The 266,329-nt window shown below is 38.2% G+C and overlaps 51 protein-coding genes, 1 long non-coding RNA gene and 2 other non-coding genes across 96 annotated transcripts; 18 read left to right on the top strand and 36 right to left on the bottom strand.

Annotated features, from left to right (window-relative positions):
- Positions 1 to 1,725: 1,725 nt before the first annotated feature.
- On the top strand, positions 1,726 to 5,953 carry LOC140791314 (calcium-dependent protein kinase 3-like). The gene is made up of 7 exons (XM_073141828.1): positions 1,726 to 2,498; positions 3,301 to 3,444; positions 3,638 to 3,790; positions 3,980 to 4,095; positions 4,199 to 4,366; positions 5,069 to 5,299; positions 5,385 to 5,953. The coding sequence occupies exons 1-7, from the start codon at positions 1,844 to 1,846 to the stop codon at positions 5,532 to 5,534; spliced, it is 1,617 nt and encodes a 538-aa protein (XP_072997929.1). The 5' UTR covers positions 1,726 to 1,843; the 3' UTR covers positions 5,535 to 5,953.
- Positions 5,954 to 6,319: 366 nt separating this feature from the next.
- On the bottom strand, positions 6,320 to 9,145 carry LOC140790472 (jasmonate-induced oxygenase 1-like). Its single transcript, XM_073140586.1, has 3 exons — positions 8,646 to 9,145; positions 8,187 to 8,517; positions 6,320 to 6,615 (listed from the first exon to the last, which is right to left on the bottom strand). The coding sequence occupies exons 1-3, from the start codon at positions 9,143 to 9,145 to the stop codon at positions 6,370 to 6,372; spliced, it is 1,077 nt and encodes a 358-aa protein (XP_072996687.1). The 3' UTR covers positions 6,320 to 6,369.
- Positions 9,146 to 14,430: 5,285 nt separating this feature from the next.
- Positions 14,431 to 20,508, bottom strand: LOC140790769 (protein DWARF 53-like). Of its 3 annotated transcripts, none has more exons than XM_073141016.1 (3): positions 19,174 to 20,508; positions 16,741 to 16,984; positions 14,431 to 16,540 (listed from the first exon to the last, which is right to left on the bottom strand). In XM_073141016.1, exons 1-3 carry the CDS (start codon positions 20,355 to 20,357, stop codon positions 14,510 to 14,512), a joined length of 3,459 nt encoding a protein of 1,152 aa, XP_072997117.1. In that variant the 5' UTR covers positions 20,358 to 20,508; the 3' UTR covers positions 14,431 to 14,509. The 3 variants fall into 3 exon arrangements, with proteins under 3 accessions (XP_072997117.1, XP_072997118.1, XP_072997119.1); XM_073141017.1 differs by having other exon boundaries at positions 14,431 to 16,525; XM_073141018.1 differs by having other exon boundaries at positions 14,431 to 16,477.
- A 9,699-nt stretch (positions 20,509 to 30,207) lies between these two features.
- On the bottom strand, positions 30,208 to 32,450 carry LOC140790247 (uncharacterized). The gene has a single exon (XM_073140236.1). The coding sequence runs from the start codon at positions 32,282 to 32,284 to the stop codon at positions 30,314 to 30,316; it is 1,971 nt and encodes a 656-aa protein (XP_072996337.1). The 5' UTR covers positions 32,285 to 32,450; the 3' UTR covers positions 30,208 to 30,313.
- A 137-nt stretch (positions 32,451 to 32,587) lies between these two features.
- Positions 32,588 to 34,875, bottom strand: LOC140790248 (large ribosomal subunit protein uL13w). Its single transcript, XM_073140237.1, has 4 exons — positions 34,448 to 34,875; positions 34,241 to 34,357; positions 34,048 to 34,135; positions 32,588 to 32,907 (listed from the first exon to the last, which is right to left on the bottom strand). The coding sequence occupies exons 1-4, from the start codon at positions 34,717 to 34,719 to the stop codon at positions 32,764 to 32,766; spliced, it is 621 nt and encodes a 206-aa protein (XP_072996338.1). The 5' UTR covers positions 34,720 to 34,875; the 3' UTR covers positions 32,588 to 32,763.
- A 497-nt stretch (positions 34,876 to 35,372) lies between these two features.
- On the bottom strand, positions 35,373 to 39,570 carry LOC140791410 (uncharacterized). The gene is made up of 6 exons (XM_073141968.1): positions 39,058 to 39,570; positions 38,011 to 38,139; positions 37,821 to 37,941; positions 37,644 to 37,725; positions 36,037 to 36,190; positions 35,373 to 35,907 (listed from the first exon to the last, which is right to left on the bottom strand). Exons 1-6 carry the CDS (start codon positions 39,343 to 39,345, stop codon positions 35,773 to 35,775), a joined length of 909 nt encoding a protein of 302 aa, XP_072998069.1. The 5' UTR covers positions 39,346 to 39,570; the 3' UTR covers positions 35,373 to 35,772.
- A 1,579-nt stretch (positions 39,571 to 41,149) lies between these two features.
- Positions 41,150 to 45,818, bottom strand: LOC140790093 (phosphoinositide phospholipase C 6-like). 2 transcript variants are annotated; one of them, XM_073140019.1, is made up of 9 exons: positions 45,367 to 45,818; positions 44,431 to 44,627; positions 43,689 to 43,824; positions 43,382 to 43,615; positions 43,025 to 43,251; positions 42,721 to 42,838; positions 42,332 to 42,484; positions 42,174 to 42,260; positions 41,150 to 41,670 (listed from the first exon to the last, which is right to left on the bottom strand). In XM_073140019.1, exons 1-9 carry the CDS (start codon positions 45,688 to 45,690, stop codon positions 41,377 to 41,379), a joined length of 1,770 nt encoding a protein of 589 aa, XP_072996120.1. In that variant the 5' UTR covers positions 45,691 to 45,818; the 3' UTR covers positions 41,150 to 41,376. The 2 variants fall into 2 exon arrangements, with proteins under 2 accessions (XP_072996120.1, XP_072996119.1); XM_073140018.1 differs by lacking the exon at positions 42,174 to 42,260 and having other exon boundaries at positions 45,367 to 45,813.
- Positions 45,819 to 47,389: 1,571 nt separating this feature from the next.
- Positions 47,390 to 48,596, top strand: LOC140791373 (zinc finger protein MAGPIE-like). 2 transcript variants are annotated; one of them, XM_073141915.1, is made up of 3 exons: positions 47,390 to 47,628; positions 47,710 to 48,127; positions 48,295 to 48,596. In XM_073141915.1, exons 1-3 carry the CDS (start codon positions 47,505 to 47,507, stop codon positions 48,494 to 48,496), a joined length of 744 nt encoding a protein of 247 aa, XP_072998016.1. In that variant the 5' UTR covers positions 47,390 to 47,504; the 3' UTR covers positions 48,497 to 48,596. The 2 variants fall into 2 exon arrangements, with proteins under 2 accessions (XP_072998016.1, XP_072998014.1); XM_073141913.1 differs by having other exon boundaries at positions 47,402 to 48,127.
- Positions 48,597 to 50,119: 1,523 nt separating this feature from the next.
- Positions 50,120 to 50,844, bottom strand: LOC140791374 (uncharacterized). Its single transcript, XM_073141916.1, has one exon. It carries the CDS (start codon positions 50,706 to 50,708, stop codon positions 50,385 to 50,387), a length of 324 nt encoding a protein of 107 aa, XP_072998017.1. The 5' UTR covers positions 50,709 to 50,844; the 3' UTR covers positions 50,120 to 50,384.
- An 849-nt stretch (positions 50,845 to 51,693) lies between these two features.
- On the bottom strand, positions 51,694 to 55,749 carry LOC140791344 (serine carboxypeptidase-like 27). The gene is made up of 10 exons (XM_073141877.1): positions 55,596 to 55,749; positions 55,099 to 55,407; positions 54,899 to 54,994; positions 54,707 to 54,799; positions 54,533 to 54,618; positions 54,187 to 54,447; positions 53,350 to 53,477; positions 53,152 to 53,247; positions 52,224 to 52,329; positions 51,694 to 52,084 (listed from the first exon to the last, which is right to left on the bottom strand). Exons 1-10 carry the CDS (start codon positions 55,666 to 55,668, stop codon positions 51,944 to 51,946), a joined length of 1,389 nt encoding a protein of 462 aa, XP_072997978.1. The 5' UTR covers positions 55,669 to 55,749; the 3' UTR covers positions 51,694 to 51,943.
- A 1,273-nt stretch (positions 55,750 to 57,022) lies between these two features.
- Positions 57,023 to 58,851, top strand: LOC140790399 (DNA-binding protein S1FA-like). Of its 3 annotated transcripts, none has more exons than XM_073140465.1 (3): positions 57,023 to 57,111; positions 57,291 to 57,344; positions 58,228 to 58,851. In XM_073140465.1, exons 2-3 carry the CDS (start codon positions 57,312 to 57,314, stop codon positions 58,441 to 58,443), a joined length of 249 nt encoding a protein of 82 aa, XP_072996566.1. In that variant the 5' UTR covers positions 57,023 to 57,111; positions 57,291 to 57,311; the 3' UTR covers positions 58,444 to 58,851. The 3 variants fall into 3 exon arrangements, with proteins under 3 accessions (XP_072996566.1, XP_072996565.1, XP_072996564.1); XM_073140464.1 differs by having other exon boundaries at positions 57,106 to 57,201; XM_073140463.1 differs by lacking the exon at positions 57,023 to 57,111 and having other exon boundaries at positions 57,208 to 57,344.
- Positions 58,852 to 59,082: 231 nt separating this feature from the next.
- On the bottom strand, positions 59,083 to 71,288 carry LOC140790398 (E3 SUMO-protein ligase SIZ1-like). Of its 5 annotated transcripts, none has more exons than XM_073140458.1 (17): positions 70,892 to 71,288; positions 69,481 to 69,561; positions 69,288 to 69,330; positions 68,575 to 68,653; positions 68,267 to 68,426; positions 67,530 to 67,663; positions 66,834 to 66,902; positions 65,133 to 65,220; positions 64,902 to 64,977; positions 63,949 to 64,022; positions 63,655 to 63,762; positions 62,903 to 63,064; positions 61,684 to 61,788; positions 61,532 to 61,612; positions 60,219 to 61,416; positions 59,685 to 59,874; positions 59,083 to 59,599 (listed from the first exon to the last, which is right to left on the bottom strand). In XM_073140458.1, exons 1-16 carry the CDS (start codon positions 70,913 to 70,915, stop codon positions 59,729 to 59,731), a joined length of 2,628 nt encoding a protein of 875 aa, XP_072996559.1. In that variant the 5' UTR covers positions 70,916 to 71,288; the 3' UTR covers positions 59,083 to 59,599; positions 59,685 to 59,728. The 5 variants fall into 5 exon arrangements, with proteins under 5 accessions (XP_072996559.1, XP_072996560.1, XP_072996561.1 ...); XM_073140459.1 differs by having other exon boundaries at positions 59,708 to 59,874; XM_073140460.1 differs by having other exon boundaries at positions 59,763 to 59,874.
- A 915-nt stretch (positions 71,289 to 72,203) lies between these two features.
- LOC140790244 (protein IQ-DOMAIN 2-like) lies at positions 72,204 to 75,800 on the bottom strand. The gene is made up of 6 exons (XM_073140232.1): positions 75,571 to 75,800; positions 75,228 to 75,317; positions 74,742 to 75,143; positions 73,738 to 73,959; positions 73,276 to 73,395; positions 72,204 to 73,167 (listed from the first exon to the last, which is right to left on the bottom strand). Exons 2-6 carry the CDS (start codon positions 75,300 to 75,302, stop codon positions 72,430 to 72,432), a joined length of 1,557 nt encoding a protein of 518 aa, XP_072996333.1. The 5' UTR covers positions 75,303 to 75,317; positions 75,571 to 75,800; the 3' UTR covers positions 72,204 to 72,429.
- Positions 75,801 to 77,124: 1,324 nt separating this feature from the next.
- LOC140791358 (uncharacterized) lies at positions 77,125 to 83,081 on the top strand. Its single transcript, XM_073141893.1, has 7 exons — positions 77,125 to 78,342; positions 79,084 to 79,501; positions 80,236 to 80,380; positions 81,363 to 81,478; positions 81,546 to 81,624; positions 81,704 to 81,937; positions 82,416 to 83,081. Exons 1-7 carry the CDS (start codon positions 77,259 to 77,261, stop codon positions 82,749 to 82,751), a joined length of 2,412 nt encoding a protein of 803 aa, XP_072997994.1. The 5' UTR covers positions 77,125 to 77,258; the 3' UTR covers positions 82,752 to 83,081.
- A 424-nt stretch (positions 83,082 to 83,505) lies between these two features.
- LOC140790149 (E3 ubiquitin-protein ligase RSL1) lies at positions 83,506 to 87,291 on the bottom strand. Its single transcript, XM_073140092.1, has 3 exons — positions 86,529 to 87,291; positions 85,095 to 85,876; positions 83,506 to 83,956 (listed from the first exon to the last, which is right to left on the bottom strand). Exons 1-3 carry the CDS (start codon positions 87,198 to 87,200, stop codon positions 83,758 to 83,760), a joined length of 1,653 nt encoding a protein of 550 aa, XP_072996193.1. The 5' UTR covers positions 87,201 to 87,291; the 3' UTR covers positions 83,506 to 83,757.
- A 690-nt stretch (positions 87,292 to 87,981) lies between these two features.
- On the top strand, positions 87,982 to 92,175 carry LOC140790245 (nuclear transcription factor Y subunit B-1-like). Of its 2 annotated transcripts, XM_073140233.1 has the most exons (8): positions 87,982 to 88,172; positions 88,249 to 88,476; positions 88,568 to 88,697; positions 88,774 to 88,854; positions 89,720 to 89,818; positions 89,910 to 89,960; positions 91,013 to 91,079; positions 91,819 to 92,175. In XM_073140233.1, exons 2-7 carry the CDS (start codon positions 88,259 to 88,261, stop codon positions 91,037 to 91,039), a joined length of 606 nt encoding a protein of 201 aa, XP_072996334.1. In that variant the 5' UTR covers positions 87,982 to 88,172; positions 88,249 to 88,258; the 3' UTR covers positions 91,040 to 91,079; positions 91,819 to 92,175. The 2 variants fall into 2 exon arrangements, with proteins under 2 accessions (XP_072996334.1, XP_072996335.1); XM_073140234.1 differs by having other exon boundaries at positions 87,998 to 88,476.
- Positions 92,176 to 92,386: 211 nt separating this feature from the next.
- LOC140790243 (pentatricopeptide repeat-containing protein At3g09650, chloroplastic) lies at positions 92,387 to 94,993 on the bottom strand. Its single transcript, XM_073140231.1, has one exon. It carries the CDS (start codon positions 94,847 to 94,849, stop codon positions 92,525 to 92,527), a length of 2,325 nt encoding a protein of 774 aa, XP_072996332.1. The 5' UTR covers positions 94,850 to 94,993; the 3' UTR covers positions 92,387 to 92,524.
- Positions 94,994 to 95,535: 542 nt separating this feature from the next.
- LOC140790246 (uncharacterized) lies at positions 95,536 to 99,810 on the bottom strand. Its single transcript, XR_012109349.1, has 4 exons — positions 99,649 to 99,810; positions 99,462 to 99,545; positions 99,331 to 99,361; positions 95,536 to 95,825 (listed from the first exon to the last, which is right to left on the bottom strand). It is a non-coding gene; the product is annotated as an uncharacterized lncRNA (long non-coding RNA).
- A 991-nt stretch (positions 99,811 to 100,801) lies between these two features.
- Positions 100,802 to 107,440, bottom strand: LOC140790874 (uncharacterized). Of its 6 annotated transcripts, none has more exons than XM_073141178.1 (9): positions 107,291 to 107,440; positions 106,816 to 107,224; positions 106,628 to 106,745; positions 105,851 to 105,972; positions 105,658 to 105,743; positions 104,987 to 105,096; positions 104,878 to 104,907; positions 104,445 to 104,539; positions 100,802 to 101,265 (listed from the first exon to the last, which is right to left on the bottom strand). In XM_073141178.1, the coding sequence occupies exons 1-8, from the start codon at positions 107,397 to 107,399 to the stop codon at positions 104,483 to 104,485; spliced, it is 1,041 nt and encodes a 346-aa protein (XP_072997279.1). In that variant the 5' UTR covers positions 107,400 to 107,440; the 3' UTR covers positions 100,802 to 101,265; positions 104,445 to 104,482. The 6 variants fall into 6 exon arrangements, with proteins under 6 accessions (XP_072997279.1, XP_072997277.1, XP_072997282.1 ...); XM_073141176.1 differs by having other exon boundaries at positions 100,802 to 101,248; XM_073141179.1 differs by lacking the exon at positions 100,802 to 101,265 and adding an exon at positions 104,062 to 104,358.
- A 265-nt stretch (positions 107,441 to 107,705) lies between these two features.
- LOC140790427 (zinc finger CCCH domain-containing protein 11) lies at positions 107,706 to 112,504 on the top strand. The gene is made up of 8 exons (XM_073140514.1): positions 107,706 to 108,132; positions 108,205 to 108,289; positions 108,397 to 108,537; positions 108,619 to 108,707; positions 110,578 to 110,766; positions 110,897 to 111,027; positions 111,117 to 111,213; positions 112,012 to 112,504. Exons 1-8 carry the CDS (start codon positions 107,959 to 107,961, stop codon positions 112,189 to 112,191), a joined length of 1,086 nt encoding a protein of 361 aa, XP_072996615.1. The 5' UTR covers positions 107,706 to 107,958; the 3' UTR covers positions 112,192 to 112,504.
- Positions 112,505 to 114,826: 2,322 nt separating this feature from the next.
- Positions 114,827 to 116,460, top strand: LOC140790059 (NEDD8-specific protease 1). Its single transcript, XM_073139969.1, has 2 exons — positions 114,827 to 115,578; positions 116,294 to 116,460. Exon 1 carries the CDS (start codon positions 114,890 to 114,892, stop codon positions 115,559 to 115,561), a length of 672 nt encoding a protein of 223 aa, XP_072996070.1. The 5' UTR covers positions 114,827 to 114,889; the 3' UTR covers positions 115,562 to 115,578; positions 116,294 to 116,460.
- Positions 116,461 to 118,232: 1,772 nt separating this feature from the next.
- Positions 118,233 to 126,046, top strand: LOC140790289 (uncharacterized). Of its 2 annotated transcripts, none has more exons than XR_012109363.1 (18): positions 118,233 to 118,463; positions 118,936 to 119,005; positions 119,079 to 119,633; positions 119,723 to 119,908; positions 120,002 to 120,115; positions 120,668 to 120,726; positions 120,837 to 120,903; positions 121,079 to 121,130; positions 121,217 to 121,309; positions 121,482 to 121,565; positions 121,678 to 122,099; positions 122,597 to 122,658; positions 123,376 to 123,445; positions 123,844 to 123,924; positions 124,031 to 124,132; positions 124,355 to 124,501; positions 124,918 to 125,038; positions 125,621 to 126,046. XR_012109363.1 is itself a non-coding variant. In XM_073140300.1 (18 exons), exons 1-18 carry the CDS (start codon positions 118,420 to 118,422, stop codon positions 125,729 to 125,731), a joined length of 2,430 nt encoding a protein of 809 aa, XP_072996401.1. In that variant the 5' UTR covers positions 118,233 to 118,419; the 3' UTR covers positions 125,732 to 126,046. The 2 variants fall into 2 exon arrangements, 1 of the variants encoding a protein (XP_072996401.1); XM_073140300.1 differs by having other exon boundaries at positions 124,365 to 124,501.
- Positions 126,047 to 126,234: 188 nt separating this feature from the next.
- LOC140790290 (WRKY transcription factor 44-like) lies at positions 126,235 to 129,740 on the bottom strand. 7 transcript variants are annotated; one of them, XM_073140304.1, is made up of 6 exons: positions 129,590 to 129,740; positions 128,727 to 129,067; positions 128,474 to 128,614; positions 127,513 to 128,249; positions 127,167 to 127,316; positions 126,235 to 126,880 (listed from the first exon to the last, which is right to left on the bottom strand). In XM_073140304.1, exons 2-6 carry the CDS (start codon positions 128,928 to 128,930, stop codon positions 126,688 to 126,690), a joined length of 1,425 nt encoding a protein of 474 aa, XP_072996405.1. In that variant the 5' UTR covers positions 128,931 to 129,067; positions 129,590 to 129,740; the 3' UTR covers positions 126,235 to 126,687. The 7 variants fall into 7 exon arrangements, with proteins under 7 accessions (XP_072996405.1, XP_072996403.1, XP_072996407.1 ...); XM_073140302.1 differs by lacking the exon at positions 129,590 to 129,740 and adding an exon at positions 129,376 to 129,505; XM_073140306.1 differs by lacking the exon at positions 129,590 to 129,740 and adding an exon at positions 129,376 to 129,448 and having other exon boundaries at positions 128,727 to 129,081.
- A 3,194-nt stretch (positions 129,741 to 132,934) lies between these two features.
- On the bottom strand, positions 132,935 to 138,078 carry LOC140790403 (protein TONNEAU 1a-like). The gene is made up of 8 exons (XM_073140473.1): positions 137,797 to 138,078; positions 137,059 to 137,191; positions 136,309 to 136,397; positions 136,072 to 136,194; positions 134,872 to 135,002; positions 134,755 to 134,780; positions 134,521 to 134,677; positions 132,935 to 133,359 (listed from the first exon to the last, which is right to left on the bottom strand). The coding sequence occupies exons 1-8, from the start codon at positions 137,881 to 137,883 to the stop codon at positions 133,308 to 133,310; spliced, it is 798 nt and encodes a 265-aa protein (XP_072996574.1). The 5' UTR covers positions 137,884 to 138,078; the 3' UTR covers positions 132,935 to 133,307.
- Positions 138,079 to 138,798: 720 nt separating this feature from the next.
- LOC140790698 (leucine aminopeptidase) lies at positions 138,799 to 142,908 on the bottom strand. The gene is made up of 4 exons (XM_073140894.1): positions 141,708 to 142,908; positions 141,378 to 141,611; positions 140,956 to 141,282; positions 138,799 to 139,298 (listed from the first exon to the last, which is right to left on the bottom strand). The coding sequence occupies exons 1-4, from the start codon at positions 142,680 to 142,682 to the stop codon at positions 139,002 to 139,004; spliced, it is 1,833 nt and encodes a 610-aa protein (XP_072996995.1). The 5' UTR covers positions 142,683 to 142,908; the 3' UTR covers positions 138,799 to 139,001.
- Positions 142,909 to 143,341: 433 nt separating this feature from the next.
- LOC140790699 (enoyl-[acyl-carrier-protein] reductase, mitochondrial) lies at positions 143,342 to 147,360 on the bottom strand. Its single transcript, XM_073140895.1, has 10 exons — positions 147,096 to 147,360; positions 146,808 to 146,905; positions 146,148 to 146,279; positions 145,861 to 146,004; positions 145,666 to 145,768; positions 145,041 to 145,140; positions 144,458 to 144,534; positions 144,298 to 144,376; positions 143,705 to 143,823; positions 143,342 to 143,632 (listed from the first exon to the last, which is right to left on the bottom strand). Exons 1-10 carry the CDS (start codon positions 147,269 to 147,271, stop codon positions 143,539 to 143,541), a joined length of 1,122 nt encoding a protein of 373 aa, XP_072996996.1. The 5' UTR covers positions 147,272 to 147,360; the 3' UTR covers positions 143,342 to 143,538.
- Positions 147,361 to 148,252: 892 nt separating this feature from the next.
- TRNAE-CUC (transfer RNA glutamic acid (anticodon CUC)) lies at positions 148,253 to 148,325 on the bottom strand. Its single transcript has one exon. It is a non-coding gene; the product is annotated as a tRNA-Glu (tRNA).
- Positions 148,326 to 148,482: 157 nt separating this feature from the next.
- Positions 148,483 to 150,460, bottom strand: LOC140790877 (pentatricopeptide repeat-containing protein At2g37320). The gene is made up of 2 exons (XM_073141186.1): positions 150,349 to 150,460; positions 148,483 to 150,244 (listed from the first exon to the last, which is right to left on the bottom strand). The coding sequence occupies exon 2, from the start codon at positions 150,167 to 150,169 to the stop codon at positions 148,595 to 148,597; it is 1,575 nt and encodes a 524-aa protein (XP_072997287.1). The 5' UTR covers positions 150,170 to 150,244; positions 150,349 to 150,460; the 3' UTR covers positions 148,483 to 148,594.
- A 1,055-nt stretch (positions 150,461 to 151,515) lies between these two features.
- Positions 151,516 to 158,393, top strand: LOC140790058 (kinesin-like protein KIN-5A). The gene is made up of 23 exons (XM_073139968.1): positions 151,516 to 151,665; positions 151,896 to 152,122; positions 152,204 to 152,333; positions 152,447 to 152,608; positions 152,693 to 153,166; positions 153,250 to 153,347; positions 153,436 to 153,592; positions 153,671 to 153,740; positions 154,059 to 154,135; positions 154,204 to 154,257; positions 154,340 to 154,420; positions 154,504 to 154,615; positions 154,907 to 154,993; positions 155,080 to 155,255; positions 155,342 to 155,503; positions 155,576 to 155,683; positions 155,769 to 155,927; positions 156,025 to 156,108; positions 157,015 to 157,220; positions 157,303 to 157,404; positions 157,526 to 157,635; positions 157,714 to 157,865; positions 157,956 to 158,393. The coding sequence occupies exons 2-23, from the start codon at positions 151,950 to 151,952 to the stop codon at positions 158,175 to 158,177; spliced, it is 3,156 nt and encodes a 1,051-aa protein (XP_072996069.1). The 5' UTR covers positions 151,516 to 151,665; positions 151,896 to 151,949; the 3' UTR covers positions 158,178 to 158,393.
- Positions 158,394 to 161,828: 3,435 nt separating this feature from the next.
- LOC140790469 (uncharacterized) lies at positions 161,829 to 171,573 on the bottom strand. The gene is made up of 9 exons (XM_073140584.1): positions 171,078 to 171,573; positions 170,588 to 170,665; positions 170,391 to 170,471; positions 169,953 to 170,110; positions 168,697 to 169,850; positions 165,816 to 165,946; positions 162,657 to 163,016; positions 162,352 to 162,525; positions 161,829 to 162,246 (listed from the first exon to the last, which is right to left on the bottom strand). The coding sequence occupies exons 1-9, from the start codon at positions 171,519 to 171,521 to the stop codon at positions 161,965 to 161,967; spliced, it is 2,862 nt and encodes a 953-aa protein (XP_072996685.1). The 5' UTR covers positions 171,522 to 171,573; the 3' UTR covers positions 161,829 to 161,964.
- A 491-nt stretch (positions 171,574 to 172,064) lies between these two features.
- On the bottom strand, positions 172,065 to 175,184 carry LOC140790619 (uncharacterized). 3 transcript variants are annotated; one of them, XM_073140767.1, is made up of 3 exons: positions 175,048 to 175,184; positions 173,368 to 173,675; positions 172,065 to 172,511 (listed from the first exon to the last, which is right to left on the bottom strand). In XM_073140767.1, the coding sequence occupies exons 2-3, from the start codon at positions 173,669 to 173,671 to the stop codon at positions 172,252 to 172,254; spliced, it is 564 nt and encodes a 187-aa protein (XP_072996868.1). In that variant the 5' UTR covers positions 173,672 to 173,675; positions 175,048 to 175,184; the 3' UTR covers positions 172,065 to 172,251. The 3 variants fall into 3 exon arrangements, with proteins under 3 accessions (XP_072996868.1, XP_072996867.1, XP_072996869.1); XM_073140766.1 differs by having other exon boundaries at positions 174,765 to 175,063; XM_073140768.1 differs by having other exon boundaries at positions 174,776 to 175,063.
- Positions 175,185 to 176,359: 1,175 nt separating this feature from the next.
- On the bottom strand, positions 176,360 to 178,447 carry LOC140790468 (ABC transporter G family member 16-like). Its single transcript, XM_073140583.1, has one exon. The coding sequence runs from the start codon at positions 178,445 to 178,447 to the stop codon at positions 176,360 to 176,362; it is 2,088 nt and encodes a 695-aa protein (XP_072996684.1).
- Positions 178,448 to 179,375: 928 nt separating this feature from the next.
- LOC140790338 (chalcone--flavanone isomerase) lies at positions 179,376 to 181,515 on the bottom strand. Its single transcript, XM_073140365.1, has 4 exons — positions 181,326 to 181,515; positions 181,090 to 181,248; positions 179,829 to 180,052; positions 179,376 to 179,744 (listed from the first exon to the last, which is right to left on the bottom strand). Exons 1-4 carry the CDS (start codon positions 181,432 to 181,434, stop codon positions 179,529 to 179,531), a joined length of 708 nt encoding a protein of 235 aa, XP_072996466.1. The 5' UTR covers positions 181,435 to 181,515; the 3' UTR covers positions 179,376 to 179,528.
- A 3,158-nt stretch (positions 181,516 to 184,673) lies between these two features.
- Positions 184,674 to 186,419, bottom strand: LOC140790817 (protein CANDIDATE G-PROTEIN COUPLED RECEPTOR 7-like). The gene has a single exon (XM_073141098.1). It carries the CDS (start codon positions 186,199 to 186,201, stop codon positions 184,870 to 184,872), a length of 1,332 nt encoding a protein of 443 aa, XP_072997199.1. The 5' UTR covers positions 186,202 to 186,419; the 3' UTR covers positions 184,674 to 184,869.
- A 1,925-nt stretch (positions 186,420 to 188,344) lies between these two features.
- LOC140791001 (probable membrane-associated kinase regulator 4) lies at positions 188,345 to 189,464 on the top strand. The gene has a single exon (XM_073141343.1). It carries the CDS (start codon positions 188,528 to 188,530, stop codon positions 189,383 to 189,385), a length of 858 nt encoding a protein of 285 aa, XP_072997444.1. The 5' UTR covers positions 188,345 to 188,527; the 3' UTR covers positions 189,386 to 189,464.
- Positions 189,465 to 191,780: 2,316 nt separating this feature from the next.
- LOC140790170 (caffeoylshikimate esterase-like) lies at positions 191,781 to 193,841 on the top strand. Its single transcript, XM_073140125.1, has 8 exons — positions 191,781 to 191,856; positions 191,952 to 191,984; positions 192,071 to 192,164; positions 192,262 to 192,441; positions 192,578 to 192,708; positions 192,805 to 192,942; positions 193,116 to 193,214; positions 193,304 to 193,841. The coding sequence occupies exons 1-8, from the start codon at positions 191,854 to 191,856 to the stop codon at positions 193,598 to 193,600; spliced, it is 975 nt and encodes a 324-aa protein (XP_072996226.1). The 5' UTR covers positions 191,781 to 191,853; the 3' UTR covers positions 193,601 to 193,841.
- A 2,152-nt stretch (positions 193,842 to 195,993) lies between these two features.
- On the top strand, positions 195,994 to 198,768 carry LOC140790972 (caffeoylshikimate esterase-like). Its single transcript, XM_073141302.1, has 9 exons — positions 195,994 to 196,152; positions 196,221 to 196,253; positions 196,343 to 196,436; positions 196,520 to 196,552; positions 196,635 to 196,781; positions 196,876 to 197,006; positions 197,679 to 197,816; positions 197,912 to 198,010; positions 198,209 to 198,768. Exons 1-9 carry the CDS (start codon positions 196,150 to 196,152, stop codon positions 198,491 to 198,493), a joined length of 963 nt encoding a protein of 320 aa, XP_072997403.1. The 5' UTR covers positions 195,994 to 196,149; the 3' UTR covers positions 198,494 to 198,768.
- Positions 198,769 to 199,024: 256 nt separating this feature from the next.
- LOC140790467 (dirigent protein 25-like) lies at positions 199,025 to 199,606 on the bottom strand. Its single transcript, XM_073140582.1, has one exon. The coding sequence runs from the start codon at positions 199,604 to 199,606 to the stop codon at positions 199,025 to 199,027; it is 582 nt and encodes a 193-aa protein (XP_072996683.1).
- An 832-nt stretch (positions 199,607 to 200,438) lies between these two features.
- On the bottom strand, positions 200,439 to 201,712 carry LOC140790044 (protein SODIUM POTASSIUM ROOT DEFECTIVE 2-like). Of its 2 annotated transcripts, none has more exons than XM_073139951.1 (3): positions 201,098 to 201,712; positions 200,938 to 201,013; positions 200,439 to 200,855 (listed from the first exon to the last, which is right to left on the bottom strand). In XM_073139951.1, exons 1-3 carry the CDS (start codon positions 201,527 to 201,529, stop codon positions 200,710 to 200,712), a joined length of 654 nt encoding a protein of 217 aa, XP_072996052.1. In that variant the 5' UTR covers positions 201,530 to 201,712; the 3' UTR covers positions 200,439 to 200,709. The 2 variants fall into 2 exon arrangements, with proteins under 2 accessions (XP_072996052.1, XP_072996053.1); XM_073139952.1 differs by having other exon boundaries at positions 200,439 to 200,834; positions 201,098 to 201,597.
- Positions 201,713 to 204,249: 2,537 nt separating this feature from the next.
- LOC140790971 (uncharacterized) lies at positions 204,250 to 209,344 on the bottom strand. Of its 2 annotated transcripts, none has more exons than XM_073141301.1 (5): positions 208,944 to 209,344; positions 208,456 to 208,544; positions 206,285 to 208,171; positions 205,579 to 205,762; positions 204,250 to 205,457 (listed from the first exon to the last, which is right to left on the bottom strand). In XM_073141301.1, the coding sequence occupies exons 1-5, from the start codon at positions 209,122 to 209,124 to the stop codon at positions 204,889 to 204,891; spliced, it is 2,910 nt and encodes a 969-aa protein (XP_072997402.1). In that variant the 5' UTR covers positions 209,125 to 209,344; the 3' UTR covers positions 204,250 to 204,888. The 2 variants fall into 2 exon arrangements, with proteins under 2 accessions (XP_072997402.1, XP_072997401.1); XM_073141300.1 differs by having other exon boundaries at positions 204,250 to 205,493; positions 208,944 to 209,342.
- Positions 209,345 to 210,317: 973 nt separating this feature from the next.
- Positions 210,318 to 213,446, bottom strand: LOC140790997 (uncharacterized). Its single transcript, XM_073141337.1, has 5 exons — positions 213,234 to 213,446; positions 212,663 to 212,872; positions 211,467 to 211,642; positions 211,089 to 211,380; positions 210,318 to 210,579 (listed from the first exon to the last, which is right to left on the bottom strand). Exons 1-5 carry the CDS (start codon positions 213,302 to 213,304, stop codon positions 210,522 to 210,524), a joined length of 807 nt encoding a protein of 268 aa, XP_072997438.1. The 5' UTR covers positions 213,305 to 213,446; the 3' UTR covers positions 210,318 to 210,521.
- A 94-nt stretch (positions 213,447 to 213,540) lies between these two features.
- LOC140790995 (elongator complex protein 5) lies at positions 213,541 to 217,027 on the top strand. Its single transcript, XM_073141336.1, has 9 exons — positions 213,541 to 213,819; positions 213,896 to 213,988; positions 214,071 to 214,234; positions 214,332 to 214,378; positions 214,555 to 214,624; positions 215,173 to 215,396; positions 215,482 to 215,571; positions 215,701 to 215,776; positions 216,290 to 217,027. Exons 1-9 carry the CDS (start codon positions 213,653 to 213,655, stop codon positions 216,487 to 216,489), a joined length of 1,131 nt encoding a protein of 376 aa, XP_072997437.1. The 5' UTR covers positions 213,541 to 213,652; the 3' UTR covers positions 216,490 to 217,027.
- Positions 217,028 to 217,526: 499 nt separating this feature from the next.
- Positions 217,527 to 220,427, top strand: LOC140791413 (probable glutathione S-transferase DHAR1, cytosolic). The gene is made up of 6 exons (XM_073141972.1): positions 217,527 to 217,748; positions 217,851 to 217,941; positions 218,107 to 218,253; positions 219,065 to 219,182; positions 219,375 to 219,515; positions 220,175 to 220,427. The coding sequence occupies exons 1-6, from the start codon at positions 217,679 to 217,681 to the stop codon at positions 220,259 to 220,261; spliced, it is 654 nt and encodes a 217-aa protein (XP_072998073.1). The 5' UTR covers positions 217,527 to 217,678; the 3' UTR covers positions 220,262 to 220,427.
- A 917-nt stretch (positions 220,428 to 221,344) lies between these two features.
- On the bottom strand, positions 221,345 to 222,256 carry LOC140790981 (uncharacterized). Its single transcript, XM_073141319.1, has 3 exons — positions 222,088 to 222,256; positions 221,894 to 221,999; positions 221,345 to 221,778 (listed from the first exon to the last, which is right to left on the bottom strand). Exons 1-3 carry the CDS (start codon positions 222,121 to 222,123, stop codon positions 221,630 to 221,632), a joined length of 291 nt encoding a protein of 96 aa, XP_072997420.1. The 5' UTR covers positions 222,124 to 222,256; the 3' UTR covers positions 221,345 to 221,629.
- Positions 222,257 to 223,049: 793 nt separating this feature from the next.
- Positions 223,050 to 228,853, bottom strand: LOC140790980 (DNA repair protein RAD51 homolog 4). Of its 14 annotated transcripts, none has more exons than XR_012109500.1 (9): positions 228,573 to 228,836; positions 227,796 to 227,911; positions 227,595 to 227,676; positions 227,310 to 227,444; positions 227,021 to 227,134; positions 226,845 to 226,935; positions 225,166 to 225,336; positions 224,575 to 224,724; positions 223,050 to 223,667 (listed from the first exon to the last, which is right to left on the bottom strand). XR_012109500.1 is itself a non-coding variant. In XM_073141310.1 (9 exons), the coding sequence occupies exons 1-9, from the start codon at positions 228,615 to 228,617 to the stop codon at positions 223,629 to 223,631; spliced, it is 843 nt and encodes a 280-aa protein (XP_072997411.1). In that variant the 5' UTR covers positions 228,618 to 228,732; the 3' UTR covers positions 223,050 to 223,628. The 14 variants fall into 14 exon arrangements, 8 of the variants coding, with proteins under 8 accessions (XP_072997411.1, XP_072997418.1, XP_072997415.1 ...); XM_073141310.1 differs by having other exon boundaries at positions 225,266 to 225,336; positions 228,573 to 228,732; XM_073141317.1 differs by having other exon boundaries at positions 225,266 to 225,336; positions 227,785 to 227,911; positions 228,573 to 228,709.
- Positions 228,854 to 228,862: 9 nt separating this feature from the next.
- On the top strand, positions 228,863 to 229,017 carry LOC140791598 (U12 minor spliceosomal RNA). The gene has a single exon (XR_012109606.1). It is a non-coding gene; the product is annotated as a U12 minor spliceosomal RNA (small nuclear RNA).
- A 1,007-nt stretch (positions 229,018 to 230,024) lies between these two features.
- Positions 230,025 to 233,105, top strand: LOC140790078 (actin-7-like). 2 transcript variants are annotated; one of them, XM_073139996.1, is made up of 5 exons: positions 230,025 to 230,400; positions 231,351 to 231,421; positions 231,519 to 231,912; positions 231,994 to 232,607; positions 232,705 to 233,105. In XM_073139996.1, the coding sequence occupies exons 2-5, from the start codon at positions 231,362 to 231,364 to the stop codon at positions 232,768 to 232,770; spliced, it is 1,134 nt and encodes a 377-aa protein (XP_072996097.1). In that variant the 5' UTR covers positions 230,025 to 230,400; positions 231,351 to 231,361; the 3' UTR covers positions 232,771 to 233,105. The 2 variants fall into 2 exon arrangements, with proteins under 2 accessions (XP_072996097.1, XP_072996098.1); XM_073139997.1 differs by having other exon boundaries at positions 230,090 to 230,400; positions 231,343 to 231,421.
- Positions 233,106 to 233,473: 368 nt separating this feature from the next.
- LOC140790077 (sulfate transporter 4.1, chloroplastic-like) lies at positions 233,474 to 243,572 on the bottom strand. Of its 2 annotated transcripts, XM_073139993.1 has the most exons (17): positions 243,194 to 243,572; positions 242,300 to 242,348; positions 241,996 to 242,197; positions 241,327 to 241,495; positions 239,919 to 239,984; positions 239,701 to 239,808; positions 239,228 to 239,335; positions 239,074 to 239,139; positions 238,889 to 238,949; positions 238,629 to 238,756; positions 238,401 to 238,442; positions 237,332 to 237,448; positions 236,277 to 236,328; positions 235,439 to 235,577; positions 235,209 to 235,294; positions 234,021 to 234,097; positions 233,474 to 233,951 (listed from the first exon to the last, which is right to left on the bottom strand). In XM_073139993.1, exons 1-17 carry the CDS (start codon positions 243,482 to 243,484, stop codon positions 233,679 to 233,681), a joined length of 2,034 nt encoding a protein of 677 aa, XP_072996094.1. In that variant the 5' UTR covers positions 243,485 to 243,572; the 3' UTR covers positions 233,474 to 233,678. The 2 variants fall into 2 exon arrangements, with proteins under 2 accessions (XP_072996094.1, XP_072996095.1); XM_073139994.1 differs by lacking the exon at positions 242,300 to 242,348 and having other exon boundaries at positions 243,194 to 243,411.
- Positions 243,573 to 244,329: 757 nt separating this feature from the next.
- LOC140790647 (metal tolerance protein 5-like) lies at positions 244,330 to 248,126 on the bottom strand. The gene is made up of 6 exons (XM_073140811.1): positions 247,829 to 248,126; positions 246,776 to 246,885; positions 246,431 to 246,676; positions 245,583 to 245,663; positions 245,011 to 245,244; positions 244,330 to 244,807 (listed from the first exon to the last, which is right to left on the bottom strand). The coding sequence occupies exons 1-6, from the start codon at positions 247,992 to 247,994 to the stop codon at positions 244,457 to 244,459; spliced, it is 1,188 nt and encodes a 395-aa protein (XP_072996912.1). The 5' UTR covers positions 247,995 to 248,126; the 3' UTR covers positions 244,330 to 244,456.
- Positions 248,127 to 250,361: 2,235 nt separating this feature from the next.
- Positions 250,362 to 251,041, bottom strand: LOC140790865 (histone H2B-like). The gene has a single exon (XM_073141163.1). It carries the CDS (start codon positions 250,967 to 250,969, stop codon positions 250,520 to 250,522), a length of 450 nt encoding a protein of 149 aa, XP_072997264.1. The 5' UTR covers positions 250,970 to 251,041; the 3' UTR covers positions 250,362 to 250,519.
- A 722-nt stretch (positions 251,042 to 251,763) lies between these two features.
- Positions 251,764 to 253,352, top strand: LOC140790648 (small ribosomal subunit protein uS8). The gene is made up of 4 exons (XM_073140812.1): positions 251,764 to 251,897; positions 252,285 to 252,432; positions 252,519 to 252,679; positions 252,852 to 253,352. Exons 2-4 carry the CDS (start codon positions 252,300 to 252,302, stop codon positions 252,948 to 252,950), a joined length of 393 nt encoding a protein of 130 aa, XP_072996913.1. The 5' UTR covers positions 251,764 to 251,897; positions 252,285 to 252,299; the 3' UTR covers positions 252,951 to 253,352.
- Positions 253,353 to 255,520: 2,168 nt separating this feature from the next.
- Positions 255,521 to 259,769, bottom strand: LOC140790919 (soluble inorganic pyrophosphatase 4-like). The gene is made up of 9 exons (XM_073141236.1): positions 259,685 to 259,769; positions 258,468 to 258,588; positions 258,352 to 258,380; positions 258,036 to 258,101; positions 257,842 to 257,949; positions 257,496 to 257,561; positions 257,178 to 257,298; positions 256,612 to 256,693; positions 255,521 to 256,517 (listed from the first exon to the last, which is right to left on the bottom strand). Exons 2-9 carry the CDS (start codon positions 258,580 to 258,582, stop codon positions 256,478 to 256,480), a joined length of 627 nt encoding a protein of 208 aa, XP_072997337.1. The 5' UTR covers positions 258,583 to 258,588; positions 259,685 to 259,769; the 3' UTR covers positions 255,521 to 256,477.
- A 2,124-nt stretch (positions 259,770 to 261,893) lies between these two features.
- On the top strand, positions 261,894 to 263,465 carry LOC140790954 (ras-related protein RABE1a-like). The gene is made up of 7 exons (XM_073141275.1): positions 261,894 to 262,299; positions 262,423 to 262,523; positions 262,610 to 262,675; positions 262,760 to 262,857; positions 262,974 to 263,036; positions 263,113 to 263,205; positions 263,283 to 263,465. Exons 1-7 carry the CDS (start codon positions 262,199 to 262,201, stop codon positions 263,364 to 263,366), a joined length of 606 nt encoding a protein of 201 aa, XP_072997376.1. The 5' UTR covers positions 261,894 to 262,198; the 3' UTR covers positions 263,367 to 263,465.
- A 1,005-nt stretch (positions 263,466 to 264,470) lies between these two features.
- LOC140790228 (uncharacterized) lies at positions 264,471 to 265,358 on the bottom strand. Its single transcript, XM_073140210.1, has one exon. The coding sequence runs from the start codon at positions 265,299 to 265,301 to the stop codon at positions 264,801 to 264,803; it is 501 nt and encodes a 166-aa protein (XP_072996311.1). The 5' UTR covers positions 265,302 to 265,358; the 3' UTR covers positions 264,471 to 264,800.
- Between the last annotated feature and the right edge of the window lie 971 nt (positions 265,359 to 266,329).

Genomic DNA, 266,329 nt, shown 5'->3' with positions numbered 1-266,329 from the left:
ACTAGAGAGGTCAAAATTACCAAAGGTATAAAATTTCAAAGTCTGCAAGCTTCACAGAAGATGTGTTTGAATTTAATGTCTTAAAAACATTAACTCATAACCAAGTTTTTTATCCTCCAATGTGGGTCTTCAGAAGTAAGTGCAGAGTTGTACAAGTATTTTAGAATCCAATCCAATTCAACGCCGATTTATGCCATGCCTCATTTCACAGCCTCTTCCAGTGCCTCATGGATTATCCAGCGAACCTCCATTGTTTTCATTCCTGCACAAACAAAACCAACCATTAGACTTTCGAATAACAAATTCCAACACCTCCATTAGGCTGACCCACCGAAGTGAAGAAACCATCCTTATCAGCCTCCACCAAACTAGAAACCAGAGGCTCCCAGCGTATCCATTGCTCCTCATGAGAGGAGGTATTCATCTCCTTGTGGTCACTGTCTAAATATTCTATCTAATATAGATTATCTTTAACACCTTGAAAGACGATCTTGTTTCTTAACTTCCAGGTTTTCCATCAAGTATTGGCAACAAAGGGCCTTGATATAAACATCCAGGTCCCTGTCACCCCAGTAGCCATCTACCATTAAAATCAATACCACATTGCTCAAGCTCAGGTTGCAAGTAGTAAGAACACCGGTCCAAACACCACATTCCTGATTGTTTTGTTTTGGAAGCTTAGTCTCAATATTATTTCTATCCCTAGTTATATTATCTATAACAACTTAATTTTTGTAGAGAAATGCTATAGGTAGTAGAAAGCTAAGATGGACGGAAAGAAGCAAGGGATAATGACACATCATGAGAAACAAAAGCAAGAACACACGCACAATAGCACAGGCATGATGACCTCACAAAAAGAGGAAACAAAGGTGGAGCCATGAGTTTGAATTGGAATCAAATCTAATGCAGGGGTGCACACCTTTCTCACAACTCTATTACAAAGATAAGTCACATCAACATAATATATAACTTAGAATCCAACTCAGAATATTGATTCTCAGAAGTTCTTTGTCTTATAATTAACCTACAAGCTTCCTATTCTATTAAAAAAATATATAAAAAGATATATATAACCTTTGTTGGAATATCTTATATCCATAGTGTGTGATATTTCTTATGTTATATTGTGAGAATGAGAAGGTAAATACAGTTCCAGAATTTGCTCAGAAGAAAGAAAAATCTGTGACTATTCTTCCTGCCAAAACCAAAAGGAAGTAGGAAAAGTCTCAGTCAATCATCTCAAGCTGCCAAGAAAGTAGGGAAACTCATCTTCCCATTTCACTTCAAGGTCACCATGTCCATGTGAAGGCATTATGGAATCTAAGGCATCTACCAAGAAATTTACCAGTTTCCTCCTCCTATAGGTCCAAAATGTGGGACCCACTGGGTCCTGATGACATTTGACCAATAGTAAAAGGCCTTAATTTGCTGAGGAAACCTTGCATATAAACACCATGTATTTTAGCTAAATATCTAATTGGGTTGGAACAGCTAGTGATACGATTTGTAATAGTGAAAATATAAGGTTAGAACTGTAAAAATTATAAAGTATTGGGTAAGTAATTCCTGGAATTTAGTACAATGTAGGGTCCAACATGCAAATTTTCGTGTTCTTTTTTACATTTTAGTAAGTAAAACTTCCAACGGTAAAACTGCTCCCGTTCCGTTCTTCCTCGGTTACCCGACAAAAGTCTCAGCTGCCCCCAACCTAAAGCTGAACTCCTCTTTCCCATTTTACCCTTCTCCCTCTCTCTCTCTCTTCCCCCCTCCCTCTCTTCTTTACTCCAGAACCCAAATCTACTTCTCACTAATGTGAAACCCTAGGGTTCCACCGCCGGAGATGGGGAACTGTTGCCGCTCCCCGGCCGCTGTCGCCAGGGAAGATGTCGACTCCTTCCACCATCACCACGGCAGCGGTGGCGGCGCCGGAGCCGGCGCCGGAGGAGGAAAGAACCACCACCACCACTCGAAGCGGCTAGTCGTGCTCAAGAATGGCGCCGGAGACTTTCCCGGCGGGATCGACGACAAGTACTTGCTCGACCGCGAGCTCGGCCGCGGTGAGTTCGGCGTGACCTACCTCTGCATGGATCGCGACACGAAGGAGCTTCTAGCTTGCAAGTCGATCTCGAAGCGCAAGCTGCGCACTGCCGTCGACGTCGAGGATGTGCGCCGCGAGGTCGCCATCATGCGACATTTGCCCCGGAATCCTAGCATCGTGAGCTTGAAGGAGGCGTGCGAGGACGAGAGCGCGGTGCATTTGGTCATGGAGCTCTGCGAGGGCGGCGAGCTCTTTGATCGGATCGTGGCTAGGGGGCATTACACGGAGAGAGCCGCCGCCGCCGTCACGAGGACCATCGTCGAGGTTGTGCAGCTCTGCCACCGGCATGGCGTAATCCACCGCGATCTCAAGTCGGAAAATTTCCTCTTTGCGAACAAGAAGGAGAACTCGCCGCTGAAAGCTATCGATTTTGGCCTTTCCATTTTCTTCAAGCCTGGTGAGAGATCAATAGATCTGGTAAAATTCTCTAATTAAGAATATTAATTGGTAAATGTATGTTATTACCATTCTAATTGCAACTATTAGAAAATTTTGAGTTGTAGGAAAATGGTGTCGTAAGTCCATCCAAAATAGCATTCTTTGGATTCTCTAAGTACCTGTCAGACTGAAAGATCCGGAATACTATGAGTTGTCTATTTATTTTGCTGAATTTTGTGTTTTTGCCGAAAATAGTTCTAATTATAGACAAGGAAGAAGACGTGTTTGTCTTTCTGCTGTCCTACTACTTGTGAATCCTATGCCTAGTTGTATAGGAGAAGCCGGAAATAGACAACCAACGGCTATTCTTTTGTATACATTATCTTGTTTAAACCTTTACTGGTAAGAACATAGAGCTATTACCTCAACCGCTAAGCTTTCTTCTGTGGGGTCATTTGGGATGATTTGATGTTCGTTAATTGTTTTAATGGATCAATTTACAGTACTATGAATTCTCAGAGATTGCTTGCAACTCCCTTCATGTTTTTAAAAATATTTTTCCAGGTCTTCTATTTTTTGGTCTGATCCTTTAATACAAGCCTATGCAATTGGCTTATTTAAGAGAATATCAGATATTTGATAGCCTTTTCAGTATATTTTGTGTTCATTTTTGTTGAATAATTTGTTCATCTCAAAGTAACAAGATATATCAACTGGCTCCCGTAAGGAGAATAGCATGTGTCAGGGGATTTACTTTCTTAATCTTAGTCTTAACTTTAGGCAGGTTACACGTTCTAATTAGTGATCTTGTGGCTTTCCAGGTGAGAGATTCTCTGAAATTGTTGGAAGTCCATACTACATGGCTCCTGAGGTTCTGAAGAGAAATTATGGTCCAGAAATAGATATATGGAGTGCAGGAGTTATTCTATATATTCTGTTATGTGGGGTTCCTCCATTTTGGGCCGGTATTTTGTTCTCATAGTAGAAGCTTACTTCTTTTATCTTTAGCTTGAGCTTCATCCTGCTAATATGCAAATATAAGATAATTTGTAATGCATTATTTGAGACCTGCTCTGCCTAAAATGATGTTTAAATGTAGTTCTGCAAGTAGAGCATCTTTTTTATCTGACAAGCAGTACTGTTGTTGTTACATTGCAGAAACTGAACAAGGTGTTGCACAGGCTATTCTTCGAGGGCTTATAGATTTCAAGCGTGAACCCTGGCCTAGTGTTTCAGAAAATGCTAAAGATCTGGTTCAAAAGATGCTGGAGCCTGATCCAAAACTGAGACTAACAGCAAAGCATGTTCTAGGTATGGTATAGCGTATACAGCATTGAAGGCTCATTCACTTTTTTGTGCTGATGTAGAACTTTTTATTTGTGTACACAGTAAGAAACAATCTTGCCACAATTTATTTGTGTTACAGATTTCTCAATCCTTTAATTTTTTTAGATCCTTTTTCATTAGATTGAAGTAGTCATTTGCCTTAATTTCGTGCAGAACATCCTTGGCTTCAAAATGCTAAGAAAGCTCCAAATGTTCCTCTTGGAGATGTTGTTAAGTCAAGGCTTAAACAGTTTTCAAGGATGAATAGGTTCAAAAGAAGAGCTTTAAGGGTTGGTTTTCATATCCTCTGAACTTATCCTCTCTGCACCCTCTTAATAATTCAAAGCTTTTAGCTTAAACATCTCCTTTTACTAGCTGTTCTTTTGTAAATAGGTTATTGCTGACCATTTGTCCACTGAAGAAGTTGAAGACATAAAAGACATGTTTAAGGTGATGGACACTGACAATGATGGAATTGTCTCCTATGAGGAGCTGAAGAATGGACTTACAAAATTTGGTTCCCATCTTGTGGACTCTGAAGTGCAGATGCTCATAGAAGCTGTAAGTGTTATATTGGCTAGATTTGCTTTTTCTAAACATCGATTAGTTTGATAGATCATAGTGTGAGGTTTTCCTCTACTTTTATTCTGTTAATGAAAAAATATTTGTTTTACGTATTTTAAAAGTGTTTCTTGTGGTCAATCTCACCAAACTTTTCCTAACTATTTATCTAAAGCTTGCATTTCCTACAACACGATGACAGGGGACTTGACAAACATGAAATGTGTCATATAAGTTAGATGGTCTCATTTATCTGTTCAACAAGAGATCAATCCGGTGGTCTGATTACATCAGGGTTTATGGGGCCAGTCACTCTTGGCTGATTCCAACATTTATTGACACATTGGTATGGGGGGTAAAAAGAATCTGTCCACCAACTTCAAGATGCAACTAGAGGCCGTGAAATCAGCGATCTACATTAAAATAGCGGTTGACATGTAATGTGAAGTTTCAATTGATAGCTTCATGAGCTATATTACTTGCTGGTTTATTTTTGGGAGTTTATGACAATAGAATGCTAGAAGCATTTAAATCTGCTTGGTCCACTCAGTGGTCTAAGTGCAGCAATGCTAACTGATTGTTTTAACATGAGGTTGTTTGAATCAGATGGATTCATTCTTGTGTATGAAACATGCTTTCGAGTTTTAGATAAGTGGATGTTATAAGATCTGCAGGTTCTGATGACTCCTGTTGATTGAACAGGTTGACACCAGTGGAAAAGGAAAGCTAGACTATGGAGAGTTCGTCGCAGTGTCACTTCATCTACAAAGGATGGCAAATGATGAGCATCTTAGAAGGGCCTTTTCGTACTTCGATAAAGATGGGAATGGCTATATCGAACCTGAGGAGCTTCGAGAAGCCTTGGCAGAAGATGGAGCTACTGATAGCATGGATGTGGCAAATGATATCTTGCAAGAAGTTGACACTGACAAGGTGGCAAATCTCTACTATCTGCTAAAAGGACTGTGATCCCTTCTCTCAGCGGCTTAAATTTATAATCTCTTTCCTTTATCTGCAGGATGGAAAAATTAGTTATGATGAGTTTGTAGCAATGATGAAGACCGGAACAGATTGGCGAAAGGCATCACGCCATTACTCGAGAGGGAGATTCAACAGTCTTAGCATAAAACTGATGAAGGATGGGTCCTTAAACCTCGGCAATGAGTAAAATCTTGGCCACGTCTTACTTATCTCTATGGAAAAGTTGCTTCCTAACAAACCATTCTTCTTCTTCTTCCTCTTCTTCTTCTTCTTCTTCTTCTTCTTCTTCTTCTTCTTCTTCTTCTTCTTCTTCTTCTTTCCCTTCTCATGATTATTTTGGGTGGGATTTAGATAGGTGGGAACCCCCCCTTTGATTGTCTTACTCTTGTAATTAGTTATTCCACCATGCATCATGAGGGTTGTATGTGGTGAGGCACCTGTTTCCCACGAGAAGAGAGGTGGTGTCTTTGCTCACTTTGTATGGGCTGTCAAGTATTGCAGATTGTTTGGTTTTTGTTGTAATCTTCAAATGACACTTGGTTTGACATTTGCCACTGTTCATCCATATCGAATTAATTAAGCATCTCCTTTTCTATCCTCAAACAAGTGTTCAACAGGATGCGTTGATAATTAATTTGATCTCCATATGCGTTAAATATATATGTCGATCAGCAATTAAAGAGTCGTTGTTAACCAACATATACATATATATATATATATATAACTAATCCTCATAGAAAATACAGTACATGTATGACCATTTGCATGATATATAATAATATACCTGGCCATAATTTACTATAACATTCTGTAAAATTATATATCAAGAAGCCTAGTTCCCACTATATATATATATATATATATATATATATATGATATAATTTGGAAACAAACATGAAATGGTCTTCAGTTATTTAGATCCATTCTGCTTTGATTCACAACAATAAATCAGTCCCCCCCATCTTACTCTATTATTTCATTCACCAAACCAACGTTCATCTCCTCATGAACTATGTTTCACCTCACATTGCCTTCAAGGACTCCATCTGTGCTTTGCCATTCGGACCTCTCTTTCGCACGTACATCCTGTACTCCTTGAACGTCACTGGTTGGTACAGAGAAGGAGACTGAGGTGTCACGAGCTCCTTCGCTGGTCCAATTGGGAGGTCATCTTTCGGGTTGTAGAAGAGTGCGATGGAGTAGCGCTCCATTGCCGAGTTCGCCAGTGCACGATGCTCCACGCTTTTGTAGATGGCATTGCTTATTATCTATTAATCAAACCACCATATCGTTTAATGCATAATTAAATATACACATACTCATATTAGTTGTAAGTCATTTTTGCATAATACTTTATACTACTGAAGAGAATAGAGAAGGTGTATATATATATATTCCATTACTTTTGACAATTTGCGTGGTTAATTAGGTTTCAAAGTCTTATCTAAACCCTGTCATCTTTGTCCAAAAGGTGATCTACTTGATTGAATATTGCATCAATTAAGAAGATATATGTATACTCTTGGACATGATAAGGTTCGATCATCCATTCAAGAAGGATCATTCTTTTATTCTCTCCATGTTCAATTCTCAACCTACCTGAAGAAAATGCTTAATGCTTATCTTTTGCATATATGCTTATGCCTATTGCTGAACCCTTACGAGATTAAAGAATAGGAAAAAAAGAACTCACATATGAAGCACATGCAAATATATATTTCATCATTTCGACCATACATATATATAGTACATTAATACTCCTAAGATAAAGAGTTTTTGATTATAATACTAGGCGTAACTCGATCTCTTCACTATAACAACGTAATAAATCCGACAGATATGCACTACTGCAAAGTAGCTGGCGAATATATAAGATTACTTAGGACTGCATGGACTGCATGTCTCAACTACGTACGTAGACATACTAATATTGCAACCTAAAATATTTCAATTATCATATAAATTTTATTCAGCTTGAGTATATGTGCTTTCCGACATTCTCTTCTTGTATAAATATATGATAACTGGAATAAGTTTTCGTCACTTTATGCTCTCTCATCCTACGAGAAGTCTTAATTTGTCACGTGACACAAACCGAGGCACAAATGCTATATTGCTATCTCATCCCACCAAAAACCTAAAATTCCATTTGGGTTGCCTATTGACTCCTCATAAAGAGTGAATAATAAAGACATCAAAGAGGTTTATCGATATTTTCGTATCATAACTCCTTCCAAATATAGCTTGTTCTATATCTATGTGTGTGTTATTCTCTGTGAAGCAACCAAATTAATGCACTCTAAATGATTTGGCAGCTAAGCCTGTAAGATATCTGCTATGGAAATCAGTGTTTGCAAATCATAAATAGTAGATTCATGCATTTAACGGGAGTAATGACTTGATATATGCTGGAAAAGAAAGTAAATATTTACTTGCTAAAAAATATTAATGTAAGTAATTATGACCAGTTTACAAGAAAGAAACAGTATAAATTCTTGTAGTGCTGTCCTAATAAGAGATAATGATCATGTTATCCTTTTGAAGTCCAGTAGAAAGAGGATTCTATTTTGCTTGCAAGTTCTCACCCACTAGCACAACATAAAGGGCTAATGAGAGGAAGAGGAAAAAAAAAACTTAGAGGAGAACAAAGTGAGGTCTTATTCCATATGTACGCATGTCAACCCCTCGCTTAGAATCTTATCTTAGGGCTTCGACAGGATACGTTTTTGTGTCAAAGAGAAATATAAAAAAAAAGCTGTTGACTTTATTAATTGCTTTTAACTCGCAGTTATAAGATAAACTTTTTTTTTCCAATTTAAGACAAAATCGAAAGGTGTACCTGAATCTGGTCACCAACGTTGACCACTAAGGCTCCTGGAAATGGATTGACGTTGACCCATTTGTTCCCCTTGCGAACTTGCAATCCCTTGACATCCTCGTCGGCCAAGAGGATAGTCATGCTCCCGGGATCGGAGTGCGACGAGAGCCCGAGGGTGAGCTCCGGCTGAGGGCATTTCGGGTAGCAGTTAACCCTAACCGCGGCCCCGGCGTCGTCGCCGCCGACAGTTCTCAATATGTAATCCTCTTCCAATCCCAAACCTTTCGACATCGCCTTCGTTAACACCTCATAGAGCTTCACCATCTCTCTACCATAATCCTCAGTGACTTCCCTGCTCATATATCAAAAACTAACTAATTAACTCATCAAATTAACCAAGCAAAAGAAGTAAACAAATAGTTCTTGATCATATCTAAATATATATATATATATATATATATATATATATATATGGGCAACCTTAGATTGCAAGGCAGCTTAGGCCACTTGTCAAGGTTCTTCATGTAGGACGGCGCGACGTGAAGAAAGTAGTAGTCGCCCCAGTCCAAGATCGCACCCTTTTCGACCCCGAGGCGGCTACCGTAGCCCTCGTAAGTCGTCGGAGAGTTGGTGTACATCTTCTTCTCCTCAATAGGTAGGTTAAAGAAATGCTTCCACACTTCCCTCATCCTCTGGAGTAGGTCATGGCTAATGCCATGGTTCACCACTTGGAAGAACCCCCACTCCTTGCATGCGTCCGATATTGCCTTAACGGCCGACGAGCAATTCATCGAGCCGTCAGCGATGCCGTTGATGTCGATCACAGGGAGAGCGAGGGCACCATCTTCTTCTTCGTCGACCAGGGAAGGGCGATCGCAAGGAAGCCTGACATACTTCTCAGGAAGCACTCTAATGCCGCTGGCCGCTAAGGATTGGACCGGCACGATCGGCTCCGGCCAGTCTTTCAGGGTGGAGTCCATGGAACAAATTAAGGTAGGGTTAGGGTTTGGAAGGATAGAGGGGTAGATAACGTGACAATCAAAGTTTTGTACACTCGTAGTGCATATATAGATAAGTTGGAGGATGGGTGGGAGAGTAAGCTCGTTAGAAGGAAAGCTTGTCAGAATACGACACGAGTTCGTCTGCATCGTTCACTGTGGGTGGGTTGGTCAATGGGAAAACTTTTATTGCCGTTTTGGTAGTATATATGCGTTACGGCGTGAGATGGATGCATGCACATAAACGTGAAGTTAATGAGAAAGAGAGAGAGAGAGAGACGATGAACGGTTTGCAAATTAATTCCACTTTGCAGACATACTCCAGTGAATGTACGTAGACGAGAAGTCATGCTGTTCCTGTTAGGGAACAATCTCTATTTATTCCAATCAAGTGTTGTACCCGGTGCGAACGAGAAAGCAGCTATATAAGTAATAGGATTAAATATTGTTAGAAAAGTGTTAAAAACATTTGGATTTTTTTTTTTTTTTTGAAAAAAATAATCTCCTGTTGTATTAGCTAGCATTTCTAAGTTTGAACGAATATTATTAAGCTCATATTTATTTTTCTTAAAAATAGTTATATTTTATGGATACATTTTAAAGTATTATATATAAAATGTAGGGACCGAATTTTAACCCATATACACCATCTAAACTAAAAACATATTCATATATACTCTCTTGCATTAAGAAAGAAAAATAACTATACAAATCTTATGTTGTAATTTTTTTTTTCTGAAAATACTTGTAGAAAATAATGATAGTTTAGGATACCTAAGTGGAATTATTCCTAAAATGTATTATACTACAAAAGTGGCATATATTTAATTTGATCCATATTTGCTAAAATAATTATCAAGTTCAATTATCTAGCAAATTATTTTATTTGATGGTGGAGGTAAAAACAATTAACTCAAGACTATTATATATATATATATATATATATATATACAAGACATGGATTTGGATCATATTGATTTGTTTTCTAAAATAATACCATGTGAATTCAACATAAGCAATGTTTTAATTCAAGTTCACATGTAAATATTCTAGTTCACAATATTCCAACATAAACACAGGCTGTGTCCACCTCTCTTGGGACCAAAATAAAAAGGGAAGCATTTGATCAAGTACATTCGCCAAAGAAGTGTTCTCTTTCTAGAACATCTTACCAATTGTGGATACTCTTCAATAAACATACCAATTATGTTTCTGTAAAAGAGCATTAATAGATTTCCAAGTATGAAAATTTGATATCTAATAGAAATTCGATTCGAGTAAGTAAATTTATTACCAAAGAAGGTCTCTTTTAGCCAACTCAACCACCATCTCATTGTTTGTTTCAGCGATTAACATTATCAATAAAATACTAAAATATTTAGCAATTTATATTAAAAAAATACTGAATAATTCGGTGTTATATGAAAGTAAATGAGAGTGCTGTATCTTCTCCGCATGATACATTGAGTCATGAATCTATTAAATGTTTTTTTTATTTTAATCAAGTATTTTATATATAAATCGCTTAATAGTTTATCGTTATTCACATCTTATAAAAGCAACTAACTGTTCAACGGTTCTTATAGACGACTTATGACGTGAAGTTGAATTTGTGAAAACAAATCCCGGATAATAATTTTGATAGGCAGACAAGAACAGTATATAGTCATTTTTAAGGAGGCATATTTTAGTCACCAATTAACTCAGCATCATATTCAGGTACCAGAAATGGTGGGAGTAGTTTCCACTAAATATTCTAATAAAAATAAGCGACATATGAATTGCATGCTTTTAACAGTGGACCTAATATGTGATCACTTGGTTAGACACTCGTGGGACTTTGGCATCCACTGGAATCCCACTACTGGACAAGGACCCACAAAAGTCCTAAAATTGAAACATAGACCTAATGACTACCAACAACTCATGCAAACTTAAGCATTAGCACTGCCACAAAGTTTGTTTTGAGTGACCTACCTGTTACATAAGCATGATAAAGAGTTAGATTAGGCCTCTCACAACCAGGAGTCATAGTTTGATTGATAACACTAGTCCTATCATCTTTCCTTTCTTTAATGGAGTAAGAAACTGTGAGAATACTTTTCATTAAATTAGGACATTGTAAGAGTTCTCCTAGTTGATAGGATGTGCAATGATGTATAAAGAGCAATGCGAAGGTGCGAAGTGCGCAAAGCATGTATATATATATATATCTATATAAGTGGTATAAGATTAGAGCGAAAGTGTTAGTGGATTGTCTTATAAAAAGCTCGTAGGGACTCATAATTTACCGTGTATAAATTTTTTATACTAACTGATATGTACGAACGAATATATTTTTTTTATAATGACTTTCATTTAAACACTATAAAATGAGAGACTTTCAGAAATTAGTCTCGTCCTACTCTTTATTTTGTATTCAAGTAGGAGCTAGGCATTTGAAACACTCCAGGGAACTTATTCACGAATAAATCCATCTAAAAATTATTATGGATATTTTTCATACATAGTAATATATAAGCTATTATAGTCAATCAGACATATGTCATGAAAGTTATACAAAAAAAAAAAAAAAAACTACCCATCCACATTTTTCCCATGTTCAGCAAGCCAATCAGTTGCCAAATTTTCTCCGAAAGATTATTCTAAGTTTCCACTATCTCTGAAAGAAAGCCAAAAAAAAGGACACGACCTAAAAAACAAAAAACATGAGAAAATAAAGATATGATCTCAGGTGTAAAGTTAAGAATATACTTAAAATCCACGTTTTATTTATGCACTCAGTAACATGTGTGAACGAGAAGCCAAGAAGTCTGCCCCCGATAAATATCATAGAGAATGTTTTTTGTTTGCATTCCAATCCAATGTGGAAGAAATTAACGAATGGTGGAGATGAGATATGGTAGGTTTTCCGAATGCGATATGTCATAACTTCATGGCGATCATCACTTCTTCTCACATTTGATGGAGAGAGAGAGAGAGAGAGAGAGAGAGAGAGAGAGAGAGAGAGAGAGAGAGGTAGAGAAAAGATTAATACCTTGCGTTTAGCAGCACTAAGGAATAGTCTCCAAGCATCTAGTTCTATGTCGATCAAAGTGAAGAAAGAAAGAAAGAAAGAAAGAAAGAAAGAAAGAAAGTGGAAAAGCTTTAGCTTTGCTTTGGCTGGCATGCGTGAAGAAAATGGAGGGCGAGAGAGCCAAAGAAACACATTAATTCTTCTAACTTAGTAACGTGCTAGTGTGCTATACGTGCCAATTCAATGAGTCATAGAAGCATCTTCTGATAGAAGAAGAATACTTTAATTGGTTTAATTTTCAAACTCCCAAGAGATTCTCTTTGTTTCTACAATTCTGTGGTTAAAATTTGTTAAGCGATGCATTAATGGGGTTGCATTCTAGGTTTGAACTTTCAGCAGCATCGACTTAACCGAAGAACATTAAGTTCTCAATTCTCATCATAAAATAAATCTTATTTCTTCTTTTATATAATTGCCACCGAAAACTTAGTACCATTACTTATATATATATATATATTTTTTTTTTAAATATTATAATTGTCACCAAATTTTTGACTCTTTCAAGAGGTTATTATAGTTAGTTTAAAACATAATATTAACTAAAAGTCTTCGTTTTTTTAAGTTTAGAGTACAGTAGAATTTTAATCGATGATCTTTGTCTAGCATAAAGGAAGATATATTTTTATTGTAGTATGATAGCGGGTAGAATATTAGATAGCACTGGTCTTTATCAAATCTAAGTTTAGTTTTTAATTATGATTTGCACATTGATTTCGATGGCAATTATAGTACTTTAGAGAATGTACTGCTAATTATAATATTTTAAAAGCTTATGTAAAATCTGAAAAAAAAAACTAATGTAAGTACCCATGGCTCAAAATTTAGTCTTTGGGCCAGGGCAAAAAATATTCTGGCGTGGCCCAAATTTATTCAGGAGTCTAAGATTCTTTCACATCAAAATGCAATTCAAGACTTTTTGCATGCATAATTTGCACCAGATAACTCCATTTTCCTCTTATACCCATTCTAATGCAGGCATGCAAAGCAAATTTTTTAGATTGTTTTAAGGAAACTTTTAGAGAAGATGCAATTAGTAGACAATTAGATTAATAAGAGAGAGAGAGAGAGAGAGAGAGAGAGAGAGAGATCATGACAGTATTAATGTAATAAATCTATCCTCATGTTTGAGATAATAGGTCCTTTAATTCGTACAAATATGAGAAAGGTTAAGGATCAACTTTACACAATGTTAGGATGGAGAGAACAACTTTACACTATGTTTGGTTGGAGAGAATAGAGAAGAATAGAAGAGAAGGGAAAAAAAAGAGAGTAATTTTCTCTCATCTTGTTTGAATGTAAAAGAGAGAAGAGAAGATAAAAATAAATTTACTATGCTTAGTTTAAGGAGAAAAAAGAAAATAAATTTTTTTATTATCATTATACCTTCATCAAATATTTAATTATTAAAATGAATTAGGACAAGCTATAAGATTCATAAAATTACTCTTTTAAATAAATAAAATTCTAAAAATAAAATTAAAGTAATGTATACTAACTATATTATCCCTAAGCTATAATATCTAATTATTTGATAATTAATAGAATCCAAAGTATTTAAATAACTACTAGAATAGAATAGAGGTATACTTGGAATGTTATAATATAAAACATCTATGCTTTCTTTACTCTCTTTTTCTTTTCTCGCTACTTTTGGAGAGGAAAAAAAAGTAATCATTTAGAGACTATTTTTTCTCCCTTTCTCTCCTAAAAATTTAATTCAAATAAGAAAAAAATTATTTTGTCTCCTCTTCTCTACATACAAACTGGGTGTAAGTTTCACAGAAAGATTAGGCATACGATATCATTAGTAATAAACTAATAATCTGATAGCAACCAATACTGTAGCATCTGGTGGTGCCAAATTACTAATCAATACAGAGCAATATGAAGTGGAAAGACAAGTACCAACAATAATTTGTTGTCATGAACCAGGATACACCGTGATGGAGATAGGAAGCTCTGTGAAGTACAATCAAAGCAACAGAGGTGACAAAATAAGTTTCATGGTGCAGCAGCACAAAACTACAATATGCAACTGAAGATAAAAAGCTATCAGAAACATTCTTGAATGGGGGGAAGAAAACGAGAAGGAAAGTAAAGTACAGTTTTAATTCTACAAGAAGCACATAATCACAAAGTGCTCGTGAATTTACATGCTAACATGAATATAGCCCAAGAAAAGATAATGAGATGATCAACCGGATATGCTTATTTCACATAGGAAATACTACTGCTACATTGTACAAATAATTACAACAATCTCTAAATAGTTAGTCCAAAATTATTCTAGAAGGGAGGAGAATTCCTGGCGGATGTTCCTCCATAAGTGCATCCTCACAAGCGACAAGTCTAAGAATAGCAGGACTCAAAAGGTTGTACCTCCTCTTCAACTCGATGAAGCTTCTGCCTAATACTTGCTCTAACCATTTACTTAGACTTTCCCCATCTTCTGAGATCCATGCTGCAGCAAGTATCTGCTCCATAGCCTTCACATCGATCTCCAATACAAAATTGGAGCCGAACGTGTCACAAAAGATCTTACTAATATCCTTCAATATACTATCAGCAAGTGCATCAAAATCGAAAGGGCCAAAGTTTACGGATTTATCCACCAATTTAAAGAAGTTATCTGCCCATGCCTCTGGATTATCTGATAAAGAGTTGTATTCATGGCTGCTGCTACTGTCGGTATCATTTGACTCGATCTCTTCTACTGGAAGATTCAAGTCTAAGAATGTGTTTAATGACCTGTGCGGCCGTTTTGATGTCCCCAAGTATTCAAGCTGCTTATCATGGCTTCCTGAAGAATTCAGCTTACGTTTACTAACAAAAACTGAGCATAAAGATGGTTGGTCGCTCCTTGATTTTTGTCTTGGGCTAACAGATACTTTGTTATTCGGGCTGCTGCTAATAGTAAGAGGAATAGATTCTGTCAATATCTTCATTTGCCATCCCCTAGCAGCGAGAATCCTTTCCTCAGAGAAGTTACTAGAATCGATCCTTGGGGTAAAGGTGTTTCCCCTTGTGGTTCTTGTAGCCATCACAAAGATGGCATTATTGATGCTGACTTCTCTGCCATGAGAATCAGGAAATCTACCAGTCTGAATAGCATGGGACAAGCTGTTCTGAACTAGAAAGTCAGCTTCATCCACATTTTCGAGAAAGATGACCGACCAAGGCTTCTTATTTACCTCCCCAGCTATATAATCAGCATTTGTCTTTCCTCTGAAATCAGCATTATGAGGATTGATATCCTGCTGGCCATATATAGTACTAAGACGACATGCACCATCTTGGTAACTAAGATCAATGCAAATCAAATTTTCTTTGCTTCCACACACCAATTCTGCTAGTGCCACTGCAACTCTCCTTTTAGCAACCCTATCTGGACCATGAAAACTGAGCCAAATGTCTCCTTTCAGGCTTGCACCGCGGCGCCTTTCACCAGCTGTACAATGAACTATAGCATGACTAATAGCACTTAAGGCTTCTTCTTGTCGACCAACTTTTTCAAGGAGACTAGCACAGAGTGACTTGTAATTGCTTGGATCAAGCTTTTGAAGAATACGGGATGAAGCTAGACATCGTTGGTCATAGGCAGAGAGACCAGCAGAAGATTTTGCAGTTATAATCTGGGAGACTGGATAGACGCCCTTTACCGAGGAACTCTTAGAGCAAGGGTAAGATTGTACAAGGAGTTGTGGAATGTTTCTGTTTAACTCAGCATCCTTCTTGGCTTGCATGTTACCAGACTTCTCTGGATGTTCTTTATATGTTTGACGGGGGCTCTCCTCCTTAGAAGGAGGTTCACGAGGAGTGCCCAAAACCAAATCTGTTGTGACAGATGTGACAGATGATGGTGAAGCATGATCTTCTATATTGTGGAAATCTCGTCGGCTACCTTGTAGAGATTGTAAACCCCTGCCTTCAAGTTGTTCACTTTTTGAAATTCTTAGCTGAAGGTTGGACATTAAGTCCTTGTTCTTTGATTGTGAGACTAAAGGCAATGATATACTCTGGGTGGCTGTTGTAGTATTCTGTAAACCCATTGTCATAGGAAGTGAATTAGCGATGTCTCTTTGCTTCTGATTTACATCAGCATTGCTGTTCTGGACAATTGTTCTCTCCCTATCAGAAGCACAAGGAAGACCAACAAATTGCGGAAAAAGCTGGTGATTATCTGTCTCAAGCCTTTGGCAGCCTCGATGGAGGCGTTGGCAGTGGTCATTCCATTTCTTCTGCAGATTGATGATTTTAGAATTCAACACTGATTTATCATCTTTAGCCTGCACTGTAGAAAACTACACGATTCTTACGCATACAAAGACTGACACTATGCACACTGATGAACTCAATTAGAATAAAAGCATTTATGATGTCTAATAAGAATTCATCTCAGATCCTAGGTTTCCAGACTACTAATTATAGATGATGCAGACAAATATTAGCTAGAATCTCCAATAAGAAGATGGACAAATTATACACTGCAATTGAAACACACCTTCGCTGCTTCCAATCCTTTCATGCTAACTGTGTTAGCTTTGCGCATCCAAGAAGGTAAATTTGTCTGGTCTTCGCCTTCAATGGTTGCTGAATGTGCTTTCAGAATAGCTGTAACCTCTTGCTCATACTTGTCATTACAATGTTGGCACCGGTGTACCGATGGATGAGGAGTGTTCAGCAGACCCTTTGACTCATATGTTGCGGGAAAAAATCCCCCAAACGGAACAAACGAGTCCATCAAACTATAGGAAACCAGGAACAAGAAACTATAAGGTTCCATTATTGCAATTGGTGGTGATCATTAATAACAAACGTACACTAATCAGTGCAAAAAATAGAGAACTAGGCCACCAACAATATGAGATTGGCCAAATCTTTAAACATCTCCATGCTAGATTAACACACCATTTCTGAAGTTCATGCATGGTACAGATAAAATTGTTTTATACTTCGACAAGTGAGAATATGAGAATTCAGAAATACAAAGAAGGAATTCACTTCTATGCAAATCAATTGAAGAAAGAAAAATACTCATAAATTAGTTGTCGTTGAAAATATTTCTTGATACTCTTCCAGTTCCACTTATTATTTTGTTATCAGTTCATCTTAGGTTTTCTATTAGTATTTATCAGAGGTTGGTCAAAGATTTATCCTTCAATATTAGTCTGCGACTATTCTTCCATAGTAGAAACTAATTCTAGCAATCTGCATCATCTCAATATCTCTCCTAGTCCCATTACTTTGATTACTTCAATTATGTTTTCTCTTTTGAATTCCCCAAGTTAATGTCAGTTGATCTGGACATCAGGTATAAGGAAACATACTAACTTTAGAATTTCTTAAAGCTTGAAGAAGAATCAAGTACGAAGTTGGATTTAGAATATTTGATTTTAGGAGGAGTAAAAGAAGAATCTGATCACAAAATCAAACAAACAAGGACCAAGGGCACTATGCACTGCTCAAGGTTGCAGAGCAGTCATCTGAAATAGACTAACATCACTTGGCCTTCTAACTTCCAAATCTTCTAGCATGTGCTTTCCGACCTATAAATAAGTAGTATGCCAGTTCTAACAAACAAAACAAAAACAGTTACTAAGGCTATGATTTTGCTTTATCATGAAATTTACTGTCAAGAGACCGGACAATTTGCCAACCTTCTAGATCTATCAGGTAATCTGCCGAAATATTATTTCATGTACAGATTTTTATGATCTAGAATCAATCAATACATGGGCAAAAGCTCTGTTTCTTCTGCTACAGAGATGCCCAAGTTTGTTTCATATCTATCATAAGTTTAGTACTTAACAACTTCTGATAGTACTGAATACTTACTGCGACCACTACAATGCAGTACCATTATATAATACAGTGGACTACAAGTAGCCAGGAAACTTTGCATTGCTCCATCTCGTGCTTCTTGTGATACTAACAAACTGTCTTCTGAATCATTTCTACAATTTCTGAACAAGATAAATTTCTAGGTAATTAATTCCATACTCTAAAGATTCTCTTTTTGCAGGAATTGCTACTTCAATTCATAGAATATTAGTTTTTTTTTAATTTTTTAATTTTTTAATTTTTTTGCTTCACATAGTTGTACCGACTCCTGAACTGCTTATCTCCAGCCATCCTTTCTTCTCTTTAAGAAATAGAGATGGCAAGTAATCCAACATGGATAATCATGATTTTAGTATACCTGAGTGTGTGGGCAAAATACATCCCCAGAATAATGTGAACTTTGTGGTTGAAAATTGCAACGGAAAGATGTAACATATATAGGGATTTTTCATTCATTGTCTTATCTTTTCTTATAGATTATCTTTCAGAATTATGATGACAAGATGAACAAGATAAGGGAACTTTGTAGCATGCTCTATGTTCAGAATATCTTTGCAGTGGTTGGTATCATATAAGACAACTGAATATTCAGAGCTTCTTACAAAATGACAACATCCCAGTACACGTAGCTCTTGCCATTATAGGTCAAGATATGTGTAACCTTGTCCCATTAGCTGATACATGATACCTGGAGAAAGCCATTTTACCAACATGCTTCATAAAGATATCCATAGGCACTCTCATGAAGAACTTTCTTCCCTTCTACCTACTGAGATTAGATACTTTTCAGATGTTTATCTTGAAACCAAGTGTCTTCAGATTGCTAGAGCGTTTGCTCACTTTTTTTTTTTTAAAGGAACAAAACATGGCTCAAATATAATATGGATAACTTTAATCCGTAGTCAAGTTGATTTTGACTTGGATCAAATTCAGCTCTGGAAGGGTTTCATTTCGTTGTTTATATGCAATTAACTATTCCACCAACGATTAACCAAAACAAACACAATAAGACAAGGTTCTAATATATAAAACTAATCAAATAGAAGGAGTTATAGATCATCAGGTGAGATTAAAAAGGAGTAAACAAACTCACCTCTGAGGTTTAGAGAAGGATCCACCTCCCATGGCAGCAGCCCTAGCAGCGGTGATAGGCAGCAGCTGCAAATCCCAATCTCTATCCAACAACGGATACCTGGATAAAAACTTCATGTAAGTCTCATACGTCGCCGACCACCCAATTACCCAAACCATCCCCTGGTGCACCTCCAAAACCCTAGTTATCTCCGCCACCAAGCTGCCTCCTTTCTCCTCTTCCTCCACCAATCCTTTCAAATCCCCAACACTGACAACCAATCCGGGCTCCTCTGCCTTCGCCACCATCTCCTCGATCCGATCCACCGCATCGGAGTCGGATCCAACACTCACGATCCGCAAACCGCGAAGCTCGGGAGGTAGAGACGCCCAGTTCCGCCGCTCGACGGCCGCGGCGAAGTCGTTAGCGGCCTCTCCGGCGCCGATGCCGACGAGCATAGGGTTCCTTCCACCGCCGCTTCGGCGGGCGAGAACATCGCCGATCCGGCGGCAGTTCTCCTCGCTGCCATCGGGCGCGGCGAAGGGGAAGGCGAATCCCCTGCCCTCGAACTCGTCCCCCGAGGAGTAGGTACATAGAAACATCGGGGGGCAACGGGCGGCGCGAGGAAATCGAAGAATCGGCGGGGCGGGGCGAAGAATCGCGAGTTTTATGTCGCAGCTTCGGAATCCAGCTTCCCCGAAGACTCGGCTCACCACGGGGTCATCAAGAATCGCGAGAACCAGTTGCTGGAGTTCAACTTTTACGCCCGAGAAGGAAGACGACGAGGTGGAGCTGGAGGCGGCGGAGCACTGCTGCTGATAGAGGTGGAAAGTATCCGGATTCCTCCTCTGATTCGCCTGCGATCTCTTAATCGCCGCCATCAGCGAGTTCGACACCGGCGGCTCCTCCGCCGGCGAAGGCGCAGCCGTCGCCGCCGAAGGCAGCCGATCTAGCGCCACCCCAAAGCACAGCTCCAGGGCCTTGAACTGCAGCCGCGACGAGTACGCCGAGCTCCTGGCGCGCGCGAGGGCGTCCCGGAGCAGCGACGAGGTCGTGGCCGAGGAGGTCGAGAGGAGGGCGAACACGACGTGGAGTGAGGTGGTCTGTGCGTGGGCCCGTCGCCGCGCGGCTGCAACCGCTTCATCGAGCGCGGCGGCAGCATCGTTGGCCAAGCACTGGCGCGCGGTGGCGACCGGCGTCGGCATGGACACATATACAATAAGGACCCCAACCAATTAAATAATCCCCCCCTCGACGCAGATTATAAAAATCTCGAGGGGCTGATTTATATAAAATTGAGAGTCGTCGTCGTCGTCGTTGTTCGAGTAGAGTAGTAGTCGACTGACTAGTCGGAGGGAGAAGTAATATTATATTTATATTTATATTTATATATATATAAAGAAAATAAAATTTTTGGGAGCTGAAGTAAGAACTAAGAAGAGGGTGGTCTTAATTATATTTATTCATGAAGAGGAAGAGGAAGAGGAAGAGAGAGATGGGTGAGATGTGATGGGACCCAAAGCTTTCCGTAGCCAGATAGAGAGCAGCTCAAATACTTCTTCTTCTTCTTCTTCTTCTTCTTCTCTCTTTATCTATCGATCTATATCTATTCTTTTCTTCTCTTGGTTCATTAGTTTCTCTTTCTAGGTTTGGGATTTTGGGTTCACATTATTGAGAAGGAGAGGAGATGCTGAGTCCACTGCGTTGCCACTTGGGGTTGGGGGAGGTGGGGCCGACCTGATAGTGCTGCTGACGACGGTTAGTGCTTGCCAAGAGCAAGAGGTGATTAAGTTGGACCTGAAATGAATCCCTTTTCCAGATTGTGATAGATTTTTAGTGCTCTTCCCTCCTCCCCTTCCTTCATCTAACCACACAAGACTATCATATTTTATAACCCTTCCATAAATACCAACACATAAAATAAAAAATAATTACAAAAAAATTCCAGATTTTTTTATTTTTATTTTTATTTTTTTAAAAAAGAAACTCGTGAAACATTCTCCCTAGATTCGAATCTGATAAAAAGAAATTGTTAGATAGCCTCGCCGACGTGTCAAATGCCTGTCTTGTGTGTGCTGTGGACCATCTCGGAGCCCACTTTTTATGGAAGTATCTCATCGTCCAGATTCCAAAATCTCACTTCTCAATTTTTGCAAAGTTTAGCTTTATAAGTTGTTACTTACTTTTACTCTCTCTCTCTCTCTCTCTCTCTCTCTCTCTCTCTCTCTCTCTAAAGCTTTTCTCTTTCTTTTTCAAAAAATAAAAATAAAAAAATTTGCAACACGTAATGCACGTGTCGATGGTTTATGTTAAGACTTTGTAAAACGTTGTATATTTCTATGTTTCGTTCAGCTAACTAAGTCATTTATTTGACTCAAGGACAAGAACTTGGAACGCCTATTATTAATAAATGTGAAGCCAACCAAAGATGAGTCGAGATAGGTCCCCCCCCCCCCCCTCTCTCACCAGTGGAATTTTGATCTGGAGCAATTATTTACGAGTGTCAAATTCAATTTCAAACATGAGGCTTTTCATCCATGATTTAAGAAAAAAAAATATATATTTTCTTTCAAGTATTCATTGTGTTTTTGTTTCTCTCTCACTCTCTCTCTCTCTATATATTTTCTATTATATTCTCCTTACCAATTGTATAATAGTAAAATTACAATTTATTGAAGCAAGGAAATGAGAATGAAATATTTATATAACATTAATAAACACAAATTTATCTTAGTATGACAAAGACTATACAATATGAAATAATATTTTCGTTATCTTCCTAAACTTTTTTATATTAATATATTTAAAATATAGTTTAAAAAGTTATTCCACGACCAGAAATCCGATTACGTGCGGAGTTTGGTAAACAAAGGAAGAAAGAAGGAAGGAGATGGAGATGGATGCATGAAAGCCAACCATTTTTCGATTCGGCCCCCCAAAAGCCTTTTTATTTAATCTGGGCCCCAACTCCGATTCCTCCAATCACACTTAACCGCAGCCCTTTTTGGCTCTACCCATAAAAAGACAGAAGTTGAATTTAATTACGCCTTTACCCTCCGCTCTATTAATCTAATAATATCATATACTACTACTTCTCTAAAGATAGAATTCACTATGTTTTGATTGAAGAATAATATATTTCATTATTATTGTTATTATTTTAGAGAGTAGTTATCGTGTTTATGTAGAGGGTGTAATCATAATCATGAATAAGAAAGGTTCTGATGCTGTTATACCAGTGCTGGTGTTCTCCTCTTTTAAGGGTATTTTGGTAATTACATATGTTGAGAAAATTTACTTCTAAGTCGAAATAGGTAAATGAGAATTTAAGGGGTCTTTTTAGTACTTTTATTCTAAATATAAAAAATTAATCTACCAGAAATGCATACAAATATAAAAATATATATGAAAAGTGAAAAGAGCAAAAGATTTATTCTATGTTTATTTTATCTAGATTTAAAATTTTAGATTTTTCTTTAGTAGTTAAAAAAAAAATTATACCCTCTTTTTATATTAATTATTTGAATATATAATAAATAAAAAATTCTAATAATTTTTAAAATAGTCAATTAACGAAACAAGTCAGGATTGTTTCAGTATACTTTTACAATAAAACATTAAAAAATATAAAAGTTTTTGAAAGTGACTATTTTATTTCTTTATTCAGATAAATACGTAATAATAAAGAAAAGAAAATTAGAAATGCTAGAAAAATCCCGTGAAGAAATGGGAGAAAAAAAAAGAGTGCACGCTTTTTGATGCAGCATAAAGTAAGAAGAAAAATTGGACAGAGAGAAGCTACGAGTCTTTGAGATTTTTAATTTTAATTTTTATTATACGTGTCTGGTAGTAGCACACTACACTTGTTTATATTATTGCCCAAGTAAACAATCCACTTATAACCAAGAAGAGATTTTTTTTAATTTTTTTTTTGAATCTTATCTACTAGTTCGAGTATATAAATATATACTTTAGATTATGTCGCATCTCACAAAAAGTACTTTGTGTGTTTGCTATTAACCATTTATATATCCTACTAGTTTAATACCATCAAACAAATTTCGATTTTGACATAAAATAATGGAGGAGAGTTCCAATGATCACTTAATTAAAAGATTATCTTATAGGAAATGCTTTTTTTGCTCTATAAATATCAATTCTTCCAGCATTAGAGGGGGTTTCTTTTTTCTTTGTGAGTTGACACGATTTCCACCTTTTTAGATGATATAATACCTTAATTATATAGTTATTTGAGAAATAACTCGCATAGAAAGCTATTTATAAAGTCAATTTCTCGATTAGTGATTTGTATATAAATGACAAATAATTATAGTATTTTAGTACATACTTTAAAAACTACACTTAGAGTTGGTCAAAGATCACGAATAGTATATTATAGTCTAAGTAAAACAAAATTTGGCGTAAATGTTAGAACTCGACTTAACCCGAAAACTTAAGTTAATAGGCGAAAACCTAAGAATGTATATAAATTTTTTCATCTCGAGAGATATTAAAAATTAGAAAAAAGAAAAGGGAATGAAAGAAATCTAGTTATTCCTGGAAGCCATAGCTTTTCATAATTCAGAAGATGACATGCTATTCCCTTTTTCTTGAACCCCAAAAGAAGCACTAATAAATACCAAGATTGACATGATAAGGGTGGTTGAGGTGCATGGGTAGTGACCAGTGAGTGAGTGCTTTGTGGGGGCCTGGAGAGAGGGAAGGAATAGAAACCACCCAACTCAGTCTCCACACACTTCCCCTTCACCCCTTTTTAGAATCCAAAAGCTTGTGAGTTGGACATCCCTCATCTCCATTTCTACACCCAAAAAAAAAAAAAAAAAAAAAAAAAAAAAAATTCTTACAACTTTGATTATTATTATTATTTTAATTTTTTACAAGTATAAGTAAATAAAGATATTCTTTTATTAAATTACTTTTCCCATGCAAATGATTCATTCATCTTAATAAAAGAACTTGAAAAAAAAAAAAAATTCCCCAAAAGTTAGATGAATAGAGAGAGGGGGTTTGTAAGAATGAATGCATGCAATCTATTTTGGGGCTAAAAGTGGGAGGTTTGCTCTTTGTCTCATGCTAATTCTTCCCCCACACAAGTGCTTGTAGGGCAGAGTGGAGTTGTCTCCTTCATTCATTCATGCCCCTTCTATTATTGGGAGACAGATGAGCACACCTACTTTTGAGTGATCATGAAGTTTGTACACTAACTTTTATAGAGAATGAAAGGATTTTTTTTTTAATTTAATTTAATTTAATTTTATTTTGTTTGATCATCATCATCATCATATATATATATATATATATATGTCTCTAATATCTTGAGGATTTTTGTTTTTGGTCCTCTAAAGTTTGAACAACTTATTGTAGCTAGGTCAATCCCTATAATTACCACACTATCTGTGAATAGTTTCTTGTATGTTTTCCAATTGATTAATAAACTTAATAAACATGTTTTCAGAATAGACAGAGACTTCTGCTTATGTGGGGTCTGAGAGAAAGATATGTGGAGATCTTTTGCTTTGAGAATAAGAATAGTATCAAAAGAGTGAATTATAAGGTTTGAATAAGAAATTGATATAAATTTTACTACTGATTTGGAGTAGAGTAGCATATAATGAACAACCTGATGAACAATTTACTAAATATTAATTTTAATATGCGAAGAAGAACAACAGTAATAACAACTAAAAGGATGTGAGATTTGAATTGCTTATATGCAAAATTGCCCTAAATGGAAGACTTCGGAGGGCAGTGGGATCTTTTTGGAATTCGAATGGTGGATATGAAAGACAACTTTGAAAGGTACACATGCCCATCAATCTCTCTCTTTATATCTCAACTCTTAGTTATAAGTCTCTCTCTCTCTCTCTCTCTCTCTTATGCAAGGGGGGATCTAATACAAGGATGGGAGTGGAGGGATCTAATACTTTGGAATATTGCTTTCTTGTGGAATAATTGTGGTGCCTTTTCTTGCAAATGTAGTTCTCTCTCCCTTTTTCTCTCTCTCTTAGACCTTGACACCCACTTCTTGTCCTGGTCTGCCCTTACGCCTGCTCTTTTGAGCCCACCCAGGGGTCATCGACCCGAGTTGCTGCTCCTGCTCCTGCTCCTGCTCCTGCCTTTGCTCCTACTCCTGCGAATCCGAAAGGTTATTAATTTTGGATCGTAATTGTTGTTGTCACGACAAAAATGGCAAAATCTTTGCATTTAAGATCGATCGACTTAGGAGAGGTCATAATTAATTCTCGGTGTTTTTTTTTTTTTTCTCGAGTAGGATTGATCAGAATCGGATCCACCACCTGCCGCCGTGACGTCAAGGATGGTGGAGCAGTGGAGTCCCACAGACTAATTACTTTCGTTTGTAAATGAGTTCTTAGTCCGAGACTTTTGACCCCCCTTTAAAGCCCAACTTGTTTACCTTTGTGAAGACTATTCTATTGATTGCATCATGTCAAACTCTACCCTAGCTAAGGGGAGGGGGGCTCCTTTCCATTTTGTCCATATTCTTCAATTAATGGGCAATTAAAGCAGGCCTTTTAACTTGTACAATGACATAGATATGCTGTCGATCTCCTTTAAGCATCTGTATCTATAAAGGAAAGAAGGTTTAGATCCTCACAAAAAGTTTTTTTCACTATGCTAACAACTTGTTTCCACTTCCAATAGGAATTAGCCAGGATTTATGCTGAAATGATAAGTCTTTGTTCGATTCCATTTTGTGGGTGTCAACTGTCAAATACTATGCTCATTTTTTCCCTCTCTCTCTTTCTTTCTTTCTTTCTTTTGGAATGATAAGAATCTTTTAGATATTGGTGTGATAATTGCACTATGTTTTGTGCTTTCTCCTGTTTCAAGGTCATTGCCAAGAATTATCTGGTACAGGGTGGTTTCTACTACTATCCACCTTTATTCTTTCTTCTCTTCTAAGACTGGGTAGAATCTAAATTTGGTCTGCCAACTCTTCCGGTGTGTGAAATGAGTGGAAGCCCATCATTCTGGGGTTTAAAACTTTAAACATTTCAATGGACCCAAACATCAATTGCTTTCTTGCAATGTAGGACGTATATAAATATATATATATATATACACTTTGTAAATAGTTAAGTTTGGAAAGAGCTCGTGGTTGAATGAAGAGAGTAAGAAATAAAAATTAAACTATACTTTTATGAATGAATGATTGCTACCTACTTTTCTATTGAGAACTTTCTTCTTAACATACTTAATTTCTCTGCCTGAGACAAGATGATCATAAATTATTCTGCAGATACTCAAGAGAATTTTCATACAAGCATATCCAATAGAGTTATATGAATATATGTGTGTATAAAGAACACATATGTATTATATCTATCTATAATTGCATGCATATACCCAGTGGAATCATTGTAGGCCACAAGCATATACCTTAACCCATTTGAGTAATGGAGGAGTAATAATGCAATGGATGGCCTTGTCCATGGTGGTGAATATGCCCCCCATTGGAAGAGTAGACTAGATGTGAAAGAACTTGACATACAGAGAGAGAGAGAGAGAGAGAGAGAGAGAGAGAGAGAGAGAGAGAGAGAGAGAGAGAGGAGAAGGAGAGAGAAATTTTGTGCTTATTGGGTGGACCACTCTTCAGTCTCCACCCCCACTCTCCAAAAGTGGTGAGAGTTGCACTTGTGATTGATAGTACCTCCACTACTGTAGAGAAGGAGAGAGAAAGTGAGAGAGAGAGAGAGAGAATGGTGTGGAAGTATTCAACATGCCACTCCGATGGGCATATGAATAAGCCTTGGAACCTTTTCTTTGTAAAGTTGGGTACCTAACCTTTTGTAGGAAAATTTACAGGTGGAAAATTCATCAAATGTCAAAGGAGATATAGTTTTGTTGATGTAAAGAAAATTTTGCCAAACTGTAGGGTGGTATATACAAATCTACCCATCTCCTTTGTTTTTTTTTATTTATAAATAAATAAATATATATATATATATATCTTATGCTCTCTCTTTTTCTCAACCTTTCCAAAGGGGCTCCAAGAGTCAACATCCCTTTCGGCATTCTTTTTGGGTGGGGTCCTCAAAAACCTGGGCCTCTATTAGAAGACTTTTCTCCTCTGCATGCTTTGAGCTGAGTTCCCTTTTTGTGGGTCTATTTCCACTCCAGTTAAGCTACTACCAATGCAATTAAACCACAGCAGATACATGGCCAGTTTTCTTTTCCCAAAATTCTGGCAGCTCTTAGTTGTATATGTGGTGCCAATCCTGGGACAGTGATTGAAGAGTGCTGTCATGGCTCTCTCTCTCTCTCTCTCTCTCTCTCTCTCTCTCTCTATATATATATATACATATATATACCTGGCCAGTTGTAGCCTAACACTTTTCCTCTCCTTTATGTGGATGTGGTAGTGGTGGGAAGGGGGATTATTGCTTGTGATTTCATGGCAGACATGCTTCCATGGCTGTTGGGTTGGGAGGAAAGTTGCAATTCACCAGCTTGAGTGGCAGCATTTGGTTGCCCAATAAACCCAGACATTGCACAAGTTGGGGTTTTTGTAGGTGTTGGTGGGGGTTGTACTGTTGGATCTGGTATCTTCCAATGAGATATGGATCTATTATTAGGTTGGTGTCACTTAGTGTGATGCACGGTTAGGGCTCACATTATGGATAAATCCATCGACTCATTGGTCGATAAGAGATTTATTTAGTTTTCTTTTTGCAAACAGTCAAATATTAGAAATAATATCTTCGCCAATGAGGATAAGATTGCGTACATAGCACACACACACACGAGATATATATGCATTAGAATGCACTTTGCAGTGGTGTGATGTCTATTTCAGTTTCAAGTGGTTGTTAAGTTCTCAAAGATCAGTCATTATCAGGGGAAAGTAGAAACTCACATGCTGCTCCCTGCTTTGTTTATTAAAGAGTACAAACCATGAAACACTCAACAACAGCTAGCTAGTAGAATCCAAAGATCACCAGAAAAAAAAAATGAGGACTCTTTCTGGTATGAAAGAAAGGTCCTTACAGAGCACAGGTAGAAAGTTTTTTTTTTTTTTGGTAACAGTCATCGTCATATTTCTGCCTTTCAGGTGGAACTGCAGCTCTGTTTAACAACCCAAGATGATAAGCCTCTGCTTTTCATGGAAAGCTACCTTAAGGATGTATAAACTACCAGCATCTCAAAAAGTTTATTAGCCACTAACAAAGCTCTCTAACAGTTAAGAAAGAATATATATATATATATATGTAAGAATGGTTGTCTGAGAATATGTAAATGAGTTCCTTAACCTGGATACACTTGTTCTCATGTAAATGGACCTCAAATAACACTACAGTAGAGGATAATACATCTACCATTCTTGACATCAGTGCAGCCTTGGCTTAAAGAAAAGTACATGCATGAATTATTAATTCACTATCCCATAGATATTCTCGAAAGAATTCAGAAAATATTCTATTGCCAAGCCATTGTTGTTGCAAAGGAAAACCACGAGAATGAAGGGTACCACTATACACGGCAAGCTCTGGATGCTGAAAATGGGTGAAACAGTGATAGAGCAATGAATTGGCCATGGCCAACAGAATGCTTCTGAATTGGCAAAGCCCTAACATTGTCGAAATGGCTCGCGGATATGAAACTTGCCTTCCAAAACAGTAAAATGGTACGGCGAGCTTTTCTTGATTTTACTATGCAAAATGAAGCCATTGATACTTCAGAGCTTCACCTGCAATCAGTCTTCTTTCATTTGGAGTAAATAAACAAGAAAATCAGGGAATTAGGTATCAGAAGCTTGCGATTTATTTGCCTATGAGGATTCTAAGGGGATTGTGCTCTATTAAGACTGGTTCTGGAGAAAGGATACGAAGCTTGGAGTTAGTAAACACAATACTAATCGGCCACTTCATACTTTTATCTAGCCCAACAGATAACTTTCAAGCAAATTAGTGAAGAGCAGTATCTTATCTAGCAGCATGAGTGTGCAATAACACCATAATAAACTGAACAGAACCAAGAACATAAATCCATGAACAACTCAAGAAACAGGAAAACCAGGAAACCTCACTTACCGGTAAGCATAGCTGAGCTGCCATCCTTCAACTTGACAAGCTTATATGTTGGCTTCTCATATAATAATTCCTATAAATTCTCCCAAGCAAATGTAAACTTAACTATTGAGTACAGAGTGACAATATATGAGCTAGCAGCGAAGCTTAATTATTGTACAGATGTGAGGAAGCAGGAAAATGTATTCAGATTAGCAGGCATAAAGATTTTCCAAAGGGAATTTTACCTTGATCTAGAGTTCCATGGGCTAATCGTTAAGCTTTATCATTCATTAAAAGGTTTCCATAAGAAACCAATATTAGAGATGGTTTTTCAGGTACCAGATATTACTATATAACCCCATAAAGAAGAAAATTGATTTCCTGATCTAATTCACTCGATCATGTTATGAGCTACTAACACCAGAACCGAAAAAAGGAAAAAAAAAAAAAGCAACATGGACAATAAGAAACTGACTAAACTTCTTTCCTTGAGTTGGGAATTACCAGATGAAATTTTTGCTGAGGAAGCGCCAAATATTAAGATGTTCAGATCTTGATGAGTTCTTGTCTGAAAAAAATGATTATCAACAAACAAGTGGATAATAAGATTAATCCCACAAGCAGTCTAATGTGGCAACCTATGCAGTAATCCCCAAATTCCAGCAGTTAATTACAAGTCGTTCTGTTTCTTTTTCCCCCTTTCCTTGAACAAAAGGTGATATTTGGTCACCCTCTTTCTATTTATTAAAAAAAAGGTCAGAAACTAGTATAACAGAAAGAATAAATCGATGCTTTTTATGACAAAGAACTAGTTCATTGATGTTAATTAGTTATAGAACTCCGCTATAACCATGCAAGAGAAAGTAAGATAACCCTTGCTGTAAACATAAGCTACAGTTACACACCTTATATGAGCAAGTATGATCTGCATGGGGTTCTTAGCTTAGGAGACCCATAATATATTCACTTATTCAGTATAATCTTATATAAATTTGATAACTCATGAAAATGTGATCCAATTGTCTTGAAGATGAAGTTAAATTTGCATTATCTACAAACATTTTTTTTGGGTCAATCATAAGGATAGTCAAGAATTACAGTTCTGACATCTACCGAATAACAAAGGCTTCTGAATTTCTTATCTGGCCAATAATTTGAGATGCTTCGTCAAGCTTGTTTGCTCTCTCATAAATGCCAGCCGCCACAAGATGAAGCTCTTTCTTGTCAATATCTGGATCATTTCTGAGTTTCTCAAGAAGCGATTCCACTCCCTTGAAATCTCTCCGTGCCCCCAAGAGACTCAGCATCTGGTAGTGCACTCTGTCAGAGAAGATGCACCCTTCTTCCTGCATCTCTTGATATAATGTTGCTGCCATGTCAAATTCCTGAAGCTTACCATAGGCATTCAGCACATTGGCAATCATCTCAGAATCCGGGAAGTAACCAGCCTTCCTCATACTGTCAAACACTTCGACTACGTTCTTGTGCCTCCGGTTCCTTGAGAACAGATCCACCATTGACTTAAATACCGACACATCCTTCACCTCCCCTGCATCAGCTGCCTGCCTGAAGACCCACGCTGCCTCCTCAACCCTGTCAGCATTGGCAAGAATCTTGATAGCCGTGTCCTTTGGTATGTTGTCAGGGTGTTTGAGCTCATGGAGCAACCGTTTGGCATGAGCAACGAGCCCTGCCCGCTCATACACCACAATCATGGTCTGATATAGCACCGGATCGATCTCGGCCCCAGCCTCTCTCAATTTCTGGAACAGCTTAGCGGCACGGTCCAATTTCCCGGCTTTCCCCCAGATAGAGATGATGGTGGAGTAGGTAATTGCATTGGGTTGGACTCCTCTCTTCTGCATCTCCTGCACCAAGTTGCCAGCTTTTTCGTGCTCGAGCGATTTGCCATACATGGCAATCATGGTGTTGTAGGTGACGACGTTCTGTGGCACGCCCTTACGCTGCATGAGGCGGAAGAGGTGGACGGCCTCGCCGAACAGTTCAGCATCCCCGTAGACGCGGAGCATCGTGTTGTAGGTAACGACTCCGGGCTCGACGCCGAGCCGCCGCATGCTCCAGAAAAGCCGATCGGCCTCGCGGGCGAGCCCAAGCTGGCCGTAGACGTGAATCACGATGTTGCAGACGGTGAGATCAGGGGTGATATGGGCCTCGTTGCGCATGTGAGAGAAGAGGGAGAGGGCCGCGAGGTACCGGCGGCGTTTGACGAGCGCAGAGAGCAGGGTGGAGTAGGAGATGGCGTCAGGGGCCACGCCGGCGGTGGGCATGTCGGAGAGGAGGAGGTTACGGGCTTGGTCGAGTAGGCCGGCGGCGGAGAGGGCAGCAAGGGCGGCGTTGAAGGCTTTGAGATCGGGGGTGATGCCAGCGGCGCGGAGGCGGGAGAAGAGGGCGACGGCTTTGGAGGGGTCGTTGAGACGGAGGGCGAGGTGGATGAGGGTGGAGTAGAGGACGAGGTCGGGGACGACGCGGTCGGCCGACATGATGGGAAGGAAGGAGAGGGCTTGGTCGAGGAGGCCGGCGGAGGAGAGGGCGGAGAGGAGGGTGGAGTAGGAGAAGGCGTCGGGGGAGAGGGAGTGGGGAGGGGCGCGCATCTCGAGGAAGAGGCCAGCGGCGAGATGGAACTGGCGGGAGCGGAGGAGGTTGCGGAGGGCAAGGTTGAATGGGAGGAGGGAGGAGGGGTAGGAGGCAGGGCCGGAGACGAGCCAGTCGAGGAGGGCGAGGGAGCGGCGGTGGTCGCCGGATGGGAGGCGGGAGAGGAGGGAGCACATGAAGCGGAGGGAGAGGAGGGGCCGGCGGCCAGAGCCAACGAAGGGGGAGAGGACCGCATGGAGCTCCGAGGAGTTAGTGGTCAGGGAGATGCGCGAGAGGAGATCCGACATGTCGACGCTGCGGTCGAGGTAGTGGTTGGTCTGGCGGTGGTCGGAGGAGCGGCCGGGGCGGCGGCGCCATACATCTCTACGGCTTCTTGAAGAAGAAGACGAGGAGTGGTTGCGAGGAGGAGGGAGTGGAAGAGGAATAGCTGCTGCTGCTGCTGCTGCTGTTGCCTTATCCAGCAGCATTTCTGGATTTAATTGTTTGTTCAAGCCGGAATGGGAGGGACGAGTATATAAACAACAATATAAACGACCTCCAATTGAATATTTAAGACATCAGATAACGCCCAAATAAAAATTAAATCCAAAAATATTCGGCATCGTAGGCTTAGCTTAATGGGAAAATGAATTAGCAACGTTGTATTTCGTGTGGATTTTCTTATTTTAAATTGATAAACGTAATTCAGCAATCATAAAGGCTTATCTCTTGCATAATTCCTGCAGTAATTAACCTCGCTCTTGCATACAGCTGATAGCCATCGCAAAAACTTTAATCTCAAGCAATTATAATCGAAAAGCTTCCAACAAAATGTTATCCAACTCCAACATAACAAAACATAAATAAACCATCAACTGGCAACAACCTCCTCAAGGGGGGAGGGGGGGACACAAAAGTTCGACCAAAGTTCAGGGAAAAGAAACAAAAAAGATCATGCTAAATGGTATCAGTACTTGATGGGAGCAAGGATATCTAGCTGGGTACCAAGCTTCTCTTCAACTGTCTTTTCTGCCTTCAACCTTAGTTTGGTGAGTTGCTTTCTCCTTTCGTAAGATACCTGAGCCTTCTCTTTCCTCTTGTTCTCCAACTCCTGCATACATATAATTCAAAGTGTGAACTTTTTGTACAGCAAAAGATCGTTATAGAGAAGTAGGCCATCTATGAACAAAGGGGATCTGGTCCGCAACAGGACATAAGCAAAGCAACTTCTCCTTTTGTCCAAGACACAGGAGGAACCTCCATACCAGCGGATAGAAGGATGAGATAAGTATTCTCTTTTCTATATAAGAGCATTTTTCATAGAGGATAGAATGGCATAAGTAACACAAATCAACATATAAGAGCATTTCTACATCCGCCGCGGTTAGTGTACTAGATATACACTTTGAACTAAGCTAACTTTACTAATATATATCTTATAGTTATGGAGCAAGGACCATAGTATGACTAAGGAGCATTTAGATTATACATGATTAGGACTGAAAAGGAAAATTTTCTACATTGATCAATGGACTCAAATGTTGGATGAAGAAAACATGTTCACTTAAGTGACCCTAATTAATCGACCGCAAGGCTTTAATTTTTATTCTTCTTGTCTCAACAACTATATCAGGTGCTGCTAACAAATGTCATACAAAACCCCTGAACTGCATGAGTTGATAACAAATTATCAGCTAACTGAAATGAGTTGACCAAAACTTCATCGCCAAATCAGCAATATCAGGTTCTTACAAAAGTTCATATATAAAGCCAATCTACAGCATCGCATGGCATTAAGTGACATCTCCTACTGTCAAGCATTGCAACGTCAATTTTTGAAAGTGCATTCGCCTGTTTAACATCACTAAAAAGGTTAACCTCTGATGAGAGGATATTCCCTTATCAGCATTTCCAAGATCTCCCAAATAGATCAACTTATTCAACATCTAATATACCCCAATTTTTGTTTCACCATAACCCGACTAGTTATGTTCTATGAGAACCACAAAGATTCAAAATCTACTAAGACGTTCACCAAGAATAAGAACGACTAACTAATCTCCGAGCTATTAAAGTGCTCCAAAATAACTCCTATATAGGATTAAATATCTCATATTCAAATTCATCCAAGGGCAGCAACTCACAGTCAGTCTTGGATCTTATATATCATATGGCATATCAAATATCGATGCAAAGAATAAACAAGAACACTGAAGGCAATGCATGAATAAAACAATGAGATTAATCTGACCTTGATGGTATCATAGTGACTCCATCCGACCTCCGTCGAGAGCCGCCCAAGCAAGCAGTACTTGTGCCCCGGCTGCAGTCTCAACACCCTAGCTCGAACAGAGAAGAACATCACCAAATCATCAACTTCTCTTTCTAAAATATAACAAAATAATAAAATAAAATAAAGAAAGAAAACACGAATTTGAGCTCACTTGAGTGCGTCGGGAATGACCATCCGCTTCATCTTATCGTACGGCGGAGGCACGCCCTCATACGCCTTGAGCCTCGCCAGCGCCGCCGCTCCCCGCTTCGTCTTGTGCGGTATCATACTAACAGACCACGAGGCAGAAACGCATCGATACATCAAACCAAGCCAAATCAAGAAGAAGAGGGGGAGAGATAAAGGAAGAAGCTGTTACCCCCGGATGGTGCGCCAGAGGATCTTGGCGGGGGCGCGGAAGTGGATGGGGCCGTGGGAGGGCTTCGTGTTCATGCGCTTGCGGAGGAAGCGGAGGTACTTCATCTTCTGCCGGACGAGCCCGCCGGAGAGGCAGATCTCCTCGCACCGGACCACCACCACACGCTGCCCGTTGAGGAGCTCCTTCGCCACGATCGAAGCCAGACGGCCGAGCATGTGGTGGCGGGCGTCCACCACCACGCGCCGAGTGCACACCCCGGAGCCCGACACCATTTCTACTTGATCTAACTCTCTCTCTCTCTCTCTCTCTCTCTCTCTCTCTCTCTCTCTCTCGACGGCGTAGTTGGAGATGACGGCTAGGGTTTTTGCGATAAAGAAGAGAGCGTAGCGGTACGATGCACCGCGGAGCAGATTAGAGCTTAAATAGAACTGATCGGCAGGCCGAAGGGTATTCTTGTCATCTTATGCCACTTAATATTATTATGGATAAGTAAGCATATCTTACTCAGATAAACATAAAGCCCTTATTAAGTTTTTTTTTTAAGCATATCTTACTCAGATAAACATAAAGCCCTTATTAAGTTTTTTTTATTTAAAAAAAGATCAATTTCAATATGTACAAATAATGGTGTATTCCAAATTTTGGAGGATTATAGGAATTCTTAGAAAAATCCCCATTTTTTCAACAGAATCATCCTAATGTTTTCTATACATGGTTTTCTTCAAGCCTGCCTTCATGAGAGATTGAGAGGTCTATTGATGTAATGCTGAAAGAAGAGAGAATATCAACTGAAATGGAGGAAAAAAAAAGGATGTGAAAAGTTGATGATTAAATCATCCATTATCAATCAGCTACAATGATAATCCTATTATCAGACAAACAATTACACAACCAAAACGAGGTTTACTTTCCGCTACGCGAAAGCTTCTGAAACCTCCAACTGATTATATCACTCGTTAACACATTTTGACTATCAATAAAATTCTTACAATACAACAACAAAGCCATTAGTCCCAACTGATTGGGGTTGGCTAATAGTAATTGCTACAATATTCATACAATGACATGATCAAATCAAAGTTAAGTTACTGGTACATAAATACAGTTTCCCCACCAAACTGGATCGAATTGCACTTTACTGGATATATATAGCAAACCCACGCTGAACAGATCAAATGATATCCTACTGAATTCCGATTAATCATGTAGAAGCACCTAAAGTTAATAATGTACATGTGCTCTCTCGGAGAGAATCATGGCATAGTAGGCCTCTTTCTGCTCAATATGCTCAACTGGCACGAGTTCTTGATTCTGTTCCAGAAACCTCACAAAGTCTGATCAGATGGAGGGATCCCTTGTTTTTGGAACCACTCTGGCATATGAAATCTTTCATACAATGCGGACCGTACATCTTTCTGGAGAGAAAGGTGCTTAAGAAGTGGAAGTATAACCCCAAGAAGCTGAGTATAAAAAATTGGACAAAAAGATGATATCAGGAAATAATTACAAAACTGAATGTTCTTGTGATGACACACAGCTTCTGTCAAGATAAACATTGTTCCAACTTAGATAGCTAGGTCATTTGTTACCTGATCATCATAAGGTTGTCCGGCAGAAAATGGAACACACGGAATTCCGTTCAATGGTTGCAGTATGAAACTAAATGGATTGTTATCAACAAGCACAATTCGGCAGGGATCTTTTGACAGACAGGAGAGATCTTTGACATGTTCCCTGTATTCCCTGATTCATTAAAGGGCAGCACAATATGAAAAGGTGTCTTGAAACAAGGCAGGTAAACACCCTAACTTTAACCTGCACTACATATATATATGTAAAGAAATTTTTAGTAGCATGTTAGGGCGATGTTGAAGAATTTATTGAGAAAATGCTTAATAATGGTTTAATTGTGTGTTTATTATACCAGTATAGATATATGAGTAGCAAATGCAAGACAAATAAATATAGTGACAAGATTGCTTAATATGCTTGCTAATGTTAATTGCAGCCTATCAAACAAAACAAGGAACAAATAAACCAATAATCAACTATATGTGAAGTGTTAAACAGGAGCATTTCTTGTGTAAGGTGCACCCCTTTCATCCAAAATGATGCCAAAGAAATGCTACAAATGCCATCAGAGCAAGGGTATTTAAATTGATAAGACTGCATGACAGTCATCTAGCTGAACCTCGTGTCTCGATCATGTTCTTTTGCAGTCAAAAGTACAAAAACTGAAAAGGTACATATGTTCATAAAGTCCTATTTAATATTTCAGGTTAGCAAATGGCTAGATGTTTATGTTCCTATTTCTTAAAGATTTTACCTTTTTCTTTAGAGCCTTCTCTGATCCCGGAATGATACATTTTCAGAAGAGTAAACATACCTATTGGTTACTGATTTATGTTAAACAGAAAGATAGTAATAGCTAGTGATGGGAATTGTTTCTCAAAAAGAAATAGAGCCTGACTCAAAGCTAAGCAGCTGTGTAAAGCTAGCATATTAGCATTCTTTTAGTGAGTCAACTACCACACAAGTTGAATTGGCACACCAGAGTTTCAGCAAATAGCATGCTAAAGCATAAAAACTACCAAATTAACAATAGAATATGGCAACATGATACATAAAAAATTTCTATTTATTTGGATCTTACATGCATTTTCCTTTTATGAGTGCTATGTAGCTATTATAATTTTTTAATAAACAAAGCCCAGTACAAATATAGCTTTTATGAAAAAATAACATCATGAGATAATCTTGAAGTACAAGTTACACTGATTTGAATTGGAAATTGAGAAAAAAAAGAGTAATCCTCCAGAAAAATCAGGTGTGAGAACAAAAGACGAAATTCAGCATGTAAGCCATCTACAGAATTCAAGATAGAGAAACAACCTGATCGGTCTTTTCTATAGAAATGTACTGCATTGATCAGCTTAATATAATCACATGTTTACTAATGTCACATTACTTAAAAGATATAGCAGCCTAAAAGTAACACCTAATGCATTAGTATTCCCAAAATTACTGCATTGCATATTAACAGTACCAGCCAAACCAAAAATGAGCACATGATTAATGAAGTCAAATAAGACAAGAAAATTGAAATCAATATGCCAAATCCATATTTTGGAATTATTTGGGCCACAAGTGCCCACCATAAGTAATTGCAGCTTTATTGAGGATAAGGATAGCTTACGTGCTAACTGTTGCTGGCCGATAAAGACGAAGGCTAAATCTATTTTCGACATCTATTTTATCAACAAGTGGCCTAGCATATCCTGAAAAACAAACCGCGGAGGACCCAATGAGTTAATCAAGGAAAATAATAAGGTAATTCTGGCACATAAATCAAAATGATCAGAAAAATGAAGACCTTCTAAACCAGCAGTAAACAGAATTAGATCGGCAAATTCATGAATCTGACGCAGGAACTCGTGCAAACCAGGACGTTCAAAAACGGTCACGTGATTCACTTTCTGTTTTCCTTCAACTTCCTTCAAGGCAAGAATCCCAATTATAGGATAATACTAAATTAATAAGATAGGAATTCAAAGTTGAGTTACCTTATCAATAGAGATGCACTCTAGTTCAAAACACTTCACACCTGCTTCAATTGCCTGGCTACGTACGATGCTAGGTAAGCTAGATGTCTCATAGGCACATACTAGAGTCTCGTCCAAGTCAAGGACTACCTGCACATTTAAATGAAGCCAATATAACAAGTGATAGATATCGTAATAAAAACATGTTAATCTCAAATTCGTGAAATTAACTGAAACTTTTGCTATCTACCTTATCGTGTAGCTTAGTTATGACATCCATGAGTTACTTTTCACATAGAAAATTTCAGGCAGGTTCCTCAAGCTTTATTCGGTCCGATATATAATGCAACTTATCACACGCTTCGAACACTAACCCCCATCCATCCTCACAAAAAGGACAGTTCGTAGGGGAAGTTCCATCAAACAGTCTTGATTTTCTATAATCGACTTAATCAGCCACAATTACTTATAGGTGACAAGAAAACATTACTGGCATTTCCTCAAATTACAAACTCATTTTTACTGACGTCTGTGCATTTAGCTTCCTCTGAAAGAACAAAAAGAACAATAAATCCTTTCACCAAAACAATATAATTGAAATGATTGCTGATGTAATCATCATCATCATCATTTTGGGAATACGAATTTTTAGTTTCTCCGTAACAAATTATCAATCATCTCTTATGATACTTTCCAGAAGGACTAGAACTCATCCATTTACAATCATAACACGACCATGACATCATTAATTAAGGCATGCTTGCAAGCCACATCAGCTAAAAAAATGCTGCAGCAATTGTACTCAATAATTCTACCACCTTTAGAATCCCCAATTTCCTCCGTTCCTTACCAAATCCAGTAGCAAAATGACCAACTCAAATTGAACAAGAAGAAAAGATTGCGAGGGAGAGATTCAAGCATTAAAGCATCAGACAGGTTCCAAACTTTCCCCAATTTGGCATATTTACTCTCTAACCAGCTCAAAAACACCACCAAAGACCGTTCCTTTTTCTGGTCTACAGATAATCTATGCATCAAAAATCAAAGAAACGACGTTGGAAATCATACCGTGAGCTTATCGAGAGGCTTGGGAGGAGGAGGAGGGGTATCGGTCGGGATCTCGGAGGTAAGCGGCTTGAATTCGACAGAGGAGGTGGTGGTGGCGGAGGAGAGGAGGGGATGGCCAAGGCCAACAAAGGAGAGGACTTGGGCCCACGAGGGCGTACCCCTCAGGATCTGTAGCAGGATCTGGAGCAAGAAACCCATCCAACCCACCACCGCACGCCACGCCTGCACCGCCGACTTCGCCTTCTGAGTTCCCGGCGCGTACACCTCCGTGGCCCCCGCCTCCGCCATGATTTGCCCCCGCACCAAAGCGATGGGAGAAGAGGAGGATGTGCACGTGGAGGGGATTGGTTGGCTACCGGCCAGCGCAGGGGAAGAGAAGAGGGATTGGGTCAGGGCGAGGAGAGAGAAAGGAGAGGGCGGGGGAGAAAAGCCGAAGTAGTAATCACAGGAATCGATTGGGTCGGTGTGGGACCCGCGAAAGAAAATTTAACATTTAATTGTCGACTAATTTGCAAATTAACAGACGGGATTATCGCCTTTATAATGCTTTTATAAATTAAACACTTTGATGTACTTAATATACACATCACCCCATAAATGATTGGAAGCTTTAGTGGTTTATCCTCCGCTATAGGAAACTCCCCTACAGCCCGAGTACCTGTCGCTCTCTTATTGGTGGATGGAGACTACGCTCTTCGATTACAACCATAAAAGGAAATAAATTTTAACAGCCATAACTGAAATTTTACTAGAGCTCCTTTTATCTAATCTATGATTAATCTAGCATGAAACTTAGATTCCTTTCTCCAGTGCCGTGTCCTAGCGTCACTCTTAAGAGAACGAGGGTCGAGGGGGGGAAACCAATTAAGATCGATCCAAAGGATCCCTTTCTACCACCCATGGTGTGAGGCGAAATGACGAGAAGAACCGAGGGCGGTCAATGGAAACAAAGCCTTTTAAAGCGTTCTACGTTCATGAATGATGGGGATGGAGCTTCTTGGAAACTTCCAATTTTTAGGAACATGTTGGAAATTTAGGCAGCGGATCAGCAGCAAGCAAGCAAGCAAGCCACAGCTGCATGGATTTCCCTGGAGTCAGAACCCAAAACAAGCAGTTAAATCCCAAGCTCATATAGCTCTTTGACCTCACGACAAAAAATAAAAAAATATATAGTTAAAAGGATTTTTAATTTTCCAAGATTTGACTGACTGGCTGAGGAATGATGATCCAAGGCTGCTGAATTAAACCGCAGTAGATTCCTGCATTCCGGATTGTAGGGATCTGAGATTTCTCTCGTTATGATTGATTGACGTCAATCAAAGGCAGAGCACATATTTAAAGTTTTTTATTATTCATTAGAGAATTATATTTAGACCTATTTTTTTTTCAAACTAAAATTATTATTATTATTATTTTATATTTAATTAATCTATAGGCCGAATTTAAAGATATTTATTAGAGATAAAATTATAGATAATTGAATAATTTTTTTAAACCATCTAAAATAAATACTTATTGAATTTTATATAACAAAAATATAATCAAAATATACATATGATAAATATATTTATCATCTAAAATCTAATCACATTTTTAATATGTTAGGAAACTTATCTAAGTATCTATATCTCTAACGAGTATCTTTAAATATGATATGTAAATTAGCTAAATATATTAATTTGAATATAACCATAAGAGAACAATAATATAAATGAAACTATAAGAGTGAATTTTTAGATTTAATAAATAAGGATAAAATATAGCTTCCCCCAAATTTCTTTAAAAAAAATTTTAGTTTCCCTTTATTTATTTATTTATATTGGATGTTGATAAAGACCTTGGAGTTGAGAATATATTATTGTTTTGTTCATCAACTCTTTACTACATTCGAAACAAGTAAACTAGCAATTTATCTCATTACTTATATATGATAAAATTTCTGTCCCTATATATATGCAAACAAGTAAAATAAAAAGGATTTTCTTGCTGTGGTAATAGGGCATAAAATGCAAATGCTGAGATGCTAAAATCCGACAGCGAAATTATGCCACCTGTTTACGTAGAAAATTTTGAATCACCAGTAGGAGGATCATACACAACCATCGATATATTTATATATATTCATATATCACAGCATGATAACGGCTTAGATTAAATATATGTACATGTCCTTCACCTCCAGGTACTGCAGCTGATCTCTTTTACTGATACAATACAATACTCTCAACCTCAAGGCTAAATAAGAATGTATTACCAGATGTTGCAATAGGATCTCTTACTGAGGCACAATCCATCATACAATAGGATTATGCCTGAGTATCAGACGAACTCGAAACGCATGAGTAGCCTTACAGATCTGAACTTATTTCCCTTGAGGTCGTAGAGTGGCACGGCACGAATCCCTGGTTTTAGCTCTGATACAGGCAGGCAGGTTTGCCCTCCAAAGTCATCCTTCTCAGACATGTCATATTCATGAACTTCTACTCTCAGCAAAGCTAATTCTGGGACAGTTAATGGGAAGATAAACTCCTCATTCCATATTGGCACCCACTCGTCCTCCATCGTCTTTGTTTTCTTCATCACAGCATCAGCTGGGACTCCAGCTATCCCTACCTGGAGAATGATTAATATTGACCAGTCATTTCCTATACTGAATAATGTTGTAGTGAGATGAGCTTTAGCTAGCTGAGGTAAGAAGGTTTGTTCAAAATTGCATATTCATAGATTCTAGCTCAAACTTCACTTGGGCTCGAAACAAATCGAGAGGTCAGCTCGAGCTCTTGTTTTAATATGCAATATTAGAATACACGATATATAGTTTAGTTACTTATACGAGCTAATTTATGCAAAGCTCAGGAGATGTTTTCTGCACTAGAGTTCATCTCCTTCATTCAACAACTCAAAGTTTGAGTTGCAAATAGTTAATAAACTATTAAGCTTGAACCAAGTTGAAACGATGCGAACTCGAGCTCTTTCAAGCTAACAAATTTATTTCTATACTGAAGGCTGATGGACATATAGTTCTAAACCGGGGGCAAGACACATAACCTGTTCAAAGTATACAAGTATATGAGGTAGAGATAAGGAAAAGTACTGGTTGAATGTAGGTCTCTTACCCTCGTGTAAAAATCTGGAGGGGAGAAGGCATCAAAATGTGTCTTACTAAAATCGATGCGCCATCCATCCCCCATGTATACTTTAACCTATTGTCAGAATAGTTAAATAGGAAAATAGGGAATAGACAAAATTAACTCACAAGTCACAAATATCCCACCTTCAGAATTTTCTTAACAGGCAAACTTGCTGTTGGATCAAACACCTCACCATGTGGACCAGTCTTCAGCAAGAAATCAGGCTTCTTTACATAACCGCAGCCCCCATTGGCTCTATAAAATCCTTGCATCAACCAGAGTGAACTCCCATATCCCTGTCAAAGGGAGATAGATCAAGACTAGGAAAAGCATATTAATGGTAGTTCAGTGAACTTAGGTACATTTACATAATGCCAACAATTTTGGCACAAGAGTTCGTATCTGGCGCACTAGAAAAGTAGATGATACAATTGCCAAAATAACTTTGGCAAATGCTCAATGAAATAAATTAACCACATAATGATACATAATTGACAAACTCTAAGCTCACGTTTAACCATAAGAAGTTAACCTGCATATTGAATGCAACCATTTGAGCGCCATGCTTCCAGGCAAGTAATGGATTGTAATTGGAAGAATTAAAGCGTGTACCCTTTGGATATATCCTGAGAATATTCTTCTGAGTGAACCTGTACATCAGGTTTCAAAAATCAAGAACTTGTGAAACAAAGAATAAAGGGGCATTACAAGTGTGCCAGAGCGAGTAACTAAGAATTAGCTATGATTAGTTATGAATGCATACATGGAAAAAATTAGCATTTCGGGAATAATAAAATTTTGTCATAATTAAGTGTTTGTAGAAACTACAAATGTACCTTACTAGATCGGGGCTATGAGATGCTGCTGCCTTTGCAAGCTGTTGTTCACTCAAACTAAGACGTCTAACTTTATCAGACTCCACCTTTAGTGCATTTCTTAAACGGCCTTTAGGTTTCCCAGCCTGAATAGTAATTAGACTTCTATACTGATTGGCAGAAGTTTGCTGAAATTTAGCATCATCATCATCAGCATCATCATCATTATCATCAGAATCTTCATCATCCTGCTCCTCATGCCGATCAAGTTCATTATGTTTTGCAATCATATCTAGCAGTAACAGTAGCAATAGGTGCCACACAAGAAAATTTTGAATTATGAAAGGAGATATACATCCTCTTGAAGTGCGGACATACCTTATCATCACATTCTTCAGGTTTAAAATCTGCAACTTCCATTTCCCAGGCTTCTTCGTCAGTCGAATCCTTCCCTTTATGAGAGTCATTCTTATCACCCCTGGACTCAAGGTACTCCTTTGGTGGTTTAGTGGAGATAATAATCCTATTCTTCAGAGCTTCAGGAGACGGAAATTCCTTCAGAGTGTCTGAATCAGGGTGATAAAGCATGTCTCCAAAAGTTTGAGTGATCATCTATATTTATTTAGCAGTTAACATGAAGATCGAATGAAATTTACACACTTGCACAAGAAAGTATGAAACTTACCTCAGCTACTTTTGCTTGCAGATCTGGTGTTAGATGGTCCTCTAGTGTGATCACAAGAGGATATGGAGATGCAACAAAAGCATACTCTTTAATGGACGTCAAACACTTGATGAGTGTTACAGGAGAAGTCAGCGTCCTTCAAATTTCAGAAGAATAAATAAGAGATGTGTGAAAAGGAAAGGGCGCATTAGTATAGTACAATGTGACTTTCTCTTTTCTATGTTTGGACTATTTTGATCAGCTAAGACTAGTTGTAAGAAAATGAAGGCAATACTTAAGAGATGGTCTTGCAATGCGAGAAAGGATACAAAGGATCTGGTATACTGTGTTTTAGAAACATATGCATGATGTTGTTTGTGCAAAATCATAGAAGGGAAAAAGGCCTCGTAGACTATTTTCAATAGAAAATCATTTTTTCCCCCACATATACCTAGACCTTTCAGTAGCTTTGATGTATTCATTTATGATTTATCACATCTCTACCAGCAGAAGTATCAGGTCTTTGACCTATCTCAGCACAAGGCAGAACAAAAGAAAATCATGATAATTTTTCATGTTATATTGGAGTTCAGCTCAAGAAGATCATCATCAAGTGTTCAAGTTGATCTGAAAGGATATATTGACAGGTCTCATGAGTAATTTTTCAAAATAAAATCAAACATTTAAGAGTAAGAGGTTTTGAGTACAATGAGCAAAAATCCTAATACTACATATTGAGCAGTTGATGTTCGAACATCAATACCTTCCATGAAGAATAGCGACATCATCTTTTGTAGAATTTGGCCACATATCCAGTTCAATAACTCTCACGCCTCTCTGCAATGCTTTTATGATCGGGGCATCACTGCAGTTACTGCTTAGCTGGTTCCCAGTCAAGTATGAATTATGGCCTGTGTATATGTAATAATGGGATATTGGAGCAGTCATGTCCTGGTGAACCTGAGAAAAGGACGAGTTGCTAAGTATATCATTTACAGTAAAGCAATATCCAGTCAGATGTATCTCTTTTATAAAATGATCTATTGATAGGAAAAGCCAAAGATTTAGAATTCTTTTGGATTCAAATACTAAATCAACATATTAACAATTTATACTACTTTTGTATATGCCATAAGAGAAACTAACGAATTGATCAGAGCAGAGAGGCTGTGATCAATATACTAAAATACTAACAAATTTTTTGGCTTCTTATTGCTAACCCCTAAAATTGGAAAGCAGGAGAAAGGGAGAAGACTAAAAGCAAACACTGCTTAGCCTACATAAAAACTAATATCGTTTTGCAACTCAGGTTCAAATCTAAAAATCTATGAAACACAGAAACCAACTAATATTTCCAGGATTTTGAGCAGAATCGTAAAATATCTGAATCTATGATAAACAACAAATATCCTATCTGATTTGCGACTATAACATAAAGAGAAGAGTAATTATTTATGATTCAACTTCACCTCAACATTCAAATTCACCATGTTCAAATTTTCTTTTCCAAAGCAAGAAACTTTACCTATTAATCTACTCCCAAAATCCAAACTTTACCACAACAGTACCTTTAAGTAGATCGAGCGAGATCTATCCGACTATGACATCACACATTCACTTCATCCATCTATCCCATGCATCTACCTATCAAATCCGCATAGATCAAAAGCAAATCCCCCAGATACGCGGCAATTCGTACCTCCGACTTGATAGGCGGATTGAGATCGTCGGAGAAGAGATAATGGTGGAAATCCTCGAGCGTGAGGAAGTGCTTGGCCCCGAGGTTCCCAAGGTGGATGCGACCGTCGAGCTGCCGGATCCGATTGGCGATCTTCTCGGCATCGGCGAGGGAGGCATCCGACTCGCCCTGCGACTCAGCGAGGAACCGACGGAACTGCTCGGCACTAATCTGCGTCTCTCCGTCGGCGTAGGCCGCGAACGCCACCTTCACGTCGGCCGGCGGCGCCGCCTCGCTCCACCGGAACTTCCTGGTAAAGCACATGCAATACTTGTAGCTCCCCATCTTAATCCCTTTCACTTCTCCTCCTCTCGATCTCACTTCGTTTCTTCTCACCTCGATCTCTTTAGCTTCTCCATGGCCCAGGCATTGGGAGGGATTATAAAGAGGGGGAAGTCCTCGTCCTCGGGGACGTAGTGGACGACTTTGGTGTGGGGAGGGGTGGATTCGGATCGTGACAAAGACACAGGCGGGATTTAACCTTTTTAAAAATGATTCTTTTACATAATACCACCTCTAAGTAACTCTATTGATGTCTACACTCCTCGAGATTTTAATATGAACTTTATTCTCAATCTTTTGGCATGAATAAATAAAATAGAGGTGTATACGTGTAAAAGACACGAGACCTATTTTGCTTAATTATTAATGATGTCCGTTTACCTTTTGAGCTGGATGAGTTGTTCTGATGGGCAGGGTGTCATTAGCAGCGATAAAGCGATTCCCTAATCCCTACCAATTTGATAGTAATTTGGTTCGAACCAACTTGAGTGGAATGGGAATAAGTCGTACTAATTTTATTCATTTTACACCGGAGTTGAAAATAATTTTAGAAGAACGGAACAAGATTTAGTGCCATTGATAAGATTTTTATATATTAAAATAAGCTTCGGTGCATCTTTGTTTTGCTCTCTTAAGTCAAAAGAGGAGCCTTCCGTGATATATTTGTAATTAGAATTTGGAAGTCATAATCACATCAATGATCAATCACATGGGAAGTTGATCGCTTTGTTGGATGAGAAGAAATTAGAATCTAAATATAATAGAGATTTATCACATAAGGAAAGCCGATAGTTTTCCAATTTCTTTGGTATTTAATTGGAAAACGAAGAATAAATGTAATGATATAATAGATAAATAAGTGTTTGATTACAATGGTTCGATTTAAGATTAAATTAATCAAATTAATTTTATTATCTTTTCTTTGGTTTCATGTAAATAAATATTTATTTTTAGTGTTTTTTAGAGCTAGACGGGAAATCCCATTATTCTCTCAAAAAAGAAAGAATGGGAAACCTATTAGATTAAGAGTTAAGTAATTTTATATTAAACTGTTTATATTATCTACTTATGATTTTTTTAAAAAAATTTGGTCAAATTCTTTTACCATAATTTACACATTAAAAATTATGAGCATAAATGAGATTTAAGCTCAATATTGCTCGAGCCGAGCTAAAGACTAAATTAAGCATATTTTTCAACTTGAGATAAAAAAGAGCGGAATCAAGCTTAAGTATGAAACCTGATTATTTTCAAACTAGGTTGAATATATATATATATATATATATATATATATATATATATATTATATTTAACTTGAGCCTCTATTGGGTGGAGCTTTAATAAGCCGACTTTAACTCAAACTTGACTCGAAATTCATATCAAGCCCAAAATAAAGTAATAGGCTTAGCACAATTCAAACCGAACCTGAGCAACTCATTTATTTGACACCCCGGGTAAAGATACTATCACAAGTAGGCGTATTACCAAGTAGTAGGATATTTAGGTAAATTGTTTGAGAGGGGCAAATTGGTCATTTTCTAAAATGGGATGACATCTATTTGACAAAAACTTTTGAGATAAAAGAGGATTTATTCCGGATAAACTCTTTTATCCCGAGGAGGACCAAGGTTGGGCCAAGCAAGCAATAATCCAATAGACGTAAGCCTGACGTGGACCCAACTTAATCCAAGCCCAGTATGGTCAGGATCGGGCCGGGTCTGAAAGCCTAACGAAAGCAAGGAGAAAAGGAGAATTACAAGGAAAACTAAGTTCCTCAGGCGCATCGGACCGATCGCGCGATCAATCCCGAGAAGAAGATGATGACCGGAGCAGAAGAAGAAGAAGAAGAAGAAGCAGAAGAAGAAGCCCCAAACCCTGATCCAGACTCCGATCCCTCGGCATCGTGTTCGAAGAGGAAAAGAAATCTCCCGGGGAATCCAGGTAGATCCGAGACCTTCTTCCTCGCTCCCCCCTCCGAGAGTCCTCGTTCCATCACACAAATAAGCCCTCGTTTTTGCTCAGATCCGAAGGCGGAGGTGATCACGCTCTCCCCGAGGACGCTCCTCTCGTCGAGCACCTACACGTGCGACACGTGCGGCAAGGAGTTCCGCCGCGAGCAGAACCTCCGGATCCACCGCCGCGGCCACAGCCAGGCGTGGAGCTCCCCCGAGAAGAAGCCATCGTCATCGTCGTCGTCGTCGGCAGAGAAGCTAAAACGGGCGTACGTGTGCCCGGAGGAGGGGTGCGTGCACCACGACCCGAACCGGGCGCTGGGTGACCTCACCGGGATTAAGAAGCACTACCGCCGCAAGCACGGGGAGAGGAAGTGGGCGTGCGGCACGTGCTCCAAGAGGTACGCCGTCCGCACGGATTGGAAGGCGCACGTGCGGATCTGCGGGAGCCGGGAATACGAGTGCTTATGTGGCACCCTCTTCTCCAGGTAACCTTGTTATAAATTGGCCTTCTATATCTCTTTCTTTTGGAACAAAAAGAATTGCTTCCCATTTCCGCTGTCATCTGATATGGTATGAATAAAGAACTAAACTTTTCCTCTTTCATTAAGAAAACTACTTGTCATTGACTCATCTCCTGGTGGTTGGGAAGCAGAAAGGAGAGTTACTTAGTGCATAGAGCTTCCTGTGATGCACCAGCAGCAGCAGAAAGCGATGAAGGCGTCGAAGCTGTGGATGATTTGCGCTTTAAAGCTAACACCTTTAACAATGACTTGCTGTTCCCGAGCTTATGGGGACAGGCGTCGACTCAGACGGAAGAAGACGAGGACGAGCAGAGAGCGAAGGAAGCACTGTAAGATGTCCTCACGATACCCAGGTTGATGTATCAAAAGAACGCACCCAAATGTATATGGATTCGATTCAGTTTACGTGAAATAAATTATTCACTGGAGCAAATTCATGCTTTGTTTCATCCCTGATAACTATTCTGCATTGCAGAAGAGATGACAATTTAGCATCTTTCTACACTCATCTGCATCGTACTTGTGTAAAGAAGCATTGCCATGAACATATCTGTACGCTTGGTCAGGCACCAGAGTTTGGCAAAGCTTTATCACACATTATAAGCAGCATCAACCACAAAATAGGAGGAAGATGATCAATGAGCATCATAGGCATTGGCATTCTTAATTTCACCAGGATATCAGGTACAGAACCTTGAACGATCTCACCAGGCTAATAACTCCTAATACAGCAAACAGAAAATAATTTCGCCTATTGGTGACAGACCTTCAGAGAATCATAAAATTTCATTGTAAATAGAGGATAGGTGCAATGAGATTCAAGGCACTAGAAATTATAAGGCTGAAATATGTCAGGAACAAAACAAAGATTCTGACGAAGCAAATTGAGAACAGAAAGTTGGAAAGAACAATGTGTTATTAGCTATAGGACTCTAAAAGGCAAAGAGAAATAATAAGGAAAAGATGTCGGCAAGGGAAAAGGAAATAGATCCGAAGAAAGTACACACTTCCTAGAAAGCAAGAAAAGAATAATAGAACAATCTAACCAGCAAAGAAGGAAAACAAGATCTATCTTTGACTTGTTTTTCTCAAGAGAGACATCAACCCAAACAGCAAAGCAGTATTTCTTTTCACCTTTCGCCGTTTTCATTCATTTTCTAAAAACACGACAGGATAAATTGTAAATATTAGTAACGAAAACCTCCAGTTGAAGAGATCAGAACAACTTTATCAACGAAACAGCCCCACAGAAATGCCAATAAAGGAAGTGACTAACATCAACAATCATGTTACCTGTGGCGTAAATAATCAAGCCGAAACTAAGATCCATGTCAGGGCACTGGAGACTAAATGAAAATTCTTTTCTTATGCAATGCGGCTATACCACTTCTAAGCTTCAAATATCCCTGAATCCATACCTGTGTGTAAAGAGATGAGATATCTGGAAAATGATAAGTTTTGCTATCCAAATACTCGAATCAGAGGACCCTCCACACAAAGCCAAGCAGAATTCTCAGATTGAAAACCCCACATCTACAAAACTGCTTCCATTATATATCGAGCAGGAAACTAAACTTTAATTAGCATCTTACAAGTGACTCTCTTCATAAAGATTAATCAGTACACTTTTAAGAGAACATCTGTCACTATAGGAGAAAAAAAGCTACTGCCAAACTTGGTATTTGCTCTGTTCAGTCTGTCCCTTCCAATCGCCCAAACCAAGTCTTATAATTTACTCAATCATACAATCTCACCACCATGGTGGGTCTAATAGTTTTAACACCTATCTAATTAACAATATTTGCATCGAGTAGTTTAGATGAACACATCACTTCAGTATAAAAAAAAGTTCAGATATTTCCACGTGTTTAACAACACAATAAATGCAGTTATAAACCAGTAGTAGTAACAGCAGTAAATCAATAATATTGGAATTAAATTACCACAAAACCAAAATGGAGCACAATAGGGAGAATTTAACCATTTCAGCGTACAAAAACCCCAATTTTTTTTTTTTTTTTTAACAAAGCACAATATATCAACTCAGAAGCAAATCAAACCCTACAACGATACAGGAGAAGGAAACAGAGAAAGATCCATTCTCCTCTAACACTTATCTTAAAAGATCACCAGCTAAAAACACCAAAAAAAGCATCGATTTCATTAGACCAAAGCAAAAACCAAGCAAGTCGACCCCGTGATCCTTTTACATCGAGGCGAATCAAGAACCACCAGCGGCGGCGGATCGATAGCGATAGAGCTTACCGAAGACATGGAGAGCGGTGACGAATCCGATGAAGCAAAGGCTCATCACGAGCACCACCGTGGGCGTCATCTTCAACCCTGGGGCGTCGTCGGTGTAGAATCGAAGCATATTGCTCCCACCTCCCCCGCCACCGAATCCACCGGCGCCGCCTCCGCCGCCAACCCTCCTCCTCCGCATCCCTGCCGCCGCCGCCGGCGTGCCTCGTGGGACTGCCGTGGCCGGCCGGGATCCGGACCCGCCCGTCGCCGAGGCTTGCGATTGCGAGCTCCCTCTCACCATCGTCGAAATCGAGAACAATTATAAGAGTAGAACAAGAGAAAAACGAGGATTTTAAGGTTTAAAATCTCTTCTCTTTGCTTTGTATTAAGCTCGAGATCCAAGTATCTCTCTGTCAGGGGGAACGCGAAGTTTATCCGGGTATTGCGTGGAGATATCTGGCGGATTAGGATAAGTGGGGGGATAAAGGACCCCGGGATGGACGCGTGTCGCGTGGAGAAGGTTTAAGACGTCGGGGAGCAGTGTAATAGAGTTGAGAGGAGGACTAGGACAACGGGGATAGAATATAATAACAAGGTTTAATTTTACGTTAATTAATTTGTTTTTCTAATTTAAATCAACTTAATTACTTTAATATGTCCATTAAGTTTAATCTCAATAATATTTACCACTAACCCCATGGATACAGTTTAATCACCAACACTACATATTCCAGTTTATACCCACTTATCCACAAAACAAAATATTAGATAATAAATTTTAGGTAAAGAATCAAGAAAAAGAACAAATTTATATAAAGACTGCAAATTGATCGAGTACCAGATAATTAATATTAGAGATTTTGACATAATTGTCGCTGAAATTTTATTAAATATTATAATTGCCACTATATTTTAAAAAGTATCAGAGTTACCACTAAATGTTTTTGATTACTTCATAATATCATTATAATTTTCTTCTATTAAAATTAATAAATACTCCTTTTTTTAGTTTAAAATGTAAAATACTTATCAGTAATAATGTTGATATAATACAAAATAGCTTTTAAATTACTTTTTATAATTTATACAGGCAAACTAATCTTTTGTAAATCTAAGTTACTATTTAATTATGACTAGTTAGATTTAACTAAAGGAATGATATTTAAAAAAACATAATAATTTCTGTGGCAATTATAATATTTAATAAAGAAAGTAACAGCAATTATAATATTTTGAAAGTTTTCAGTGACAATTATATAAAATTTTCTAAATATTAAATACAGCGCATATTTGTAATAAATATTGTCAAACAATCATCCATTAATCATTTATTGTTGGACAGCCATCATTAACATCACTGGTAGAGTGGCTGCTATGAATGCAAATACTATGTAAGAGCTTTAATTAGACCCAGAAAAAAAAAGGAATTTTAATAACCTATAACAATAGTTGTCCTAAGCTTAAGCATTAGTTATCATTTAATGAAGCAGCCTTCCCAGCTCTCACATAGATGGGAGATGCCTTTGTCTTTGTTTTTCAGCCAGGCATGGCCTTGTTCTGCAAAAAATGTCTGAACAATATCAATGCCTGTCGCGGGCGATGGAGAGGAACTTCATGTCCTGCTCCTGCTATGGTTACAAATGTCAATCCTTTATACACTTGGCTCCACCCCCCAACCTATCAAAATGACATCAAAGAGATTTCATTTAGAAACTAGTAGATCTAAATTACAAATCCACCATGCTATGTATCAACTTACTCTCATGGTTACTATGGATTCTTCAAGTATGGATAAGTGAAGGAATTGTGAACTGACCTTTCCTTTGTCGTACCACGGATACCAGTTGATGATAGTTGGGAGCTTGAGGGCATCTATCGAGTACCTGGTTGCAGTTACAGGGACTACTGCATCTGTATCTCCGCTGCCAGTAGGGTAAGGAGAGAAGTATTTAGAGATGGAGTGATGAACGTGAAGATAATACAAGTAGTTAAAAAGGCAGCAGGAATTGTCATCTTCATCTAATTGCTATTAGCTAATCCATTGAAAATAAGAAAGAGGAAGAAGCCTTCACAGAATTAGTGAGCAATTGGTTTTTTGGCTGTTATTTGCTGAAGAACACCGCTATATATCTGAATAGCATAAATGGATTCATGTAACCAACTACAAACAGTTTAAACTGAAGCCTCCTGATCATTACCATTGCACAAAACCTCAATCCTTGGTTCCTAGAAGATGAACTTATTACCAAGTTTAAAACTTGTATTTGTATTGGCATGCGCGTTGTCACATAAATTCTCAAAAATTACAGAATATATGAGGGAAACTAATAGTCCATGTGATATGAATAGTCCATTGACTCCATTCAAAGTCTGATAAAAGGAAATAATGAACTTCACAAAAGCAAGTTCCAGAATTACTAGATCTGTGCCCTTCTCTAAAAGAGTAAAACCAATGAGAATTGTAGGTGAGTAATCACCATACCAATCAAAGTGTGAATTTCTGGAACTTACTTTTGAGAAAAGTAAAATTTTCACATATGATGGGAATTAGAAAAAAGATCTTCATTTCGGTAATATTATCATAGACAGCCTTGCTACAATATGGTCCCGACAGATTTTGTGGGCCTGTTACATTTTAGTAGTGATACACTTATGCCCAATCTAAAACTTTCAAGCAAACAACCACAAATAACAGCAGGTCAGCATATTATTGCTAAATGAAATTGGATGATAAATTAAAGTACCTGTACACCCATATCCTTAAACCAGCTGCAATTAGATCCCGGTAAATAGGAAGCATAGATCTAGGAGAATCAGCCCAGTAGGTTCCAACGATATCACTAATACGGATGCAGAGAATTAATTCCTCTAATGTCAAAATAAAATGCAAAATACACTTAAAGTTCAGGCAGTAAATTTTGTTGATGTATAAGAAAATATACCTGCAAGTATCCCATGGATAATGAATCCCAGTAATGTTAGCATGGAGTGCCTTTTGCACTTCCGGACGATTGTAGTAAGCCTTGGCATATCTCTCAGTGCAGGGATCATAAGCTCTGGACATCCAAGGCTGAATAAAAATTTAAATGATATCAGATCATTAAAGCAGCAGTTCATAAGTGAGATGAATCAACATAACTCTATATCAGCAATGATATGAAGAAGTGACAAATCAATTGCATGAATCCTATTATAATAACAGTACCATTCAGCTTTATGTGGGGCTATATCCCCTTCATCAGTCTAAGGACCATCAGCTTATTTTTCCCCCTTTTCTGACTGCTTCTACCTTTAGATATATTTTGGTCTCTCGCTTCCCTCTGTGGCACTTCTAAATTGAATCAAGTTGTTACTCCCTATCAGTACATTGTAAGGTCCCTGCTAACTCTGAGATATGTAATATATCTTCTTCCATTTGCTATTATCTGACTTGTGCCATAAGGAAGCCAGTTCATATTTTGCTCTTCTTGCAACACCAAGCAGGCATCTTACAATTCGCAGTTAGAACTATACTCATTTTCAAAATCTGCTGCTGGGTTTCTACTCATTAATCTTACCCAGAAGCATGATTGGACATATAGGTAGCCCATAAAAGTCTTAACATTTTGTGTTCTATCAAATGAGAGATTTAATAAATACTTCTCATAAGTCTTTCTGGTCAATATTATTGTGGTGTGACCAACTTGCAAATAAGTACTTAAATTTTATAAAAGATTAATCAAAAGGCAAAATTAAGATGGTGCTCAGAAGAAGAAAGTATAGTGAGCAGATTAGCTTACATAGCGACCCCTTAAGCTGAGCTTGAGAGATGCAGTGCTATTGCATGGGCGTGTATATATGCTGTATGGGTCTATATTCCCTTCTTCAGTACTTGCTGCATCGAGGTTCTTTACACACTCGACTGAAGGATGTTGTGAGGATTGGAGGTTACATGTAACCCTCAGCTTATGATAAGTGGCATCTGAGATCAGACCATGTGTCCACCAGTACTCAAAAGTACCCACATAATCATGGTAGTCATCAGTAACAGCATTACCTACCTGATATTAGCATTCCATCAGAATGAAGTCTCAAACCCGAACTAGAAATTAAATGAGGTATATTATGGAAGAGTTCCAAATTTACCATAAAACCCTTGAGATTAATGATGGGATTCTGGATCCCCTTATTTCTCTGATAGATAATCTGAGATAATTGAGGGACATAATGCCCTGAGATGAAGTAGATGAATGATTAAGAGCTTTGTTGCAGAATAGCTGTCAAAAATGACTCAATGAAACACCTATCGGTAAATAGAACCTGAATAGCTTTCGCCAGCGACGTAGAACTCCCGATGCTTGTATTGAGGGAACCTCTCAAACCAATTTACAAGAAAAGCATAGGCATCCATCGCTAGCAGAAACAAAAGGGAGTAAAGAAGTCATTACACAGTATCAGATCATGCCAGCAAACAAGTTCTATAAGCATCGTAGTGAAACAGTGAACTGAAACCTGTCCTCATGTCTCCCGATGTATACAGATCCAACGAAGTATTCGAGTACGAGAACCCGACTCCGGCCGGGGACTCCAAGAACAGCAAATTGGCGGCTGCAAACACCCAAAAACAGTCAAAAATACCAAGTTGGTCAGCCTCAAATGACACCAATACAATCTCAAACCCCATAAAAATCACATCTTGCATCCGAAATCACCTTTATTCCATGAATTGCCATTGAGATAAAGGGTCTGTCCATCTGAGCCAATCCGAAAGGGGCCGAGCTCCTCTGACGCGCCATACCCGATCGACGAGCACCCGGGCCCGCCATTAAGCCAGAGAACTAGCGGCGCAGATTCCCCAGCCGCCGGCACTGCCTCAATAAGCCAATAGAATAAAGCACGGCCATGTCCAGGATGAACGGTAACATATCCGGAGTACTGGGAGAATCCCACATTGGCGGGTTGCCCTGGGAGATAGGTAATCCGATCATTCTCTTGATCTACCAAGAACCCGCACCCCACTCCTACCAACAAGAGCAGCAACACGAGAGTGAGACCCATCACCCCTTGTGTGGAAAGGGAGAGACCCAAGTGAGAAGAAAAGGGAGGGAGACCGTTGACATCGAGATCAGAGACACAGGAAAGATGGGTTCTTTTACTTGCAAGAAAGCTTGATTAGAGCATAAAAACAACGGGAAACGAGGAGATTTACCGCAATACGCGAGGTTAGAATAATGCCGGGATAAGCAATAATAGAATAAGAATAGAGCAGGAGAATAGCACATGGGTTGGCGGGAATAGCCATTGATTGCGTCGTGGGGGGTTGGGAGGCAGGAGTAATGAATGGAATAAAGGAAGAAGTAAAGAAGAAGGGAAGAGAGGAAAGGAGAAAGAGAGGAGTTTAAGGGGAGGGGGAAACGACGAGGAAATGGGACCGGTTATGGTGGGAAAGAGGCACGGGTCCCACGAGACCAGCGGAGGAATGAGCTGGGGGAGTCAATTAATGGGTTACAATTGGCGGTGGACTCCCGTGCCGACCAGGAATTCAGATTTAAGTAAGATCGTATCCAGCCCCGGTTTTAGGAGTTTGTTGCATCGGGATAATTGTGATGGAAGATTGATGCGACTCGAGGTAACCTTTATTAAAACCACCCTACCTTTTATTTTTATTATTATTCACACCCTATCGTATAAGTATGTATCATTAGACCTTTGTATTTTGATTTTGGTAGGTTAAAGACAATTTGAGTTGATTTCGGCATAACAGGAGCTGACGTTATAAAGAATATTGTGCTACTTTTCAAAATAAAAATTAAATATTTACCACGTGTATTAAGTTATTATATATATATAATTAATTTAACTAATCCTTATGATAAAACAAAGTATTAAAAATAAACTATATAAATTAAATGATAAATAATTATATAGAGCACGATGTGAATAATAATGCAGTTGAAGCATACAGTGTGTTTATAATTATTCAACTATCTTGTCTAATTATAAAAAGCTGTCCAGGACTATTTTATTTTTATTTATTTATTTATTTATTTATTTTAGAAAAAAAAACTAAGTTGAAGGTAAAATAAATTTTGGACGTTTTTGTTTACACCAACCAGGGATTTTTTGAAGTTTAGGCGTTGTGTGTTTTTAAAAAAAGAAAAATAAATGTTGTATTTTTTTTTATCACTCGAAGCTATAAATGTGGGCCGGATAAAGAACTAACTCTCCTTAGATACACACACACTTAAGTTTTACTAAGTTTCTTAGTTAATATAATAAATTGTTTAGTCTAGATTTTAAGCCATGTGCATACTTATTTTAAATTCCTTTTCGGGATCTTCTGTCTGAAATAATATAAAGGACTTATTACGGAGTGAACAACGTGGATACCAGGGAACAGTAGAAACATTGAACGGTTTTTGACCCAGCCAGCAGTACCTGATTGATTGTTGACTGGTGTCATTGCACTACTCTTACTTCACGCTGCTCCTCCAAGCTAACTGTACTGTCGAGCTATCAACCGAGTCGAGCAGTTGACCAAGCTACTAAACTAAGTTGAATAGATGATCTATTTGGTTATGGAAAAGTATTACCAACTTTACTAGAAGGTAATAAAGATTGTAGTTAGAAAGGAGCAATGGGTGAGGGTCTCAGTGTAATTATGTCCTAAAAGAAAGAATAATATAAGAGAGAAAGAGGGAGAGAGAGAGAGTAGGACGGACAAGGTAACGCTTCCATCTCCTCTTCTCTATCCCCCTTCTTTATTCCTATAGAATAAGAACACCTAATAAACCCTAGATCGAGGATCCGATTTGGTAGATCCGATCGCCAACTTCGTTTCCCACCTTTTCGATATTATCCGCGAATTAACAGAAACTAAGCTAATCTTAGATCCGGAATGCAGGACTAGGTGAGGCGGCGTACGATGGCCGATCAGTACTCTTTCACTGATGGCGAGGTAATACTTCTTCTCTCCTTTGATGTGCGCTTTGAGTTTGTTTCCAGATCTGTCGTCAATTTTAATTGGATCTGTCGTACTGGAGTTTGATCTGGGTTTGGTGTGCAAGAGGGGGAGGAGGAGGTAATGCATGAGTAAGATCCGAGGTTTTTCTGATGAATTGCTTTAGATTGGTTGGTGAGTGGTGGAATTGGTCACTTTGCATGAACAATTATGTTGCAATTTCTTCGTAATTTGGAGTTCATTTGTTGTGTGTTTGCATTTTCATGAGAGTCCAGCATTTAGGATTAATTGATTGACTCGAGAAGGAAAAAAAAAAGGAATTTTTAATTGACGTAAAGACTTGTGTGAAAAGAGCTTTGAGTATAAGGTCAAGGATACTTTAAGGATTTACAAATCACCTTTATTTACTCACAGATCTCATGATATTGATTACATTTCAAAGATTACGAATCAGATTTGGCTTGTGCATCATGCATTAGTTTGATTATGTTCATGTGGTAACATGAAAGAAACTCAACAAATTCTCCTTATAATGAATAATGAAGGATATATCACTAGCACATTCATGTTACTCGTTTATTTGCCTCTGCGGTTTTAGACTAAAATTTCCTCTGTTCTTGCAGCATTACATTAGTAATAAATCTTGCCGGGAATAATAGTTTCAAAATATTTAGCATATTCTTGAGACATTCCTTTAACCGTGGAAATAGATTTGCATACACAACTATATCCATACACCTGATTTGGTACCCATGCACCTAGTGATAATCCAGTTGTTGAGTATCGTTATTATCTTCTCTTATCTTGCTTACTGTTAGAGTTTTCTTTTTCCCCCTCTTATCATTTTCTGTGATGAGATGATGATCTTTGCAATATACAGGGTAATGTTATCGTTGAGGAAGGGAAAAGAGGGTTGAACCCAGGTATGGTGGTCTTGCTTGTTGTGGGAGGCCTTGTGCTGCTCTTTCTAGTTGGGAACTATGCTCTTTACATGTATGCACAAAAGACCCTTCCTCCAAGAAAAAAGAAACCCATCTCCAAAAAAAAGATGAAGAGGGAGAGGCTCAAGCAGGGAGTTTCTGCCCCAGGAGAGTAGGGAGCTCTGTGTTCTCATGTCAACAGTTCTATGCTAAGCTCCAACTGCTTTAAACATTCTCTTTGTTGTCAAAGACAGAGCTTGTTATGGAGAAGAACAAACACCTAGACCTGCGTTTTAAGCAGCAATAGAATACCTTCATGAACTAATTCTACTAATTATTGATCTTGGCTTTTAAAAGTTTCAACTGTTTATTCTTGTGTGTTGCCTTTGGCCATCAGTCAGTGAAAGTGGCTCAGCTCTGCATCTAGTGGCGTATCTTTACTTTGTAAACTTGGCGATTGCTTGTTATGTCAAAAGTATCAAGTCAGTGGTAGTTCCTTTTGTTTACAACTATATGTTGCCAGAGGTGATTTGCAAGATTTTACTGCCGATAAAATGTTTGAAAAGTTCCTTTTGCTTGTAAAATATGTTTGTTGGAGATACTTTAGTTCGTCGCATTCTCGTGTTTTAAGTTCTGGGTCAATAATAACATCCAACAGAATTCATAGCATGGGAAAATGCTCTAGCCGAGAATCTTCTACCTCTTTCTTTTCAGGTGCGGCAAAACAACCACCCCCCACTTTGGTGTGATCTCGATAACAAGCAAATTATAGAAAGAATCTATCACCGCATTACAAGCAAACATTCAGAGAAGACATCTATTTAAATAAGCTCCATTGGAATGTATACTTAGAATTCATGGTCAACAGAGTTGAAATTATGTAGACAACATTCTATCACCATATTAACCTGCAAAGACCGACACAGAAGATGCTGCCTTTAAGATTAAAATGGAAACATATTTACATTGATCGAGCAAGTTAGACTGTTGATATGATACAAATTGCCTTTCCACAGGTGCCAGAAACCTCATAAAAGTTGTATCTGTCCTCCTTTGCTGCTACTATGATCAAACTCTCACATTGATTACGGTGTGCCCATGTTCAGACCAAATGGCTTTGCATCAACCTGGGTCAAAGATGGCTGACCAAAGTCAACCCCCTCGACGAAGGTACTGCAAGAATGTCAACTAACAGGAACTCCTGAACACCAATCTCAGCATAAGACGGTTAATATGGCTGATGCAACTAGAATTTTTTTATCGAAGCCACTTGGGGGGACCAGATCTTGCAGCAGCACTCCTCACAGACAGAAGGGATGAGGTTGATCTCTTCTACACACACAAAAAATAAAAAAACAAGTAAGAGGAGATCGGTCACCAGATCCATTGCAAGCAGTAAATAACAGAGGAAATAGACCTCTCAAGTTAATTCAAGATCACCATATCTGATCGGTTTAGAAGCTAATCAGAATCAGTATCAATTGACAGAACCAACCGTTGGCGAACGGAACGAGGTTGGCGAGGAGGTGAGAAAGGATCAGAAGACCTCTGAGTTCTTGGGGCTGCTTTGCCAAGTCTGTCATCGTTCATACTCTGAAGAATTGAAGCTGCATCAGGAGAAAGTATATATTATATGTTAAATTGCGTTCTCACAGCCAGAAAAAAAGTTCAGTAGCCTAAGATTTGAGCAGGAAGTAGTTATAGCAGGTCCAGAAGAGCAACAGCACGCAAGAGAAACTTTAGTGGGGTTGCAACTTGCAAATATACAACATATCTAGAAAGACTCAAGTAAAAAAGCTACATAAGCAAAACACATGATCAGTAGTGTTGACAGTTGCCTAATCATCATAAGTATATATCTTTTGGCAAATATTTTTAAACAAAAGTGAAGATGCAGAAACTACAAGCAGGACTGTAAAAAAAAGGATCCTATAGGAGAGAAGGTACTAACCAGCATTGACTAATGATTTTGTCCTATTGTCATCAGCTGTAAAACGTCCATCTGGACTCAACCCTTCTGTAGCAACACGATCCACATAACTTCCACCAGCATGACCAAGGCTAAGAGATATCCAATTATCAGAATGGCTACCAGTAGCCATTTTAACATGACCATTTGAGTTAGCATGCATTGTACCACCATCAGGCTCATTGGAAAGAAAAATCTGCAAAGAAGAATCATCATGTGCGAATCCTAAAGGGTTATCAAGAAGGCTCCCTTTTGCTTCAAAATTAGAATGAGAGGATGAAAAGTCACGGGTTGATCCAGTTTCTCCTAAATTAGCACCTGAAACAGACCCATAACCATTAAGCAATTGGCAACTGGTGGAATGTTGTTGCACTTCAAGCAAATCATCTACAACATGCGAATCTTGTTCAAATATGTGGAAACTAGCATCATTCTGAGGACATGTCTGATAATCCCAGAATGGCATTCCAAAATCATCAGTGTCATTGTTTAGGAGGTCAAGACATGAATTTCCGTTCATCCCTTCTCCGGGATCTTCAATATAAGTTCCAGAAGATTCAGGTTGGTTGGCAGGAAAAGAGATCCCGGCATCAAGACCTGTGCCAGCGTAATCTACCCTAGGAGACACCACAGTTACATTGTCTTCATCAGAGTCGCTTAGTATTATTACATCTGCATCATTTGATGGTGCTTCAGGGACTCTTTCATCCACATTATATGGGTCAAAGTTGAGAGGAGGAGAACCCAGTTCATGGTCATTGTCCAAAGAAAAAGCAAAACACCCTCTACCTTGCTGATTATAGCTTGGATCTTCCCCATTTTTAAATCTTCCTGTGGCCCTACTGCTGTTCATAGGTATGACACTCTTGCTTTCAAAGTTTTCAACTGCATCATTTCCAAATGGCAGAGATTGAAGTTCTTCAGGCTTACTAGCCTCCCACATTCTGTTGTTTCTGTTACTTCCCAACTTCAGACAGCTGAATCCTTCAGAAAAACCCTCCTCTTTAATATGCTTCCTGACATCCAAGTCCGTCCTCAATTCTGCATCTGTAGCAACATAAAGAGTACCATCAGGCAAATGCCACTGTGCAAGCTCCTCATATTCACCTCCATTCTTTACTCGCCAAGAACCATCAGGCTTCACATCAATCTCATTTGCGTCCTCTCCACAGTTTTGCATCTATATCACCAAGATGCTATGAGATGATCAGATCTTAGGTAGATGCTATGAGATGATCAGTTCTTAGGCAAAAATGAATCACATTAATATTTATCCAAGATCAAGAAGAACCCACCAAAGAAGTTATGCAGTTGAAATAAGGATCAATAATGATGCTCTCCAAAGAGTAATTCTTCAAGCAAATTGGACATTGCCACTGCAGAAAAACTAACATACAACAGACCACGAAAAGAAAAGATTGAATTATTCAAGGGGATATTTTGTTACCTTCCGTGACCGTTGATTAAGTTCCACAAAAGTTTCTAGATCAAAACAACCCATGTGAACACATGGTTTGAATCTGCCAGCAGTTCTCATTCTTGAGCCACTCATCTGCCAAAAGAAATGCCGGAAATAAATATGAAACAATAATTAGTTAAAACAACTTTTTCACTGTGAGATAGTGAAAAGAAGATATCTACTTCACAGGTTCAAATTAAGGTCTTCAGCACCACAAGAAGATCAGAAACTCATATTGCATAATGGAAGTCAAACTTGTCACTATGGATGGCAGTTGGTCAGGTTCAATTTAGACTCTAGACTAGATCAAGCTATATAAGTAATCATATACAAGCTTGATCCATGCAACACATGAAATCAGGTAGGAGTTGTCTAACCCAAACACCCGTACTGGTCAACGTGCAATAGCTGACCCAACTGAATGAAAAAAAGAAGAAGATTCCAATTGATCTTTCTCATGACCTCCACAGTTCAAATTATCTTGATCTGGTGCTACTTTGTCAGAATTATGCAATCTGCGTCATGCTACATTAATCTGTAAAACTTGTGACATGAAGTTTCTTTCTGATAAGTGTATTATTATGCTGCACTAATCTGCAGACTTTATCCCGTCTAAGTGTATTATTATATATTCTTATTGATCAGACTAACTGTTTAGTAAAAGTTAAAGATCTTCTAACAACCAGTTTTGTCTTCACATTAAAAACTGTTCTCTTCCACATTTTCCATGGAGCATCTAGAATCTTAGGATAAAGAATATATTTAGCTAGAATGGCAAGCATTTATTGTGACTTATGAAATTATGTGACTGAAGTTTTTGACTTTGAAATCCAAGTTATGTTTCATACTTCTGTTGCTACGGCTTTCCAGCTTTATCCCTAATGGCAGCCGCATGAACCTACTTCATTATCTTCCATGTGTATTCATGAATTTTATTTTGTACTTGCAAGATGTGTGGCAAAATTCAGCCGAAGTTATTGGGTTTGACCCATCGTTAAAAAATTGACCACAACAAATCTGTTCCAGACAAAATGGATTAGTTCTGACAAGACACCAAAACTGAGGCCAAAATTAGCAAATAGCCTGGTTCCAGCCATGGACAGTAAGTTTCAACCATACTAGGACTGTTTCTTCATCCTTTTGGTTAATTTTGCCCGAAACTTGATAGGAATGATAACTATCCACAGCTATGCTATGTCGTACTTACAGGACAGCGCAGATTGATGGTGACAGAATCAGCCACAACTTCAATATCGCTGTCACTGTCTGCATTGTCTGTTGCTGTTCCACCACCAAGACAACGGCGTACACGGGTAAGGGCATCACCAAAACTCTCACCATCTGCTTCCTTAGGAACCAAATTGAGAACCTGAAAGAAAAAACAAGGTGAACAAGTAGAATTAAAAATAAAGCAGAGTATGAGAAGCAAAACCGTTGAACATAGTGATCCGAGAACAAGGAAAAGATATAAATAACTTCGTTAGAAACCACGGCACCTTACAATTGCTGAACCAAATGTCACTTGACAATTGAAATGACAGTAACAACAAAAATATAGAAGGTAAACATAGTCAGCTCAAGGCTTGGTCTGGTTTAACAGAAGAAAAAAGTTGTTGTCTTTCAATCTAATAAAATATAAAAGAAATACAGAAAATAGATAAGATATACCCAAACTAGTGGTAGTTGAAAGCAAATTTGTAAACATCTGTATTCTCAAGCCATTTAATTTCACTCCTACAAAGTAGTATAATGTCACGGAGAGAACAGCATACATGCTTTTCTTTTTCACAGCATGCATGTTGAACAATGGATTTCACTGTTCTCTATCATCTTAAGATCTTAGTGTAACTGCACATATAATGAGCTGGATATATCAGTGATTCAATCTTAGTGTTGTCATGTATCAAGAATATAATCCTATGGTGCTATTTGATTTACTAGTCAGGAAAACCTACTTACCTGATGAACTGTCCGTCGCTTGGCAATTCTGACACCAAAACAAAAGGTGCGAGCATCACCTCTCGATAAACAGATCTTGTTGACCCCTTCCCTGCTGCATGTGGTAATCTGAGAAATGTGTTGAAAGAAGTACTAAGACTCTTAACTAATCAACATTGTCAGCATAACTGTATAGACAACATTTACGAATAAAATTCTTGGAAAAGCAAAAACATAATAGAAGTCATCAATTAGCAGTGTCAGAGTCAGCAGCATCAGAAAGAGAGTACTTTCTAGAAATTACAAGGGACGCACCACTGGACCATCGTCCCTGCCACTATTTCCTAACTGCTGTGTGCTTGGCCTGTTAGTCATTCGAATTGGAATACCTGAAGGGAAATGCAATGACAAGCAAACAGTTAGCAACTTCTATCCAACAAATTCTAATCTGTAAAAGGAAGACATTGGGTCTTAGAAAATTTTATTGAATTTCACATTCACAGCAACCTCAAGTGGCCTTTCCAAGGGGCAAAGCATAAAAGTAAAATTCTGCAATACATACAGAAACTGAAAAAGTCCTTTTGATAGAAGCACATGCACAAGCACACTCCATCACCCATGCTAATCAACAAAAAAAGTCAAATAGAGTATGAATAGTGGTCAACAAGCCTCCATTCAAGACAAGAAGTTATTACTCTCAAAGAACTTGTAAAAATAGAAAAGGCATCAATGAGAAGTACAAGCTAACATGGTTCCACATCCCATTCATCAGCCTTCCATCTACTCAATCACGCAAAATTCTTAGAAGTTGAATCCCCTAAAAAGTGGTTTAAAATTTTGGAGAATATAAACACCATCATGAGGTGGGGAAACAATGCCTACAAGTAGAAGCAAAGGAAGAGACAAGGAAACCTATATATAAGTTTTTTAAAAATGATCAGTAGACAGAAGAATCTGAAGTGGCCATATGATGTTGAAAGAACTGGTTCTACTCTGAACCAGACATTTTAAATATTTTCTTTTCACTGAAAATTGGTGCTAACAAAATTCAGAATATATGTCAAAGTTCAAAATAAGAAAAAAGATGGATAATGAAAGAAAAATGAATATATAAAGAAACATATTATTAATACATCTTACATTCATAAAGAGAAACTCGAAACTAAATACAACAAATTAGCAAATAAATGAAAAAAATTTCAAACCAACAACAAATGGAACAACAGATGATTAGGTCATTGTTTGAAGTTAGAAATAATGAAACACACCATTGACTTGTAAATCAGCATTCAGTGGCCAATGTATCCTAAATGGTACTTTGTCATTGAGAAGAATACACCAAATCTGCAAGAGTATGCACCAGCATTACAGGCTATAAATCCCAAAAATGTTGACAAGAAATAACCTGTTCTACATCTTAAAATCAAATACTGTTCTTATTTTGCATTATAGGTGAAAAAGACTTCCCATTATCGAGCAAATCAGTAAAAGGAATAAACCTGAAGATCAAAGTCAGTACGCTGCAGCATTTCTCTATGAGCTCTTGATAATGGAAAGCTCTTCTCTATGCATTGCACATCACATGTCCTGAATATAAGAGGAAAATTCAAATCATGGAACAAGCATCACTATAAAGAAAACTTACGAAAAATTTCAAAGCAGAGGAATCACAAGACATATTGCCATTTAAAGCACAGTTTGATGTCATTCAGTAACTCATGAAGAAAAACTCTACAACACGTGTATTTTAAAGTTACCAACATGAATTACAGTAGCTCATGCAATTATATTTACCATCAATCAAGATCATTAACACAAAATAAAGAGGCCTTTCAACTGCCCACTTTAACCAAAACTTGCAAGTATAAAGCAGGTTAACAAAATTATTGATGACCATGTAATCATCTTAAGCTCAAATCTCCTTCTTACCTCTTGCTCGTGTCATCATCCCTAACCCAGCTTATTGCTCAAAATCTACATGCTAACCCTGACCTATTGTCCCATGCACATCGCATGTTTGATATCGCCTCAGCTTTGCTTAAAGCGCTCTTCAAGAACTACTTTTTCTTAAAAAGGAAAGTTGTCTGAGAAAAACATTTTCTTGAGTTTAGACTTCGCCGATCACAATGGGAAGCACCTTTTGTTACATCAGATCAAGTTTGATAAGGATGAGTTGGCCCATTTGTATCATATTGGATAAGAGCAATATATATATATATATTGTCACTCATTTTTTAAGATGGATTAGCTTAATTCTGTGGCTTATATTATAAGAGAGTTCAAGCTCTTATATCGAGGCATCTAACTTATTATTAGCTAACGATTTACCGACTAATTTTAATAAAGATAGTATTACCTTCTCTATGACTAAAAATGTTTTAATATCTTCGCTCCCAATCAATTAGTGTAGAAATTTTTTTTTGGAGTGGTTTTATGATTTAGCTCAACGACTCGATTTTACTTGGTCAATAACTCTATGGTATAGTAGCTTAGAGAAATAACTCGACAGCAACGACGGCTTAAAGTGATATAACAAGGAGTATTTAGTTCGAATCAATCGCTCGGCAAGTCACACGACTTGAAGTCTAAACTATGCGACTTAATATATTAGCTAAATCTAAGTGAAGCCTAAGTAACTTTGTATTAAACTGTTGCCTTCCACATGTAACCACAGAAGTTTAGTAATTCATGTAGTTAATTAAACAAAATGATAGCTCCATAATAAGATGCAATATAATTATAAAAGTAGATTATCCACTCTAGGAAAGCGATCAAAAGCATCCTCATCCAAATAGGAGCAAGTACTTGGTAACTTGGGTTAAAGATATCAAGAGCAATATGCCAACAATAATGGAAACCCATGTCAATGAACTACCACCAAAACTTGTTGACCAACCTGTGGTAAAGTTGTAATAGATACAGAGTAGGCATGGCTAAAAAAGGTCGATATTTGAAATACAAAGGCTTATCAAGATACCCCTCTGTGTTAATGCCAACAAGGCACAACCCATGCTCACCACCACAGGTCAGCATGCTTAGCGCACAAACTTCAATCAAATTGGAATTTCAACCTTCATTAAGAGCTCTAGCATAATAGCATGCATAAAACTAGAAATCAAACAAGTCTTTGGAATAATTGGTCAAACTTCTTGACCTGTGAAACAAGAAAAAGATTGCAATATGTATCACATATAACTCACCCATCTGCTGCAATGGCAGAAGAAGCTAACTTCACCGGAAGTAAAGGATGGGCAACCGTCAACCAAAATCTGTATGTTCCAAAATGAAACTATTTTAGAAATTATTACTAGCCCACTCAAAAAAAAATGGTTGAATCTGCCTAGGGATCTATCATATTAAAGTTAGAGAGAACAAAAAATTGACTGAAAATCTAGAACTTTTGGCACAAGTCGCACAACAAATGTGAACGAGAATCTTTCATAATCATAAATTCATATAGGTCATATTAGTATCTAGGTGTAAATAGAGCTGTAATGTTGTTAAAGAAATGTGCAATGCCCTGAGAAATAGGGATAAAAGTCTCCAATATTGCTTATTGCCTGTTAACTTGCTTGTTTGCATGTATTAAGAATGCTTCAGTCAGAATATGAATGCTCATATGTTTACATAAACAATTAACAATGTATGTTTGCATGCTCTGCACATAACAGCACACTCACGGAACTATCTTTGCATTCCAGTCAGAAGATTGAATTTCAAGATTTCATCAAAAGAAAGAAACAATCAGTGCATTATAAGAGCATTGGATGCACCAAATAATACGCTACAAAATCATAGGATTGCAACAAATAGAAGAAATGGCTATATGCTATTAGATTAGCAAAATAAGAAATAAAGCTAAAAATATAATACTGTGTCAGGTTGGACCAACATACGGATCGGCCCTATTTATTCGGCATATTTCACAATAAAAGCAGGGTGGAATTTCTAGTGGAACACCCTCGATAGGCTTCTCAGGTATGATGACACAGCCAAGATGTTGCCAAACATTGCATCGTGGATCTTCACACTGTAAGTAGTAAAAGGAAGCCATTTAGTGCTACAGAAACAGTAAATGTAAATCCATCAGAGCTGCAGTAGTTAGTAGGAAGAAGGTAATTGCAGATAAGCAGATTTCACTTTGAATGCAATGGTTCAATATAGACAAGTACATTAAGAACAAGTGAAGATAATGAGTGACAAGGACCTGACAAAACAAGCCCTTTTTTTCTTGTAAATTTGAGGACAGAAGTGAGAAGCAAAGAAAAAAAAGAGACAATGGAGACAATAAGAGTTATTGGTTATTAGATTGATTTCTCCTGCATCATATCTTCTGAGAAAAAGTGGGATCTGAACATGATGCACTCTAATATTGTACATTTGCCATTTTCAGGATGATATGCATAGCTCAGAGGACTAGGTTTGCCCAGGAAGCATTTAATTGAGTGTCACTAGGATTTAGTTGTATTGTGAGTCAGATAAAAGAGTCTTGGTAAAGAAAACCTTGTTAGTCCGGTGCTCTAAATTGTTGTGAGATACAAGACCGCGTGGAATCTACAAGCAGGCATTATACAAGCTAGCATTGCTATATGAATTAGTCTTTATTCTGGCAGCAAACAGAGAGAATGATTACCTTAATCATGGACTCATTACTCAACGAACTACCACAAGGGCAACGAATCTTCATATCCAACCGAGAAGAATCATCTACTTCTTTTTTAGGCTTGACATTAGCTACTAAGGCACTCTGGCTCTTCGATGCTAAATCAGGAGCTCCAGGAACTTGCATTTTTCTGCAAAAAGTATCAAAATATGATAGCATAGTTCAGAGAGATTTGTATGTAATAGAGAGTTGACAATGCCATTTAATGGACAGAAACAAAAGAAATGAACAAACATAAATGGATTATAAATAAAATATTATAAATATTTGAACCTCACCTGTAAGTGTCATCAATTATTTTTGCTACTGCTTCTTTTCCAATAACTTCTTTTCTAGATGAACTGTTCAATTTGGAGACTACAAAAGAATAAGGATGCACATTATGGAGATGTCATAATCAACAAGTTACCCTTTCAACCAAACAAAGCAATGGAGATGCCCCAGAAATACAGATCTATGTGAGCTATGATCAGAAATTCAAGGCTAAAATGACTACCCAAAAAAATAAAAAAAAATACATGTAGTATATGCAAGTACATGCAATTCTGCATATGTAAACACATGCATCAGAAAGATAATAAACACGTTGCAACCGGCCTCCAATAAAAGAAGAAGAAAAGGTTCCAAGATTTTCCAAACAAAAATGGTCCAATACTATTAAATCATAAAAACTCATGCAGGAAAAAGGAACAAAAACACGTGCACAGTATATGTACATAGTATCAGATTTTTTGATACAACATTGATCACAAAATAACTATAATCGAAAGCATTTATTCTAGCCTTCCATATTTAGCTGTAAAATCAGGATCAACCAACATAAAGGATTCAGGTAGGACTAGATCAAGTCTTTCTTGTGAAAGCAATGTCAAACTCAAATGCTTAAACACTTTTCAGGTGGAAACTAGGAAAAAGACAATAATGCAGAAGACAACAGGATGTTTCACAAATGTCACAAATCTGGAGCAAGCGAAAAGGAAAAACCCATTACCTTGTTCATCAGAAAGCAAAGCTAAGATCCTGTCAACAAGATCCTGCACAAAAACAGAAAACAAATCAAGATGATGATAACAAAACAGAAGACGAAACCACATAACGAAAATTAACAAGCTTAATCGAAAGGCAAATACATGAACTTTAAAACCAAGAAGACATATATCAGCAGACTAATATTTTCCACCAACCTGCTTCTTTCCCTGCTTCGCCACACCAACTTGATGCAGGACATCCTTAAGTTCCTTTATCCTGAAGTAACCCAATTTGTCCTGTAATAGAAGCATTTGACTGTTACGAATATGAAAGAGGAACAGCCAACAGCGAGGCAAATCGGATGTCAGATATTATCAGCCAACCTAAAATACAATTAATAGCAGCACAATAGATTGGAGAAGTTTGTTTTGACAAAACAAACAAGAGTTAAATCCAGTAGTACAGTGACAATAAGAGGTATGGAATTTGTTCAAAGATCAGTTTTTCAGTAGCAACGCATGTCTTAGCTTATAGCTTTCGAGTGAGACTTTTTCACATTTCATCTCATTCAAAATGAGGCATTGCTCAGCTGACCAACTGTCAACCAAAAATTATCTTGAAATAGAGAACTCAAGTGGTTGTCGATTCATTGTGTTATCACATAAACTGATAAATCTAATCATAAGTTGTTCTCATTTAAAACATTTGATCAACCATTACAAGTCATTGCACACTGGCTATGCCATCAATTCCGGATTACTTCTACTAGTAGCCCAACCATCTAAGCAATCTAGTCATGAATCCATTGATAGCAACCAGAAAATCTAATGGACACCTAAAAGGCCATGCAACCTTTGGATGGGGCAATGACAGTTTGAGTTAGATACTAGTTGAGCCACAGGTAGATCTTTGTCCTAAACCCCTCCTTTGTGTCTCTATTTGGTCGATAGTCTTCCTTTACCGACAAGTTAGGTGATGAAGTCAATTAAGTCTTATTCTAGTGAGTGAAAGTTGAAAATTTGGGCTCTATATCAAATCCAAACAACAGATAACCACTTAACTCATTTGCAATCTTAACCACTGATTGTTTATCCTTATTCTATCACTTTGTTTCCAATCAATTATGCAGTATCCTGCTATTGTTGCCAAACAACAGATAAAAAACATTTTCCTTCTCTTAATCCTGTCCTGCTATTGTTTCCAAGAAGATTAAAATACAAATAAGAAGCCATCAGATGGAGCAGTAGGATAAAACAGTCTTGGCCCCCACTTTTATCCCACTTAGTAGCGCTTCATACCCTTTGTAGACCACCAATTCAAGCCTAAGAAATAATATGAGCATTGAATAAATCGACCATAACTCATAAGTTGATGCTGAAACGAGTTGCAGCACCGACTGAAGGGCATCCTGCATTTGCTAAAATTGCGAAGCCAGATTAAGAAAATAACCTCAAAAGCAAGTTCAAACAATACTCATAAACCACAAAAACTACAGCAGCGTCCACGAGATCTTTCGACACCTTTAAGTGCTAGTGAAGCAAAAGAAATCTCCATATAAAGCAAACAATCAGAAAATTCTAAGGGAATCGTATAGAAATCTATCAGCAAAGCACGTAAGGCCGATACCTTACAGCCGGACACCAAATCCATCGCTCCCGCGTCGGCACGAGGTACGGACGCGGAAATAGAAGCGGATTGGCCACCTCCGCCTCAATATTACGACCTCCAGATCCAACCCGATCGGGATCAGATCAACCGGTGGGAAGAAGGAAGCAGAGTTAGGATCGACACGAACCGTCTTCCATGAAGTGTAACGAGGCGTCGATCGAGAAGAGTCACGAGAGGGATATAGTCAGATTGAGTCAGTAGCAGCTCGACGAAACCCTAAGCGGAGGGGAAGGAAGGATTGGGGGAGAAAATATTCAGGATGAGTCTTGAAGAGAGAGAGGAGAGGAAGGCGATGGGTGTAAAAGAGTTGTGCTTGCGGCTTGGCTGCTCTAGAAGCTGAAGTCATCCGTGAGGTGCTTTTTTCTTTTAGTGCTATTTTACTTTTATAATTTTTCTTATTAACTGTTCAGTCCCCCATTTTGAGGGTATGTACGCAAATAAAGAATTTACAGGGGTATACATGCAAAAGTCCCCTAGAATATATAATTAGATTTAGTCAACAAAGACTTTAGTGTATGTATGTATATATTATTGATAAATTAAATGGTATATAAGATATTTTAGACTAGATTAAGTGATAAAAAAAATTTTAAATTTAAATATTTTTTATTGTTTATCCTATAACAAATTCCTTAATAATAGGAGCGTCAATATAATCTGTACTTCCTGTTAATTTTATTTAGTATCATTTAATCTCAACTATTCGATTAGGAGAGAGAAATTAATAATTTTTATTAAATTATTTACTTTTTTAGTATTTATCCTTATAATCGTTTCTTTAATAATATGAGTGCTAACTTCTATAAATTTATTAATTTTTTTATTTTTTATAAAAAAATAGATAGTTAAGAGAGAGAAATAAAATATGACTAATATACCCTTATAATTTAGAAAAGTAATCGATACTTTTAATTAATTTTATTTAGTATTATATAATCTCAACAATTGGATTAGGAGAAAGAAATAAATAGTTTTTATCGAATTCGATCCCAAAGACTTAAACCATAATATGCAGCCAAATGCAACGTGCTCTCGTAAATGCATTCATATGTTTCTATTCTTAATAAATTTGATTAAGAAATCACTCCTCTGTTTCAGGTTCTTTTTTATCTTAATTTATCAATTTAGTTTTCAAGTTAATTTGTAAACTTTACATATATCTAGTATCAATTATCATTGCAAATTAATTTAAAAGCAAGCATAGGCAGTAGTCAATATCATAAATATCATTTGGTTGTTATAAAGTATGATAGATATCACCATCCTGTACATTGAAAGAAAAAACCAAGCATTCCACTTCCTTTTTTTAATATAATAGATACCCGATACATATCGACGTAATCAGAAACAAGAAACAGGAGAACAAAGAAATAGAAATAAGTGTGAAACAATAAAACAATCTTTAGAGTAAGAATTGTCAGCCAAAAGACAATAACAATCCATTACTCAACAAATATCAGTATAACAAATGGACAGTCTGTAACAATCTGAGCAGGCTATCTGCTCTCTTCGTTGCTTGTTATTTGCTCCACTGGAATAGAATCATCCTTCAATGGAGCAACTTCTATTATAGGGGGCCCTGAATGCCTTCTAATCCTTCCTGGAGATGGCATACTAGGTTTATCCGCCACCGGAAAAGATAAACGCTTCTTTGCTGTATTTGTTGATCCTTTGTCAGGCGTCTCAGCCTTATCAGTTAACGGGCTCTGATGTCGCGACCTTGCCATTGCAGACTTCGTCGACTGCATGTAGCTTGGAAAAACCTGCGAGCTTGTTAAATTCTCAACATCTTTTACGAGAGACCCTGCGATGCTGTGCCTCCTGGAACGCTCTGATCGCATGCTAAGTACGCTCCCAGTGTCATCCTCCGAGTGGTATAAACCACTTTTCGAGCTAACTGAACTGGTCTTTCCTGCTGTTGATGGAAGTTTGGCAGGGGGAGTTGAAGGTGCTATGGATGGCACCTTGGAGGGCGAACGGATTGGTTTTTGCGGTGTAGGAGATGTCTGTTCTGAAATGGTGTCTCGACGAGCGTATCCTTTTATTATCTCCCTTGATTCATTCCTAGCAGCACTTGTCACAGAAGCATTGTCATTGGTATCTTTCTCTTTTTCTGTCGTGGTGTTACTCTCCCATGGCCTTGCGGCCATCCAGCGATCTGACCAGCTCCAACCCCATTGTGGATTATGGGGGTCTGTGAACATTGGTGTTACTGTTCGGGAGGAGCTCTTCCACTGTTTTCAGGGATGAACTAGAGCAATAAAAAGGATTGCTGTCGCGAAATTGATATATAGAATAGCATGAGCAGTGTTCAGGAACACGCAGAATCAAATGCATCATACCTGATGAGAAAATGCATAAGCTAGTGCCCTCTCTCTTCTTATAGTGGCTTCATGTTTGTTATGCAAACTGGCCTCAATTTGCTCTTTGGATTGAAGACTGTCATCCCAATTTTCACCGATCTGTTAAAAACATAGATTAGTACCCTCTTAATACCAATAATTTCTTCAGATCAAGGACATTTCGGAATGTATACATCCCAGAATTTTCATATCCACCAAGTCCAAAACAGAATAGATAGTTTTCCAGTAGGCAAACAGTATAATCCAGACACTGAAACAGGTCTGGTTAGTGAAGTCTATTTCTTTCACAGGTCTCACTGACGTTTAGATCACAGCAACTTCACAAGAGATTCATATCTTCTCTTTCTCTTACAAAATACAAATTTGAGCAATCTAGAAATTTATGGTGCAACATGATCACAACCGAAGCATGACAGACATATGATCAGGTGAAGTGCGTACCTTTGATTTCTCGATCTCCTTTTCACGTTTCAGCTGCAGCTGCCTCTGAAGAGACTGGTTTTCCTCCGACATTCTTATCCTTCTAGAACGGATTTGTGATTGAACTCTCGCCAGACTCTGCATGCAATGTAGTGTGTTTGTGGTTTGGCGCCTGACAGAATTTCCATCAACCAGTGACTTCAGCCTAAAGAGTCCTCTCAAGGCTCGCAATGCTCTCCTTGCCTATAAACCGGTGTTTGCAAATTGAGAAAATCAGCTACATATCAGAAGAATTTCAAGCAGCAAAGATATCATAAAGCACTTGAAGTAGTATTTTCAACAGATGGTAGGTTCAGTTAATGCCAACTGAATCTTTTCTGCTTGTTATACTGAAGAATAACTGCATGGGGAATGTCGTGTAACAAAATTTTTCTTTTCTTCTTGGAAAAAGAATACTAGTTAATGATAATGTTCAGAACGACAGCTGATTTAGTTGGAGAATGGAGATGAAATTTGAATTTTGAACAGAAATTTTTTTGCCTCATCTTCATATAAGTACATTGAGATGCAAGTGATGATCCAAAAATTGACTCTCAATCCATAAGACTACTTAATCGTCCATATTCTAAAAGAATTCAGAAACAGTGCATTCAGAAAACCATACTATAGGAAATTTCATGATCGTGTGGTCTGTTATTTTAAATAAGAAAATCCTTGATAGCTAGAAGGTGTGAAACATAATATTCTACCAACTCTAGCATTTGGTATTCCACTTAACAATACAGAAAGAAAATTTTGCTCTTTAAAGATTCAATGCCGAACATCTCACCATAAGTCTTTTCTAGAATCGTCATTCAATTACTTGCATTCGACCAAAATAATCTATAAAGATAAATCATGTAGCATATATCAATCCATAATACGTACTAAAATCGATTAATTGGATGAATCTCTGCGCCATCAATGCAAATATGTGGTTGGAGAATGAGAATAACAGTGTGCAAACAAATGTACTGGTCTTATACCTGGTACCCTCGGAATGCAGTCTGGATCTTGATCGCCGCAATCTCTTCGCTGGATTTACCCGGTGACCTCGCCGCAGCAGTGAGCTGAACAAACTCTGCGGCAGCTTGAGCAGCAACAGCGGCAGCCTCAGCGGCCACAGCGGAGGCAAGTGCTACAGAGTAAGCATGCTGGCTCTGCTCATTCTCTATTTCAGATAGCTTTATCTCCTTATCCTCCTCATGTAGAGGAGAAGGAGGTGGAGGAGGAGAAGAAGAAGGTGGTGGTGGTGGTGGTGGTGGTGATGGTGGTGGAGGTGGTGGTGATGGTGATGGTTGGGTGACGTCTGGAACTACCGACGGCTCCAAGGGGACCGGATCCGAGTGCTTGGATTTCCCAAATCTCCATTTCTTCTTAGATTTGCTCTTCAGGTATTATATGAATGAGGAAGGTGACAATTAATCAAAATCCAAATGTTTTAAAAATCTGTAAAGCATCAGAAATCTTACCCTGATCCTCTTCTCTTTGGATTCGTGGCCCAGGATTTTCTTCACCGCAACAAGCCACTTCCCCTTCCTCCCCATCTCCTTCTCTTTCTCCTAATTATCCAAAGAAGAAGGACCCATTAGAAATCAACAAAACCAAAATCTCGACGAGCCAGAAGACGACTAAACCAAAAATATCCAATTTTCCTCGAAAAAAGAGAACTTTCACAGAGATCTCGTGCTTCTTCGAGGAAACAACCGCGAAAAAGCAAAAAAGATCGCACGTGGAAGGACAATTCCCCATCAATCTAAAACAGTAAAGAATAAAAATGTCTTCTTTTACGTTCTGGAGATCCAAAGTTCTCACCTTGACGTGTTGTTCGGATCGACGATCTCACAAGGACAAGAGAAAGAAACAAAGCATGGATGGCGATGAAGAGACGTGCCGTTATGAGTAAGATTGGATCAAAAGATCAAAGAGGAAACGCTCTATATCTCGCGCTCAGTAAAGCGAGGGAGAAACGGAGGAGGAGGAGGAGAGGAGAGAGGAGAAGCGAGACATATCTTTTTCGAAATCCAAAGTTTACAACTCGGGCTGCGGTGGATCGGGGTTGGCCACGAGAAGGGCCTCCTCTTTCACAGCTGGCAACCTTCGTTGGGCCCCACCTTGTGGATCGGAAGTGGTGGGACCCGCCGGGAGGAGTTTTGGCAACGGAAAGGAGCTGTCGTCGTCTTCCATTCTTAAGGAGAGGGACAAGAATCACCTGTGTGAACAGAGAAAAGAAATAGAGGATTCTATGCAATGCTGATTGTACTAAATTTCATAAAGTAAAACTTTGGCATCTTTTGATTAGATAGTTTAGATAAGTCTTCTAGTTGGGCCTGCAGAGGATCTATATGCATGTGGAATAAGAAACGCCTCGTCTTAGATTTGCCTATAATTAGCTTTTTAAGGACGTATCTGGTTGCAAATTAGTGGTTAAAACGTAAGATTAAGAAGGAAAAAAACATAAAACAAGTACATGATTAATGCAAAATTTAATGAATTTTAGGGTAATTTTTATTAAATAAAGTACTCTTTTTTTTTTGTTAATTGATATATTTTGTACATGTATGAAAACTGCAAATTTTATGAATAATTATACATTGATGACCACTCTAACTATCTAAAACCTTTGAGATACCCTAGTTAGTTATTCATTAATTTGTTTCCATTGTCATGTGATTTATGTTAAGTTATGTGAGAACCATTTAAAAATATTAAGAATAAAATAGTTATTTAATATTTTCTACTAATACCGTCGTCGTAGGGAGAGATATTATATAATTAAAAAGGTAAAGAGTTAATATAAATTTTGATTCTAATTTACGGTTCAAGTGTAATTAGTCCAAAAAATTAAAAATTTCAGCCAGATATTTCACAAAGGTGCAGTCCAGCAAGAATTTTAGTTTTAATTTTCTAATTTCTATTCCAAAGAGCCAAATCATAGTATTTTAAAATTTAAAAGTTTCTTTTATACAAATAACCCCCAATAATTACAAACCCTATTATTCAAATCCATTAATAAAAAGTCTTCTCCGAGTAATGACGTGGCGGCCCCTTCCACCGTACGTCCACGTCAGCGCTTATCTTCTTGTACGTAGACACCTAGCAAGAAACAATGCTAAGTGCTAACGCTAACGCTAACGAACAACAACTTCCCAAATTGTGATCCCCAAAAACGGCCCCAGGTTAATCAGAGAGGCCTATAACTAGTAAGTGGGTCCCAGTAAGACCCTTTTCCGGTGCCTTTAACCATTAACATTATCCGGGGGAAATAAATGTGTATATATATATATATATAGTTAATTGTTATTATCCGATATTCGCACCCTCTAATTTCTCCACTCTCCGCTCTCTCCTCATCTCCTCCTCCTCACTACCCAACCATTCACCTTAGCTCTCCTCATCGTCTCTCCTCCTCTCGAATTCGAAACCCTAATCGCTTCTTTTGCGATTTCCCATTCTCATCGATGCGATTTCCTCCGTCCCCGATCTCGTAGTGTTCTCTTGCGATGGTTGTTCCCGGCTCCGATCAGGTCGAATCCTTCTTCCACGCGGTCAGGGATGCGGTCTCGCCGCTCGAATCCGGATTCCTGCGCGTCGCCAAAGATCTGGAGTCAAATTTGAAGAAATCGACGGGCGAAGGGGAGCGCGGCGAGTTCTCGAAGAAATCTAGCCGAGATGCGGTGCTCGCCGTCGCTCCGACGGCGGAGGAGAGGAAGAAAGGTTCGTCTCCTATCAAGTTGCCTATCAAGTCTCTGTTTGGAACTTTATTCCCGAACGGGAAATGCGGCGATAGATTGAAGGAGGATTCATCTAAGAAAGAGGGGAGAGAGGAGGTCAGGGAAGAATCGTGCACGAACTGCTTGCGGTTTGTGGTGACTTGGTCTCTTTTGGTCAATAGCTTTGTGCAGGCATTTCCGAGGCCGTTCAAATCCGTCAAGAAGTGCTTTGGGAAACAGTGCAAGAAAGAAGAGGAACCATTTCTGGATCCCATGCATAAGCCGCGAAGGGGAGGAACGCAAAGGTCCTTCTTTTGGGACAGGAAGAAGAGTTCAAATTCGGCGGACGATGTCTTGTCGCTAGAACTCCTTCTCTGCTTTGCAACTGACAGTTTTTTGCAGAACTTTCAGATGGCCGATTTAGTTTTCAAGGAAAATGGCGAGAAGAATTGCGATGAGACACATGTTTCTAAGTCTTTTCCCCCTCAGTTCGATTGTTTGAAGATATTCAAGGGATTGATTAATGGTAAGAAAGCAGATTTTGATGGATTTGTTTCGACTATGAGGTTTGCAAGGGTGGGTGGGGCTCCGGCGAGTTTAGTAAGGGCTACTTCTTCTGTCAGTGATGAGAGTGAGGATCGCGCCCCCGGCAGTGACAGGGAGGAACCTGAGAGTAGCTCTCCTCAAAAGATAGCAAGTGGTTTGCTCAACATTCCTTTGTCGAATGTTGAACGCCTGCGGTCTACCCTGTCAACTGTTTCTTTGACTGAGCTAATTGAGTTCATACCTCAACTGGGAAAGTCCTCTGCAGATCATCCTGATAAGAAGAAATTATTCTCTGTACAGGACTTCTTTCGTTATGCAGAATCTGAAGGTATGCATTTAATATCTTTTTCTGTCAAGTAGTTATCTGTTGCAGTACATATTCATCATTGGTGGTGGTGGCATGCGCGTGAGAGGCGCCGGGGGCGGGGGGTGATGCTACACTTCTACATTAGCTTCATAGCACCAATTTTGCTAGATATGTTCCTCTTAACAAGTTCTGCATGCATAAAACAAACTTAGCATCCTTGAGATGCCTGAGTGTGTAGGCATATTTAAAAGTCGGTAACTGTAAAATGACTTCTTCTATTGTTAGGTACATCCAGTTGTGCTAGTCAGGTTTTGTCTTTGTTTAAATCTTGCTACTATTAGAAAGGGGAACATGGTAAGATATCCTGAATAAGCTCTTGAATTTAGAACTCTATGCAGCTGTACGTATGGCATGGTTAGCTCACGATGTTCGAGAACTTCCGCAATTTGTTAAATATATGGACTGTCAAAGTTTGAAGACCTTCAGTAACATCATTTAAGGGTTATAGATTTTTTATTCCCTGTGAACTAATCAAGTTATACGAAGTCTCAGTATTAAGGTAGTTTTCAACCTTTGCAGTACTCAGGATTCTATTGTCACTTTCTTCTTCCTTTTTTTTTATAAAAAATTTAGAAGCCCTAGATATCTCATACAATTCGTTAACAGTCTTATGCATTTTTATTAGATTTTAATAACCTTAATATGTTCTGGAGGTCAGGATATATAATTCTATTTAATTTCTGCCTCATTTCATATGAACAGGAAAAAGGTTTTTTGAAGAGTTGGACAGAGATGGTGATGGCCTGGTCACTCTTGAAGACCTTGAAATTGCAATGAGAAAGAGACGACTACCCCGGAGATATGCTCGAGATTTCTTGCGGCGTACTAGGAGTAACTTATTTTCAAAATCTATTGGGTGGAAACAATTTTTGTCCTTGATGGAGCAGAAGGAGCCAACCATACTGAGAGCTTATACAACTCTATGTTTGAGCAAGTCTGGAACACTTCAAAAGAATCAAATACTGACATCATTGAAAAGTGCAGGTCTTCCTGCTAATGAAGACAATGCTGCTGCTATGATGCGTTATTTGAATGCAGATAAAGAAGGATCGATTTCATACGGTCATTTTCGCAATTTCATGCTTCTTCTTCCTTCTGAACGACTTGAAGATGATCCTCGGTATGGTAAATGAAGTTCCCAGTAGGTTAAAATTTCTCAATGTCCATAATGAATGCTTATTGACAATAATTTATTCATTTTAGAAATCTGATCATTTATGGCATCTACTTCCTGTGCAATACAATAATCTAACTATTTAATCTGTTCTTCCATGTATTATAATCTCTTCATTATCGCCATGGTGGTCTGACCATACCTTTAACCTATCTCTGCTTATGCAATTAGTAACCTGGCATTCTTTACTTAAATGAGGTGATTATACACCTTATCAGTTTTCAATTTATCTGCAAAGATTGCTACGTTCTGTATCTATTTACTTCTAGTTCGATGTCACTTCATCTAAATAATTACACTTTATGGTGCCACATCTAAAGAATAACTACTTTAAACATTGAAGTTCTAATTGCATCACAAGAGTTGATTGCTGTTTGTGTAACTTTCTTAAACAAAGCAGTAATATTGTCCCGATGTATGCTATTTCCTTACTCCTATTAATTATGTTGTTAATTTGAGTTCCTGACTTTGCTTCTCAATATGGCTTAAAATCTCCTAGGATATGTTAATGTTAAGTTTTGTCTCCTTATACCAGATTCTCAAGGAAGGAGAGGTTATTAATTTTGGATATGAACATCATTGGTCAAATTAGTACATTGAATCATTTTATTTCTAGATGCATGAAGATACCACAGCTTATTTTCTGCGTTGCTTGATTTCTGGTTTGAAAATGTATCTAGGAGCATCTGGTTCGAAGCTGCCACAGTTGTTGCTGTCCCCCCACCAGTTGAAATATCTGCTGGAAATGTTCTAAAGTCTGCTTTGGCTGGGGGTCTTGCTTGTGCACTTTCTACTTCTGTGATGCATCCCATTGACACGATGAAGGTATCCCATATTTCCATTCAGTGCTACAGACATTTTACTTTTCAGAAAAGAGTAAACACCTATTATATTTCATGTCTAAGCAGGAAACTGTTACTGTTACTACAACAAATTAGAGTGATTTTGCAGTTAATTCTATAATGATCAGAGTGGGCAAAGCTTTAAGAGGATGAGTAGTTTTTGCCTTTTACTACCCACTATTCGGAATTAGCTATAGAGGACCATTGCCATCCATTCTTTTTTTCAGTTTAAATGTCTATAAAGTTGATAACTTCTATAGGGAGATGGGGGCACTTTGCTGATTTATATAACTATCCTTTTTTTTTTTTACTCTCACGTAACTTATTAATTGTGGAAATTGACCGAGGAATTTGTGGAGAAAGGCCTTCCAAAAGGAAAATGAAGACAATGGATAGTTGATGCATAACATCTGCATTTTTATTTATCCTGTTGAATTGCACCTTATGTTTATTATGAAAGCACTATAGGTTGAAATGCATAACATCTGCATTTTTATTTATCCTGTTGAATTGCACCTTATGTTTATTATGAAAGCACTATAGGTTTACAATTTCTGCATTGAAACTTGAAACAAAGGTTTCACAGATTGCCTAGTATTGTTGATTTGTGAGTTGTGGAGAGAAAAGTATGTGACATATTTTTTGTCATGACAGTAGTTGAAAAAAGAAGAATCTGTCACCCCATATGTTGTATGTTGGTCAGGATGTTCAGGGAATGAAATATATCAATTTTCTTTATTAGAAGAATTATGCTATTAGTTTCTCGCATGCGTGATACATTGAACATATAGCATACCAAAGATATTGGATATTTGGATCGTTTGAAATTTCATAATAACTCTCGTTGGTTTGCTAGAATAGTGAAAAGGAACATTATGCAATTCTGGGTGTATCTCCTGGAGGCTATATTTGAATTTCTTTGGGAAAAACTCCATTAAGTGGTTGTGTGTTTCTAATTGTATCAGACACGTGTTCAAGCATCAACACTTTCATTCCCAGAGCTCATCTCCAAGCTTCCTCAAATTGGGCTTCAGGGATTATATAGAGGTTCCATTCCAGCAATACTTGGACAGTTTTCGAGGTCAGTATCCTTGCTTAACTCATGACATCCTTATGCTTCTGCAACACTTAATCCTTTTTCTTGACAGCCATGGATTGAGAACTGGAATATTTGAAGCAAGCAAGCTTGTCTTAACTAATGTCGCCCCAACACTTCCAGAGATTCAGGTAATACTAATTTTCTATGCATGGAATAGATTCCCAAGATAGATTACCAGGTCCCTTCAATGACATCTAGCTTTTCTAGGTGCAATCTTTAGCGTCCTTCTGCAGCACAATCCTGGGAACAGCTGTTCGAATTCCTTGTGAGGTTTTAAAGCAGCGGCTCCAGGCTGGCATATTTGACAATGTAGGAGAAGCGATTGTTGGTACTTTACGGCAAGATGGTTTTAAGGGTTTCTTCCGTGGAACTGGTGCCACACTTTGCCGGGAGGTTCCATTCTATGTTGCTGGCTTGGGCCTCTATGCAGAAGCTAAGAAGGTATTGTTTTAGTTTTGTGTCAATACTCAATATTTCCATCTTTAGCTATATTGGTCCTTCTTTCTTATTATTCTAACGTCAAATCAATTCAGATTTTTAAACAATATTCTAATTTACAGTGTTTAATTTGGCCCGTATATTTCATGGTTTAGCTGCCCCCTAATTTAACTGGTGAAGTTTTTTCACATTTCCTAGTTCTGATAAGCTGCTGCACTTTTGAGTGTTGAAATTAATGGCTCCCATGCTGTGATATTGCATACAGTCTTGTAAATTTTGAATGCAAGACTTTTATGAAAAATAGGTTCTTATGGTACCTTGAGTCAAAAGTTTCTAATCTCCTACTAAATGTGGGGATAATGAATTTGGGAAAGCAATTCACATATAGTCAAGTCTTATTTACTTTGGTTGTATTTGTTAATTTTTCCCTCATTTGGAGGTCTTTTTGAATCTCATTGTCGTGTGCCTTTCGATTCTGAAGGCTGCACATAACTTTCTCGACCGAGACCTGGAACCTTGGGAGATTGTCGTGGTGGGGGCATTGTCTGGCGGGTTTGCAGCCGTTATTACGACTCCATTTGATGTGATGAAGACGCGAATGATGACTGCTCCTCAGGGCTTGCCCGTGTCGATGCAAATGGTGGCCTTCTCCATCCTACGACAGGAGGGCCCTCTCGGACTCTTCAAGGGAGCCGTTCCCAGGTTCTTTTGGATCGCACCTCTTGGTGCTATGAATTTTGCAGGCTACGAGTTAGCAAAGAAAGCAATGGACAGGAGCGAAATTACTGCCGAGGATGAGAAAAAGATAGCAGCTTAACGTTGCAACTAGTATGAGGCTATTCAACCCGGTCCATTTTATCCCCTGAAAAATAGCCACCATTTTGATTCGATGACTTCACTTTTATGTCTTTAGTTACAGAAGTCTGGATTCTCTTCTAGCCTTTTGTAAAGAATCTTTCAGTTTCTCTATTTCCTTTGCTAAAGAGAGGATCCAGCTTCTTCTTTTCTTTTCTTTCCTTTCCTTTTTCTTCCTTTTTGGTAGAAAGCCTCTATCAGCTTCTGAGAGCTGATTGGCTGGAGGAAATTACCGTTTCAAAAGACCTTTAATATGTGTATATAGTTATCTGTGCTCCCGGGCATTCCTCCATCTTGATATTTGAAAGTCATGGAGAGGGTGTGGCTACTTTGCTCTCTTTAATCTGTTTATAGTTAGCTACATGATTCAGCTGCCATTCCGCTTGATTTTTTTAGACCTTTATGTTCATCTATTTACTTCGTATGAAGTGATCATTGTTAAAAGGAGCCTTAAGCTTTGTTAGGCTGCAAAATTTAAGGTTCCAAATTCCGGGATCCTAAATTGACGCAATGGAGAACAGGATAAATTGTTTAATTTTTCATTTTAGTCATCTTTAACGTGTGCGATTCCAGTAGGGAACTATGATTAATGGCGAGAGAGCTGCTTCAGCCACGTGAAAAATGGACAGAAGAAACTTTCCGAACTCTATCTGGAGTTGAATGCATGCAAATGAGAACATTTAATCTGATGAAAGCTGGGAGCCGAATCTGATAGATGTGTGAAACTCCTTGCATATTCATGTTATGGCAGAGAAGCTTTTCCAACAATGTATAGAAGTACAAAACAGGAACAAACAACTATAGAGCAGCTTACGGATTGAATGGTATTCAACTCGGAGATCATGAAACATGCCTCTCCATCCTGGGAAAGCCTCTTCATAAAAAATCGTTCCTATTAACAATACCGCTATAAGCTTAACCAGTTTGCAGTTATCTGTAGGTGATAGGGACAAGTACCAAGTGCTATCCTAATGGAGGCGACGAAAATTGATAAACCCCTGATAGAAGGGGGATTCATCATCGTCATCATCTTCTTCATCATAAAAGTCATCCTCATCCTCACTATCATCATGCCAAATGAATCCTTCATTCCACAAGGGGCAAGAACAAGTAGCTTTCTTATCCTTCCATTTTTTTCCACAAGTATAACAGAATTCATATCCACATCTGCAAGACAACGGATTTTAGATTAGAATGTAAAAGGAGGCCAAGTGAGACATGTTTGTATACATATCTAAGGATCAAAATGTTTGTGTTCCCTCCAGAGTATTCTGGATAAAATTTGATAAGTAAAACCATAAATATGTCGAAAATATAAGTAAAACCATCTAAATTTGATAAGTATTCAAGAATTTTATGGAATAGTTCAAGGGGAAACTTCAAGCAAGAAACTGGCCAAAGAATAGTCAAAATGAGCAAAGAAAGAGAATTTTTCCTACTACCATATTGATCTCGAGAAGAAGCTTCTTCACATAAATTACTTGCCAATCTGAATAAAAGCAGTTATATATGATCAAGTCTCCTACAAAAAAATAAGTCATGCATTAAGCAACACAAGGGCTGTGAAGTCAGTTTCCCATTGTGTTCAGAATTTAGATGTATAACAAGAGGAGTATTTTCCTTCACTAGATGATTAGCTTTAAGCCTTTAACAAGATGCAGTTTCAGCCATTGTCATTAGCAAAGTGCTGTCCAAAGTTATGTTGGCTAGAACACAGCCTAGAGAAAGTTCGCAAAGGAACCACCATTTATACAATCAGTTGTCTACCTAAAACCAACTATCTATAAACTGGTGTAAATTCTTGCGCCAAGGAGGTCAGGGAGAAAAGGCATTTTCTGTAAAAGTTGTAAACACAGCTGTTGGGCTGAGTTACCCTACTTTCTCCACTGTACTTTAGGCTCAAGCAACAAAATTCCTCAACAAGTTTAGATTCTTGCACTAGATGTTGCAAACACATTTAGCATATTGAAATCAGGTTAAAGGTGGTGCAGGACTTCACTATATCTGAATGAATTAAACATTATCCTTAAAGCTGAACAACATGGAATGAATAGGATGAGAAGATAGCTATAACAAAGTTTTGAGTTATTGCAACCTGATTTGTGATTATTTTTCTCTATAAAATTGCTGTCTACACATGGAACAAACAAATGAGAGGAAAAAAAGAAATACAATAAAACGTCAATTAGCATAATTCTTTATGCAGTCTATATTTTGGCAGTAATTAGAGACATAAATGACAGGCAAAAGAGAATTAAATGCAGCATATCAGGCATAAAGAGCACAAGGAAAAGAAAAAGAACACCTGCAAGTCATATGAAAGCATCCCTCTGCCAGTTCAATCATATGGTTGCATTTAACACACTGGCGCCACAACTTCTGTCTTGCAAGAGACTGTAACTTTGCGTCTTCTGGACGACGATTTGGATTTAACCTTTTGTAGTCATAACATGACATCCTCTCATGCCAGGGAACCTTACATTTGACACAGAAGGAGCCATCACACTTGATACATTTTCTTAATCTAGAAGTGCCAAAAGTGGACTTCTGGGAGGAAGACTCCTGCTGAGGACATATTGCTTCATTCAACGACATCAAAGCGGAGCACCTCGGATATGGGCAGTAAATTTTCTCAGCAGGAGGAATTGATTCTTCCTTTATACGCTGGACCATGATCTCTAAAAGTTTACTAGTCAAAAATTTCCTTGAACTCTCCACATTAAGCTTCACATTGCAGCCCTCATGTGGACAATGTGGGAGCATTCCATGAAGTAGCTTAACTTCCACATGTTGTTTCATACAGGAAAAACAATATCGGTGCAAACAGTCATCAACAGCAAACATTTCAGAAGAATCAGCAAGTTCCAAACAGATGTTGCAAGTTTCCTTTAAGTCTTTGTTGTTGTTCGAATCAGCATCCTTTTCGATCTGAGAATCTATCATATCCCTCGCTAACTTAAAAGCGAATCTGACATTGCATCGCGGCAGCAAGAACATCTGACATTTTTCGAACTTCCTTTCTAGCAACAACACTTGATCGATCATATTAGCGACCTTACGCTGCTTGACATACCATTTTCCTGTCACCTGTAAATAATGAGCCAAAATTTTCACAATTCACAAAATCAATACTTCTTTAGTCAAGTGCAGATAATATGTTCTTTCTCAAAAAATATAGGATCGGTGAACGCATATTTCATAGCTCCCTTAATCATAAGCTATCATGAGAAAATAGAAGAACAACTTCATCCATAGACCAGTATGTCAAGTACTTATGTACGACCATAAAGACAAATACAAACTCTACATTAGTGCTTTTGGTTTCATCATGTACCTGTCAGACTCATGAAGCTTTATACTTTGGCATTGAGTTTTCAATTGTAGGGTCCAATTAAAGAGGTCTGAAAATTTTCCAAAGGGTCATGAAGATATAGAAAATTTTGATTATACAAGTCACAAGTTTCACAAACTTTTGTGCTAAAAAATAAATTTAATGTTGCTACCTTGTCATCAACCTTCCAAGTTGTCGATATTCACATAAAATTTAAGAATAAGGAAATAATATTGCTAAAAATTGCTTATTTTCATTTAACGTGATACATACATTATACAAATAAAACACACAAACTCTTCTTAAAGTACGAACAAGAAACAACCCAGTAATCTATACAAACATTCAATTTCTACTTAAACTACGAACAAGAACATATTTAAGAACTCAATGGGAAAGAAAACTCACATGATTAAAAAGAATTCTATAATCGAAGAACACGTGCACCCTCTTGATCCCCAACGAGAGCACCGCATTGAGCCCTTCGATCAACGCCTTCGTCTCTACCACCTCACGTCCACCCGCGGCCCCTGACATCGGCTTCTGAATCTTTAGTACCAAATTGTCCTGCGGATCGCACACCGCCACCCCAATCCCAGCAACCTGAACCCAATTCCCCTTCACCAACTCACTGCTCAACATCCCCTTAAAGTAAAGCCGAAAAGGCAACTCCTCCTCCTCGATCGGCTGCTCGAAGTTATCGCCGAACTCCTCCCAGTCTTCTTCCGGCATCGACTCGATCTCTCGCGCGAACTGCTCGTCATGGTAGCGGATGCGGAGGTCGTCAGCGAGGCGGCGGAGCTCGGACTGGGATTGCTCGGCGTCCCGCTTCTCCTGGAGGAAGCGATCGAGTTCTAGGGCTTGGAAGTCGAGGAGGAGAGAAGAGTCTGTTTTTTCTACGTATTCGACTGTTTCGGTGGTGGCGGTGGTGGTCGAGGAGGAAGGGAGGAGAGAGAGGGAGGCGGCCATGGCTTCCTCCATTTGGAGGCGGAAGGCGAGGTCGAGGTCGGACTCGGCGGCGCGGGCGGCCATGAGCTCGCGGTGTTGGTCGGAGATGACGAAGTCGAGGTCGTCGTCCATGGCAGCGAAGGAAGATGAAAGTGATTCTTTCCCCGATCGTATTTGTTGTTTTTTTTAAATTTATTTTTAAATGCAAGAATCGTCCAATTGTGGGGTTCATCGTCTCGGCGGTTCGGCTTTCCGTGGAAAGATAAACTTACACAAACACCCCTGACTATAGTATATTATTTTTTTGCCCCTGGTTTGCGGATTTTGCACATAACCTCCTGTGTTTTGTTTTATTCCTCTTACTTCCTAGTTCTTACACCCGATGACAGAAATAAAAAGTTTCAGGATCTAGTGCGGCGAGGTAACTTCGAAGTTATTTAAGTTTTAACAAATAAATAGAGTTGTTCTTTGCTAGTGGAGGGTAGGTACACATCACCAACTCACTCTTCTTCACTCGCGAGTAAACTCGTGTCTCAATCTTTCGTTCTATTTCGTGCACATGTTGCACCATCTAAATCTAATGCAACACAGCATTTTAAACTTTTATTTAATCTGGCACGACAAGCGTGTTCTAGAGACAGTAGTTTATATTATAGTTTTTCTACCAGACTATAAAAAATATTTACTAGTGCAACTTATTTTAAGATTACTGTAGGTGTGAGAATGAGATGGTAATTCGTAACCAATTTATCAATTTCATAATATAATTTTAGAATAAGTTTGAAACACTATATTTTTTAATTGGAATTAATTCTCAAGTTTCGTAAATTAATTAAAAAAGAAAGAAAGAAAAAAGAACCGGGCCATGGGCGGCGAGGGTCCTTATATAAGGGGGGTTGCTCGTGGGACGAACGGTTCAGATAACCAAACCCATCTCGACAACTCTCATCCCCGTCGTCTCCTCCTCCGTCTCTTCTCCAGCGTCCGATCTCTTTCGTCCTCTCCCCTGCCCGAAGAAAAAAAGATTAAAATTAAAAACTAATCTCCTCTCTCTTCTTCTCTCGCTCGCGCGCGCCAAATATAAATCCGCCAACCAAATCCAAGGTACGCTTCGCCTCTATCCTCCTCCGCGATCTAGGGTTTCTGATCTCTTCTCCGGATCCCTCGGGCGTGGATCTAGGGTTCCGGCGATGTCCGACGGCCCGAGGAGTCCCCTCGGCGGCGGAAGCCCCGAGAGCGGCGACGAAGGTTCCCGATCCAACGTGCGGGAGCAGGATCGGTTCCTCCCGATCGCGAACATTAGCCGGATCATGAAGAAGGCGCTCCCGGCGAATGGGAAGATTGCCAAGGACGCGAAGGAGACCGTGCAGGAGTGCGTGTCCGAGTTCATCAGCTTCATCACCAGCGAGTGAGATTGATCTCTATATCCCTCCGTTTTTGTGTTTCCTGTTTCGATTCGTTTTGTTCTTGATGGTTTGAAAGACATTTCGATGATCTAGGGCGAGTGATAAGTGCCAGAAAGAGAAGAGGAAGACGATTAATGGTGACGATCTTCTCTGGGCGATGGCGACGTTGGGGTTCGAGGAGTACATCGAGCCGCTTAAATTGTACCTTCAGAAATATAGAGAGGTGAATCCTTCAATCTCTATTTCTAGCTAAGATCTGCGAAAGTTTGTTAGGTTTGTAACATATATTTCTCTTGTAGATGGGTTGTTCTGATATGTTTTATATTGCATCTTTCTTTGTTGTGCATGTTTTGGGGATGAACGTCTTATTGCAGATTGAGGTATGTGATCTTGAACACGACAGCTGTATGCGGAGTGCTTTTTTATTTCCATCAGGAGTATTCACTATGTTGCTATGCATGTTCACTTGGATAATTTTGAAATTTTGTGTTAGAATATGGAGAATTAATGACAAATTTAATATGCTTTCTTATAATATGAATGTTGCTTGCAGCTGTGGGGATTTTGTTCTTTCTTATTACTTCTATTGACCTATTATAGATGCTTTATATACTTAGGCTGAATTCTTATGCACAAATAGTTTGTAACTATGGCTCATTTTTGCATTCTAATACAAGTGAATAAGAATAGAAAGTGCAAAATCACATCAATATAGGTGCAAATTTTTGACCTACTCTTTTTGTAAGAAATTCCTAATGGCATACTAAATTGTGTTGAACACATCTTTGGATATGCTAATTTGACCGTCGAGATTGGATTCAATAGACCTATGAGCTAAACTATTGCTTAGTCTCTTTTCTTAGCATATTTTCTGTGTAGTACCTGCACGGTTTTTTTTTCCTCAGTTTGATTTTGTGTACATATGTAATCAAAACTGGTCCTTGGTGGGTAGTCAGAACATGCTTACCTAACCAATTCTTAGATCCTTACTACTTAGACCTAATATTGAGATGGAATTCATATTTCATATGTTTTCTATTTGTTTTCTTTCCTACTGAAATAATGATAAAATTTGAACAGGTTGGTAAATTGCTTTTGCTTCTCTCATGATCTGATCCCCTGAGGAAATTAATTTTGACAAAATATCAGCGTGGTCTTTTGTTCTGAATGAAGGGGAATAGGCTAATCATGGTTGTACTCGTAGCATTTTTAAATTTGAAACTTTTGATGATGCATCTTTGTCAGGGTGATAGCAAGTTATCTGCAAAGGGCGGAGATAGCTCCATTAAGAAAGATGGAGGAGGTCCACATGGTGGGTCTCAATCTGGTGCAAATTTCCAGGGGGTATGTTATGCATATTATAGCTCATTCATTTTACACTTAATGATATACTTTATTATCTTGGGGTCTGAATGTTTTCTATTAAATATTTCAGATGAATCAACAAGGACCTTACACTCATGGCATGAACTATATACAATCTCAGGTAATTTAGAGTGATTTTTTTTCTTGCTGCTGTGTACCGAGGCATGGTTGATGTTGCAGTATTGCTTTGGGTTGCACTATTGCAATATGAACTATTTGATAATTGGGTTTGCATCTTATGAGATGAATCAGATGATAATGCCCATCCCGAAATAACATAGCTAAGATAGTTGGGACAATTTTCTCATCTCTCTTTCTTATTAGATTAAGATGTCAATTATAAGTAGTTATGGTGTGTACAGGTAAGAGCATGTCAATCTGAAGTCTAAAACTAGACCAAGAAGGCAATTTCCAAATTGTTATATAGCCCTACCTGGACCAAGCAGGAACCAACATAAGATTAATCTTGCAGTTATGTCTTTGTCAATCCAAACCTGACCCTAAGACTGCATTAAGGAATAAGGACCCACAATTCATCAAACATCAAATCCACTGAAAAGAATCCAGTTTCAGACTTAATTACAACTGGCATTGACTTAATTCAGCATATCTTTTAAATCAGAAAGGGATCGACCTATCTTCTATTGTCTTTTGAAGGTTTTATGGTCTCCATGTAGTGTCTCATCCATGTCATGCAGTGTGGTACCGACAGCATCGCCTATATTTGCACTGCATTGCACGGATGTATCAAACTAGTTCTCTCTAAAGTGCCTCTTCTCGTATCATATTGACAATCCACTTGTTGACATGGCCTTGTTGTGCCCCAATTCTGGTCTAGTGTGTTGTGAGTCATGTATCAGCCATTTGTTTAATCATATCTGTGTAATATGGAACAGATATCAGTTTAGAAACCAATCATTCTAAATAAATTTCTTCATTGTTTGAACCTTGAAAGTTTCACAATTTCACTGCTACTGCTAAAGATTTCCATGCTTTAGAAAATGATAGTTATGCATTCCATCTACTGGTAGTTGCACAAGATTTGAAGGAATTTGTAAGGATAACGTTGTTACTAACTTTTTATCTCTTGTATAATGTGAATATCTAGCTTCAAGTGAATATTTATATTCCTCTTCTACTATGCCAATCTTCATTCTTTTTAACTTTTGCCAGTTCCATAATGGTGATCTCCCAAACTGAACCACTGCTGCTTATTTCTGCTAGAAACTTTATCCTTCAGGTAATATTTCACTTTGTTGGCCTTTGCATATCTGGCTTTTACTAGATTAAGTATGCACTTGTGATCGAATGATGTTATAGTTGACTGCTCGACTCATCTTGAATCTGAAGAGATATAGAAAAGCTGGAGTGCACATCGGAAAGAAGTCAACATCCTAATCTATATCCAATGATTTATGCTACTTTACTAAATCAAGTTAATATGACTAGCTTCTATCAACTTGGGATTTCTGAAGGAACAAAGAAAAGAACATTTAACTTTACATGATGGTTAGAGGTTATGTTACTTGTCCAGAGGATATTATTACTTGAAGGAACAAAGAAAATGAAATTTAGCGTGACATAAAGGCGAGAGGTTAATTTACCTGCACAAAGGATATTAGTCAGGAAGCCTCTTTTCTAGATAGAAAATTGACTTGAAGTGAAAAAAGAATAAGAAGCTTCGTGTTTGGAATCCTTCAGTTTTCGCAAAGACAACTTCAGAAGTAGGTATCCAAATTTGGATAATGAAGGGCGCTAAAATTTGTTGGGAGCACTTTAAGATTGCGAAACTTGTCAATGTTCTACATTCTTGATTTTGCAGAGATTTTTCTTATGTTGTTGTTTCTCCTGAATATGCTTATCCATTTGTATATATTTTTTTCCTGCTTCCTGGAGACTGTTTCTGTTGTTAGTGATTAAGTGGTTGTAGTGCAAGAAAGATTTATATCCTTCTGATAATTGTTTTTGAACTGGTGCAGTAACTGGTAGGCAATCTTACAGTCACCGAGGAGTCTCTCGACTTATAGGATGAATTTATAAAGCCAAAACTAATATGAAATAGTGCTGGTTATGCTTACTCCTGTTGTTCCAGATGGGTCTGATCACATGGCACATGTTCTGGTTATTGCACTTTCTTTTTGTATATACCAAGACATCATGTTTCATTGTTCACTTAGTTACCTTCATATGATCATATTTCTCATCTCCTCTTGAGGAGAGAGTTCTAAGAGGATGTTTTCTTCCTTTAAAGTTCTGATGTAATAATGACTTGTAAATCCTGCTATCTTCATTTCAGCTGTCTGACAGTTTATATATTTTTCGTTATGGCTTTCCAATTGGGGCATTGTTATTGTCTGCATGTTTTCAACGGCTTAGATTGATAATCCTATGTTTGGACTGTGTTAATGTGAAGTCAATTTGCATGCTTCTTCATTGTATCAATTGATTCCCTTTAGTGGATAAATGGAATTGAATATACAGTATAGGCATATCTGACTCTTAAAAAATCATTGCTTATTATTTTAAAATAAAACGAAATCAACTGAATTTTTAATTGCAAATATTGTGTATATTCGACAACAAACATATTGCCAATTTCTCATGCCTGAGAAAGATCTACGTATGGAAGGGTTGCATGAATTGTATGCGAATAAATAGAAACTATCAACAGCTAGAACTAGGCAACTAGCCAAGTCCGTCGTCATCCGACTCATCTGAAACAATGGGCTCAAGTCTCCACTCACTCCCGTAGTACGAGTTGGGCAACCCCAGCCAGAACTTGAAAGCCTCTGCCGCCCTTTTCCTATCCTTCCTCCTATCCTGCCTCGCCTGCGACGCGTGCTTGCTCGTGAACATCCTCGAGTGCATCTCGATGTAGATCTTCTTGTACTTGGTCTTGTTCGGCGGGATCCCATTCTCCTCCATGCACGCCACGATTTCCAACGCCTTCTTGAAGAATGCGGCCCGCACGCAGACGTCGGCCAATGCATCCAGCAAACCCTCGTCCGGCTTCAGCGGCGGCGTGGCCTCGCACCTCTCCTTCACCTCGTTCCATAGCAGAAGCGCCTCTCCTGGCTTCCGGGCCAGAGCTATTCCGTTCGCAAGGCTACAGTACGTTGCGACGTCGGGTTCGAAGCCGCTCTCCTTCATCTGCTCTATGATCTTCTTGGCTTCCTCTATGAAACCGAGTCTGCAGTACCCTTCTACTAACATGTTCCAAGCAATTCTGTCTACTTTAACTCTTGGGTCCTTCTCCATTTCGTCGAACACCTTGTGGGCGAGCTTCGGCTGTCCGGAGAGCGCGAACGCCTTCATCAACGTCGTGTAGCTGACCTTGGACGGCGCGATGCCGCGCTCCCGCATCTCGTTGAAGTACGCCAGCGCACCCGCGCTGTCGTCGACGAGGATGCAACCGTTGATGAGAATGTTGTAAGATACGACGTTGGGCTCGATGCCGAGCTCCGCCGTCATCTCGTGCAGAAGCTCCTTCGCCTTATCGAGCTGCAGCTGCTCGCAGTAGCCCTTGAGAAGCACGTTGTAGGTGACCCGGTTCGGGGGCACGCGGGCCCGCGCCATTTCGTCGAGCATCTTGTGCGCACGAGAAATCGCGCCGGACTTGACTAGGGCGGTGATCACCGTGGTGAAGGTGACGTGGTCGGGGTGGCTCGCCGGGTCGGGCTCTTGCTGCATCGCGCGTATCGTGCGGACGACGTCGTCGATGCGGCCTTGCTTCATGTACCCTTTCATGAGGGTGGTATAGACTCTCGAGTCAGGAACATACGTCTTTGGCAGCAATGGCGTCTCCTTATGGTAATCCTCTGAGCTCTCTACTATTCTTTTGAGAAGGCTATGAGCTTCTTCTTCTTCTTCGATTCCATCGTCCTTCAATTTTGTTTCTTTTAATAGTAAACAGAGGTCGGTGCGGCCTTCGCGCATGGCTTGTACTAATTTCTCGGCGGTTTCCAAATCGTCGAAGCCGATGTAGGCGGCTACTAAGGAATGGAAGGTAGTGATACAGGGGACGAGTCCTTTGTGTATGATTTGCTCCAAGGCTAGGAGCATGAGGTCTCTTCTCCCAACTCTCGCGCACATCTTGATCACGACGTTGTAGGTTAAGGCGTCCGGCTTAGCTTGGAACTCGCGCATTTCGTCGAACAGTTGGGCGAATTTCTTTACGTCCCCAAGGTTAGCGGCGGCGTTGAGGGCAGCGTTGAAGGCGGCGGTGTCGGGCCTCGCGTCGGCGGCGAGGGGGCCCGGGCCGACACGGCGGATGCGACGGACGACGGCGTCGAAGAGGCGAAGGGCCTCGGCTGCGCCGGAGGGAGAGGAGTCTTCGGAAGTGGAGAGGCGGCTGACGGCGGAGCTCCAGGCCTTGACGTGGGGAAGGTAACCTGACCGGAGCATGGCGCGGATGACGGAAGCGGCGTAGGCTGCGGCGCCGGAGCGGGCGGCGGCTGAGGCGAGGAGTCCGAGGGAGTTGGCGTCGAGGCGGCGGAGCTCGCCGGCGTCGCGGAGGCGGCGGACGAGGGATTGGGCGCGGGAAAGTGACGAAGCGGATTGCTTCTGGTAGGAGAGCTGGGCGAGGAGACGGCTAAGACAAGTAGCGCTTGGGAGGTGAGTAGAGTGGGAGAAGAGCTCGTAGGCTTCGTCGGTCTTTCCTCGGCGGAGGAGGAGAAGGAGAGTGGCGTCGGAGGAGGAGGAGGAGGAGGAAGCGGTGGAATCGCTAATGGTGGTGGTGGATTGGGATCGGATGAGTTTGAGACGGTGGTGAAGGTTGGGGTTGGGAATGGAGATGGGATGGTCGAAGGATTTGGAGGAAGGAAGGAGTTGGTTTAAGGAAGGGAAGGAGGTGGAGTTGGGTGGCGGTTGGTGGAGCATCGTGGTGGAAAATTTGTGTTCCGGTTTTGGAGAGGAGGGAGGGGAGGAAGAATGGATGGATAATGTGGAAATGGGCGAGTGTTTGGAGGAAGGTATAACGTTGGTATTGGTGGGTGTTTCAAGTGGGTGCATGTGGATGGGCCACTGTCTACGTTGTAGAGATGGAGTCCTTTCTTCAAATCTTTTTAGAGTTTGTATTTAGTCATTTATCTTCGATAAGTTTTCATTGGCCACATTGTGTTGTACCTGTGCAAAAAAAAAAAAAAAAAAAAAAAAAAAAAAGGAATAGGAACTAAAACATAAAATAAAAATAAAAGAGAGATAATGTGATAGGGCCATAGGGGGGTTGGAAAATATTTTGGGTGTCTCTCTTTTGGAGGAGGTATGCTGTTTTGGAAGGCAAACCACTCTGTATCGAGACGCCGAAATATGTAAGATATTTTTTGTGCTTTTTTAAATAATGTAATTATCTAGTTTTTTTTTAATGTAAAAAATAAATAAATAAACTCTTTCCGGCATTTTCATACAATATCATGCTTCATAATAATTCTTAATCTTCATGAAATTCTACTCCTCCATCACACTTACCATTGTGCCCTCAAAGAAAAATGATTCAAAATTCTCTTTTTCTTACATATTTCCTGTGAACAAAATGATCAGGAATATATCCAAATCCAGCAATCAATACTTTCATCTCGTAGATAACATATTATCTCCATTAGACAATAACAGGGCATTCTTTTAAAACTGAATGAGCTCATATTTACACTAAATACACACATTTTATAATAAAATAAGTACAATTTATACTAGAGGTGTGCACAAGTGCGCAAAGAGACTTATTTTTGCTATTTTAAAAAACTGAAAAACTTTTATGCGACTTCGTATACCCCCCCAATAACAGGTATGACAACAAAATTTAAGGTAACAACCATTGTTTGGTACATAAGTAACAATTTCCTCATGTATTAGCGATATTATACATTTTCCTCGTGTAGTTTAAGCAACCATTGTTTGGTACATAAGTAACAATTTTCTTCCCATTCTTGATCAATTAGACTCGACCGGATTTTCCAGTGGCAGAATTGGGCTACTTGCTCTCAATCCTCTGCAGATAATTTGCACTGCATTAATTCTTGATTCCAAAAGAATAAGAAAGCATGACTTTTTCTTGTATGATTTGTCAGCCCACCTCTTCAGCATACGGGCAGCTCTTATATATGTGTCTTCTTGTCATGAATTTTTGAAGTATTACAAAGATTTTAACAAATAATACCATAGCCAGGAAATGGAATTCCCCGTAAAGATATGCTACACCATCCTTCCCTTCCTTAAACCAACTCCACATATATATAAGCACCAAAAAAACTTATCGAAGAAAAATCGAAACTTTAATATATATATATAAGCACCAAGTAAATCTGGACTCAGATTTGAGTGAAGAAGTTCTAATATATGGTGGCTATATGATTACTTTTGCTTATAATAATGTTAAAGTGCTGACATGTCCAACTCTGATCAGCACTAGACCGTCAATAAGCATATATATGAGAGATCATGATGCTTTCTCCATTTATTCTTCTACATCATTTTGCTTAATAATGATCTAATGGAGTAATTTGACTTCCTACAACATTATGCATCAAATTTGGCCCTTCCTATTTGAGAAACAAGATGCATCTAAAAAGAAATACTAATGGGTACAAGGGAAATCCCCTAATACAGAAAAGAGAATAACTACACGACTATAATGAACTTTTAATGTAAGGTACCAAGTATACGTCCTCCAATATCAAGATATAAGATCTGCAAAAAATGAGACATGATTTATTTTGCTTATGTTAATGTGAGGTGCTAATGACAGTCGAATCAGCATCGGACTGTCCATATGCATTTATGCAAGTGAAGCAAACTAGAGCCACAGCTATGAAAGTAATTTTCTTCTATAGATTTGAGCTAATAATCCAAATCTTCAAGAAAAAAACTTAATCAATGTTAAATAAAACCATCAATACTTTAACTCACCAAGTTCTAAATCTCAAGTTTCACCAGAACTAATCAATTCTTATAAGAAACATTCATTCATCTATGATTTCTATAATGCATAACAGCATCGCAACAGAAGTGTGAATGATCACTGTACCATTGGATTTCAAGAATACTAGGAATTTCCCATGTAAGACGCCAAGTATAGCCCTCAAACTTGAGATTTTGAGGATTATCAAACAATAGCATCTGATATATTTAGCTTATGTTTATGTTAAACTTGAGGTTTTGAGGACTATCGAGCAATAGCATCTGATATATTTAGCTTATGTTTATGTTAGGTGCTGATGTCTCAGAGTCAAATCAGCATCGGACCGTCCATAAGCATCTCTACTTAGGTGTGAATAATCATAGTGTACCATTGGATTCCAAGAATGCACAGAATTTCCAATGTAAGACACCAAGTATAGCCCTTAAACTTGAGGTTTTGAGGACTATCGAGCAATAGCATCTGATATATTTAGCTTATGTTTATGTTAGGTGCTGATGTCTCAGAGTCAAATCAGCATCGGACCGTCCATAAGCATATATGCAAGTGAAGCAAGCTAGAGCCATAGCTATGAAAGTAAACTTTTTCTATAGATCTGAGCTGATAATCGAAATCTTCAAGAAAAAACTTGACCAATGTTTTTAAACATAACCATCAATGTTTAAACACACCAAGTTCTAAATCTCAAGTTTCACCAGAACTAGTATCAATTCCTATAAAGAAACATTCGTTCATCTATAGTTCTGTAATGATAATGCATAACAGCATCTCAACTTGAATGTGAATAATCATAGTGTACCATTGGATTCCAAGAATGCACAGAATTTCCAATGTAAGACACCAAGTATAGACCTTAAACTTAAGGTTTTGAGGACTATCAAGCAATAGCATCTGATATATTTAGCTTATGTTTATGTTAGGTGCTGATGTCTCAGAGTCGAATCAGCATCGGACCGTCCATAAGCATATATGCAAGTGAAGCAAGCTAGAGCCATCGCTATGAAAGTAAACTTTTTCTATAGATCTGAGCTAATAATCCAAATCTTCAAGAAAAAACTTGAACAATGTTTTAAACATAACATCAATGTTTAAACACACCAAGTTCTAAATCTCAAGTTTCACCGGAACTAATCAATTCCTATAAAGACATTCCTTCATCTATAGTTCTATAATGACAATGCATAACAGCATGACTTAATTGCGAATATTCATAGTGTACCACTAAATTCCAAGAATACAATGAATTTCCAATATAAGACACCAAGTATAGCCCTCAAACTTGAGGTTTTGAGGACTATCAAACAATAGCATCTGATATATTTAGCTTATGTATATGTTAGGTGCTGATGTCTCAGAGTCAAATCAGCATCAGACCGTCCATAAGCATATATGCAAGTGAAGTAAGCTAGAGCCATAGCTATGAAAGTAAATTTTATAGATCTGAGTTAATAATCCAAATCTTCAAGCAAAACTTGAACAATTTTTTTAAACATAACCATCAATATTTGAACACATCAAGTTCTAAATCCCAAGTTTCACCATAACTAAACAATTCCTATAAAGAAACATCCATTGATCTATGGTTTCTATAATGATAATGCATAACAACATCAGGCTATGTTGCAGAAAAAAGACCCTTATGTTCTAGTAATTGTAAGGTTGGGCTATTGAAACTGAATACATTCATTTTTTATACTAAATGCACACTTCTTTTTAATGAAACGTGTGCAATTTATACGAGAGATGCATAAAAGTAAAAAGCTTTTTATGCAAATGCCCCTAACAGCATCACAACTTACATGTGAATAATCATAATGTACCATTGGATTCCAAGAATACTCGAAATTTCCAATTACCAATGTAAGACACCAAGTATAAGCCCTCAAACTTGAGGTTTTGAGGACAATCAAACAATAGCATCGAATATATTTAGCTTATGTTTATGTTTGATGCTGATGTCTCAGAGTCGAATCAACACCGGACCGTCCATAAGCATATGCAGTGAAGTCACTATGCAAGCCAAATTCTTGTTAGCGATGCTAACTAACGAAGGTAATCTCCAAAAATTATAACTTGAAGAAAAATATAAAAAATCAAAAGAACACACCACCAGCTTTTAGATCTCAAAACTTTCCCATAACTTAGTAATCATCTAAATCTATATTTTTATAATCAAATGAAACAATGAAGAAAATGCATTTCTTGCTTCAAAGCATCAATAGCTATTGCATTGCTTTAATGGAGCACATCGAATTAGGAACATGATCGGGATCCAGATCCATACTATCCATAGGGGAGAAAATGGAACGGATCAGATAGTGCTCTAATCAACATGTGGATCCATTTTTTTGTTCAGATACAAATTTGGATACGGATGTTGGATGAATAGTAAAAATTAAAACCATATCCTAACTAAATGGATACGTAGATTTTAATGGACACATATCAGATATGAATTGGATCTTAAACAAATACGAATACAAATCGGGTATGGATCAAATCTTAATGCAATACAACTAATCTAAAAGGCATAATCCTTGAGAGACATAATAGGAATACAAAGACAAGAATTACTAACCTTCCTTGTCCCATGTCTACAAAGGCTTATCCTGGAAAAAATGACCAAAGAGGATGTAATATAGATAAACCAAATAACAATTTAATCTCCATTAGGATGAAAACAGATGAAAGAACCCAAACATAACATACCTGGGGCTGTAGAGAATGGTAAGAAGTTAAGAACCGTGGATGAAATGTATCATACTATTATTGAACGTATTCCCAAAACAGAAGCTACAAAGAACACAAAAATAGACAGGATAGTTAACTAAAATGAAATTGTTTGTAGGCAAATGCATGCCCTTCTCAAGGGGAGTCACACTAATTGGACACCCACTCCTTAGCCGGAATGAGACGGAGGCGGCGTCCGGCGGGTGAAGACTGACCAAAGAGAGTTGGAGTGTCGTCGGAGAGAATGAGGGAGAGAGATGGAGAGGGGTAGGGTTTAAGTGTGGAGGCGGCTGCGAAGAGGTAGTGAAAGGAGAGATGGAGACGGGTCATGGACTTATGGCCATATAAGTAGGGTTAGTGAAGTTAAATTGTTAATGGGTCGGGTTGACAGGTTTTCGGGTTTGGGTCACTTTTAATTATTTTACTAATTAGTTATGTATAGTATACCGGTAAATAGTAATTCGTTATTGGTATCGGTATCCAATTTATTTTTTTTAATCTATGCCATTATCCTTATCTGAGTTTTTTTTTCTCAAATGAAATACTATCTATATCTATATCAGCATCTAGATCGGATAAGTTTTTATACTCGTAGCTAATCCAATCGAAGTATCAACCATAAGCCTTAGAAAGAATAAAGCTCGAGCTTACCCTGTTTTTGAGTAACAAAAGAGATCATCGCTGCTATCTCAGGAATAAGAAAAAATTAAGATTTGAATAAAATTATGATTTATCTGGGATAAAAAAAAATTATCTGAATTTATTTTTTGGTATTTGGTTGAAAAACTGGGATAAGTCTGAATAAAAATATGGAATAAGAATAATGTTTAATTTTAATAGTTGAGATAAGGGTATTGTGCTTTTTTAGTTTAATGTAAATAATTTTATTTTGAGAAATATGAGAAATATGTTTATAAATGAAATATAAACTGTAAGTTTATTATACAAATATCATATTATTCTCTCATGATTATTTCTACAATTCTTGGATAAGTTTTTCTTTAAGACTTAACTTACTATAATTTACAGAATATAAATATTATCATAAATAGCATTTATAAATTGAATTACGATTAAGAATTTTAGATAGAAGAAAGACTAATCCACTACGGGAATAAAGATCCACCATCAGCCTGTTTTGGTTGATGGCGATTTATCGTTTATGAGAAGGCAAGCAGAAGGAATCCAAACATAAAATGAATGCATATGAATTATAGTAATTCAAAATATTTTGGATCTTGTTTGAAAAATGACAGAGTTAGGCATCAGAAGGGCAATCAGTGAAATTGAAATCACAATGAGTCTGCTGCATCCAATGCTTCAGGCATACAACCGAAATATATTCTTCCCATAATTCATAGAATCTCACCAGCATGAAGTATAAACCAATGAATCCATCATAGTTTCAAAGTTTTAACATATCTTATGTATACGCTAGCAGAAACTGCTATTAAATCAAAGGAAACTAGAAGAGCTGAAATGAACACTAAATTTAGATGCCTCAACCAAAGGGAGTATCAAGTTGTCCAAAGGAACTGACTTATCCTTGATCTCAGGACTTAAATCTATCTTCTCTTTTGACACTCCTGCCTTCTCTCGAATGTCTATCAAGCTTCTCCCTGATTTTTCTCCTAGCCCCTGGTTTCACAGATTGAGCTTCAGCATGATCAGTAGCTATGAAGGTTGTCAGCAGGGTAGCTGACATGTATGACATTGCATCTCTACAAGAAACGCCCCCTACGAGTCTTGCTTGTTATATTTTCCTCCTGTTACCATATAAAAACTAAAAGTATGTTAGTATAGAGTATCTAAAAGATATGAAAAGAGGCTAAATATGCATCACATTTATGGCAATCATGTTTTTCTTGGAAGAAAAGCTGCAGAGATGAAGTTTTTGCAACTGGGTAAAATTTTGCAAGAGATGGTAATGGAAGCTAAAGATTCAACAAGAAAGGAACGGCAAATACTTTGTATTGACAGACGGTTTGGAGGTAAGAGAAGTCGAGAGCTATGTTGTTCAAGAGGCCTCAAGATTCTCTGGTACAAATAGACTAGACCAAGGAAAAGCTTAATGATTTCAGGTTTCAATTTTTGAGAATATATCTATATTTCCTAAAAACGTCTAAATGAAGAAAACATAGACAGCAGCGAAGAGAAACACCAAAGCAGGTCATGACACCAAAAAAGTTCTTTAGGTTAGAGAAAACATTAGTTGTCATGCTAAATATATTTTCTTAAGTATAGCTCTTCTCCATTTTTGAATCATTGATTCCAAAGACTTAACTAATTCATACCAAAATTGTTGGTCTAGCAAAAGTAAACATGCATGTATCATCCTTCTACATTTTGGCATCTCATATGCTGAATTTGTAATCATTCCATCCTGGAGAAAGCATCATGGATACAGTCATACAGACAGAATCCACCACTTTAGCACAAAGAGCTTAATAGCAATATTGGACAAGTAAAAGGGTGACTGATGGATCACACATAACTGAACTACAATCTTACAATGCTAGTTACCTTTTCATGAATACCTACAAATTGCAAATGTCTAATCAATATCTGAAACTGATGAGAGAACAGCAATGTATATCATTCTGCATCACTGTTTAGATAAAAGAAACAAATGAGTTTTACTAGTTTCTTCTTAAACAGCATAATCTTTCCATTTCTTCAAGATTCTCCACCTAACATAAGAACTCTAAACCAGAATGGCACACTTGGTAGTCCACCCTAGTTTATCACTTTATCTTTCTCCACTAAGGGAATTTCCAAGACAAGTACCATGTTACTGTAAAGATGCAACTTCCTACACCAACTTCTACCGGCAAATAAACATTTATTTGCAATCAAATGTATCAGAGGAAAAGAAGTACATAATAATCAATTCACAAGGCACCCAAGTTTACCACTTTATCTGTTTGGTTAATCCTTTAGCTTTTGAAGAAGCGCATCATTGCGTATCATCTTTTTTCATGCCTGCCTGGGCCCATTAAGTCAACCTAGTTTTCTTCAAGAACACCAATTGCCTCAGTCTGATATAAAAATTCCTCAACTAAGCTTCAAGACCCAACTTCCAACTTTACCCAAGTTAAGAGTCAGCATGAAGAAATTTCCTTCCAGGCTTCCACCATATGAGGCCTTTTATGCTTCAACCCAAATTCCAATTTGAGAAGTTTGGCAACAAATTTGATAAAGATGGCAAATTTAAATGCAAGGAAGAAAAGAACACAGTGAACATTATTGGGTACTAAGATCTTTCTACCTAATCGATACCACGTCTTGCCACTCAATCATGGAGTCATTTCCAGCAATAAATTGCAGTGTTGCAGATCTTTCTTTGGTGGAGATGGGTAGGGAAAGAATGGGAGAGGGGAAAAAGGAAAGGGAAAGGGGGAAGGGGATTTTTTTATCACTCAGAGGAAAATTGGTCATTTTCAGATCTAGGATAAAAGAGTGGGTAACACGGTTTTTTATCTCAACAATATCTTGGGAAAAAGTTAACCGGATAAATGACGTTTATTCGGTTCTTTTATCCCAACAATTTATTATCTGATTGGCACTGAATTCTAGGATAAATGGGAGTTTATCACAGATAAACCCCCCTTATCTGCTTTTGCCAAATGGGACCTAAACTAGTTTTGTATCCAAACAACAGTTTAAGGTAAAATATAAGTTTAGGAATGACCTACTTAAATCCAATTATCTCTCTCATCTTCCCATTCTTTCAACTATTTTATATTTATCAACAAAATCTAATTACTATTTTGCCAAATGAGGCCTAAACTAGTTTTGTATCCAAACACCAGTTTAAGGTAAAATGAGTTTAGGAATAACCTACTTAAATCAAATTATCTCTCTCATCTTCCCATTCATTCAACTATTTTATATTTATCAACAAAATCTAATTACTATTTTTGCTTTTAAAAAGATATCACTTCAATTAACTATAATTTTAATCTTTCTCTCTCTCCTCTCTTTTTCTTTTTTTTCCTCTCCTCACATCCACTGTAGAGGATATTTAGGTCATTTGACATAAAATATCTCTTAAATCTATTAATATTAATTTTTTAATATCACATCAAGTATAAATATGATACTAATAAATCGGTTTACAATCAAACACAATATTTTTTTAACCGATTTAAGCTACCTTATTCAAGTTTAGAAAATGAGAGTAACCAACTTATTTAGGAGTTAACTACATCCAAATGCCTCAGAGATAAAAAGAAAGAAAGTAGCAAGTCTTCTCCTATTTGGGTGCACCAGAGAGGAGTAAAAAAAGAAAATGAAGAGAGAATATAACAAATAAATAAATTGACTTAATCTCTAATTGTTAGGTCCTCTTAATTTATGATAAAGATCATGAGTTCAAATCCCCAAGCATCAGGGATGATAATTGTGGCATACTTCTTGTACGGTTGCGCACTTGTGCCTAGAGCTACTGCCATTCAATTAAAATAGTGTATTTGCAAAAGCATTGTTTCACACTTGTTGCAGACTACAATAGTTTGCTTCAAAGATTGAAAGATAGTGATATATATGAAAGGAAAACATAAGATTTAACATTCTCAGCGGCAATAAAAATTCCTCAGAATTCAACATTAAGGATCAAATATATTGCTCAATTACATGAAAAGAGGATTTTAACTTGATAATTTCACTTAAAGGAAACATAGCACCTCATCTTCCCAATTATCAATTACTTTACAAGATTTTTGGCTATCCTTCCCGCTTCTGTGTTGTTGCACCATCATGTCCTCATATGGTAGGCTAAATGGAGCTAAAAGAATCATGGAGAAATATGACAAGATATAATCATACTTTCAAGAGTTGCTGCATACTCCATTTATTTGGTCGAAACATATCAAATCTATGCAGGAACAATAAATTAGGTCAAGCAAAATATTTCCACATACTCATGAACACATGATCTTGTTATTTGATGCTAGTAGTTACCTTTTCTAAACAACTTTGATTTGACTGAATCAACAGATTCAGCAAACGTCCCTTATCTCATATCCACTGGATCTTGCTCTCTCAGTTACTTCCCTCTGAAAGAGAGAAAAAAGAAGAAAAAACACAGCTTAGTCAACATAATGAATAATTTGAAGTGGATGAAAATCCACCTCCAATATTACAATTCACATAAAAGACGGAAGCCGCTTTCTCTTGTGCACATATACGTGGATGCTCCTAAAAATCCACACCACTATCAGGCTTTCTAAGCCACAGTTTTCTTTTGTTTATCAATCCAAGATATAATTTTGAGAGGCTATTTGAGATCTCTATTTAGATATGTCACCAGAATACACACAGGCTATTTGAGAACAAGTTAAAAAGTTTTGTCACAACACTGAGTTTCCAAATAACTTCTAATACAATGACAAACCTGTATTTGTGCGGTTACATGCCCTGCACCCTGGTTTCCATGCAAGAAGTACTTCAATAATGAATTACAGCCCCCTTCAAAATTTTAAAGCACTAGGAATTATGTGTACCTCAAATTTCTTCATTATCCACGATACTTCCTTCCACATTTGCAGGTGTAACTCTTCACATGAGGATGGAGCTTGAATGGTCTCAACATGTTGAACAAGCCTTAAGCTACCTGCAATAGAAATGCAGCTTAAAGGAAGAAAATATAACTAACAGACATGATACCCTATTTCATAGAGAGTAAAGGATAATTACAATAAAACAACAAGTCTTGCTTCTACTCTACGAAAGTTCTATCAATAGCAACTTACGGATTTTTTTAACATTCATCAAACGCATCTATCAAAAAAGTAACATCTTCTGCAAGATTTTCTACTAGAAGTGGTGAATATAGATTTCCCCAATCAGGAAGTAACTTGCCAATGCACAGCATCTGCCGGATAGATATTGGCACAACACTTCAGCATGCTTCATGCTGGTAGTCAGCACGGTCAGCATACATACCGCATGAAACCTTTCATGTGTCAGCAAAAGGTGAGTATAATTCATCAGCGCTACATGGATAAGCTGATATCCTATTGCAAAAGTAGGCATACTAATACCCCCCAGAACGTGGAATTTGCCTACTCTAGTTATTTGTCTCAATTCTCGAAACTACAATGTGCATACAAGTGAAGGGGAAAAAAAGAGCAATAACAGATCATCAAAAAAATTAAGCATTGTATGTATCTACTTGTTACAAATGCCTCTTCCCAAAGATCACGGTCAGACCAAGATGGTGCAGTCTCTCGAAGCGGGATTCCAATACTAGAGCAGACCCTAGCTTAGCACAAGTTTGGAATAACATAATTAATAGGAACTGAGCAAAATACAATGCACGACTGAATATTTTGGCAATGTACAAAACATAAAACGTAAGGATTTACTCAATCACCAGCTGACGCATAATGCCTGGAAGGACCCCATCACTTATTGGAGCAGTTTGCACTTCAAGCATACACTTTTTCTGTTGATCAGATGAAGGCTCATCTCTGCTTTGATTAATCATCTGTGACATATCTAAATAGAAAATTTGATATATGTAATCATCTGTGGCAATCAAACTAAGTATCCAAGAGATGTACTTAAGAAAATTTGATATATTACATAGAAGTTAGACAAGCTCAACTAGAATAACAAATTCAGAAGAATCAATATTAATCAGGAACCAACCCTGTTTCAAATCGGTGAAATTCAATTGATTTAGAAATTCCAATTTCTCCAAATTTGTTGTTTGGGATCACTGTGCGATGGGATTTCAATTGATTTTAGTGGGTTTGGATGGATTTCAGTAAATGTACTGAAATCCAATGATTTGAGGTCGGATTTATATGAAATTCATTTGCCACTTAAGTTAACATTTTCAAATCTCAAAACTAACTCGTATCTAGTTACATTTATTGAAGCATTTGAGTAAAATCGGGAAAACGAACATAACGAAATGAATTCCTACCTAGTTTAAAACAACAAGATTAGATAGATTTCATTTCAATTTAATATTTTCCAAACAGCAGAGTTCACATCCAAATGAAATTAACTGAATTCATTGAAGAATTGGTTCCAGACCTACCCTAAAGATTGCAAGTCAAATAACTGCACAAATAAGCAAAATGATTACAGATAATTAGCAATAACAAGATGAAATGAGAGAGATCACAACTTGCCTTGCGACAGACAACAAAGAAGTTTGTCACACTGCCTTCAAGAATCCGATTCCCATCATTCGTCAACAAGAGCTCCGTCGCCAAAGGCGGCCTCATCTTTTCCAAACCCTTCCTCATCCTATCATCAAGGAACAATAAAAAAGGAAGAAAATAGATATAAAATGCTAAAAAATTCCCTAATCTCTCACCGCGCCCAGTCGGAATACTTCGCCATAGCAACATCCCTCCCGCGTCCAGCCACCGCCAAGTGTGCTCCACCGAGTCCGAACACCGGCGGTACGTAGAACCCTAAATGGAGGTATACATCGATGCCTTCCTCGTCGTCCTCGCGGCTTCGAACCAGAGTTGTGATCGCCAACTCGTCCTCCCTCTCCGCGATCCGCCGCTTTGCGAGCGCCAGCTCCAGGCCGGTCCGCAAGGAGACGCTCACCAACGGCTCGACGGCCGGCGAAAACTCGGCTCGGGGCCGGACCAGTCCGAGCAGATCGGGCCGGGAACCCGCGAGGAGTCGGACCGAGTCGGAAAGGCGGCTGAGGTGGCGGTCCCAGAAGAGGAGGAGGGTCGCGTTAACGTCGGTTCGAGTCGTGGTGTACGCACCTGAGGAAGCGAAATTAGTGAAAAATTTTGGTTTATTTTGCTTCGGGATTAGGGAGGTGAGGTTACCGGAGACGGATTCGAGGAAGGTTGAGATGGGAGGGACTTCGCCTCCCCTAGGGACGCCATTGACGACGAGGTATCTCGTGCTCATCGCCATCGGAGTACGGTACGTCATCGCAGCGGAGATGGAGAAGACCGGGAATGTAGAACTGAGAAATTGTCGGATAACACCCCTTATAATATATTATTATGTACACATTTAGGGAAAATAATTGAATTATAAATAGTTGAAATGCATGGTGTTATTTGAATATTTGCTCGTAAATAAGTAAAAACCTGGACCCGCTTTTTAGAGTGTGAGTGTGGGACTCAATCTAGGCTTGGCCCAAGTGACAATATTAGACCCAATCTCGGGGCGAAGGCGAATGAATCAAATTGAGTTGACCCAACCCAATAAGAGCATGATTCGACTCAGACACACACACTGACTCACCTGGTATATTTGGGTTGGACACAGAAGAAAACCAAATTGGTCACGGAGATAGGAAGAAACCCTTGCGCTCCCATCGAAGCCACAACGATCTCCTCCTCCCTCCATCCTCCCTCCTCATCTGCACCAAGCTTAGAGGAATCAATCCGATACGATTAATAGAGTAGGGGAAGGAGAAGAGGCTTCCTCTTCCTCTCTCTTTTCTATTGATCTGTGTGCTCTCTCTCTTTGATGGTGATCTCCAATGCCTCCAAAGAACCAGCCGTCTAAGGGCGACATCGCCAAGAAGCAGAAGGTTGTCGAGGACAAGACCTTCGGCCTCAAGAACAAGAATAAGAGCAAGAATGTGCAGAAGTACGTGCAGAGCCTTCAACAATCCGTCCAGCCCAAGCCCGACCCTTCCAAGATCGCCGCCAAGGTAGCCTTTTGATATCTTACTCTCCCCCAAGAAGGCAATTTTTGTGTTAACTATTTTTTATTCGAACTTCAGAAGAAGAAGGAAGAGGAGAAGATCCGGGAGAAGGAGCTGAATGACCTTTTTAAGATTGCAGTTAGCCAACCCAAAGTTCCAGTTGGTATGCCTTGTTTGTGTTTGATTTAGTGGCGCTTGATTGTTTTGGGGTTTTGTGCTATAATTTTCCGTGTTTTGTTATTTATACATGTTTTTAACGGGATTTTTAAGGTGTTGATCCAAAGTCGATATTATGTGAGTTCTTCAAGGTCGGTCAGTGCACCAAAGGGTTTAAGTGCAAGTTCTCACATGATTTGAATGTTCAGCGAAAGGGTGAAAAAATTGATATTTACAGTGACAAGCGTGATCAAGGTGAGAGAAAAAGCTTGTCCCTGTTGCCTTTATTTTTATTCCAATCATGTTGCATGATACTTTATACTTTGTTAATTTCAGAGACAATGGAGGACTGGGATCAAGAGACGCTAGAGAAGGTTGTGGAGTCAAAGAAGAAGGAGTATAACCAAAACAAGCCTACTGAAATTGTATGTCACTCATTTCTTTCCCTTGGAACTTGCATTATTTTGTGGATCGGTTTTGCATGCAAGGAGCTTTAAACTTAAGAGTTTTATGTGTTATTATTTACACTGGTCTCACCTTCGAAATTGAGCTGTTGTACTTCTGTCAGCCTTCGTTAATAGTGATTAGTTCAGTAATTTAATTCTTCAACTGGATCTGGTTTACTTGTCTGTTGGAATAACGTATTAGCAATTTAGCATATTATCTATGATGATTTGTTAGAACTTGCATGATTGTGTTGTGGCCATATGTATATTCATTACATACAGTTAACCCCTATAGATTGTTTTGTATCACGGATAAGTAATATTCCTACCCCAGCACCATTCAGTTGATCTTTTGCTTCTCTTGCAAAGTAAAGATTCAACCTAATAGGAACAATGTATATGCGTGGACATTGGCTCCTGAGGTGCAAGATTCTAAATTATAATCATGAAAGTAACCTACTCTACTGTCACTGGTCTTGCGGTTTTCATGGAAAGTCCATCCATGTCTGATTTTGTTTTGTTTGGGAATTTGAAGCATACTTTCAAGAGGCTGATTTCAGGTAGTAAACAGTTATATGAATCTGCAGTCATTTGGATCCTTGTTATCTTTGACTTAATGTCAGCCCCATAATGTTGGGAATTGTATTGCCTCATAATCAAGAAAGCTCATAACTAGCCTTTTAAGTACTGTTTTGGATAGCTGCCTGGTGAAATTGTCAATTGCTCAGGTGATTGACATTGGATAGAGATTAAATCCTGCATCAACTTTATTGTAGTTCGGGATTTGCATTTTTATTGCCCTGTTGACCTATCTTGTGGAGAAAATTTTCTTAAATTTGTCTTCATACATTCAACAGGCTGGATAATTGCTACAGACACATATTCATACTGTTAATGGGAAATATATGGGCACAAGTAAACTATATTGTTATGGTTTCTGAACTTCTGCAATTGCAGTGCAGTTATGTTTTTAATTATGTGGAACTGGTTGTCAAACTAAGGCCAACTATATTTATGGGAAAAATATAACTCACATGGGTTAGAAACCTTGTAGGTTTTTTTAAAGTAGGGTGATTGTCCTTCTCTTTGGATCAATAGAGAAAAAGCATATACATGTCATGATGTAATACAAATTCATCTCTGTTGTGATTGTAAGTCATCAAGTATACTCACATGATAATTTGCTTTCCTAAAGAAGATAAGAGAGTTTGCATATGTAGGAGAAAATAAGAGACATTGCATGTGTATTTCAGTGAATAAGTTCTGACTTCTGAGTGCCCAAGAATTTGTTTTGAACATATGGAAATTTCAATCCCAGCATGTTCAGTATTCATGGTTGTTTTCTTCTGAATTAATTTTTGTGCTCTGAAAGTTTGGTATTTTTCTGTCATCAGTTAGTGAGGTCTAATCTTGAATATATTTGCTGGTGAAGCTGTTATTAAATTTTTTTATTTAGATGTGATCAAGTCACTCCTCGCATCTCTGGCCTTGTATATTTGATAATTGACATATTATTGTTGAAACTTCAGCATTCATAGTAATCATCGAAGGGAATTGCATGCAGCTTATAATTGATTAGCGAGTTCCTAACTCTTGGAGCATGTTACTTTCTAAAAGGGGGAAATTGGAAACTAGCTAACCTATGTTTTCCCTTCCTAATTTCTTCTTTATCTTGTGGAAATGTTCATTTACCCATGTCTGATAATACTAGTGCCTAACCGGGCATTCTATGTGCATTGCCCTTTCTTGTATAGTTTTACATGGGAAAAGATTTTATATGAACTGCCTCTGTAAATACAGATCCAGCTTCTGCAATCTGCTGAGGTTTGCAGTAATTTATGCTTTGCAGGTTTGCAAGTACTTTCTTGATGCGGTGGAGAAAAAGCAGTATGGTTGGTTTTGGGTTTGTCCAAATGGTGGTAAGGATTGCCACTATAGACATGCTCTTCCACCTGGATATGTGCTAAAATCTCAGATGAAGGCTTTACTGGATGAAGAGACTGAAAAAATATCCATTGAAGAGGAGATTGAAAATCAGGTAAACATCACACTCTTGTGATATTAAAATCCTGATAATGCCAGGTTTGAATTTTGAATCTATTATTGTTTCTCTCAAACTTGAGTTCTCCACTATGCTACCGTAATTGAAAATTGTCGTCTTCCGACAGCGTGCAAAAGTTGCAACTTCCACTCCTTTAACTACCGAATTATTCATGCAATGGAGAAAGAAAAAGATGGAAGAAATGGAAGCTGGCCTTGCTGCAATGCGTGCAGAGAGGGCTAAGAACGACCGCATGAGGTGATGTCTTTTTGTTGCTCATACCTACTCTTTAGAACTTGCTTTCCCCATCATTGTGGTAGCTAAATTGAAACTTACAATATTTTCAGTGGTCGTGAGTTATTTCTGTCGGATGCAAGCTTGTTTGTTGATGATGCCGAGGCATATGACAAATATGAAAGAGACGAAGGTGTACCTGAGGAAAAGGTGCAATCATCTATTTACTCTATCAATGCATGGCCTAACTAAAACACTTAATGAATGTTCTTCTGAAAATTCAACATGACAAATGATATGAATATGCCGCTTGTTTGGATGCTTTTTGACCAATTTTTGTTTTCATGTAAGAGTAATGATGGACCGAGGACAGTAGTCTTATATTTACGCTTAAGAGCTGTTTGAATGAACCAACTGCTGCTGGCCACTTGTTCTGTTTTTAGTACGAGAGTATCGCTTCTAGCACTATCTGACTTTGGAAATTCTAAACAATCAAAGAAAGCTGTCAGAGAAATTGTTATAAATGATGTACAACTGCATTTGGCTCACATATTTGTTGGTTAGGAAGAGAATTAAAATTGAAACAGTGTGATGAAATCTAGTGAATCGAATTGAACAACTTTAGTTAACTGAATTTTGAGTTACTACATGTTTGACAAACGAGCATACACTTTGGATTAGAACTTCTGGGGGAAAAATGATGAGTTACATGCCTGATATGGTTTGGGCAAATTTTGGGTTTTCCTAATCAATTCTTAAAGTTAAGAAGTCTCAAAAAATCACCATAATTAATTCTATGTAGGTTCTTTAGGGACGAGTATTACAGGATATAGCAAGCTGTTATTTCATTCAGCCATCCAGATATATCCTGAAAATTCTCTTTGGGTTTCTGAAACTTGTAATTGCATTTGTTGTCATTATTCTTTGCTAATCTTTTAGTAGCATTGCCGTTTTTAAATAGATCATAGTGCTCTTATTATGCACTCATTTTTCTTGTCTTTTCTTCAGACCAAGGATAAAACTTCGAATGAAGGGCCCAGTTCCTCAACTTCTTTTGACAAGGATGCAGAAGAAGTGCTTGCTGATGAGGATGACGATGACGAGCTGGACATAGATGAGCTAAATGAACTAGAAGCAAGTCTATCCAGGACATCCATTCAGATCCGCGAGCCAGGTGTAGAAGCATAATCCCAAAAATTTTGCATTCTTGTGTTGATGCCCAGACTTGTGTCTTCCTTTAAGGTATACAATGTAGACATTTATGGAGAGTGTGAACAAGCTGATGTCTGTATTATGATCATTAAGATGTTCCTATAACTGGTCATACTTCAGTGTGTCGCTAGTGACAGGATCGAGTTTTAATTATTTAATGAGCTTTTGGAGAAGCTGAATTTTGAAGCATCTTTTTTCCCAGTTTGGCACGACATAATTTACACCAGACTGGTGCTTGAAGAGTTCTTGTTTCCTTTCCAAGGCTAAATTTAAACTCCATTATTTGAAAGCGTGTATTTGGACAGAGTTTCACTCCTTGTTCTTTTAGTTTATTCTTCCTTCGCACTTGTCAATGGTATTGAGTAGTCAATTCGCTTTATTTTCCACGCAAGCGTATGCTTGGAAATTTGCATTGGATTGACCAGGAGAAAGCAAAAACTCCTCCTAATTTACCATTTGTTTGTTAGACCTGTCATTGCTATGAGATCGATTAATGGGGGTGATTAGAGCACCATCACCCTCGTATTATCTCACCAGAATTTGCAAAAACATATCAGATCAACAGCAAAATAATTGTGGAAATCAAAGCAAGACAAGCCATCCAACATATACTTAAATATGTATTACATTACTATACCAAATAACAATCTTACAAAGTACATACACACTGATGAGTAATTCCAATGGAATAGAAAGCAACAGCACCAGGGGTTACGACAAAAACACACAACCCCTCCTGCTCACAAACTTCTCCCTGTAACTTCAAAAAACAACAGCAACAGAGAAAAGTTCGTAAGACCCACTTGTTAGCAATCCTTCCCAGGACTAGAAAACTAACAAAAGCACTCAAATTCATTTTCTATCTCTCTCAATCTGTCACATTATAAAAGAAGCAACAGCAGAGAGAGAGAGAGTACTAGAGAGATGGCTACACGGATAGCTAAGCAAATAGAAAAATAAGTATGCAGATAGGAGAGAGATAGAGAACTATAGATGGCTAGACAGATATATAGTTAAAAAAGATGAATATGTAGATAGATTCATAGATATAAGGAGGGGAGAGAGAGAGAGGGAGAACTAGATAGATGTCTTAGTTAAGCAGATAGAAAATTTATATATATGTAGATAGATAGATAGATAGATAGATATAAGGAGGAGAGAGAGAGAGAGAGAGAGAGAGAGAGAGAGCCGTGGAGCGGCGTCACAGCTTCTTCGGATTGGTGGCAGGTAGGGACTGTGGCGCCGCCGCCGCCGCCGCCTTGCGCGCGACGGCAGCCAAGGAGGCGAGGGCGGAGACGATATCGCTAAAGATCTTAGCTTTTATCTGACCCCTCCTCGGATGAGGATTCCCGGAGCCAGTGTGTTTATTCTCGGGACAACTGGGAACCTGACAACTTGTCATTCCGGGGAGGAGGGGGAGGAGGAGGAGGAGCCACAGGGTTGAGTCTTTAATTAATCTGGTGGCGAGAAGGGGCTAGGGGGAATAAGGGGGGATGTTTATAGAATAAGTGGGCCACTTAGAGTTAATTAGCTAGGTAGCTTCCAATCCAAGAACTGAGTGGGAAACAGCTAAGTCACTTCCCATGCCCTACGTCACACAATAACCCCTCATCATTGGCACGTCACTACGTCATTGATTACGTTAATCTAATTAGCTTATTTTTTTTGTATATAAAGAAAAAAGCCACTTCGTTTTTATTCTATAAAGCAATTGTAACTAGGAAGTTACATCGCTAAGTCCTTGACGCGTTATATATCGCGGATAACGTCGGACCATCGCTGAATAACACGTATGAATAAAGCGCTAAAAGGTCAAAAAGTGAACTATCCATTCGGATATCTCCTACTTGTCTCATTCGGGTAGCGATAAGTGATTCCTATCCATATTTTCTTAGTCGACGGATCCAGGAGAGGAGTTGTTTGGAATTTCTTCGACACCCCACCGCCCACCGGCGACTTTTAATGCTCGTCTGCTACTACTACTAGAATACTGTAGCGGCGACTTTAAAAGTAAAGTCTGTGGAGCGTACTGACGTGGCTCTCTGTCTGGTGACGTGGCTGGAAAGCAAATAATGGTGACGTGGAATGGAATTTAATAAAAATATAGCTAAATTACTGTTTCATCCTAACATCTATAAATAATAAATGTATTGCATATTAGGCCTATCAATCCTTTTGGGCTTAGCCACAAAAGGCCCAATACCATGGAGATCCATCCACATAGCAAAGAATTCTCTCCCACTGCAAATATTTTTCTTTTTCCTTTTGTTTTCTTTTTGGATAGAAAGAGGCAGGCAAGCTGCTTAACTGCCAGATTGATAAAAACTTAGAACACTCTTGAGTGGTTGACGCATATTATTAGATTTCCTTCTCTACAATTAGTTGGTATTAGCAGCCAAATAAATTGCTAGATTGGACTCGAGTTGATGTATATATTTGAAATAAATATAGTTATTTTTCATACCAAAATAATAGTAATAAATATATATATATATATATATATATATATATATATATATATAATTGATCTATTTAATTGTTTAGATTAAGCGGATAGAGTTTGGTGGGGTCCGTCTTTGTATTTAGGAAATAGGAAAGATTGATATATTTTCAGGCTTAAAAAGGATAAAAAAACACGCAACCCTCTCGATCCGGTCACCTTCACCTCACCGCGATGTCCAAGCTCGTCGCCGACGAGAAGGTCCTCAGCTACGGCGACGTCCTACTCCTCCGTTCCGACCTCTCCATCCTCCGCGGGCCACTCTTCCTCAACGACCGCCTCATCTCCTTCTTCTTCTCCCATCTCTCCTCCTCCCTCCCTAACCCTAACCCTGACCGCCTGCTCCTTGTCCCTCCTTCCATCTCCTTCTGGATCGCCAACTCCCCTGACCCTGCCTCCCTCGCTGCCGCCGTCGACCCCCTCCGCCTCCACGAACGTGACCTCGTCCTTTTCCCCGTCAACGACAATCCTGACGTCACCGTCGCCGAGGGCGGCTCCCACTGGAGCCTCCTCGTCTACGACTCCGCTGCCGGCGAGCTCATACACCACGATAGCATCGCCGGAGCCAATCGCCGCGCCGCCATGACCCTCGCCGGAGCAGTGAAGGTTTTCGTCGGGGATGTGAAGTTCGTGGAGGCGCCCACGCCGCAGCAGAGAAACGGGTGCGATTGCGGGTTGTTTGCGATGGCGATCTCTAGGGTTGTGTGTGATTGGTATTGTAAGCGGGGGAATGGAGAGGGTGAGAGGTGGTTTGGTGATTTGCAGAAGGCGGTGGATGCAAATAAGGTTGGGGAGCTCAGAGGTGAGCTGCTCAGGCTTATTCTTAGCATGGTAGGGAGGAAGTGATTGTGAAGACGAGAAAGGTATGGAATCTAGAATCCATCGCCTGCCTTCTTTTGCATTATGTGAGATCTTGAATTTCTAACACCCTTTAGATATAAATAACAGCTATGAATCCCTATCAAATCGATCTACTTGCTTTTTAGGGAGTCTTGATGTCTTTCAGTTCTTCTGTTTGAGTGAATGAGTACATTATGGACTGCATCAATGTTAAGGGCTTTAGGTATCATTGAATTCGTTCTTTGTGGATGATTTTTTAGGGAGGATTTAGATGTTCTACAGAAAATTTGGAGAATTTGTTAACTTATTATAAGATTTACTACCGTAATAAGCTTATATTTCCAATCCTTTATACATTAGTTTAATGTGTATTTTTGTCAGGAATCATATCTAAACATGTTTCTGAATAATTCTGATGGTTAATAGCGCAGTGTAAGTTCCAGTGTTTTGACAACTTTATATCTATAGACAGTCATCTTTCTTACTTATAATTTATATATTGTATTATTGTGTGAAGTTTATTAAATATATCTTGATCCTAAATTTTTTATTACTGTAAGTTTATAAGGTCTGGTTCAGTGTTGTGTGTATGTGTCTGTGTAACAAGCAGAATTTTGGAACAACTAAAGTACAGGCTTGCTGCTTAAAATTTACCAGTTTCAGAACATGTGAATGTCATACATTGTTTTTTACCTCAAAGCAGTCTATGAGTATGATCTTTGGACTTCTTTTATGCAGAAAATCCACGACAAGTTTTTATGCAGCAGAGCTTTTGGATCATCTTGAACACTTCTTTCAGACTTGCATGTAATTGATCAAATAAAGATATGTAAAATGTTCCTTTTCTCGAGGGACAGTCGTGTCGACATTCTTTAATGAAGCTAGAGATTGCATGAGCATCAAAAGATTGAGCTTATTACTCTGCAACTACTTGTTACTGTGCTGTGAAAATCTTTGCATTGTTGACAACTGAAGCTCCTCAGCTGAATGTTTCATCCAAGAATGCTGACAGAGGACAATCATGAAATGTTCAACTTGATAGTAATGTTCTGGTATCTGATGATTTGATTCACATATACTTGGTTTTGGACTGTCACCATGGCAGAGGTTCCCTAAAGTAACCTTTTTCCTGCACATCCATTGGTACTCTATTCTTCGACACTATTAATATTCTAAAATCTATGAAACCAGTACCTGTTTGCATTATATTGCTTTTCTAGTTCTATTATATTTACATTTCTTGAACAATGGCAAATACTAAAAAAATAAATAAATTTTTTTCATCTTTTTGAGAAAAAAGGATTAAAGATCTTTCATTAGACTCCTGGATCTTTGGTCCCGCAAGATATAGAAATTTAATGTACTTTTCGCATTTGATGTGGTGAATGGCCCATACTAAGTTTTCTTTGGGTCCTTGCAAGCTATTTCAACGACTATATGAATATATATATATATATATATATATATATTTTTTTTTTTTTCAAAATCTTTTGTCCAGTATTATGTATTCTCCTTCCTAGTTCCAAGTCAATGTTAATCTTCCTCTTCTTGAGAATTTATCTGAATGAATCACTTCTCCACATTGTTTTCTTTTCTCAGTGCAGTCGTCTTTTTTTTTATATAAAAAAAAACTTCAAATCCTCACTTTTATTTCCTCAGTGCCCTTGTTCCAACTTTCTTAATATTCACATCGGATTCTGGTGTCCGACACTACAGTGTCGAGACTGAGATAAATATGAATGGAAGGTTTTCTTCTAGTCTGTGATTTATCCTATCCATCAGAATGATCAATCCCTATAACTTCTACAAGTTCGATCGATCCTTCCAACAAATGATAAAAGGTAGGAGACAACGATTATGTTGGTGAACAATAACAACATCAACAAAGGCTTGGAGTACAAAGCTATTATTGAAGCCCTCTCACTCTTGAGACTCAGCGTGGCCCTCTTAAGTCCAAATGATGGGTCCCTCCCTCCCATGACCTTGTGCAATAAAATATGATGGAAGCCCGTGCATGCCGGCGCACCACTGGACACGGCCATTCGCATCAGTGCCCGGAACCATTTGCATTAATTGTACGATTCCCTCCTCCCCCTTTTCTTATTTCTACATCTCACACTCGCCGACACCTCTGGATCTCGCTCTGCTCCTTCTAATAATACAATATTTCCGTTTTACAACTCACCCACCTAATCAATCATCTTTTGTCTTTTGACCCTTCTATCCTATTCATTTTACAAATAACGTATAATCCAAGGTGCCCATCGAAAAAAGAAAACAATCCAAAACACCTTACTTCGCATTATATATTATGTGAGTGATAATAACGATAAAATGTAGGGTGCCTTTTTGATAAATTTTGGTAAAGCTTTTTTATGGATCGTAGAGAGAGGGCGAATGCAATGATCTAAGTTTGAAGGAGTGGGGGAAACTACTTATGAGTTCCCAAATAATTTAATCAAGGAGTAAACCAATCCAACGAGTGTCACTATTCACGTGACCACAATGAGACTCCCCCACTGTGACACCCCTCAGGGTCACAAATCAGCTTCTGACACGTACTACGTCTTAATCCGAGTCCACGACACAGAAAGCCATGTGACCTGTAACCCATCATTCGACTCATAGCTTAGATCTCTCTCTCTCTCTCTCTCTCTCTCTCTCTCTCTCTCTCTCTGATGCTCTCCTCTTAGTCCGAGAGTCCAAGCTCGAGGAGTGACTTATTCTTCACTTATCCACGTGCTTGGATGCAGTATTGTAGTAGCTTCGGACAAGGGATCCCAAAACGAGAATAGAGCAAGAATAAGGGGGGGAATAGCGGCGGGAGTCGGAATAGAGAGGGGGGAGAGACGTCGGAAGTGGAGATGAAGGGAAAGAGCTTGCCCCTTATCACCTTCGAGCACAAGAGGTGGGTGATACTGATGCCTCTCTCTCTCTCTCTTGTTCGATCTTTTCACGTGTCGTCGAATCCGCGATCCCCGCCATTTCCTTTTTCCTTTTCTTTTTATAAACTTTTTTTTAGGCTGATTTATATGTTATTCTATCTTGGTCTCCTCTTTTTCCTATTTCGATTCTCTTTAAATTGGCCTTTAACATCGGGCAATGTAGCTCGCGATCTCGGTTTATTTTTGAACCGAGTCGGATAGGATTCTAAGGACCAACCCTAGATCCCTAAATGGGAATCTAGGGTTTTAGGCTTTTAGCCCCCGGGGAATTGATTATTTGGTACTTTATTTCCATGGATTACCTGATTCGGATCTTGTAATGGTGTCATCGGTCGATTTAGATCTCTATGGCAGTTGAGTCCAGGTAACGATTGATCTTTTCTAAGGGTTAGAAAACTACATGTTGGGGTTTTTGATGAGGGGAAATGTGAGCAGGGATGCTTATGGGTTTGCGGTGCGGCCTCAGCACTTGCAGAGATACCGGGAGTACGCCAACATTTACAAGGTAGGGCCTTTATTCCTTTTGCTGATTTCTTTGGGGTTCAAAGAAGAGTCTTTGATGTATTGGCTGATTCCAGGAGGAAGAAGAAGAGAGATCAGATAAATGGACGAACTTTCTTGAACGGCAAGCGGAGTCTGCCCGGATACCCTCCAATGAGTCGATTGGAGATGGCATTAAGATTGAAGAATCTCCAGAACAGGTTGGGGTTGCAGGAGACGACTGTGATCACGGCGACATTGGCAACTCTGAGTCTGTACCGGAGAAGGAGACTGCGGCGAAGGAGGTCAGGGAACATAAAATCCAAATTTGGGCTCAGATTAGACCTTCCCTTGGTCCCATTGAGCAGATGATGAATGTTCGTGTCAAGAAGAAGAAGAACTTGGGCGAAGAGCCAAATGCAGCCAAGAATGGCATTCATCTTGCTCCAATTGAAGAGGCAAAGCCCTCTGAGGAATCTGAAGATGAGTTTTATGATGCGGAGAGAACGGACCCGTACCAGGAGGTGCCCTTAGGTGATGGGGGAAATGTTGATTCTGCTCAAAATCTTGTGAGCCAAGAGGCCTTCCACCCATGGAAGGAAGAGCTAGAATGTCTGGTTCGTGGTGGCGTGCCAATGGCTCTTAGAGGAGAGGTGCAATTTGTGATTTTCATGATTGCTGCTGTTGCTTTTGGGTTTTATCTAAAGGCGCAATATGAATGTCTTTTTTATTGTTATTGTAGCTATGGCAAGCCTTTGCTGGTGTTGGAGCTCGCAGGGTGGAGGGTTACTATGATAGTTTACTTGAGCGAGAAGTTAATACTGGATATAACAAAAGTCTTGATGCTTCCCAGTTGGATGATGCTGACAACAATCCAAAAGAACCTCAAATAATTGCTCCAGAGAAATGGAAAGGGCAAATAGAGAAGGTCACTAGTTGTGCCCACTTTCACTAAGCAATTAGTGCCATTATAATGAAGATGCTGAGTTTAGTTTGATATATTTGTCTTTTCTCTTTACAGGATTTGCCTAGAACATTCCCAGGTCACCCTGCTCTAGATGAGGATGGAAGAAATGCCTTGAGGCGATTGCTTACAGCATATGCTCGGCATAATCCTTCTGTTGGGTACTGCCAGGTATTTCAATTTTAGGCTTTTGTTTTCACAGCATCTGTTATGCTTGTTTTTCATTTGGTAGTTGGTACTTGGTAGCATAATCTTCTGTCATACCTTTTCAGGATGACTGCATACTCTTCGTCTTGTGGTAGCACTTATTATTCTAATAAGTTGTCAATACTAAATTCCAGAGCTGCTCCTTTGCCTATATTTGATGCTATAAGTGCCTAGTTTTAGTTTGCACATTCTTGCTTAGCCACATATGACCTATCTAACTCTTTTATGTATGCCCCTGCAAAACAGGGAAAATCACATAAATGCACTTATTACTAGATAAGAAAGTAGATGGAAGGCATGCAAGGTAATGTCAATTAGAAAGGAGGGTACATATGCAAAAATAGCTATTTTGAGGGCCATCAATCTTACCCAAGAGATTAGGATAGAAATGTAAAATTAGATCAGAATTCAGTAAAGGTCTGGGACAGTTATAGTTTTGTCACTTAAAGGATGAGAGGAGATCAAAATGATTAACTTTGTTTTCTGTAAGATAACACCTTGATCTCTGTGTGGCAGGCCATGAATTTCTTTGCTGGCTTATTGCTGTTGCTGATGCCTGAGGAAAATGCTTTTTGGTAAGTCTCCATGCAGAACGACAACTATGTAACTGCTAGATCTAACTGGTTATAACTATAGAATTTCATAGTTCTTTTGAATTACTAATCTTAAATCCGATGTATCTCAGGTCTTTAACAGGTATAATTGATGATTATTTTGATGGTTACTATTCTGAGGAAATGATTGAATCTCAGGTGCATTTTTGGTTGCATTCTTTTTGTTGAATAGGATTCTTTTAGCAGTAATTCACCTTTTAGATTTTGCCAATTCTTTTAAAATTAAGGGCCTCTATTAAATAGTTTACTGGTAAAGTAACTAAAGCTGATTACTGGTTTGGTTTTTGTTCTAATTGTATTTTTATTTCTTCAGGTTGATCAGCTTGTTTTAGAGGAATTAGTCCGTGAGAGATTTCCAAAACTAGGTCTTACTCTCATGAATACTTGAACATGGGTTTGTGCATTTTGAGATTCAGTATATATAAACTCTCCATGTGTTTCTTGGTTGCAGTAAATCATCTGGACTATCTCGGGGTGCAGGTGGCATGGGTTACGGGACCATGGTTCCTTTCCATCTTCATGAATATGCTTCCCTGGGAAAGTGGTCAGTTTTTCTCTTTGTTTTATGACAAGTTCTAATTATGGTTGACAAATATTGGACTACTCAAACCCTCATAAAAGTTAATTTCAAATCTATTGCTCTTCCAACCATTCTAGTATTGAGGTTGAATATCCATACTATTAAGCATCATTCGTCTGATGTTTGGACATTTCAGTTCTTCGTGTATGGGATGTGCTTTTATTCGATGGAAACCGTGTAATGCTCTTCCGGACAGCGCTAGCTTTAATGGAGTTATATGGTAACTGAGCGTACTACTTTTTCTTCAATTTAGAGGAATAATCAGCTTGTGTTGGTGCACACTATCCTTAGTAGTAACTTTGCAAGAATTTTGTGTCTACTTATTGCTTTAGGTCCTGCACTTGTGACAACAAAAGATGCTGGAGATGCAGTTACATTATTGCAGTCACTAACCGGTTCCACTTTTGATAGTAGCCAGCTTGTCTTGACTGCTTGCATGGGATATCAGGCTGTCAATGAAACTAAACTACGAGACTTAAGGAATAAACATCGACCAGCTGTTATAGCTGCCATGGAGGAAAGATCCAGAGGTCTCCGTGTCTGGAGGGATTCCAAAGGTCTTGCATCAAAGCTATATAGTTTCAAGCGTGACCCTGAGCCACTTGTATCAGAAGCTACTTCGACAGAAAAATCAAGCAACATTCAAGGAATTGGGGATATGCACCTGTTGGATTCTGATCCAGCAAATATTGATGTACTTTGTAGTCTGACAATAGACTCTGAACTGGACTCTTTGCCTGATCTCAAAGAACAGGTAATCCTCTTATTTGTACTCTTAGAATGCTTCTATGGCTTCTCTTGTGGTCAGTAGGCACTAATGATGCAAGGAGAGCAAAAATCAATTGTCGAATAAGACAAACATACACCCGATAACTCACAGAGGCCATTTTGTGAATCCTGTACTGGTGTTATATGATGACTAAAAGGTTTTCTCCATCATGTTATTCTGAAATAAGCATTACTGTCTATTTTTCATAAATATATTATTGCTTGATGTAAATATTGGTATTCCTATGCTGCAGTATTTTGCAATAAACAGGATGGTATCTGATGATGTTAGTTATAATTGGAAAAGGAGCACCTTTTAGCTTCATATTATTGCTTTTAAAGTTCTGTTTCAATATGCCACATTTTGTTTGCATAAAAGATGTGTATCTGTATAGAGGCACTTGTTGGCTCGTCATTCTTGAAGAGAACTTTTTTTTTCTCTTTTTAAGTTATTTATAACTTTAATCCCCTACTCTTATGCAGGTGACATGGTTAAAAGTTGAGCTGTGCAGACTGCTGGAGGAGAAAAGATCGGCTATTCTCAGGTTTCCATTTTTATGGCGAGTCAAAATGTTTATTTAGTATGCCTAATGAGCTACTTTTTTTTTTAAAGCCAAATATCATATATTCTTTGCATATCCTCTTAGATTTCAACTGAACAAATCCATGCCTCCATATGCATGACAAATGTTCCATTATGGACGTGCTATTTTGAAGGGACTTGAAATTGGTCCCTTGCCATTATGTTTATTTTATGTCAAATGGTTCATAATGTTAGTAGTTGTGAAGCATGTATTACACTTGTATCCTTGTCAAGCTTAGATTCTTAAATATCTGAAGTCTTCTCTTTGCCTAACCAAAATTTTCTGCATATAATGCATGCGAAACAATGGGAAGCCAGAAGTGCTCCTGTTTATATGGATCTACATATATATGGACAATTTTTAAATTTTAATTGACAAATTAGAATGCCTTCTCTGATTTCTTGCTCTATTTCTAGCATGTCTAGTTGATGCACATTAAAAGTTTGTCCTTTTTGTTGCTGAGTATGATTCCTTAAGTCTGGTAGGCATATGCAACTATGCATTTCCATACAAGAATTCAACTGCATCATTGGCTTTTTATTAATTAGGAAATGTGCTCCTTCGACATTAAATCTGTAATCATTCTGGTTCACTTTGTAATATCACATAATCTTAACTAATTCTCAGGTAAAGGATAATGTAAGTGCCTTTTGTTGATTCCGTTTCTTTTGCCACCAGAGCTGAGGAGTTGGAGACAGCGCTAATGGAGATGGTTAAGCAGGACAATAGGCGGCAATTAAGTGCAAAGGTAATCCAAGCAGACGTCTAACTAATTGAGAGATAACCTTTTTCCCTTTGGACTCCTAGTATTTTTCCCTGATTGAACACCTCAAAATCTTCCATTCTTTGAATTGAGTCTTTATTTGGTAAATTTAAGCTATAACATTCAGAAAACGAGTGTCCTAAATGAACTTTAACCCAGAGCTACATTTATCAAGGCCTTGAAGGGTTTATTATAGGCTTGATATGTCGGTATCAAGTCACAGGATTTCTGAGAAGGATCTTTCATGGGAAAATAACTAACAGTGACCTTTTTCTATTCTCTCTTTCCTTGTCATGTGGCGCTACCATGAAGTCATGATGCTTAGAAAGAAAATATATCTTCACAACAACCTTATTCATGCTATATTATTACTCGTCTGACAGGTTGAGCAGTTGGAACAAGAGGCTCTTGAATTGCGGCAGGCACTGGCTGACAAGCAGGAGCAAGAACATGCCATGCTGCAGGTGTGATGATGATCTAATTTTTTAATCTTTTGTTCCATCATTTAATCTACAGTTATGTCATCCTATCTTATTCAAGGGCATCTGATTCATTGCATGGATGATACAGGTTTTGATGAGGGTGGAACAAGAACAGAAGGTGACAGAAGATGCTCGCATATTTGCTGAGCAAGATGCTGCTGCTCAGCGATATGCTGCCAATGTGCTGCAGGTTCATTGTCGTCTTTGATACTTTTGAATGCTGACTAACTTCAAGAAGATAGATTTCAAATCATATATGAACATATAAGACCCCACCTTGCAGGAAGTTGAGAGGCTAAACTTCATAACTTCTGGTTGCTGATGTCGTAGATAAACTATCATGCTCAAAGATTAGCACATATATGTTAGCACTTTTTTCTGTTTGCTGGATATGTTTATCTATTGTTACCAGATATATGCAGGAGAAATACGAAGAAGCTACGGCTTTACTTGCGCAAATGGAGAACAGGGCAGTTATGGCAGAAACAATGTTAGAGGCTACATTGCAGTACCAGTCTAGCCAGCTCAAAGCACAACAACCTTCATCTCCTTCTCCAAGGTACCTACCTGTTGATTATTTTGATGTTGTTCATGCATTCTCATCACTACTGTCCCAGTCAGCCTGATGATATTAGTCCAATTCTAGTTGTAGTAGTTATTATGTATTCCCCTTTATTGTTATAAATTATATTCTGAAAATCCACTGGTCATTATTGACTGCAATTTGTTTTTCTTCTTTTATCCTTCTATGACTGCTACTACTAGGAGTTCTACTACTGCTTTATTCTTTCTTTCTTTCTTTTTTGAGTAAGATACTATTACTTTATTCAGTACTAGCATTTATATACACAAAGGAGCATCTGAATGTACGTCATCATAAATGCCATTCTGACATTGCAGAGAATCTTTGCCCCCTCAACTTTGCTGACACGACATTATCTGTAATTTCCTGAACTTGGTCTCCTTTCTTTGCAGAACTCCAACCCAGGATCATTCACCTGCACGAACAAATCAAGACTCATCTCAAGAAATACCACCCAGAAGAATAAGCTTGCTAGCAAGACCATTTGGACTTGGCTGGCGTGACAAGAACAAGGTTGGTACTGATGCTATATGAAACTTTTGCCGTCAAAATCTCTTGTTGTTCTCCTATATTACTCGGGATGTTCTTGTCTTTTCTAATCTTAAGATGTTAGGAGTCTTCTATTCTTCTACCATCCAGCCAGACAAAATGTGTTACTCTCACAGGAGGTCTCTCCTCTCAGAAAGAGAAGGTTGGTTTTGTAGAAAATGATGCTTACGGGAACTCGTTTTGTAATAGTGATATCCTCTCTTGGCCACAAATGGGATGAAGAACAACCTTGATGGCTGGCTGATAGGCTTTCTTAGGTGAAGATGCTAATTTGATGTGTGGAATTAAGATAGGAATGTAGGCACTAGCATTCATTCTTTTACTTTGGAAGTACTAGAGAAGCAATATGACAGCATACGAGTTGAAAAACCACTTCATACAAGGCATGCTCCAGTGGCGCATAACCTCATGACAAGTCAGGAACATGTCCAGTTTATAAATGTTGAATTGACTATTTGAATTCTTTAATATGCTTCATTCTTTCTATTTTACTAAGCTGAAGTTCATGCTGCTCTCTTTAACTAATTACACTTGGTTGGATTTCAGGGTAAACCAAATAACGTGGAAGAGTCCACAGATGTCAAGCCCACTGATAATGGAGAGCAGATCTTGACACCAAACAAAGATACGAACGGACACCAAGAGCTGGAAAAGTAAAAATCTACTGATGGAATGCAACAAGCATCAACATGCCAGTTCTTCATATCCATGTCAATGGCTGCTCAAGATTGTAGGCCTACAGATGTAACGAGTAGCTTCGTGTTGTATTTACCCTATTCTAGAGAGAGAGAGAGAGAGAAAGAGAGAGAGAGAGAGAGAGAGAGAGTTTTGTAGAGCTATCAACAGAAAGATCATATTGTCACCATTGTTTGATTAATCGTCACTAATAAATGTCAAGTTAGGAAGTGCGGAAAGGATGTACGTATTTGATCGCTAAATTATTATGAAATCTGCATGGTCTTTTGATGAGCAGAGTTTAAATGCTTTCTACATTAAGTTTGGTACAATTCATCAAATTCTCTAATTAGGTAAATCTTGATTTCCAATTATGTGGAAGTTTAACAAGAATGAAAAGCCCATATCCATTTGCATTCTATATTCGGCTTACATGATGCACCATTTCGAAAATAAAGAAAAAAGAAAAAAAGAAAAAAAGGATATGAGAAACCAACCAAGCTATTTGTTATACTATTTACTGAAGTAAATATTTTTAGTGCACCAAACTTCATGGAGAGGACCACTTACATAGCTGTTCAGATTGCTTCCAGTTCACTATTAACACCCTGAATCAATAGGGATGTTTACAATAAGCATTAAATATAATAATGAATAAGACAAAGGTAAGACTAGAATAGTCATTGAGCACTTTAAGAGTAGGAGATTGAGCACTATAAGAATAGGAGATCTCCAGGACTTTAGGAGCTTTGAAAGTGATAAGCAGTCATAATTAACAATACCGACAAATTTGTCCATCTACTCTCTGCAAAGAACCCTTTGAAATAACCTTACCAGAAACATGGATAACTTTCATGGTGCCAGAGATTATATTCAGTTTGCCATCTTTCCAGGCTGGTGATTAGATGAAAGTTCCAAAGATCTTTCCTCCTTTTTCTTCAAGTATTCATTTTATTCTTCTTGTTAGGAGCTAGCATATCAGATTCTGAAGCTGTCAAGTTTGTTCTCCTAGTTGGCATGTCATGATTATGTGTTCCCTCATATGTTGTGATGAAAGATCCTGAATCATCAGATGCCCTCTCGACATACTTGCGCACGTTACATTTGGGACTGGTGCACCTATAGTAACTTCTGCAAAGAAAAAAAGAAAAAGAAAAAGAAAAGAACAACAAAGTTTATCATTCTTGTCAGAAGAAAAAAGCAGTTAAGCTATATTCCAGTAATCTATCCCTGTACTGTAAATAATAAAACAGCAAGTAACTGATCAAACTAATACTAACGCAGTGTGCAATATATTAGCGACTACATCCCTATGCTGCATTCTCTTCAGTTGAGGGCCGTGCATTATTCTATCCTTCAGTAGAGTCTGCACATTTGACTGGTTACTCTATAGAAGGAAGCACAAATAAAGGATTACCTTGGATATGAATTTCCTTTTACAACTTTCTGTCCATACTTTCGCCAATGAAAGCCATCCCCTGATACATCAGATTCCGTCACACTCTGCGGTGCAGGAGGCTCTGCAATACCTGTTACTGCACCTCCACTTATCTGATCGTCCTTCTTCCTGAGATGAATAAGTTCATTAAACATTCTGTTAATTATCTATACACACTATGGACAGATTTTTGCACCACATAAAAAGAATTAGAACAGTAGGTATCATAGAGATCTTTTGATGTACAACTTGTTCAAGTGCTCGCTGCTTGTTAGTTGCACTTGTAGGCTATCAATTTTGGCATGTAGAGAGATCTTTTACATACCTTCTCTTGTAGTCAGGCTTGCAGCTATCCATAGCAGCTGGTGCTACTCCAACATCACATATTCCACTTAGTCCACCCACAATATCAGGATTCCTGAGACTTCCATTGTAAGCTGTAGCAAGAAGATGATCATGAGGAAAACAAACTCCTCCATGGTATACAGGAACCCCTGATACACCTACTTCAGTTTGGTTCTCTAGTCTTGCATCAGATGTATTCACCTCAACAGGAGGATTAATCCATGATGGATTACTACTCTCTTTTCCATAACCATCTGAAGTTAAGTTTTGTTCCTGTGGCCCTGACGACAGCCGCTTTGGAGGCTGAGGCTTAGAGTGATTGTGTTCACATTTATAAACAATTTCAGCTATTTGACCATCGAGTGATCTCTCGACCTTCTTCTTCACAGGACAGTTTGGATGTGTGCACTTGTAATAACTCCGCGGGAACTCGCTTCCTTTTACTTGCTTCTGCCCATATTTTCTCCAGTTGTAGCCATCATAAGAAGGTCGATCCCCGCTACTCGTTGGCTGTTGTCTCATATCTTGTTCCATGTTCTGAGGCACAGGATTTGAAGGCTCGCAGATCTGGTACATGTTTATCGCCGCATTTGAACTTGGATTCTGATAAGTATTTGGAAAGGTTTGGCTATGGAGATGGTGACTTGGTTGCTCAAAAACTTGAAATGGCACCTGAACGTCTATTGCCATTTGTTGATGGGTTGTACCAAAGTTTTCCTGATAAGAGAATAGAAACCACTGAATGTCTTCCAATGCCATAAATAACATCTATCCTCATAAAATTTAATTAAAGAAAGTGATATGCATGAGGCGGTGAGCTAGAAATTGTATCTTGACTACTTTACAGACATGAAAATAATACATTTGGAGGGATACTTCAAGTATGTCAAACAATTAAGTATCACTTAAACAAGTACAAAAATATCAGAGAAGATACAGACCAGGTTTGCCAAAAGAGAAGCAGCACTCTTTGGAATAACTTTTGCCGTAGGCTTGTATAGGATAGATGAATTAGAGTCTAAATTTGAAGTCATAACAGACGCATTCTCAGAGTAATAAGGAGCTGAATATGATCCATCATCCTGAATATCATGTCAGCGTTGAAACATTACAACAAATATTACAACTGCAATCTAAACACAGAGTCAAAACCTGAAGTTACAGAAATTTCAGAAACCAAATACCTCAACTCACCATGGATGTGACAACTTCAGCAGAGGATTCACTTGGTGGGGGTACAAATCTCACAGTCTTTGGCCTGATGGCAACTGTAGTCTCAGGAGAAGTGGGAAGGGAAGCACTCATGGCACCACAAAGGAGCTGTGAGAAGGGCCTGAGATTGGAGAAGGGTCTTAAAGCCACGGGTTTAGCAACAACAATCTTCTCTGTGTCTTGCATCTTCACATCATTTCAACAAGACATCTCAACATGTCAGTACTGCTAACAAACTGCTGCCTCCAGCAAAAGCAATGTGGCTTTGCTTCTCCTATTTTTGTATCAAAAAGCCCAATTCTGGCATTGGTTTCTCCTTGAACCTGCAAGCAAAGTTCTATACTGGATTATTTTAACATACAGATCAGTAAATATCATAACAACTAAAATATCTCACTTTCCATGTACACTCTAGTGACTGCATGTTCGAAGAAGATTCATGACTATGCTATGCTACGCAATCGCTAGAAAACTAGACTCCTAAAACGATACATTCCACCACAATCCTATCTGTTCACTTCTTCTTTTTATTTTTTTTATATTTATTTTCATTTTCAAGAAAGCAATCACCACAAAATTCCAACAAAAAGCACTCAGAAGCATAAACAAAATATTTGGGTCCGAGTAGTACCGATCAAAATTAAATAAATTTGGTGCGAAACTTCGAGAAAAAGAAGGAAAAAAACAAGAATCGAAAAGAAAGGAAAACAAAGAGAAAAACACACACAGAGGTTTAAAGAGAATACGAGGAGTGGCTGACGCACGTGCGAGAAGGAAATCTTTGTAATAATAATACTAAAAATTAAAATTAAAATAAAAAATAGGAGCGGAGGGAGGACTCGGACTGGTAGAGATGGGGGGAGGCAACGACGAGGAGAGGAAAACAAAAACAGTTTGAGTTTGGCAGTCAAACTCCAACGGGAAGAGGAGAAGCAAAAGTAGCCTCGTCGACGACCGTTAGGTTTGATGCAGAAGCTCAAGATATATTCTCTCTGTGCACGTTTCCCAACAACAATGATTTTTATTTTATTTTGAAACCAATAGCAATGATTGATATGTCCTGAGTTCATCTTATGAATGGCGGATTAAAGTATTAATTATTATTTTTTTAATAAATCACACTTTATATTTGTCATTCGATTATAATTCTAATGCACTATCTTTTTTCTCGTTGTTACTAATTTCTATGTAACTGGTTGTTTAATAATTAACACAATATTCTAATAATAATAAGAATGTAGGAAAAAAAAATTAAACTTCATGTAATAATTTTAACGCGGAAAGTACATAATCATAAAAAGATTAGTGATCACAAATGTAATAATTATTTAATTAATGCATTCATTGTAGCTGCTAGTAATTTTATGCACTAATAGATTTATAAGAATTCGTCTTATCTAAAATTTTCAATCTATAAAATTTTAAGCATCCCTTTCTCTTCGTTTTAATCTATTATAATTGTACTATAATAGTTGTTATTATTTTAGAATAATATTTCTAAAATCTTAATAATCTTAATTAGGATCCCACTCGTTTATATAAAAATATATTAAATAATTTAGATGGACACATTTAGAACATGAGAAATCCTGCGCAAGATTCTCTTGCAAAATATTAGGGAAGAAAATACTTGTTTAGTGTCGAAACACCAGATTAAAGTAAAATGAATTTAGGGCAACCTAGTTAAACCTTTTTCGTTTTTCTATTCTTTTCTTCAAACCGATTATTTATATTATTTTTTATCATTCTTTCCTTGGAGAAAAATGTGTTAATCGTAGAATATTTAAACTCGGGGGATTCCATTTCCATATTTTTATGATTTTTAAGAGGATGTCATTAGGTAAAAAAAAATTCTTTACCTTGAGCACGGGTAGGATGCATAAATATAATTAGAAATGGTCTCCTAGAGTTTATAATTTTTTTTTCTTCTTCTCCTCCTCTCCGGAGGGCTTCCTCCTGACGCCGATAGGTCTCCTTTCTCCTCTCCTCTTTTCTGCAAAGTTTAGCGCTGTAGTTTAACTCGGAGCTCTCTGCTCTTATAAATCTACTATAATCGTGCTTCGCTTTGTATTTTAAGCAAAGCATAAAACTTGTGTTAAAAAGGCGGTCATTCTATTCCACTAAAATAAGTTCAATAGAGTGTGCTGTTATAATCCATGGAATGTTTAGGATAAAAGACTACGTGGATGAGGTTAGATGTGAATTGCTAAAGTAGAAGCCAGGTTCAAGTTTCAACTGCAAATGATGGTTTGTGACGTGGATAAGAAGTGGTGATGTAATCCAATCGATCGAGGAAAAGGGGAGAAAAAGAAAGAAAAATTAGGTGAGAAAGTTGGTTGAGACTTGAACTTTGGGTGGATGTTTGTGTGTGTGTGTGTGTGTGTGTGAGTGTGATGACGTGGATAAGATGTTGCCACGACGGCGAAAGATGATCACGTGGGAGAGTCCTCCCACCTGCAAGCAACCGGAGGTGGGAGGACTCCCTAACGGGACCACAAAACCCACTCGTAGCTTTAGGCGTTCGGGTCTCGTTTTGGGTGGGGTGGCGAAAACCAGTTGTTGATACGCGGAATGGTAGATGGGATAGGTACACGAGGTCACGTGACGTACAGCAAATAAAATCCAAAGAGCTATTGCATTCACGTGCATCCTCCTCTGTGGCCTGGCAATGGCATATAGCATCAAGAGTGAGAAGATTACAAAGATTTTTTGGGGGGGATATGATATAAATCCTGGAACGGAAGCCTCTCTACAGCGATTATTTAATTGCTCTCTCTAAAGAAATACATGCAGATATGTTACATATTCAATAAGCAAATTAAGCAATAAAGATCATCTCCGGAGGCCTTTTTTTTTTCTTTCTTTCTTGCTCTCTTATTGCTTCTTCTTTGTTCGGATGTATCTGATTCAGAGTAAGATAATCAATCTAGAAGGTACTGGAAATAGATGAACTAGGTAATTCAGATTAGTCTCTCAAGCACTACCACTACGCAACTACATTCCCAATCTTCCAAGGGCAAGTAGTCTCGGGCCTCAAAGAATTCCGGCAACATCAACCAACTTTGTCTCCGAAATCATCTTGCTATTCTTCCCATCCAACTATAGACCCATGTGAATCATCTTGCTATTCTTCCCATCCAACTGTAGACCCATGCGAATCGCTAAGACATCCACTAGAATTCTTCCCATCCAACTGTAGACCCGTGTGCATCGCTAGCTATTGCTCCGAACTAAACGCCGTTAAGATATTGTTCTAAGCTCAACCAAACGGAGTTGAGTCGTTGAACAAAATAATTTTTTTTACAATAATTATTTAAAGTTAGAGTAGACTCTATGCCAACGTACCGTTAAGCTATTAAATCAATCCGAGCCACTAAGTCAAGCTAACCACTAACAAACAAATAATTTATTACCACTGAGCTATTAAATCAACCCGAGCCACTAAGTCAAGCTAACCACTAACAAACAAACAATTTATTAATAATAAATTTGTTTAAAGTTGAATTTAATGTATAATCTCCTAGATGACAAATGGAACTAAACACTCCGGAAAATACCTTTCTGAATACCACTTCGTGTGAGCTCCACAGTTTGCCCCAAGCTTGATGTTCGAGATAGAACTAATAGACCCTTCAACAGAAAGAAAAAAAAAAAGAAAAAAAAATAGAACTAATAGGTTTAATCCTTTTTTTTTCCTTTTTCTTTTAAAAAAAGGCTGTTGAAATCACAAGGAATGCCATACCGGAGGAATCTTGTCAGGAGAACATGAGACGACTAGAACCCGACAAAAGAGTTGTTTTCTTCTTCTTTTTTTTTATTATTATTTTTGGCTTGGTTAAACTGACAAAAGACGAGAGGTGGCAATGGTCTTTGATGGTGTTGGTACTTTTGTAATGAGAGTTTATGTTTCACAGGGAAGATGAATAGAGTTGTGGATTTTTTTTCTCCTGTTGAACTGCTACTCCACTTTATAGTTTGAGAAAGGATTCTCTCATCCCCTTTCTCAAAATAGTGGTGTTGCCTACTAGCTAACACAAGATGGTAAGACAAAGTATAATATTTATCAAACAATTTTGCTGAGTTAACGGAGATATGAGGATCAAATATTATTTCACCAACGACAATCTTACCACCACAATAATGGAACACTAGAATAAATAAAAATAAAAACTACTGAAGGAAAGAGCAAGTTGACAATATGTAATTATTAGAATTGAGCGTAGTGAAAGGATTATACCATGCGTCGAACGATTAAAGCCAACATTACAAATTGAAAATCAACTACAAGACTTGTTAACTTCCACACGGGCCACGGGCACATTACAAGTGTTACAAATAATGCAGAGTTTGGGAGGTTCCAAACTCAATTATGCTCAAGCTTGAATCGGCTTAATGATGTGATGTACCATACGCTTAGACAACCATCTGGATGGCAAATGGAGTGAAGAGAAAACCCCAACTTAAACAACAGAACAAAGCATCATCTGACAAGTACTGGTCAATATTTCCCAATATTGTACACGAACAGAGATGGAAAGGTACAAAAACAAACCAAAAATGACATCAGCGACGATCAACCTTCCCGTCATCCTCCATGATACCATCACCAGCATGCCTGTACAAATCATCATGCCATGCTTTAGAAGAGGAAATTTAAATATAGTGTTACAACAATCCCTACTAGTAGCTGGGGTATTAAGATCTTCCGTATTTATATCTTCCTAGTGGTTGAGCACAGGAGCTACAATTAATGCTGATAACACGACATGAAAAAGAAAATTCTAATCCTAGTCAAACCAGAGTATTTGCTTAGTATTAATGTTGGAACTAAAATCCACAAGAACAGAAACAATCTTGAGTAGGTAAAGCAATAAAATAAAGCATGATGGCCATAGAATGTGGATCTGACTAGATATTCAGTGAAAAAATGAAACTGAATAAAGTGTTCATATCGTGATGCCATATTAAAATTTTGATCGAAACCGAAGTGCCAAGAATATCTAAAAGCAGAAACGGTGTCATGGCGAAGCCAAACTCGAAGGACACTATAATAATTATGCAAGACTTGAGCTTATCCACTGCTGGACAAGTCTTAAGTTTATCTATTGTTGAATAGATTAGCATAAGGGATAGCCTCTTTTGATTTTATCCTTAACCTCTTAAATATCTAGGAAAGATATTTAAGAATTTTAGTAGTTCAGTTTTTTTTTATCTATATAAGAGCTTAAACATTTATTGTAAAAGAGATCGAACGCGAGTGAATAAAATAGAAGTGAGAACTTCACTAAGAAAACTTGTGTTTTCTAAATTAGTAAAATATTCAATTTTTCTTACTTCGACACTATCTTTACTTTGATGTTTACTTTATCTTGCGAAGAAGGTAGAGTACCGAATGGACTAGCAAACCGATCAAAAAAATTAAGCCCATCACAGTATACTGCCATTTCTAATAATCAAGCCAAATGTATCTTTAAGTTGTGGATCTTACAGGTAGTATCAGTGAAAATTAGGTGCTTTCATGTTCTAATCACTCAGGGATGAAACAATGTTAAAACTTCCAAACTCTATATTGACTTCTGCAAGAGAAATGTCCATCCAGATCTTCTCTATCTTATCAACCAAAATAACAAATTTTAGCTGTGGTTAATAATTCATTCAGAAGCTAGAGTAACTGGAAAACCAAGATCATGGTACACACAGTTGCATATGTCCAATCTTTTGGAATTGCTCAACGGTAGAAGAAAATAACATGTCAAAAAGTGGAGTACAAATTTACCTCCAGGATGTTGTCAAGTTTCGAGCTTTTCTGTCCAATTGAATGTTTTCTAAAGCATTTGCAGCACGAATCACATCTTCAGAGATGTCATCAGCATCATATCTCCAGTTGTACTCATCCTTCCGGACATTAGCAACTGAAGAACCCAATCTTCGATCTGAATGATAAAAACGTTATAGATGAAATGGTAACTCACAAGCAAGAAAGTATTGTAAAAGATCATATATAAATTACCTGACGATTGTGAAACCTGAACCGGCCTAATCAATACAAAAATAAATAAATAAATTATAACAATAAAAATGATCTTCCCAAACATGAATAATTAAAAAGCAGGAGTTCCACATTTACCGTCCCAATGGAGGCAATCCTCCAACAGCAGACGAAGATGATGGCCTCCGGATGTTTCTAAGTTCTGTGTTTGGTAGTGAGTCAGTTTCCAAATTTATTCTCCGTCCAGCCATCCTTGTTTGGGACAAATTCTGTTTAACAAAATTCAGCATTAACAAAACATAATTGGAGAACCAAGGCATACTGAAATGACAAAAAAGAAAAAAAAAATTATACAAGTCTTTTCATAAACATATAACTGCCTAAAGTACAATCATAGAGAAGGATTGTATATTCAATTTGAGTTCGAAGCATCATGTGGAGTCCCTTTAGGGTCGAAGTACGAGATAGTAGGATGAGAATATAACTTATGTCAGATCCTCATTATCATCTCAGTAGTTGTAAGAGGTCACAGTAGTCGAGCTGTAAATCTAAAGAGGTCTCAACTTATTTGCATAGTGGGATAAGGATATCACATCACCTATCGTAATGTGTAAAACTGTGTTTCCGGTCCCGCTACAAAAGTGGCAAAGCAATCAGTGGATGCCTTGAAAGCTAATTAAAGACATCTTTTGCACTTCTCCATGTGCAATATTATTATAGATACAAAATATGAACAGAGGTAAAATTAGAAAATGCCTATGAAAAACAAGTAGACCAGATTCACAGGCATAAAATTTAATTTTTATGAAGGGGCAGTTGTTCCATCTTTTGTCTAGAAACAGGTTATTGTATAAGATGAAAAAAGAAGAAGGAAAAGTAACTATTTGGCTACTAAGGTACATATTAATGTAGCTTAACAGATTATTGCACAAGATGATAAAAAGGAAAAGTAACTATTTGGCTACTAATCTACATTACTACCTGCTAAAGAAATTGGAATTATAACAGGAATTTATTTGTGGATGAAGTGATTTTCAAGAATAGTTATAAGATGTAAAAGAAGTTAAGAGTTGTGCAAAATATATAAGAAAATCTCCAATTTGGTCAAAAGCTAGCAACATGATTTCCAAACTCCAAACCATATAGGAGGAGTAGCAAATCAAGATGCAAGCAGAAAATAGGAGAGTTGATATCTTTTCATAATGATGATCATAACTTTTTATGGTATTTCAACATGCAGATTGCTAGAGGATATAGCCATCAACATCCGCATATGAACTACATATATCAAAGCAATCAACTTCAAGTTTCATAACTTAAGTCATGAAGTTTCACCACCTCGTATTTTAAATATCCTTCAAGAACATCGAGAAGCAGTGGACCACTCTCAGCGGTCCTATTCACATCACCTCCATTTTTCCCAGTGAAGTCTTTTAATTCAGCTTTCCAGAAGTCCTTTGGCTGATTTCCAAAATGTTATAGAAAAACAGGAAAAGTAGAATGTTATTCTATTTCTCAATACAGACAAATTTCATAAATAGCAGGATGCAATAAGTGGAAAGGTTACATGATTACCAAGTTACACTCGGGCAAATAAACTTTGAGTGTGTGACCTAGTTGGGCCCACTCCAAGTACTCACATATCAGTGCCGTCAATAGCCTTCCTGTAAGCAATAGCTATTCAGCAACATTGCACAGAAGACTACAAACATCAAATTCATGTTGTGAATTACTTTTCATCAGCAATACTAAACACATAATAATGCAATCAGAGGTAATAAAACTTCACCAGTTTATTTTCCTTTATAAAATTAAAGATAGCCAAAAAGCCAACAAACAAAATGTGAACAAAGTTACATTTCTATAACAAATTAGTATTAGACTTAAACCAGGGATTTCTCAAGTTCCATGAATATATAGTTTGAAGTGAAGCCCTCTCTTGGATGAAAATACACTACTTATAAGCTATAAGTTCTAAAGAAGAGGGGTGATGAGCCTGGCAAGCTAAAGTGGATAAGCCAGTGAGATAAAACTCACTTTCCTTTCAGTTGAATATAGGGTCATATAAAACCAAGACAATTGAACCTATAAAATTATGAGGACCAAGCAAGTTAGGTAAAAGCTTAGTTCAGCTTGCCATTGACACCTTGACAAATAATGAGCAGACAATCTATATAACATTCACAAATCATTAAGCAACAGGATCATTAAGTATCAGTATTTATTAACATAAACTTATCTGCACTAAAAACAGCCAGATATTGCTCAATGTTTGAAGACTGCAATAACATTCACGATGAAAATGAAGAAGATATCAACACAAACCTGAAGGAGAGGCATGAAGTTGCTTTGCCCTGTCATTGCAGCTACCAAGCAATGCGGGATTTGCACCATCTTCGTTTTCAATAACATGGTCTTCTTCTTCTATGGCCTCAAACACGCTTGCTCTAAGCTCAGCCTAGTAATATTCAGGATGGGGCACCAAAACTCAAGTTAGTTGTTTCAATGATAAATGACTAAATAAACTATATTAGCATAACTATGAATCTGGTAACCAAACTAATTATCAGAGATATCACCACAAAAGCAGCTTAACTTCAAAATTCTAACAAAATTCCATGTGTAGAGGTTTTAACTAATTGAGCCATGTCATTTTCAGAAGTATAAGCGTAACCAGTATTCTCTCAATTACCCCATGGTAAGAAAGGAGCGGGTTCTCAGTCGAATAAAAAACTGTGAGGAGGCCTATCAACTCAACTATCGAACACAAAAGCTCAAAGAAGTCGCCTTCCATTTGCTCATTCACACATCTTGGTTAACAAGACCACACGAAAAAGTAAATTTCCTGTGGCAGAATTTCCGCTCCAAGATCTCCAAGAATTATTTCCCCCAACAAACAGCACAATTCATCCTCACCACTCGCACATCTCACCATTTCAAACTACATATAGACTTACGACAAGATCTGTGTCGGAGAAGAGATCGAATAAGCGAATCGAAAGCCCTAATTCCCCGAAAGACGAAACGAAGGTAGAAATTAAGGAAGTGGGAGGGGAATGATACCCTAATCTTTGCGAGGACGCCTTTCTTCTCGAGGGTTCGAGTGACGAGGGTTTTGAGGTCCATCATCTCCCTCGCGTAATCGTCCATCTCGTCACTCCTCGCCCTTCTTCTCGACTTTCCTTCCCCTCCACCTCCTCCTCCTTTCTTTCGCGAGAAGGGGAGAGAAATGATTAATGGGAATCGAGAGCTTCTCTCTTTCCCCCTTTCCTAAGCCGCTACGGCGAAGTCTCTCTCTCTTTCTCTCTCTCCGTTTTAGTTATAATTAAATTTCAGGGAACTTTTTTTCTTTTCATTTTCTACCCCTACTTTATGTTTTACACTATTATCAATTTAACCCCTGCATTTTTCTTAATTTTTCATTAATTTTTCATTAATTCACAGAAAGCACTTTTAATGACCAATAACACCCATAGTATGTTTTCGTTAATTAATGAAAGAGACAGGGGACAAATTAATAATATTAAAAAGACAGAATGTAAACTATAATTAATCAGTAAGACAGGGTGTGAATTATCTATTTCTTCTCTCCTTACGTGGCTTCAGTCTGCGTGCGCGAGCCCCAGCCAGGTTGTCAACCGTCACGTGAGATCTCTAGATAAAGAGGACATTTTTAATTTTCAAAGTACTTTTTTGTCGGGAAATTACGGAAATGGTCCCTCGCGATTTGATGAAAGATTAATTATTGAAGTAAAATTTCCTTTTTAAATAGTGTTAAACTGGTAATGGAAATATCATTATGTCTTATACATTTCAATCACTTTTAAGCTGCAACTCTTAAGAAGTGGTTTAGGATTAATCTGTGAAAATGGAGAGCTGCAAAGCAACAACCAGAAGAACCACAAAGTGTGGTGGTATTCAAAGCATTCACCTTCAGTAATTAACAATTCAAGTTCCTAACTTCTTTGACCATAAAGCTTTAGGGGCAAACCAGAAGTTAAAGAAGCAAAGCCATAAGAGGCAAGGAATCACAATATCAAGCAGTTTAGGAGGCAATCAATGGTATGCATGAAAAGGAAAGTAATCTTTACTTCAAAATGCTTCCATATAGTTGCCATTTCCACAAAAACAACCCTAAAGTGTGCATTCATATAGCAAAGATGAGCATAGAGCCTTTGGAGCTAGAGTGTATGATTCTTCTCTTCTGCTCCAACAACCAGCCTTTGGAGCAAGATGTGCCATCACTCACAAAACTTGCACTTAGTTAGCTAACTGTGCTTTGACAGGATAGACTCCACAACACCTTGAGCTATGGGATGATAACTGTCGCGAGCCTCCATGAAGATCCTCCTGGCTAGCATCTTCTCCTCCTCCCTTGCAGAGCCCTGAACTAATGCGGTGTACAGCGGGCGAAGGTACTTCATCCTCCCAACTTGTTTTAAGGTCCTTTCAACCTCCCCAAAGTACTCCTTGCACCCAGATGAGACAGCTACCTGAAGGAAAGCAACTTTCACCTCCCAGTCCCTGCTCTCAGCTAGCCGGTAACGTGCATCCAGAGCAGCAATCTGAGCCAATAGATAAGATGGAAAATGAGAATTTGTGATCTAGTATGAGAGAATACCTTACTGTTGAAGAAAAGAAGAAAAACCTTTGCTTTTGAGTTCATTTTTGGATGCAAGTTCCCAAATTAGTTTTTCAAAACACAGAACGAACTGGACAGATGATTTCAGATCTTCAAAGGCAGTTTAAGTTGCTTTTGTTTGGCCCATTTTATTAGCATTATACACAAAGATTGTCGTGCCAGTGGCATAGGGCGTACCACCTTGGTTTGACACAGTATGTCTCGTTGCATGTGTCATGCCGAGTTAGTAAATCGTGGACACACCAATGGGTCTTTGACATGCCGAAAAATAATTTCTAAACCTTTCTAGGGCCTCAAAAATAGATCTAATGGGTAAATTAAAATCATTGACACTATATTAATGTAACATATGCAATTAAATTATAATATCATGATTTTCCCTTATCTTTTAGGATCTCCTTTGTTGGAGCAGATAACTTGGAAAAACCAAAATTTCCCTTTTTTCTAAAAGATGTGAAATATAATTCATATAAATTTAAGCACCAAAAGACAAAGATGTACCAAAACGGATGAAAAAAACCCCAAATTAGATTTCTTTGAAGTAAGATATGCTCAATCATAATGGCAAACAACGATGAGTAAGTATCAAGATACTCTTGCCATATTGAGACCACTAGCATAATATGTATCGATCCATGTCAACCGGCACAACAATCCATGATTAGACGACCATCACACACAGAAACAACCATACTGCCGCTACTACATAATATGAAACTCAGAGGGCATCTTGATCAGAGACATTAACACTAGATAAACTTCATAATATGAAACTTTTTAACTCATGAAATGCACAACAACAAGAAAGCCTTAGTCCCAAATTTTGTTATCGGCTTATGAATATATGGCATTTGACTATTTTTATCCATTCAGCTGTATGTAATGTAAAATATGTAATTCTCTAAAAATCCATTCTCTAATTTACTCAACACCTCTCAATCCTTTATCCATCCTTGTCAGTGATAAGGATGCACTATCTTGAAGTGAACAGTTGCCATGGTACAACACAGAATGATACCATGCAATATATCATGCATCTCAATCACACACTCACTAATATTCTATGTTACACTGAAAAGAAACTGGTGCTAACAATACCGTCTGACCACGTTGAGTATGCACCACTTGCATCAAAGAATAATTTTTGCTAATATGGACCAGTTACAGAAAATGCAGCCAAGCTCCAATGGAGCAGCAGTGTAGAGATTGCAAATTCCACAAAATACTTCAGCATTAAGGTCTAAATAAGTTTAGACATATAGAGGTACCCACGAGATTCCATCAACATGATCAGAAGCCAGTTTATGGGACAATACAAATTGTAAAGGAGAAGACACATATAGAATAAGGCTCAAGACACTGACATTTTTAGAGAGCTCACATGAAACAGAGAAATAGTGTCATGAGGTCTGTAATCACATCTAATCTATAAGCATTTGATTATGAAATGTTAGACTGGTATACAGAAAGTTAGTTCTCGCTGAACATATTCCTATTCCGCAAGTACCACAAACTACTAACTTTCCATGAAAAACTATGCATATAAGGAATTCAAAAATGAAGAGGAAAGAAATTAATACCTGCAATGGGTCGACAGAATCTGGTAGATTCTCCAAGTAGAGCTCCCATTCCTGCCCACGCCAGTCTGCCACCTCATCCTCCCTTGGCATTTTTCCAAGCTTAAAATCCAAAGAGAGGGATCTGATTTTTGTGTAAATTGCTGATATCGGTTCCATGGCATCTGGGGGGATCCCAGTACCTTCAACCCATGTCCTCAGATCGACTTGGTTTTCTATTCCAGGTAAATTGGTCTTCAGGAAGTCAAGAAATGTCTCTGTATCGATGGACTGGAACTTAAATGTAGCTATGTATGTCTTCAGAAACTCATCAAAAGCTGGGCGCCCAATCTAAGTAGACCAACAGAACACGAGACGTGTAACCATCAGCAAACTACAATTCAAAGAACAGTACAAATAAACAAGCAGAAGTTCCATATCTTCACCTGGCGTTCGATGCGCCAAAGAAATTGGAACCCTTTCTCATAGGGTACTTCAGAGTAGACATCATCTGGATCGACATCAGCCATATTCGGATTCAGTTTCGTGAATTCCATGTTGTCCTTAAACCTCTCCATCATCCTAGTCAGTCCCCTCCATCCAATTCCCATATTGAGAGCTGCCCGCTCCTCTCCTTGCACGACCTCGACGATCCTCCTCTCCGCATAGGTAGTAAAGCCCTACCATTTGCAATAATAGCCACCGAACTTTCTTAGATTTCAACAGAGCATGGGCGAAAAAAGGAACAATCTTGGATGATGAAGAAGAAAAATCACCTCATTGAGCCAGAAATCCTCATTGGTCTTGTTTGTGATCAGATTTCCAGTCCAGCTATGGGCGAGCTCATGGGCCACCACTTGTGCCCCCGTCGCGTCTCCCTTGATCACCGTCGGCGTAAGAAACACCATCCTCGGGTTCTCCATCCCGCCATAAGGGAAGCTCGGCGGCAGCACCAAAAGGTCGAACCTTTCCCAGTCGTACGGACCAAACAGCCTCTCCCCAACCCTCACCATCTCCTCCACGCCGGCGAACTCTCTCTCCGCCGCATCCAAGACTTTCTTCCCGCCCTCCGCGTAAACCCTGGTCCTCGGCCCCAAATCTCGGAACCCGATCTCCCCGACCGCGAAGGCGAACAGGTACGGCGGGATCGGCTGCTCCATGGCGAACTGCTCGACCACGCGGTCCGGCGCGCACCACAGGGCGTCGGAAAGGTTGGATTCTCCCGGGTTCGGGTCCCGGCGGGAGACGTGAGATGCGGCCATTACGGCGGAGAGGGCCCTGGGGATGTTGAGGAGCGCGGCGAAGCGGACCCTGGCGGCGGGTGTGTCGTGGCAGGGGAAGATGGAGCGGGCGTGGATGGACTGGCACTGGGTGTAGACGAAGGGGTGGACCAAGGAGGAGGTCTGTGAAGGGGAAAGCCATTGGAGGGCGGAGGAGGAAGGGGAGGTGGAGAAGAGGATGAGGACGGAGGAGTGGGATGAGAGGGAGACAGAGAGAAGGGAGCCGAGGATGGGGTTAGGGGTCGGGGAGAGGGAGAAGGGGAGAGGGAGCAGGGTGGTGGGGTCGAGGACGGAGGAGATGGTGAGGGAGCGGGTGTCGAGGTGGAGGGGTCCGGAGTGGGGAGAGGAGAGGGACAGGAGGGCGGAGCCGTGGATGGTGGAGGTGGCGAAGTCGAGGTAGAGAGAGAGGGAGATGTGGGTGGTGAAGGGGTGAGTCGAGTCGGTGTAGGAGTGGGGGTCTACAGGAGCCATGGCGATGCTTCTTCTCCTTCTTCTTCTTCTTCCTTCTTCCTTCTTCCTTCTTCTTCCTTCTTCTTCAAAAAGAAAAAGAGAGAAAGAGAAAGGTGGGAGTTTCGGGAGGGGGATGAGCAAAATAGTATAGCACTTGTTCCGTCGTGAATAGCAAGTTATACATATCCTCCTCGATCGCGAATAGCAAATTTTTATCGAGAATCACGAGTTCTTCTTTTATTTGGTTGAAGAATAAGATAAATTCAAGTCAGCATTAAGCATTATTTATTTATTTATTTATTTGGTCTTCTTCTTAGAGGGTAGTTAGTTTTATTTATATTTTTTCGTAATTAAGAATAGAGATTATAATCATAATCAAACCAAATAGGAATAGAAAAGTTCATATTTTTGTAGTTAATAAAACGTCTGTCAGTGTTATGTTTAGAGGATCGATAAATGGAGTATATGATACCCCCCCCAACTATCCTAGTAAAGGCAAACTAAGGGTACAGAAAGAACCATTCGAAAACACTTTTGAACTCATTGGCAGATGGGACATCCACTTATAGTTTCTTCACAGGTATAAGGTATCAAAACCAAGCAGAATGTTCCCATGGAAAATGGAGAGAGTCTAGACATGCATTAACGATTGCTTATTTGTGAATTTTCCTGCCAATAGATAGACAAATTAATGAACAATATATTTGCACATTCCAGTGACAAGTTTGTACGTCTAATTACATTTCCACCATATATAAAGCAATCCACACAAACACGTATTAAGGTGTGATTTTTTATCAAGAAAACAGAAATTTTAGTGATTCCATGTTGATATTCTCATGAACATATACACACATGATCATGGGCTACACATATATTAGAACCTGATAACCTGTTTTGGATGGCTTCCCAATTTCCCGAGAGCCTTGTCCAGTGCTACATTGAAATCTTCGAAGGGAACCAACTCCATCCTGCAAGACATGAATAACTTAATTACAGGAAGAAGCTAAATCCAATTTAGCGAGAGAGATGAAGGTCCATACTCATATTTGAGTTTGCCACTTTGCACCAAGCTCAAGAGGTAATCTATCATAGCCCTGCAATCATTTGCCTTCTCGGAACTCATCCACTTCTGCAACCAGAACCCTCGAAGAGCAAGATCCTTACCAGGAAACGCATTGGCGTTAGATACTCCTCCAAATTTAATATGAGTTAACTAAGACAACTTCTTAAGCATTTAAGATGTACAAAACTACCAACCATGGGAAGCAATTCTAGAAAGTTGCAAACATGGAAGGACTTATGCATCTGTTTTGATAAAAATGAAACCAAACTTACTGCACAGAATGAATTGATTTGCTAATAATAGTAAGACATTCATGACCCCCAACATTCGAGAAATAGACATCCAGGCTATAGGTCAAGACAGGAAATCAAAGCCCTTCATCATTTAGCTTCTATCAGATTACGCAAAACCACAGCACTTATTATTGGAAAAGAAGATTGGAGGTCTTAATGCTATTGCTGTTCTAATTTATATAGTACAAATCACATCAAACAAAATCTAATAAGAATGCAGTTGCATAAAGCAAAATGACAAGAACAGAAATCTCACTTGCAGTGATATTGGACTAACCTTAAAAATGAATGATGAAGTGGAGGCAGTGATGGGTTTCTTGGACATTCCACCATAAGTTACCATGGTGCCTCCCTGCCTGAAAGAAGAAATAAGTTTTACTTTTCTCCTAATAAAAAGATGTAAACTTGACTGGAATAATTCCTACAAGTGAAGATACCTCAAAAATTTGAGGACCAAAGTAGCAGATTCGCCCCCAACACAGTTAAATCCTAAAATAGGCTCTGGTAAACCACCCTAAGCATGTGGAAATTCAGATAGAACTGAGTTAAGAAAACAAGAATAGTGAGCTGAAAACGAATAAAATAAATTCTACTAATTGTATTATCTGATCAATACAATAAATAAGAACCGAGGTGATTTATCTCCAAATAGTAGGCTGAAAATGAGGCAAGACAAGCCAGATATTATATTTTCTCAAGCTTAGCTCATTAGTAGGTGCTCACCCTTGGCTCATTAGTATCACCCTTGGCTCATTAGCCAATTTCTGAGCAGAACCAAGTCATGAATCCACACCTTTTAACTTTCTTGAGCTCAATTCATTTGTTTAGCTTAACAAGATCTTCTTGGTTTCACCCACAACAAACCAAGATGAAGCAAGCTATTAGTAAGACGAGACCAAGTTGTTCAACAAACAGCCCATATTATAGCCCAACCAAATACGACTTTACGTAGGAAGTGCGAACCACACTAGTTACTAGCCACTCCACAATCTACTTATAAGAAGTTAAAGAACACATTACCAGTAGGCTCTTGACATTCTTCACTTCCAACTGACTTCCTGTATATACCTCATCTGCACCAAGCATTTTAAGTTTTTCTTTAACTTCTTCTGACCCAGCCCTACATAATTATCATAAAAGAGTAAGAAGGCAGATAAATAGTTGAATCGTTGCATACTCACAACTCGTACAATATAATGAATACACAAAGAGATACAGCAAGTTGAAAAAAATCTGCAAGCACATTCATCTTCATATTTCAACTCATTGCGCATACACTTTTATCATATTGCCACGAAAACTAATCCTTGAGCATACAAAAAGAATAGCATATAATGAAATAGAAGAACTGAAGAAGAAATCTAAATAAGGGGTAATAGGGAAAAGCAGGGAAATCCTCTAGGATAGTTTCTTCTTATGAAAAATAAACAGACATGTCAGGATTTTAATGCTTTTCAGGAGGAGGATAGCCAAAAGCAAAAGCACAGATGGTTCTGAAGGGATTTTGCAATCAAATACTAAGAATGTATCTATGACATATTCTAATAAAATACATAGATTCACTTATCGCCTATATTATATATGCATCATGGAGGGAATCTTTAAATTGTTAAGCTAAGAACTGTATAATGATGAAAGTTTGCACCTGTCTCTGATGATATTTATGTTACGAATACCATGAATATTGGCTAGCTGAATAATGCATTGGCCAACAATACTAGTAGCACCATTTTGGACAATAGAATCACCTGATCAAATCCATTAGACAACCAGATGTCAAATGAAGAACAACAAACATTATCAAAATAGTAGGCATAATAGGATAAACCATAAAATGCACCAGAATTCAGCTTAATGAAGTCCTCTAGCATTCGCAATGCAGTCAAAGGATTTACTGTGACTGTAGCAGCATACTCCATGGGCAAATCCTTTCTAATTTTGTGCCATACAGTCTCTTCTTTTACAATGTAAGTTTGCCATGTTCCTAAGCAGCATATATTTTGCCATTGTTAAGAGCAACATAACAAATAATTAGCTGATTTTGACCCCAGGAGATTATACAAAGAATAGCACAAGTAGATTTATGCATGCATGCATTCGTGAGATTATCATATATAACTTGTATACCAAAAGAAGGAGGAGATGGTATGACCCAGTCCCCTATTGAGAGACCAGTGACTGCAGAGCCCAAGGCATGTACTTCTCCAACCCCCTCATACCCTCCAACTGCAGGTACCGGAGGCCTAACAGGGTAAATACCTACAGCAGAAAGACAAAAAGGGAGTAGATATGGGACAATAATCCAAGAACTAACCAGTTGATAAAATCAAATCCATATATCTCGCCTCACTTGATCATACACACAACGACACACGTATACAGGTTCTGAATAATTTCTAATTGATTTAATAAGAAACTAAGAACTTACTCAAAACATTGTTTAATTTAGCAATGAGCCAGAAAGAAATTGTTTTCTACGAAAAAATGTACATGAATAAGCTATTCCAGAAGCAACCAGTTGATAAAGTTTTGTCTTTGTATACATGTGCATCAAGCTTCACATTTCTGATTGATTCTAAAGTGATTTTAAGATAACTCATAAGTTTATTGATAGCCTAAGTTAACTAGGCCAGAATACAACACTATTGGCGACAGCAATTACTCTCAATTCAACTGGTTGGACTCCCAAGTTCCTCAGAATTGACAATATTTTTTCATAAATATCGCTACTAACAACAAAATGAGAAATGGAAGTCCTGGTAAAATAAAGTTACCAAGACTTCATACCTTCAATTCTATTGATATCTGAAGGATTGATTGGAGCAGCAAGCATTTTGACGCATACATCGTTCTCTCTCAATTCAACTGGTGGAAGGTCAATAACCCTGTAAAAATTATAACAAGAAACATCACTCCCCCAAAAAGTCATTACTCATAACATCGGCTTTCTATCAGCGACCACCATCTATTCGACAAAATTACCGGAAGAAAGACGATGAACCTCTAAATGACGGTGTTGCAAAAATCCCAATAAGAAAATAAAAGAAAAAAGAGAGAGTCGGTTTGGAAGTAGACCGCAGGACTTGGTCTGGCAGGCCATGCTGCTCATAGACGACGGCCTTGGAAGGCGGCGAGAGAGCTGTCGAGAATGACGCTCGAAAGGTGCTCGACGAAATTCGCGGGAGGGAGAAATCGCGGTTGTAGAGCTGCGAGGCTCTGAGATGCCTGGCAGATAGCCTTAGAGATGCCATTCGCAGCCGTAGGCCGTCGTCACTCCTCCCTTCCACTTCCTCCCCGAGCGGCGTTCTAGGAGAATTTTGTAATCCAATCCAAGTGACCTTTTGTAGTCAAAACAGATGGACCGGGCCAGGCCTTAGTGAAGGGCAAAATAGTCTTTTACTTTCACTCTTAGAACTATGAACTCTTTTACAAAAACAACCATAAAAGCTTATCAAACTTCCAAGTAAACAATCTAACCATTTATATATAATTATATATACAGACACTCTCATGTAACGATTACAAGCTACAAAATATAAAACTTCTTCCTAAAAGGGTGATAAAAAAGTATATCAAACTTCAAGCTACAAACCTAAAACTTCTCATCTCTCCAAGAGAAAACAAACAAGAAAAGGGAAAATAATATATATATATATATATATATATATATATATATATATATATTAGGTCATAGGAATCTCAAAACATCTTCTTCTATACGTGCCTCCAACTGTGTGCATCATCACATAGCTTCTCCCTTACATCCTCAGATCCTCTCAGAAACTCTACGGATATTTTTTATAGAATCCGACCATCTTATATTTATAGACAACGAACCGACGTTAGTAATTATAACCTGGTAACGGTAATTAAATTAAGGTGTGGATCCACGTCGGAGCCTATCCTGCCACGTAGAGAAACACGTGACACCTTCTTCTCTCATCTTCTATGACATAGTCAAGGTCCCCTTTTCCTACGTGGGATGAGATGATACCATCATCGTACTGGGTGATGCAGGGGGGTAGAATGGTTACGTCGACTCGAAGTAAAGCTTTTGGGAGGATGGAGACGTCGGTTTGGACAAAAGCGCATGCAAATTTGACACGCAGGATGAACGATAACCGACGCAGGGGTTGCCCTTACGTGGCCGCCTGCCGTCTGACGTGGAATTTGGTAGGCATTGATTGAGGAAAAAATAAAAGAAAGTTATGTGTCTGAATTTAACCAAAAAGTTCCGTTGCCGGGACTTGAACCCGGGTCTCTCGGGTGAGAGCCGAGTATCCTAACCAACTAGACTACAACGGAGGTACACGTATCTCAAAATAGAAAAAGTCTATCTGAAGTATCTGAGTAGGCCCACAGGCAAGACCTGTCTGATAGGCCCACCAAGAGAGGTACCTTGCAGATCTATCTGAAGTATCAGATATAGGAAGTTAAAAACTACTCCCATAAAGTTTGCCAATTTGAGTTTGAAAGACAATTGTTCCAGATAAAGTATATGCTGCAATAAGTAACCTATCTGCAGAGCAACAAGAATTTTTTCTATAATTTTAACACAAGTTCCATGGACCAAATCAGCCCGAAATACATTCAATATTGCCCTTAAAATCTGAGTAATCAATAGGTGCATATCTTATATGATCCATGTGACATTGCAAGCAATCCAGAATGCTGAGGATTTTATTGACTTGGGTGTTTGATCTGTCTTCTGCTTTAAATCTGTAAACTCTGTTACCTACTTCTATCCAACTGTATCCAGGGCTTGTCTTCAACCCTTTCTCTTTCATCACTTTTCTAACTCTAGCTACATGATGCCAATAACCTACACTGGCATACAGATTGGCTAGCTGAACATAAGTCGCAGCACAACCAGGTTCTAATGAAAGCCGGCTCTCTGCAGCATGAATTCCAATCCAAGAATTTCCATGAACTCTGCAAGATGAAAGCAGTGAACCCCAAATAACAGCATTTGGAGGGGTGGGCATTCTCTCAATAAAATCTAATGCCTCATTAAGCAACCCAGCACGGCCCAGAAGATCAATGATGCAACAATAGTGGTCTAATTCCGGAGTTATCCCATATTCAAGCATCAAATCGAAGCAGTGACGGCCTTCTTCTACTAAACCAGCATGGCGGCACGATGAAAGGACACCAAGGAAAGAGATTTTATCAGGTGTTACACTCTTAATATCCATTTCTTTCAGCAATTTCACAGCCTGTTCAGCAAGACCATATTGAGCATACCCAAAAATCATGGAATTCCATGAAATTAGATCTCTGCTTGGCATTTTCTCGAAGATATATTGAGCTTCATCAATACTCCCACACTTTGCATACATCGAGATAAGTGCATTGGAAACATGCACATATGAAGCAAAACCCACTCTTATTTCTAGACCATGAACACTTCTCCCAAGACCAAGGGAAGCACCGCTGGTGCAGACACTCAAAAGGCTTGCAAAGGTAAAGTCATTTGGCTTTAACATTGACTGCCTCATTAACACAAATAGATTTAAGCATATCTCAACTTGCCCGTTCTGTGCATAACCTGCAATTATCGCAGTCCATGAGACGGTATTCTTCATGGGCATCATCTCAAAAACTTGATAAGCTTTCTCTAACTGACCACATCTGGAATACAAACTGATCAAAGAACTACCAACGGGAATGGACAACTCATAGCCAATTTTAACTGAAAGGGCATGAAACTGCAACCCTTTGCTAAGATCCCCCATTTCTGCAGACGAACTCATAACCGAAGAAATAATATACTCATCAGCACTGATTCCCCTCTTGTGCAATTCAACAAACAACAAGAAAGCATCCTCCTTTACCAATCTGGCGTTATCCAATTCAGCTACAACTTGAATTTGATTATTCAACTTACAAGGTGTTATCTTTCTATCAAATTTCGGGCTATTTAATCGACCATCCAAAATATCATGCATGCAATCGTTAATAAGTCGATGATGGCGCAAATCTTCTTCTCTTTCCTTACCCTTTCTGGGGATCATGAGATCTAATACTCTCAATGCATTGTCTACACCATTACTTTCTAGCTTCCTGGATCTCCCAAATAACGTAAAGGTGCAAAATTTTGATACAATCGAATAGCGTTTGGTAGATACACGGAGGAGAAGATTGTACATAGCTGTAGCTATCCATGACCAGGCTCATCTCCACAAAGCTCACACCTTCTTATCAGTAGACATGAGATCGAAACCCTACAAAATAAGCACCTCGTATTCGTTTCCTCAATTCCACGGGCGAAGTGAAGTGAGTCATAGAAACCTAATTCTTGAAGGAGAGCAAAGATGAGAAAAGGAACCTGGGATAGGAGCCGAATAAGTTACCCTACTAATTCTCGTTTTTTACATATCTCGTCGTCTCCGCTTCCCTGTCGCCCGAACAGGACTCTCTTATTCGGGAGTTATCGGCGCTTTTGGTAGATAAGAAGATTGGGCCGAATTAGATATGCTCATTACCCTAGTTTCACGCTGTTTTCGAGACGGCCTGTTCGGCCTTAATATAATGACAATTTCTCTATAACTATAAAAATATAAAAAATATTTTCTTCTACCCATCTATTTTCTAGTATTTCTAGCTCGACCCTTTATTTTTTTAGGCCTTGCTTGCTTTGAGTTTAGAAAATCATGAACTAGTTTAATAATTAAACATATTTTTATTATTTTTATATCTAATTAAATTTACTTTTAAAAATATTAAGACTAAGAAATAAGACTAACTAATCCGGTTCAGAACTTAGTCTTAAACCAAGCAAATTCTTAATACCTACTTTTCCTAATTATCATCTAAGAAACAAAGTGAGTAATTTATTTTTTTAATAAAATATTAAACTACCTAAAATTCTTTTTTTAGTTGATCTTTAAAAAAATGATTCCCTTTCTATTTTTTACTTTAATCTTAAAATATTTATATAAAAGGTATTAGGATTATTTTGTAGTTATAGTTAATCTAACTCATCCAGAGTATTTTTGAGATATTAATAGCAAAATGCAGTGGTGGAATGATTCGATATCTCTAATATGGAATTATAATAAAAATAAAAATTAAGTGTGTTTTTCTTTATAAAGGGTGTTTCTATCAATTTCTCATATATATGTTTGAATTGAAAAAAAAAATCCCTTATATTTATTTAACCTAACACAATGTATCAAATGTCCTAAATTTTACACCCCATAAACCTCTCATTGCATCTCCTATCCTCACGATTCGGCACACGTTTCCTGCTCCTAGATTTCAAACTCAAGAAGAAAAAGAGGAGAGAGGGAGAAGAATCTAAAAGCAAACAAAGAATTATTCAATACAAACCTCCCCCCCCAACGGTCGAATTTTCTCATAACGGCTCTATTTCCATTGCGTCCGCTGGTCGCCTTTTGCAAGAACGCGCCTCTTCCATCCAACGCCTTCCCTCTTCTCTTTATTTTCCTCTCTCTATCTCATCTATAAAACAAGAACCAACTCCTCGCTAGTAACGGTAACAAATTCCCCTTCGATTAAACAACGCAACCGATAGAATCGTAACTCCTAGCTCCGAAGCTAACAGCTTAATTGCCGGCCATCTCGGTCCTTCTCCAAGATTCGTTCTTCTCCTGATTAGCCAATCCACGGCCGTTCATTCCTGGTACGTGACGCCTTCTCCGCCGTCGCGGTTTCTTTCCGCATTAGCCTCTCGGGGGATTGGGAGCCCGTCTTGCCCCTAAAATAAGGCTCCTTTTGGTTAATTTTTTTTTTGCTGAATTCAGTGGAATGCCTCCTAATCCATCTAATCGTGTTAGAAATTCTTCCTCGATCGAGATTTTTTTTTTGATATTTTTCTTCCAATTTTTGCTATTTCATGGATTGGATTTTCAGGTAGGGAGAAGATTGTTGCATCCCTATTCGTATCCTTATTTGGGTGATTCGATTATGGAGAGCTCGCAAAGAAGAGGGGGAAGCTTGGTTCCGATGTCTCCTTCCCATACTCCTAGGTCGAGCGACAAGATGGTGAGGGACGCGCGATCCAGTGATAGCAATGGGAATTCCAATAGCAAGCACGATAGGGAGAAGGGGGTTAATGTCCAAGTCCTGCTACGCTGCAGGTAAGGTGTTTGAGGAAATTAAAACTGCAATCTTGGATGTTCTTGTTCTGTTTATATGGTGTTTGGGTCTTACAATTGCAGACCTTTGAGCGAGGAAGAGAAGCGGGTGCATACCCCTGTGGTGATAACTTGCAATGAGCACAGAAGAGAAGTTTCCGCGATCCAAAATATTGCCAACAAGCAGATTGATAGAACTTTTGTCTTTGATAAGGTATGGACGCCTTGTTTCTTTCTTTGTTCCCTTTTATCTTTTAGCTAATGAAAATTTTGGTTCTCCTTTGAAACTACTCGATCGTAACGTTCATTTATGACAATAAAATGTAGGTTTTTGGGCCAAAATCCCAACAGAAGGACGTGTTCGAACATGCTGTCGTCCCGATTGTGAATGAGGTCCTCGAGGGATACAACTGCACCATTTTTGCCTACGGGCAGACGGGTACTGGAAAAACGTACACTATGGAAGGAGGAGGAGGGAAGAAGACGAAGGTACTTCTTAAAAAATGCCTAGTTTGAATTCTCCTTACAGTTACGATCAGCGAGTGAACTGGAGTTATCGCTAATTTGTTGCAGAACGGAGAGCTGCCAATTGATGCCGGTGTCATCCCAAGGTCAGTGCGGAGAATTTTCGATATACTTGAGGCACAGAGTGCGGAGTACAGTATGAAGGTCACGTTTCTTGAACTGTACAACGAGGAGATTACGGATCTTTTGGCTCCAGAGGAGTCCAAATTCTCTGATGACAAGTCCAAGAAGCCAATAGCTCTGATGGAGGATGGAAAGGGGGGAGTTTTCGTCAGGGGTCTGGAGGAGGAGATAGTTTCTTCTGCTGGTGAGATTTATAAGATACTGGAAAAAGGCTCTGCAAAACGGCGGACTGCTGAAACTCTACTTAACAAGCAGAGCAGTCGGTCTCATTCCGTATTTTCAATCACGATTCACATTAAGGAGTGCACGCCTGAGGGCGAGGAGATGATCAAGTGCGGCAAGCTCAATCTCGTCGATCTTGCCGGTTCCGAGAACATTTCCCGGTCTGGTGCTAGAGAGGTGGGTAAATTTCCAATCAGTTGAAAACTCTGCATATCTTCTTCTGGAATTGGTGGTTATGGAAGTTAAAGTGGCTATTGCAGGGACGAGCTCGGGAAGCAGGGGAGATTAACAAAAGTTTGCTTACACTTGGTCGTGTCATCAATACTCTCGTTGAACACTCTGGCCACATTCCATACAGGTTGGTCATGCTGATATGATAATCATATGATTGATATGTTGAATTATTTTGAGTTTCCGGGAATGAATTTGGATTGTTGGTCGTTCAGAGATAGCAAACTGACGAGATTATTAAGAGATTCCTTGGGAGGGAAGACGAAAACCTGCATCATAGCCACCGTAGCACCTTCCATCCAGTGTCTGGAGGAGACGCTGAGTACGCTAGATTATGCACACCGTGCAAAGAACATCAAGAACAAACCAGAGGTCAGATTGTTGCTTGGTGATAATAGAAGCGAATCCCTTCGAACTGCATTTTTACTCCTTTTGTTTTGTCCACGTCAGGTTAATCAGAAGATGATGAAATCGGCACTTATTAAAGATTTATACTCAGAAATTGACCGTCTTAAGCAAGGTTGTGTTTCTGTTCACAACTTCACTTTTGCATGTCTAAATGGTGACTTGGTTTATTAATAGAAGTATCTATTTCTGTTAGAAGTGAATTTCCAGCATTTGATTTCTTACGACCAAAAGGTTTTCTTTATCCCCTGAAGGAAGCAGTGGTAATCTTTTTTGGTAAATTTGGTTGATTAGGACGAAGTTGTATCCCTTAGCTGGGATTATTTTGACCTTGTGATATATATCCAGTCTGGATTTCATTCAACTAATGCATCTGGAGGAACATTATCTTATTGTAATATAATGTTCTTAAATTTTTACATTCTATGAACAGAAGTATATGCTGCAAGGGAGAAGAATGGCGTATACATTCCACAGGATCGTTACTTGCATGAAGAAGCGGAGAAGAAGGTCCTCTCTCTCTCCTGCTCTTTCCCACTCTTTCTCCATTGTTTCCTGATGACATGGTAAATTTGCAGGCCATGACAGAGAAACTGGATCGTTTGGAAATTGATTTGGAATCTAAGGATAAGGTATGGCTTTTAGTTAATTGTGTGTGAATAATATCGTTCACTTCTTAAGAGATTGATGACTCATGTGCCATATTTGTGACAGCAATTGGTTGGGCTTCAAGAGCTTTACGATTCTGAGAGGGTATTGAGTGCAGAATTAACTGACAAGCTTCACAAATCTCAGGTAATGAATGCCTCCTGTCATTCTCCCTTGCAACTAACAATTTCTGCAAGCAACTGAATCTCTCTTTTGTGTTTTCTCTTAAGAAAAAACTCGAGGAGACTGAACATACATTATCTGACCTGGAAGAAAGATATAGGCAGGCAAATTCTACTATAAAAGAGAAGGAATACTTGATACTTAATCTTCTTAAATCAGGTGAGGAGAGGACCATGATATTACTTCTGACAATCAGTATATTTTACAGAAAAGAAATTTATCATTTGCATTATTAAGATAAAATCTATCTTGGATAACGTTAAATTCTGTTCAAAGGTTGCTTATGTTCTATCATTCCTTATTGGAATTCTTTTAAAATTTACTTTTCCGGGGAATGCATCTGACTTTCTATGACAGTTCTTATCTGTGCTTCTTTCCCTCATCTAATTTGGAGAAGTTTACTTAGAAGCGCATGTATATAATACATTTCTTACCTTTTTCTTCATTCAGAGAAAGAACTTGTTGATCGAGCTTATGAGCTTCGATCTGAGCTGGAGACAGCAGCATCAGATGTGTCAGGCTTGTTCTCGAAAATAGGTCAGTATCTTTGACATTTTAGTGTTCTTCTGCATGTAAGCAATCTACCATATATCCTGATGAGTACGCCTTGGATTGGCTTTCAGAACGTAAAGACAAGCTTGAAGTTGCAAACAGAAATCTTATCCAGAGTTTCCATTCTCGATTAACTCAGGAGCTAGATCTCTTGCACGAGACTGTCTCAGCTTCTGTCATGCAACAGGAGAACCAACTGAAAGAACTAGAAGATGAGATGCAATCTTATGTCTCAACTAAAGATGAGGTATACAAGCACAAGTCACAACTCTTTCAAAAAACCCTGCTGTACTCAGGGGGGACCTAATCTGCGAATTGTAACTCCTATCTCAGGTCACTGAAGAACTTCGTGGGCAGTTAAGGAAACTGAAAGAAACTTTTGGTTCTAGGATAAAAGATCTGGATGGTTTAGCAGGTGAACTTGATGCGAATTCTCAATTATCTTTTGAGAAACTGACTTCTCAAGTCAGCATGCAGACTTCTGCTCTTGAGGATGTAAGTGGTACTTTTCTCCATGTGATTTTATTTTCAAATTTATTCTGTTTTAACGACCCTTTCCTTTTCCAGTGTTTCAGAGGGATATCATTGGAAGCTGATGAGGTGCTTAACAAACTTCAGATTAGCCTGTCTAAGCAAGAGGATAGGTTAGGTTCATTTGTTCAGCAACAACGCGAGGTCTGCACTAGTGAATAGTTTCTGAATACAGTATCTCACATGACATTATTGCCTAATTCAGTTCTAATTAAATTACCTTAAGCAGGGCCTTCTTAGAGCTGTTGAGACAACAAGGTCTATCTCAACTGTTACTATGAATTTCTTCCTCACATCAGATAGTCATGCATCCAAATTGAGCAAAATTCTTGAAGAATCACAAATTGTGCATGATCAGCAACTTTCTCAGCTCGAAAAGAAGTTTGAGGTACTTTTATTGCATGGTGAAGCATCTAGTCATTAATTAAATACAAGAAATGGATAACTTCGTGAATACTCACACTAGATAGCTGTTGTGGCTACAGGAATGTGCTGCTAAGGAAGAAAATTATGTGCTAGAGAAGATGGCAGAATTGCTAGCTGGATCTAATGCAAGAAAGAAAAAATTGGTATCTTTCACCTCTATCAACAATTTGAATCTTGATACTTAAGTTAAAACTTATTCCATCAGTTCATGCAACCATAATATTACTCTATTATTTAAACATTATTCCACAGCTCTTTTATTAAATGGTTAATAGTACACATCAGATTTATTTGACCGGAAAAAAATGAACTCTTATCATCTTCCTTGTGGATTTTAAGGTGTAACATTAGAAAAGCATTAAATGTTTATTTTAAGAGAGAAATCAAGGAAAAATAGTGGATATAGAAAAGCATTAAATGTTTATTTTAAGAGAGAAATCAAGGAAAAATAGTGGATCAAATGTCTGCAATGCATTGACGCAAGTAGCATGCAGTTTTGTCATGAGAGAAATTTTTTTTACTAAGCATGGAAAATAATTGATTCCACAATCTCACTAAAATTATGGCGAAACTTACATGAAAAAGGCCCCCATTGCATTCACTCGGTCTCCATGGCATTGTTGCATCCTTTAAATTACCTAATAGAACTGATACATTTTCAGTGCATTTGCAAGTAATTGCCACACTCTCACTAAAATTATGGCCAAACTTGACATGAAAAAGACCCATTGCATTCACTCGGTCTCCATGGATTTGTTGCATTACCTAATAGAACTGATACATTTTCAGTGCATTTGCAAGTAATTTGTATTCTTTGTATTAGGTCCCTGCTTCTTATAATCAGACAATGATCGACTCACCCTACATGTTCTTTTATTACATTATATAAATAAACAACTAATGGATGGGAACAATATTATACAAACTGTTGAAAAAGAAAAAAATATTGCAGTTCCCACAATTTTTTCAGCATAGCAAATTATGTTAGGACAATTTACGAGTTACTTTCAAGTTTTGAAATATAATAATTTGATGACTGCGCTCTTTAGGTTCAAGAATCTATCATCACTCTCCAACAGACTGCTTCTGAGCAAACTAGTAATTTACAAAGTGAAATGGCCACCACCCGCCGTATTACTTCTTCTGTAAGAGAACAATGGATGAATTATATGGATCAAACTGAAAACAACTATCATGAAGGTACTGCTGTAGTTGAAAGTGGAAGAAGTTGCTTAGCAGATGGTCTTCACCAATGGTAGGAGGGATTGCTAATTTCATTTGGCTTTATTACTTCGAGAGTTCAAGCAGTATCTGAAATGTGCATTTTTAATTTGCAGCATGACAACAACAAAATCATGCTCAGAACAGTGGAGAAATGCTCAAGATTCTCTATTGAGCATAGGTAGAAGCACTATTGAGTCAACGGATTCCATTATCAGGTAATTGGGATTAGGATATCTGCAATCAAGATTAGCTTGAAGAGGCAAAGTTGTGGTAGTCAACTCTCTCAACATATAATGTTAACTTTCTGTAACTCATGATATATATTTTCATATGAAGGGGCGGAATTGAAGCCAATCAGGTAGTGCGTGATAGGTTATCATCTGCTGTCTCTGCTGCTCAAGAAGATGTTGATATAACGAACAAGGCACTTCTGTCCTCCATTAACAGTAAGAGTTCTCCAGTCCACCCACGATCTTTCTTTCCTTTTGTTATAAACTGACTGTGGTTGTATGAATCCTCTTCAGATTCATTGAAACTGGATCATGATGTTCATGAGAAAATCAAGTCTGTGATTGAACCCCACCATGGGGAGCTCAGGGAATTGCAACATGGACACTTTGACAAGGTAGTAGGGATATCAGAAAGTGCAGGAAGATCTCTGGAAAAAGATTACGCGGTAAGTTACATGCCAAGAGATTATCTAACTTAAAAGTTCTGTTATATGCTATGTTGGTCCTCATTAGATTTTCATCGGTCAATTAATCAGGTGGATGAACCATCTTGTTCAACGCCAAGAAAGCGATCAATTAACTTGCCCAGTATGCAATCCATTGAGGAGCTGAGGACTCCAGCATTTGAAGAGCTTTTGAAGTCATTTTGGGAGGGAAAGCCTGCATCTAAGCAATTAAGTGGAGATGTAAAGCATTTTCCTGGGTCACAGGAGTCTCAATCTCAGGCCCAGAGACTTCCTCTCACCACAATTAATTAGTCACAGAAATCATATAGGTAGAGCACCAATACAGAATAGAGGGTTGTAAACATATTCAATATTCATATTCAATATTCATTCACTATGCAATGTTTTGAGGGTTGTTTCTCCATGTAGGTATAATACGTCAAATGTTATTTTGCTGCACAGATCTTTTTGGTGATAAACTTGTCAAGCTTTGGGAAGTAATGTTGGAATATTGTGATTTCCACCTTATCTAATATTTTGAAATATGGTATCTATCATCAAATATTTAATACAGTAGGAGCCTTTTCTTTTGAGATAACTCTTCCACATTGAAAAGAATTAAGAATTTCATGGTGCATAAACATTCATTTACCTAACTAATCACCTCATGTGTAACGCATGATTGTGATCCTCCAGTATTCTGATTTACAAATTAACAAGACAATAGAGCAAGGAAGTTTTGATAGCCAGTTTCGATAATTCGCAATTAAGAAGGCCTTATCTTGTATTACAAAAAGGTCACTCGCTAGGGCTGTGTAATCCAATCAGAGCTCACTAGCTAATTCAATTTTGCTGATGTGTTGTACTAATTATTCTTGCACAAGGTTTCTGATCAAAATAAGAGAGTTATTAGTCAATCACACCAATTTTCTCATGAGGTGAAAAAGGATATATACCTTGAAGATGGATTCCACTTTCTTAACCTGGGAAAAAAGATCCACTGTCACTGAAGTGGCAAAATGAATGCATCCTCTTTTGTATCTATTACTTTCTGATACTGCACTGTAATATTACAATGCCTTGATTCCATCTTTAATGACCGAACCTATGATCTTAATTAAAATGAACAACCTTCCATACTTTTAAACCCTATCCACTCAGTAAAATTCCTTACTCCAACCTATCGTGTTTGGTCGCGAATTAATTTAATGCCAATCATACTTAGAATAGTGAGATCTTTTCGCGCGCACGAAGGGTTGATCCTTTTTCTTGCTAATCTAGTCTTAAATTACTCACATCTTTGTCAAGGGCAGTGGGTGCTTAGTAGTATAATTTCTTACACCTAGTCAACATTAGCATCCAAGGCTTTACTTTTGTTGTCCATAGCATGTGTTCTACTTATGAGTCTCAAAACTGAGAGAGGAAGCCCACAATACTATTCAAGGGCTCCACTACCTTGCATAAGTTACACAATGATAGTAACACCTCATATGATTCCTCCTTCCACCACTTTGAAGATCTCAATTGTATATGAGCACCTTGAGAAAGTTGCAGTCTTTGTGCAGTTGAATAATATCCCTCATCATTGTGTAGCCCTAGGCTTCCTTGCTACTCTCCTAGAACTAGGTCTCAAAATTTATTAACAAGCAACAAAGAGCCTACATGAAGCTTCGACGGCTGTCTGTCGGTCGTCATGGTCCTAGGCCGTCCGCCAACCGGAAAACCTAATCATAAGAGCTCTATATAAGACATAGGCAAGAAACAAGTCTCTACATAGCAGTGTTAGTGTACATTAAGCATACACCATCATAATAGATATATGATATATGATATATGATAATTATAAAAGTAGTTAGTGGAAGGGTACCCTCCATTACAGGCCGACAAGGAATCAGATAGCCACACTCCCCACCTCTAGGGAGCTTCCATGGCTTGCTTCAAGAACATGTAGCCTTTGCCTAAAGTTAGATTCCAATGAGTGAGTGAGATATTGGTTTAGTCTTCCAATTCCTCTTGATACTCTCTAAAATAAGGAACAAGGCTATGTGATTGAGTACTAGTTGCTGAACTTTTCTTGCTTCAGCAATGCAAATGAGATGCAAAGAACCAAGTAGAGACCCTTGTAAAGAGAGTGTACTTGGAAAGTTTTCTGAGATTGGTCTGCATGTGGAAAGGGTTCTTGTCCTTGTACATGGGGATTAACATATAGATATGCGTGAGAGTAGTGGACAATGGAGAACTTTCTTTAAGATCACAGCCTGGTTAATGCTGCCGGCATTAGAACCCTATCATATTTAAAGTTTTAAACTAAAAGGAGGGGAAGGAAGCTTCCTATTTGCTCTACCTCATTGTAAATTCTTGCTTTATTTCTTTGACTAGGATGGTTGCACTGCCCTGCATCTCTAGTTGATATCTAAGTGCTAGAGTTAGTATCAAGTTCTTGTGCTGAATGATGATCATCACTAAATTCCAATTTATGAAAGCATTTTCTTTTATTTAAAAAAAAGAACATAAGAGTCATAAGAGTTAGATGCTGAGTGAAAATATACTTAGATGTTGATAATAATACATAGTTAACCAGCATATTATGATTAGATATACGACTCGCATTTTTAAATTCTGAATGAAATTTAATGACCATCAACATTAGAAGTTATTTTTGAGTCAAAAAGCCGTCCACAATGGAATAAATTTTTGCTCAATTTTTCCATATCAAATATTCCCGATGGTCGGGGATTATTATTGTTATTCTTTTTTTGTTCCTTTAGTCAATTGCAAACATCTTTCCAATCAGGAGGCTCAATTTCGTGCCAATGGTGAGGAACATTATTAACAAAAGATAGAAAAAGAAAAAGGAAAAGAAAAAAAGTGCATCACTAATGCTATATTTTACTACAGATCCATATTTCCACTTCACCTTTTCATAAGATGCACTTATTTTTACCACCAAGAAGTTTGATACAATTAATTATGTTGTACTTTCTCTTATGATCTTTAACCTTTTCGATTTTGACCAAAGCAGTGCCTTTCACTGTGATTTGGCATTTCTCAAATCATTTTTACAAACATGCTAACATTACCTCTTATCTTGGCTGCCATCTTTTCTATCATAATCACCAAAAGTTATTCCAAAATCTCCTTCAGACAAAATCTATTACTTCCTCTCACTCCTTTGACCAAGAAATTATACCTCTTCTATACTATACAAGTCCTTCAGTTTCAGATGCCAGAACTTTTGAATCTAGAAAAAGAGAATGAACAAAGCTTTCTAAGAGTAACTCACTTCAGTTCACACATCATCCTACTTCCATTAGCATTAATCAAGGAAGTTCTTGAGATGAACGAAGAAAAAGGACCCAATCGAGCTCGAGCGATCCAAGACAATTCAATGAGTTGATTACTGTTGATGATGCAAACTAGAGGGCTTTTTGTCCCACATCATATCAATAACTTTGATTTCAACAATTTTTAGATTCTTTCTTTTATAATAATGTGTGGACTAGATTAAAATTAAGCAAAAGGTCCACAAACTATGTGGGTGTTCTTCTCTTGGTCATGCGTAGATTTCACGGGCTACTCGCCAAAACATTGCTCCATGAACAGAGGAAAGAATATTACAACAAAAAAACAGAAAAACAATAAAAGAAATGCGACCTTTTTCCATGAAAAAAGGACCATTCACGAGGCATACACGAGTTGTGATAGCGATCTGAAGAGGTACATCGATTTCAGTGGAAGATTATGTTAATGTGAATACAATAGCCAACTAATTCCAATGACCACTCGCATTTGGATTGAGAAAGATTAGTACTTATAAAGATGAGGTTTTTTATTACACTTTTATGGAAGGAACGCAGAAGAAGAGAGCCAACAAGGTAGGAGACGACACTCCGGAACCCAATTCGAACCCACTGCTGCTAAAGTAGCAGATAACTACAACTCACCTCTCCCCTGCTACTATTACTCTATTACTGTTACTATTACGATTAGTACTACTATTAGTACTGCTACTACTACTACTACTACTACTACTAATGCTACTGCTACTACAATGTCGTCGTCTTCGTCTTCGTCTTCTTTCTCTCTAAATTCATGGATTTTAAGAGAGGAGGTTAACAGAGAGGACATCAGATAAGTTGGCCCAGAGTTCGTCGTCGTAGCCTAAACACTCGTCTTCTTCCTCCATCGTCAATGCGGCCTTCATTTGCCACCAATCTCCATTGCCGCCGCCGTCGACGACGCCGCCTTGGGCTTGTTCGTAGTTGCTATAGCTGTTTGAGCTAAAACACTCTGCGTCGACCTCCGCCTCCGGCTCGCCGTTCCTCGCGAACCGACCCCGCACTCGCGGGCGGCTATCGGCGAGGGTCTTCCTGCATGCATACTATAAAGAAAAGGAGGGATGGATAGAAGTAAGAGAGCGATATTTGATGAGTCGAATTCGTCAAAAAAAAAAAAAAAAAAATTTGGATGGTGGAAGAGTGCGTACAGTGATCTTCTTGTGGAAGTTCCTTTGGTTGCGCTTGCTTCGATACTTCTCGATCCTCTCCTTCCTCTCCTCGGCGCTATAACGCCCGACTCTACCGGAGGCGGCGGCGGCGGACCCGGCTGCTCCTCCTTCCTGGCTACAATTCTCGCCGGAAGCCGGCAAACCATTCATTCCCTGTTCCAGGAATTCCATAAAAAAAACGCCAAGATTCCATATTTACATCAAAAGGCGAACCAAAATTGGATTTTCCACATACCGGGCAGGTCGAAATCTATGAAATAGAAACGGGATTTCGAGTTGAATACCTGGAGATCGCCCGTACTGTAGACTCGCCTCATGGGCCCGGAGTTGAAATCCAGGAAGTCGCAGGAGGAAGAGGAGGAGGAGGAGAAGGGCGGTTGGTTGATGGGCTCGGGAATGTGGTGGTGGAGAGAGAAGGATTGGGTGCTACTACTCCTTTGGAGGTAGTAAGAAGGAAGCGAAGAGGAATACGACGGAGGAGGAGACGAAGCGAGCAAGGAAGAAGGGAAATAGCCGTTGCCGTCGAAGCTTGTCGGGTTTACAGTCACCGGCAGGTGAAATGAAGGGTCGCCGTAGGATGAGGTGGGAGAGGAGGAGGAGGGGAACATGGCGTCCTTTCTCTCTCTCTCTCTCTCTCTCTCTATCTTTTAAGCCCAACTTTGTTGGGGAATTGGAAGTTGGAGATGGTGGGAAGGAGGAGAAGCTGAGCCTTTTATAATGCAAAGAGAGGAGTTTATAAATAATAATAATAATAATTCTAAAAATTCGAAAAAAAAAAAACACAAAGAGGGGAAAATTTTATGCGAGCTAGTGAGTGTGGGGTCCGCAGTGGACCATGACGTGGAAGTGACGTTGAGTATTGGGAAGGGTTGACCAATAAATGGGCCCCCACTGGGCCATTGGGCCCCACAAGTGATCGGAGACCTTCATCATATCTGATTAAAACTTTTGATGATGGGCTTCTTCTTAGTGCCCATGAAGTGTCAAACTCAGACCATACCAAGATTTTTCTTTTTGTCCCCTTTTTTCTTTGTTGTTATTTTTTTTTAAAGCCATATATACCCATAAAAAAAAAATTATTCTCTTATTTGCATAGATGCTTCTACCACCGCTATCTTTTAGTAACTCTTTTGTTAACTAATGAACTGTTTTATGTTAATAAGACATAAATGCTCTTTATCCTAATTTTGCTAAGCTTTTTTTGCTATAAAATTATATGGAGAGAGATATAAGTGCAAATACAAAACTTAGGTATGATTTGTAACGGTATATATGCGCTCGCACACACACATACAAAAATCTTTTTATATATATATATAAAAACCATCACCAAGTTAGCAAGAAGAAACCTTACTACTCATGCTAAAAATGTAAATGAAATAATTGAATGCAATAAGTATTAGGGAAACTTCTATTTCAATACTTCTTTTTTTTTTTTTGCTAATTTATAATCCGACCTTTGTTTTTTTGACTGTGAACATTGCACTATCATATTATTACTGGTATTATCTTAATGGAAAATAAAATTACCATATTAAAGTATGTTACATTTAACTTCATGTTTTACTCCATTCATGAGAATTAAATAACCCAATCCTAATATGCATTTCTGGGTAGGAATCTCAGTAAAGGCTGAAGTTTTTTTTCTCTCTCTCTCTCTCTCTCTCTCTCTCTCTGTCACTAATTTTCTTTTCAAAAAGAGACTTAGGCTTTATTAGTATGCCAAATGTACGTAGTACGGAAGAAGTATTAATGCTCTTTACAGCTCCTTTTTTTTTTTTCTTACACCCGAAGAAAGAATCATAGAAATCTTTGATTATTTATTCACACTTGTTTGAGAATCTAGCGATTGTTTAAAAACAAATATTCTGTTTCTTTTTTTTTTCCTTCCCCTTTTCTTATGTGATTAGAAGCATAGTAAGATGCGAGTCTAAGATCTTTAATGAGACTCGTTAAATAATTTATTTAAAGGGTTCAGATTTTCAAATTATCAAACTATTATTCACTCCAAATAATATTTTGATTTAAAGAAAAGATGATTCAAAGCCGGAGTAAGTAGCTCAGTAGAAAAACTAGTTTATGCAAAATAAATGCAAACCTCGTATAATAATTAAAGCATCATATGGTTCAAAAAGTTTTATCCAGCTTTTTTATCGTAATCCTAGTAATTTATACTACAAGATGTACGAAAATCTTACGTGATAAAATACATTAAATATCTTACTTAAAATTTAAAATATACTAATGTGTACGAGAAGTCAAGGGGGGATAAGCATGTGCATGCCTTAGAAGGGTTTACCCAAGTGAGCCCATCTTGATGGGATACATTATACATAGAGAGAGATACACCAACATCCGCCACTCAACTGTTCATGCTGCAAGAGTCCACCAACCAATGCAGAGTCAACTCCCTAGCTAATAATTTGATTTGACGTGACTGTTTCGGTCAACCACCTAAAGGCCTCACTCTTTTAAGTTTTGGACCTCTTTCTCCCTCTTCAAATTTTCTCCCTCTTCAAATCAAATCGACTCTAAAAATCTTGATTGACTTACTCAGTAGAGTGCCAATTGTACACATCCATTAAATATATCAAATATATGATTATATTTGGACTGACTCGTATCAGCTTGCGTCGAATAAAAAAAAACCCTCACTCCACCCACCCTAATTTAAAGGCCTGTCGCATTCGCGGGAGGGGTGGGGGAGGAGACAAGCACCACTGTAATGGATACACAGAAAGCAATGAAAAGAACAGCTTCAATATCTGTTATTCATGTTTCATGCACCCTGAATCTAATAAAACCCCATCAGACATGCAGAATTTATGCACTGGAATCTCATGTAAGAGTTTCCAGGAATAAAAACAAGCATGACTGATGCATTAACCTTGCGTAAGAGAACATAACTCTTGCACAAAGAAACATAGAGACAAGCATCAAAGCAGTGTGAACCTCTGCTATGTCCAATTCAAGGAGGAGGGCCCCGCTCTTCAAAGGTGTAGAGCATAACCATACAACAGCTGATAGGATACTGGGCTCTCAAGACATAGTGCGAATTATTCGGTCAGACATTGGTATCACCACTTTTGCAGCAATATCCTAAAAATATTGCTGCCCCATATACAAGGCTTCCTGCCTATAGAGCACCTCAAACAGGTACCCATACTCAACTTGGATTTGACTGCAGAAGAGAAGAGGCCCACCACTTACCCCATGAAGCAAAAGGAAAAGGAATCTCATGTATCAAAGCAAGGATGTGCTGAAAGGGTTCAGCTGGTTAGTTTTACTGCTAAGAGGCATGATGAATGACTGACAAAAGTTCTCATGAAACAAGAAACAAATAACAGTCAACATGCCGTCTACTCTTTCTTAGTATGATAACTTAATAACAACAAGCTTCTAAATATGTGTAGAAGAGAATTTTGTAAGGAATGTGAAATTACATGTGTTGAAGAAGGGCTGTCCTTGCAGGCATCTCCCCACTCCAAGGTCCACAAGGCTCCTATAATCAGCTCGAAAGGAACACCTTGTAAGATTCTGGTGGGGGCATGATCTTCCCTTTGAACAGGCCTGCCTGCAAAGGTACTAGATAAAGCCACAAAGACATGAATGTTTTTCTTTTCTGACAACCATTTAGTAAACTATGCTGTTTCAGTCGGTGATTGGTTCACAGGATATCCAGCAGAAATCTGGGCCAATCAAAACACGATTATCTCCTGTTTCTCTGCAGCATAAGTATACACCAACTGCAGGCCCACCCTAGTACGTATTGCAATGACGCAGGCCTACACCGTTAAGATCAATTTGGAGTGGACATGGCCAACCGACATGATAAGTCAACGCACACTGAGTGCATCCTCACATCCAAGTAGTTGTTGACCCGCTACATGCAACAAATCAGAGATCCCACTAGTAGAAAATGAAGATCACGGAAGTTTTCCTTGAACATATGACCTGCAAAGGTCATTATACAAATGTCATGGTTCCAAGAGACATTAAAATATCAATAGTTTGAGTACGTGAATAGAGAAGCTAACAGATAAGAGGCAAAACAAAACAACTAGAAGATAATTATGAGAAGCTTCGATAAGACGTGGTGCTTGTGTGCCCCTCCCCTGCATCAGTACATTCATTTGCAGCAGACAGGCAACAAGTGGAAGTATTAGGATAAAGTGCAATCCTCATAGATTTGTGCTTTTCTCTTCTTAGGTCAACTGGTAAAATAGTCGCACCACTATACTCAATGAGTGGGTGCGCAATTATTCGCTAGGTGATACACATCAAGATTTTGTAGAAATCGTTTTAACAGGAAGAGTAACATCTTATGCAAATAGAGTAAGTATTAGAGCTGCAAATTTGAAGACCCCACAACCTCCTCTCTTTGGTTAATGAAAGGGTACATGTAGCAATGCAATGTGAATAAGTAGATTGCAATAAGTCACTCAAAATTGCCAGATATGTATGGCTTGATAGGTGACATCAAGAGAGGCTGAAAAGCCTTCTCTTCTAGAAGACATAAATCACAGGTAAATGGCAACACAACAGTGATTTGGCCCCAGAAACAAACATGAAGTGTTTGGAAAGCTAAGCAAAGAAGACCATGAGCCCAGCCATTGGTCTATTAACCAAGTCAAAGAAAGCAGCAGTTTACATTTCACAGACATAGTCAATGAAAAGTAACTGTGTTCGGCTTGAAATTTTGTCCGAAATCGACTCACTCATTTAATAAATGAATCAACACACAAGCCAAGATATATATATATATATATATATATAGAAATGAGCTGAACACAAGCAAGGCTTAGCTCACTAATCCAATGGTTGAAAATTGATCACTAGTTAACAGGTGTTCCAGCCATTAGATTGAGATTTAAAGATTAAATATTTAGTTCCATAAGTTCATTAGTTTAACCATTGCCAGCTGACCTGAGCTCTGAACAAGCTTGGCTTAGCTCGTCAAGTTAAACGAGCCGAACACAAGCTAGCTCTAATTCTTTTCGAGCCGAACATGAGCTAAGAATTTAGCACGGTATTTCAGCTTGGCTCATGTTCGACTTCGATAAATTTAATTCTGAGCAGTATATGAGCAAGGCCCAACTTGCTTGTGTTCAACTTGTTGATGACCCTACTGTCAGCAGTTTTGTAAGACAGACGGTAACAAGCCTGATGATCAACTCTTATAAAACTAGGTTGACTCACAAGTCCATTTATAGACTAAGAATCTTTTCCACTATTAGCATTACTGGAATTGTCACAACAGTTCCTGCTAGTGAAGTCCAGCCCTCTTCAATATTATTTTGTTTATCTTCTTATGCCTTAGAAGCTCTACGTGTGTGAAATAATACCATTATGCTAGCAACAACTTGTTCTTTGGGAGCAGTAAGCATAACTTTTGAGCGCTTAACTAAACACAATAATACTTCAAATTTATCTGCAATAAAAATATTAGCTCAACCTAAAGGAAGACAATTTTCTGATCATTGGTTATTACGTGTATATGCCCAGTTACAGTCACTGGCATGCAGCGCTAACTCGTCACTGAATGGCATTATGTACTTCCATTTGACAATAAGATTGTTGCTTTAAATTTTATTTACTCAAACATGAATTTTCATTCAATTTTCCGTCATTGAAGGAGTTTCTTCCTACAAAAGCCATGGCATCTGTCCTCTCTCTCCCTTCATGAACTATCTTGACATGGTTACAAAGAAGGAAAACGCATGAGCTATAATTAACATTGTAATGCTAGAATTTAAGATGCTGAGAATGCAAGACAACTAATTAAAAATTTCACCTAATATTATTTGCTTGGCCTCCTCAGTTGCCATGCTTTCTTTCTGAAAAGCATGGGCTTAAGGAAGCCCCTGAAAGGCAAAGGATTAGCAGGATGTCTTTCTCTTTGTCTTCGTTTCCCTGCAACAGTGGAACAGATATGGATTTAACAAGACGCATGCAGATAGTACTACAATGAACCAACTAATGCCAATTTAAACCGACATTTAAAATATTCACTAACTAATGCATGCATTCTGTTGAAAGGTTACAGGCCTTCAGAATTAACTGTATCACTATACATCAATTGAGTAACCATTTTAACTTTGTTCTAGAGAAAATTGCCTTGTACCTATTGCATACTCTAAACTAGGTATATGAGAAACTTTTTGACAGCTTTTTTAGGACAAATTTTTTTTTTGGGTTCCGAAAGAGGTAGGAAATTTTGATCAGAATTATGCTACTCATCACATGAAGGAAAAGAGCAAGACGCGATGCATTATGAATATTATGATACACTATATATGCTATAAAATAGCTAGAGTCTGCTACCTGATTTAACATTGTAGTGTTTAACTCCATTAGTTGTAAGAGAAGAATTTACTACCCACTTTTCTTGTTCAGTGAAAACCTTGTTCGTTGATACAGTATTCTCAATGGAATTAACTTCTCCTTTGACCTCTTTTGTCCCCTTAGTAGCATCCTTTGATTGCATACTGTCAACAAAAGAAATTAAGCCCTCTGTTTGACCACTCGATGTTGGTTCCGCATGTATCTTAGGCAACATTTTGCCGTGGGCATTTAATAATTCATCATTCAACTCTTGCTCAGTTGTACTCGCCATAACTTGATCTGTGTGAATATTGTCCTTTATTATATTAGTAAAGGAAGGTCCATTGTCATTCAACAGGGTTCGACCAACAATAATGCCTGGGATGCACTCCATTAATTCTGTAACATCCTTTGGAGCTTCAAGTTTATCTGAAACGCAGTCTGGCTGATTTATGACTTTATAACCTTCCACACAAACATTATATGGCTCAGTATTCTCAGTGACCATGGAACATGATGGATTGGCATCAGATGTTAAAAGGACATCATCACCTGATGCAGATATGGGATCACTGAATTCTGCATAATCTAATTGCATTGCATCTGCATCATTACCCATAGCACATTCCTCCTTGGAAGTTTCAAGGCCACTGACTCCAGCAGCAGTGCCATGTTTCTTCACATCTTCCAGTAGTGATACTGCATCTCCTAGAGGAGCCAAAACAGTTTCACAAACAGAATTCTGCTCCAAAGGCATTAAGGTGGTTGATAAGTCTGTTGAGACTCCATCAACTATATCTTGCTGTCTGATATCATGAGAAACAGCAGGTGGGATATCATTTGCAACTGAAGATAATCCCAAATTACAAGAAGAGGAAGCTACTTTAGCATTATGACTTAACAAAAATGGTTTTCCATCAGCCATGGACGTGAAATCAATTGCCTTCAAACTTAGAGGTACATCAGCAGGAGAAAATTTTGTCATATCATCCAGTGATGGCAAATCTCCATCCCCACTAGAGATAGGATCCCAATTAATCCATTTACCAAGCAAGGATCTTTTAGAGTCAGACTGCTCATCTGGTAGTATTCTCTCAATTCTGATTGTTTCCTTGTAAAAATGCTTCTTTCTCAAGGTTTTAACTAGCAGTGACCTATATGGGAAAAAGAAAAGGAAATAACAAAATAAGACAGATGAAAGCAAAAGAAAAGCATGAGAATTTAAATCCTCATCCCAACACAATGGTATACTTGACCTGCAGTTCACTGAAATAGCAGCTTTAGCTCGCTCAATGGAGAGGCCAAGCAAAACTGCAAACAAATTTATAACATCATATGGCCCTCTAATTTCACTTGCAGTTGAAGCAGCACTTGAGATAATGAGATTCTTCCCTCTCGTCCAATCAACCAATAGCTGTTAAAGAGACGAACAACTTAGGCATTTCAATAAATAGGAAATAATACATGCAAGAAACTTGCAGAGATATGACACAAAGTTAAAAAAATAAGGACCGCAAGCATGTCAGAAGCTCTTTTATGTTGCTAAGGCATAAAAAGATAATAAGAATTAGCTTGTGCACTACCAGAAAAGACACCTGGAAATTTTAACTATTTCATCCTTGATGAATTTCAACAACTGGTTCGTTATTTTCTACCTTAGTTCCATATTCTGCAGTTAGAGTGAATGTACTAACCTTTGCATCCGATAGCATTTGCCTCCTTACATTAATATCAGCAATAAAGTGAGAGTAGGTGATCTCGAAATGTAGCCCACGCTGCAGCAAAGGTTGACATCACATAGGTTAACAATGTCATTCAGATTTGATGCTATAAAAGTTTTGCAGTCAAATTCCCAGATCATGCATAAAAGATATGCAGGCACTTACAGCACCTTTATTGCAGCTTCGACTAATGGATGCTTCAGTCGGAAGGAAAGCTTTTGAGAGAAGTCAATTGAAATCATATCAATCTGTGCAAAGTGTATATTGTAAGTGAGTATTCACCCAAACAAAAATATGATTCAGAAACAAAAAAGAATCAAAACGATTGAAATGATGTTTAAAAAGCCTTAGCATCTCAGAATGCATCAAAAGGGCCAGATTGATAGATAACGAAACCATTTAAATAGTATTACCAAGAGATAATGCCATTATAGATAGAACTTTGGATGAACATGTCTAATTTATAGTTTCCCTAAAACACTGAATGAATGCTGTTTCTTAAGACTATTGCAAGGAGGACTGCTGTTTGGGTCTTCGCTTCAGATCACCTGAAGCTCCAAAAAATTGCTCCCAAAAGAGTAACTAGGTATCATCGAATATTTAATTCCATGATATCATGCAAGAATTCAACATCACCATTACGAGAAACAAGAACCTCACCTCAGAGAACTTGCAAGCGTGATCGAACGCGATCTGATTCAATGGCCTCACCGCGACAATATCATAGCTTCGGAGCAAGGGATTAGAGGAGGAAGCTAAAGAGGCAGCGGCGGCAGCGGTGTCGATAGCGATAGTAATGCGCGAGTACTGCCGGAAAGGCACGTCAAGAGGCGAGCCGAGGAGGCCGCGGTGGAAGGCGGCGGAGGACGCGAGGGAAGGAGCCGCCTTGAGGAGGGAAGAGATAGGGAAAGGCGACATCTTGCAGCGATCGGAGTCCGCCATGACGCCGCGGAAGGGGCGGTCGTATGCCACGCCGGCGTAGCCTAGCTCCAGGACCTTCACTGCTGCCCTAAGGCGTGCGTCCTTCTTGGCCTTGTTCTCGCCGGAGACGGCGCCGCCGTCGCGTTCGAGGTAGGGTATGCCGAGGTCGAAGAAGAGGGCCATGGTATGCTTCCCCTCTTCTCGGTGGAAGGCGACGAGGGTTTTGCTCTCGTTGGAGTCGTAAAACGGACAACGAGTCTTATGCGGTCTCAGTATATATAAGAGTAAAAAGGATGCCGACTTGTGTTACGCCAGGAAAGAGTTCATGTCGGCGTTCATATGCTAGAGTAGCCGACTTTAATAAGAATACTGCAACGATTACCAATATCATCGTATCTATGTCTTAAATTATTGGAATAGATAACCCGTACTTTGTTCAAAGTTTTTTTAAAATAAAATTCCATATTTGAGTCACTTCAGAAGAGGAATTTCTCGATCATTACTTTCTTTTTATGAGCAGAGGAGCTTCCAATATTTCTTTGTCAAGAGGATTTTTTTCTTTTAGCACTCCACAAGAGGAATTTAGTTTTCTGTTTGACCAAAGGAGCATTCTACATTGCTATATTGCATTAAGAATCAATTGTTCTTGTATAATTTTCTAAGCAAGCTAAATGGGTTCTCTGTTTCATCTGTACAACCCGCAGAAATAATCAAGAACAGATCTGGTTAGCACTTCCAAACAATCCACATTTATAATAACAATCTGTTCAAAATCACAAGAAAATAACAATAGAATCTGTAGGCAAATTCCACATTCACACCATTACTAAACAAATAAGAATGAAGTCCTAAAAAGGAATCATCTTATAAGTCCACATAGCTAGCAAACACAATCATAAGTTCTACTGTCTGATCATTTCCACCTCTTGAACTTGCCACCAAACATTCCATGCTTATGCTTTCCAAACATCCCATGCTTCCCAAACCTCATATGCTTGCCAAACTTTCCATGTTTGAATTTATGGTGCTTGAATTTCCCGTGATGGCCATAGCCGTGAAACATACCGTGCCCGTACCCGTGATGATGACCATGCGACAATTGATGAGCCCCATAAGCAGCTGCTGCAGCAGCTGCACCTCCAGCAAGCAGTGCCCCTGTGCTAGGTCCATGACCTGGATCCAGAGTTTGCAGAATATGAGGGTATTAGGATTACGATAGACTAATATACAATAGCATGGCTCTTAGAATCTCCAATTCAAGCAACACAAGGAAACATAGAGAGTTGCATAACACCTTACAGAAAAGCAAGTTTCTTTTGCACATCCTTGGTTGAAATTGTTATTCGCAAAAGGAGGAGGTCGTTTAGGATTTTATTATGCAAAGCTGTTTTTTGTAATCTAGCATGGTTTACATGCAAAATAGCGGAATTACTGGAAAAAAAAAGAGAATTCTGCAGCCTGTTAATGAAAAACAAGTTTTCTTTGCACTTATTTTGCTGATGGAAGCCACTAATTATGATAATTATAATAAGCGATATGAATGATGACAGCACTGACTTTTGTCATCTAACGTGTTTACATGCAGGACAGATGAAAAATTATGTAGCCTGTGTCTGTTAATGAAAATAAAAGTTCTTTGTACTTCATTTGCTGATGAAGAAACTAACGACAATAAATTCATAACTATAATAAGGAAGAAACAAGATCTGCACTGATGTAGCTGCATGTAAACATCTAACGTGTTTACATGCAGGACAGATGAAAAATTATGTAGCCTGTGTCTGTTAATGAAAATAAAAGTTCTTTGTACTTCATTTGCTGATGAAGAAACTAACGACAATAAATTCATAACTATAATAAGGAAGAAACAAGATCTGCACTGATGTAGCTGCTCTCTACTACCATAAGATAATTGTTATTAGCATGAACTACGAAGTTATTTCTGATTCTGAGATATTCTGAGATAGCAGCATAATTTCTATATGCAAGCAAGGTTATGTGGAGAACATGAAAACCATATAATTCATACCATGATATGGAGGTGCAGATGGACCATGGCCAGGATAACCAGCAGGTGGATATCCAGATGGTGGATAACCTCCAGCTGGTGGGTACCCATATGGGGGGTATCCTTGCGCTTGAGGAGGATAGCCCTGTGGGGGATAAGGGCCGGGAGCAGGGGGATACCCTTGCGGTGGATATGCCCCAGGTGGAGGAGGGTAGGATGCAGGGTATCCTCCTGGTGGATGCCCCGAAAGCCCATAAGCTATATTTGAAAAGAACCCTTTGTCGCTGCTGTCTGAACCATCATGCTTGTCTTTGCCACCTCCCATTTTCCTTCAATCAAGTAGATGCAAAGAAACAAAGGATAAACAATAAAATTGAGAAGCTACCTTCAAGCTAAATTAATATACAAGATAAAACAAGAATTAGTGGTTAACTGTGCAAATGAAGTCCATAATTAGTTACAATACATCGTTGACTTTCTTGTCATATTTCTTAATGACTGAAAACTATGCACATCAAATTATAAATAGTATCGGCAAAGATTACAAGGACCAAACAGATGTCAACTTAATCTGGTTCCTCTTGGAGAGGGAATTGAGGATGAAATAATAGAAGATCCAAACTTAGAATAGGTTTGGAGAGAAGAGAAAGGAGAAAAGAAGAAGAAAAGAAAAGAGGATTTTGGTGAATATATTTTTCATCGAATAACAAAGGGGGCATGAGTCCTATTTATACAAAGTCACCATATATCTAAATAGATAAATAAAATAAAATTAAATAACTCTAATACCACAGTGGTGATGTTCTATGGTGCATTTAAAATGATCCCCATGAAATATGTTTCGTTCTCCAACAGTAAATGAATGGGAATTAGTGTCCAACATATCCAAAGCCTCTTTTTTCCTAGAATCTTAAAAGCAGAGAATTCGATACAGGTCCTTCATAGAACATAAAGTACAAGATTAAAATCAAAATATTTCACATGTGGATTTTAACCTCTACCTAATGAGCCAAGTGCACATATTTAATGATCAGTTTTCCTATCCTTTATCACTTCTTGCTGAACATCTGACCAGTTTAAACATTGCCAAACTAAACTTTAAAAATATATATGTATATATAAATATATATATATACACACGAGCGAGAGAGAAGAGAGAACAATTAAGCATTAAAATGTAAGTACACATCATAACTTCTTCAAGCAAGATAAACTAAAGTGCCTGCTGAATCGGTTAATACGCTTCAACAAATAAACAAATTTCTCTTTTTATTCCGCAACCTACTAATGGCTAGGTATAACAGCTTCTAACCAAACCCTCTATCAACTCATATCCCTATAATTATGCATCATATATAATCAGAAAATCCCAAAAACATTGGGTGAAAACCAAACAAGAGATGCTAAAATTTCAACACCTCTTCTTTACCATAGCTCCCAACTGGCATGATTGAATACATGATGCCACGGAGAGAGAAAACCCTAAGCGTTTGAACAAAGATCGAATCTTTTCTAGTTTCCCGATATCCCCACATATGAGCGCGTTCGTATCAACAAACGTACATCAATTCCGATCCCTTATGGACCTTATGATCGAACAAAAACAACAAAATAGCAGTACAACTATCGATTTAGCCATTGATCGATCAATAGATGCACAAAATTAGGGCACACGAGAAGAAGAGAAGGATGAGGGCTTACAGAGACTCGGAGATCCGTATAATTCTAAGACGACAAGGAGAACCAAAGGGTAGTCTTTTCCTTCGCGAATAAGGAGCGGATGCGTGGAGTACGCGTTTTTTTCATATATATATATATATATATATCAAGTGTGGGACTACGCGTTTTCTCGACGAGATGGAGTGGAAACGGTCGAGAGCGCAACAGATTCCGTGCCCCCCGGTGCGTACGAACTTCCTAAATCGAGGTTCTTAATGGTGCGCATGACTGAGTTTTCCACGTGGCAAGTTTACATACACACGATTCAATTATCATATCAATAAAAAATAAAAAATATTATCACATCAACCTATGGGATAAACATAATACCAACAACCAACTGATAAGGCCTCAAGTAACTGCGACTCGAGATTGGATAAGGTATCACTCAGTACATTCTCAGATCAATGCTAGACCGAGTACGAACTTAGACAACGTTAAAGTTTTCTACCCAGTCTAGTTCTTGCTTATGTTACGGGGCAAGCTAATTGCGGGCGAACCAATGATTCGAATCAGATTTGACGAGATAAGTGTATAATTTCGACCATCTATTATGTTTTGATTCTAGAAACATATATATTATTAAAGATTGAGAATTTGGAATGTATGCAAATGTTTAAAAAAAATATTTTTATATGGTTTAAGTATTTGTAACTATATAACAGATATTAAATTTTTAAGTTGCGTTTGTTGAAGGGATATAAAAGTTTGATTGAATTAGTTATTCCGTGGGTTCTCAATGGATGGCACTATAGGTTAGACGTTATGGGTTTGGTTGGGTCGGACTTTGGACAAAAGTTGACTCGAGTCAATCTAATACAGTTTTGAATTGGGTCCAAAGTGAGTTCAATTTTATTGAGTTTGTTTTTAGCACTCGATGGCATGGATAAAGTATGTTGGATTAGATATATTTTATGATTAATTATATCTATACCCTGTAATTATATTAGATTTTCACGTAAACTCTTAAGTTATATATTTTTATTATAATATAATGTCCCTTTAAATTATGGAATAATTCTAAATTGGGAGACTTAACTTATGCGTAGTCATATCATAATGAATGATACACGAAATAATCTTAATGCCCTCCTCCTCCCCTTTTCGTACATTCCCATGCACATGCAGAGAGAAAACAGGAAAGAAGAGAGAACCATAAAACAAAACTTCTTTAATTTACCCGATAATTACAGAGAAAAGAAAAAAAAAAAGAGTAAGAAAGAATATCCAGTATAAAATTAACAAAAAAAAAAGAGAGTAAAACCAATACTATTCTCACAACCATTGATCTTTTCTACCTCCTCCTATTCTTGCTCCCCAGCACCAAGGTGAAATAAAACAGTAACCTAAAGACGAACCCCCAAGCCACCGTTACGAGGAGGCACTCCCACTTGCCCAGCTGGGTAATCCCCTCCTGCACTAGCACATCTCCCCCCGTCGTCAAGCACGTCTCTCCCGTTATTGTCACCCCCAAAGCCTCACTTATCGCCACCATCACCCTCCCCTTCACCTCCGCTGGCATCTCCCCTAGCGGGGAGTTGTCAAACATCTGTGTCCCCTTGACGAAGCAATCCCCACCCCTCCCAAACTCGTTATGGAGAACCCCCTCGTACGGATACTTCACCAAGGATAGGTAGTGGAACCATATCCAGTATCCGGGTATCCTATCCCGGTTTATGAAGAATCCACTGAATAAGAGGAAGTACGCCAGGATAGCCACCACTAACGTATACCCAACCATGACATGGGATACGACTCCCGAAATGAACGTCACGAACCCACTCCCCGACCAGAACGACGCGAGGATTATGAGGAAGTAGAACGAGAACCCGCTCGCGCCGCCCGCGAGGCCGACCGCGAAGAAGGTGGTCAAGGCGAAGGCGAACGAGAGGAGAACGAGCGGCGGAAAGCCAACGGCGGCGTTGGAGAGCACGTACGAGGAGTGGCGATAGGCGTTGTAGGCGGTCTCGCGCGCGAATATGTAGCGCTCCTGGAGGAACACGGGGAGGGCGTCGGCGCACGTGTAGAACATCGTCGACATGGCGAACGCGAAGAAACCGAGCCGCTCCTGCGCTCCTCTCGGAGACTCGTCCAGCCGCCAGAACACCGTCGCTAGGATGAACCCAGTCACGAGCACCGTGCCGAGTCGCATGGCGAGTAGTTCCGGCATGCGGCGGGTGTTGGTGAAGGATCTTTTGATCAGTACTCCGACTTCTATGTAGAAGGGATTGGCGAAGTGGGGGATGGAGGAGACGAGCTTGCCGCGAGAAATGCTCGCGCTAATGGCGTCATTGAGAGAGAACGAAGAGGAGGTGATGGTCGTCGGAATGCGAGATAGCTGCCACGTGCGGTGGAAGTCGACGAGACTCCTTTTCTCGGTGGGAGACGAATTGTTTTCGAGCTCTCGAATCAAATCAAGCGCGAACTCGGCTTTATTCTCGTCATCTGGAATGGGCCGCCCGAACTCGGCGAAGTAGGCACCGAGTTCATCTGCATTGCCGCTGAACACCGTCTCGCCGCGGGAGAGGAAGATCAGACGGTCGAGGAGCCCCAAGATCCGGTAGCTCGGCTGATGGACGGTCATGATCACGACGCTGCCGCTCTTCGCGATCCGGCGGAGTACGTTAACCACCAAGAAGGCGCTACTGGAGTCGAGGCCCGAGGTCGGCTCGTCGAGGAATAGAATGATCGGGTCGTGGATAATGTCCACGCCTATCGAGACGCGGCGGCGCTCGCCGCCGGAGATGCCGCGGTGGCCCTCGTCGCCGATGATGGTGCTCGCGGTGGCGCGGAGGCCGAGCTGATCGATCAGGGATTGGACGCGGAGCCGCTTCCTGGCTGCGGAGAGGGAGCGAGGGAGGCGGAACTCGGCGGAGAAGGTTAGGGTTTCTTCAACAGTTAGCATTGGGAAGAGGAGATCGTCTTGCATCACGTAGGCGGAGATGGATCGCAAGAGACGGCTCTCGAGGGGCTCGCCGTTTAGGGTAACGGATCCCTTGAGGCTGTCCTTCGAGATCCGATCCGCTAAGGCGTCGATGAGAGTGGATTTGCCCGATCCGCTCGCGCCGAGGACGGCGAGGATCTCGCCCTCCCTTGCTTCGCCGGAGATGGAGGAGAGGAGGGTTTTGGCGATGACGGGATCCGAAAAAAGCCGGCGACGGAACCGGTTGAGGCGGAGGGGGCGAGAAGATCGCTCGGGATTTGGGACGGAGTATGAGAGGTTGGAGAAGGAGAGGACGAAGTGGACGGGGCGGCCAAGTGGTCGGCCGTGGCGGTCGGCATCAAGGTCGACGACGTGGTTAGGAGGTGGCGATGCGTCGCCGACTTGCTTGATGACTTCGCTAAGCGTCTGAGTGCAGCGGCGGTCGGCGGCGCCGGCCATATGGGGAGGCGAAGATGTTCGACGAAACGCGCGACAGAGGTAGCGTTAATGGTGGGATTTTTAAGAAAGTAAATTGTACAGCTATAATCTCTTTATTACTATAATTAGAGATATCTCAGTTTGTTACTCTTACTGCCACATGGCAGTTTGTAATTGATGGGAGCCGCGGTGAGTTTGTTGGAGGTAGTTATGAGAATTAGGTTGGAAGTTATCCGAGTTTTTAACCGATATATCCTAATGAGTGAGTTTCAAAATTATTTACAGGAATAAGTGATTCTAATCCACCTCGATGTTATTTAGATGACAGATTGAGCGTAGTTATCCCAGTTGGCAATTTTTTTAGCTTTCTTAGTATTAAATTATTTTTCTGAATGAGTGATTTTGGATACTCATAGATGGGAGAGTACTAGATATAATTTGCTAAATAGGTACAAAAAATGCTCATTGTGTTATTTCATAAAGCTATTATGTTTCATATATCTATTTTAATATGGATTAGAAGTAAATTATTCGTGTAAATAAATTTATAAGTTATTCATCTGAGTTTAAGATTTGATGTGCAACTTATATAAGTGAAAAAACTTAAATTTATCCGTGCAGTAGCAAAGATTATTTGTAGAAAGTGAGTCTTTAATTATTATTTTTTTATCTTAGAGTGTGTTTAGTTGCTCGAAAATTAAGTTCAATTAAAAAGGTAGAATTTTTTTTTAATTTATTTTCTACATTCAACAATTAAAAATTAAGAATTTTCTAAAACTGTCAATTTTCTTCTCAAGTTTTTAATAACCAAACACACACAGTACACCCGCTTGTCAAACAAAAAACTACATTCATAGGAACAAGAACAAGAGGCAACTCCAAAATAATAAGTAGCAGAGGCATGCCACAAATGAACTATTGACATCTTTGATCATATTGCAGCTCTTAATTTAGATAGAGGTATACCATTCTTATTCGCTTAACAAGGAAATAGGACAAACACAAGAACAATTCCAGAATTCAAAACGCTCTACCGTTCGCTACCATCACGGCAACTCTTACATGGATGACAGAAGACTACATACATCCTCCCATCTCAAAGTTATGCACTCACAGTCACAGGGTTCTCCACCTTCGTCTCCTCCGTGCCATTGTAGTCCTTGAACAGCTCCGATAACCTAAGCGCTAAGCTACGCTTTGCTGTAGGTGAGACGCCATGCTCTCCGATCATAGACTCCAAAATTGCTTCACCAAGAGCTTTGCTCTCTATAACAGCATTTCCAGCATCCGGCACAGATGAATCCTTTGAGAAGGCAATCTGAAGGGTATGGTCAGGGGGGATGTGTTAGTAGACAAGTTGGTAAACCAAACAAAGCAATCTTAGAAAAGTTTTTCTTCTTACAGTTAAACCTCCAGAAGAGGAGTGAGTGAAGAGAATTGAGGAGCCAGGAGGAAAGTTCTGAGTCTTTAAGGCTTCTTTGAATTTTTCCACTGCTTCCCCTCCTGCTTCAGTGTATACACCAGAAGCCTTCCACTGTGCCACGCAGTTCTCCGAGACCTTCTCGGAGTACTGCTGCCCGCTAAGCGGCAAGATCATGGTCACTCTCGAAAGCTTCTCAAAAGGACCTGTTTGACAATAAGAAAAGCAATCAGAGCATGTCAAGAAACATGCACATATTGAAGGAGATGATAGTGCTTACTACCTGATATCCTTGCATGTCAAGCTTATAAATGAATCTGGTTAGGTTCGAAATACAAACTAATACAGACAAAAACTAAGATATTTTAGGTACTTGACCTCCTCTAAAATTCCATTCTTTTAATTCTTCCATGGACTGAGGGAAAGTTTAGCCTTGAAAATTGATGCCGAGTCTCAGAATCTATGAGGTAGTTGCATTCTTTCTGGTACAAAGTTTGACTATATATGACTATATATGCTGTATGTTTTGAAGGGTTGCTTCTTTTTTCTTACATGCTACTATAGACCGTCGTCTAAAAATGATGTAATCTAAAAATCAATCATGCACAATCACATCATGTTGACAAAATTACATAAGAAAAAAAGCTACAATTAAGGGAATATTAATGAGTTTTTTGACCAAAATGATTACTACGGTAACAAATATTCTTCAAATTATTTCCTAAATTATTTCCTAAATTAGTATTATAGTAAAATCGCTGTACTATCTCAGACAGTGATTTTTAGTCATTCTATCTATATAAAATCGTTTTCAGATAAAGCGATTTTTTTCTATATAGAAACAACGGTGAAAAAAAATTCGTTGACTAAGACAATAATTTTTCTAACATTACAGTACTAGTTTGAAAAATAGTTTAAACCGTGATCTAGTTTGATAAATATTTTATATTATAATAATATTTTGATAAAAAACTCAATATTAATCTTTAGTCTCAACTATATTTTATTTGTATTAGCATAGTAAAGTAACCACGCAGTAATCTACTCGCAGAAAATTTATAAATTCTCTTTGAAAAAAAAAAATCTACACTCGCTTCTATCAAGGGAAATCATCACGAGAATAAGGTGGAGAATTTCCGGAACGGCAGGATCGTAAATTACAAGATTACCCTCGTGAACAATTTGATGTAACGTATGACGTACTCAAGTCCGAGATCTATACAGGGAGAGAACAGGAATTCACCAGTGAATATATCCCGGAAGAAATCTCCGGCCTCGGCGAGCTCGTCCGCGGTCTTCCCGCCCCACTTACCGGCGAGCAACCGCACCGCGCCCACCTCCAAATAGACCCCGATGGCCGTGAATTTTACGAAGTTGCCACCGATCTCCAAACCCCTCACCCCTGTGCAATCGGCGCATGTTTAGCGGTGTTACCGCGAAAAGCGAAGGGAAGGAATGTGGCGATGGGTGCGGACTAACCTGCGCCGCCGAGGAAGAGGTTCTTCGAGGAACCGGGCGGTCGGATCACCGGGGGGAAAGTTACCCCATCGACCTCAAGCTTCGGAACCACGACCGCTTCTTCTCCCATTCTTCTTTTTCCTTTTCCTCCTCTTCTCTCTTAAATTTTCTTCTTCCTTTTTTTCTCTCCTTTCTTCTATCGAGACGATGCGGCATAAATAGACGCGACGGTGGCGGTGCAAACTGCAAACCATAAGGATCGACTACCCCTTTCTTTTGGGTATATTACGACAATGCCCACTTAGTAACTAGTGGCATTTTCCTGACGTCGATACTGATATCTTAACTCTTTTAAAATTTTATCATTATAGTTAACTTTTAACAGACTATTTATAATTGTTATTATATAAGGAACTATAAATAAAATAAATCCTTCTTTAATAGTTGTCGATAATTTTTATCTTTGAATCTGCCCGTAGTTTAATTATGATAATTAATGCAGCAATTGCTAACAGTAAACACCATTTATGAATGTATTATTCGTGTGATGATGGGATGTGGTGTTGGATAAATTTAGGACAAAAACGAGGGCAAATAGGAAGGTTGATACTTGGTGGTGGTGGTGAGTAGGTGTGGGCATGTGAGATTTCAATTGGCTCCAAAGGTGGCACCTCGATCTACCAGTCAGTCCCCACGAGAAAGGTTTGGTTGTGGAGGCATAGGTGATTAGGTGGTGGACAACGTCGCATTTATATCTTGGCGAGGGTGACAACGAACTAAACCTGGAGATTATTTAAGACTTCTCCCTGGCAGATGGGTTGGATATAGTAAATATACTCTGTAGTTATATAATATCCTCGACAGAGTTATGGCATTGTAGACAATGGACTTTTAACGGGTAACCTGCTTTGGCATTTTGAAAGCAATTAATAGTTTGAACTATTTTACCTAAAAAAAAAGGAGAAAAGAAGAGGATGAAGTTTAAAGTTTCCATCTTTTTGGCTGACATTATCCACACGATTAGAACGCACAAATGTAGAAAAATGCAAACTGGAAACCCTAAGAATCAATTGATGACTGACGAATACTAGTTTACAAGTAAAGTGAGGTGGCCTGGAATAGTAGAATTAATGCATTGACTGCAGTAATCAGACGAGTAGCAAATGAGAAGAGCAAACAGATGAGGAATAATTTGTGCATCACCTGTTGCTGATCAGCTTTGTCTCACTGCAGATCAGCTTAAAACACACGAGAACTCCTCAAGTTTAATATGATCAGCTTAGTCTACATAAAAACGGCAGCTCATCTAACTTTTAACCTTTGATTTCAGATTTTTCCTCTAAGGAAACAGAAATAAAGCAGGGATGAGCACAACAAAAGGACAAAAAGGCGGCAGGAAGAGAGCAAATTTCAAATTGGCTACACATTTCCCTACCGACTCATATATTCACATGTGCTAAATAGCAGAAAGTAAAATACGAAATGCAACGAATATTTTGACTGAATAAATGTCGAGAGCTAATCACAATGGACACAGAAACAATGTGATAGCAATAGTCACCAAACTTTCAACTAAGGTGCTCACTAGAGAATGTTAAGCATCGTATCATTAGCAGATAAAAAAGGCCGCTGAAATTGGCTTGTAACTTATCTAAATATCTCAATTTCACTAACCTGCACTCCAGTTAGAAATGCATCAGCACTGCATTAGATGTGACAATCTAATTTCAAGCAATTTTCTGCAATAGACAACACATCTACATCAAGTACCAATTGAAATTACACTCTAGTTGTAATATGTTAGTCATGATATTATCTGTCATCTTCTGCTGCTGCTGCTTCTATAACCTGTAATTAGTTATATTCACTACTTCTTTCACAGCTAACATTAGTCAATCAATCAGAAACTTGACCATTACAACCTTTGGAACCTTTCAACAATTTCAAAACCAATCACCATTATAAAAGTAACTGCTCTGTTGTAATAAGTCATTATAAAAGTAACAAAAATATTGAACTGAGTCGCTACGGCTTGTGACATCTTGAAGTATGTCCCTGCTTTAGTGTAGTTTACTAGTGATTTGTCATAATTCCAACCATGCCAACTTACATCTTGCTCGCTCTTCAATAATTTGGTGTCAAACTTACTTCATAACCGGATGGCATTTTATAAGTTATGACTACAACAATGGAGTAAAACAAATAATTTCACAATCCCAAAAGCAAAATGCTGCAACTCATTCAGTATACAGAACATTAGCCATTTCTCAGGTACGATTCATTTAAAGGAAATTTCTTTACATTCATACAGAAACTTCAAATGATACAGTATAAACTTCTGCTAACACATTATGGCATTTATACTGAAAATTTTCATAGTGCTACTGCTCAGTGGTCTAACAATCTATATTATAGCTTCTCCATAGTAATGGGATTTAGATTTATCATAGTAGACAGAAATATATCAACCTTACATAGCCAAATGCCAACCAAATACCGAAAAAGACACTATTTAGATCAAAAGGTCACTTCCAAGTAACAAAAAGGAATAAGGCATCCTTTGGATGCCAAAAGATCTCTATGGAACTTTACAAAGTCAGGCAGGCTCTTATATACAACTTTCCATTGAAACTAACCCATACACAGGAGAGGTTAGGGGTTCTTCCAACTGTATGGTTAAAGAGGGTATTTTACAATCCAAAGGTAGCTACAGAAAATCTATATCTTCCCTAGTTGAATAAGTCACTTCCAGCAAATTGTTAGGACGCCAAATAAAGTTCTTCATTTCCTCAATCCAATATAGAAAATCATTCAATTAAGCTTGCAGAATCTTTCACCCAATTTAATCAGCTTTTAATTTGATTCACTGAAAACCAAATTCCGGCATCGAAATGAGTGTTTAGTCTAAGATTAAAACTGACTCGATCTGATAAAAAAGAAAGGTGAATGCATCCTTCGTTACTTACGAGTAGTTCTTCCACCTTATTATGATAAAGCTATAAATTTACCATCAACATTTTACAACCTCAAACAGGTATTTCACGTAAAACATATAAGCTCATACATTCCTTGGAACCAAGAATCATGCCAATGAAGAAGAAAATTCATGCTTACAATCAATGAGAAAAAGGAGATAAGGAGTAATATAGTGCCATGAATGCAATTATTCAAGTACTTTCTTGGTCTTCTACCATGTGTTGCATCAGATGACTATTATCATGTATCGCAATGGCCTTCGGAATTAATCCATTCCAACTGGTCTCACTCCATATGAATAATATATTAATTATTAGAAGCTCATGAGTTCCAAACTATCACATAACAGGATAATCAAGAGAAGCAGATCAAATGAGGCTGAAGAAGTACAGATTAAAAAATGCAACAATATTTGAATTATCATAGTACTCAAGAACGTAGTTCACGTATCAAATTTCATCCACAATAGCTCAAAAAGGTAACAAAGTTCGACAGATTGTATAGAAACTAATACTAAAATTTTACTACTGTAGGAGCAACACAAGTAAAAACATATAGCATCATAGAAGCACACCAGATCTGTTCCATTCTAGAGCTCAAACTCTTCCTCCCGCAGTGCCGCTTCTGCCGCCTCCTCCTCATCATCATCCAGCACAAAGTATTGGTTCCTCTCGACCGGCCTGAACATATAAAACATCACAAGATAAAATGCAAGCGTCGCCATCTCCTCGGCAGCCACGCTCACCCACCGGTACTTGTACGACGCGATCGTCCTAAGTGCGTACACAATAATCCTCGTAAAGTACAAGTATCCGATCACCACGATATAAAATTGGCGGAAAAGAGTGAGCTTTGCGAGATTCTTGGCTGCCTTGCCATCGGTCTTTGACGTCTCCCTGAGAGATCGGATGGACCATATGATGGGGAACAAGACCGCGCAGCAGCATGCAACGTCGATTAGGAGGAAGATCTGGTTCCACGTGACCCAGTCACGGATGAACGGTCCGTTCTCGCCAATCACGACGGAGGCGATGTTGGCGATCACTTGGAGGGGGATCACGACCATGAGCACCTTTTTCTCCTTCTCCTGGAGGAAAGGTTTCAAGAAGGACCAGCCGGTGCCGACGAGGACAATGACGGCGAAGAGGAGGACCCCCTTGAGGAGCTGGAAAACGTAGAAGAGCACGTCCCATCCGTGCGGCGTGCCGGTGACGCGGATGAAGTGCTGGTCCTCGGCGGCGCAGATCAAGTAGAGGGATCGGATCAGGATGAGGCAAGACATGAGGTGGTGGATCCGGTGGCTGTTGAGCCGGTGCTTGATCAAGGTCAGGTAGATCCAGACGCCGAAGAAGACGACATAGGTGAAGGCGAAGGTGTAGTAGATCGAAGGGACCGGAGACTGGCCGACAGAGAGGTAATCCTTCGATCCGTCGGGGTTAGAATTGTACATCTCGGTTCGGACCTCCATGGAGACTTGGGTTTGGGGGGCGCAGTTGGCAAAGAAGAGGCTGTACTCATCGGGGTGCGTGATGGGGAAGCTGTGGTTGTAGGAGGCGGAAGGGGGAGGGGAGAGGTCGGTGAAGTAGAAGAGGCGCTTCACGAAGGGGGATTCAAGGACGCACCCGGGTACGTTCTGCTGCTGCTGCTGCTCGGAGGCGTAGGCAGCTTGGAGGAGGGACTCGTCGGAGAGGAGAAAGAAGCCGAGGTGGGAGGGGTCGATGGAGAGGGAAGAGGTGACGGAGACGGAGGAGAGTGAGATGGAGACGACGCCGCGAGGGGTGAAGCCGAACTTCTCGAAGAGGATCAAGGTGCGGGAGTCGGAGGAGATGGTTAGGGTTTTGATCTCGGCGGAGGAGGGGGAGAGGTAGGAGAGGAGGATGACGAAGGGGAGGAGGAAGGAGAAGGGGGTGATCTTACCCATGGTGACCAGATCTCGGATCTGGGCGGCGGTGGTAGTGTCGGGTGGTGGTGGCAGTGGCGGCGGCGATGAGATCTGAGATGGAGAAGGAAGAGGGGTAGACTTGGGGATGCGGGTCGCTGGGATGAGCTTTTTCTTCGGCGCGTGTGGAAGATCGTGATGGGGGTTTTGGACCGTTCGATTTACTTGAGATTGGTGAAAGTGAGGTGAGGGGACTCTGATTGAAGCGATGGAGGGAGAAAGAGAAAGGGATTGTTTACTGGACTGATCTCAGCCATTCGTTAGATCTGACCATTGATCCTATCAGTTTGGTTTAAGACCGGATTATTTGCAAACCGAGTGGTAGGAACTTGCTGCGACTTTTTCAAAGCTATATATATTGTATATACAAAGGCAAATACATCAATGGCTAGTTAAAATTTATAATCTTAATACGACGGCCATAATATTTATTTTGATACTCGGTAAAAGTGATATCGATTCAAAACCACGTTACGTAAAAAAAAAATATTAGTCAAAAATATTTAATTACGTGTGCCTAACTTCTCAATGTTTATATTATACTCTTGAAGATCTTAACAGTTAGATTTTTAGATTGATAAATAATTATCTTTACTGTACAGAAGAAGCACTCTACATATTCTTTTCTTCCGTTAAGATTTCTCTCTTAAATATAATTATATATTAATTATATAATTATTTAATATAAACTTTAATTTAAATATAATTCTCTATCTCTATCTATTAAAATTTAATTTAAATCAATCTTAAACTAATAAGAGATACATGTAAATAATAAAAAAGAATCAAACAGATAAAATGTAATTAAATTTTCATCAAGTTAATTTTAAAAGACATCAATACCCTTATTTTGATATATATACATTACTCTCAGTTAAGAATATACATGTTTTTTACTTAATAAAATATTAAGATAATATAATTGTTAAAAAAAATAATGTGCAAGATTAATAATTACTTACTGAACTAATAAATCTTCCTCAAATTAATTGCGCGTCATACTAAAACACATGATTTAAAAAAAGTTCAATAAAATATCTGAATTAAAAAAAAATGAAGTAGAGTTTTTTAAAAAAAAAAATTTCCTCCACCTTTCAATAAATAAATAATCTCTAGAGAAGACCTGCTGTTATAGATAGCTTTCAACTTTGTAAGTCATGGATTCCAACGTTTGGAACAAGGCAAAAAAAAAAAGGAGCATGCCTCGAGCTTCGAATGGCTTTCTTTCTTTCTTTCTTTTGCCATCCACCACAAACTGTCGGATTTAGTCAGTCCTCAAGCCTGGTCACGGGACACTACCAATTAGCCCAATCCAAAGCCAGTCTACTCGACACCTATTTCAAGATCAATTATTTGCTAAAAAGATATTGGAGACTTCTTTTGTACCTAATCCCCTTTAGAACCTCATGCGAACGGTCGAGATTAAACTTATAGTTTCCCTAAAAGGAAGGGACAACATCGATTGCTTAGCCTACTAGATCAACCAAAACATAGAATAATCTTAGCCGATCGGATCCATTAGACTTATTTTATGAAGAAATTAAAGTTAATTAAATTATCTAATTTATATATATATATAAGGAACTTGTAATGTTGCTATCAAAGTCACTAACTCATTAAAAAAGCTCTATAGTTTTAACAAGTCTTTGCGTAGGTATTGGGTTATGAGCTCCTTTCAAATTCAAAAAGTAGATATTGATTGACCTCTTACACTTAATGCTCCTGACTACATAATCCCATACTAAGAGTAACCTTGATAAGAGAGTACCATGGGAAAGGGATAGCTCATTGGAATAACAAAGCTAGGAGTAACTAAACGCTACATTGGTAAGTGTGATGAGATGGAGAGAGATCAGAATGAGACCAAAAAAAAAACAGAAGATCATTAAGAGCATTTGTGGGGTCTTCTGCCTTAGTTTAATGATTTTTTAGATTTTTCTTTACATATACTCAATTAATATAAAATATATACCAAAAAGAATAAGAGTTTTTTTTAAAAAAATAAAAAATCTTTCTACCATTAAGGAATTTTGATCATTGGTTAGCTTTTTAGAAGAGGATAAACTATATAAACAAACAATATAGTTTAGAAAGATATGCATTTTTTGATCCTTTCTAAATTCTAAGACATCCTTTAGTACAACTCTCCCTAGTTTTCTTAGCTCATTCCTTGCTTTAAAGGAATGCCAAAGTCCCCTCCTCTTCTCCCCCCTACTAAAGACCACCATCACCACTATCAGTACCACTACCAAACCAGACACTCAAAACCCACCAAGGAGACAAGAAGACATAACATCACTTGTCTACTATGGCAAAGACTACTCCTCTACCTGACCAACTAATGGAAGAAGAGTACATAGACATGGACCTCAGTAGCTCTACCACCTTCCCGTGTCCTCCCCACCAAAGAGAGTTCGAATTCCACATGTCTTCGCCGCTCCAGAGGGAGCCCGCCGCTTCGCCGGCCGACGAGCTCTTCTACAAAGGGAAGCTCCTCCCACTGCACCTCCCCCCGCGATTGCAGATGGTGGAGAAGCTCGAGCAGAGCTTCACGACAAACACTACGCCGTTCCAATCCTGCAACGTCTCTCCCGCGACTTCTTGCTACGTGAGCGGCGAGCTGAACCCGGAGGACTACTTCTACGAGTGCGCCGAGGAGCTCGTCGTGGAGTCGCAGAAGAGGAAGAAGAAGCCGTGGTCGAAGAAGCTTACGTTCATCAAGCAATCCAGCTTGGGTCTCAAGCTCAAGGCCTCGAAGGCTTACTTCAAGTCTCTGTTCACCAAAACCGGGTGCTCTGAGGCGACGGAGTTCGCAAAGAAGAAGAACCCATTTGGGCAAATCCAGAGCAAAGACGAAGACGGTGGCGGGCAAAGGAGGTCCTTTTCGAGTGCCTTCGTGCGGCATTCGGCGACGACGTCGTGCTCCTCTTCCAACTCCTCCTCCTTCTCCAGTGCGAGCTCGAACGGGTCGAGTACCACGCCGGCGTTGAAGAGGAGTAGCAGCGCCAACTCGGAGCTGGAGAATTCGATTCAGGGGATGATAGCTTACTGCAAGAAGTCACAGCAGCAGCTGCCTTCGGTGAGGAAGAGTGTGAGTGATGTTGGCCTCTGTTTCATCTCGGCTACTAGGATTGCTGCAGAGTGTGAGAAGCCAGAGGATTTTTAGAATGCTCTCAATCTTGAGCTTTTGTTATGTTTTCATTAATGGATTAAAGCTCACACTAAGTTCCATTTCCTCTGTTAAATTCTCTTTCAGAATATAAATTTCAAGTCTCTCAACCATGAAATTAATTGGGATTCAGACACTGCAGACGCTGCAATTGTCTACCAGATTAAATCTTTAGTTGGTCACTATAACTTTAAAGCTACGAATCATCAAACAGTAGCCTGAATTGCTTTAGTTGAGTAGCCAACAAGAAGCAACTCTTAAGTGGAGGATGAGTAGGGCCACTATTGCTTGTTTCAATCAACTCGCTTGCCATCACCGCATTGCCTAGTTCCAGTAAGAGAGTTAAAATTTCTTATTTGCATGATAACTTTCTACTATGGAGTTAATTATGTCTCAGAGATACCTATATTAAAAACTAAACATTGCATTCATGGGCCAAGGAAGTATGCAACACAGCAGATATGCTTAACCACCACAGTTGATATAATATTGCACTCAAAGCTTGCATTAAAGCAATGGGGGGAAATACTAACTAACTAACTACAAATGATCAAGAACTCGATCAATCCACTCAAAGCCACGCTCATTCCTTGCCTCTAAAGTCTAAAGTATAACAAGTTAAAGGGAGTTGTCCAGGTGGAGACAAATGAACCTTAAACTAAGTGAGCATGTCAGTGAAAGATGTGACAAGATTAGATCCAAAGTGAAAAGTGTTAGCCTACCTCATTCATGATGTTGAGCACTTAGGAAGTCTAGTGGGCTTAGAACATGGAATATAAATATTAATATAGGTTTAGGTATATCTATATTATATGCCTTAATTGTTTTCTTTTGGGTTAAAGTATATGCCTTGATTACATAGTAGATGCATGTGTTATTTTCATGACATACATCTGATGTAACTTTTGTAACATTTCCTGATATCCTGGGAAAAGAACAAAGAAGGGTGCATCTTTTTATGGCAACCAAATGACTTAGATTAACCTTTGCTCCTATCCTTGCAGATCAATTATTGAATTTATGTATGCATATATATATATATATATATATATATTGATAATAGTTAGACTTAATGAGGTTAAGGTGTAATTAAACATTAAAAAGTTTGTCCACTATTAAAAAAGCCTATTTAGCCTAACTTGGCCCAGCCCAAAGCTAAGTTTCTTGGGCTTACGCCTACGAGATTTCTGTAGCCTGTTCGGCCCGCCGCACGAAAACTTCGAGAACGTGTATAATTGGAACACGTGGCTACACGACAGAAATCCCACGTGAGTCCTGTGAGTGGCTCATGCAGCTGGACTGCTGGACACGTTCTTGGCTTACGTCTTCCCACGTGGAAAGCTATTAATAAAATCTTAGAATGCGTGAAAATTAACAGTTTATAGAATCTTAGTGTAATTATTTATAATATTTTTATTTTAATTAGCGGTTAAATTATTGCATAGCGAATGTAAATATTTTAAGTTGTTAAAAAATAAATTGTGTGCGTTTACTTTTCATTTTAATAAAAAAGGAGCTTTTCCTTTTAAATTTTGTCCACTTAGTCTTCTAGATTGGAATGGGAACTGTTGGGTTTGTTGAGGCCATTAATGGCGAGGGAGGGAGAAATAGAAAAGGGAAATGGCGGTAGCCTAACGTAATCCACGTCCTTAACTTTGTTTAGCTTCAAAGTCAAACCCTTTTAACGACAAATCATAGTGAAGGCGTTGGGTGACGTACTTTCGCATCTGGTCCATATTATTTAAATGAATTAATCACCCTTAGATGCCGTAGATTGAAAAAAGATTTTTTTTTTAAAAAAAATCAAAATATAAGAGTATTTTTATAAACTGAAATAATTATCTCATTTCCTCAGGAATAGAAATAAATATGTATATAATTTCTCTAAGTCAATTATAATAACAATGAAAATTTAATGAAATAGATATTTAAAATATTATCATGGGCTTAAATAAAAATTTAATTCTATTTTAAACATAAAAAATTACATCATGTTGGATAATACTTTAGCATCAAGAAAAAAAATATTATATAGCTTTTATTTACTTATATAACACTAGGGTGTTAATAATAATAAAGAGAAAGATCGGGACCTTTTGAATAATTTCACGCCTAAAAGTAAAGCCGTTTATTGCTTAGTTGACGTTGGCATCGCAAACATCGTCCGCAAACCCGCCTGCAGGAATTTGCTACATCTCGCTAATCAGGGGCGGCCAAGTACCCGTTTCTCCTTTTGGTCAAACGTGCACCGCACCAATTAGACGATTTCACACGTCCAAGGACATGAGGAAGTTTGACTCGCATCCCCCCGTTGACGGCGACCGATCAGCTCATGCCAACTCGGTCATAATAAATCCAACCGTATATAAGCTACCTTCTTCCTCCTCCTTCCGTCTATCTAAATTCTGAAACCTTTCTACTCCTCTTTGTCTCCCATCACTTTTTTTCGTCCAAATCTTTCGATCATGGCAAGTTCTTCTAACAAACTATACCAATCCTTCTGTTTCTCTTCTGAAATCTTGGGTTTCTAATATGCGTTGCTATGTTCATGTCTCTGTTACAGGGGAAGAGCACTGAAGCCTTCAAGTATGAAGAGGTTAGGAATTGGGAACTCATCTATATTTGAATTGAATCCTTTTAAAAGCAATCTGAATAGATATTGATGAATCTTTTTGGTTTCAGGAGGTCATATCGAATTCGCGAGAACTCAAGCTCTTCACATGTAGATGGATTCCTACGAACAGAGACCCAAAAGCTCTCATCTTTCTGTGCCATGGTAGAAGAATTCTAATATGATTCCTAATAGCAACTCTTTTTTTCTTTTTCTTTCTTGTTTCTCTTTGAATCTTTTCTCAATGGTTGCTTATTTTTAGGATACGCCATGGAGTGCAGCATCTCGATGAGAGGCACTGGAACAAAACTTGCTAGTGCAGGTTATGCAGTCTATGGAATAGACTATGAAGGCCATGGGAAGTCCTCTGGATTGCAAGGATTTGTCCCAAGCTTTGATGATCTCGTGAACGATTGCTCTGATTATTTCACAAGTATATGTGGTAGGATTTATATCTAGCTCTCTCTCTCTCTCTCTCTCTCTCTCTCTCTCTCTCTCTCTCTCTATATATATATATATATATATGTATATATATATATGATCAAAATTCTGAAGATAAGAAGTTTATTCCTTTCCAGAGAGAAAAGAGAATGAAATGAAGATGAGATTTTTGTTTGGTGAGTCCATGGGAGGAGCTGTAGTCCTTCTCCTTCACAGGAAGAAGCCCAATTATTGGAATGGAGCTATTTTAGTTGCTCCAATGTGCAAGGTTGTTACTCGACCTCGATAAGATTCTCCTCTGCTTTAAATCATCCAATTTGAGAATAGTTTGTAAACAACGTATTCAGTTCTGGGTCTTCTTCAGATTGCAGATAAGATGAAACCTCATCCACTAGTCATCAATATTCTGACAAAGCTCAGTAAAATTATCCCAACGTGGAGGATAATCCCCACGCAGGACATCATCGATAGCTCGATTAAGAATCCCGAACGGCGAAAGGAGGTACGAAAAAGTCAACTTAAACTTCCCTTACACTGAATTAAATTGCAAAAAGTCTGAGGCGCATCTTTTTCAGAAGTTTAATTCTTTATCCCTTTCATAAATCCCAAAGTTTTTATAACTATTATGAATAATATTTTTTATCCCCCTACTTATCCAAACTCATTATCCTGCAGGTTAGAAACAATACTTTATGTTACAAAGGAAGGCCTCGCCTGATGACTGGCAACCAGCTTCTCATGGCTAGCCTAGACATCGAGAATAACTTAGACAAGGTGAATAAATTCTCTTATTCCACATACATATCCATCTTAATCAGATCATAGAGCACAACTTTATCTTCTACTGTATCTATATATATCAGGTGACGTTGCCATTCTTAATAGTTCATGGAGGTGATGACATAGTAACAGACCCATCAGTGAGCCAATCTCTATATGAATCAGCAAAGAGCAAAGATAAGATCTTTAAGCTGTATCCAGGGATGTGGCATGCATTGACATCAGGCGAGCCGCAAGAAAACATCGATCTCGTGTTTGCAGACATCGTCGAATGGCTCGATAAGAGAGCAGTTGAATCTGATTCCAGATTGGAGCAAGAACAGAAGTTCGAACATGATTCAAGGTTCCTTGTCTCAGTTGAGGAGAAAGCTACTAGCTAACAACCCCAACAGATGCTCATAATTGTCATTTTCTTTTTTCTTCAAATGTTATTGTCATCGAAATATTTAGATACCTACAAAGTATTTGTTTGTCGGCAGATAGAAGTTGCAAGTTAGGCCAAGTGCAAGTGGGGAAGTTGAAGATGAGGATGATGATGTGTGTGTATGTAATGGAATTTGCACGCAAGGCTTATCTTCTAGACTAATATCAGTGATGAACAAACCTACTAAAATTTTTTCATGTCAAGGTAGTGAAAATATTGAGTAATTGATAAATTCTGTTGAATATCTAACTTTGTTTATGAATTGCTAATTAATCTGAGTTGGGTTCCTTCTCTTGAAAATGAAGGATGAAGAGAAGAAAGATGGCCTCTACTCTCTAATGAGGACTTATGCTTGAGGTCTGCATTAGACCTAGATGACAAGGAATTTTCACAAACTAATCCATCGATTTATAAACTTGCCCTAATTCCCCTGTCAAAAAGGAAGGAAGATCATATAAATAGTTCCACATATTTTTTTTTTTTTTAAAGTGAACACAAATGTTAGTTTTTTCATTCAAAACCAATGATTCAATATTTTCAGCTGTCAGCAAATTGCTAAATAATAATAATAAATGTTAAATGCCTAAGTTTAAGGTAAAATTAGAATCGAACTAAATCATACAAGGATAAACTGTAATTTATCTTAAAAGACAAACAAATGGGCACCTATGAATGAAACTAGTCCACGAATGACTTCGTTTTTTCTAAAAAGAAGTCATGCCCTACACTTCCAGTTAGTATTTAACTTAATGCCCCTTTCCTTCTAGACATCACCAGTGTCTGAAACGGACATTAAGCCTCCCAATAAGTCGAACCAAAAGTCAATTCATTGTACATTTCTTTGCCTCCAATGCAAGCTGTTCTTCCCTTCCTATCCTTTTCAGTTCTGTTGGTCAGTAACTAAACCAATTTAATACCCACAACTTTTATCTTCTTTACTTTGTCTCTACTTTCTTGATCATATGGATGCAAAGAAAATTGGGGCCTTTGAAAAATGACTGAGAGATAACAATTTAGATCATCATTGACTACTTTAGAATGTTATTAATCACGAGTAATTTGATAAATAGAAATTTGTATTGAATGCCTGTACTAATCAATGAGAAGCTGTTGAATTGATGCTGATTTGAACCTAGATTAACTAGAAATCTATTGCAAAATACTCCTCCTTATTTTATGTTTGAATAGTTAAATACCTCCTCATACGACACGCTTAATTCTACAATTGAAAACATATACAAAAAATATATATAGTTAACGATAACTCTCTTCTAAACAATAGATAAAAAATGAGTATATATATATATACCACTATTCGAATTGGATAATTCTTCAAACAAACTAGTCAGTAACCTAACAGATGAAATAACAAAAAATTTCTATATATACAGTCAAGAATAAGGGTATTTTTAGCTTATTGGTTCAATTAATAGAGTTTTAGCGGTTAGGTGGGTTTGAAAGATATTGATGTAAGAAATAAGACAAATACTTCAATGCACATTTAAAAATTATAATCTTAATCCAACGGCTATAATAGCCAGTTTTCATACCCGGTACCGGTTTTCCGGTACCGGTTCCAAAACCACATTACATAAGAAAAATAGTATATCAGTTAAGAAGATTAATTACGTGTGCCTAACTTTTCAATTTTCTTGTTATACCCTTGAAGATCTTAACCATTAGATCTTCATCAAAGTGATTGATAAGTACGGAAGAAGCGCTCTACACGTTTTTTCCGTTAAGATTTCTCTCTTAAATATAATTATGCCTTAATTATAGGAGATATCATTTAATATTAAATAATTTAAATTTGATTGTTTGGAGATAAACTTTAATTTAAATATAATTATCTATCTCTATCTATTAAAATTTAATTTAAATCAATCTTAAACTAATGGGAGATATATGTAAATAATAAAAAATAATTAAAAAGATAAAATGTAATTAAAATTTCATCAAGTTAATTATAAAAGACATCAATACCCTTATTTTAATATATATACATTACTCTCAGTTAATGATATATATGTCTTTTACTTAATAAAATATTAAGATAATATAATTGTTAAAAAATAATGTGCAAGATTATATATCTAAAAAAAATTACCGGCTAAACCGGTAATATCTTTCATTCCTATTATACCCTTAAAGATCTTAACCGTTAGATCTTCATCAAATTGATTGATAAAGAATTAATTCGATTGCACGGAAGAAACCCTCAATAAATAAAGAGTTTTAATGGATATCCATATAAAATATATACAAATAATAGATTTTATAAAAGGAGATGAATCAAAGAATAATTAATTAACTTAGTAATGCTGATTATATTGCCCGAATTATAAGCCGTATACAAGGGATCCAGGCTTTCACTTGCTATAAAATGGAGACCACTTTCTTTATATAAACATAGCTTCTCTTGGCATACTATTATTATCCCCGTAACTCTTTCCTCTCCCCTCATCTCCACCAGACCTCTTCAAAAATTCTCTCCGAGCTCTGATCATGGTAATGTCCAAGAACACTCTCCTCTCTTCATGGTTTAATCTTATTAGTTTATGCTATTTTCTTTTCAGGAGCAAGACCTTGGAAGTATAAGATATGAGGAGGTCAGTGTCCACTAACCTATCTATTTTCGGCTATTCCTTTTCTTATTCAGGATATAAGTTAAGTTTCTTATTCACGTTTATATTCTCAGGAGTTCATCACCAACTCTCGTGGTGTGAAGCAATTCACGTGCAGATGGCTACCAGAAAAGATGGAACCAAAAGCTTTGATCTTTATCTGCCATGGTATAGTAATTAACTTTATCCCTCAACAAGTGAATAATCTGTTGGATATGAGTACTTATTCTTTTCATGGTTGTGTTATCCAGGTTATGCAGTGGAATGCAGCATAACTATGAAAGGTATAATGTTAAGATAGTTTTCTGAGTTCTTTATCTGCAATCTGAATATGGATAAAAGAAGGTTGAATAAAATTCGATTTAGGCACCGGAACTCGATTAGCGAAGGCTGGTTATGCTGTTCATGGAATAGACTATGAAGGCCATGGGAAATCTTCTGGATTACAAGGATACATATCAAACTTTGATAACCTTGTTGGTGACTGTTCCGATCATTTTATGAGTATTTGCGGTATAAACTCAATGAGCATAAACTTTTTTTTTTTTACTCATATTATTTCAAAAAAAAGTTTAAGTCTAAATTTTGATCTTTGGAAATTGAATAGAGAAGCCAGAGAATAAGAAGAAACAAAGATATCTCCTTGGAGAATCCATGGGAGGAGCTGTTATTCTTCTCCTCCATAGGAAGGAGTCAACCTATTGGAATGGTGCAGTTCTTGTGGCCCCAATGTGCAAGGTCTTGGATAAATTTTTTATTTATTTTAATGACTATTCTATTTGTTTGTCTTTATCCTAAGTGTGTAAAGAATTTCTGACGAGTATATTTTAGCCATTTAAATAATCTCTGCTTTTATATATACATTGTAAATATTAGAAATTTTTATAATTTAAATCCTATATTTTATTTATTTTATGATTCATATCTTATTTACGACGATTTTGTAACCCGACATTTTATTTTCTCCTATAATTCATATTTAATATTATTTTAACTAAGTAATATTGACTAAATTATTAAAATATCCTCACCATACTCTCTCATTTTCTATATCTTTTCACCATCTTTTCTACATATTTTTTCCACTGTCGTTACGGGCCATCTTTCCTCAAAAAGTACCAGAGCAATTTAGGTGTTTTTAGGTGTTTTTAAAATATTTTATATATTATAATAAAATATTTCTTTTTAGCACCATCTAAGTTAATTCAACGTGTTAAATAAGAGTGCTTGGGTTACAAAATCCTTAAACATTACGTGTGAACCATAAAATAAATAAAATATAAGGTGCAATATATAAAAATAGCTAAATTTTATTAAAAATTTTTTTATAACTATATATAAAAAAAGTGATAATTTAAGAGGTTATGTACAATTAATCATATATTTTACTATGTTTTTTTTTAATTTCAGATTGTTGATGATATGAAGCCTCATCCAATAGCGATTAGCATTTTGAAGAAATTAACTGCTGTCATACCCAAGTGGAAATTGGTACCTTCACAAGATATAATTGACATGTCATATAAAAATCCAGAGAAGAGAAAGGAGGTAATAATTTAATGTTAATATATATATATATATATATATATATATATATGTGGGTTTTTTTTTCGTTGTTTTGATGGAGTGAGTATATTTGGTAGATTCGATCGAATAAATATTGTTACAAAGGAGCGACAAGATTGATGACTGGTAAAGAGCTTCTCCGGGTTAGTTTAGACATTGAGAATAATTTAAACCAGGTAAATTTCTCGTCATTTTAACTCTCTATTTTTTTTTAATTCTTAAAGTACTTTGTTGGGAGATAAATAAATATTATCTGCCTCGTAAATAGGGCAGATTGATTGGAGTTCGTTCACAATGCTCTAAAAGTATTTGCGATTGTTACGAATTACGTTCAATTATTGCTTCGAATAATATCTCTAGCTTTCTCCGTGGAGGTTTCGTTGCCATTCTTGATCGTTCATGGCGAAGACGACAAAGTCACGGATCCATCGGTGAGCAAGCTGCTCTATGAGTCGGCCTCCAGCGAGGACAAGGCCTTCAAGCTGTACCCCGGAATGTGGCACGCCCTCACCTCCGGCGAGCCGCCGGAGAACATCAACCTCGTGTTCCGCGACATCGTCGCATGGCTCGACGACCGGACCGCGGCCGGAGACCAGAGGTCGGAGAAGGAGCAGAAAGCAAAGCGTGACGACATGTCTGAGAAGGTTGAGCTTATTTGAGGTCTTTATGGTTAGAGTTGGTGCCTGTGATGAATTCGAAGGTTCATAATTATCACGAGGAACAAATTGTTTCATTAACTTATTTAACTTGTTAGTGATGAAGGTTTATGCGAAGTTGACTAGGATGCCCTGAAGATGTTTGTGTAAATGCCTATGTGTGCAATATTGGAAACGCTACCCATTATGGCTTTACTTGCAAATAATAATAATAATAATAATAATGCAAGGTTTATGTGAGAAAAAAAAATAAAAGATGGTATGATTTGGTTGAACAACTTGGATACATTTTATGCTTCCGATGTAGATAAACCTTATCTTTGTTTATATGACCTCCATGTTCATGTTACATAGCATTACCATTACAAGAATATTGCATGTACTTTGCTGCAGTTTACTGTATCTTTGTGCTCCTTTAGCAAGAAAACAGGGGGAAAAAACATTAATTTGTTCAACATTTGGAAGAGAAAAGAAGGGGAAAAAAAATAAACAATCTAACAACATCAAGGCCAAAGTCTGTTACTTCTCAATAGATTACTTGAGATAGACGGTGACTCTGAGAACTTTGTTCAAGCTCTCGTCTCCGCCGCCTGCATCATTTGAATCAATGGCTTTGATGATAGCAAAGCCATTTGCACCATCATACTTCCCTGTGCCACCGACGACGGCGATGTGAGACTCGGCGAGATTGAGCTCGTGGACGCCAAAGAATCTGAGACTATCCTCCGACTTGCCATCGCTAAAGGTAGACTTCATGGCCACCATATGACTACTACTACTACCACTACTATTCTGTGAGCTAGTTATATATATCCCTTGCACCTTACCTATTAGTGGCAATCCAAACTCTTGTATGCCTTTGAACTCTTCATCAATAATGGTCACAGTCCCTGCCTCTAATGCTTGTAGATTCGTTAGCATTGGCAACCAACTACTATGAGGACTAGTAGTTTGGCTAGGACTAAAGGTTGGATTGGATTTATCTAATGGATTTCCATTTTTAGGGGAGAAGAGGTCCATGGGCTTTGGTGGGAGAACCGGCACACCAGCCCCGTTCACCGGCGCCGACGACCGGTGTTTGCTCTGCACGACATCGTTCATGAAGAAGGTGAGCATTTGCTCGGATTCATCGTTCAACGGTGGTGGGCTTTGACTCAGAGGCCTTGCAGAGGTTGATGTGCTAATTGTGAGGAGGATTGAGAGAAGAAGACAGGCTAAGTTGGCTATGTGGGCATGTGTTAATCTTTCCATTTTGAGGAGGATTTCATGAACAAGTTAGTTGATTGTGTTTTATATAGCATTTGTAGTAGGGGTTTAGGTGATCAAGATTTTTAATCACAATGGAGTGGGTCAGAATTGGCTACTGTATCTCTAGGATTTGCTAGCCCAACAACTCCATTCAATGATCACTTCATTCTCCTGGACTCAATTGTCTTGTACTGAAATGGAATGAGGAAGTGACATAAATATGAGAAGCCATCACTGGAGACCAAGATGTTTAGAAACTAAGCAGCACTACTGCAACTGCACAGGGTTATTATGATCTTGAATGCTTAGAGTACAAGTAAAACTTCCTGTCTCTTGCCTTCCAAGGAATGATACAATTGAAAGCCAGTGTATAATATAATGGGATTTATTCAACTACCATAAGATCTTTCACTGAGTCATATTCATCCAAAAAACGGGTATATAATTAATAATTATGCTTCAGAAAAAAAGAAAAAAAAGGAACATATAACAGGTGGTTGGAAAGGATTAAATGCTTTCATGTGGGTGGATGTCCAAATCATCGTTTACAATACGACTCTAGAATTCATGGAAATTTGATTGCTTTCTGTCACAATTTGGTAGGCAGAAGAAAGAAAAATATATCTTAGTCAGATTCCTTTTTGCTTGAAGTTGAACCATCCATGCAAGTGCCTCCAAAATCAGAAGTGATAGGAAAGTATTAGTAGTAAAGTTCATGATTGGATTCCATTTCTTATTTGTTGTACAATTTCCACTACGAAACTAAAGCCAAGTAGTCATTGATATGCATGGATTGCAGGGGGAAAGATACTAAGAAAGAGAAGGCTAATTAGGCTACTACTAAGACTAAATGCTGAGAAGAACAATAGTACTACTACTCTAGCTTCCCCTTTCTCCAGACATAAAGACATCGGTGCTCTTCTCGTAACATCATATTGAACACAAATGCAACTAGCAGATGGTAGTTCTGATCAGAAGACTGCCGATGAGCGTGGCGGCGACGGCCAGAACTGAGCATTCTTCACCTTTGATATGCTATTCAGCACGCCTAATGGCGTCACGTCTCCGACCACCGTCACCTTCTTCGCCGCAAAGTCTATGTCAAAGGATGCAACTCCTACATCAACAACAACAATCAAATCTTTTCACTAAGTAGTACAGGCTTGTTTAGTAGTAGTAGTAAGTTCTAAAAACCTCACCTTCCATCTTGGAGAGGTGCTTCCTCACTTTTCCTTCACAACCTTTACAATGCAAAGACACCCTCAAAATCACAACCTAATAAGAAATTCAGCCATAGTTGTGATTTGTTTCAGTCTCAACACAACATAACTAGAAGAAGTTGATCTAAAAATTTCTAACCTGATCTTGTTTAGTGGAGGTTGATGGCCTTGAAACACTTGGTTCTTCTCTCTTAGTAATCTCAAGACCAGCAGGCTTAATCTGGACGAGAGGAGGGGGAGCTTCCAGATCCGGAAACACATCAAAGAAGGCTCCATCATTCAACAAGTACCTTGAAGAACCTGGAGGACTGAAAAGATCCAGTGGCTTGTCTAAGCTCATCCTACTCTTTTGCTTGTAGGACTTTGGCCTTGTGGGTGCTTGAGAGTGTGTGTTCATAATAGTCTTTGCTCTTCTTGGGTCTCTCAGATGAGGTGTGTGGCGGTCGAGGGCTCTTCCGGTCGTTGGCCGGACAATTGATCGCCGGTCGATGCTCGTGCAGACCGCAGCCGATGCCGGAGAGACGCAGGAGAAGTTAACACCTTTCATATCCTTGAAGAGCAAAGAAGCCATATTGTAGTGAGAAGTACTAGCATTGGTTATACAGAGAGAAAGAGAGAGAGAAAGGAACTTCTAATGAGAGTGCACTATAATGCCCTTATAAGCTTGGGGAAAGAGGGATACTGAATGAATTGGATTGGATGACATGAGGTGACTGTAAGATAACTTTCACCAGGATTATCATTCAATTATACTACTTAATTAGGTAAGATAGCTAATATACCACCCTTTCATACTTTAAACATTGAATAAGATTCACTGGTCTTCATTACAATTTGATTAAGAGAGGATAACAGCAAGGACAAAGGAACCTATAAGCTTGTTCTCAAAGATCCTTTTGCAACATGGAATGTAGAACTTTCCTGCAGTCTGCCAATCAAGGTCTGCCAAGCACCCAAATTTACAAAATCCTTGTAGTTGAGATCTTACAAAATCCTAATTGAGAATAATAAAGGTAATCATTAGGGGATAAAATTATCCTTAATGACCAGATAAACAAAGGCAGAGTCTTGCTTTTGGCTGCAAGGCTGCTATAATTACTAGTTGCAACAAGTCTGTTTCTCTGACACAATCAAATGCTATCATTAATCTCATTATCCTCATATAATGGGTGTGGCCCTCACTGCTTAACTTCCCAATTTAATGAGGGCATTGATAGCTTCATCAAGCTGTCTGTGCGACATTGCGCTTGACCTATTCCCCACCAGTGCTAATTACTGTGCCACTGGTAACTGGATAAATAGAAATCTGTCATGTTTATATCTTTTCTGCTTTCTTTTTGGGTCTTTTCTTTGCATGTCACCACCTACACTTAGTCAATATCTGGGTCTTTTAATATTATACTTTCCCTAATTATGTCCTTATAAGTCATTCTTTTGGAGATTTGGTGAGAAGTTCTTGTTAAAAGGTATATTTCAATAATTGAAAAGAGAAGAGGGTGTGAAAGCAACTGGCTTATTTCAGAATCTGAAATGAATACAGATTTTTGGATCTTGAATTGGCCTTCTCTCTGCTTGTGTAGCATTCTGATGTCCTTTTGCAGTCTGATATAAATGTAAGAATATTTATATCCTAGAGGCCAGATTGTAAGAACAGTTAAAGAAAAAAAAAGTGTGCTTTTGTCTGTTTGATTTGAATTAATTAAAGATTAGTGGAGGCCATTCTATGACTTACAAAGCTGGCCAGATCTTAACTTTCTCATACAAATGCTTCAGTTAATGTTAAATAAATTGCAGGTGGTTGCACATTGTACAATGCTCAGATTCACGTGATTACGAATTCTAGCTGCCCAAAATCCAAGACAAGATTAAATTAATATGGATTAGAGCTGGGCGTGCGTCTGGGTTACTATCTCCAGAGAATCTCTAGTGTTAAGAGTTCTGATATTAAGAGAGTTGCAGCAACTGATAGGAAATTTCATAGATAATTAATTTGGTTTCAAGGTTTTATCTATAGCTTGGTATGTTCTTTTTGCATATAATTATGTGAAGTCGTAGAAGAGAATAATTGTTAAGTATGGCAAGATGCTACAAAGTGAAAGATGGATTTGAGCAGAGGGATGGGTGGAATTCTATTAGATAGAGAGGAAGGTGCAGGAGGAGGAAGAAAGTTGGAGACTTTCTAGTTTCCATTATCTTTGACAACATCCACAACAATAGAATCAGATTCTTCCTTCAAACCTCCTTTTCCCTTCTCTTTTTACCACCTCCTCACAGGTGAGGAGTCCCATCACCAGATTCCTCATCTAGATGAGCTTTTACAATTGCTTGTCTGGACCTATTGATCACAGGTAGGTAAGGGTTATTTTTGTCTCAAAAGAGCATAAGTTACCATAAAATCTCACCATTTATCACTTTTTTATTACTGGAAAAAACTTTATACTAATTTCGCGCATTAAAAAGGGTGTTCCGGACTTCCAGTGTACAAGGTTCAGCCAATGGCGGCCGCAAAGAGAAAGATGCATGTAGTCTTCCTCCTTATCTGGATGTTATCTTTAAAACCTGATAACAGGACAGATTTCATTTAGACATTAAATCTATACTTTATTAGTATTTTATGGAGGCTAATCATGTTGTTGTCACTGTACTGCTTAATTATAATGATGAGATCAAAGCATGCTAATGAGATAAGTACCAGACTAGAAGTGGTGCAGTGTCATTGTTCCTTATTAATTATGAGCTCCATCTAGCTTTTCTGAGAGAAGTTTTTCAATACATCCTAGTTGCAATTTTTTTTCTCAAAAAAAAGATCTTTTGTTTATCTTTGCTTAGTCAAAAGAAGATTATATTTTTAGCTGGTATATGATTCTGTGCTTTAAATCAGTGCAACAATTTCCTGACATGTCATAATGGACTACCATACCCATCTGTGGTCCATGTATGAATTACAAGCTCAATGTAACTCCATTTAACTCTCTGAGATCTATAACAAACTATTTGTTTTGATCACCTCATAACCAAGTTAGACCCACAGCTTTAAATACCTGGTATGATGTTTGATTCAAGTTTATCTGATCCTTTGCTTCTCTTTGCAAGAAGCTTCATATTTTCCATCATTACTAATCCATCTGACAGAAACTTTGAACAACTCTCTTCCATGTGGTAAAACTGCAGGTGCAGAGCATGGTTGGAGTGCAGAAGTCCAGAGCACTAAGAAAAGGGAGTGGAGTTTCTAATATTTTTATGTTTCGTGTACAAAGAACAAGGAGCATCTGAGTCCAAAAGACAGCAACATTTAAGAAATGTAATTGATAAGCAACTCAATATCACATTGATTCAACCAGATCTCAAATATATCTCCAAGCTTTTTAAAAAAGCCATGAGCACAGTGAAAAAAAACCAAACAGATGCCCATAAATGAATCATACAGGCATCTCCTACAACTACAACAAACTTGAGATGCCAGTGCAAAAGGAAAAAGGCACTAAACTTCTCACTCTACTTCAGATGCATCCTTGCATCTTCAGTACTCCTACATGTAGATATAGTATTCACAATCAACCTTCACCTAGGTTGTAGCAGAAATCACCTCTCCAATACATTATGAAAGAACAGGTATCTACACACATAACCCTCATCAATAGCCTTGCAGGTATATTTGAACCCTCTTGAAAAACAAACATAATGATCTGCTGCAAATCTCAAATAACATATAGTGGAACTGCCTTAGTTAACCACCGTATTGCCCATTGAAAAATTTGCCGCTGTTGTTTACTGATGGATAGAAGCCCAAATTCTGGTAAGCAGAAAATATTTACCATATGGCTCATAAATAAACTTTCTGAAACTTGGATAGTTGTGGTCCTTGTGGATGCAAGGTTTTGAAGCATGGTAATCTAATGAACAATTTTACACTTGTCACCAGGAGAAAGTCTACTCCAACAGAAATTCTGAGACAACTTCATCTAGAAGGTCATCCTTCAACATCCGCTCTATCTCCCTCCCCAGTCTATTGATGCCGTCTCCCAAGTCTAACCACTTCACATGGAATACCTTCTCCTCTGGATTCCCTATTTTAAATTCTTCCCGTTGTCTGACCAACATCTGCCACGCCCTCTCAACAAGCCCCTCGGGTCCCCACATGGGCCCAATCTTTCCATTATATGTCACCCAGGGGTGCAGATCCATGCATGGGGCAAAGATGTCTGACAGAACGGAGTTCATAAGATCAAACAGCAGCTTTCTGTCTGATCTGGACCATGTTGTAAGCTTCTCATACTTCCTTTCAAGCTTCTCAAAAACATTTGGGTCTGCTGGACAATCACGTGAGTGACATGCCGTGTAAAGCCTGCCCTGGTTAGCACCATGAACACCTGAATAAATAAGAATGTCAAGTAGGTAAGAGAAGTCCCTGTCGTCTTCATCTCTGAATGCTTCTAGTATATTGGCAACCAGCTGAAGAGTTTCATTTTCTCCAGCATCCTCGTCGCTTGTTAAATCCTCTGCAGATTGGAGAAGATCAAGTTGCTTTTGGAGTTCTGTGATAAGAAAGCAAACAAGTAAAGCATGTCCATCTTAGTCATGCGCTTATGAGAATAAGAAAAATGCATTATTTTTGCTCACCTTGGAGATCTGCAATAAGTCGGTTAACACATCCAGAACTTGAAGCATCCTCTTCAGATGGAGGCTCCAGAACAGAGACTGGACTTGGTTGCTCAACCTCCTTGGAGTCTAAAAGAGATACCGGGTCTGTTTGGTCAGAGAGACTAGAAAAACTATCCTCTTGGTGCTGAACAAAGGATGTTACCTGGAAAAGATGGTTCGACTATTAAATGAGAATTACGTCAAAAGGCTAATCTTGGAGAATAGAAACTGCTATACCCATTAGCCTGAAATACTAACTCCATTCTAGTGGAAAAATCATACATCATCACTACACGTCTTCCAGTCGAGCCTTTTGGGGTGAGGTTCAAGCCTTAACTTGGGAATAACGCATAATAAATCCTGAAGCCTGAGATTCATTAACCTCAGAGAGAGGCCAGTTTGCAAGCGTTGTCTAATTACTGGACAGCATCATGATTACATATAAAAGATACAATGATCCCACAACCATGCCCTTTTATGATGAGTAAAGGAATTAGACACAAGTTAAAACATATTTTGGGGAACATTTAATGCAACAGTAGGGGAATAGTTAACTCAAAAAATGACAAGATGAATCATGATCTCAAAGCTGAGCAATAATGCTAGGTGAAGAGATACAATTAAATCTAATCTAATAACACTAAAATCAACAGTCAAAGATTGTTGCTAATTCTAAATCACTAACCTTCCTGTTATTTCCAGAAAGTGCAACTGTATCCTGCTGTACCGGCTCCTCATGAGCTGGAAATAACATTTTAAAGTCCACGTGGTCATGACCAGAATCAGTCCTGGCATCATCATAAGAAGAACCTAGGAGTTTAAATTTATCCTCCTGATGAAGCTTACTTTCATCCCAAAGGAAATGGGGCTGAAAATTATCCCCAATGCAATTAAGGTTTCTCTTTAAAGAAGGTCCTCTTAGATTGAATTTTCCATGAAAAGAATTCGTAGGACTCAAATTCATCACATCTTGACGCACACAAAAATTATTATTACCATAAAATGTATGCTTGGTGCATAAATCTTGGCCATACACTGCTGATGGAACTGAAGGAGATATAGACCTGGGTAAATTAATAAACCAACCATCCTCCTTGCCATCCTTATTACTAATACCTGAAGGACAACCCCAAGTAGTAGACACCTCCGCTCGAGCCAATTTATTACGTGTAGTTTTATGATGTGAATCCAAAGGTTTCTTAGGCTTTTCTGAATCAGGTAGAGCAAGTTCTTCCAAAGTTCTTGTTCCTCTACTGTCATATTCAACATCAAACTGGCAGTTCATCTTCCATTGTTCAGATAGACATTCTTTAGCGTCCCACCTGACAGACGATTTACTTGAATAAGCTTCTGAGGACCTATAGCTGTCTTTCTGATTACTAAAGTAGTTGGAAGACCTCCAAGAAGTTGCAGAGTTGTACAGATCATCCATGCCAAAAGAAAGAGTTGAATTTCCATCCTTTACACACTTGTTAGGCCCAAAACTGGGGACTTCTTTGTTGCCACTTTTAATAGAGTGTCCCATTTGTTTTGTTAGATCTTTAGCAATTTCTCTTGAACCTTTTGTGTTGGCCCCCTTAACCCCCACAATACTAATTGAGTTCTGCCAACCGCTCCCTTCTGTGCGCAACTCTGGAGACTCAGACTGCCTCTGTCCTTCGTCTCTTCTATAAAGAATCTTAAGATTCTCAGAGTTTCTCAATGAAGTAAAAGTTTTCCCCAGGTTCTGATCTTTCTCAAGACTTGGCTTCAAAACAACAATACGGTTATGAGGATCAGAAGTATCTCTTTTGCCTGAATGTTGTGATTCTGACAAGTTGTGTGAAAGAGAACCACGATGCTCTCTAATAGAATGAAGGAATAGGCTAGAAGGAGGTCTCCTAACATCTGTCTGCATACAAGTTCCCATATTTTTCTCTGATGTAGAACATCCTTCATTGCTTTCAAAAATACCATTCGATGATTCCAAAATTGTGATGTGGCTTAAACGAGGAGAAGGTGAACGCCTCATATCATGGAGTTGCTTCCTAAGCGACGGATTGGATGCTTCATCTATTTTCATGTAATGGTCCTTGTTCGAGTCTGATATATCCAAGTCATCATTAAGTTCTTTAAAACCTCTATTCTTTTCATCACTTGAGACACAGTTATCACCCACAATCTTCTTTGGCAAGAAGGGTACATGAGATCCACTCCTTCTTAAGCTATGCAACTCCTTACCAGATTGTAGACTCCTGTCTTTTGCAACCTCTGACAGTTCCATGACTTCAAAAACATCCCTAAATTCTTGGTGATTTCTGGTGCTCTTCTGAAGTGAGTGCTTATAGTCAGATACAAACTTCTCTTTAAATTCAGCAGATGATGTTCTCCGGAAATAACTTCCAGTTTCTGTCTGTTGACCATCAACTACTTTTGTTGGACTTGGCAGCACATCAAGACCCATCAGCTTTGCAATTACACCAGGTGAAGACCTTCTTCTTTCCATTTCTCTCAGTATCTCTGAACCTACAAGTATTTTTGTTTTATTTCTGCTGGCTCCTTTTTGTCGATTTTCCTTAAAGTCAAAGGCAAGCTGCCAAAAAAGTAGAAAATTTAGTTGTCCATCTACTGTAAAGAGAATTACTGAAAGCGAGCATTACAACAGGTTAAAAGAGCAATCTAGCAAACCTACAAAGAAATTTATTGAAGCACATTGAAATTGGACAACTGTATTATGCTCAAAAGTCAGAAACTCTACAACTTATTGATTGCTTATCCCATATATTAGCGTGATTAAAGAACGAATAGGCAATTTTAAACCAACTAAACTATTCTCCGCCGATTGGTAGAGCTGTGCAATAAAACAGCGACACTTACAAGATTTTCTTCAACTTTGGAGCCACTGCCACATGAAGAATCTGATAATATTCCCGAAGAGTTTCTTTGTTTATTGACATAAGGATATCCTGGGAAGTAGGGCGAAAAGAAGGGTCAAAATGAGGGGAGATACTAAATGTACTAATAGACATCCATAATTTGCAAAGAGGAGAACACAACCATAAGAAACTACAACCAACAGTAGATATCAGAACCTCTAAAAATTGCATTATAGAAGATGAAGCCAAATTATTTAAACAAACTTCAATTAGCTAGATATGTATCTGTGTATAGTGAAAATATATATATACAAAGAAGGCAAAATTTTTAGCATCCAATTAGGGCCTCCCAATAGCACCAAAAATCTAATTTTCACCTAACCACCAAAGAAAAATAAAATCAGTTTTTTCGTTCAAAAACTTTTGAGAGCGAGGAAATCGGGAACTCCGAAAGATTGAATAGAAAAGAAAGGCCTTCAAGAAACAAACCAGCTCCACGGACACCATTCATCGAGCCCAAATCGTAGCAACTCCTACTACCGTTTCTCCCACCACGACCGGAAGCAGCAACCGTCTTCCTTACCACTCCAGTGGTCGTCCTAAAACCCTTGTCCCTCCACCGCAATCTCCCGCTCTGATGACTACTTTGTCGCGGAAACCAATCCCCCATCCACACCTCAAGATCCTAAAAGGATCAAAGCTCCCAGTTTTGGATCGAAGCGAGTTGCGGGCGATTAAAGTAAGGATTTTTTTTTGCCTCCTCGGGTGGCGTGACGAGGGTTTTTTGGGAGGGATTTGGCGTCGCTTAGCCTTAGGGAGAAGGAACGCAACGTTGGAGAGTGAGAGAGGAGAGAGAAGCATTCAATGGCGGCGTTGCGTAGAGTATATTAAATAGGCGAGTTGATGATGTTTCTTTTGTTGGATATTGGAGCAGTTCATGGATAATATGACACCTTTTCCCTATTTTTGTCACTACACTGTTTGCAATCGTAGAATTTTTTACTAAACTAGCCATTGCATCTACTGTATTTTAAAATTAAGTACGAGAATAAACAAGAATCGACAACTTCTTTTATTTAAAAACCTTGATCCAATTCAGCAATTTAATAAGAAAAAAGCCTAAATTTTATGAAAAAAATTTGATATAAATTGTTGAACGTAACAACGACTTTCACCGATTTAAAGTTTTTCAACTTACCTAATTTATTATTTAGATTTGAAAGTGAATTAGAGACGTGCAAAAAAAAAAAAAAAAAAAAAAAAAAAAAAAGATTATGATGAACTTAAAATAATAAAAAAATCTCTCATATCGTAGAGTAATTGTTTGCATCTCCTAAACCCGTGGAGACCTTCCATACCATTCATGGTCAGAAACTAAATCTACTTACATACTGCTGATCCGAACCAACATCCCGTTGTATTAAATTATCTTTTAAATTCCTCATGTGCCTCGTTAATAGAGCTTTGGTCTCTTTCTAAAGAAACAAAATATTCTACAAATAGTTGCTTTACCTTAAATTAGTTTCTCACCTATTTAAGCACATATACTAAAATGTCCTCTTATGATGAATTAAGAGGAATTCGTTGGTATTATACATTGCACAAGAGGTTGCAACTTGGTCGCTTGGAAGATACGGTCACAGATCTAGTTGATCTTAGCCATGTGCGAACTTTAATGTTTGTGCAATTATTTCAAGGAAGAGGGTCACAGAGAGTGGGGTATGATGTGGCCACTATATGATTGGTTCATGAAGTGGGCCATAGCTAGCCATGTACGATGACTCGGACCCACTTTGTTTATTCATCAGTAAAACCACATTTGTTCATAAATGGCAAGGAAACAGCTCCATAAAGATTGATGGGTTTAGGTGAAAGAGGGCTTTAAGCCACATACAACTGTTTCAATGCCATGTTCATCAAATGGTCAAACTCTTCACAAATTAGGACTGTGACAAGAAAATTTGCCTTGCATCTGAGAAGAGAAAAAGAATTCCCTTACAATTAGTTTGATGGAGAACAACAAATGTTAACAGTGTGGCGTGGATTCATCGGTTTTATGATCCAGCATCAAGGAGCTTCTTCTAGGAAGAATTTCTGAAGGATGGCTGTTGTTTCCTCCCTTGCACTGCAACATTAAACATCAATGTTAATACCTTGTCAGCAATAACTGCTACAAGGAAGAAGAGCAGAGAGATGTCAGAATGAGGCGCATATGGGACCATAACGATACAGACGTCCGGAATAGTTTCTTCTGACAATATCCCATTGCTAAGAAAAATTTCAGAAAGATGGCATCAAAGATATTGAGTAGAGCAGAAGATATTTCTGTAGTTTTGCATGGAAAAGATAGGTATCTAGAACAACACCACTGGGTACTTTGTTTTTACCAAGAAATGAGAAATGCCTCAACTAGTGCTTTCTTCTTACCATCAATCTGCTTCTTGAGACTAAGAACATTGGATCAAATAGTAGAACTATGACAGTAAATCCTACAGTCCAAGAGGTCCTAAACAGTTCTCAGCGAGAAAACTCATTGCACCACGTATACATTTTATCGCAATAGAGATAATCCTGGAATCACTGTATCAATCTTGATAAACGAAGCTAAGCATCACACCATATATAGAGACTCACCTTCCAGATCTCAGAATCTTATACATCCCTGGCTTTATTAGATCAACCACTGTAGAACCAGCTCGTCCAGCAGGAAGCAGGCCATAATCATACACATATGCACAGTGCCGCCAAAGATCCTCAAAATCATTGATGCTGACACTACTGGGCTGCCCACTAAGGTTTGCACTTGTGAGAGCCAGTGCGCTTCCAGAACCACGAGCAATTGCCCGAATGAAGCCAAAGTCCGGGACACGAACACCGATGCTATCCAAACCAGGATTAAGGGACTCCTCCAATAAACTGGAATCTCCTGAAACACATAGAGTTTGCAACAGTTAGAACAGCATCAAGTACACTCTAGCTAACAGAGCGAGTTGCATTTTCAGTTAGTCAAACCTCGTTTTAGGACAACAGTGACGGGCCCAGGAAGTAAATTATCAAGCATACCATGAGGTAGATGATCCACAATAGCAAACCGAGATATATCAGGTACATCAGCAACAGAAATTGCCAAAGGACTTGTCTGTTTACGTCCTTTAATCTCATAAATACGATTAACTGCTTCTGCAGAGCTGTCATAAGATACTTCCAAAAACCAAAGCAATGTAAGACATATAACTTAGATGGCTAATCTTATTACAACACAGAGGGCACAACTTTTTTTTCTGGCAAACTATAATTAATGAAAAGGAATTCCACTTGCATAACTGTAAATCACTAGCCCTCTGAAACAAAATTCATGAAAAGAAATTCTATCCAATATACGTACAATTAAAAAGCACAAGAATCTTTAAAATAGTATGTCTAAAATATGAGGCCATCAATGGTTTAAGATATATCATGTTACATTTGTCCAAGAACAATACTATTTCCCAAGTTAAGTTGAAAAACTAGAGTGCCAACAATTCTGAGTGCAAAAGCTTAAAATTGAAGGACAACTTATATCTTCTTTAGCTGTTTATTAGACTTGAGTTCTTTAGCAATACTGGATTGGTTGTTCTGAAAAATGGTCATTGAGTTTGCAAAACTTCCAATATACATGTACATAGTGACTACTGAACACATAACACTTCTAGGTAATGCAAACCACAGTATGCACATTTTTTGGATGTCACTGGATTGTGCAGAATTTTTAAGAGAAAGTCACATCATTGTCAATCAAAACTCCTGATAGCCAATTTCCTTTCCAATTGTTCTTGTTTCCTGGTATTGAGATGTGTTCGAAAAAATTTAACCGTTGAAAAGTCAGATACAGTTTCTTACACCAGCTTGCAATTCTGTTGCCTATCCTTCTCTAAGAACAAAGGAGTACAACTGAATATATTTAATTTGCTAGGATGCCCAAAATAAAATTTAACTTGACATATTTTACAATGAACAAACTTCAATGCACAAGTATAAGCATTACGCATCCTCATATCTTTTTATCAGGACTTGTTTTACTGAAATAGTAGCTGATTTGATACCCATCCGCAACCAAACTTAGAACTCAAGAATATTAAAATATCCTGTGATAAGTACCATCACTGGATAAACCAAAACATGAAGGGAATAACTTCAATTCCTATCGTCAGAAATCCAAGATAACTAACCATGCATCACAGGCAAATCCATAAAGGGTATCAGTCGGCACTGCAATAACAAGCCCAGCTTTGATTGCATCAATTGCTTCTTCAATATGATCATCTGATGCCGGGAGGACACACCCCAAATTGGTCTGGAGACCACTGTTGCATTTCTCCAAACTTTGGGACATTCGACTTGATTGAACCCTAGAAAGTTTTCTCTCAATCTGCAAAGACCTGAAACACACATAGGAACTAATGTTATCATCGGAATTACTGAAATAAGTGCCTACTAAATTAGAATTGGCATGATTATATAGCACACATGGAAGGACCAGAAACTAAGATTAGAGAACAAACTGAAGTCTTTCTCATGACAAGCAGGATTGAGTAAAGCCAGTTAACAAAGATTACAAGAACCTAAAAGCTTCAGTTGGGCAGAGCCCAAAAGTTCCAATATCTGGGTATTCTAACCAAAATTTCAAGGAAACAGAGCAAACTCGACTCGGTTAAACCACAACGAAAGCGAAAAAAAAGGAAAAATAGTTTTATCCCCCCCCCCCCCCCCCCTAAATATTAAATTGAAACAAAGGGATACCTCTGTGAAATTTGTTTGATGGAGTATGGGAAGAGAGGTAATCTTTCAACCACCCTCAGAGTAGCAATCATCACCTCTCTCTCTCTCTCTCTCTCTCTCTCTCTCTCTCTCTCTCTCTCTCTCTCTCTCTCTCTCCTCCCTATCCTGTATGTGTATGTATATACCTCTATCTCTCTCTTCTAGCTGGTTTTTTTTTTACCTAAGTCCAAGATCTAGGGATGCAAGAATCGAACCGTCCATTTAAGACCGAACGGATACCGTCGTCCAATATCTTTTGTTCCTCTAGATTGGCTGTTTTGCTCGAAATACTAAAAACTTGCGACCAAATTACGAACTCGCCACGTACTGCACCGCGACAATAGAAACTCCGTGGGTTTCTTTACTAGGGTTTTAGACTATGCTTCTTCTGGGTTGCTCTAATGGCGGAATCGATCTCGAGATCCTTAAGAGATGGATCCCTCGAAGGGGAGCACGCCCCTGCCCTAAGTATTGAAGACTCTCTTGAAAGCCCTCTAGGTTCCCACGCTTTTAATCACTTCCTCATCACTCTCGTCGCTCACATCGCCGCCGGTAGATCCCAAGCCAGGTCCTTTCTAATCCCCACTCTACTTTTGTACACTTATTCTCCTTCAATTTGCTTATTCTTTAGTTATCCAAGGCAGTGGTGTGGTGCTTGTGGCGTTTAATCGGAGCCCATCGTTCTACTCCGATCTGCTGAGACATAGCGGCTTCGATGCTTCTCTTGTCGATAAATAGTAAAGTTCTTAGCTTTCGTGTATAAATTGTTTTCTTGGTTAATTACTGAATGATATTTTCGTCTGTTTGATTTCGTGGTAGTGTTCGAATTCTGGATTGCTACTCTGATCCGCTTGGATGGAAAGATCGCACTCTACAAGCGGAGAGTGATGAGAGGAGGCCTGTTACAAAGGGATTTGTTACTGTTTTTAAGAATGTGAAGGATATTGGCAGTTTGTCGTCCTCAATTCTTGATCTGGGAAAAGGTAGATTGATTGATGAGCTTATTATGTTGTGCTGATATTATTTGCTTCTTTGTTTCAGTGCTTATATTCTGCTTATTTTATGTGATTATGATATCAGGGTTTTCTGGGCAAGGCAAGGCCAAGTTTGCAGTTGCCATTGGCTCGGTAAGCACATATTCCTTATGTATCATAGTTCACATAATCATTCTTGAAAGAATATACACTATATGCTTCTGTTCGCTTGTTTATCTTTGGTAATTCATTATCGAGTGGATCTAAATGTTGATTTCCAAGTATTTTCTTATGTGCTACTTACGTTAAGCTGCATTATGAATTTTCAGGTTAGCGATGTCTTAAGGCATGCTTCATTATCATCAGTTTCTGGCCTGCTCAGTAGTCTTCGGAGCCACGGTATTATGTTGTTATCATTCCCTTAAATTACTAAAGAAGGACCTATGTCATATTAGTGTTGATGTGCTCCATGAATGGAAGAGCCTAAGGGGTACAACCATTGAGGTAGACAGCTATGGCCTAATTAGCCTTCTAAGATTGACGTCAGGCATATAAGTATATACCCTGCTCCAATATTCGCTCAATTCTTCCCTAGAAGCTAAACAATCTTATTTTTTTATTAGGATAAGACAACAAGATAAGTTTATAATAATTCAATGTTTAGCCTGGAAAAAAAATTTCATCTCAGTGGATCTATTCAATTTTATGCTATAACATTCTGCTTGTCTTATAATAAGTAAGATGAGATTTAGATATTTTGAGGTGGTCCATTAGTCAGTGGAAGGAGAAGATTTATTTCACATATAACTCAATGCATTTCAATTTCTGTCTACCTGCTTGCTAAATAGTCTTATGGGTATGAGTTTATTTCACCTACTTCCTGAATATTCTTATGTTGATGTGTAATTTTTGTGTTTTCAACTTCTATTTGTGTTCTCCTTTTGCAGATCAAATTTCATCTATATTTTGGTTAATACACTCAGACCTTCATGAACCCAGGGTTTGTACAGCTTTTGAGTATATCTCTTCTATGGTCGCTAATTTACAGCCAATGATACCATCCACTGGTGAACACAGAAATTCAGCAAATTTGCTTTCTCTTGAGCAAAATTCTAGTAAAGCAAGATTCCATGTGCGCCTGAAACGGCGCAATGGTAGGGTGAAGTTACTTGTGAGCTCTTGTTTATCTCTCACCTCTTATGTTTTGTTTTTAGCCAGTAAGAGCAAAATTTGATCACATGATCATGAAATTTCAGGATGAATTGTTAAATATTGAGGAAACTGGCATAAAATTCACTGCTACACCTACTATAAGTGTGACTGTCAACCAAAATCTTTTGCCTAAGGTTAGTTCCATTACTTTCATTAGTAACATTGATTTTAATTTCCTTTTGAATATTGTTACTTTTCTTAGAGCAGAAGCAGTGACCAATTAATTGTATTGCATATCATCCACTTATCCTTTTCTCTGTCAGGTTCAATTCAATCTCAAGCTTTCAGAGAAGGAGCGTGTCGACAGGGAAAATGTCGTTCTTCCATTCGAACATCAAGGTTTTATAGACTTTTATTTACGTTCATAAATTTTAGTTTTGAAATTTTCTCAGTCAGTAAGCTCTACTGTTCTCTTGGTATGTTATATCTATAGTGCTCTACTTTGCTTTCTTCAGTGCTGTTGGTTTGCTGTCCTACTCTGTCATTATTCCATTAAATCAAACAAATGTGCTTCAATAAAAATCAATTGTTTTTTCAAAAATTGATTAGAAGTTTTACCAGCAATGTTCATTTAATCTCCGTGCCAAACCATTTTCTTAATGCCATAGGGATCATATATCCTTCAGTGCGTACTGTTTCTCTAGCTATTATAATCCCTTTTCTTCAATTGATAGAGGAATACTGCAGATATTAGTTAACTAATTTTCACAATTTTCATTTTTTGATATATTAGTTGTAATCATGCCTCTTGTTAATTCCCTAGGAAAAGTTGGTTTGCTATTTTCTTTTTTTTTGTTAGGCTTCAGCATGGGGATACATGTATCGAGCACTGATTTCACTCGTTTATATCAGGAACTGGAGAAACTATACAGATCTATGATGGCAGACGATCACTTTCTGAGAGCCAAAAGGAATCCTACTTGACGAAGACCTCTGCCTTGGATGAAATAAAAGCTCCACATTCTGAAAAGGGTGAAATACATTATATTCGTGATTCAGATGATGAGCAACCTGATTCAGATGAAGATCCGGATGATGACTTGGATATTTAAAACATACAGACCTGATCTTCAGCTGCACCAGCAGTCAAATATTTGAGCCGAATTTGGCTTCCAACTCCTGCCAATGATGAAATGATCGATGAAAAGCTATGGCTTTATTATGTGTGCTGGCGATGAACAAGCTTGAGTAGGTGCTGCACATCAAGTCAACTAGAATGCTCGAAAATTTCTGTGCCAAACCTTGCAGGCTTAATCGTGATGAATTTGTCATTTTGAGGGTTTAAAATTATGAAATTCTTTAAGGAAATGAAAGTTCTTTATTTCTTGGTAAGATAAAGGGGAATGGAAGGCAATCAGTTGGCAGAGTGCTTCTGTTTTGAGCCTTTGCATGCTACTAGTGAAATGAAATCTTTATTGTAATGGGAGAAGCCAGCAATGTCCGATGAGAGCTCGCACCACAGTTTGATGCGTATTAATATATCAATTATATTGATCTCATGTATCTAACAATTTTTATCATATTGATCATGTATATCTAACAATTTTGATTGTATTTAAAAAAAAGGAAAAAAAAATTCAGGCTGATTAATACTTTCAACTAGCCATGACAGGGAGGGCCACCATGGAAAGTGACATGCATGAGAAAAAAAATGGGAGGTCATACTCGTATCCATTTCCAAGCAAGTATATGCTAAAAGAATCATTAAAGTTACACACCCCACTGCTCCACCATCTGTCTCATGATAAAGATGTCTCTATTATTCTATAATTCTATTTACCACCAGCTATATCATCATTACTTAATTTGATGCTAATATATGACCCTTTATTTCCTAATTATTGGAGTAAAAGAGTTATTGTACAAAGTAAGATTTTAAAAAATATTAATTCCAAAAGAAAGCCTCTATTATTAAGAGTTTTCAAACATCTAGAGAATACCAACTAACTTTAGTAGTGTTAAAATTAGTAGGTAGCTTCCCTACGACTAAGAAAGTTACTAGAATAATTATTTAGTAATGTGATGGGTTAACTCGTCTAATCTTTAGGCTCTTTTAAATTATATATAAAATAAAAACATTATTAACAACATCAACGAGTGGATCAAAAGGTTCTGGAGCACTCACCACGTTGCTCTGTTGGTTTTCGACAGATAGGACACCTTCAAATTCCTATATATCGTATAGTGTCGTCTCCTACCGGTCGCCGAACCCTTGTCCCTTGCTGCAAAATTACCGCGCTCATGGCTTCCATGGAACCGGTCCAAGTCTGCGTCAAGGCGGCGGTGGGCGCTCCCGATCACCTCGGAGACTGTGAGCTCCCAAACCCTACACTTCTCTCTCAACTTCCATTACCTTTTTCCTTTAGATTGCTCACTTGCCAACTGTTGTTTGATTCGTATATATGAAATTTAGGCCCTTTTAGCCAAAGGGTTCTTCTCACTTTGGAGGAGAAGCACATCCCCTACGACATGAAACTAGCTGACCTTAGCGAGAAGCCGGAATGGTTGGTCTCTTCCTTTCACACAAGAAAAGATTGGATTTTTTTAACTGTATGATCCAATTTGGTGATATGGGTTTTGGTTTTTAGAAAATTTTCTTCTGCTGTTCAGTGAAAAGATTCCTCTCTTTTATTTTTTCTTCGTTTTTTTTGTGGAAACGTGGCTCGCAGGTTCTTGGAGATTAGCTCGGAGGGGAAGGTGCCGGTGCTCAAATGCGATGACGGCAAATGGGCTCCGGATTCCGATGTGATTACCCAAATCCTTGAGGAGAAATTTCCTAATCCCTCTCTGGTGACTCCGCCGGAGTGTGCCGCCGTGTATGATTCTGTTCTTCTTACCTCTTCTATTATATCTAAGATTTACTTGTGGCTTCAGGTAGGACATTTTGTATTTCATGATAGATTGCTTTGATTCCCTCTTAGCTAACCTGTCTAACTTTTCTCCATTGATATAGTAAGAAGTGGACTTTTTTACCTTTGGATGGTAGATAGCTTTTGTATTTGATGGTAGAATCAAGTAGCAGGTTCATAGTCTTCGCAGTCTTTACCTCTCTTTTGCTTCCATCTGATGTCAAAATGTTGGCAAAATCCAAGCTCCTATATCCTCTCTTTGATCTTTACGTTGTGTCCACTGCTCTACTTTCTGTACATTCTCATCTCTTGAGCAGGTGCAGCCTTTTTATCTTTCCAATTTTTGACTTCCATACCTTTTGAAAACTTTTATTATTATTTAATTTATCATTCGAGTTTCATACATTTTAATGGGTGTGATTGATTCATGTAGCTGGCCCAGAATATTTGAAAATAAGGCTTGTATCAAATCTGATTCTTTGTCCAATTTAAGAATTTACAGAGTCCTGGAAGTTCAAGAAATCTAAGAGCCCTATTACACAAAAGTTCATACTTCAACTTATACTAGAAAATGCTCATGAAGATTAAAAGCCAGTACTAGTATGCAGAAGAACATAATGTAACAACTCATTAGGTATAGTGTGTGTATCTTATACTAAAAGATAAACCTTGCCCTTTTGCCAGTCCTACGGTTAGCTGCTTGTTGTAGCTTCTTGTTTTTATCATGGAAGATATTGTCCTAACTCTCTCCTCTCTCTCACATTAATCATGATCTCAGGGGATCAAAAATATTCTCTTCCTTTGTGAAGTTCTTGAAAAGCAAAGATCCTAGTGATGGCTCTGAGCAAGCATTGGTGGAAGAATTGCGGGCTTTGGATGAGCATCTCAAAGATCATGTATGTAAATGAAAAGGCATTCGAGGCAACATGTTACTCTTCTAATCTTTTTCCGGAACAATGCAATCATTTAGCAGTCTGAACATGTCAGTTTGAATTTAAAGAAAAATCTCAATTTATTGCATGCATCAATGTGATAATAAAATTTGAAATCAGCTCCTACAAATGATGATCAGTTCTTTGTTTCGGCAGGGTCCATTCATCAATGGAGATAATATTTCTGCTGTTGATTTGAGTCTGGCTCCAAAACTCTACCATCTCAAGGTCGCTCTTGGTCATTTCAAAGGATGGAGTGTCCCAGAAGATTTGTCTCATGTTCATGCTTACATGAAGGTATTGGCGTTCTTATTTCATAAAAACTAAGCCGCAGCTCAGTTGTGCCATAAGAATAAGTTTATTATAGTATAAGCTTTCTTATATTGGTAAACAATCATTAGGCATATACCAGTATAGACCTATTTGTATCGTCTCCTCCTCTTTTATCTCATAGTTTTATATTTTTCAATTACTATATTACCCTTGAAAAGACACCACTTTTTCTTTTCTTTTTCTCTTCTCTCTTTTCTTCTCATCCATTCATTATAAAGGATATTTTAGTTATTTATCAAATTATTATTTAATTTTATAATTTCATGTCACATCAAGTATATACACCCTATAACACTATATAAGTATACAATTAAACACTAAAATAGCTTATATCGATATAAGCTATCTTATGTTAGTTTAAGAAATTAATTTAGCTATTTTAATATTGGCCGAATTGCACAAGTGAACGAAAAAATAAATAGCTCTCTAATGCCATAAATTATGCACGTTATATCATTTAGACCCACATATGAGAACTCATCATTTTCCTTCCTACTTGATGCTTGTACAACTCCCATACTCATTTAAGTTTCTTTCTGCAAATTAGTCTATTGGTGTCTTACTACTAACCAGCACATTTTGCTCAACATACTTATCCTAACCGATTGTTTTGACCTTGTCAGTTGCTCTTCGATCGAGATTCGTTCAAGAAAACCATGGCGGCAGAGGAGTTTGTGATTGCAGGGTGGAAGCCAAAAGTAACTGGTTGAACTCTATCAAAGCATGCTACTACTCTGAAGGATGTATGTTTTAACTTCTGAAAGGTTGTCTGTTAGTTGTTGTGCATCTTCCTACTGTGACATTGTGGACCAGTATGTGGTGTCTTAGCTTGTTCTTGATCAATAATAGTATGCCAGACTAAAGCCTTTCTTTTAATGTTTCCTTTGTGGGGGGGTGTCTTTATTAGCATCCAAGCTAGATTCAGATGGATAAATATGAGATTGTGGTATTATTCTCTATTCCCTCCATATCATATCTCTTGGTTTCTGACCTATTTCATTAATATAAATGAGTCAGGAGGCAATTTATTGATTGATATTGTTAGCAGTTGCATATGATGAAGCAATGCAATTACTTGGAGATGGGCCTGCTAATGCTAACCTATGCTGGGTTCCAAGAAATATTTTAAAGTAACTGTTGGGTTTTCTTAAAATATACTCTCAAATTTTTTGAATTTTTATAGGTATCTTCTTGTATAGATACTTTTCAACTAAGAAACTTGGAGGTGGTATATAGACCCCCCCCCAACCCAAAAAAAAAACTTATATTTTTATCATGAGCTATGTATATAATAATTAATATCAACTGTCTCAAATTAATGTTAGTTTTCTATCTCCAATGGCTTACTTCCGTGGTCCAAAGTTGTTAGTACCCGCAAAAAAATATTCATCACGGGTGCATGAGTGCAGCATTATTTCTTGGGATAATTTTACTTAAAATTTTTTTGAACTATCACTATTTTATGTATAGATTTTCTAAATTATTTTTATTATTCACATATATTTTTTTAATTTAAAACTATTTATATATACTCTCTTGAGCTAAAAAAAAGAGTAATTTAATGGACCTCTAAATAAAAAAAAAGATTTATAAAGTTTATGCAGAATATAATTATAGTTCTTAAAACATAAGTTAGGAGTGGAAATATTCTTATTTCTTTGTAATTTTTTCTCTTTTATTTATTTTTTTCGCAATTTACCCCCTGAAGTCGTATGTTTTTCTGCATTTCCCGCTTGCACGTTTTTATCGGTTAGCAAACACCGTAGACGTCTCGCTCATCAAAAAGAGCCAACTAGAAAAGTGTGAGCAAGTTGTTCACTATTACAAGAACGACCGGACTCATAGGCCGCCACGTGTCCGTTCACGAATAGCATCACGAGTTTACACGTAAATTACATGCAAGTCGTCCATGCCACTTGTACGTAGAAGAACCGCCCCCCGTCAAAATCCAACGCACTCCAAAAGATCCCACCGACCTCCCCCTCGTACAATTACCTCTCTGCCCCTCCCATGCGGCAGAAAATTACAGTAACTTTAGAAGATCACTTTTTAAGGTTGGGAGAATGGACGGGTGCGATCTAATCCTCCTGATCCGAATCTCTAGAAGCCGCCTCGGAGAGCATCTTCTGGATCCGCTGCATTGTCTCCATCTCCGAGATTCTTTCTTCTCTCTCCCTCGTGTACGATTCGAAGAACTCTTTGTTCTCCTTCTCCAACTCCCTCCACACTAATCATACCACAAGCATATAACACTAATTAGCCACCAGAATAACCATGCATGTTACTATACTAACTACATGCATCTTAAGAGAAACGAAACAATAAGCAGAGAAGCAAGCTACCAGTGGAAGTGATGACAGGCTTGATATTAGCATGCTTGTCTAAGGCTTCCATGCACTCTTCTTTGTCCATGTGGAAGAGCAAGCACTTCTCGATCAGGTGTTGCACCTAATTATTAACAAATATAAATATCTAAACCAACATATAGATAGTAAGCATCAACAAAAATGGTTAATTAAGATGGAGTTAATAATACCATTCGGATGTAGGAAGCTGATGAGGAGTCACCCATGTAGCCAAAAACTATCTTACGAACGATAGAAAGTAACTAAGGGGAGGGGAGGGGAGGAATATATAAGGAGGGAGGAGAGCTAAGAAGTAAACGTGGCAGGTGGGGGATAGGGGGATCACATGGAGGACGAGAGATGATTGGAGGAGGGGAGATGGGAGGAGATTTGACGACTCACATGCAGGACACGCCGCCCACTTGCTTTCACGTAACACGTGGACCCTCCTGCCACGTTGTTGCGTACGAGAAGACCGACGGGGTGACCACACGTGCCAATGAGTTGCCGTCCCTTGCCCTCCCTCGACTTTCGAGTTGTATGAAGATTACGGAGTTTAAATCACAGCAATAGAAAGCTAATATTTTAACTCCCCTAAAAGACAAATAAGAAAGAGAAAAAAAAAAAGAACATTCCCTTTGCTAAAAGGACAAGGAATTGGATCTAAGCTCAACTCCCCCATGAAAATTGATGCAATCACGAGTTCTATTGTCTTCACTCTTCAGCACATAAGAATCACAAGGTAAAGAATTACGGTACAGCCTGCAAGCCATCTAGTAAAATAGCAAACAAAATAGCACTGTGATGGATCGTTACCAAGTCTTTCTCAATCCATCACTATACTTTGGCTGCTATTGTGACCCTGCAATTTGTCTCGAAATTTCGAGAATAATATTTGATGTATAGGTCATAAAGACTTGCTAATTCTTGGTAACATATAATATTAACCATTCCATCTAAAAGTTTTAAGAAAGTGAGCTCATAAGATTAAAACTCTCAAAAAGACTGGACTACTGCAGAGAGACTTCACTGTGTCCAATTTGGACAGCTTGGTGATTAAGCAGCAGACACTGAGAGGCTGAGTCACCTGACTGCCGTAACATTATCATGTCAGAAATAAAGGACCACATTCCACACTATTTTCCTTGTGCTGTGACAGAAGATTTCCAAGTTTTTCATGTGAAGCATTGCAAAAGTATCAGTATCAATCACTAATACTCTCACCTTACATGGCAGGTTCGAATTGGGCTGCTGCAATCTACTGGCCAATAGTTGACCACCTTGGATAACAAAAAGAATAAAATATCCATTGAAAACAAAAAAGAATATGCCCCACCTGGAGACAATGCCAAAGGATCCTCAGCTGGCATTCAGCTTTGCTGGAAAATACTCTCTCCAAGGTTTTTGTTTTGTGCACTACGCTTTGCATCCATAAGATCTGGTACAGTAATCTAAAGACAAGAATTCCTACAAACCTGTATCACTGGCCCATAGCGGATTATTGTCCTTCAAAACCCTTTACAAGGAGATTCCATGACATGTGGCCCCTGCCAACTGAAAAAACAACAGCTACAGAAGCAAAAGGGCCATGTTTTCAAACAAAAAATAAAGGGACCAGCTAGCGATCTTGCATGAGATATTTCCTCGTCGCGTGATATATGCACCAACCCAGATCATCCGCTGTCTTTGCTTCAGCCTTCCTCATTTTACCCATATCAGCTCTTCGGCAGTCTCAATTGTGGATCACAATCTTCGAGGTATGACCAGAAGCCTGTGATAAAGAAGATGGCATCAAAAATTTGGATCGGAAGTAACAGACAGGCGTAAAAACTGCTTTATTCCATCAATACATATGTATTGTCTTATATCTTTTCTGCATGCAATTAAAATGACCATTTTCTTGATAAAAGATTGTCACATCTCCCAAGAGATAAGTCATCGGTTGAACAAGCTCCATAAGCATTGTTACATATGGTTGATCTTTAGCCATATACTCATCGATTGTGATAGTCATCTAGATGGATTGACCAGCCCTGACCACATAATAAAGCTACACGTGATGAACTGTCATTTAAGTTGACGTGACAGTGCTCAACACCATATTGGAATGTTCAAACAAGGAATGCAGATGTCATTTAGGAATATTCCAGCTGCAAGCAAATAATTTAGAACTTAGAGAAGCAATAAACACCAAGATCTTGTGAAAGTTAGAGGATTGTTTGAAGTGAAACAACAACCAGGTGTACAAAAGCCTAAAGAAAGTTAGAATCTATGATAATAATACATAAATTGTGGGTACAAAACATACTGTACTTTATGGAGGTATAAATGACTTCACTATGTAAATTACTGAATAACCTCCAAATCTGTTTTTTAATTCAGCCCCAGGAACAGTTGTTTAGTACCATTCTATAGCCGTAAGCATTTCATAATAGCTCCTTAATTCTTAAGCGACAACTAATGATATGTAACAACAGTACTACAGCATCTGCATTGCATTGAGTGGAAATCAGAACTCAGTCACAAGTGATGTGATGCCAATGCCATGACAGAATGTAAGAAGATATACATACAACTGTGAATGACTGCATTCATATGGTGCTTTGTTTATCCTTCTTTGTTAGGTTAAAGAATGTCATGTTAGTGGTTAATTCGAACTGACGGCTGTAAAGAAGTACCATTAATGTGTGCTTTAGTATGGTTGCTGTACAAAAATTGCTCCCCTGGTCACGAGAAATAACTAGGCGTATATGTGGAATAGTCTTCCAACTCTCACCAAGAGCAGGCTTTAGCAATCCTCCCTCTCCACTGACCATATGATTGGTCACCTGAGTAGACAACAGAATTCATAGACATTACTGATTGATTTAGTGCTGTTCCAGGTATAACTAAGTAGGAAGCTGCAGAAGATCTTAAACAGAAAAAATGTGTGACCAATGATGTGGTGTGGAGAAAAAGAAAACCTTCTGCTTGTTGCTCACTCTTGGAACTTTCAATAGCAGTAAGACCTCAGGGACCCACAGTGATTTGCCAACATGATCCAATGAGGAACCTCTTTTAGGTTAATTATGATTTATGAATAAGGCTAAGCTGACTTATCAGTGTATTCTTTATGATACATAGAGAATCAACATTTCCTTCAAGTAATGAAACTTACAAAGCAAACTTCTGCTAGAAACCATATGCATTTCAATGAACTTTATTTGGAAGCTGTAGGAATCAGAATACTATTTAGTAAAATCATTTTTTTTAACTGAACAGTTGTGTACCTAATAGGGAACTTCTGCAGAATGTTGGAATAATATGCAGCAGAAAAAGCAAGCATTCATGCTGTATCAGGCTTCAAATTCTGCACTTCTACTAACTTACCAGGACAGATAGATTGTAGTCATTCGCTAATCTCTTTAAAATAATTCCAACAGACACCATCAAGAACCGTCCTGTGGTTTCGTTCAAGTAAACATAGAGGAGATTAATTGAAATTCACATGCAATGCTGCAAAGCACTTGTCTCGTCGTAACAAAAAGCGAAGAACTTTAGACATATATATATATATATATGAATATACAATATTTGAATTTGAACATCCACCAATCTTGCCATTCCTCCCCTTTTTATTCTTGCGATTTTCATAATTTATCTAAAGGGGCAGATGAAACAAATGCTAAAAATTTTGCCTTCAAATAGTTTGTGTTGCTGTAAATTGCTACAGGAACAACTCTTCTGCAATCCCACCATGTTCTAAAATTTTGCATTCGAGCAAGTGTCGCGCCCTCATAGAACATTTCAATGAGAACAAAGGCTATTTGACAAATAGTGAATAACCAACTAAATCAATTCACCACCTGCAAAACCAGGCTCAACTTCTAACAAATTCCGACCTGACAAAATTCATGTTTGAAGATAAAAGCATGGAATTGGAATTGGAATTTGTGCATATTAGGTCTGCACCATGTTGTCAAAACACATAGGAAACTTTAGGCGACCAACTTCTTAGAGTTCCAAGGAAATGCCTATGAATCTAAGTAGCTGCCCAAAAGTTGAAAATGCTCATAAGTCCATTTATGCCTATACTGGTATTGTTACTTACATCATTCCAACGTAGGCATTCTCATGAAAGTATAACTGTTATGACTAATTTTATCTACTATAATCAAGAATCTACGGATACCTTAATCTCACACAAGATGCTTATGAAAAGATAGGAGATTCATAATCTATAAACCTCTAAAAGCAACATTTCCCACTCCCAACTGCTGTAATTTGGATAGGTGCTCCTCACATAATGGAAGTACCTATTTTGGAATAACATAAGGTGTATCTTCATTGTTTATAACATTATAATTGATTAAACTTGGATAGCATAAAGATATGGGATCTTTTGAGTTTCTTGTGAAACATTTAATGGGTATTATAACACAAAATGCCGAACATAATAATGTTATTGCCTGAATTGCATGTGGGGCGTAAGTGCCTATACTCAAAAGAACCCAGGTGGGTCAATAGGTCATCTAGGGGCTTAGGTGGTCGCTTGTGACAACATTGGGGCATATGTTAGTCAGGTTACATTGAGAATCAAATTAATCATATTAAACATGGCACTGGCCTTGACTAGACTACCTTATGAAGATGCACCAGATACCACTTATGCATCTTTTTGAAAGAAAGCACCATTTAGATATCTTTCATTTTCCCTGATGGATGAGATATCAAGAGCTACAAGTTCCTGCAATGAAAGAGTAAGGAATAGGGATCCATGAAATTTAGTCCCTTGACTTGACATTAAAACTTCAAAGCAGCAGTCTTTGACTTCATCATACCACCCCAAAACCATGCAAGCTCACTAATCAGTATTTACCCACATAATTATCAGCTTAGATAAGTACGGCTGACAGACAAAAGGTTTTTACCTAAAAAGATTTTACAATTAGCGCAGAGAGGTATCTACCTTCTGAACTCTTCCCTCCAAGCGTCGGGCCTATTAGAGATGAGATTGAGTCGATAATAAGGAGGCATATCTTACCACCTCCAATATTTACCTGCACAATTAAAATAAAAACTCAGAGAGGCACACAAAATAAAGATCTATAGAAGTACAATTAACCACTTTTGTTGAATAAAAACCTTATGTTTCAAGGTTAATTCTAGTTGATGTAGTACATCCAAAAGAGCGAATATGTCAAATATTGACTGACATAGTATGCTGCTCATGATTCTCTTAAGCCTTCTTTCTTTTGCCTAGAAGTAAAAATAAATAAATCAACTACAAAAAGAAAAATGATAGGTAACTAAAAGTAGTGGATCATCTCAACATTTTTCATGTGATTCACAAAATTAAAAGTAACATAGAAATATTCTTACAATATGCCTAGCATATTGGGAAAGAATATAGGCTGGGCAAAGAGGACTTTACATCTTTAACCAAGGAGGTAGGAAGTTGATTAACAATGCATGCGATGCGATTTGGGGAAAAGGAATTACAAGTATCCAAGAACATAACAACACCTAAATGCTTGTCTGCAATGTGTGAAGCAGAATATAAGCAAACCTGCATTCCACATAAGATAGACAATAAGTTAAAAAAATAGTGAATAATGCCCAATCTATATTAGCTGGAAAAAATGAAGGCCAAGAGGCACTTATATGAATTTGCAAAAACATGTAGAGTTCATGGAGTCAAAGTTATGGCCATTCTTACTTGTGTTTTACCAGAAGATGATGGCCCAGCTATTTCTGTCAACTGACCCTGACGCAATCCACCTCCAAGAAGTCTATCAAGCCTGATAGATCAAGAAGCTATAAGAATAAACCGTGTTCTTTGAGCAAATGCAACCAACTGCGATATAAGCTATTATTGCATTGATGTTCCACTTGAGGGAACAAATTACATTCAAGGTACCCTTCAAATCCAGTGGGAAGAAGATGCTTATTCTCATTAATATCCTGGAGCAATTCAACACCCGTCAACCACCGCTGATGCCAATTGTCCATCACTGTTACAGCTTGAGTGAACTCCTATCGTTACTTCACAAGTTAGTTGGATGTGCGGTGCATCCATATAAATAGAAATAAAAATGAAAATGAAAACACAAGTAGGCAAAAGGATAAGCCATTCAACTCTGGCTCCGGTATCCAAAAAGTAGACAAGAAAACAAACAAGCATGTGGACATCAATGCATCATCATCATCTTCTTCAAGCTTCCCTTTAAATAAATGGTTAGTCAGAGTACAACTCACGATGAGGTAGTTCCATAAAGAATTGACGGTTAGCCGGAAGGTCAATCTACCAGAATTGGCATCCGATTCCTCGGAAAGGAAAAGTGAAAGAGAGATGGACTTTGTAAGTCTATAATGCAAGTTAGTAGGTAAAATTATCTTTTGGTTGCAATTAAGCTCCTGCAGCATAGGATCAGTCCTCCAGAGATACCTCCAGAGATACAATATGCATCACAATATCACATACCACGCCACCAAGTGTTTGCAATAATGAGGCAGAGAGCAACTAAATCCGCGAACTACCACAAAAGTGTGTATTTTACCTGCCAACTAACAGAGGCACACATTTATACGGATCTAATATTCAACATTCCTGTCTACTCTTGGTCCAAGGGTGAAGTGAGTATCAAACTGAAATCAGATACGGAATGACAGAGGCGAGAGTAGACAGTAGAGAAACCTTAACCCCCTCTTTGCCAGTGGAGAGCTCGTCGTCTTCCATCATGAGCTCCACCGAGCTGTCTGAATCGCGGGAACGGCGGCGAGGGCTCGGTGAGGAGCAAAACCTAATTTGGTTCTTGGTTTGGTGGATTAGCGCGGACCTAATTACATCGGGTTTGGACCAAGTTGTTATCCATGTCATGTCACGTGCCGTGCGTGTGTGTGTTCTATTAGTCCCACATCGGCTGGAGAGAAAGATGTGAAGCGGCATCGCTCCTTTATAAGGGCACTAGGATGCAGCCATAGAACTTGCCTTAAACTAATGAGTAAGGAAAACAAAGCGGGCGGTGGGAGCTGCTCGCCGCGCTGAATCAAAAGCTATGCGCATGAATTTATGGAGGGGTTATAGGCTGGCCAAACGCTGACACTGCTTACTTTGCAGGACTCGTTTGAGCGGGCCTCCCAACCACCAATATTTAATCCCAATTTTATATTTTATAAAACTCAATTAATGCTTGTAATCGATTAATAATATAATTGGTTGTTTACGTTTACTCGGATTTAAATATTAACTTTGTAGCAAAAAATTTTATAACTATTAAATATTCTTTCAAGTAAAGAACAGTAACTTTTTTAAGAGGATTAAAGGTAATTGTGATATTTTGTCCTAATAATCCTTCTTATTTAAATTTAACTAAATGAACATTTATGATTGAGGGACGAGCCAACAATTTACCCTTCCGGCCCAGCTAAGAAGCTCGCTCATCGGCCAGACTTGAAAACCCGATTCGAAAGCCCACCTATTGCCCCCCCATCTATTGGCCCATGCCTATTTTTTAATTGCAATTATATTAATCTAATTATTTTATCTATAAACATTGATTACTGTAATACTATTAGATTTCCAATAATAGAGCCGAACGATTGGATGTGGCTCCATCAGAAGTTTATGATCACCGGCTGGAATTACCTCACCGAGAGGTTGACAGGTTCTTTTGGAGTATTGAAGGAGAGGAAGAAGAAGCTGGAGCAGGAGAGGAAGGAGGTGGAGCTAGACCAAGGGTCGATCGGCAATAGACTATTCTAGTTCGGTCTGAACTTATTCTAACGAATATAGTGCTCAGCCCCGTCGACTCGGTCTGAACAGAGCTAGGCCCGCTTGATAATCATCTCTAAATATAATAAAGATAACTCGCAAATCATGAACAAATTTCCCCTTATTTAAAGTAATTCTTACTATTATGATATTTAAAAATGTAACGAAGTTTGACCTTCTTGTGTTTGGAAAAAGATCTTTATTTGGTCGAACATTTAGCATGTGCAATTATAGAATTAGATAATCCAGATTTGTGACATGCGTCTTTTGTTTTTGAATTATTTGGGCTCTAACTGAGCAGTGAGCACTAAGTCTCAGTAGACATAATATTTCTATTAAAAATGATATTTATCAAATTTTTAGTTTGACTCTTTTATAACCTTACATGAGGTTCTATTTTGCAAGGCTTAAAAACTTCCAAATGTAGATATGGGCCGATTAATATCATTATTTTAGAAATATTAGACTCTTACCTTTGCTGTGTGTATACAAAATCCTAGTAATCGACGTCAATCACTGAGCTGGTTTAGTCGAATCAAAGCTATTTAAATTTGGACGGTGATGAAGCCCTCCAATATTCTCTGATCAATCTTCGATCTCCACTCGCTCTCTCACCGTATAAAGAGACGCATCACTCCCATCGCTTCCTCGCCATTTCTCGGTTTCGGCGAAAGCGCTCGCTTGCTTTTCCCCTTCTAAGCTCTCGGCAAGGGAGGACGAACTCGCGCGTTGATCTCTTCTTTCGATCGAGGTAACCGAAATCGTCTATTTTCTCAAGTAGATCTGCTCGCTCCCTTCGTGGATCTGATCGATTTCGATGTTTTCTGCTCCGATCTAGTAGTATGTGAGTTGGGGATGCGGTGATGGCATCTTTTAAACAATCGTAGGCTTGATCTCTAGATCTTGGGTTGTTAGGGCTCGATCTGCGAGTTTTAAGCTGTGTTAATAGAGATTTGATCGAGTGATCCGCTTTTCGTGCGTTAACTCTCTGCTTCCCCCGGGATCGGTGCTGAACTAAGATGTAGGGCTTGTTTTGAGGCGTGATGGAAGTAATCTGATGTTCTTATTGTAAGATCTGTATTCCTAAGGCCTGAATCATTCCTTCTTTTGTTCGTGCGTTAAATTTTTTCCCCGTGAAGAATGTAAACTAGCGGAAAAGTAAGTGATCCGTGATCGAATCTTCTAATTTTAGAGTTTAATTTGATGTTGCGTCTTTTGAGAAGTATGATTTGTTTACTCTATTCCCGTGTTGCCTTGGGTTGATCCGTGACAACTCCCTTTCGTAGTTTCGTTAGCTTATCTCTAGAACTGGAGAACTTGATACTGGAAACTTCAAGCTAATGTACTAGCATTTCATTCTCAGTTTATATTTGGTCTTTGGGAGATTTGGCACTACACTTTATCTTTTGATACAACAAGGATTGTCTATTAAGTAGTTTGTTAAAGCCTGTTTTGCCTGGGCTTCGTCCATTAAGAATATCAAGTCATAATCTCACTGCATCAGTTAGCTTGTTTATGAAGATCATATACTCCATAGCCATTGTCAATTATTTGTTGGAAAATGATACCAATGCATATCTTTCAGTACTCTTCTTTCAAAGTCCCGTAGCTATGACTAACTAGACATAGAAAATATGAAACTTAAGATGAATTAATGAGCTGGTTGAAAGTTGCATAATCTTATTCACCTCAGTGCTTCAGATCCATAAGAAATGGCCGACGGTGAGGATATCCAGCCCCTTGTTTGCGACAATGGAACTGGAATGGTCAAGGTTAGTGCATCATTCTTGATCAATTTTATTTCTTAACCAAGCTTTTCTTGTATAACTCTCAATTAATGTGCATCTTTATGTTGGCTGTGTCAAATAGGCTGGATTTGCTGGTGATGATGCACCTAGGGCTGTGTTCCCCAGCATTGTAGGCCGACCTCGCCACACGGGTGTTATGGTCGGCATGGGCCAAAAGGATGCTTATGTTGGTGATGAAGCCCAGTCAAAGAGAGGTATCCTCACTCTCAAATATCCTATCGAGCATGGAATTGTTAGTAACTGGGATGACATGGAAAAAATCTGGCATCACACTTTCTACAATGAGCTTCGTGTTGCTCCAGAGGAACACCCTGTGCTCCTCACTGAGGCCCCCCTCAACCCAAAGGCAAACAGAGAAAAAATGACCCAGATCATGTTTGAGACTTTCAATGTGCCTGCTATGTATGTTGCAATTCAGGCAGTTCTTTCCCTCTATGCTAGTGGTCGTACAACTGGTAAGTTTCAGCTACCGTTCTTTTACTTAATGTAGTGATCATCTTAATTTGTCCAACTGAAGTTCTCTTGTTAATGTGCAGGTATTGTGCTTGATTCTGGTGATGGTGTGAGCCACACTGTTCCTATTTATGAAGGATATGCCCTACCTCATGCCATCCTTCGTTTGGATCTTGCTGGTCGTGATCTCACGGATTCCCTAATGAAGATCCTTACAGAAAGAGGCTATTCCTTCACCACAACTGCTGAACGGGAAATTGTAAGGGACATAAAGGAGAAGCTTGCCTATGTTGCCCTGGATTTTGAGCAAGAGCTTGAGACTGCCAAGACCAGTTCTGCTGTTGAGAAAAGCTATGAACTCCCTGACGGGCAAGTTATTACAATTGGAGCTGAGAGATTCAGGTGCCCAGAGGTCCTCTTCCAACCATCATTGATTGGCATGGAAGCTGCTGGAATTCATGAGACAACATACAACTCCATTATGAAGTGTGACGTTGATATCAGGAAAGATCTCTATGGTAACATCGTTCTGAGTGGTGGTTCAACGATGTTCCCCGGTATTGCTGATCGTATGAGCAAGGAAATAACAGCGCTTGCCCCCAGCAGCATGAAGATTAAGGTGGTCGCCCCACCTGAAAGGAAATACAGTGTCTGGATTGGTGGTTCCATCCTCGCTTCCCTCAGTACTTTCCAACAGGTGATACATTTTTTGCAAATTCACATTCTTTCTTGGCCGATATTTCGAACAATATTATCTTGGTTTTGACTAGCTGTTGCATGTATTGGACTTGCAGATGTGGATCTCCAAGGGAGAGTATGATGAATCTGGTCCATCCATCGTCCACCGGAAATGCTTCTGAGCTTTCAAGTGGTATATTATTCTCCCTCTATCATGCAGTTTATTTGTATCGCTGTAGTCTCAGTTTGGTTGAAAGTCGGTTTGCTGAAGATGTCAGATTTCCCCTTGAGATGCCTATGTACTCTGGGTTGGTAATAACCTTTTTTTTTCTTCCTGTTAGATGATGTTTTGAGATTTCGTTGCATTAGGGTTTTCAGAGTCTTCAGTGACGGTTTTTTCACGTCTACTGCTTGGTTATTGAACTTCTCAGTTTGCAAATTGTGACATGATGTCCATTTGATGTGTACTTAAATTATTGTACGGGATTATTATTGTAAGTCTAAAACTTTGCGGAAACGGATCTTAGCCTGTCCTCTGGTGATGGCCTTATTTTTATCACCCTTCTGGTTAATGCGTGTCTGTTACCCTTCTGGTTATTGTTTGATTAATTTAAGTGGATCACATCTAGTTTCAAGCAGGATACAGCAACTAAACGGTGACAGTCTTTACCTTCGAACCAACAGTTGCAGATGTGACATCTTTTGAATTGAAATACCGAGATAAATAATTTTCCCATGGATACGTATGCCCCCCATAGTCTAGAAGTTGCAAAAATTGTGATGCTTTTGATTGTCCAGCTACTCAGACTGATCCCTGCGACCAGGAAATGAGGTGGAGTATTCCTAGTTCTAAAAATTACAGAATAGTTCTCCAGACAAGAAGCATATCGTTACAGCAAAGAATGATATTTATATGCATGAGGAAGATACAATATAATAGATGGGAAGCCATCTCGATAAGAATTACCGTACCCATAACAAGGACGAGATAGAACCTGAATTGCAGTTGCTGCATATATAATTCCAACAAATATCACGCTGGAGAAAAAAAAAAAATATATATATATATATATATATATATATTTGGTACTTAAACATCATCTTGGCGCAACAGTGGTTCTGCTTCTGGAGCAGAATCTTCTCGAGCGTCCTGCTTCCACAGGCTCTGCGAAAAACTTATCTGTCTCTTTGGCGTCTGCTCTGCCGTGGGTGGCGTCTGACCATTCAATTTCTGCACATGCTGAAGGCAAACCTGTACGGCATCATGCACTCTCACGAAACACCATTCCTTGCCAATCAGGTCTATAAGACCAGACGTCGAGAGCAATAGATGAACTTGCCGATTTGGGTTGGCTACTGCAATCTGCGATGAATCAGAAATTAGGATAATGCTGCCAGTTTGCAATATTATGGGCCATTGAAGGAACACAACCTGGATCCGGCGTGCTTTGTACTCCTGATGCAAGTCCTTGAGAGCTTGAACTGCGCTAGAGTCTATGTATGTAACAGCTGAAAAATTGTATGGAGTTAGGGCTTTGTGTTGTAGATCAAACTGACTAATAAATCCCAAACTTAGGGATTTCAGAAGCAATCTTAAAAAAAAAAATATTCAGCCTAGTACACTTTTCAAACTATTTAGAGAATCAGAATCAATGTTTTTCATACAAATCTGTGACATAGGTTCTGTCTCTTGATAGTCATTTTGTATAATATTTTTGCTTTTTGGGTCTTTGGTTTCTATATGCCTTAGAGTGACGAAGACAATGATCTAAATTAGTTTTTAAGATAATACAGCTAAATGATCAAAATTGTCAGTGTTTACTAAAATTTGATAGAAAAATTAATAATTTCGCTTTAATCATAAGTACAGAAGCTGATTTAAGACTTTTTAAAATATATAGGTGTAAAATAATTTTAGGCATAAATATAAAATAGTAAAATATATTTAATCCTTAGTTATATAAAAATTTACTGAGATATTTGCATTATGCAACATCCAATTTCCTTCAGTGGAGGGTTACTGAACAACAGTTAAGACCTTGAGTTACAACTTCCATTATTACTTCCATAATTTCACCAAAGCATATAGCTTCCGCCTTCCTGTTCTCGTTCCATCATTTGCTGAAAAGTATCAGCACTCAAGTGTTTCCCTAGAAGGTTGACCACCAGCCATACAAGTTTGCTTGTGTGCGTGCCATGCAATATATTCAAATACAAAGGAATTGGTAATAAACTAATAATGATAAATCACCTACAGAGTTGTTTCAGTTTCATATGTATTTGTAAGCTTTATATATATATAACTCTAATTAGATAATTAACGATGATTTAAAAACCATATAATTTATTTAAGAGGATGCGTATGCCTGATGAAGACTTTCTGATCTATTTATAGGCTATCTGTTTTAGCGTACCGTTGTATGTACTATAAACACTATACCATGTACTAGATAGAAGTTGCCAATATTAGTTGCAAAATCCTCATCTAGATAGTTGATAGAAATTTGGACTGACATAACTAACCAGATGGGCAAAGAAAATAAAGCCCAAGTGACATCCACGGCAGGCAAGTCTTTGTTCTATAAGATCAAGTTGTAATATAAAAAGATGGAAGACTTACGTGACATCTCGATTATCACAAAATAAATCCTTCCAACATCTGGCCCACGGTTTGTGGTTGAGAGATTGAGTTCATATTCACGTAGCCTGACATAAATAGGAAAGAATAACAATACTAAACTGCAATTAAATATTTAGAAGAACGACTATGAGATGATAAAGCTCTTAAATTCAGCTACTATGGCATAGCGATTTTCAACTCTATGGAACCTGAAATAGCTTAAGCTTCACCTGTCTTTAATGTAACTTATGTTTGCAAAGTAGATTGGTGCATCAACCCGAACAACAACTATTCCACTATATGTATATGCTTCAGGATACTGCCAAATGTTCCTGTATACAGTAGTTCCAGGAAGACGTCCCAGAACAGCTGAAACAAAAGGCATAAACAGAGTAACTAGCAAAAGATCAAGATATTATTATATTTATGCATTAGAACTTCAAAACAGAGAGCCTAGCTAACATCCATATGATATTATTATATAGTTAAAAAAGACGCAAGTACAGCAATTGTCTGATATTTTGTAATCCAATCTTTTTAAGGTCAGGTTAAGAACCTATATACTTCGACAAGCTAGTATAAGGACAATTACTTAACTAACAAATAAGTTCTATGAAATTTCAATAGAAACTTTTAAGGCTGCAAAGTATCGGTTTCTTCATAAGGCCATGCATAGACACCCAAGTCATCTTGATTTAGGCAGCCTCTTTCTGGTGAAATTACTACCCTTAGCTTCGGAGAAGAACAAGGGGAGAGTACCAGAGAGGTGGGATTTGGAGGGAAAGGAAGATGAATAAGAGGACCTGGTCTTATTCCAAGCCCGACCAACTCATTAGAGCTTGTGAGTTCTAAGCTCTAACAAGGCCAACAGTCTACAAAGCACAATCAAGTTACCGAATAACATGATCATTAATGATGATATTAAATAAATTAAGAAGAAGAAAAAGTAAGTTAGACATTGATATGACAATTAAAATTGGATCCACAGTTATGCAGATGATCACTGGTACATACTGCTGCATGCACCACTAGAGTTGTAGGAAAATACATCCCGAGTTGTATGCTCACCTATATGTGGATTTGCTGATTCATGGATGACAAATGCTAGTGAGACCCCAACCTACAAAATAAAAAAGTTCATTCTAATAATAATATTATGTTACCACCAGTGAGATGCCATTAGGATAAAGGACGATATTCATTAGAAACATGTGACTTTAATTTTTGGATAAGGCATAGTCCAAGGAATTAACAATCAACCTAGATCAAGCAGGCAAGCATGCATAACAGCTACATATGTTTCAATCATAAAATAGTTTGGAAAAGGAGAGGAGGTAGGAACTAGGAAATAAAAACTAAAAATAATTGACAGAAACAAACCAATTATATTATCAATTAAAAGAGCACTTTATGTTGTGGGACTACTTTTAAGAATTTAATGCAATTCCATTGCAACATGAGCAAATATACAATAATTACTCAACACAAGTATTCAAATGTGAAATGAGAACTATGGAAAATTACTAGCTAATAAAGTGATGATACTTCTATGTGATTTAAGCTCCAGTACTACAAAATACACTGTCCAAGAAAGGTTTGAAATGTAAGTTCAAGATGACACATGACTAGATAATCATTTGGTTTATAATGCCACGAGGTTGATATCTACCTATTAGGTGTTTGCATATTTCCTTGGTAGGTTCACTTAGGTAGTGATGATTTGAAGCTCTAATGCGGCCTGTAATCCTAGTGTGGGATGAATATATAAATGGATCTTCCATGGTGAACAATCTGGCTGGTTGTCTCATTTGAACTGTGAGAGATTAGCTTCTTCCTGTGAAGAAGTTTCTCCTCCATACGTCAGACTAGTATTTGTTGTAAAAGAAGGGGCCTACAAATGCAGATAGCATCAACCAACATAACAGCACAATGAAGAAGTATTTTTCTATTTACCTTCAATTTCTTTTTCAATTATTTGTTCTACCCCTGGATTTGGATTAATACAATTTTTATTTGGGCTGTGGCTAAGCCATGTAATGTAGTGTCACCGCAGTTCATAGAAAGAAATATTGCAGTCTAATTGAGTAATATATTGGAAGAATAGAGACAAATTTAAACCTTACCCCAACAAGAACACCGATCTCAATACCAAAGATTAAGGTTGTAAGGAAAGTGATTGTCCAAAGAAGGAAATCTCTCTTATCAACACTCCACAGAAACAATGCTTCCTCATAATCCACCTAAATCACAAACATACTTGAGAAATCAGTTAAAGTTAAAAACTTCTTTTGAGAATGCCAAGACTAGTGTCTTGAAAAACAAAAGCTTTATATAGTACAGGAAGAAGACTTAATATGTTCATTAACAACTTCAGCAGATATATTTCCTTAAAATTTTTGTGTCCTTAGTCTCTAGCTGGCTTGTCGAGCTCTATGACGACTCTCTTTAGTTGGATATGCAATGAATACCAGTTCAAGCATATCTAGTCCTCGACACAGTAGCAGGTTAATGGTGGGACCTCCTTTTGTTAGAGTGCATTAAAATTAGCAGGTATATTCAGGCTTTAGATATTGTTAATATGTTAAAATGGGGTTTCCCATATGCAAGATGAGAGGATCTCGAGTTCTGAATCTACCTATATCAGGCCTTTATGTGTCAGTAAAGATTAAATTGATAAAACAGTACATCATGGAAACAGTAATATACTCATCTGCATCTCTAAACAAGACAATACTCATATGATCATTAAAATATGATGTTCTTAAGAATTCACTGCAACCAAACAGGTAAGATTGTTAAGGGTCATAATTGTAGCGTGACCTGGTATGGACCATTATGAGCTATTTCACTAACAACAGGTAATATCTACTAGTCCATGCACGGATTTAGAGGATACCACATGATAGATTAAAATTCTGCAAGCCAATGGAAGACAGCTAAACTATAGGTCATCTAATTCTTTATCCAATCTAAAACCTGGTAATCAAGGTCAGAATGAAAATTGAAGAATTAAATAAAGTGTTAAACTGTATTTATTACCTTTTGGGGGGGCACGAAAATTACACCTACTAAATGTGATAAAGTTTTTTTTCATAGAAAATGTGATACAGATCTAGTTGGCTAGGATAATGCATTTGACATATCAGATAATTCATATAGAAGAATTGGGCTGGATGCCTCAGATATTCTTACCAGGCCTATGACAGCAGAAATCACGATTGCAGCCAACGCACACTAAAACAGAAGAAAATATGTCAACACTCAACAAGAGTCATGATTGTCATAGACAGTAAGAAAAGGATCTTAGGAGTTAAACAGAAGAACAAGCAAAATGAAGACATTTTAAAATTTCAAAATCTCAAAAGCCAAAGATAGCCCATACTTTTATGAACAAAGACATTTAATATGGGAAAGCTGTACCTGAGGTATGTCAGTAAATAATGGTGTCATAAATAAAAGAGCACAACACATGATGATGCCCATTGTGATTCCTGATAATCCTGTTTGTGCGCCACTCTCATGATTTACAGCTGACCTGGAAAAGGAACCTGCATATAAATAGCAGAATACCATCTCACTGAATTTGCAGCCTGAAACCTAAGTTTAAGTATATTTATCTGAAAATGCAAAGAATTAGAAAGTTGGAAGATTGTTTTCATAAATATGTGTTAGTATCTTACCAGTAGTGGGATATGATGAGAAGAATGAACCACATATATTTGCTACACCCAGACCGAATAACTACAATGGAATGGGCACGAGATTTTCAGATGATATAGTTTCTGTCAAATGAGCAAGCAACTTGAACATGTCTTATTTGACATGAATGTGCAGTATATGTGCTATAAAGTTTTCAGATAATTACCTCTTGATTTGAGTCTAATTCATATCCATGCTTTGCCGCCAAGGCTTTAGCAATTCCCACGGATTCCTATATGCCAAAAAGAAACAAAAAAAAGGTGTTACCTGATGTGAAAAGTAAAATTTTAGTTATATCACCTTGACTGAAAAGTTCATACTAATATGGCCACTCCAGTAATAAGTGCTGCAGTTGGAATGAGAGATTTCACATGTTGAAATCCTCGAGGAATGGAGAACTTTGGCAGGCCTTGGGGTATTTCACCTACCTGAACAATAACAAAAGGTTAGGTAATTGTGTCAGTGGCACACTCTTGAATTTGCCATTTGACAAAATGGCGCAGTGTAATAAATTCCATAACTAATAAATGGCAACTATTTTTGTTGTGGGATCAAGTTGGTTTGTCATCAGCTACTCTCACTCAGAACATTACTGTCAGATCAAGGGAAAACAGGACAACCTTGGTATTGGGTATATATGGGAGTAGTAAGGCATCACGATTGTGAGCTGCGCCAAGTGACTACAAACCTGAATGTACTAGATTGTGCATACCAAGTATAAATCCACAATAATATCACAACTGAAACAATCTAGTAATTCTGAATGTTTACTTCAAATGGGTTCACATCTCACCACTGAAATTGAAGATGGATGAAATACTTTCACAAATATTGTTCCCAGTACGACTGCTGTAAGGGGCCCTGCAGCTCTTAGGTAATGCAATCTCTTTCTTGATTTCCCCTACAACATTTTAAGCATGAATAATAGCTGAGAATTTAATTATGTTAATCATCATCTCCAGATTGGACAAATGAAAGTTTATTCATGAGGAATTGAAACATAATTCCTACCAAGTGCTTCATCAGAAGAAGAATTGCAAGAAAGGTAGATCCCATCACAAATGGGGGCCAGGAGAACTACAAAAGAGAACTGCTGCCTAAGGTTAGTGAAGTGAAAGTCATCATAAGGATTCAATTATACCAAATGGATACGAAATTTAAGAAAAGAATATGGACCCAAATAAACATGCTTACAAGTAAGAAATATAACAACCATCCAGTAAGTATGAGCAAAACAGAGTATCCACATAAAAGATGTTTCTTTCTTAAAGTTTTGAACACACTAACAGATGTGAAACACACCAACTAATAGATCAAAAAAATACTTAGATAAAGTGTTTGCCATCAAAGAATAAATTCTCTGGTCAATAACAAAATGATGGCATAAAGCTGTAAACAGGAAAAGTACCTACCAAAAGTATGCAATATAAGATATTCTGCGCATTTAAATTATGACAGATAAGAGCTCATTTTAATTACTTCAGGCTCACCCTCATGAATCAGAATAAGATTTTCATCTAAAATTTAGTGTCTAGGTGGACCTAAGAAGTCAAAGAGGTATGACATTGAAATCTTTAACAAGGCAGTCATAAGATGGAAGTTGAAGAAGTTGTATTTCCGACCAAGGTAGTCTTCACAGTGTTTCTGTCCTTGCACCCCCACTGTTATGTGACAAATAATGTAACTCCATCTCATATTATTTTTGTCAAAATTTAGAAATGTGGCAACTGAAGGTTTCTTAAGGAGCAAAAGCGTGATATTCATGAGAAGCATAAATATTATCAACTTCTAAAAGAGCCTAAAGTTTAGTGGTTTACATGATAAATAACCAGACAAAAGCACAATAGACTTCAGGCACTTATAAATGGCTAGGCACCATTACGAAGAATATATAATAGAAGTACTAATTTAGTAAAGAAATGTGAAAGTGATATAATTAAAAAGCTTTAAAAAATTCTATAATTAGATAAAATGAGAACTTTATTCAAGCACTTCAAAAAGTTTGCCAACAGTACATCTGCTTATGCTGCAAGATAGCTGTGGAGGAAAAAATAAATTTATAAGGAACAATTGAATTAATAAACATTATATTTTCACAATTTTTGCATAAAACTCCTCAGAAATGAGGGTAAAGTTACATATATCTCTCCTCCGTTGATATTGCATAGGCAGGAGCCTTGTCACTGGACGCATTATAATTTTTTTTTTCATTCCTTAGCAATATGTAGAGGCATTAAAGAAGAAATTATAATATATTGGCCAGATTAATCAGTCATTTGTGAGTTACCATATGCCCAAATTTGCACATCTTAACATGAAAAATAGAATAATGAATTTCTTACCAAAATTGAAAGTAGAAAAATAATATATGAGCAGAAAAAAAGAAGATAAACTAATCAACAGGATATGAGAAGCATACCTTATCAATTCCAGCAATGATGCTTTTGATGAGTGGTATAATTTTGCTGCTTCTTTCTATCTTGTATCCCAAGAAGTATTTCACTTGAGATAAGCCAATTACAATAGCTGATGCAGTAGTGAATCCAGATATTACAGAATGGCTAATGAAACGGATCAGCCACCCAAGCCTGGAGTATGAAGGACAGAGAAAAGATTAGACAAACTTAAGTTCTTAAAATGCAATAAATTACTGTTTCAGAGACAGTTATTAGCTTCGTACAAGATTCTTTAATGAAAATGATATCCATGTCAAATGAGGACTATAAAGAATGAAATAAAAGTTGTTCAATACTATAATTACTTTATACCACAATCATAGCAGATAAGAGATTATTTCCACATTAAAACAGAATATTTGTTCAATATTCATTCCAAAAATGTTCATGCCCTACAATGAAACTACATCCTAGAAGAATCTGATTGAAATTTGATATTCTTGAAACAAAATATTTCTCTTTGAAGTTTGAACAAATTTAGTTCCAACAGGGAAGTTCTCTGCTAAAAAGATTCCAATGCTATACTTGGAAATAGTTACCCCATTGAACTTATGCTTGCAAGATTCATTGCATGAAGGATTAGATAGATATAACAATGATTAAGAGGATCAAAAGTAAATACAGTTTGGTACCTTAACAAACCCATGAGGCATTCCAATACTCCAACCATAAGTGCCAGTAGTATCGCAAGCTCCGTATACAACTCATCAGAAGAATCAACGATAGAACCAAGGACATTTGACACCAAGAGAGAAACCAGTGCCACTGGACCAATTGCTAATTGGCGTGACGACCCAAAAATAGCATACATAAATATTGGAACAAAACCTGAATCTGATAAACAAGAACAAAAGAAGAGAACCAACACAAAAAGGGTTAAGTTACACTAGCAGAAGAATTAATACAAGACTAACAGAATAAAATATTGATACTCACAAAGCCCATATATCGGATGAAGCCCTGCTAACTTTGCGTATGACATTGCCTAACAATTTCATATAAATAAGCAATCAAAAATCCCAAAGCTTTACGAGTCCAGCATTTACTTCAACCAAGATTTATATCGGACATCTCCAAGTAAATTAAACTATTAAAGAATATCTATAATTGCTATTCCCTCAATGCCACAGTTCTTTAATGTTCTCATTTCCAGTTCCTAATTTTTTGGAAAATTACTAAATCAGTACTGTGGTGTACGGCATAAAAAAGATGGAGTGCAACTATATAGCATTGATTCCATAGTTTGATTTTAATAATAATGATCCATCTGGATTAGTATGATATAGAATAACTCTCTCGGCTTGCAACTTCTGAAAATTACTCCCAATGCATTAAGCCATAAAGAGTAATATTTAGGCTAAAGTAAACAATGAAGCAAACAATGAAACTCTAATCTATTACAAAATCAAAACAAAAGGATCAACTCTACAAAGTAGCAGAAAAATAGAGATTTTTTGCTGTAAAAATTTAAGCAACAAGAACCAGCCTAAGAAGTTGCAAAACTAGGGACTGGTTTAATATCTCTTTTCTTTTCTTTTTCTCTAAATTGGGAATTCGATCAATGCAGACTCCAATAAACTTGTAATCAAACTTAGTATCTAAAGAGTCCCAACTCTTTCCATTTATTCCTCACAGCAAACTAGTTTGTACTACTATCACTTCCTAAATTACATAGATCAAGTTCTCAACTAATAGAGCAAAAAGTACTTGGACAACTTTTGGACAATCCAGACAAATCGATGCTCTTTAAGAAACCCTAGCTCCGATTTGTTTGAGGCAAAACTTCGTCGAATCAAATCAAGAGAGCATGGGAAGATATGGGAGGAGCACCTGAGGGACGAGCATGACGCCGACGGTGATGCCGGCCATGAGATCGGCTTGGAGGTACTCCCTCCACCGGTACGTTCGCATCCATCGGAAGCAAGGAAGGAAGAGCTCAACCCACTCGATCGCGGCCATGCTCCGGAGCCTAGCAGCCCACCTCGCCGAGAGGGGCGTCGATGGCGGCGGAGTTGACGACGGCGACGGCTGCTGAAGAGGTATCACCCTCACCGTCCGGCTTACGCCGGCGACGGAGGCCATGTCGGTTGTGCTCGACGAGGCGTATGACAACCTCTTCATTTCGCCGTTTCTTTCAATCCCCGAATCACGACGCTAATACGACCAACAGCGTGGCCGTGGAATAACTAATCCCGGACGGCTAAGCTATCTTAAGTAATACTAGGAGTACCCAGGAAAATCCTCACCAATGTTATTCACAATTAAAATTTCTTAGATGACGCGATAATTTATATTTCACATTGCTGCCAAAGGTCTACAATTTTATTGAAGGTAAAATTGCAAACGTTGGCTACCTAATATTAGCCACCTTATCATAGTTATGAATAATATAATTGGGAATCTAGCAAAACCCTCAGACATTTTCCTTATTGTAAACAGAAAACGTTCTGAAATTGTAGACACCAATGAATGGATGCACCTGGACGGGTTCCCGGGATAATATTGCATGTGGATTAAATGGGATCTTGGTGAATGAGTCATCCTGGTGCATAGAAAAGGAATCGTTTTTTGGCTTCCTTTGGACGTCAGATCCGAATCGGAGGGTGATGAGTTGTTTATTTTTTGCGGATTTTTGCTAGCCACAAATTACGAACGGGCAGCCGACTTTGGACACGTATATCATCCCCTGGTGACGGAGAAATGCTACGTTATGCTTCATAAGATAACTGAGTTAACTATTTGTTCTATTTCATTTGATTAGGTGACTTATATCATTTGGTGAAAATGATTCGGATGGAGTTACGGCTCGCAAGAATTTTTTAGATAAATATACTAATATATGTTTTGAGGCTTTCAAACTTGGTTCTGAACTATGCCATCTTTGTGAACTCCGGATAGACTTGATTCCTCGAGTGAGGAGAGCTTTGAGGCCCAGCAGGGTTTAGGCTACCAGCCAATTGGGATACTTACAAGTAAAATGCTCGTACTAGATAACTATATGTATACAATGTTACATGTCATCAAAGCATTCTTAAAATTTCAATACTAACTGCAGTGAGTTGTCGCAGTAAATACTTATACATAAACCTCAGACTACGTATCATGGGCTTGAGCGTGCTCAGGCCGGTGAGTGAACTCATAGTCAAGGTGGACAAAGGCTCGCTCAATGTCCGGTAGCTGCTCGAGTTTCTCTTGCAGTGCTTCTCCGATGTCGTGGGCTTCTCGCAGCGGCATCTCTGATGGCAAGACGATGTCCACCTCGACGAAGTAGTGCGAGCCAAATGTGTAGGCTCGCACGGTGTCGATGTGCCTTATGGCCTTGTGGTGATTCCAGCAGAGGTATGTCAGTTTCTGTAGGTATTCTGGTGCTGCAGATCGGCCTACCAAGGAGTTGACATTTTCCAGCACAGTCATTGACCATGTTCTGATGGTGTACAATGCCAGCTGCAATGAGAGGCAGCTGCTAGTATCAGTATCAGTTTGAAGCAAGCATTAATAATAACTGCAGGAGTTACGGAGACAAAAAAAAACATCAACCAATTTATGCGTCTATTTGATGGTACATAGAAGTTGTCCAATAATTTTTAGGTTCATCATGTGAAAGTAGAAGAGTGTAACCAGGTGGAGATGATTGCATCTTGACTTACAATAATTGCACCAACAGGATCGATCCAACCTTGGACATAATTCGCAAGAAGTGCTGCCACAAGGCCGATGAGGTTGGTGATAACATCAAAGAAGTGGTCTTGTGCATAAGCCTTGACGATTTCATTAGTGAATGACCGACAGTAGACAACCAGAACGAGTTTCACCAATGTCACAGATAGCATGATCTCTACCACCCACTTCTCTTGCTCCTTCGTCAAGCTGAACTCTTCTTCCTGCATTTTGCAATCATTTGACGTGTGTAAGCATTAAAAGTATTGCCAGAATATTAGAAGTTCAAGCACTCTTTGCTGTTCAAGTGAGCAATATAGCAATCAGCAGTTGGCAACATTATATTCTAATGATTACATGCTATAAGTGGAGATAGAGATGGTTAATTTTGTCCAAAACAATAACTTCTTATATGCGAAGGGTAAAGAAACCGGTTCTACATCTTTAAGAGGTGGAAGATGTAAGCATAGTTAAGTGAAGTTTACAAAAACTAAAAGATGCACCAAGTTTCAGAAAAGGGATGAATATGCTTGTGTGTCGGCAAGCAAACGTATTTACTTACATCAGAAGCCAAAGAGCGAACTGACTCTAAGATTATTTGGAGACCCAGTGTTGCCATAACAGATGCAAAAACAAGGATTCCCTGCACAAAGCATTCACTTTTGAGTATGATGACAGATAAATAAAACAAGTACAGAGGAAATAATAAAATTACTACTGTGTAAACAGTTGTAACTTGTATTGGAACAGGAACAAGAATAAGGCACAAGAATGTATATGCTTGTGCATCAAAAGTTCAAAACTATCCATTTTCTTATTTCTACGGTAATGTTAAACTAGTGGAAAGATGATTTAAAAATGACCTACCTTATCTAGAAAAACAAATGTCTCTTTCCCATTTTGTACTCTGCTTCGTGTTTGCTTGTCATTTTCACACTACTATTTTCATTTCAATTCCCGCATATCTTTTAGCAAATCACAAAAAGCCATCCTACTCGACTGTTTTTTGAAAACCATAATAACAAATGCAGAGGTCCCTCATGGTGCCTTTTGAGTTCTATCAAAGGTGCAGGGGAAGAATTAAAAAAATTAATCAAAGGATAGGGTGCCAAGCAGCATAAACATGAGTGTAGAAAATTCTAAAATCAAAGGAAAGGAGTTAGTTCACATGTGCTCATTTCAACAACCCACAGAAAATGATTGTATGTTGCTATGCTACAGAATAAAAATGCATGACACCAGATTATTGAAAAACTTTGCTTTCAATTATATTGTAATACAAAGATAAACAAACTTTACAGCATTGAGTAAGCATATCAATATTAATCAATGAAAAGAAATAAGATCTTGAAAGAACAACAATCAAAAGAGGCCTGTGATTTGTTTTGAATCACTGAAAGAGAAACTCACCAAGGGCTGCATACGTCGTTTCCCAATGGGATATTGATAAGGATTTGGTGTTTGCATAGAGAAGGCAGTAAACCACAGGATAAACCCTGATAACAGATCAAGGAGAGAATCCAATGTAGATGCAATAATGGCTAATGAACCACTCCTTACAGAAGCATAAACTTTTGCAGCAAAGAGAACCATGTTCGCAGTATTTGATAATCGGATGGCTGTTGTCTCACTTCTCGCAATTCTTTGACGCTCTTCCTGCATGACTCAATCATTTTACTAAATGATAGAAAGAAAAAGAAATTTTCTTTCACCCCCTACTTACAGGCTTACAGCCTAAAGAAATATACGGCCAACCTTTGACATTCCAGGAAGGAAACCCCGTTCTGTCAATGTATCCATTTCATTAAATCCCTCCAGCATTTCCACCTGCTGCTGATAGTACTCAGCCACAACGTCCCCAGTACCTATAGGCATTATGTACAATAAGGAAGTAATATTGGCGTTCCATCATAAATAAATTAGGTATGACCAAGGGTAGTAAAAGCTAAGAGATTTTCCCATTAGTAGATCTTCCAAGAGAAGAACATATGATGTACAAAATTCAATGAGAAAACCAAAGACTGAACTCAGTTCCTCGAAGAAAGCCACCAATTGAAATTGTTTACAACTCCAAACATGTCGCAGCAATCTCTCAACCAAAAGAGAGAAAGAAGGAAAGGAAATTGGGGAAAACATTGTCTAATCCAGACATATACAGGAAGGTTTAGTAACCAATTATTAGGTAATTTATGTTCTATAAAATGTTAGAAAAGCATTAACTAGAGAAATAATAAGACAACCTGTTTTCCAAATTAAGACTAGTAAAAGTCTAATACTCTCAATCATATTATACAAATCATGAGCAAAGAATAAGACAACACAATAATGAGAGCATAGAAAATTGTATCTCCTGCTTTCCAAATTAAGTTTATTAATTGGTAAAATATCATTTCCTGTTACTAAAAGTCTAAAACCCCTACAGAAAATACTATGAAATCAACCAAACCATGCTCTGTCTTACAACATATCAAACGTCCGTGATGTTCCGATAACCATTTCAGCGCACTACTTCATCTCCTAATATATCCAATATTTTTTGTATAGCAGGACAAAAAGAACAAAAATATTCATCTATACAAAGGTTCATATGCCAAAGCAGAGCAACCAAAGGGCTTTGAAAAAAACATCGGAAAAGAAACTAGAACGCAGAAACACGAGCGATCGATCGACGATACTTAACTAAACAACGAAGAAAAGTTAATCATACAGAATATTTTTCTCCTCGTTTTGCTCTTTGGAGAAAAGATAGACCGCAGATATGACAGATGAGATGCATTGGAAGAATAAGTAGGAGATAAAGAGAGAGACCTAATACGCCGAGGCAATCATGGAAGCCACGAGGTGGCTTTTCCTGGTGATCCGACCGCCGGAAGTCGTCAAAGTTGAGCCGCCACGACGGCTCCCGCTCCCCGGACTCCGGCAAGAGGAGCTCCTCTCCCTCGGCGTCCTCGCCCGACATCGTCGGCTCCATCATCTCCTTCGGCGGCGTCGCCGAGTTGCTCCAAACCCTAGAACTAAATCGAGAAAGGAGGCGGACAGGGCAAGAGAGTGAGAGAGAGAGAGAGAGCCTACAACTAAGAACTCGAAGGACGTTCTGCTCTCGCCGCGGCCGGATTAATAAAAGGGCTTTTTGCGTATATATCCCTTCAAAATCCCTTATTTGCATGTGAGTACCTTTTAAACTCGATGTTGACATCACACCTTAATCCTAAAATCTATTGATTGATATTCTTAATATAAATCCTGGTTTAATTACCGATAAACAAATCATGTATCTCTTATTTAAGCATGAGGTGTAATATATAAATGTCAGTTCCTTAGGGGTACATAAGCAAAAAGACTCGGAAGATACTTGGATCGACGAGCCATGGAGAATCGCCCAATGCAGGCGGCTCGTATCTGGTGAAGCTTACGTGGAGGCAATCGATCGGTGGGACCCCTTTATCTTTGGTGACCCGAGTCCGTTTCAGTATCGCGGGGCCCAACCGGTGAGCCGCCCTGCGGCTGCACTACTGCAGCCATGAGTGGATTGGATGGCTCACCGAGTGGTCCGAATCGAAGGGGTTATCCGCCACGCGTCAGATTTTGATTCGTTGTCATGGGCCCCGGAAAGGTTGTCTCGTGCTTCCGTAACGTGAGGAGTTTGGTTTGTGTGGTTGGTGGGGACGTTTGGGGTCCACCAAAACAGTCCAAACACAGTATAATGATTGAGATTTTTTTATATATAAAAAAAAATTAATTACATTTTGCCTCCTCAAGTATCATTTTGCTCTCATATACTATAAAAATATATAAATATCTCAAACTTTTAAAAAGCTACAACTAAACTCGTTTGTTAGTCCTCCGTGAGTTTAAAAAGCATGTAAATAGTATTTTATTTTTAAATAGATAAAATTACTCTCGTGAATAAAAAAATATTTTTAGATAATTTTTCTCTCATCCCTTTCTTACAATAAATCACAAAGTCATTATACTCTTTTTTTCCCTAAGTCCCCGTAAAATTTTTCATCCCATCTCTCTGTATCTTTTCTACATCGCTTCTAATACAAACAACAACACCACCAAATACCCCACATATCTAGCGTCTTATGTCTTCTCCGATGCTTGAGATACTTTTGACATTCTTTAAAATTGAAAGAAAGATTCTACATATGATATGAGTGAAATGAAAAGGGAAAAAGATATATGAAGAAGAATAAGTTTCTCCTTGTAGGTAATGGTTAATATGTAATTTTATATTATCAACTAATAAATAATAATATTTTCCTTTAATAATAGAGAGATAGAAAAGTAATTTTATAGAATTTATTAACAACGTCTAAGGGTTATAGTTTTCAGAAATCCAAAAGCTATTTATACACTTATATAGTACATGAGAGGTAAAATAATATCAGGTCAAAGTTTAAGAGGCAAAGTGTAATTAAGCCTATAAAAAAAATATCATATTATGCCAAACTTTATACAAAGTTAGAAGAAAAACTTTCATACTAAGTACACTCAAAACTTAAGTAGTCAACAGCAAGATTGATTTCTCTATAAAATTAGTTAACTTTATAATTTTAATAATTACTAAAGTTTCAAAATTTAGATAAGCAGCACTGAATCAGATTGAGAGCCAAACATGATAATTCTATGAAATTGAATATTAAGAAATGCCTCCCTGGTAGCTACCGCTTTCACAACTAGAGATGAATTTTTTTTAAGAGAAGCAATATCCAATACTTTTTAGTCAATTTGTTTTTTAGCTCATTATGGATTAATTGCTATCACATAATCTTATTAAATTAAGCTCAATCTTAAACTTGCTTATTAATTTTTTGGATACTTACCACCATATTTCCTAATTTTCTTTTGTGGCCTCTGTTTTCCACTGCTTTAAGAAAGCTAATTAATAAACATGCGAATTAGTTGGTTAATCTTAGAAGAAAATGGTAGCTGTTCTCGGTGTGGGTTAATTTAATAAATATTATTTTTAAACTTTAATCATTAATTAGATATTCTGTTAATTTGAGTGATATAGTTGCCCCTTCAAAATGGAAACTTAGACACGCATTTGAATTTCGCAATCAACCCAAAGCAATGACAGATGCACAAAAGAGCACTTGAAATTGGAGTTCTTTCTATTTTCCAAACCCATTTGACAATTATTTATTATTATACCTTATAATTTTGTTCCTAAAATTTTAATTTAAATATAATTATGACATAATTAAGACTATAGAGGAGTGAAATAAATATATATATCTATCCACAAAAGCTACAATATAATTTCCCCAACTCAGTGATAAGAGCTAAGACCGACGCGTATTGTTAGTAACATATCGGAGGATCTGAACAACACTGGAACTAAAAGTAACGAAATAAATTAAAGGGATTCTTTAATCCAGGTTAAAAAGGCAGTATACTACAATAAACCGAACCGAACCGAACCGAACCAAAATCCATCAATGTGCTTCCAGAACATAGGAAGAAAACAAAAGATCACAGCTTGTTAGACGCTCAAGAGCTGGTGAATTTGGTGACGGCTTTGGTGCCCTCGGAGACAGCGTGCTTGGCAAGCTCACCGGGGAGCACGAGACGAACGGAGGTCTGGATCTCGCGAGACGTAATGGTGGGCTTCTTGTTGTAGCGGGCGAGGCGGGAAGCCTCTTGGGCGAGCTTCTCGAAGATGTCGTTGATGAAGGAGTTCATGATGCCCATGGCCTTGCTGCTGATGCCGATGTCAGGGTGGACCTGCTTTAACACCTTGAAGATGTAGATCTTGTACGTCTCGATGTTCTTCTTCGCCTTCTTCTTCTTCTTCTTGTCGCCCGACGCCGACTCCTTCGAGGGGAGTCGCTTCTCCGCCTTGGGCTTCTTCTCCGCGGGGGCCTTCTCCGCCACCGTCTTCTTCTCCTTCTCCTCCGCTGGTTTCTTCTCCGCGGGCTTCTTCTCGGCCTTGGGCGCCATTAGAGATCGACTGACGACGAATAGATCGGGAGGGAAACAGAGATTTCGATTGAGATGCAGAGGAATGGTTAGTTTGGTTCATTATTTATAAGGAAATAGGCATGGATTCTAATTAGTTGAAAAATGTGATGCACGGATCGATGACATGGCTCTGCAATAGCCGTTGCTTTTGGGAACGATTAACGGCTAGGATTTGGTGAGTCGCGGATTGCTGAGGTGGACACAATAACCTAGTAATTTAATCGATGGTCGAGCCCAACTACAACTAGGATTCATCACGTTCAAAAGTTATCTCGAACCCTCAAGCTTGGTCATTGTGGAACTAGGTACAATATTAATTTAATTAAATCCGAAACTTATTATTGGATTTTAAAACCACACAGCTACTGATAAAAAAATGAAGTTAGTCAGGTACCTCAAATTTGACTCTGAATCTAAATAATTACTATAAAAAATTATTAAGTAATTTGATAACGGTTTAGTATAGTGATTAAAGCTCAGTGGAAGTCTAAATATTTTTATATTAAAAAAAGGGTCTTAAAGGATAAAAATAAAATAAAAGTACTATCTATAAAACTTAAGGTTGTGGGCTAAGTAATGGGTTGCTCGTTATTCCAAGGCCGGCCCATGTAATTATGATGGCTTGGGCTTTAAAATGGCTCTCATGTGGCCCATATAGATGGCAATACAGACACGTGTCGGTATTCTGTTACAGAGCATGCATATGACGAAATCTAGGGCAACAGCAGTCAGCAGACCAAGCAAATCTACCGTTGGTTGGCGATCCAAGGGCCATAAATAACTCCAAATTTATTTAAGTTGGCGGCATCGCTTTATAGCCCTCTCTTTCCTTCGAATTCTCAAGTCTTACCGCGAGCTAGGGTTTTAGCCGTTCTCTCTTCCCCGCGATCTCTCTCCCAGTCTCAAGGTTCGATTCCTATGTTTGGCTCTTCGATTTGAATTCACATCGATTAGTTTAGTCGCGATGGATCGTAGGTTAATTTATTATATCTGAGTTGATTCGGATCTTTCCTATCTTTAATTTTAGTCTCAAGTGCTTTGATAATACTTGCTGCTGATCTTCCTACCTTACTTTTGGTAATTTTGGTATATGTGATTCGGATTTATATCGACAATGGTTATGCCCGATGCAGCATATACTTTTTCTTGTTATTTTCTGTCCACGGTAACAATAAAACTAGAAAAGCAAGTCTTTTTGGTGTTTTGTTATGTTACAGCAACATACATGTTGGAAAGAGATGCACCTTTTTAAATTGGTTGTCTATTTCTTATGTTGCTCTCTGTTTAAATGTAGTTTTGTAAGGTTAGGATGGTGAGGGTAAGTGTTCTGAATGATGCTCTCAAGAGCATGTACAATGCTGAGAAGCGTGGAAAGAGGCAGGTTATGATTAGGCCATCCTCGAAAGTGATCATCAAGTTCCTCTTGGTCATGCAGAAGCATGGTTAGTCCTGCTACTAATGTATTAATGTTGATTGTGGAAACACTGAAGCCTAATTATTATTATTATTTCCATATATGGTTCTGTAGGATACATTGGTGAGTTTGAATATGTTGATGATCATAGATCTGGTAAAATTGTGGTTGAATTAAATGGGAGGTTGAACAAATGTGGTGTTATCAGTCCTCGTTTTGATGTTGGTGTCAAAGAAATTGAGCCGTGGACTGCCAGACTGCTTCCTTCACGACAGGTCAGTTCTTAATTATCGCTCTAGAAGGCTTGGGGATTCTCAATTGAATTTTCTGCTACTATTTTTTATATTAGAACTTTGTTTAGCTGTATATTAAACTATGGAAATTTTGTTTTAGTTAGTTTTTATGTGACAGACATTAAGAAATTCCTTTAATTCGATTGATGTGCAGTTCGGTTACATTGTTCTCACAACTTCTGCGGGTATTATGGATCATGAAGAAGCCAGGAGGAAAAATGTTGGTGGTAAAGTACTTGGATTTTTCTACTAGGCAGGATGCTTATTGAAGATGGAGGATGCCTCACCATAATATGGCCGCGAGGTTCTCTCAAGTGATTCTGGAACTTCACAACTGGTTTTACTTGTTCCTTATTGGATGCTCTATTGAAATTCGGAACTCAATCTAGTACGAAAATTGGTTACTGTTTGTAATCTTGGTGATATTTCTTCTAGTTTAATCTATTTTCAGGAAGTTATAATCAGGTTTTGGAAAATGATGCAAGTGTCATGTTGAACATTGGTTGTAGCAGAGTTTTGGTGAGAGTACACTAGCATTCATCTATGTTTGCCTTTTATATTTCAGTAGTTTGTGTGAATGCATGTCATTGCTGATCGATGTGTATTGTTGATCTAAACCATGAAATGTGAAGTTGAATTGGACTTTCTGCACAAAGATCTCTTTATCTCGTTCCTTTGTACCTTGGTGTTTCAAGTGGTTTTTTTGGGTTGTAATGAGTGGTTATTTTTCTATGCTGCATTGTCCAGTGAGATACTTATTTTATGCTTTAAGATGTACGGTTCTAGGGATAAAATATTATGAGTCAGAATGCACATCTAAAATGAAGCATTTTGTATCCTTTGGAACAACAACAGCAGTGTAGTCATGTCTGTTATTCCGCCTTGTTATTGTTCATCGTGTTGGTCTCAGTAGATGAGCATTCGATTGAAGCTTATACAGCTACTGGTGTTTTGCTTGGATAATTATGCTGGCAAATGTGCTTGTTAAATAACCAAGCTCACGAGCCAACCTAATTCTTTATCTCCTTTTCCTTTGTTCAAGATATTGTCAATCAAAAGTTCTTCCTATTGTAAGATGAAACTTGTGATAATTACTGTGGGTTCTTTATAACTCTTCTAATCATTTTTTTTTTTTCTCTTATCCAGCAATCACACAATTTCTATAGATCTGAAATTTGAGTCTGTAGGTTTTTTATTTTTTATTCTTTTGCATATAGAAAGTCTACATACAATGTTATATCTCATTAATTAGAGATTTAGGGGCTCATGATGTATAACAGGTAAGAGGTTTCGAGTTTGAATTTATATTCAGTAAGATGCTATTATATTTTTATTTATTTCAAAAAATAAATATACTCAGATATAAAAATGGATTATTTTCGTCATTTACTTACAGAAAACCCAAAGAGATGATTCGCTGCTGCGCTCGCTGTATCCCATTCTATAAAATTCCTTCATCAAATATGATTAAAATAGGTAAAAGACAAACAGCAAGAGATCCCTCCAAGAATTAATACATAGAAATTTACGTGTATGGGAATCTAACATTATCATCAAAATGATTAGTAATTTTCACAAACCATCTTCACGAGTGGACGTGAAGACTGCCAAAGATACTTAGTTGCCCTTCATGGCTCTCATCGATCACGGCCTCAGCGACTTCCTTCGATGTCTCCATCGCCGTCTGGGGAGGATGAGGACTTCCATGGGAGACGAGAGATGAGCTTAAATACAATAATAATAAATGTGAGAGAGTTAAAGAGGAATAGAGAGCTAAGTTGGTGGGTTTTGGTGGCCTTTTGTAGGCTGGAATGGGAGGCATCTTCTCCGCATATGCTTCCAGCACGATCTCATTCGGCCCTATCTCTTTAATTTTCTTTTGGATTTTTACATAATTATCACTAAAATCTTTCGAAATATCATAATTGCCATCATATTTTTTAAATATTATAATTACCACTGAAATCTCTTTATTCTTAAAAATATATATCATTCCATTAATTAAAATTAACTAATTGTGATTAAAATTTAACTTAGATTTAAAAAGAAGAATCTTTTACCCTTGGACACATTATTTAAAATAGTTTAAAAGCTATCTAATATTCTATCCAATATTATAATAGAAGAAAAAAGTGTTCTTTATGTAAGATAAAAATTATTGATAAATATTTTACCCTCTAAACTTTAAGAAGAATGATATTTTAATTATTTATATGTATTTATTAACTTTGATAATGATTTGTTAGGAATATTTGGTTAAGCTTACCATTATACTAAGTAAGATATTTGATATAATGTAATGGTAATTAAGATATTTGAAAATTTTGAGGGCAATTATGTAAAAAAATACTTTTGTGGCCACTTTTCTTTTGCTATTTATGGCAAATGCTGAATCTATTCCAGCTTTTTTTGTCCTTCTATTGTTTTCTGTTTGTTGCTTTTAGAACCTTTTCATTGGTTGCTTTTGGATTTAGATTTGATGATTTATACGGCGAGCAAAGTAGAGAATATAATAAGCCCGTCTGTTTAAATTTTTCTTTCTTTTCTAAATTTTTTTAGTACATTTCCGTGGGCAAGTCTTTTGAACGACGCTGTTTACGTTAATTAAAGATGTCTACGATGCATTACCTTTGCAGCAGAAATATAACATTCTACGTAGCACAAGTCTCAAGTTACCACATTAGCCACTTGGCTACTTGCGTCAGTGGCGGCCGCGGAGTGCCCTCACCATGAGCACATAAAGCTTGGTGCATGGCATGATATTAGTGTAGCCTCAGAACAACATATTGGATAATCAAATGTTAACCATCTACTCATTTAATCTACGTGTACTCATGTCCACCTCTTTTTATTTTATTTACTTACTGATAAAATAAGCTGTGAATCAACTGAATACATTACCGGAGTTTGGCTGCCCCTAAGACATCAAAAGATGTAATGCATTCCCTTGTGGGCCAGAGCACCCATTTGTAACAGCAGTTCGATCTTTGAAGATATTGGAAGCACCACAATCTTTGGCAAATGGACCAACCAAGATGACTCATAGCCATGTGACGGTTCAACTGCATATATATATATATATGTATATATATATATGAATGTATTAATTCCGAAAGTGGTGCGATCTTTGACCCCCTGTTTATCCAACTTAAACTGCAGATCAAACTCGACGTCTCGAAGTAATAATGAGAGCAAATAGACTCTAAATTAGTTGAAGTGCAGGAGACGCAGTAAAAGAAATCTGGACGGGCGTATCTATTCCGACATGCTTTTCGCATACAAAATTACATATGCATATATGGAAACAATGCTGATGGCTCCAATCAATGGTGAATTCAAACTACTTGTATGACTTCAATGTAATAGTTCGTCGCAGCAAGGTTGGCATTGGCTCTAAGAAGCCAATTGTGTGCAACTAGATATATACAGAGTAATTGCCAATCTGAGAAATTTCAAAGGACGAATGAGGAACTTCAGAGCATTTAGTATCTGCTACATAGAACCAATCCCAAGCCAAATCATTTAAGTCATAGGGCATCTAGTAAGTAAGTATGATGTTGAAAGTTGCAATACTTGAGATCTCTAATGGTGCGATTGCCTCGTACCAAATTGACCCCTTATGGTGCAGACTTACTATAATGGATATCTGAAGCTAAGGATGGGTATGTATGTATAGTTTTTAGATAGGCAAATGGCCCATCATATGATGAGTAATATCGCAGTATGAAATGACACTAAAAGATCAAATTGCGTTCTCAGAATGGTTCATTATTTTGGATCCTACCTCCTGCCATGCGCCAAGAATATTCCATAGAAATCCCTGCAGATTGCATGGATAGAAGTATAAGCTGGGTTAGTTTCTGAATGAAACTAAATGAAGATATACTTCTTTCTAGTCACAAAAGCTGGGTTACCTGGCGTGCTCTATGGCATTATAAGCAGCAGCAGCAGATAGGAAATCGTAGACCAAAACTTCCTTTCCCTCATTTTTCTTGTCTAGTTTGTCCAGAATCAAGAAAAATCCAGACTAAATGACAATGAAATGGGCCAGAAAAAGTTAACGCAGTAGTATAAGATAGTGTATCATCATTTACATAGATGGTTAGCTAGATGTTAAAAGATAACCACAACACAAGGCTCAATCGAACGATGTTAGTTAGCGATTATGGCTTGATAGATAAGATGACTTGACTGGCCTCAGAGTACTTGTACACCAAAGCCGATCAGCCATTATAAGAACCGCTAGGATAATTTAGTCCACATTCTTTAGCTCGCATCATGTGTGAAATAAGAGAGAACGGATTTTAAATAATAAACTCCTGAAGGGAGGTATTTCATGGTTTCCTTTTGTCAGAATTGGACAGCTTCTGTATTGCAGTCAGGTGCTTGTGGCCCTTAAACCATAAAGGAAATTCCTACATTGCAAATTGTAGAGCAAAGGTTGTCTAAAAACAGCGCAAGAATAGATATACAAGGATACAGTCTTCAAAGAAGCTTCTTATTTCAGCTAAGCAATGGGGTGGAAGATCTTTTATATCATCATAATGACGATACTCAGGATCATCAGCACAAACAGCAATTATTTTGTCATCCTTTTTCCCCTGTTTTCAAGTAAGTACTCGAAAGCATTAGAACTTCCTCCTCCAACCAGCAAGATTATCAATTAATTAGGAAATAACTCAAATAATCCAGGAATCAAACCTATTAGACACCAGATCTTTTCTTTTCCTCATATATGTGACTTATCAAACAGTAGAATACCAAATATTAATAGATTTATTCATAAATGAGCGCGTACCTGATCGGACATGGTCATGAGACCAATTGCCTTGGCCCGCAGAAAACATCCCGTCACAACGGGCTCCTGTTGACGTTAAAATCAACAGTGAATGAGTAATGATTAGTAGATTCTTATTGAACAAATGTTCTAGACAAATTCTTCAAATAAACTCAACATGGAAAGAAAGGTATACTATGAGGCTGCTGATAATCAATCGTCACTTATCAGGTTAACAGATTATACAGCACCTGTTGAGAAATTTATTAACCATTAACTGGCAACCTTTGCACTACTTGAAAACACTATGAATGCGAGGATGAAGTATCAGATATGAACTGAAGTTAAGCGGCACACATAAAAGTACCTGCATGATGATCAAAACATCCGATGGATCATTATCTTCACAAAGTGTACGTGGGATGAAACCAAAGTTGTGGGGGTACACCGCTGATGAGTAGAGGACACGGTTCACCTGGGACCGTTGAGAAGTTGCTCCTTTGGGTGATGACAAATCGGCGAAATTAAACAGGAAATAGCAGTAAAGTTCTCTTGGCTGACCTTTATCAATCCAGTGTCTTTGTCAAGTTCATATTTCACCTTGCTTCCCTTTCCTACTTCAACTACCTGTAGGGATCAGTATATGTTTATGATTCATATGCCATACTTTGTCAACTTATTCTTCGAAGATACTTGAAAGTTTCCCATATAAAAAGTTTACCAGTTTAAATTCATATAGGCAAGAATTGGCATCTTGTATAAAGAAAACATTTAGTACACATTTTCAAAGATTTAAATCTTGTAAGTATGAAAATCCAATAAAGAGAACAAAAGACTCAGATTATATCTTATAATGAAGAAAGATCAACATCCTTACACAATTAAAGATTCTTGGAGCATCCAGTCCTGCATTCAAGATCGTGAAAAGCAGTTTATTAAATGTAAATATATTGTGAAAAGCATGCGATAGAAGTACAATAGTGGATTCAATACCTAACTCAAGATCATGCCAAGGATGAGCTGCAACTGATGTGGGCCTCCACGGCAGTGGTAATGTTATCGCACTGTCAGATATTGGCACTTCATCTGACTCACGAGGTGATTCCATGTTCAGCTACAGAGAACGAGAAGCCTACTTAATATGGCTATGTTGCGGGAAGATGAGCATATAGTTAATACAAGGACAAGATATTGAGACAGACTGTAATGACATGGAGAACAAAACTCAAATAAGTTTAACCCAATTTTACATCCCACCTTTAAGAAACCAAATATCAGATTAGCTAAACGGCTAATAATTCTATTCTTACTGACCTAAGTTCATCAAACTCCCGAAGATAAATTGAAATAGAACATAATCAGCACTACTCTCACGTTGATATGTTCATAGCGATCACTTTTCTTGATACTTACATACTAACAAGACCAGATCATTGTTCATAAATGATATTTACGATCTCTTCAGATCAAAGAAATGGAAATAAAATAATATCTGTTTCGAGTTGACATGGTTCAATTTTACTCGATTGTAATACGAGAAAGAACAGAGAAACTCGAAATTAGATTACAAGAAGAGGATCTCATACTCGCATCAGAAAGGACCCAAAGATTACCAAACGGAAGCAATCATAGTGTAAAGGTCTAAGAACTCATCAGATCAAAGAAATCGAAGTAGCAAAAAATCAATACTCACGCCACATATTCATCACCTTACTTGATCATACTAGACAGACGAGAGCAGGTCATCATTCTACTATCTAATTAATTCGCAAAACATGAGCAGGGAAAGAGAGGATCTCGAAATCAAATAACGAGAGCAAGATTCATCCATGCATTAGAGACGACTCCAATATTACCGAACAGAACTAGTCATAACGTAAAGATCATCTAAGAGCTCACCAGATCAAAGAAATGGAAATAGACCGATCTCAATACTCGTCACACGTTCATATCGATCAATTTGCTAGATCGTAACATGAAAACGAGACCAAAACATTACCATACTATTAAATCCGTACGACATTAGCAGAAAAAGAATAGAGAGGAACTTAAGCATTCAAAGCAAGATCTCATCCATGCATCAAACACTGCAAAAGTAGCAAACAGAACTAATAAATCATACGTGAAGATAATCCAAGAGCTCATCAGATCCAAGGAAATCTCGGATAGATCTTTAGTTCATACGTAAAAATCACACTAGAATTTCTCACCAGAGCAGAAGTCTCCTGAGATCTCGAAGAAGCGAGAAATTCCCAGAGAGAGAGAGAGAGAGAGAGAGAGCTTAATAGTGCATCTTCTCCCGCTTTGCTACCAGTGAGTGGTATTTATAGAGGCTCCGGGCTCGCCTAAGCTGGCAAATGCTCAGTGCCGTCAGCCTTGTGTCCTAGGATTAAAGTGTGTCACGAAGCGTTAGTACTAAATACGTGGCAGCTTTTGAATCGTTTAATTTACCTTGGGGCCCACGCAACGAAGTATAAACATGTGAGGAAGTTCTTCTTATGATAATTTCTAGCACCAAAGGAATTTTACAATTCTTCTTCTCTTATATATTTAGATGTTTTAATTTTGACCTTCATTTTTCGTTGTTGTGGTCTTACTTGGAAGTATGTCTTGGTTTTTCATTGGGTTGTTCATTAGTCTTCATCTCGATGCGACATTGTTTTCAAATTCACCAGTTTAGGCATATTTTTCCTGTCAAATGTGACATCTGATTGAACTACTCGTCGCTCTTAACTTTGTGAAAGATGCCATTGGCAGATATATTTTGCACTGGGAGTTTGCCTGACTTCCAAAAAGGCTCAGTAGCCTCTGTTTAATGTAGCTCATTAACTTGACAAAATCTAAAAGAAGTGTATGAAAAGAAAATCCTTCCACTTAGTTGGAACTCCTGCAAACTTAATTTCTAGGATGCACTTTCTCTCGACAAACTTTACCTGTAACTCCTCTGTTGTTTCCCCCCACCCCCCCCCCCCTCCCCCCACTCTAGTTTGAAGACCTCTTCTCTTTTCAGTTTTCAGGTCACTAGTGGTGGGCCACTGGGCCACCTTTTCCTTCTCTCCCTTACACGTTTTGGTCTCTCTGTGAGATATGTTGTTATGCACTATCTTATGAGTCACACTTTTTTGTTTGAGCTACGCTGGTAGTAGCTACCTTATAAGGGTTCTGAAGTTGAACCATAGCATATCCAATTGTCCTTATCTCAACACAAAATGTAATTAAGAATAATATTGCACCAGCAGAAATAAGAAACTTGGGGGATGTGTAAAAACTTATTGATTTAACAGATAATATCTATCTCAGTATCTTGTTAACTTAACTTATGTTTCGTTTTCTTCCTTTTTTCCCCTTTTTGGAATGAAGTTGTTTTATATCATTCATCTCTGCTTCTTCTTAGATCTCATTATTTATGGATCTTAATATCTATCCCCGCTTGTCTTAATTGTCTTGGGGTGTATTATGGAATTCATGTACTAACATTAGTAAGATTGGATGTCAAAGAATGAATGCAGAGTCGATGTTCTTTTCTGAATGTGTGAACTAAGGTTAATTTTAGGATCCCCTTCATCATGCAAAAGTAGTGGCATTAAGAATGATGGAAGATGCATATACAAGACATCAAACATAACAGATTTGGTTGAATATTTGTATAGAGATCGGCTGATTTGAACAAAGAAATCCATGTCTAGGCCAACTTGTCAGGGTCCATGTGAATACAGAGAGCTTTGTTTTGTGTAGGAAACATGAAAAATAAGTGTGTCATTTTGATTATTGAAATAACCGAACTATCTACTTACCCTTTCTTCATTTCTTGTGGTAAAACAAGTTAAAATTTAGTAGATTAGGATACCTTATCAAAGGTAGATCACTTCAAAGTTCAACCCTTGTGGAAATGATATGGAAAGAAGCAACTATTGAGGGCATGTTAAACATTTTCTAGCAGAGTCTGCTAACCTATGTTGTTACTGCATCTATCCACAAACCGCATGGGGGATCATGTTGGATTCCATTTTCAGACTGTGAGATCATTCAAAATTTCTTTGTGTGGTTTTAAATTGTTAGGAATGTTAAAAGCTGGAAGCTTTGGTTATTTGTGTATAAGATTATGGATATAAATGATCAATTAATTGACCATCACGATTGACATTATAACAGATTTGGTTCCTTACTCATGTAAGTTTGATCTGTCAGGGAGTTACTTTTATGGACTCAAGGATTAGATAATTTATAAATGATGCATTTGTGGCTGTTCATTATGTTTCAATGGAAAATGACTAAATGAATCATGATTTTTCTTGACTGATACCTAGATGTCCCGATCAGGTTGAAGTTGTCAGAAAGGATTGGATAACAACATCCATTGATTGGTTGGTGCTATTTTGGCTCAGACAATTAGGATCTGCTTGTGAACCATTAGATCTTAGGTAATGGTTTACTAGCTTCTTTGATACTACCAGCTGTTTCTCTTAGACGATTCACCTCATACTTTTCATTTCACTTGGAATTACTTCTACAATTATCCATGCCTTTTTTTTTGTCGACTTAAGTTAATTTTTTAGTGTCAACAATCGGCAACTTGTAACTTATAAGCAGTTGTTCTTCTAGTTATGATAATTTATGGTGGACAAAATTCTGGTTGAGTCAGATTTCTCCTTAAGGAAATCTGATTGTTGAGTTCCTGTATATGCCTCGCTTTTTTGTACTCATTGCATTTGAAGCACTTTGACATGGAAATTTGCTGTCTTAGGTGTTGGGAAGAGTTGCCTTCTTTTGAGATTCTCCGATGGCTCTTTCACTACCAGCTTCATCACCAGTTCACCACTATAGGGTGGGTTCCTATTATAAATAATCAGTAATATGCGAACCATGTAGATTCTTGTTACTTCACATTACTATGTCGCTAATCCAATTACATCTTATTTGAAATCTCACAAGTGCGATCTTTACAAAGGATTGACTTCAAGATTCGAACAATTGAGCTGGATGGTAAGCGGATCAAACTGCAAATTTGGGACACAGCTGGGCAGGAGCGTTTTCGGATTATCACGACCGGTATTCTAGTTCCTTTCTTAGATGTTGAGCAATCTATTTTTCTGAATAAAATTGGCTGAAACAAACTTGTTGAATCTTCACTGCAGCTTACTACCGAGGAGCCGTGGGCATTTTGCTTGTTTATGATGTCACTGACGAGTCATCTTTTAATAGTATTTGCTTCTTACTGAGTTTTCCTTCCGTGAAATAATATTACCCCTATGTTCTTCTCTGATTCTTTTTGATGCTATATGTAGACATAAGAAACTGGATTAGCAACATAGAGCAACATGCTTCTGATAATGTGAACAAAATTTTGGTGGGGAACAAGGCGGACATGGATGAAAGCAAAAGGGTATGCTCTTGCAGGATTGGTTTTCTTAGATATCATTATTATTGGAGATTTCATAGCATAGTTCGGTGTGTTTATCAATTTTCCTCATTTCTTTTGTTCAAATTCCCTTAATCCAGGCTGTGCCTACTTCAAAGGGACAAGCACTAGCTGATGAATATGGAATCAAGTTTTTCGAAACTGTGAGCATGAGTCCTCTGTTTCTGTATTGCAAAGATTTTCAGCTTTTCAAGTTTTGACCAAATATCACCTGTGCAGAGTGCAAAGACAAACCTAAATGTGGAGCAGGTGTTTTTTTCAATAGCTAGAGATATTAAGCAACAGCTCGCTGATACTGATACCAAGACTGAGGTAGAAAACATCTTTCTTGATTACAAATGGCCAAATTTCCCTCCCAAATGAAGCTTAATCTCTCCTTTCGCTTGCAGGAGTGGACTATCAAGATCAACAAATCTGATCAAGCAGCTGCTGAAAGTGCTGCAGCGCAGAAATCAGCTTGCTGCGGTAGCTAAGCAAATAATTGATGTTTACGGTGGTTGTTGACTTTGTTGGATATTAATTTGCTTGTTAAAGCTGAAAGATGTTATGAAAATGATATGGTGTTGTTTGTATTCTTATCTTTTTATTCTTTGCTACTGCTACTCAGTGTGCAATATAGTTATTGCAATTGCTGGGACTTTCCTTTGTCGTTCTGTGGACCAATGATTCTTTCATCTTGCATAACAACCTACCAAACTTGCCTTTGCGTGTTCCTTTAATTTTGCTAGGCCTTTCACATGTAAACATCTAATGTTTCATTCGGAGGTGTCCTATGAAGAAAACCAATCTTTGCCAACGAGGCTTTGAATGGCTCCATCCCTATTTTGGTTGCGTTTCCACTTTCCATTAAAAAAAATAAGTCTCTCAAAATAAGGTTACTAATGCCAAGCTTCCCATCCACAGGGATGCGGCCGTCAGAAATCAGCTCCTCAGCACAACTAATATATATATATTTTTTAATGGCATGTTGTATGAATATAAGATTCTCCATTTCTTTCGGTTCTGCTATACTTCTGATATCTATTGGATGTCGCGTTGGTTCTTTCAAAACTCAAATCGTTCGACCACCAGTCCAGGCAGTAGATATAAGATCTTTGGAATAGCATAAACTAGCTATGGCATGTCTTATCGCAAAGAAATATCCTTGAGGATTTGTTTTTAAAAAAACTTAACAGGGCATAGTAAATATAAGGCCAGTTAATGGTATTGTAACTATTTTTGCAGGTAGTGAAAATTCCACGAGGGGTAAGTATTAAAAAGTTAATTTTTGAGGGGTTTAGTATTTGCATGATTCGTTACTCATTTTACCCCTAAATTAAACTTTTCTGATAACATTATTACGCTGAGACAGTCCAATCCTGCTTATAAAAAAAATTGACTAATATAAGGAATGCGTTTATACTGTGACTAGTGGAAGATGCCGTACTCCGCTTTTCAAGTATTGACGGCTTACCAGTTCAGTTTTTCAGCATTACATGTTGCAAAATACACCCTACTTTTATGTGTTCCATAATATAATCTCTCCATTAATCGCATAAGTTGCTCCGAAGAAGAAGAAGAAGAAGAAGAAGAAGAAGAAGAAGAAGAAGAAAGAATGCATCAGATAATTAATTTGTTACGTACAACACCAAGCCCCTAAAAGAAAATTACAGATCAATTGTCATTGAACACATGCTCTGTGATATATCTAATGGAAAACAAATTGATCCAATCTCCAAATTGCTTCCCCATGGTTATATAAACTATCTATGATCACCCAAGTCCAACAAATAGAAGACCGATACAAGTAGAAAGAACAGAAGAAATTATGAACATGTATCTCCTAATTAGTTCTGGTAATCATCCAATAAATAAAAAGATCTAAAACAAAGGTAATCAGAATCCATGTGACTTTAATGAATATTATCTCATCTACAAGCTGTAATCCATGCAAGCCCACCAATCTTCAAATCATCATTCTCCGACGGCGTCAGATTCAAATCCAAGCACACCACCCTCCTCTCCTCCACCTTCTTCTTTGCGGCGGCGGCGCCGCCATGCCCGAACCCTTCTACGGCGGCGCGGTGCCGCCTCATGTGGCCTCCCAATGCCTGCCCGATGGCGAATTCGAGCCCGCAAACCGAGCACTCGTGCACTCTCGGCTTCCCGACCCCGGCTGCCGGCCCCTCGCTGGCGATCCGCGGCTTCTTATGGCTCGCCCGGTGCCCGCCGAGCGCTTGGAACGACGGGAACTGCCGGTTGCACGTCTTGCACTCGAACACCCGGCCATGTAACGACTGCGGCGAGCCTTCAACGCCGTTAATGACATCATCTCCGCCGCCGCCGCGTGAGAGGAGCACTAACACGTTGGCCATGGTGATAGTATTCTCCCCCTCTACTTGCTCTCCTCCTAATCTAAATCTCTTCATGTCTCTTGGCCTAAATATAGATCGATCTCGACTAGTAGTGCAATGGGAAGGGGAAACTTGGGGGGTTACTTATAGGCTATGTTTGAGATATATAGCTGTGATGATCTACTTGGCTGTTGTGTGTTGGAATACGTAAGCATGAGTTCGCGGTGACGCGAGTCGTCGTTGTTAGCTAGTTAGCTTTATCGAGTAAGACGAGACGAGTAGAGTGAGAAAAGAGATAGTAGTAATTTTGTGGTAGCTAAGTTAGAAGAAGAAACGCGTGGATGCATGCATGCCTGCCATTGCCCAGCCTCAGTCAATGTTTACTACTATTAAGTAGTACACGAGGGGTTGTTGGTATATATCTCCAACTCCTCTTTGTTTCACACAAAGAGGAGGAACCCACTTCACCAAGGAAATGGAACTGCCTTCAATTGACTACTTCTCTAGTGTCTGGTGCAAGATTAGGTATTTAGGTTGGTGAGCTTTCTTTACCTTTTGGTGCTCAACTATGTTGAATAGTGAGCAAAATAATAGCATGTTCTTTTTTCCTCCTCAAGCATGTTCAAACTTAGGAATTTAACTAAAAGTACTCTTGACTATTATATTTTCTTGTTCCTTTTTTTCTAGAAAGAAATGCTGTGACGTGTGATTAATTATATATATTTTTAGAGAAAATTATAATTTACTCTCTGGTTTAGCCTGCTTGTAGTATTTACCTTTCTGAATTTTAAACTTAAGTACTTACTCTTTTTTGATAATTTAGATCAAATTGTAACTATTACTTAGTCAACTATCAACTTAAATATAAAACACTTAATTATTTTTATAGAAATATAATCTAATTTGAAAATAATAGGAATTTTTTTATCATTTTGTAACTTACTTGTGATAAAAGATATTGACGCTAAAGAATCATCGTTAGTTTTGGACTAAGAATCTAACAATTTGACTTCCGAATTCACGAGGCTTGAAAATTATTAGTTGGTAGCCAGTTTTGATCGTCATATATATATATTTCCTTTTTGACCAGGCAAATTACTGCC

Source organism: Typha latifolia, chromosome 6 (genome assembly GCF_019914945.1).
Source record: "Typha latifolia isolate L0001 chromosome 6, TyphaL0001v2, whole genome shotgun sequence".
NCBI classification, from domain to species: domain Eukaryota; kingdom Viridiplantae; phylum Streptophyta; class Magnoliopsida; order Poales; family Typhaceae; genus Typha; species Typha latifolia.
The sequence above is the reverse complement of the archived record's forward strand: the minus strand, read 5'-3'. Positions and strand labels throughout refer to the sequence as shown.

Bases quoted from the DNA above. Each gene is read 5' to 3' on its own strand.
- LOC140791314 (XM_073141828.1), top strand. From the start codon at position 1,844: ATGGGGAACTGTTGCCGCTCCCCGGCCGCTGTCGCCAGGGAAGATGTC. The intron at 2,499-3,300 runs GTGAGAGATCAA...GTGGCTTTCCAG, and splicing joins TTCCATTTTCTTCAAGCCTG to GTGAGAGATTCTCTGAAATT. The intron at 4,096-4,198 runs GTTGGTTTTCAT...TTTTGTAAATAG, and splicing joins TCAAAAGAAGAGCTTTAAGG to GTTATTGCTGACCATTTGTC.
- LOC140790472 (XM_073140586.1), bottom strand. From the start codon at position 9,145: ATGGACTCCACCCTGAAAGACTGGCCGGAGCCGATCGTGCCGGTCCAA. The intron at 8,518-8,645 runs GTTGCCCATATA...ATATATGAGCAG, and splicing joins AAGCTGCCTTGCAATCTAAG to GGAAGTCACTGAGGATTATG. The intron at 6,616-8,186 runs GTACACCTTTCG...TTTGATTAATAG, and splicing joins ACGTTGGTGACCAGATTCAG to ATAATAAGCAATGCCATCTA.
- LOC140790769 (XM_073141016.1), bottom strand. From the start codon at position 20,357: ATGCCGACGCCGGTCGCCACCGCGCGCCAGTGCTTGGCCAACGATGCT. The intron at 16,985-19,173 runs GTGAGTTTGTTT...GGTTTCCTATAG, and splicing joins TCCTTCTCTAAACCTCAGAG to TTTGATGGACTCGTTTGTTC. The intron at 16,541-16,740 runs GTGTGTTTCAAT...AGAATCGTGTAG, and splicing joins AAGGATTGGAAGCAGCGAAG to TTTTCTACAGTGCAGGCTAA.
- LOC140790247 (XM_073140236.1), bottom strand. From the start codon at position 32,284: ATGCTGCTGGATAAGGCAACAGCAGCAGCAGCAGCAGCAGCTATTCCT.
- LOC140790248 (XM_073140237.1), bottom strand. From the start codon at position 34,719: ATGGTGTCGGGCTCCGGGGTGTGCACTCGGCGCGTGGTGGTGGACGCC. The intron at 34,136-34,240 runs GTGAGCTCAAAT...TGTTCGAGCTAG, and splicing joins GTCATTCCCGACGCACTCAA to GGTGTTGAGACTGCAGCCGG. The intron at 32,908-34,047 runs GTCAGATTAATC...ATATGTATGCAG, and splicing joins GTCACTATGATACCATCAAG to GAGTTGGAGAACAAGAGGAA.
- LOC140791410 (XM_073141968.1), bottom strand. From the start codon at position 39,345: ATGGCGGAGGCGGGGGCCACGGAGGTGTACGCGCCGGGAACTCAGAAG. The intron at 37,726-37,820 runs GTCTTCATTTTT...TTTGTTTTTCAG, and splicing joins GTTTACTGCTGGTTTAGAAG to GATATGCTAGGCCACTTGTT. The intron at 35,908-36,036 runs GTAACAAATGAC...TTTTATACTCAG, and splicing joins GACAACCTTATGATGATCAG to CTTCTTGGGGTTATACTTCC.
- LOC140790093 (XM_073140019.1), bottom strand. From the start codon at position 45,690: ATGGGGAGCTACAAGTATTGCATGTGCTTTACCAGGAAGTTCCGGTGG. The intron at 44,628-45,366 runs GTACGAATTGCC...TCCTTTTCTCAG, and splicing joins ATCCGCCTATCAAGTCGGAG to GTTCACCAGGACATGACTGC. The intron at 41,671-42,173 runs GTAAGAGACCTA...ATCATTCTCCAG, and splicing joins CTCCAGATTTTTACACGAGG to GTAGGGATAGCTGGAGTCCC.
- LOC140791373 (XM_073141913.1), top strand. From the start codon at position 47,505: ATGATGACCGGAGCAGAAGAAGAAGAAGAAGAAGAAGCAGAAGAAGAA. The intron at 48,128-48,294 runs GTAACCTTGTTA...GTTGGGAAGCAG, and splicing joins TGTGGCACCCTCTTCTCCAG to AAAGGAGAGTTACTTAGTGC.
- LOC140791374 (XM_073141916.1), bottom strand. From the start codon at position 50,708: ATGGTGAGAGGGAGCTCGCAATCGCAAGCCTCGGCGACGGGCGGGTCC.
- LOC140791344 (XM_073141877.1), bottom strand. From the start codon at position 55,668: ATGTGCTATTCTCCTGCTCTATTCTTATTCTATTATTGCTTATCCCGG. The intron at 53,248-53,349 runs GTATATTTTCTT...CATCCGTATTAG, and splicing joins TATCCATGGGATACTTGCAG to TGATATCGTTGGAACCTACT. The intron at 52,330-53,151 runs GTACTTTAATTT...CCCTACTGGCAG, and splicing joins TTAAGGATATGGGTGTACAG to CGGAGATACAGATGCAGTAG.
- LOC140790399 (XM_073140465.1), top strand. From the start codon at position 57,312: ATGGCCGATCAGTACTCTTTCACTGATGGCGAG. The intron at 57,345-58,227 runs GTAATACTTCTT...TGCAATATACAG, and splicing joins ACTCTTTCACTGATGGCGAG to GGTAATGTTATCGTTGAGGA.
- LOC140790398 (XM_073140458.1), bottom strand. From the start codon at position 70,915: ATGGATTTGGTGTCCGGCTGTAAG. The intron at 63,065-63,654 runs GTAAGTAGGTTT...TTTTTCTTTCAG, and splicing joins AGCGACGGACAGTTCATCAG to GTTCTCAATTTGGTTCCTAA. The intron at 61,613-61,683 runs GTAACAAAATAT...GTTTTTCTGCAG, and splicing joins TTAATCAACGGTCACGGAAG to TGGCAATGTCCAATTTGCTT.
- LOC140790244 (XM_073140232.1), bottom strand. From the start codon at position 75,302: ATGGGGAGGAAGGGGAAGTGGCTTGTTGCGGTGAAGAAAATCCTGGGC. The intron at 75,144-75,227 runs GTAAGATTTCTG...TAATACCTGAAG, and splicing joins CCAAAGAGAAGAGGATCAGG to AGCAAATCTAAGAAGAAATG. The intron at 73,396-73,737 runs GTACGCACTTCA...TGTTTTTAACAG, and splicing joins AGGAGATCGAGAAATCAAAG to ATCGGTGAAAATTGGGATGA.
- LOC140791358 (XM_073141893.1), top strand. From the start codon at position 77,259: ATGGTTGTTCCCGGCTCCGATCAGGTCGAATCCTTCTTCCACGCGGTC. The intron at 78,343-79,083 runs GTATGCATTTAA...TCATATGAACAG, and splicing joins TCGTTATGCAGAATCTGAAG to GAAAAAGGTTTTTTGAAGAG. The intron at 79,502-80,235 runs GTATGGTAAATG...AAATGTATCTAG, and splicing joins CGACTTGAAGATGATCCTCG to GAGCATCTGGTTCGAAGCTG.
- LOC140790149 (XM_073140092.1), bottom strand. From the start codon at position 87,200: ATGGACGACGACCTCGACTTCGTCATCTCCGACCAACACCGCGAGCTC. The intron at 85,877-86,528 runs GTGAGTTTTCTT...CATTATTTACAG, and splicing joins ATAGAATTCTTTTTAATCAT to GTGACAGGAAAATGGTATGT. The intron at 83,957-85,094 runs GTGTTCTTTTTC...GTTGTCTTGCAG, and splicing joins TGCTTTCATATGACTTGCAG to ATGTGGATATGAATTCTGTT.
- LOC140790245 (XM_073140233.1), top strand. From the start codon at position 88,259: ATGTCCGACGGCCCGAGGAGTCCCCTCGGCGGCGGAAGCCCCGAGAGC. The intron at 88,477-88,567 runs GTGAGATTGATC...TCGATGATCTAG, and splicing joins ATCAGCTTCATCACCAGCGA to GGCGAGTGATAAGTGCCAGA. The intron at 88,698-88,773 runs GTGAATCCTTCA...TTTCTCTTGTAG, and splicing joins ACCTTCAGAAATATAGAGAG to ATGGGTTGTTCTGATATGTT.
- LOC140790243 (XM_073140231.1), bottom strand. From the start codon at position 94,849: ATGCACCCACTTGAAACACCCACCAATACCAACGTTATACCTTCCTCC.
- LOC140790874 (XM_073141178.1), bottom strand. From the start codon at position 107,399: ATGACGTACCGTACTCCGATGGCGATGAGCACGAGATACCTCGTCGTC. The intron at 107,225-107,290 runs GTAACCTCACCT...TCGCTTCCTCAG, and splicing joins CTTCCTCGAATCCGTCTCCG to GTGCGTACACCACGACTCGA. The intron at 105,973-106,627 runs GCAAGTTGTGAT...GATATGTCACAG, and splicing joins TCTTTGTTGTCTGTCGCAAG to ATGATTAATCAAAGCAGAGA.
- LOC140790427 (XM_073140514.1), top strand. From the start codon at position 107,959: ATGCCTCCAAAGAACCAGCCGTCTAAGGGCGACATCGCCAAGAAGCAG. The intron at 108,290-108,396 runs GTATGCCTTGTT...GGGATTTTTAAG, and splicing joins CCAACCCAAAGTTCCAGTTG to GTGTTGATCCAAAGTCGATA. The intron at 108,708-110,577 runs GTATGTCACTCA...TATGCTTTGCAG, and splicing joins AAAACAAGCCTACTGAAATT to GTTTGCAAGTACTTTCTTGA.
- LOC140790059 (XM_073139969.1), top strand. From the start codon at position 114,890: ATGTCCAAGCTCGTCGCCGACGAGAAGGTCCTCAGCTACGGCGACGTC.
- LOC140790289 (XM_073140300.1), top strand. From the start codon at position 118,420: ATGAAGGGAAAGAGCTTGCCCCTTATCACCTTCGAGCACAAGAG. The intron at 120,116-120,667 runs GTATTTCAATTT...TCTGTGTGGCAG, and splicing joins CTTCTGTTGGGTACTGCCAG to GCCATGAATTTCTTTGCTGG. The intron at 124,502-124,917 runs GTACCTACCTGT...CTTTCTTTGCAG, and splicing joins CCTTCATCTCCTTCTCCAAG to AACTCCAACCCAGGATCATT.
- LOC140790290 (XM_073140304.1), bottom strand. From the start codon at position 128,930: ATGCAAGACACAGAGAAGATTGTTGTTGCTAAACCCGTGGCTTTAAGA. The intron at 128,615-128,726 runs GTGAGTTGAGGT...CATGATATTCAG, and splicing joins CTGAAGTTGTCACATCCATG to GATGATGGATCATATTCAGC. The intron at 128,250-128,473 runs GTCTGTATCTTC...TTCTCTTATCAG, and splicing joins CTTCTCTTTTGGCAAACCTG to GAAAACTTTGGTACAACCCA.
- LOC140790403 (XM_073140473.1), bottom strand. From the start codon at position 137,883: ATGGACGATTACGCGAGGGAGATGATGGACCTCAAAACCCTCGTCACT. The intron at 134,781-134,871 runs GTAAATGTGGAA...TGTATTGATTAG, and splicing joins GGATTGCCTCCATTGGGACG to GCCGGTTCAGGTTTCACAAT. The intron at 133,360-134,520 runs GTAAATTTGTAC...TGATTTGTACAG, and splicing joins AACTTGACAACATCCTGGAG to GCATGCTGGTGATGGTATCA.
- LOC140790698 (XM_073140894.1), bottom strand. From the start codon at position 142,682: ATGGCTCCTGTAGACCCCCACTCCTACACCGACTCGACTCACCCCTTC. The intron at 141,612-141,707 runs GTGATTTTTCTT...TGCAAATGGTAG, and splicing joins AGGATTTCTGGCTCAATGAG to GGCTTTACTACCTATGCGGA. The intron at 139,299-140,955 runs GTATTAATTTCT...CTATTGGCTCAG, and splicing joins ATTCTGTCGACCCATTGCAG to ATTGCTGCTCTGGATGCACG.
- LOC140790699 (XM_073140895.1), bottom strand. From the start codon at position 147,271: ATGGCATCTCTAAGGCTATCTGCCAGGCATCTCAGAGCCTCGCAGCTC. The intron at 144,377-144,457 runs GTATCTTCACTT...TTCTTCTTTCAG, and splicing joins TTGGTCCTCAAATTTTTGAG to GCAGGGAGGCACCATGGTAA. The intron at 143,824-144,297 runs GTTAGTCCAATA...TTTCCTGGTAAG, and splicing joins CTTCATCATTCATTTTTAAG to GATCTTGCTCTTCGAGGGTT.
- LOC140790877 (XM_073141186.1), bottom strand. From the start codon at position 150,169: ATGTACAATCTTCTCCTCCGTGTATCTACCAAACGCTATTCGATTGTA.
- LOC140790058 (XM_073139968.1), top strand. From the start codon at position 151,950: ATGGAGAGCTCGCAAAGAAGAGGGGGAAGCTTGGTTCCGATGTCTCCT. The intron at 153,348-153,435 runs GTTGGTCATGCT...TTGGTCGTTCAG, and splicing joins TCTGGCCACATTCCATACAG to AGATAGCAAACTGACGAGAT. The intron at 157,636-157,713 runs GTAAGAGTTCTC...AATCCTCTTCAG, and splicing joins ACTTCTGTCCTCCATTAACA to ATTCATTGAAACTGGATCAT.
- LOC140790469 (XM_073140584.1), bottom strand. From the start codon at position 171,521: ATGGCCCTCTTCTTCGACCTCGGCATACCCTACCTCGAACGCGACGGC. The intron at 165,947-168,696 runs GTAGCAGACTCT...GTACCTTTGCAG, and splicing joins ACACTACAATGTTAAATCAG to GCAGGCCTGTTCAAAGGGAA. The intron at 162,247-162,351 runs GTACGCACTCTT...TTTTCTTTATAG, and splicing joins ACTTCCACAAGAAGATCACT to TATGCATGCAGGAAGACCCT.
- LOC140790619 (XM_073140766.1), bottom strand. The intron at 172,512-173,367 runs GTATGAATTATA...CTCTGGATCCAG, and splicing joins ATCTGCACCTCCATATCATG to GTCATGGACCTAGCACAGGG.
- LOC140790468 (XM_073140583.1), bottom strand. From the start codon at position 178,447: ATGGCCGGCGCCGCCGACCGCCGCTGCACTCAGACGCTTAGCGAAGTC.
- LOC140790338 (XM_073140365.1), bottom strand. From the start codon at position 181,434: ATGGGAGAAGAAGCGGTCGTGGTTCCGAAGCTTGAGGTCGATGGGGTA. The intron at 180,053-181,089 runs GTGAATTCCTGT...ATTGTCAAACAG, and splicing joins CTTCCGGGATATATTCACTG to GTCCTTTTGAGAAGCTTTCG. The intron at 179,745-179,828 runs GTAAGAAGAAAA...CATACCCTTCAG, and splicing joins CCTCTTCTGGAGGTTTAACT to ATTGCCTTCTCAAAGGATTC.
- LOC140790817 (XM_073141098.1), bottom strand. From the start codon at position 186,201: ATGGGTAAGATCACCCCCTTCTCCTTCCTCCTCCCCTTCGTCATCCTC.
- LOC140791001 (XM_073141343.1), top strand. From the start codon at position 188,528: ATGGCAAAGACTACTCCTCTACCTGACCAACTAATGGAAGAAGAGTAC.
- LOC140790170 (XM_073140125.1), top strand. The intron at 192,709-192,804 runs GTTGTTACTCGA...GGTCTTCTTCAG, and splicing joins TAGTTGCTCCAATGTGCAAG to ATTGCAGATAAGATGAAACC. The intron at 193,215-193,303 runs GTGAATAAATTC...TATATATATCAG, and splicing joins TCGAGAATAACTTAGACAAG to GTGACGTTGCCATTCTTAAT.
- LOC140790972 (XM_073141302.1), top strand. The intron at 196,553-196,634 runs GTATAATGTTAA...AATTCGATTTAG, and splicing joins ATGCAGCATAACTATGAAAG to GCACCGGAACTCGATTAGCG. The intron at 197,007-197,678 runs GTCTTGGATAAA...TTTTAATTTCAG, and splicing joins TTGTGGCCCCAATGTGCAAG to ATTGTTGATGATATGAAGCC.
- LOC140790467 (XM_073140582.1), bottom strand. From the start codon at position 199,606: ATGCTCACCTTCTTCATGAACGATGTCGTGCAGAGCAAACACCGGTCG.
- LOC140790044 (XM_073139951.1), bottom strand. From the start codon at position 201,529: ATGGCTTCTTTGCTCTTCAAGGATATGAAAGGTGTTAACTTCTCCTGC. The intron at 201,014-201,097 runs GTTAGAAATTTT...ATTTCTTATTAG, and splicing joins CCTCCACTAAACAAGATCAG to GTTGTGATTTTGAGGGTGTC. The intron at 200,856-200,937 runs GTGAGGTTTTTA...TTGTTGATGTAG, and splicing joins GCACCTCTCCAAGATGGAAG to GAGTTGCATCCTTTGACATA.
- LOC140790971 (XM_073141300.1), bottom strand. From the start codon at position 209,124: ATGGGGGATTGGTTTCCGCGACAAAGTAGTCATCAGAGCGGGAGATTG. The intron at 208,545-208,943 runs GTTTGTTTCTTG...CCTACTTCCCAG, and splicing joins GAATGGTGTCCGTGGAGCTG to GATATCCTTATGTCAATAAA. The intron at 205,494-205,578 runs GTGAGCAAAAAT...TTCTTATCACAG, and splicing joins ACTTATTGCAGATCTCCAAG to AACTCCAAAAGCAACTTGAT.
- LOC140790997 (XM_073141337.1), bottom strand. From the start codon at position 213,304: ATGATTGCTACTCTGAGGGTGGTTGAAAGATTACCTCTCTTCCCATAC. The intron at 212,873-213,233 runs GTATCCCTTTGT...TGTGTGTTTCAG, and splicing joins ATCAAACAAATTTCACAGAG to GTCTTTGCAGATTGAGAGAA. The intron at 211,381-211,466 runs GTTTGACTAACT...TATGTGTTTCAG, and splicing joins CACTGTTGTCCTAAAACGAG to GAGATTCCAGTTTATTGGAG.
- LOC140790995 (XM_073141336.1), top strand. From the start codon at position 213,653: ATGGCGGAATCGATCTCGAGATCCTTAAGAGATGGATCCCTCGAAGGG. The intron at 214,379-214,554 runs GTAAGCACATAT...ATGAATTTTCAG, and splicing joins TTGCAGTTGCCATTGGCTCG to GTTAGCGATGTCTTAAGGCA. The intron at 215,397-215,481 runs GTGAGCTCTTGT...ATGAAATTTCAG, and splicing joins ATGGTAGGGTGAAGTTACTT to GATGAATTGTTAAATATTGA.
- LOC140791413 (XM_073141972.1), top strand. From the start codon at position 217,679: ATGGCTTCCATGGAACCGGTCCAAGTCTGCGTCAAGGCGGCGGTGGGC. The intron at 217,749-217,850 runs GTGAGCTCCCAA...TATGAAATTTAG, and splicing joins TCCCGATCACCTCGGAGACT to GCCCTTTTAGCCAAAGGGTT. The intron at 217,942-218,106 runs GTTGGTCTCTTC...CGTGGCTCGCAG, and splicing joins CTTAGCGAGAAGCCGGAATG to GTTCTTGGAGATTAGCTCGG.
- LOC140790981 (XM_073141319.1), bottom strand. From the start codon at position 222,123: ATGGGTGACTCCTCATCAGCTTCCTACATCCGAATG. The intron at 222,000-222,087 runs GTATTATTAACT...GTTAATAATTAG, and splicing joins CAGCTTCCTACATCCGAATG to GTGCAACACCTGATCGAGAA. The intron at 221,779-221,893 runs GTAGCTTGCTTC...TGGTATGATTAG, and splicing joins GCCTGTCATCACTTCCACTG to TGTGGAGGGAGTTGGAGAAG.
- LOC140790980 (XM_073141311.1), bottom strand. From the start codon at position 228,755: ATGACATGGATAACAACTTGGTCCAAACCCGATGTAATTAGGTCCGCG. The intron at 227,677-227,795 runs GTACCTTGAATG...TTGATCTATCAG, and splicing joins CTTCCCACTGGATTTGAAGG to GCTTGATAGACTTCTTGGAG. The intron at 224,725-225,265 runs GTAAGTTAGTAG...TTGTCTACTCAG, and splicing joins ACTACAATCTATCTGTCCTG to GTGACCAATCATATGGTCAG.
- LOC140790078 (XM_073139996.1), top strand. From the start codon at position 231,362: ATGGCCGACGGTGAGGATATCCAGCCCCTTGTTTGCGACAATGGAACT. The intron at 231,422-231,518 runs GTTAGTGCATCA...TGTGTCAAATAG, and splicing joins ATGGAACTGGAATGGTCAAG to GCTGGATTTGCTGGTGATGA. The intron at 232,608-232,704 runs GTGATACATTTT...TTGGACTTGCAG, and splicing joins CCCTCAGTACTTTCCAACAG to ATGTGGATCTCCAAGGGAGA.
- LOC140790077 (XM_073139993.1), bottom strand. From the start codon at position 243,484: ATGAAGAGGTTGTCATACGCCTCGTCGAGCACAACCGACATGGCCTCC. The intron at 242,349-243,193 runs GTGCTCCTCCCA...TGAAATTGTTAG, and splicing joins GCGTCATGCTCGTCCCTCAG to GCAATGTCATACGCAAAGTT. The intron at 239,336-239,700 runs GTGAGATGTGAA...GTTATTGTTCAG, and splicing joins ATCCATCTTCAATTTCAGTG to GTAGGTGAAATACCCCAAGG.
- LOC140790647 (XM_073140811.1), bottom strand. From the start codon at position 247,994: ATGATGGAGCCGACGATGTCGGGCGAGGACGCCGAGGGAGAGGAGCTC. The intron at 245,664-246,430 runs GTGAGTTTCTCT...TGCTTTGTGCAG, and splicing joins AACGACGTATGCAGCCCTTG to GGAATCCTTGTTTTTGCATC. The intron at 244,808-245,010 runs GTAAGTCAAGAT...CTCTCATTGCAG, and splicing joins ATCCTGTTGGTGCAATTATT to CTGGCATTGTACACCATCAG.
- LOC140790865 (XM_073141163.1), bottom strand. From the start codon at position 250,969: ATGGCGCCCAAGGCCGAGAAGAAGCCCGCGGAGAAGAAACCAGCGGAG.
- LOC140790648 (XM_073140812.1), top strand. From the start codon at position 252,300: ATGGTGAGGGTAAGTGTTCTGAATGATGCTCTCAAGAGCATGTACAAT. The intron at 252,433-252,518 runs GTTAGTCCTGCT...ATGGTTCTGTAG, and splicing joins CTTGGTCATGCAGAAGCATG to GATACATTGGTGAGTTTGAA. The intron at 252,680-252,851 runs GTCAGTTCTTAA...ATTGATGTGCAG, and splicing joins GACTGCTTCCTTCACGACAG to TTCGGTTACATTGTTCTCAC.
- LOC140790919 (XM_073141236.1), bottom strand. From the start codon at position 258,582: ATGGAATCACCTCGTGAGTCAGATGAAGTGCCAATATCTGACAGTGCG. The intron at 258,381-258,467 runs GTATTGAATCCA...TCTTGAATGCAG, and splicing joins TTGGCATGATCTTGAGTTAG to GACTGGATGCTCCAAGAATC. The intron at 257,950-258,035 runs GTCAGCCAAGAG...CAACGGTCCCAG, and splicing joins AAGACACTGGATTGATAAAG to GTGAACCGTGTCCTCTACTC.
- LOC140790954 (XM_073141275.1), top strand. From the start codon at position 262,199: ATGGAAATTTGCTGTCTTAGGTGTTGGGAAGAGTTGCCTTCTTTTGAG. The intron at 262,676-262,759 runs GTATTTGCTTCT...TGCTATATGTAG, and splicing joins TGACGAGTCATCTTTTAATA to ACATAAGAAACTGGATTAGC. The intron at 263,037-263,112 runs GTGAGCATGAGT...TCACCTGTGCAG, and splicing joins GAATCAAGTTTTTCGAAACT to AGTGCAAAGACAAACCTAAA.
- LOC140790228 (XM_073140210.1), bottom strand. From the start codon at position 265,301: ATGAAGAGATTTAGATTAGGAGGAGAGCAAGTAGAGGGGGAGAATACT.